General features: G+C 36.3%; 2 protein-coding genes and 1 pseudogene across 4 annotated transcripts; 2 read left to right on the top strand and 1 right to left on the bottom strand.

Moving 5' to 3' along the window:
• Positions 1–30,564: 30,564 nt before the first annotated feature.
• Positions 30,565–30,691, bottom strand: LOC148045807 (U4 spliceosomal RNA; annotated as a pseudogene).
• A 7,735-nt stretch (positions 30,692–38,426) lies between these two features.
• On the top strand, positions 38,427–93,150 carry MEOX2 (mesenchyme homeobox 2). Its single transcript, XM_014076119.2, has 3 exons — positions 38,427–39,459; positions 74,050–74,222; positions 91,761–93,150. The coding sequence occupies exons 1-3, from the start codon at positions 38,916–38,918 to the stop codon at positions 91,983–91,985; spliced, it is 942 nt and encodes a 313-aa protein (XP_013931594.1). The 5' UTR covers positions 38,427–38,915; the 3' UTR covers positions 91,986–93,150.
• Positions 93,151–120,827: 27,677 nt separating this feature from the next.
• On the top strand, positions 120,828–275,401 carry AGMO (alkylglycerol monooxygenase). Of its 3 annotated transcripts, XM_014076208.2 has the most exons (13): positions 120,829–121,049; positions 123,790–123,920; positions 133,926–134,077; positions 174,852–174,955; positions 178,066–178,161; positions 189,266–189,332; positions 189,779–189,844; positions 190,688–190,767; positions 193,756–193,890; positions 194,383–194,499; positions 215,618–215,700; positions 217,499–217,604; positions 275,068–275,401. In XM_014076208.2, the coding sequence occupies exons 1-13, from the start codon at positions 120,924–120,926 to the stop codon at positions 275,146–275,148; spliced, it is 1,344 nt and encodes a 447-aa protein (XP_013931683.2). In that variant the 5' UTR covers positions 120,829–120,923; the 3' UTR covers positions 275,149–275,401. The 3 variants fall into 3 exon arrangements, 2 of the variants coding, with proteins under 2 accessions (XP_087568880.1, XP_013931683.2); XR_015696340.1 differs by lacking the exon at positions 215,618–215,700 and having other exon boundaries at positions 120,828–121,049; positions 275,068–275,089; XM_087712754.1 differs by lacking the exons at positions 189,266–189,332; positions 189,779–189,844; positions 190,688–190,767 and having other exon boundaries at positions 120,828–121,049.
• Positions 275,402–288,358: the final 12,957 nt, after the last annotated feature.

Raw genomic sequence — 288,358 nt, 5'->3', positions numbered from 1 at the left:
AAACACCATAAAGGTAGTCCTCGATTTACAACCACAGATCAGCCCAATTTTTTTTTAAGTGAAACATTTGTTTTGTGAGTTTGCCCCATTTTACAATTTCTTGCTGCAGTTGTTAAGTGAACCATTACAGTTGCTAAGTTAGTAAGTTGGTTGTTAAGTGAATCAGGCTTCCCCATTGACTTCACTTGTCCAACGATTGCAAAAGGGATGCCCCGGGATACTGCGGCCGTCATAAGTATGAATCAGTTGCCAAGTGTCTGAATTTTGACCACGTGAGCATAGGGATACTGCAATGGTTGTAGGTGTGAAAAACATTCATGTCATTTTTTTCAGTGCTATTGTAACTTTGAACAGCCGCTAAACAAACTATTTTAAAATGGGGACAACTTGTAATGAAATACATGAAAAGTAACAAAGTAAGACCAATCAGCTGTAGCTTTATGAACCTGTTTAAAAACATGCCAAACAACACAAATGGGACTATCAGCTGAACATTAACAAATAGAAGGATGAACAAGAAACCAAAGATAGATCTCAAGTTGATAGAGGTTAAAGGAAGCAAGAGGACATCTTTATTCTAAATTCTGGATGTCAATGATTTGCTTGTTATTTAATGCTGGTCTTAAGCTAATATAATTGTCAATGCACCATCAGTATCCCAAAATCTTTCAGAAAGTTTTTATTAGGTTTTATTAGGTCTTAAAAACATCTGAGCATGGGTGCCATCCTCACTTTGGAAGGCAGGCTGCTCAACAGGAAGGATGCTCTCATAGAAAATTAGAGTAGAATAACAGAGTTGAAAGAGACCTTGGAGATTTTCTAGTTAAACCCCCTGCTTAAGCAGGAAACCCTACACCACTTCAGACAAATGGTTATCCAACATCTTAAAAACTTCCAGTGTTGGAGCATTCACAACTTCTGGACACAAGTTGTTCTACTGATTAATTGTTCTAACTGTCAGGAAATTTCTCCTTAGTTCTAAGTTGCTTCTCTCCTTGATTAATTTCCACCTCTTTTTTCTTGTACCGCCTTCAGGTGCTTTGGAGAATAGTTTGACTCCCTCTTCTTTGTGGCAACCCCTGAGATATTGGAATACTGCTATCATGTCACCCCTAGTCCTTCTTTTCATTAAACTAGACATACCCAGTTCCTGCAACCGTTTTTTATATGTTTCAGCCTCCAGTCTCCTAATCATCTCTGTTGCTCTTCTCTGCACTCTTTCTAGAGTCTCCACATCTTTTCTATATCATGGCAACCAAAACTGAATGCAGTAGTCCAAGTGTAGCCTTACCAAGGCATTTTAAAGTGGTATTAACATTTCATGTGATCTTGATTCTATCCCTCTGTTTATGCAACCTAGAACTGTGTTGGCTTTTTTTTTTTTTTTTTTTTTGCAGCTGCTGCACAGTGCTGGCTCATATTTAAATGATTGTCCACTACAAGATCCCTCTCACAGTTATTACTATTGAGCAAGGTATGTTGACCATATTCTGTACCTGTGCATTTTGTTTTTCTTGCCTAAATGTAGAACCTTACTTTTTTGTTGGATCCTTCCTGACAGTATTCTGGTAAATGGAATTTCTCTGCCTTGCTCTGTGACTCAGGAACAGAGAAATTGATCTGGTAAAGATGGTATAGCGTAAGTGTTTCTCAACCTCAACAATTTTAATATGTGTAGACTTTAACTGGCAGAATAGTAGTTGAGGAATTGTGGAAGTTGAAATCCATAAATCTTAAAATTACTGAGGAATACTCTCCTATATACCATATCCTGAGCCAAAGAAGACTTTAATGGTAGCAACCATTAGTTGCTAATCCCTTGCATTGCATCTTGGAAAAATATTTATAACCAATGCATTTTCATGCAACTGTAATATAATGTGCTATATCATGACTGACCAGGAAGCATTTCAAATTGCTGTGTTTTGGACTTGCTAAAATTTATAGTTCTATGGTTCGGAAGCTTTGCTTTCTGTACAGGATCAATCCATTGTAATATAATTAGTTTACTTCCTCTATAAATTAATAGAACTTTGAAGAATATAGAATTCAAGAATAGAATCTGCTATACGATTTTTGCATCTTTATAATGGTAGTCTGCAGTGTACTAGGACTTATTCTTTCTGAAAAGTGGCAATAATATAGGAACCATAATCAATCACAAAGAATAAAAGTAACAAAAGCATCTCATATCAGGTTTGAACTAACTCTTGTTCATAACACTAAATCTGCAACGATTTCTCAGTAAAACAGATATGATTCTCACAACTGGTTTTTTGTCCTGAATGCCTCTTTGATCTCTGTTTTCCACACAGAGAAAGTTTAAATATTGAACTGTAACATAAAGCATATTTCTTAACTAATACTAGCTTTCCTTATAAATCAGTGCCAGAATTCCTATCACTGTGGGTTCTCATCTTGTATCATAAATTAAAGGAAGGGCTGGACCATGTCAAGTTTTGGGTAGAACTCCAAGGAAAATACAGATGCTGCACAAATTAAGCAAAAAGGCCACCTACTGAGTCAGTACTGATCTGTACTGTTGAGGTAAGATATAATACTATTAGAATAAATGCCAGGGATATTTTTGATGTTAAAATCAGCATTTAGATCACAGTTGTTGTTGTTGTTGTTGTTGTTGTTGTTGTTGTTGTTGTTGTTATACAATTGTATCACAGCGGCCAGTTGTTTTGCCGGATTTGGCATTGGTTACTAGTCGGGCCCCACCCAGGGGCCTAGGACGTTGTAACGTATTTTCGTAATATGCGTGCAGTTCCAAGCAGTGCGGCTTTTTGCATTTGACTGATGGTGATTTTGTCAATTTTTAACTGCTTTAAATGTAATTCCAGTGCTTTTGGAATAGCACCCAGTGTGCCAATTACCACTGGAATTACCACTGCTGGTTTGTGCCATAGTCGTTGAATTTCAATTTTTAAGTCCTGGTATTTTGCGATTTTTTCATGTTCCTTCTCAGCGACCCTGCTTTATTATTATTATTATACAATTGTATCACAGCGGCCAGTTGATTCGCCGGATTTGGCATTGGTTACTAGTCGGGCCCCACCCAGGGGCCTAGGACGTCATAACGTATTTTCGTAATATGCGTGCAGATCCAAGCAGTGCGGCTTTTTGCATTTGACTGATGGTGATTTTGTCAATTTTTAACTGTTTTAAATGTAATTCCAGTGCTTTTGGAATAGCACCCAGTGTGCCAATTACCACTGGAATTACCACTGCTGGTTTGTGCCATAGTCGTTGAATTTCAATTTTTAAGTCCTGGTATTTTGCGATTTTTTCATGTTCCTTCTCAGCGACCCTGCTTTATTATTATTATTATACAATTGTATCACAGCGGCCAGTTGATTCGCCAGATTTGGCATTGGTTACTAGTCGGGCCCCACCCAGGGGCCTAGGACGTCATAACGTATTTTCGTAATATGCGTGCAGATCCAAGCAGTGCGGCTTTTTGCATTTGACTGATGGTGATTTTGTCAATTTTTAACTGTTTTAAATGTAATTCCAGTGCTTTTGGAATAGCACCCAGTGTGCCAATTACCACTGGAATTACCACTGCTGGTTTGTGCCATAGTCGTTGAATTTCAATTTTTAAGTCCTGGTATTTTGCGATTTTTTCATGTTCCTTCTCAGCGACCCTGCTTTATTATTATTATTATACAATTGTATCACAGCGGACAGTTGATTCGCCGGATTTGGCATTGGTTACTAGTCGGGCCCCACCCAGGGGCCTAGGACGTCATAACGTATTTTCGTAATATGCGTGCAGATCCAAGCAGTGCGGCTTTTTGCATTTGACTGATGGTGATTTTGTCAATTTTTAACTGTTTTAAATGTAATTCCAGTGCTTTTGGAATAGCACCCAGTGTGCCAATTACCACTGGAATTACCACTGCTGGTTTGTGCCATAGTCGTTGAATTTCAATTTTTAAGTCCTGGTATTTTGCGATTTTTTCATGTTCCTTCTCAGCGACCCTGCTTTATTATTATTATTATACAATTGTATCACAGCGGCCAGTTGATTCGCCGGATTTGGCATTGGTTACTAGTCGGGCCCCACCCAGGGGCCTAGGACGTCATAATGTATTTTCGTAATATGCGTGCAGATCCAAGCAGTGCGGCTTTTTGCATTTGACTGATGGTGATTTTGTCAATTTTTAACTGTTTTAAATGTAATTCCAGTGCTTTTGGAATAGCACCCAGTGTGCCAATTACCACTGGAATTACCACTGCTGGTTTGTGCCATAGTCGTTGAATTTCAATTTTTAAGTCCTGGTATTTTGCGATTTTTTCATGTTCCTTCTCAGCGACCCTGCTTTATTATTATTATTATACAATTGTATCACAGCGGCCAGTTGATTCGCCGGATTTGGCATTGGTTACTAGTCGGGCCCCACCCAGGGGCCTAGGACGTCATAACGTATTTTCGTAATATGCGTGCAGATCCAAGCAGTGCGGCTTTTTGCATTTGACTGATGGTGATTTTGTCAATTTTTAACTGTTTTAAATGTAATTCCAGTGCTTTTGGAATAGCACCCAGTGTGCCAATTACCACTGGAATTACCACTGCTGGTTTGTGCCATAGTCGTTGAATTTCAATTTTTAAGTCCTGGTATTTTGCGATTTTTTCATGTTCCTTCTCAGCGACCCTGCTTTATTATTATTATTATACAATTGTATCACAGCGGCCAGTTGATTCGCCAGATTTGGCATTGGTTACTAGTCGGGCCCCACCCAGGGGCCTAGGACGTCATAACGTATTTTCGTAATATGCGTGCAGATCCAAGCAGTGCGGCTTTTTGCATTTGACTGATGGTGATTTTGTCAATTTTTAACTGTTTTAAATGTAATTCCAGTGCTTTTGGAATAGCACCCAGTGGGCCAATTACCACTGGAATTATCACTGCTGGTTTGTGCCATAGTCATTGAATTTCGATTTTTAAGTCCTGGTATCTTGCGATTTTTTCATGTTCCTTCTCGGCGACCCTGCTATCACCTGGTATTGTGATGTCTATGATTGTGACCTTATTTTTCTCAACCAGTGTGATGTCTGGTGTATTATGCGCCAGTATTTTGTCGGTTTGTATACAGAAATCCCACAAGATCTTGACCATCTGATTTTCGGTGACTTTTTCAGGCTGATGTTCCCACCAGTTTGTTGCTGTTTTAATATTATAATTTTTGCACAAATTCCAATGGATCATTTGTGCTACTGAATTGTGCCGCAATTTATAATCAGTCTGCGTGATTTTTTTACAGCAGCTGAGTATGTGATCAACAGTTTCATCAGCTTCTTTGCATAGTCTGCATTTGGCATCGCCAGAGGATTTTTCGATTTTGGCCTTAATGGCATTTGTGCGGATAGCTTGTTCTTGCGCAGCCAGGATTAGTGACTCTGTTTCTTTCTTTAATGTACCTGTTGTTAACCATAACCAAGTTTGTTCACTGTCCACTTTATCTTTTATTTTTTCCAGAAATTGGCCATGCAGTGCTTTGTTCTGCCAACTCTCCATTCTTGATTTTATCACTTCTTTTCTGTAGATTTTTGTTCTTTACTTCGATTAATAGATGTTCTTGACTTTCTTTTAAATAATCAGCCAGTGCATGTTTTTCTTCTTCAACTGTTTGCTTCACTTGTAATAATCCTCTGCCACCTGATTTTCGGGGCAGGTACAGTCTATAAGTATCACCACGTGGATGTAAACTGTAGTGCATTGTCATTAGTTTCCTGGTTTTTCGGTCCAAAATGTCCAAATCAGCTTGTGTCCAGTTAACTATACCAGTTGTGTATCTTATAACTGGTATTGCCCAGGTATTTATGGCCTTGATTCTATTTCCATAATGCAATTTAGATTTCAAAATTTTCCTAACTCTGGTGGTGTACTCTCCCCTGACAATAGTTTTTACTTCTCCATGCTTGATGTTATTCAACTGCAGAATGCCTAAATATTTGTAGGCTTCATTTTCATTGCATTTAATTAGTTGGCCATTGAACATTTCAATTCCCTCACATGTAGTAATTTTGTCCCTTTTTATGGATACAGTGGCACATTTTTCCATGCCAAACTGCATTGAAATATCGGTGCTGAATACTTGGACTGTGTTTGTCAATGATTGGATTTCTATTTCTGACTTTCCATAGTTTCAAATCATCCATATATAGTAAATGCAAAATCTTTTCAGCTTCTTTGGCTGTTTGGTAGCCAAATTTCATTTTTTTTAAGATTACTGATAGTGGGATCATTGCGATGATGAAGAGAAGAGGTGAAAGTGAATCACCCTGGAAAATTCCTCGCTTGATATTAACCATTCCGTAGATCTCATGCCCTACTGCCAACTCAGTTCTCCATTGTTTCATCGCCTTTTCAGTAAAGGATGTAATATTTTTGCTAATGCCAGTTGTTTCTAAGCATTTTATGATCCAACTATGTGGCAATGAATCGAATGCCTTTTTGTAATCAATCCAGACCATATTCAAGTTCGTTTTTCTGTTCTTACAATTTTCTAATATCATTTTATCAATTAGAAGCTGATCTTTTGTGCCCCTGCTCCTTCTTTTGTTGCCTTTTTGCTCTACTGGCAAGATGTTATTTGTTTCCAAATAATCCATCATGTTATCTGCAATAATGCCTGTGAGTAATTTGAAGGTTGTTGGCAAGCATGTTATTGGTCTATAATTTTCAGGTATTAGTTGCATCTTTCTGAATCAAGTATGTTTTTCCAGTTGTCAACCATTCATCAATTTGACCATTTTGTAAAATTTCATTCAGTTGCCTGGCCAATATTGCATGTAAACTGGTCAGATATTTGAGCCAGAAACCATTCAATTGGTCATTTCCAGGTGATATCCAATTTTTACTTTTTTTACTCGATTTTTGACCATCTCAGTTGTTATTTCTAATACTTGCATTTGCTTGTTGCCAATATGCAATTTCATCTAAATATCAGATATGCAAATAATACAAATGAGACATTCTGGAGGATTATATTCCTGGATGGTTTATACGATTATTGTATCTAAATTTACATTTCCCACCCTCCTGTATTTGAATATTTGTTCCAAGGGGACATGACTATTTCAAACAATTCAATCCTAAAACACTGATCCTGGGGTCTGCCGTAATTAAAATATGATATTCTCCAAAGGCGTATTTTCATTTTTGAAAAAAAAATGGAATAATAAATATTGCTGTAAAAGTAGGATTTAGATTGAAATAAACATAGATGCATATTAGAGATGAGTCTCCTTTCAGTCTCATTGAGCTTTAATTCTGATGTTTTTATGGACATATGAATGTCATTTTCTTCATCACAACATGGAATTGGCTTACTGCTACCTTTGGGGCAGAGATGGTATTCAGCTGGTTCTCTCCGGTTTGGGCAAACCAGTAGTGGCAGCTGCGGGAGGCTCTGCCCACCCATATCAACGTAATGTGTGAACACTGCAAATGTGCAGAAGTTGGTGCGCCTGCACAGTGCTCACATTTACGAACTGGTTGGAAAGGTAAGTGAATCCCACTACAGCTTTGGGGGATTTTTTTTCTTCTCAATGTAGTCTATAGCCTTGGGTTTTTCTAATATCCAAGAACTAACCAAAGACTGATCTGCCAAACTTTCTGATATTTGTTAAGATTAGTTTAGCTACCACCTAGCCAGACATTTTTAGTATCACATACATTATATGTGTATGCATATTATTATCATTATACAATTATTATACAATCATTATACAATACATTAAACAAAAGTAGTTAGTGGAACAGGAAATCTTAGACCAAAACTAAAACATTAACAGTAGTGCAGGAAATATAATGTGACAATAATAAATTTTTGATTTTTTTAAAAAACCACTGCAAAGAATAAATGTATGCATTTTATTATATGAGAGAGGATCAAGGTCTCATGAACCTGCCATTACCATGGCAGATGGATTTTGTTGAATATCAGGGTAGAGATGAAAAAAGGACATTATAAATTAGTTATTAGGTTTTGACTTGCCATAGTTCTTTTCTCTGGCTATTTGAATCTCTGTACAGCATTGTAATGCTAGATCATATATTTTAACAGCAGAACAGCAGAAACACTCTAATGATTTGGCATCCAGCCTTTTGGAATAAAAGCTATAGTTAATCAAGTAAATCATTCCTCAACATGATTGCACTGGAATTACGACTGCACTGTAAATTTCAGATAAATCTGTTCTATTGTGAAAAGCAAACTATAGAAAGAAAGAAGAAAAAAAAGGAACAGAAATAAAGGAATGGATGGAAAACCAGTGGCATCATTATGAAATAAGATATTTGGGAAATTACGACGTTTCCAGGTTCATTTGACAATAGATTTCCTCATTTCTAACATTTAAGATTATTTCAATGATCAGTTATCAACCCAATCAGATTTTTTTTAAAGGCATGTGAGAACTGTAGGTCACTTCTCTAATCAAGATACCAATGGTGATGTAATATTTCTACTCCAGTAAAAACCTCCCATGTGTTGGATTATACTTGAGTATGTTCATATTCACTGTCATCTATTCACTGTCATCTATTGAATCAAGTAATTTTGGCCAGTCAATCTTTCTTGGCCCAACCTACCTTATAATGTTGTTGAAACAAAATGGAGAAGGGATATTATGCACATCACCTTGTGGATCTAGAAAAAAATGGTTAGAAGTCTAGATGATGATGATGATGATGATGATGATGATGATGATGATGATGATGATGATGATGATGATGATATCACTAACAAAGAATGTTCTTCTTGCGTAATTTCAGAAAGGTCAGATTGTTCAATGATCTGCTAATACAGTTTTGCAGAGGAATTATTGAGTCTGTCATTTGTACCTCTGTAACTTTCTGGTTTGGCACAGCAACCAAACAAGACAGGTACATACTTCAATGGATAGTTAGGGCTGCAGGAAAAAAAAACAATTTCAAACAGCCTGCCTTCCAGAAAGACTTGTATATTGCATGAACCAGAAAGAGGGCTGAGAAAATATCTACAGACCTCTCACATCCAGACATAAACTGTTTCAGCTTTTGCCCTCAAGATGCTGCTATAGAGCATTGCATGCCAAAACAACTAGATAGTTTCTTTACCCTGTCATCACTCTTATGCCTACAGATATTTATCCAGGCTGTATTGCCATTATCCTTTTAATCTTCTCATCCTTCTTATCTTCTCATCTTTCTCACTTCTCATCTTTCCTATTACCTTCTCATATTGGTACATTGTAATTTATAAATTCTTGTATCTTATGATTTATAATTATATTTTATGATTTATGATCTATGACTTATAACTTTGTTGTCTATATGAAAACCTTTGCACCAGAGAAACATTCTTTACATGTCTAATCACACTTGGCCAATAAAGAATTTTATTCTATTCTGTTAATTAGAAATATTCATGCAATACCAAAAAGATTGGCCGAATATTTAAACTCATGCGTTGAAGTGAAGAGTGCTAATTTTTCAACACCATACATTTTATGGTAACAACACCATAATTCGTAAATCTTTAGCTAGGACTCAAATAACTGAAGTCAAAACTATTTGATTAGGTTGTAGTAATCATTTTGACAAAAAGAAACAACTCTTTTGAATATAATATCGATGTTGTTTATATCTATGTGTCTATTGATAGCCGATTTGCCATAGTTCTAGGCTTTCAGGAATTCTCTTGCAGTTATGGACTTGGACTTGCTCCAAGATAGTCATGATAGGTTCCCAGCTGAAATCCATAGACCAACAACCAAGAAACAAACAATAACTCAATCAAAGGACTGAAATCAAGCTAACAGTCTAACCAAAGAGCCACCAAGACAACTCCCACAAAGACTGAGAGAACAAGTCACTAGAGAGAGCTCCCATTCCTATTAGCACCAATGATGTTACCTATTTTGGGCAATGAAATGTCTTCAAGAAAACAACCGAGCTTAAAAAGCACAAGGATCCTTCATTGCTACTCTGAGTTACAAATATTCTCTTCTATTGATTTAATCAAGTCTAATAAGGAGGTTATCTGAATCAGCTTTTGAACTGCTTATATCCTGAGACAATGCCCACAATATTATTAAATAACATCTGTCTATCCTAGGTCCTCAATAAGAATGAGATAGGTGAAGAAAAATATCAAATCCAATCTAAACATCTGGCTGACAGTAGGACCAACTATAATAAGGAAAGGGTAAGGTTCCCCTTGCACATATATGCTAGTCGTTCCCGACTCTAAGGGGCAGTGTTCATCTATGTTTCAAAGCTGAGGAGCCAGCAATGTCCAAAGATATCTCCATGGTCATGTGGCCAGTATGACTAAATGCCAAAGGCGCACCAAACACTGTTATCTTTCCACCAGAGATGGTTCCTATTTTTTCTACTTGCATTTTTTACATACTTTCAAACTGGTAGGTTGGCAAAAGCTGGGACAAGTAACAGGAGCTCACTTCATTATGCAGCTCTAGGGATTCGAACCGCCGAGCTGCTGATCTTTCTGATCGACAAACTCAGCGTCTTAGCCACTGAACCACTGCATACCTTAAACTATAACAGCAGTAGTGATAGTAATGGCATACAGATCAAAACTGCAAAGAAAACAATATTTAAAGCCTCTCCAACCTTTTTTCAAACCAGGAAACAGCATTTAGTTATTCTCCTTGGTCTTGCTAACAGACCAGACAGTATTGTAGGCAGAGGCTCATGTGCTTTGAAAGAAATGCAAAGGAAGTAAATAAATAGCAGATCCTAAGTTGTAATCATGTATCTTCTGCAATATTATGTGTTCAGAAACAAATTGTGTGATGTGCATAGGCCATGGGGCAGAAATACCACACCACAGCCAGAAGAGCCTTTCAAGAGTTAGGAATGCAGATACTTTAAATCCAAAGGATATGTATAGAAGTCCCCTTGCTGCCATCTTGTGGTTGTTTAAATTTTTGCAGCCCAGATCTGGTAGCCAGAATGTAAGAACATGTTTCTTACGAAGACTCATGAATTTGTTTTGGTAGGCTAAATTGACAGCAATTATAGTATATATAGAAAATTGAACAATAACAAGGAGGCCAAGAAGAAAGTGATATTTAATACAGGTTGGATTAGAAAAATTCTTATATTCTAAAAAATATTTTGAAAAATGAGCATTTAGTAGCTATATCAGTGTCCCTTTGGTTCTCTAATACTAATTTCCTTCCTTCTTGCTCTGCATATGCAGAATAAATGCTGTTATACACTTTGATATTTCCATGCTGCCTGGGAATTGAACTTGTAGTTTCAAATTAGATCAAAGAATTCCAAAACATTAAGTCTATGACATTTGATATTGACTTTGTTGATAGTGATGGTACTTCATCAGTGATAACAGCCTTCCATAAGGAAATGTTGCTGTTAATTTCTCTTTAAGCTATTGTTTTAGCTCATGAGATGCTGACCCTACAAAATGAACCTATAAGAGTTAGTTTTTATCTAAACACTATCTCACTTGACAGAAATTTTGATATTTCCTTTATGGAAAAGAAATACATAAATGGAAGATGGGAAAAAATCTGGAATAAATGTGCACAGCAAAGATATCAATGAATCAGTGTAGAAGTTTATTGTATCATATGTATGTATTATGTTTTTAGCATGGCTATGCAGACCGTTCTGGAAAATAAATCACTGGTGAGGCACATATTCCATCTCTTATCCAAGTTTCCCCTATAATAAGTAGGAATCAAAGGTTTCTTTTTCTAATAATGGACTGTATATTTTGACCTCTCTATTTTATATTTTTAAAATCCTATTAGGACAGTTTCTAGATTTTAAGAAAATAATCCACCCTATCCAGAGATACCAAAGAAATGCTTCAAATCTCTGATGCTGTTAATAGACCAGTAGTTTTACATATTATAGGAACTAAGAGACTTCTGACTCTTTAAAGATTAGCAGAATTATTCCAACACACTTCTATAGCAGATATATGATTTTTTGAAAATGTTCATCACAAGAGTTTCTATTAAACTTCCATTAAAGTTAATATAATAAAAATGCAAGAGTTTAAAAATAAATAACACAAATAATACTATATGTACATGTACATATACATACATACATACATGCATACATACATACATACATACATACATACATACAATTCTCCTGTCTATTTGTGACCTTCAATTTAGTGAAGTGGTGTATCATGTGGGAACAATTTTTGAATTAAGGAATCTCAAACAGGCAAACTTAAGGAATGTGTCCAAAATCTGGGATCCATTATTTCCATAAGATTGAATTTTCAAGGATCTTAGACTAGTTATATTAGCAAAGTTGTAGCTGCTACAGTGCAGCTGAATTACCCTGCAATACTGCAACACTGCTGCATAATTAGCATAATTTCCAGTGCTCCTTGCTAACTTGCCACAAGCAAAGTCACTTTTGAAGAATGCAGACTTTTAATGTTCATCCCATAAAACATGCATATTGGTATTATAATGTGAAGCCAGGTCTTATAGACATTCTTCTCCATCTAGAAGGTTAAATAGATTCTACTCTACCACCTGCTAACAATGTAGTTTAAATTGGTCACTATTTGGTGAAGCATGAGCAGAAATATATTCACTCTTTACCTTTTGGTAAACTGATTGTCACTGATCTTAAATGAGTGACCCTTTAGTAGATGGTAACCCAACAGTTCTTTAGTAACTTATTTCCTAAATTGGACGATACAGTTATTATATGGAAATATTTTCTGACAGTGCTCCTAATCCCTACACCAATATTTATCTCTTAAGAAATTCTTTTTCTTAAATGAATCTATTTCATGGTCATATTCTGAGCAGTATTCAAAGAAGTATTACAAAGAAGTTGTAAATTAAAGCAAGTGAAAACAAAGTGATTTTCTGTTTTTTAAAAAAAACAATTACATGCATGCACTGGTATTTTGATGTTAGAAAGAAACCATTTTTTTTTAAAAAATGGACATTTTCTAAAAAAAAAACTAACTGAAAGCTTGTAAGTATTTTTACACCAGCTGTGAAATTCATTCATATTATTTATTATATAGTGTTTCCTTTAATACAAACAGTTGTTTAAAATTATATATATATATATATATATATACATACATACATATATATATATACACACACACACACAAACATATATATATACATATATACATATATACATATATACATATATACATATATACATATATACATATATACATATATACATATATACATATATACATATATACATATATACATATATACATACATACATACATACATACATACATACATACATATATATATATATATATATATATATATATATATAAAATCTATCTATCTATCTATCTATCTATCTATCTATCTATCTATCTATCTATCTATCTATCTATCTATCTATCTTATATGGTTATCCATCTCATGGAAAAGGAGTTTGAGCAGTACAGCAATCCAGTAAAGCAGTACAAATACAAAGTAGTCATTATCTAAAATCATTATATAATAATTATTTTTAAAAAAACATTAAAAACTATAAAAGCAGAACTAAAACAGAAAGTTTCCAATGTAATTCTGTAGAGAATCCCTGAACGCCATGATTTTCAATGATTAAATTGTTGGACAAGGACTTCAGGTCAATATTTTATATGAAGAATTATGACATAATATTTGAATTTTGCTTATCTATATGCTATTTGTGAACTGGCTCTCCACAAGCTGTGTTACATTAGTTATAATACTCTGCAAGATTAAATATATCAAAATTAATATTCATGTAACCATGTACATGTAGATTAATGTAACCATGTGCATATAGATTAATATAAATGAATAGAATAACATCTATCCTAGCATATTGCCTGACAAAGTTCTTATAACTCCCTTGGTGTGTTACAAAAACCTTTTGATTTTTTCAGGCCTTCATCTTACTATATGAGTAACTTCTGGTCAATGGAATGCACAGAACTATCTTCTGGGTATTACTTAATCAGAAAGGCTGCAAGAGATCTATTTTTGGAATAATTAATGTATGTATTGTTTCCTAATTTATTTTTTATTTTTAAAGAAGAACAATGTTTCAAACTCTTTTACTTTGGATTAAAAGTACAATGGATTACACCCCCCCCCCAAAAAAGGACTTAGCCAATATTAGATCTGTGCATGTAAAACATCTTTGATGATATTTTTTCAAAATAGTTATAATTTTTATGAAATTATACCAGAACACATGTTTAGTCAGTTATATGAACCATGTTCAGTAATTTATAGCTGATATACAGCAACACTATCTGAAATCTACATCTACTAATTGAGTAATAGACTGTCTATAATCATCATCATCATCATCATCATCATCATCATCATCATCATCATCATCATCATTTAATGACCCCATAATCCCTTGCGGCAGAGTTGAGTATGGCAACTGAATGGAACTGAGTGTTTACTGGCCCAGATGCCCTTCATGTTGCCAATGTGGAGCTTTATTCAGCAGATATATTCTCATCGTGCCCAGAGTGCACAACCTCCTTATTGTGAGGTGAGAGCTCCACCTCTACACCACTCAAGTAATAGACCATCTATGACCATAATAAATTAAACAAACAAACAAACAAACAAACTGTTAAGAGTTTTCCCCAAAATCAAAATTTCAAACCAACATTCAATAGATGTGGTGGACAAATTAATTCTGTTATGAATGTTTCTCAGGAAATTGCAGTAGAGTGGGAACACCTAACTGACTTTGTTTTGTCTCAAAATGTAGTCTAGTTAATTTATGAATAGGAAATTACTTAAAATAGATTTTTTTTAAACTGCCCCTAAAGACACCAATCAACTGTATTGCTTCAAAGAAAATTGCATTGATGAACTTATCATGAGTTAAGCTCAACTCTTAGGATACATTACCTTTCAGTGTCTATGGGAGTCAGATTTTCCCACATTGTGAGGTGTATCTTCCTTGGGCAGCTGCATACAAATACATCCCCCTTTTACAAAGTTTTATTGTACTGTTTTCATTGGTGTTCATATTGGTGTTTTGATTCTTAGGGGAACTATGCATATTAAGATTACAGCAAAAGGAGACAACAAAATATTATGAACTATTACTGTAAGTCAGGACATGTGAACATGCTTGGCTCTGTAAAGCTAGCAAAATAACCGTATATACCAGTGATGGCAAACCTTTACAAGCGCTCTACATGGGGCTGCCCTTGAAGAGTGTTCGAAGACTTCAGCTAGTCCAGAATGCAGCCGCGTGAGCGATCGTGGGTGCACCAGGTACACCCACGTTACACCTATCCTCCGCGAGCTGCACTGGCTACCCATTCGTCTCCGGACTTGCTTCAAGGTGCTAGTCGTTACTTATAAAGCCCTACCTGGCATCAGACCTGGGTACCTGAGAGACCGCCTCCAGCCAATTACCTCCCATAGACCGATCAGATCGCACAGACTAGGCCTCCTGCAGATCCCATCTGCCAGCCAATGTCAGCTGGCGACTTCCCAGCTGCAGCTCCAGCCCTCGGGAACGAGCTCCCCGTGGAAATCCGGACCCTTACTACTCTTCCGGCCTTCCGCAAAGCCACTAAGATCTGGCTGCTCCAGCAGGCTGGGGGGCTGTTGAAATAGCCAGCCCCACGGTAACTATGAATGTTGTGTATTTTAAATCGTTGTTTGTCTATTTGTCTATTTATCCCCTTCCCTTGTTTATTAGAAGCTGCCCGGAGTCCTTTGGGAGTGGGCGGCATACAAGACCAATAAAATACAATAATAAATACAAATTCAAATGTTTGGCACCAAGTGCCGAAAAGGGAGCACTTTGCGCTTGGTGCTGGCCAGCATGCATGCTCACGCTGGAAAATGGACCAGCTCTTCCGGTTTCTGGCACTGCTGCATGCACAAAGGCCAGCTGATCATCATATGCGCATGCGCGGCAGAGACTCAGAAGAGGAACAGGCGATGCCGCACATGTCAGGTGACGTGGCTTTACATGCCACTTCAGACCAGTGTGCCATGGGTTTGCCATAATGGGAATATACTGCTATCCTAAATATGTCTTCATTTTTAAAGCAATGGTACACCATTGTCAAAGTCAACTGCAATGACATATTTCAGTACCATTTAAGTCACCAGCTGGTGAAAATCAGGATATTCTGATATTGTGTGGAGCCAAAGGTGTGAATAATTCAATCCTTTCCCTATCCTTCAACATGATTCTTCAATTTCTCAAATATGTATTTTTAGTTGGAATAAAAGAAAGAATATTACTAATGATGGCAATATCTGTATTATCAATTATAAGATTAAAATTAAATTATTAAACAGAAAAGATTACTCAAATGTGTATAGGAGATGAACTAGTCCATTTAAAGGAAATAGCAGGGCTTCAAACAGATGAGTGATTAATCCATCTTTATGGGTCTTCTCAAGCTTACATTGAAATAGCAGCCAATGTGGCCTTTGAAAAAATGGATTGGAAGAACAGGTTTTGCATAGTCTGACTTATCTCAAAGTTTAAAGCAGTCCTTGGGCATCTTATGATTAAATTAAGACATAATTATAGAATTATAGAAGCTCTTGAAAAGATCTCGTGAAATTTACACCACAAGGACCTTGTCTTATATAAGATATCTACAGATTGCAATGTCTGCTTTTAGTCTGCTTTATTTAGGTCTATGCAAAAATGATATATTTGATTATTTAAATCATTGCTCAGTTTTTCTCTACATATGAATTTGTGAAGAATCCAGAAAAGATCTTTTTAGCAATTCTTAAACCAAAACAGATAAAGAATATGTAATTGTTACTAAATTGCTTTGGAAAAGCAAAGTTTGTCTTACATGGATATTATTTGACTTATGTTTGAGGCAATCCAAATATTGGTTATCTGGTGGGGTTTTTTTTTTTTTTTTTTTTGTGGTCCATTCCACTGTTTCTTCATCCTGTCATATTGGCCAATGATACCTCCAAACCACAGGAAATAACAGATATATTCTATATATATACTTTCAGTGTCCTTAGTAAGCCAAATAGTAGGGTGCCAATTTATAAAACCACATGTAGCATTGGGGAAAACATACCACAAGAGCAGTTACCAAATCAGTAAGCTACATTTTCTAGTGTCTGGCAGTGAAGAAAATAAAAACAGAAGCCTTCATTCTTTCTTTTCTCATTAGCATAGCAATAGAATAATACTGTAGCTGAGCCAATGTGTGGTAAGTGGATTTGATAGGAGGAAACAGAGTTGTGAGGCTGTCAGGATTTTTAAAGTGTAACAAGGCAGTAAGAGGAAAGACATTTTAGTAATAAATAAATAGGGAAAGGGTTGGAAGAGGAAATCTCTGATTTGACTTACATTTCAAGTCAATGAAAAATTGAGAAACTGGGAGTTTCTCATTTCATTTGTTAGACAAACATAAAAACCTTGAAATGTGAAGTTCAGAGTCTAAAATGTAGTATTAACAAATTGTTAAGGTATAAAGGTAAAGATTTCCCCTCACACACATGTGCTAGTCATCCCTGACTCTAGGGAGCAGTGTTCATCTCCGTTTCAAAGCCAAAGAGCCAGCGCTGTCCGAAGACGTCTCCATGGTCTTGTGGCCAGCATGATTAAACACTGAAGGGGCACAGAACACTGTTACCTTCTCATCAAAATGGACCCTATTTTTCTACCTGCATTTTTACATGCTTTCGATACTGTTAGTTTGGCAGAAGTTGGGACAAGTAACGGGAGCTCATTCCATTACCCAGCACTAGGGGTTCAAACCACCGACTGCCAACCTTTCTGATTGACAAGCTCAGCCCCTTAGCCACTGAGCCACTTATCAATTAAAACAAGACTTAGCCACTGTATTTGCTGCTCAAAATGAAGGGCAATAGAGATATCATCTTATTTTTTTATGGAATGGCTATTACGATGATAACCAACTTGCTTGTTTTCAAGCACAAACAGTGTGTATAATCGAGACAGAAAATTGGAAGTTTGATAGGCTATTATTGTGTGAAATTAAAAAGGGGAGAAATGTAACGTATCACAATGAAATTTAACGTATCACAAAAAATATGAAGCTGTTCTGTTCTAGAATAAAAAAAAACAGTCAACTGCACTTACAAATCACTAATAAAAGAAAAAATGGAAATAAATATGAATACATTACACAGGGACCATGCCTAAAATATAAAGTCATTCAGATTTTAATAGCCAGTGAAAAATGAGCTGTTTATTTTATTCTGAGATATCAGAGTAAAAACAAAGTGCCTAGGTCTGTAAATCTCACTTCTTATCAAATAAATCAAGAAAGGGATTGGGCAGTCCTGCAAATATTATTTTGATGAAATATATTACAGCTCTAATATTCTTTTCCAGCAAATACATTTTCCTTCTACTGAAAGTGATTTTTAGGGTGGAAAAACAAGGAATAAAGAAAGTTAAAAGTCAAGATAATTAAAATCAGAAAGAATAATAGATTCTTATTTTAAAAAAAAACTTAGAAACTTGGAAACATTCCAAGCTTTTTATTGTTTTCCAAAAGGCATAATAAAAAAGCTATTGAAAATGATTGTGTAGATAAGTATATACCTACAAAAATATTTTCTTACATTACAGTAACTGCTATATTAACATCCCATCTTCCTTTCCTCAAAACAGGCAGTTAGGCCACATAGTAATCTAGTATGAGAAATTGAGCAATGAGATAATGGTTTATCTATAGCCAACTAGATGGGTAAGTAAGAATTTTATCCATGTTTCTATTCAAACCATATTTTTCTTTCATAATTTATTTTGTTTTTTAACTCTCAGTTTTGATTTGATACTAGCTGTTATTGGATTAAATATTGTGTATGTGTGTGCATTTGTGCATGTGTACACTTTCCACTCAGTTTTGACTTTGGCAACTGCCTAGACTAGTCTCTGGTGTTTTCTTTGCCAAATGTTTTGAAGTGATTTGCCACTGCCTGCTTACTAGGGGACAGAGAGAGTCATTGGCCCAAGTCATTCAGCTACTTTTATGATTTTCTGGTTTCTAGTTTAGTGCCTTTAACCTTTGCACCAAACTGGCTTTCAGCACCTTCAAATACCATTTTCTAGCAAAGCTCAAATATGCTTAACTTAAATGTCTGAACCAGGGAGGATCTTCTCAGAAACCTTTGAAATTACAAGTTGAGTGGAGATTATTTGTTTCCTGTTCCTTTACAGGTAGTCCTTGATTTACAATCACATTTGAGCCCAAAGTTTCCATTTCTAAGCAAGACAGTTGTTAAGTGATTTTTGCCCCATTTTACGAACTTTCTTGCCATAATTGTTAAGTGAATGACTACAAGTTGAATTAGTAACAGGGTTACTTACACAGTAGTTAAGTGAATCTGGCTTTCCCATTAACTTTGTTGATAGAATGTTTCAAACTATGATCATATGACATCTGGACACTGAAACTATCATGAATCCATGGATCCAGTTGCCAAGAATCCAAATTTTGGTCACATGACAATGGGGATTCTGCAATGGTTTTAACTGTGAAAAATGGTCATAAGTCCCTTTTTAAAGTGCCATTATAATTTCAGTCACTAAACAAATGTTCATGTTGAAAAATATCTGTACAACTTAAAAGCACATGATAAAACCAAGGATATCTGCAGGTTCAGTCTAAGATTAAAGGTTGCAAATTAATTCAGGATAAAATTTTATTTGTCCAGGTAGAACAACCAGGCCAGAGCTTCCTCTATTCTATTTACGATCTGCTTCCTCAATGTACAGCATATGCTGTGAATAGCAATGCTGCAGAATTCACACCAAAAATAAAATTAAAATGAGATATTTACAAAAAATGGACATGCGGGGAAGGAAAGAGAGAAGTCCTTGGAACTTAATAATCAATAGATTATGGATTGCTTTACTCACAACATGCAATGAAAGCTTTTAAGTAAGAGTAAAGTATCATACTGAATGACAAGCATTATCTTGCTGCTTGATTTCCCTTCAGCATGGAGCCTAAAAAATGTAAGATGGAATGAATGGGAAGAGGCCTTTAAATATTGGTTTTCTTCAACAAAAGTTTACCCTCAAAAATCTCCTTGGCTGCAAAGGGAGCTCCTATTTATGTTCAAGGGATTGTAGAGAGATTTCTCTCTCCCAATTTTCCATTCATGTCCATATTAATGATATTAATAGAAAATGTTGTCCTTCTCTCCACAGCTATGGAATAAAATAACATGAGACCAAACTGGGAAGAAGCACAATGGGGGATTTAAATCAGATCTTTTTTCTCATCTCCTTTATTCTCACTCACTTGGTGAAAAAAACTCCCCCCCCCCCCGATTCTTGACCTTTTAGCTTCCCTTCCTGATCGTCTATGAAAAGATTTTGTTTCTTTCTCCTTAGGGAGAAAGAATAAGAGAGTAGGAGGCAGCAAGCTGGGAAATGACCTATTTGTAAAATTCACTGTCCTGCCTACTGCAGATTATCCATTCCAAGACTTCAAAATTATTGTAGAGAAAACCAAAAAGCTAAGATATTTTACCCAAATGAAATTCATCTTGCAGACTGAAACTACTCACATCAAGGCAAATCAATGCATCCAAGATAGATCAGTAATTTGCTACTGCTTAACGACTCTCAGAAAGTATGGCATCACCATGTATCAGAGGTGGTATTCACCAGATTCTGACAAGTTCTGGAGAACTGGTAGCGGAAATTTTGAGTAGTTTAGTAGAGAACCGGTAAATACCACCTCTGACTGGCCCTGCCCCCGTCTATTCTCTGCCTCTTGAGTCACACCTGATTGGGAGGAATGGGGGATTTTCCAGTAATCTTCCCCTGGAGTGGGGTGGGAGTGAAGATTTTACAGTATCCTTCCCCTGCCACACCCACCAAGCCATGCCCATAGAACCGGTAGTAAAACATTTTTAATCCCACCACTGCCATGTATGATTGCATACTATGAATGGATGCAAAGTTTCTACTTTCTCATAATTCATCTAGAAAATTTGGTTAACATGTGTTGTTAAATTTAGTTAACTTGGGTCTTTGCCTTTGGAACGAGTACATTGACGTAATCATACTGAAAACCCAGTGTGCTTCTAGCTCAGCCACTAATATTTTGTCAGTCATTCTTTCTCAGCCCAACCTGACTTATAGTGTTGCTGCAGGAAGGAAAACCATGGGTTCTGTCTTAAGCTTCTTGGAGAAAGAATGTAATCAATCTAATAAGAAATCACAGTATTGGGTCCTACTGGAAACAGTCTCCCCCTTGAAGAACAAATCTGCCTGAAACACCATGTCATTTTAAGAATATAATTTAAGTCAATATTATCAAAATTATATATACAGCCAGAAAAATGCAAATGGAATGCTGAGTGATTTCTACAGCTGAGATTAAGATCATCACAGAAAAACTCTTCTTTTGCCCTGTTTTGTGAAATACTGTGTCACAGAATTATGATAAGGCTAATATCCACTACTAATGCACTACAGAATATCACTTCTAGTTGACAGCTCCATTAAAGAGCAGCATTTTACAGTACTGACAAAGAAAACCTTCACTTAGTTTTATTAACATAATCAGGCAGCAAATACTTGGGTTATCATTAGATGGCAGCAGAGAGGTACACAAAATACACCTCTTTGCTACCATGCTTAGTGGCAATCTAGAGTTGTTTAGTTCATTTCTGATATGGTCAAGTTAGATCCTGTTCATTTTTAAAGAAAGAGTCTACTGGATTGAGCAGTTAAGCAGAAGAAGCTACAAGGTTGCATCATGCTATATGCAAACAATTTTGCAATCCTGATTTAGATAAAGTATTAAGATAAGGTGTTTTAAAGCATATCTCTGTTTTCTACTGCAGTGTTTCTCAACCTTGGCAATTTGAAGATGTCTGGACTTCAACTCCCAAAATTCCCCAGCCAGCATTCGCTGGCTGGGGAATTCTGGGAGTTGAAGTCCAGACATCTTCAAGTTGCCAAGGTTGAGAAACACTGTTCTACTGATCCTTGGCAGATGTTGGGGCATTTCTTTATTGTATGGAATTTATTTTTTTAGAACTTTTGGAAATCTGGAGAAACTTTAAAATATTTCAGTGCAATTCAAGCAAGCCTTCAGCACAATTAAGCTGAATCTATTTATCAAGTTGTTGAATATGGAACATTAGCAAGTTAAGTAACCATGCGGGGCATCAGGATGCTTTGAGAGCTTTACCCTTTCCTTCCTTCCCTTCCCACCCATGACCTGAGAGCAATATATTCCCCACAATAAATTGCCTGGTATAATAGTCTTATGACTCTGTCATTTTATCTTTCTATGAGTCTATTCTGTTACTAACATCAGTGAAATGCAAACATTATGCTGGACTGAGTGATGGGAGTAAAATGCTTTACGATAGGCAAAGTGGATCTGAGAAGGCTCAGTTTCTTCTAAGAAGGATAGGTTTTCAAGACATGTGGTACAAAAAAGAGGTTGGAAGCATTTTCAATTCCAATCCTCCCCATTCCGGATAAGAGAGATCCAGCTAACACCCTTGTGTATTGTGGTACATGCATATAGCCACGGAAGTAATGCTACATTGGAATTTATGGATGCTCAAGATTAGTTGCTAGGAGGCGCTTCTCAGTTATATACAATAAATGCCTGAAAGCATATTCCTACAGTAGATGCAATATGGTTTTGTTTTTGTTTCTTTGGAATGAAGTGTTGCAAATATCAGTAGAAAAAAACTATTTTTAGTATGCTGTAAAACAAACAAACTGTGTGTTTACTGTATTTAATGAGATCTAGTTAGAAATGTTTGGCTAACTACAAACATTTTGCCCACTTCTCTGGATCAATGCCATTTCTGACATATCAGCAGTGAAATGTATCTCCTATTTTTAGACCCAAATATTCTCATCCTCAAGTCAAGGTATATTTTGAACAAAGAATCTAGTTACCACAGCTACAGAATGATATATGATTAAAAAGGATGATTATATATTTAGAAAGATTGCACAATGCTTGAAGTGTATAAGGATGTGTGCTTTCGTGTGTGTGTGTGCGTGCGTGCGTGCGTGCATGCATGCGTACACTCATGTGTCCGCGCATGTGTGTATATGAAATTTGTATCTGTATAGATTTATTGAACAGAAAACAAACAAGCAATCAAAAATACGCCATAGATTAGCAGCTATCCCCTATGATTACCTCCATGGAAGAAGAAGCAGGCTAGGAAAGGTATTGATGTTTTTGAACTTTGACATTGGGGAAGACTCTTGAGAATGGAAATAACCCCCCAAAAACAAATGAATCATTAACAAATAAAATCCAGAGTTCTCATAAGAACTACAAGAGGCAGGATAAAATTATCCTGGTTTGGAGATTTTATGCCAAGATTAGAAATTTAGAGGAGGTCTAATGCTGAGAAATGTAGCACGAAAGATAGGGGAAATGGCATTAAGGTAGATAGACTGAGAATGGCAATGGATTGTGCTATTATAAGACCTGAAAGACCTGATTCAGTATAGATTGTCATGGAATAAATATATCTTTGTGGTCACTAAGAATTAACCCTGATCTGATGTCACATAATCAACAGATTTATACAGAATTATGTGAAAGGTAATGTAGGAATGAATACTGTCCCTGATGTTATGGCTGAAACAGACATATCTGAAAATCTATTTTGCAATACCATTTGTTGAAATAAATTATTTGATCTGCCTGAACAATAATCTATTATTTTCCTAACTTTCATAAAATATTGGGTGAAACATTTTTAACAAAAATTAACACTAATTATAACACATTTCTTCTGGCAGTTCCAAAGAGTCTTTTTTTTAGTTCTTGTAAATGTGCTTGAGATAAATAATATCTCAAGAGGCAAATGTGCTCACGTTATTAATTTGTTATTATATACATTTATTTATATTTAGATTGTAAAATTTTAGGCAAAGCCTTTAAAATATTTTTTCATCAATTATATTGTTTGTCAAGAAATATTAAATGAATATTCTAGTTAAGGAACTATTTTACTGTTTTTGTAAAAATATTTTGAATCTATTCCAACTTCTATTAAAATCAAAAGGAAAAAATTCCAAGTAACATTGCCAAAATGAGTCTTCATTCAAAATCCATCTGGGGATTTGTTTCAGCAGGCCCCAAAGCAGACATTTGAAAATATTTAAGGTCATTTGCTTTCTGTTTAAAAGCAGTACAAGAATACAAGGATGGAATTGGTATATTATTTTCCACATCTCTCCAAATTCACGTGTCTGTAAAAATGATATTGGTGTCTAGTCATTAATGGAATTTTGATATTTGATTTACTGCACTAATCAAAAATATATGGTCTTCATTTTAAAATAAATTTAATTTCACAAATAGATGTCATCTTTCAGAACCCTAGCAGAATTACTTTCCATCACAATATTCCAAAGAATGTATTTCAGATGCTATTTTCTTCCAATTTCCTTATTCAATGTTCAAGGATAATTCTGAAATAGGACAATTTGTTAGACAGGGCAAGCCACCACTACCACCAACACCAATATCACCACCAAATATCTCTCTCTCTCTCTCAATCTCTCTCTCTCTCTCTCTCTCTCTCTCTCTCTCTCTCTCTCTCACACACACACACACACACACACACACACACACACACACACAGACTAATGGTAGGTGTGACCTTAAAAGTTCTTGAAAATAGGGTGAAGGGATACTGCCTAGGGAATAGTGAGATAAGAGACAGCAGAATGTAGTTGGATTGTGAATAGAGCAAGAGGTACAAAAAAGGCTCTTCCTATTTTCTTGGACCTGTAGATGGTACATAAATTATATTTTTATACTTGCAAGATTTTGTTAATGTAATTTTACAAGTAGAATTAGCTTATCTGATCATTCCTGAAAAAGGTCTATTTCCCTGTTATAGACATTGTTAAAGTTAGGTCAGCCATTAGCATGCCTTGGCTACAAGAGAAAACCAAGCAACCATCATTCCCTCCATTTTAGACTGCTTCCAGTCTTACATTCTCTAATTCCTTATAGAAAGCAATTAATGGAAACAAGCTTTCTTGCCTACATTCTGAAAATATTCACATGCTTTCCAAATGCTTCTCAGTGCAAATAAATGAGATCCCAATCAATGCAATTTGGGAATAGTACTTTAATATATATCATAAGTGATCAGAAAAGGAGCCTTCTTACAGGTGATTGTTTCTTTAGCATTGCATTCCTTCTTCATTAACAGGGCTTCTTCTTCTTCTTCTTCTTCTTCTTCTTCTTCTTCTTCTTCTTCTTCTTCTTCTTCCTTCTTCTTCTTCTTCTTCTTCTTCTTCTTCTTCTTCTTCTTCTTCTTCTTCTTCTTCTCCTCCTCCTTCTCCTCTTCTTCCTCTTCCTCCTCCTTCTTTATGAGTTGGAAGGGACATTGGAGTTCAATCCCTGCTGCTCATCCAGTCCCTTCTTAAAAGCTTCCAGTCTTGTAGCACCTACACTTCTGAAGGCAAGTTGTTCAACTGATAGATTGTTCTTCCTGTCAGGAAATTTATCCTAGGTGGCTTCTCAGTTTCCATTTGTTGCTTCTTGTCTTGCCTTCTGGTCAGTGGTGGGATTCAGCCGATTCACACCAGTTAAGGAGAATCATTACCTAACTTTCTGAATAGTTTCACAAACCAGCTATTGGAAGAAACATCCTTTTGTTTTTCCCACCTTACAGAATTAATCTTGTCAGGAAGGCAGGAAGGAGACATTCTGGTGTGCTTCTGTTTTGCTTCTAGCCCAATCCTTAGCTTTATTGCCCTGCTTAAGTGTTTCAGAAACTGCCTCTGAGGTTAAGCCTTGTTACATTGTAACAGCTAATGGTTCTTGGTAGTATGCCTAGACTTAATGTAGTCTGAGCTGCTTCTCTGGAAGTCACCCACCCCTACCTTGGCTGGTACTTTAATTGGGGTCTTAAAGGGGAGGGGTTGTTTTAACAACCCTTTTACACTGTTTTACTGGCTCCTGGTACTGTCCTTTTGGTATATACTTCCAAGAGGCAGGATGCACGTTTGGCACTCTGTCTGATTTTTTTTACTGACTTTCTGGGGGCATGTGCTCTTTCCTTAAATCTGAATGATTTCCTTAGGATATCTTGTGAAGTAAGTGAGACCAGTTGGTATCTTTAACTGGTGCAAATGGATCTAAAGATTGTTTCTCCTGGGTGGGAAAGGGTGCTTTGTCAGTTCACCAAGCACAGAAGTCTCTTGTCTATGGTGATTCTTCAGTCATCCAGGTCATGGTTGTCCCAAAGGTGCTTTTTCAAGAGGTAACTGGACTTTCTGTAAATTAAGAAAGTCCTGTTGCCTCATGAAAAAGCACCTTTGGGACAAGAGTCTCTTGCATTGGTTCAGAGTGGCCAAGGTACATGATTGCTCACTGAGAGTAAGATTTTTTTAAAAATAGGAGGGTGCGTGTGGATCCTCCCTCCAATTCATTTTAGTTTTCTCTCATAAAAATAAGGCTTAGTAACATGGCACCAGGCTTGAAGTTTATTTAGATATCTGTGGCATGTACTAAGCTTGGGAGGGCAGAGACTTGAACCTTGATCCCCTATATACTTCTTTAATTTATCTCTGTAGTTTGGCATTTTGTAACCCAAGTGTGAACTCTGTGCTAAAGGATTTAACTTTATGAGTAAGTTAAACTTTATCATTAACTATTTTAATTCCTCAATGTGCTCTGGTACTCTGCCTGATTTGTTACTCTGGATTGAATATATTGCTGATGAAAAGGAAGGTATTTAGACAGAATTGTTTAGATAGCTGTGACTGTCATTGATCTTCAATGTGTATTCTCCCATTTTTAATCTAATGATTGATATTTAGAGAAGCTTTTTGCAAGCAAAAAAGCTTTTTGTATTTTTATATAGGTAATCCTTGACTTACAACAGTACACTTAGTGACCATTCAAAGTTACAATGGCACTGAAAAAGGCACTTATGACCATTTTTCATACTTACAACTGTTGCAGCATCCCAAGGTCATGACAGGCCAGGCGAGATGAAGCACCCCTCAGCATGAGTGACATTAAATTGGCCATGCCTACCCAGCCACTCATTAGGACAGAGAACCGGTTATTAAGTTATTTGAATCCCACCACTGCTTCTGGTGCTTTGGGAAAAAAAGTTTGAACTCCTCTTCTTTGTGGCAACCCCTCAAATATTGGAAAACTGCTTCTTCTTTTCAAAGAAAGTGAACATTTTTCTTCTTATGAGCCATTCTGAATCAGAAACTGTCTGGAAAGTTTGAGAAGCATATGAGGGACAGAAGATTCCATCACCCTTTCTTTGGCACCTTATTTCTTTTCTCTGTGATTGTGTTGAGGAAAGGCAGAGACAATTCTGGATATTGTATGGGGGGAGGGGGATCTTATGGATTTGGTCCTTGAAAAAGAAAACAGAAACTAGAGTGAGTGACAATATAATATAAGGGTAATATAAGACGTTGTGTTAATCTGATCTTAAAGCATAGGTGACTTTCCTTTTCCCATTTTCTCCCCTTTTGTATGGCCTACAAGACAAAGTTGTTTATATTATGAAACTCCTATAAGAACTCATATCTCTACTCCAGAGAATTTTCAGAGAATCTGGGTTTTTTTTGTTTTGGTTTATAGTGGTGTCAATGCAAACAGTCAGTTAGTTTCTGGTGCTGACTGATAGAAGTGACTGTTTCATTTCATTTCTTCACAGACTCCATACACAGCTTTGTTCTGCTGCAGAACAAAACCCCAGGTTTTTGGGGGGGGGCGGGGAGAGGGAAGGAGTTAGCAATTTTATATCAGAATAAAGTCACAGGTTTAACAAACCTTGCATATGAAATAAAACCACAACCTTGCATCCTTAACAGTTTAAATAGAACATATTCCTTTTAAATTAATTTAAATTTTATTTAAATAATGTCCAAAAGTCCAATTCTATTCAGCTTATTGCAGATGAAATAAGTGAGTTTATTATCCAAGCATTGTCTCTTCTTGTCTGCACAATGAGAATCTGTCTTGATTGTAATTTTATAGGCATTTAGCAGAAGAGAAAAACCTTGAAGCCAAAACATGAAATGAAATGCTTGGAAGTACTGCCAAATGGCACTGCTCTTGGGTGTTAGTTCTGATATTTTAATTGCAGTTGTGATTGAACATCTGTGAATTTCTGTACCACATATCTTAGATAGTGAAATGCTTCCATATGAGCAACTAAAATAAAACAAGCAAAAGAAGTTTCAATTCTCTATTTGAAAATGGAATTAACATGCAGCTGAGCTAGTCTTAATCAAGCAAAACAGTGTATATCAAGCCCTAAAACAAACTGGTAGCAAATGGCACTATCTAACAAAAGGGAGTATTTGCGAAATACAAATATTTTAGCTCCTTAAATCACCAAATGCTAACAATGCAGACAAAAGGTAAAATGGTATAATCCAATCATTCTGTTTTAATGGAAAATGCTTGAATCTTCACTTTCTTTTCAAATAATAGGAAATGTGTACCCCAGTGTAGTACTCCCCAAATTAAAAACAACATTCAACAAAAATTATGAACAAAAACATTTTATTAAAATAGATTTACACTCCATTACATAATAATTTATTTTAAAAGAATCCCATTGTAATGTGAAATTTGGTGTTACTAGAAGATACATTATACTGTATATAATTTTAAAAGTTAAAAAACATTCCAATATTTTGGGAAATACTGTATGTATACATAGCTTAAAAATTCCTTTTTAGAGTAACTTCCACAGTCAATAGAAGTTACATCACTCCATTTAATCAACAGACTACCAAGAATCAGAGACATAACAACCAACTAGTTTTCAACAATAAAAAGGATACACATACTATTTTTAGGATTTAACACCTTATCCCACAAATTTTCCAATACCCTCTGTAAACATCTTCCAAAAATATACAGAAATGTACCTCGATTGCTATCTTTAAAAAAAAAAACCTCCCTAACCTTCCTAAAAAAGTTTCCTAACCTGATTTAAATTGACAGAACAAATGTTATTAAATATTATAGAATATTATGTAAAGGTAGCTTTGTGTGAAGATATAAAATACAATTCATTTTAAGAAATAAATACTTTACTTTTTTAAAGTTAATTCAAAACTAAAATATATTTGATTTAACCAATATTATCAATATTAAGGTCAATCATATTTTAGATTACATATTAGGAAAAATCTACTACTACATTTTTGTTTTGGGTATTACAAGTATTCATATATATTTTTAGAGATAAATCCTAAATGTAATGTTCATCTTCAAAAGTCAAATTCTATTCTACCATGATCAGAAGACATACATTATGATTATATTATTTCCTATATAAATCACCAAGCATACATAGTATAATTTTTAAACAAAAAATCTTACTTATTTAAAGAGTATATAGGTTGCTTTAGTCAACCAACTTTGAACAACATTACACACCTTCTAAAACAACCCTTATAACGAAGTCTATATTCCATAAACAGAATGAAAAAGACCCACCAATGAACAAAGATAGTCATATTTTCAATACTTGGATAGAGAGTCTCATGAACAAGAGAGAAGGAAGCACCAGAATACTGGCGTGATATTATTCAAATTCTGTTCATTCTACAGTACTAGATTTGTAAGAGAGTTATATCTGTGGTATAAAGGATAAAAAACTAAGCCTTACACCAAATAATATCTTAGGCAAGTATTGCTGATAAATGGCAGTGCAAGTAATTAATAGAATTAACATTATTTGCAAATATTTCAGGACAATAAAATAAAATTATATTTCACTTCTGAATTTTCACCACTATACATACTCTGTATATGTATGCCAAATAACAGGCTCTTATAAAACAGCAGTCTCCAAATGCTGAAATTTTCTTCATAGAATATGGTCAGAGAGTATGCCTATACCAGTGATGACATACTCCCCCCTTTTTGGGGGGTTCCAAACCACTCATGTGCACCTGCCCACACCATAATCTAATGCCCACATGGCCCACCCCTGCACATCTGTGTGTGACACCCTCCATGTTCCCCTCACCCCATGCGCATGTGCATGCGAACCCCCATACGCTTGCCCCGCAGATCCCATGCCAAAACAGCGCTGGGGGAGAGGAAAGCCTCCCATCCCAAATCAGTGCTGAAAGAGGGGAAAGTCTCCCTTCCCCCCTCCCCCAGTGGTGTTTTGCGAAGGGAGGATTTCCCATTCTCAGCCCTCTTTTGAGGAGAGGCTTCTGAGAGGGGAAAAATCCTCCCTTCGCAAAATAGCATTGATAGGGGGGAAAGGGAGGATTTTCCTCCTCTCAGCACTGTTTTGAGAAACCTCCCTTCTCAAAACAGTGATGAAAGGGGAGGGGAAAGCCTCACAACTCAAAACAGTGCTGGGTTGGAAATCTCTGGAGATCTGAGAAGGCACGGGCTGCAGAAAGTGAGGAGAAAGGTATGTGCGTCCATCTCCCACCTGTAGGGTAAACCCAAAAATCAGCTGGCCAGTGGGAGGTGCAAGTGCTGGACAACGGCTCACGTGTGGGACATGTGCCATAGGTTCGTCATCACAGGCCTATACTGAGATTTGGTAAGCAAAACAGTTTGGCATCATGAAGCAATAATAGCAATTACTCGTGTACTATTGGGAAAAGTTTTCAATTAACAATAATCGCGCCTGGGTAAAACCTCATTGGGTACAATACTGCCACTGCGCAAAGCCATGCCTTTGCTTATTTAGGGCTACATAGATTATGAAAGTTAGCTATTATGAAACTTATTTTCTTCAAACTTTGTGCATTGAAATATCTGTAGATATTTAAGAGCAGCTGTATGAAAAAGATATCAAATTATTAATTTATCTATAGATAAAAAGTTGAATGTGATGAGTAAGGATATTACACCTTCTAGCAAACATTGCTTATAATATAATAACAGAAATAATTAAACAGGAATATAAATATCTGAAAGATCCTGACTGTACTTATTTGAGAGCAAAGCCCACAGTATGAACTTTTTTTTGCCTTATTACTTTTTTGCCCTATTAGAATTAAAACATCACTGAGTTTAATGAAATTTTTAAAATATTTTTTTTAAAAATATTTTTTAAAAACATTTAAAAAATAACATACATTGCATTAAACAGTCAATTATGCTGACTGTTATAATTTTGTTTTTATTTTAATAAGGTGCAGTTTCATCAATTCTAAACAGATACATGGAATAGCAAAATGAAACAGCAATCCTATATGTGCCTATTCAGAAAAAAATTCTATCGAGTCCAATGAAGATTACTCCATTATAAGAAAATACAGAGATGCAGCATGTTCACTATTAAATAACTGATTTATTAATTGCAAAAATGACCCATGATGTTTAAAAAAGTACAAATGCAGGACATATTTTGCATAAGGTGACTTTATTGTACAAAAATAAACAATAAAACAAATTTATTCATAGTAAGAAAACATTTTACAAAGTAAAAGAATTCAAATTCATATTAGTCTTCTTGGAATTAAGAGAACTAAAACTGTAGGCTCCTTAGCAACTCATTGAACAATCTTCCATCTTTAAAAGCTAAAAATTAGTCAAAATCCAGATGTGAATTTGGGGTCCCCTTCTGGGTAGTTTATAATACACATACAGTATATAAGACTATTGCTGTTGCTGATTCTGGATGGGTATCAATTCCATCTGGCATTTTTCTCTTTTAATTCCTACTTCTTATGGTGCATTATAGTCATTCCATTTTTCAGAATATCTTTTGAATATTATAAGTAGTTGTACCTGGAAATGCAGATGCAACTAGTGAACATTAGGAAGACTCATTTCTCTTTACTTATCCAAATCAAGTTCTATAGATAAGATTACAGAGGCATCAGAAGTGTTGGTCCTAAAAAAGCAAACAATGAAATAAACTTGCACTTGCTCCTTATTAAATTTCACACATTTTTATTTATATTACTTATTTTTTAAAATAATGGGTGTTCTAAAAGTCTTTATAAATCATAACCTTTAATAAATCTATAGTTAGAAGATGCAGAGGCATCTGTCAAGATCATGTCTTCAGATTAAAATAACCTTGAAGAATACAAAATTAAGTGGGTAATTTATACAATTAACAGATTGTAAGTAAGTTATGATTGTACCTGTTATTTCTGTAATATCCTTGTCAATTGTATGTGAAGATTTTTTTAAAAAGGAATCAATTCAGTGAATCCTATAAAAGTCCACTATTATTAAGTAAAGCTAGTATACAAATCTTGATAGGAATATGTGATTATTAGGAATTTGGCCATATATGAATATCTTAATTTATGGATTAAAATAATATAGAATTTAAGACATTTAATACAAAGGCATAACAAAAAATAATGTAATTTTGATTGGCATTCCCGAACAATAAATAAAATCACATATGTGCATGTCTTTCTATGTGTATATATGTGTGTGTGGGTGTGGCATGTATATTTCTCTAGCTTTTAATGGACTTCTGCTGATTAAGATTGAAAGATGGGGTATTATTAGTTGCCAATAAATAAAATAAATAAATAAAAGATGAGACATGAGATGAACAGAATTTTGATTAAGCTATTGAAAAAGTTTATATTTGTCTTGTTGAAGGGGTAAATGTCCATTTATTTTAATTTAGTTTAATTTTTCCTTTTCTCACCCAATTCCTCCTTTTCCCACTTTGCACTTTCTATTATTTTCTTGTTTATATTATTTTGTATTAGTAATTTTAAATCAATAAAGACCACTGTATAAAATATCACACACACACGTGTGTGCATGTACACACACACACATATATATGCATAGACACACATACATGTATATATACCCGTATGTGTGTGTATGTGTGTATGTTTGTGTGTATAAACACACACACACACACACACACACACACACAACACTTGTTTTGTCTATTCTTTCATAAACATCACCCAATTTTTTTATAAATAATAAATAAATTGCATTTCAGAAACATAAGGTATTTTGCTCTGATTAGCACTGACATTTAGGAATATTCTAAAATAGGAATGCATCAATACATTATACTTCATACATTTAGTAATTTGTCCTACACAATTGGACAAACTGTACAAAAACAATATTAATATATGTATGTATGTAAGTATGTAAATGTAGATGTTTATATAGATATATGGAAATTATTTTCTTATATATTTTTTTGTATATATTTTGTAGTTGTACAATTTTTTATGGATTCACCATAATAAATAATCCTAGCAAATTAAAATAAATTAGACCCTCCTTAAAACATAAGAGCATTCCTTATGACTGATACGCTTATGAAAGACCTAAACAAGATGCACACAACATATTTAAAAACTGTTGTTGTCATTTTACTTTTGTGTATCTCTCACTGTCCATTACACAAGTATTAAAAGCTTAGTTCAGCCTCATTTTTATCTCTTTTTCTTATGCATAATTTGTTTTAAATATGACGGTATCCTTTCCATCTGTAGTGCTAAAGTGCACTACAGATGGAATAAACATATTTCATTTGTCTTTGATCTGGAACATTAACTATTTTAAGTAACCCCCTTCACTTAGTGGCTTGAAGCATTTTATAGCTCAAATGAATGGTCAACTTTGTTGCTTTTTCTATCCCCCCCACCTTTCAAAGCTCCTTCTCCCACATCAATGATGAGTGATTGACAAGAACAGGTTGGGAAGAAATTTCAAGGTACATTAACCATGGAAAATAAGGGAAGAGAATTTAGCCCAAATCATGGATGCATTCCATCTATCTGAGATTAAAGCCAATCCTATTTAAAATTCACCTGAAGCACTAGAGAGATATTTGCCTTTGAGATGCCCAGTTATTTCTCCAAACCATCTTAATGAAAGTTAAAGTAATTGTGGTAAGATTTTGTATTTTACCATAAATGGCAGAGGGGAGGGGAGTTGCCTCAATTGCCAGTGCGTCTTTACTCACATCAGTTCAAAAATAAGCCTCGCTTTGGTGGAAGTTTAACTGTTTATATATTTGCAGCCAAATACAGCTTTTCCAGCATACCACAACAGTACAGAACAGGCAACTTTAAAGCTGCTACATATTAATAGATATGAGAAGGGAAGGAGAGAGCGAAGGAAGGAAGGATTTTCCTCAGAAAGATCAGCAATAGAGAAGGCTGCATTTCATTTCATCCCGATATACTGGAACTGCCAACTGAAATGATAAAACATAAGGCATACAAAATTCAATCAGGGTTGTTAAATTCTTTTGGAAAAAGAAAGGGACAGAAAACTAGTATTGCAACTCCGGCTTTTTCTCAGATTCTATAGCCATCAACAACTTTTTTCAGAAAGAAATACTAGAAAGAATTATCACAATGATTTCAGACGATTATAAACATGGTAAGAAATAGGATCCAAAAGTGCAGAAAACTCTTACCAGCCCCAGACGATCCGCAGTGCAGCGGGCGACCTGAAGAGCATCTGTTGAACAAAACTTTTTTTTCAACGAAAGTCTGCAAAACTAATTTCCCACAGAATCAGACTCAATTTCCGTTTAAGCCACTGCCTCTTGCAATTCACATACCCCCCCCCCCGCCGCCAATGGTAGATGAAACTGACGCGCGGGTGCGTGTTTTTAACCAAAGCACTGGAAATCTCATGGATTGGGTCTAAATATCTGAAACATCAAAGAATCAAAACGAGACTTTTGGAAGTGCGTGAAGGGAGCAAAAATAACCACGATGTCCTTCATTTATCAAGTTACTTTGTTGAACTAATGTGAAGTAACGTTCTTTCGAAGCGCACTCGAATTTTTCCAGACAGCTGGGACAATGCAAACGCGGTCACGAAGGGAGATGAAATAAAAGTTTCGCTAAATGGGACGATGTCGCATATACGAAGGCGGAGAACGTTGTTTTGAAAGGTCAGGAATCGAGGGTGCCTAGCGCTGCCCCCTCCCCCGGGATAAGCGGGATTTTTCAATGAGGCACGTGTTCTTGCGACGAGTGTTTTGTGGGTAAATGGAAACAGAGAGAGACACGAGACAATTAGTTTTCCTGGATATTGCTTTCGAATCCGTTTTAAGAGAGAGTCCAGCGTGGGGGCGCAGCATTGGCTTCACCCGATTTGTCAAGGGCAGTTTGTTACCTGGGTATTTTCGGGGGATTTGCAGTAATTTCTAAACCGCCGGTGGGCCCGAGTTTTCGATTTGTTAGGCGTGACAAAACGGGAGGAGTCCAATCCTGCTTCTGGGACACTCCCGGCTCTGCTGAAAGTGAATCAAACTGATCTGGCGGGAAACGATTCTAGCGCGGTTGATGCACTTCGGCTCCGGCACTTCCCAGAGCGTCCCGCATATCCTAAAGTCACTTTGTCTCAAACATGTACCTTTCTGGAAACCTCCCCCCCCCGCACTTGCTCCCTTTTGTACTTATGCTTCATTGGCTTAATTTCACCCTATCCACAGCTTGCCCTTCAAAACGAGGTCCAGCATAATAAAGGCTCAAAAGCTGAACTTCCTTTCTGCTTAACCATACGGCACCCAAATCTGTAGAAAGAGGTGCCTAATTTAGAATATGATTCCACAAATGAACAGAATGGGCTCAGTAATAATTGAATTATTTGCACCTGATGTTTTGAATGAAAAGGGTATGTGTCCATGATATATGTGGGTCCAGACATCCTTAACAATTGCTTAGCTTATACCAGGGTTTTTCAATCTTGGCAATTTAAAAAGGTGTGGACATCAACTCTTAGAATTTCCCAACCAGCATGTTGATAGCTGAAATTCACACTTCTTTTAGTTGTCAACATTGAGAAGCACTGGTCTATACAGTTTCATCCTGAAAGCTCCACAAACAGAACTTCACAAGTCCAGGGATGATTTCATAGGAAGATCATTTATTTTATATCATAGATGTTATGCCATTCTGCACCTGATACAAAAGCAGATGCCACAAATGTATCCACAAAGTAATCTGTATGGAGAATGTAATGAAAAGAATGAATTGCCTGTAAACTGTTGGACTCATGATCCACCAGTTGTCCATGACTTTACCCTACAGGCTTCAGGTCTCTATTGGGCCAATGGCTCAGAACTTTTCCAAATCCAGATGCTTGCTGCAAAACTGTAGACCGGTTCTTGTTTTGCTCAGCCCAACCATTTTATAGAACTTTTTTAAGGGGGAAAGAAATGGAGCCAGAAATATTGAGAAAAAAGAGGATATAAATCAGTCAATCAAACAATGAGGTCTTATCCAACCCGATTTGTATGATTTAATTGGGTTGGATAACTTTTTGGGAAAACATTCTGTACTATTTTTCTCTACTGTAAATATGTAAGCCCAAATTATTTTTCTTCTAGTGTAAAATGACACTTTATAAGAATTCGTTTATTGGTTCATTCATTGCATTTGTATCCACAGAACCAAATGCAGTGTAAATAGGTTACCTTGTTCCTAATTTAATCATTTATAGGAAGTAGCAATTTATATAATGAATTGACACTGAAGCAGATTTAAAATAATTCCATATTTGTGGCACACCCTGAGAATTACTGTTTGGACATTATAATGAGAAAACCTGAGGACTCTCTTATATTATGAAAACCTCTATATTCATAATTAATACAATAATCGCAATCAGTACTAATATAAATGGAAGTATTATTATTCTTATATTGTAAACCATGACAAAAGAAATTTTCCTTGGCATTATTTTGTAATGTCAAGCCTTTTATAGGTTTTAAGTCACACAATTCTAGATAGCAACCCAAAAACCTATGTAGTTTTATTAAGATACACTATCCATTGATACTTACTCTATAATGCTTGTGTAATTCCATGGAAAATAGTTGTGAACAAGAAAAAGAGAGAAAAGGATGCAAGGAAATATCTATTTGCTAATGAAGAGATAATCATAATTGTAATATGATACATTCTGTGAGAAACCGCTGCCTCTGTTCCAGATATATCATGAAATATACCTGTTCAATCTGAACATTTTAGAAAATAAATTAGCCAATGTGATGTGTTAAGAATCTCTAACATTGGAAACAAGGACATGAAACTGTTATTCAGAACTTTAAACCAATCCATGGACTTTTAAAAGCTCCTTCATTTTTATCCCATTTTTATCTACTTTATGGGATGTTGTTAATTTGACTTCAACAGTACTGTTTTCAAAATCATCTAATTCAGAAAAAGCTTGCCACCTAATGATCCAATGGCAAACTTCTAACAAAGTCACACACCTGGGACCTCTTTTGCATCACAAATGATATGTTTAAAACTATGGCTGATCATGTTAATACATTACTATGAAGGTTGCTTTTTAAATGTAGTCATTGATGATTGAAAACTGCAATCATCCAAACTTTTCCTCTGTGAATAAACAGGCTGAAATAAATGGATGCTGTTAATTTGACTTCAACTTTGGCTTGAAGATTGGTTGGAAATGAATTGAAATTTTACTTCATTCTCAGCATTGTTACTTTCTGTGTGAAGATGTTCTAAGTCCATAATCAACATGAATGTAATGCTCAGTGTGCTAGCCAGAACTTCCTGGAACTGTGTTGTATAGATAGAGAAATATACTTGAGCAACTGGATCACAAAAGCCTTGGCAAGGTGAAAAATGCATTGAATAGGAGATATTTCTGATTTGGATATTCCCAAATGATAGAGATTGTTTTTAAATGTTCAGCAACCAGGATCATACAACATGATGACGCACAGTAATGCTTGAGCTGTAGGAGAAGACTCCTACAAGGTATGGCACTTTTAAGGTGACAAAAAGTGGAAAGTAGAAAGACATTGAACCATGCATAGGAGCAGCTAGTCCTGGGCAATATGGATTCACTTTCACTCTCCAGATCATTCAAAGTTGGCCAGAGAAAGAGCAGGCAGCTGTAGAGTCACTTGGTGCTTTCACTTATACATTCTTCTTTTTTCTGGGTGGCACAGTCAGAACCTTGGCTCCAATGCCCCTATTTCATATCACTGCACTACTTAATTGGAGGTGAATAAAAGAGAAATGATAAGAAAATGGTCTCTAGAAGGTCTAGTGAGAAGACCTGGGTTACACCAAGAAATATAAGCAAAAATAGTCACCTTTCCTTGCTCACATCTGGAATAAGCCAAATCCTTTCCTTCATGCTGCTCAGAAAGAAAACTTTACTATGCATCACAAAATGTCTTAAAGAACATGGTAGCTAAATATTGTCCTTCCAGGCTTTCGTAGTTGCACTTTCTGGAATATCCTTATTTCTTGTATATCCATCCTAGCCCAAAAGAGGTAATAAAGAAGTAGAAGTTCCAGATGGGACAGGTGTGCTTATCTTACCTGCCCTCTTTGTTCTGCGCCACATAAAGGCAAGATCTGAGCCTTTATGGCCCGCACGTTATAAGGGGCGTGTTGGGCGGAGCTCGGCGCTGGAAGGGCCACGGATGAGGGCAGGCTGGGCCCCCTAAAGGCTTCTCGCGCAGAGCTTATTAAGGTCCTGAAAGTGCCTGCTTCTTGGGACTGGCTCGATTCCTGGCAAGCAAGAGCGAGGCTGAAGTGGGGTCGGGGATGAGGGCAGCTGCAGGTCGTTGTTGGGGTGGCTGTTGGGCTGGCGTTCGTATGTGGTCAGCGCCGCGCCGCTAAGCCAGCCCCCGGCTCACGTTACACACTCCTGTATTTATAACTTCGGCGAGGCGCTTCCCCCTCCGAGCATTAGCGCGGACCACCTCTGTTCCGCCGCCTGCGAGCCCCGAGCGGCCGCTTCTTGAAACATCCGAGCGAAGCCACCGTCGGGATTGGTAGCCAAGCGCAGGGGATCTGGATTACACCCGGGCGTCGCGGCGCGCAGCCACCGGCCTTAGAGGTGGCTGGGAGGAGAGAGGAGGACCGGGTCGCTCCTTATCCTCCGGCGGGCGTTCGCTGGCAGTGGGGTGGCCGCTCGGAGCCCTGCCGCATGCCATGGATCACACACTTTTCGGCTGCCTACGCAGTCCCCACCATTCCCCTGGCCAGGGCTTGCACCCATTCTCACAGTCTGCGCTTGCCCTGCACGGCCGCTCCGATCACATGTCCTACCCGGAGCTCTCCGCGTCCTCCTCCTCTTGCATCATAGCGGGATACCCCAACGAGGAAGGAATGTTCGGCAGCCAGCATCACAGGGGCCACCACCACCACCACCATCACCACCACCATCACCAGCAACAACAGCAGCAGCAACACCAGCAGTCCTTACAGACCAACTGGCACATCCCGCAGATGGCTTCCCTGCCACCGCCTCCACCGCCTCAGTCCGCCTCATCCAGACACAGCCTGTGCCTTCAACCCGACTCGGCTGGACCCCCGGAGCTAGCCAGTAGTCCCCCAGGACTGTGCTCGAATTCATCAAGTTTGGGAACAGGCACCCCGACAGGAGCAGCGTGCGCTCCAGGAGATTACGGCAGGCAAGCGCTGTCCCCAGTGGAGACCGAGAAAAGAATGGGCAAGCGGAAAAGCGACAGCTCAGGTAAAGCCACCTCCCTTGCGTTTCATCAGTCCGGGAAAGTGGTTCTTATGTGTGTGGTTCGTGTGTGTGTGTGTGTGTGTGTGTGTGTGTGTGTGTGTGTGTGTGTGTGTGTGTGTGAGAGAGAGAGAGAGAGAGAGAGAGAGAGAGAGAGAGAGGAGAGAGAGAGAGGTGATGATGATGAAGAAGAAGAAGAAGAAGAAAAATAAAATAAAATCTGGGATGGGCAATTGGTCAGCTCTGAAACAACATTGGATCGGCATTGGATTTGTTTTGGAAGCCTTCGGCGCATGAGCACTTGATAGCTCGTGTGGTAGTGACAAGACCCCAGTTTTAGCATGCGAGAGCTTAGCCACTGGTCTATAACTACACTAATTAAAAGACTATACTTGCCGCTTGATGCCACATGATAGATATTTTCACAAGTGTTAATGACTTGGATTAGGACACCTTGGAGTTAGAATCATTGAACTCCTGTTCTAAGAGGTTGCCGAATCCATGAAATCATAGCCTTTCTAAAGAATACCAGGGACATCCAATATTCAGGGTTATTCTTGTCAACTATATTGTTTTCTATAGATTCTACCTAAGGAAAAGGATAGGGCTGTATTCATGCTCACAAAAAGTATCATTCCCCAGTCAAGGAGTAAATTTCAGTTTCTTTTTAGGACTTACCATCCAAAGTATTTCTGGGACACTGGTAGAATTGAAATAGAATTTCTGCTGTAGTTTTATCTTGGTTAGGCTTATAGAATGAAGACAGATTGCATAAAAATGCAAATCATTCTACTTTTCAAATGAAGTTGTAGATATGAATGCCTAGGCCTCAAAAAGTACATAAAAATAATCAAATGAAAGTGTATGTGTATAAATATGAGTGTTTGTATGTTCCTGCTCTAAGTACAATTATTTCATGTAACTTAAGGTAAGTTAGCATATTGGCCCACTAATTTCACAAAATTTGTTTTGTCATCCTTAGTTGGATGCTTTTGATTTATATTTGTACTATTAAATACATGTTTAAATTTGCTTTTATATGTGTGTGTGTGTGTGTGTGTATCTATGTGTATATGTGTGTGTGTGAATACTTATGTGTGTATCCACACACACGTTTGTATATATTACAGTATGTATATTTATTTAGAAAAGAATTCCAAGTTTTGATCAAGTAGAAGTCATGGTCTACTTTGAAATTTAACAGTGCAAAACTATCCATAGTTATATCTGAATTGTTAGGGCTGTTATATAGAAATGTATTTCATTGACAGTTTAATGCAAAATATTTTGAGTCCTACGCATTTTGAAACTTGTTGTACTCTGTCTTGTAGTTTAGGAAGACAAACTGAAAAGCTGATTTGAATTGCTTTTAAAAAACTATGTTACAAAATATACTTTTCTATAAAAATGGTTAAATGGGTAAGAAATCTTCAGGCAGTCCTGGATGAAGGACGTTTCATTATAACACTGCTAAAGGTAAGAAATAGATTTGTATATATGCACACACATTTTCACACACATGCAATAGTGTGGTATAATGCTGAGTTTAGACAGAAATCTGAAGGATTTCTATCTATGAGTAAAAATAAGAAGGAAGCTGAATCTTTTACTAACAATTCTATTTTTTTTTTAAAAAAATGGCTTTTTCAATGGTACATATTTGATCAATTTAGAATGGTTTCAACTATTTTCTGTGTTAATTAGATGAAGAAAACTAGAATTATAATGACTTTTTAAATTTTAGTATAATTGTTGCCTTGTAATTGACAAAATAAAGTGGCAGGCTAAATATTTGAAAGAGACATAAATAGGCATTTATTTGAATTATAATCATCTGTCAATCAAATAAAAGTAATTATTATATTCTAGAGGCATACTGGTTGGTTGACTTCTAAGGATAATGCTACATAATGCAGCATGTAAGAAAAGTGCTATGTAATAATTAAAAGGAAATCCTCATAAATATTAAACATTAATATTAATCTCCTTTAATATTTATTAAAGCTTAGATACCTAGATGATTGAAAGTTAATTACATTATATCACTGTATGTTATATTAAAAAATATTAGAACACAATTCTATAAAACTTTGGGAGTTAGTCTTAATTATCATTTTATGCTTATGTTTTACAAAGAAAAAATTCAGCCTGACTAACTTTCCAATATAAGGTTATAATATCAATTGGCATTCATTGGTATATATCTATCTTTCATCTTTCTTATAAAGTGTAAAATACACTACCATATACTTTAGAAAAGTATTTTCCTTATATGTAACTATGAATTGAAAATATCAGATTTAAGATAATCATATATTTTCATATGCCAAATGTTTCTGTATATATTATCATAAATAGAAATATATTTATTTACATATCTGAATATTTTATGGAACTGTATAATACTTACCATATTTGTATCTTATCATTTCTTATATTTACATAAATATATTTAAAATAAAAGATGTAAAGCCATAAGAGATACATAAGAGTGTGTTAATTAAAAAAAACATTTATAACATAAAAAAATCTAGGAAGAGTTTCACAAGACATTTAAGTATATTGAATTACAATGGTTGAGATGAAACAATAGATAAAATATTCTTTAGTTATTTCTGCAGTACAATAATCTCTGGTGCTAAATTATTTGTGGAATACGTACAATCTAAATAGCAATGTGTTTGTGCTTTGCTAAAACATTGGCATAGAAGCTATATAGAAACAGAGATAACAAGGCAAGCCTGGAAACTTCATTGTTAGTCTTAGGCGTAGGGACCGTGATCTTTAAAAAAATCTTATTTGTTCTCCTTTAGGGCCAACATGATCCCATAAAGAAATCTAGGCTGTTGTACAGGGTGACATTGTGGTTTGTGGGTAGCACGAAAATGGAAAGAGGCTTCAGGTAAGTAATGACAGAGAGCCTCAGTATATACAGATAGTCCTCTACTTTCAACAGTTAATTTAGTGACTTAAGTTACAATGGACTGAAAAAAGTGACTTAAGACCATTTTTCTCACTCATGACTGTTGCAACCTCCCTGTGTTCATGTGATTCACATTCAGATGCTGTGGTTCATATTTATGATGGTTGCAGTTTCCTGGGATCATGCGATCCCCTTTTGTGATCTGAGAAGTAAAGTCAATGGGGAAGCTATATTCACTTAACAACCATGTTACTAACTTAGCAACTGCAATGATTCATTTCACAAATGTGGCAAGAAAAGTCGTAAAATTAGCCAAAACTCACTTAACAAATTTCTTATTTAGCAACCTAAATTTAGGGCTCAATTGTGATCGTAAGTCAAGGACTACCTGTACCAAGGGTGCACATTCGGTACCAGGAGATAATTCCAAAGGGAAATAGACAATTCTCTTTGCTTTTATCTACTTGAGATTTTGGTAGCTCAGATTTGATAGCTGCTTCTGATGCTGTTTATTCCTGTGATGACTGATACTGAAAGTGGACATCCATGAGTATTACTTTAGAAGCCAGCAACCTCTAATTATGCCTCTGCATCCCAAAGAAACTCAAAAAAAGCTGAACAAATATAATTTTTAGTCTGTCTTATACTGATGTTTCATGGACAATAAGGATTCCCCAGCATATAATAAAATATAACAGAAACCCAGTACAGTATGATGTCATAGTAGATAATATAGTAATCAAAAGCAACAGACCATTGCTTGTATTTGCTGATAAAATATACCCATTTTTTCTTAAGATAATGCAACATAAGCAAAAAAAAGTTGATCATTTTAAATGACACATATTGTCTATAATTTCTTTTTTATTCCTGGAAATATTGTGTAATATTTATAATAAAATCTTAAATATCACAAATGAATTTAAATCTTGTAAAACTGACAACTCTAAAGGAAGATATATGGTTAAGAAATAGGAAATTAGATGATAAGAGGGGGGGGATATATATTTTCACTTCTTTATTCTTCTACCATTACTCTGTTATTGGAATTCCAAAATATTATGTAGTATATGTCTATCTTAATTATTTTCTTGGGCTGATAACACATTCTCATCTTCCTTTCATGTGATGCTATTGTTTGTATTAAGGTCTCAAATTAAAGTGCTCTGATCCTACAGCCCCTATTTAAATAAAACCTTACAAGGCCAATTAAGTTCAGGGGGCAATTACATCAGTTTAATAAAATGATGATTAAAAGCTAAAAATATTTTAGCTTTTATTTTGGATTGCTTGTTAAAATATTTAACAATCTGTCCATAAATCACAAAATTAAAAAGAAATGGATACATTTTTAGATATATGTTTTAATTTTTTTTTCAAAAAATAAGAAAATAAAACTTTTCTAAAATTCTGAGTTATATTGTTGCTATCCCATATTTAAACATCAGACAGAAAGTTTATGTGCTTTAATGTTTTATATAAATGGTTATAATTTTGCAATTCTATGCAAGTACAATTGATGTACAGTTTTCTATACTGAAGTAGCCTGATATAGTAGTCCTATGGATAGAGATTGTCCAGAAGTAATGTTTGATGGATTATTTTGTAAATATTTAGTGTGGTTTCCAAGAAATGCCTTTGAAAAAAACATGTACGTTCAATGATATACATGTTGGAGAAAATGATTTGATAAATGTGTGTTAACAAAATGAATTCATTGCTTTTAGTAACTTCTAATTACTCTCCAAACAGTTCAGTAAGAAAAATGACCTGTATATCTTTTCAAAATGAACACTGTAACTGATTCATCAAAGTTCTTAAACCTTTCAGCATGCTGTTAAGTGTAAACAAGCAAATAGAATTCTTTGTGATTTTCTACTGGAGAGAGTTAATTTGTTAACGATACTAGGTTTCATTATCAACATGCCTGATGTCTATTGGGACTTGGGGTTCCTATTTCTTAAAAAGCAACTTTCCATGCCACATGGTGAATTGCTTTTGAACTATTGTTAGGACATGGAAAATGCTCCTATATTGAAACAGGGAAAAATTTCCATAGGAAATGTTTTGGTCATTTAAGTTGAGCATTTGGTTCCTGGTTAATATTGGTAGCACAAGCCCTAATATTTTTCATTCCATTTGTCTAAATGGTAGACACCAGTACCAAATACAAGCTGCTTCTGCAGTCTCTCCAAATTAAAATGCAGTTTTCCATGTGGTACTGGGTGTTGCCTTATCAAAATTCCTGCTTATGGGGATGTGAGGGGGGAGAAGGAAGGGGGTTTATACTATATATTTTTTAATCATAACTGATGATGATGATAAAAGATGATTTCACATTTACTTTAAAATATCAGAAAAGATAAAAGTGGGTCCCTTCTGCAGGTAGCTAATTTGAAGTTTAATGCAAAGGGGAAAAAAATCTTAATTATTTAACATATTGCACTTATTGGAGAAAAGAGTTAGTTTCAATTAGCAGTTAGCTTCCTCCCAGTAATTTAGCTTTAAAATGGGAAGTTTTATTTTAAGAATCACTGGAATTTATCTTAATTATCATGGGTTGGAACAAGTGTGTTTTAGTATTTATTGCTTCAGTTTATAATCAGCTTCTCCCACTCATAAAAATTATAAGGTAATAAAAACAGGTTGTAGCCTTTAATTGTAATGATTAAATCCCAGTGGAAAAAAATATAAATATATTATAAATATATTTCAAAATATATTGGTTTAAGGGAAATTTCTTAATTTAAGGTTGAAAAAGTCAAGGCCAATTGTAGTTTTTCAATTACATAGCTGGAATAGATTCTTTTAAAAGAAGCAATATACATATTTCCGGATTCTAAGCAAGACATATTTACAGTCTTCTGTTCTAGTCTCTTTCATTCTCTCCTCTCCTCTCCTCTCCCTTCCCTTCCCCTCTCCTCCCTTCTCCGTCTTCTGATTTTGTCAGTATTGATTATCAACTTGTTTCTGAATTTCATTCAGTTCCATGGCATTCAGAATTTACAAGTGCCATCCCGCAAATGATATTACTTTTTTCTTTACCACAGAGGAGAAAGTCATGTTGACCACCTTTTCCAAACATGATTTGGCAGCAAATTATGGATCTCCCAAACGTGGGCAATTTAACTTAACACCTTGGCCATACTTGGCAGGAAGATCACAGCTTGACTTGATTAGAAATTTAATTTTAGACCAAGAATAAAGCCATATATTCCACACCAACGCTCACTCACACATACAAGAGGTGATTAACACTAGCAGTCAGAAGATGTAAATGGCCGTTATAGTCTTCAAGCTTAAATGTAGGGCTTATGCTCCTGTCTTCCTGAAATAATGGATATGGTATGTATTTGATGGTTTTGAAGCCAAGCAGCTAAACACCATCTGTAGCCTGGAATCCGTGGTTCTCATTTCAGCTGTTACGCTATTATATCTTAATATGTTCTTGTGTGGCTATATCATAGGTGGTTTTTAGTAGGTTCTGACCAGTTCTGGAGAACTGGTAGTGGAAATTTTGAGTAGTTTGGAGAACCGGTAAATACTACCTCTGACTGGCCCTCCCCCATCTATTCTCTGCCTCCCAGTCCCAGCTGATTGGGAGGGAATGGGGATTTTGCAGTAACCTTCCCCTCAAGTGGGGAGGAATGAAGATTTTACAGTATCATTCCCCTACCATGCCCACCAAGCCACACCCACCGTCATACCACGCCCACCAAGCCACATCCACAGAACCAGTAGTAATTTTTTTTAATCCACTATTGGGCTATATGTCAGGCCCAAGACTAGAGATAAGACCAATCAAGGATCATGTTGCTGATGTAATCTAGTTAATTAAACAGGACATCCACTAAAGATTGGTTTTCATATGTCTGATATGTCATTGTTTCATTCCAACGTAAAATATAAAAAGTGGCTTAAATTAATAACTGCTGAAAGTGCTACCTTATTATTTAGAAAATATCAATTATAAGTATTTATAATAGCAATAGAAGAGCTTTTCTGATTACTTTTAAAAGCAAGATAAGAAAAATCTTTGTTTTCCAATGAAATAAATTAAAAACTTTCCAAGTTTCATTAGTTCCTCACTTCTCTATCCCATGACCCATAATTCTTACTACTTCTTATTCATTATTTGTTTGCATTTATTCCATTAAAAAGATGACTAAAAACAATAAAGAGCTATGCAGCTTTGTTGTGCTCAATGAAATCCTGGCTTTTTTATTGCCTTGTTTGAAATGTCTTACTTTCATGTGTCCCTTAGAATGTTGGACTGTAAACTCCGAGTCAATTGGATGTAAGCAATGGAGACTTCCATGGCATTTAGGTGTAGCTCAAATGAGCATATAAATTAAATATTAGCTGGTCTACTACTAATCCTAGGCATCTTCAGCCTGCTCCCATTTAAAAAATGCACCATACAATTTGGCAAAAAATAAAGACTCCGTTCCAAATACTTCTGTTTTAAGAATGAAATGAAGGGAAAAATAGGTGTCATGAATGAGTTGCATATGCACAATTCTTTTGGAGATATTTTTACAGCTTTTTGTCCAAGCTAACCTACCTCTAGCCATGTATAAATCATTTAATTTTTATGAATGCTAAATTAATCTTAGTTATAAAAGCCAAATTTCAAGGCACTTTTGTGAAATAAAATAATAATCTTATGAGTATTAGCCTAGGATAGTAAATCATGATATTATCCAAAGATAATAAAAGGATTTCACAGATGTTTAAGAGTCTGCAGGACTCTTGTGCATATGAGAAGTACCAAGTAAAGAAAAAATCCTTAAATATTATTCAAATATTCAAACCATACATATTTACTAATTACTACTAATTACAATCTTATCTACCATCTTAACTTTATTTTTAAGCCAGTATATTATTTGCTTTATGCATTTCCCTTTTTGACGAACACATGTGTTTCTCAAAAACCCATCTCCACAGATTTCACTGTTTCTTATTTGCTGCTGTTCCTTAGTAGACTTCCAGTGGCCTCCCAGTTACAGTCTTTTTTCAGTCTGTCCGGACTCCTATTTTCTTATCCCATCATTTGCCAAGTGAGACAAAGGTAGGCTGTTTATATCAGTCTGTGCACCTCTGAAATACTTATTTTGGAAGACTGCATCTATGTAACTGCATCTATCTATGTATTAAATTTTACTTTGGATATTAGGCAGGAAAGAATAAATAAATGTTTAGCAATATCTAAAAGACCATGCCAATGAAATATTGTTTTTTGTGATATTGTTTGTATTCACTTTACATTAAAATATTGAGAAAATTATATTTAATTAAATAATTATATATAATTAAATTATATTTAAAAATGAATGAGACTAGAATTTAAGCAATTACTTAAATATTTATATTCTAATGAATGTAAAAAGTCTCTACCAAAATTACAAGCAGCAGCTTTGGCAAATATTTTGTCTTATCTTTAAGAAATTAGACAAGCTGAAACAATACCATTTAGATTCAATATTTATGTCAGATACTTTTAGCCTGGTCCAGGCTAGCCTGGTAAACTAATTCAGCACATTTGATAGTTTACAGTAAATGACCAAGATTGTTTATTGAACTGAACAATAAACTACTTTTCAAATTTAGTCTCCAAATAGAAAAGCAGAAGCTAGCTGAATCACAAAAAAATGCTGCTAACAAAATTCAAATAAAAATCAAGACCACAACCTTAGTTGATGTTAGAGAAAGAATGAGACCTAAAAAATGAGGATTTGTCTGGAAACCCTATTTGTGCATAAGAGGATGAATTCTGACTCACCTCTCTTGAAAACCATTGAATCTTATCTAGACTTACCTCGCTGCAAATCGCCAATCTGAGAAGAATCCTATATATAGGCTTTAACAATAAAACAGCTTATTGAAATCTTCTTATGTGGATCTGGTTGTTTGTATCTGACCGGTATATCTGTTACTTGTATATTTTTCTGCTATTTGGCCTGTCCTAATAAAGTAAGGTTTAATAAATGTTTGGAAAATAGTCTGATTACCTGCAGAGGTTTTTTGCTTAAAAAAACACTACCACCAAACTAGTTAATGTTTCAACTTGAAAGGGAGGGATTGTAACCCTGCTGTTCAAGACCCTTAGATTGTTCATTCTTATTGCTACCTGATCAGTCTTTAATGAATCACAAAGAGTAGGAAAATCTGATTCTATTTCTGCCTTCAGCACACTCACCTAAGTAACCTTGGGTGGTTCATTCTCTTGGCCCCAGAAAGAAGGCAATGGCAAACCACTTCTGGAAACATAGCCTGGAAAACTGCAGGGACAGGCAGTTACCAGGAATAAATGTTGAGTTGAAGGAACAAGAAAAGATCAGGCAGAAATATATTTGAATGTTAATGGATTTCTATCTGTGTAAGATACTGATATTATTCAATTAATTCTGTCTATAGATATGAGGCAAGACTTTTTTTTTAATTTTGATGAAAGTAACATATATTTTCCAAGTGACCAATTTTACAGATGTTTGGCTGAGACATCGGATTTTAAATCAAATTTAATCTGGATCAAAGATTATTTCCTGATTGGATTTCACTGCTTGCTGCAATCAAATCTTTCATATATAATGGAAAATCAGCAGTTAGCCAAACTTGCTGATGCTGTTAGGATTCCTTTGCCTTTTTCCAGTGATACAGCTATTGGAATAGTCACTATGCTTTCTGCTTACTGGCAGGCTATGCTAGTGGTATAAAACTCAGTTTTTCTTCACTAAAAAGGACTTGTGCTGTCTTATTATAATATACCTTTATTTTATGTTTAAGAACAGCTGGGTCTGCTCTTCTTTTTTTACTTTTGTAGTCTAAGTCTGATCAGCCACAGTGTTCAACATATCAATGAATTTTCATATCATGATTAATAGATTGCCCCTTTGTAACAACCTCCTTTACAATTCTGTAAGCAATAGTAATTATCAGTAACATTTTAATAGACTATAAACTAAGCATGTCCTTTATAGCTGTGAATTTTCAAATTACTGGAGCATTTTAATTCCTAAAATTATCAGAGGGTTCCTTGTTGTCAGTTTTTAGCTTTTAGCTAAGTTAACCATGATAACTTAATATAATATTCAGTGATATGTGAAATAGACCCAATTATAAAAAGATAACTTAAAGGTTTATTTTCAGCATTCATGGTATTATGTTGCTGGAAAATTCTGAAAATTCTGAACGAGAATGATTGGATTTTAGTAATGCAAACCCTCATCTTTTATTATGAATTTCTGCTTAGAATCTAGCCCATACAGCATGATTGGGTGTGTGAGAGAGAGATGTTCACATAACTAATAAATCTGTCATCACTGACTGGCCTGAATTTCCTTTGAAATAAACAAATCACTATTTGTCTCTTTGAAGCAGAAGGCTTCCAGGAAACCCGGAAGCCACTTTGGTTCAGCTATTGAGATAAAATAGTCAGAAAGTGGAAATGAGGTGCAGCTGAAGGAATCCTCCTATGCTCACACCTGTTGGACAGTGCGGTGGATTTCCACACAAAAGGAACTGAAAAAACCTCAGAGCACTGGGATGGTCAAAGCAAAGTTGACTAGTAAAAGACATTAATTTTCAAAATGAGTAAAATAAAAATAAATCTGATATAAATAGATAAAATTTAAAATTAGAAAGAGATAAAAAAAGAAAATGCAGCTAGCTAGTCACATCTAATAAGGGAATTGCCCTTTTTAAAATAACTAAATAACTTAAAATAACTAAAAATGCTCAAACAGCTATTTTGAAACAATGCACTGTTAATCTCTGTATGATTATCGTCATCATGATTATGTGCATTTGTAATGCACACCCTGTGTTATATAAAAATGTGGAACAGTTTAATTCCTTCCTTGAAAAGTTATTTTATGAAGCTCAAATGTTTCCCTTTCCTTAATTTTCATTAGTTGTATCACCATGAAAATTTTACATATGGGTTATTTGCTCTGAAGCTTTATTTCTCAGTGCTGCTACATATATAAAAATTAAATGCATGCCTGTATGAATCTTGAGAAAAGTAAACATTGATTATGTTTTCTTGTCATGTAATTGTGGAACAAAAGGCATGTAATTGTGGAACAAAAGTCAAAATAGTGATTAACCAATTTTATTTCAGTTAGATTGCAGTCCTAAAAAGAAAAGGAGGGAGAGCTAAACTTTTAGCTAGCTTTTAGCTAGAATTAAAAGTGTTCAGGTCAGGCCTTTATAACATGTGGCTTATTAACAGCATGTGGTCTACTAAGGAAACCTTGTCCCCTACTTTTTTTTAAAAAAAAAACACTCATTGCCATCAAATGTTGTTGCCACAATAAAGGATCTGGCATAGCAGCCTAGATTTTTGCTGCTACTTACACCCTGAAAAGTCCACTTGCAAGGCCCCCCCAATATCTCCAGCCTTCACTGATAGCTCTGTCGCTACTGCTGTGCTCTAGCTGCCAAATAGTTGATTGACGAGCCTGTTAGTTCTTTGTGGGCCATAATTATTTTTAAACTATTAGTCTGCTCTCTTCCCGTCTACAGGCCTGGTTTAGGAGGTGCTTGATGAAATACCGAAAACTATTAGGAAAATTGAATGGCCGAATATGAACTTCATTCTTTGAAAACGTGTTGTAATTCTTTATTCCCCTACTTAGAGGTTGTATTCATTTGATGAGTGAAATTGGACTAAAAAAAAAACATATAAAATGCATTTAATTAACTTATTAATATTACAATTCTCTTCGGTTCAGAATTTTGAGTATTGTGAAGAAAGTTTGTATACCGTAATATATTTTTTTAATTTAGAAAGTACACAACTTTTTAAATTACTTTATTGATATGGTAACAATTGATGGCTAAAATAAAGTACAAAATATTACTGGCTTAGCTCAGTGTGGTGAAACTTTCATATTTTTGCAAAATTAAAATAGTAATTGGAGGTTTTTTTTCTTTTGATATATGTTATTGCACAGATTTGTAATGTAAACAGCAGGGGAAATTGAAAACTGCTTGTCTTTTTTACCATAACACATGAAATGTAGTTCTTCAGTACAATATATATCCCGTAGGTGACCAACAACAACCCAGAATATATCCTTATTTTAATAGATGCCCTTCTAATATTCTGTAATACGTTTAAGATGTCAAAACATGACTTTGTAAAATATCCTGCACATATTATTGCTGAAATAAAAAGTTAATCTTTAGCAATATAGTATAAGCTTGGGTGATTAGAATTAAATAAACAGATTAAAAAGCTAATGATGTCTTATATGTGTGTTTGTAAGTTTTGTCAACCTCCATGGATTTACTTATATTTATTTTTATGTAGACTTCTAGTCTGAGCAGTTGAGAGTTGTATGGTATATAATGGGTGTTATCGCACTGAAAAGAAATTTGCTATTACTTTATATAATTTCCCCATTATATTAATGTCCTTGCATTTTAAAAGGAATTTGTTTTCCTATTACTTCTTAAACATAGGATCTGAAGATTTCTAATGTTTCATTTATTTTTCATGTTTAAAACTTTGGGTCATGATAGGTCCTTTAGTCTACCAAATTGTAGAAACTGAAACACAATTCCCTTCTTGTCAAAGTATAGGTAGTCCTAAGCTTTGATCACTATTGAATGCAAAATTTCTGTTGCTAAGTGAGACATTTTAAAAGTGAATTTTGTCCAATTTTATGACTTTTCTTGCTACATATAATAAATAAATCATTGCAGTTGTTACGTTAATAACATAATTGTTAAACAAATCAGGCTTTCTTACTGACTTTGCTTTTCAGAAGGTGTCAAAAGCTAGCCACAAGACCCTGGAACGCTGCAACTATAATAAAATTGCTCAGTTGCCAAGCTTCTGAATTTTGATCATGGGATCAGAGGGATGCTACAATGGTCATAAGTGTAAGAAACTTTTTTGCAGTGCCATCATAACTTTGAACAGTAACTAATTGAACTGTTTTAAGTCAAACTACTTGTAGAACACAAAATAATTATGGTAGAAATCCCAAATAACACAGTTACAAAACAAAGTATTTCTTTTACTAATGTGCATATATACGCATGTGCATGCACACACATAGACACACATGCACACATCCATATCTGGATCTGGATTTATTTAGGAATAGCTAAGATATGGCCCTAAACTGTCAAATTTCTTCCTGGACTCTGGTAGAAAAATAGAGATTGAAGAAGATACATAACACCTATAATGATAGGAAGATAATTTTTTGTTTATTTTTAAATTCAGTTAGGGAAAGATTTTAGTTGTTGAACATGATTCATGGTTCTCTTTAATTATATATCAAATAGTGATGTTATTAGTAGGAATAAATTCAAATGCATTTACTATTTAAGAATATAATTAAACAATGCATATTTTAGGTGAATGGCAGTTTAAAATATTTATATAATTAAAGGCTATTGTGTTTCTTTATCACAATTTAATGTATTTGATATTTAAAAAGCATTTAATTGGAATAATATTTTTGCTGAAGTTATTAGGAAGAGGTCTGAAAATGCTTAGTGCATAACATTGCTGGATGGCTTAGGCATATGATTTCATTTCTTTGGCATTTGCTCAGGATGTTAGTGTATCTATTTTAAGTTTCTTTGTTCTTTTACATTTATTTTTATTTCTATGCAGCATTGATAATCTTGCTATGGGCATTTGCAAATATGAATCATCATTTAGGTTAATATTTTCATACCTCTTTAAACTGGTTTGAAAATAAATGTAGAAACGGAAGCAAAGAAATCTAAACAAGGACAGGTGGACCTCTCAGGAAGTATAAAAAAGATCTTTTAGAAGTTTTGAAGTGTGTTCTTGGCAGATTTATTTATGTAAAAACTAAATCACCTTTTGCAGGAAGGAAGAAAAAAATTATAGCCTATTTAAACACTTAGCATTCTACTTTATGGACTGCAGGAGAATTGGCCACTTAACCGCAATAATGGAACAGTCAGTTTTAGTTTTGAATAAACCCAAATGTGTTCATTTTCTGTTTACAGTTTCCTAGCAAACACTTCTATAATTTTGGATAAGACAACTGAAAAAATCTCAAATTGTTTAACCAAACTTTTTTTGTTTTCTTACACAGTATCCTAGTGAAAGTAGTAATGGATTCCTAGAAAAATTAATATCTTAGCCTTCTTCTACTATATTTCCAAAATTAATAATTTAAGAATGAAAGTATGATATTTGGTGTGGAAAGGGAATGTTTTTGTAGATGTTACACTTTATCTGTAGTAACCAGAATAATGCTAAGAACATTAGAATATTATTTTTAAATAAAGGACGGCATTTAGCATTCACACAAACTTCATTTTAAGGGGCAATCTACATTTTCTTTTTAAAATGGATGTTTAAGATGTATTTGCTTTATTTTACTTTTATCAATTTTGCTGTCAATCGCAATCCATTAATTATATGGATTTTATATTGCTTTTGCTTTATGGTTCTGTTGGATTTGTCACACTGTAATTTTAAATTCAGTGGATCATCTGTTTCACTCACAAAGTTACTTTTGAAAAGCATAATAAACATTGCATAAGAGAGTTCCAGCTGATTACATGCATGCAAACCTTTGGGAATTTATTGTTTTGGTTGTATACTATACAACCAAATATACTATATGAGCCGAGGTGGCGCAGTGGGTAGAGTGCAGTACTGCAGGCCACTTCAGCTGACTGCTAGATCAGCAGTTCAGCGGTTCAAATCTCACCGGCTCAGGGTTGACTCAGCCTTCCATCCTTCCGAGGTGGGTAAAATGAGGACCCGGATTGTTGTTGGGGGCAATATGCTGACTCTGTAAACCGCTTAGAGAGGGCTGAAAGCCCTATGAAGCGGTATATAAAAATCTGCTATTGCTATTGCTATTGTAGCTGGTATACCTGTGTCCTTTGCACATTTTATCCTTTGTGCTACTGTACACTTTCCTTCAGATGTCAGTTTCTCCGTGGAGGAAAATGAGAGTGAATAAAATAATTGTATCATAATTAGATCACCTATGAATCATAATTTTTGAACAACACATATATAAACAATGAAAAATATTTGAAACAAGCAATTGGAGGACATTTCTTAAGACAATTTCACCTTTAATTGGTTGGTTTTAATTTTTTTAAAGTTAACTTGTTCGTATTTATTTTATTTCCATTTAGGAATAACACATTTATTCTATGTTTAAATTTAAATAACTATTTGTGGAAATTTTAAATTTTATTTTGCTTTTGCTTTATTTATTTTTTGGTCTTAATTCATGCCTCCCCCCTGTTAAAATGGATTATTTTATGAAGTTTATTTAATTCCATTTATATGATGATGATTCAAAAGATGATGATAATTTTACAGAAATGTTGAAGCAGTATTAATCAGTGTGTAAAGCAAGAATGTGTCATTTTCCCTAGTTATTTAATATAGCAATAGCATTTACTTACAGTATATAATGCTTCATAGTGCTTTACAGCCCTTTCTAAGTGGTTTACAGAATCAGCACATTGCTCCCAACAATCTGAGTTCTCACTTTACTGACCTTGGAAAGATGGAAGGCTGAGTCAACCTTGAGCCAGTCAGGATTAAACTTCTGACAGTCTGCAGAGTTAGTCTGCAATACTGCACCACGGAATCTGTGTAATTATGAATAACTGCAAGGAATTAATGTAGCGTTACAGGTGAATTGCATAAATATGAGAAGATGTGTGTGCTTTTCTCAAGCAGCAATTCAGTGTTGTTTGTTGACAATGGATGTTTTGCAATGATCAATAAATAGATTATGTGATACAATAAGAGTATGGATCTAAAATGTAATGCATTAAATATCAGTGTAGTTGTGATTGACAGGATAAAAGAGTGATTAATTACCAAATATACATTATTGTATAAAAATAGTACAAATGGATGAGTGTATGGATTTGGTACTGTAGAATTATAATACAGATGGCAAAATATACGGGAAGATTTTAAGAAGTGCAAATATTGATATGAATGTGGTGTAGGCAGTACATTGTTTCCTGTAAGTTGAATATTTTTCAAAAAAGTCACAATGGTTGTGTATAAGTTCTAAGAAAATGTATTTGATTTAAGGAAGTATTAAGGAGGTGGAAATACAATGCAACTACAGTGTTGAACATATATTTTTTCAGCACTGTGCAGTTATCCTGGGTATTTAAGAAATGATGCAGATTGTTTAAGGAGGCACTGACAGGTACAGTAGGTCTGCCAGTAACTCTCCCAAACACAATTTCTTCTTGTACTGATTTGTATCTATGTTCCTGTGTATCACCTTGTTTCTCTTTAAGAACAATTTATTATAGGGCAATCAATATATTTTAGAAATAAGCTGTTGTTGGGGTAATAACTTCAAATGATCCTAGTTTAAGTTATAAAACCCTGGCTTAGTTCCAGCACTGTGTGTATGTAGAAACTGAAAGATGAACTGAATGAAAAACTAGGGGGGAAAAAACCCAAGCAGACCTCAGACATGATGGTGTTGCCAGGAAGACCTCTGTTGTTCTTTTTATCAGCAGGAACCTTTTCAGCATCTGTGGCTTTATTTCCAGATGTGTGCTTAAAAATGAAGCCAACCTATACTAAATCTTAATTACATATCCTGGGCATATATCCAGAGGCATGGCATGCAGTAACTTAGAAAAATTAGACGTCTTTCATGCCATGTCTGGCAAATAATCTAGAGTTACCATAGAACTTTAAATGTCTCAAGTGTTGTGTTTTGCATCAGGCGCTCTACATCAAGAAGCCATTCTTTTCATTCTTACTCTTGTTTATTCTTTTTCTTCCCAGTGTCTGTCAGCTGACAAATATGAGATCAGGAAGAGTTGTTTTTACTTTATAAAAACTAAAATCCAAAGCATCCCTATTGCATCAGCATGCATATAATTCCGAGAAATTTTGATCCAACTAGCTAGAACTTCCTGTTGAGACTAGAGAAAAATGACTTAGCAACATTTCCAATGTTTCTTCTTGTCTGAATGATGAGGTCACTGTGCCTTTCTTATAAAAAAGCCCCTTAGAGTTGCAAATCTTCTTTTATCATTTCTAAGAAAGACTTCTTATCCTTTTTGAATTAAGCATATGCCTTTATTTATAAATCAATACAATTTATTTGTATTATATTCTTATAATCAGTTTTTTAATATTAAAAAGAAAAGAAAACTTCCTTCATTGCACTGCTGTGAATGCTGGCTCAGAATCCATGTTTGTGTCTGAAAATTCTTTCTTGTTTCAGGATGCAGTCTTTAAAATTCCTTTTTTGTGGACCATGTAATCCTTGAACTGATTTCAGCTAATGGCAGAAAGCACACAAAAATATAGTGCAGGACTTACATATGCAAAAACTCTACTCTTCCCCAATACTGGAGAAAAATATGGGAACTAGTTAAGAGACCAAAATACGGCAAACAATTAACCAAATTTGTTAGACTTCTTTAAATTTATTTGGAATTAATTTCTTCCAGCTTTTTTCCAACCAGAGATTTTGCTCTTTTAAAAAGCAACTGTTAATTAATGTTCTCTTTATGTTCAAGAATGCATTGTTGCAGTTTCAAGAGAGGTTTAGGGCTAGTCATTTCTTTCAGCCCACTACACCTTAACAGTTTTTTTGTTATGATGATATAAGAAGCATAAAATATATAAAGAATGTTTGCCACCTTGAGTTATTTATGAAAGTAATACAGACAGAGTAAAAAATATCAATGAAACTAAGAAATGGCTCATTAAGGTCTCTACTCCTGAATTTTTAAAATAATATTCCTAGAGTTGGGCCGAATAGAGGCAAAACGAAATAGACTAATGCTTTATGAGCTTCTGTCTGATTTGTAGCAGCCTTTATTAATTATCATTATTTTTAACTAGAGAATCCTTGAGAGAGAAAAATGCCATGGAACTTAAATTCTTTTTTTCCCTATAAAATAAGTAATTAAGATTTTTTTTAAAGTCTAATAAGTTCCCACTCCTGTGAATTTGGGATGTAATCTTACATTCTCTGACTAGCAAAGACTCTTCAAAAGAAAGAAATGTTGAAAATATAATGATGGGTAGAATGGCTGCAGACATCATTGCTCAAAAAAAGAGGTGTTTCTAAGGACCATCATCTCTTGAGGGATGTAGAATCTGTGTTATCTCTTTCTTTTATCTCTGTCCTTCCTTTTTCTCCATTTCTGCCCTGTTCATTTGTGAAAATAGTTTGCCTGTCAGCAAGATGTAACATTTGATATATTCAAATGGAGATTGAACTGCCTATTTATAGGCAGTTAATTTTAATATATAGATTAAGCTATGTTGATTATTTTTGCTCTAACCATGCTTTTTTGTGAGAATGTAGTTTCTGGCAGAAATTTATAAATATACATACACATTAAACTCATACACTGTATATATATTTATGCATTAGCATTCTAAAGCTTCATGTGTAGTAAGCAGTTTTGGATTAACAAAAATCATGCTGCACAAGACAGTTTTTTTTTATGTACTTTACTTTGAAAAATGGCAGTTGAAAAAAAGATAACAAGAGACTAACTATTCAAAGTTTCTTCAAATATATTTATCTTTCTCAATTGATAACAAATTCCTGATTTAGCAATTTTTGAAGAATTTCTTCATTTAAAATTAGAAGGTAGGAACCGTGCCCAATTACTGGTGATTACTGTTTGTAACATTTAAAAGATTTCAACTGAATCACAATTCAGTTGAAATGATAAATGGCTTGGGCATAATATAATTGGATTGAAAATAAGTTAAAATATGACTTTTCTTTTCCGTATAATTTATTTCTCTATAAAGATATTGACAGATGGCTATTGTAAAAGAATTACTCTGAATTAAGCCAGCATATGAAAATGATCTTGCAACATAGAAAGATATGTTAGATTAGAAATGTAAATGAAATTAAAGCTTGCATTGGGACTATATTTTAGAATTTAAAAAAATATTGAAAGTAAATTTTATATTTCTGGGTTATTTTGCACACCTGATACAGCCTTAGGTTTGCTTGTTTTTTTTTTTTAAATGGCAGTTGCTAGTTAAATGAAAAGTATGAATGTTTATATGCATATCTTAGTTAAGACAAAGTATTTGTGTTGTAGGAAAAACATAAATAATTTTTCTTTCTGTCTTAGTATGGTTTACTTGATGCTTTTGCCCTTATTTAGTCTGATTATATTTTTTATACATACATTATATAATTACTTATACATATAAAAATATTGGATGGGACAGTTGTTTATGTTGAGTTGTATTATTTGAAATTTTGCTAGTTTGAAAGCCAGAGGACAGCAAAGTAAATACACACATAACTCTGATATCTTGAACTAAAATACAGCTTCGGTTCAGTTTGTTAAATATTTTCTTCCGTAAGGAAATTGTTTCATTGATGTAAGTAGATTTATGCCAAGGAAAACACACTTTCTTAGGTTCCAGCAAGTAACCCCTCCACAATTTTAAAGGAAATATGGGCAAAAGCTGGTTGAAGGGTTTAGTTAGAACAGTAGTTCTATTGTACCAGTGGTCAGGATCTTCGGATGTAAAATGACTCGTCCATTACAGAGGCCATAAGTATACCTTCTGAAAGCACCACATGCACAACTGTATCACCAGCAGTGTTTCAGCCAGAAACAGAGGACAACAATTCTAGATACACGTATATCAGGGCACGTATTTGTTTCATTCAATGCAAAGTGAAATGTCAAGACCCTTAATGTTTAGATCTTATACTGTATTTTTTCAGCAGTATCTAAGACCATGTTTGTATCAGAGCTAGTTCTTGTGCAGTCTCTTGTATAATATATGTTTCAAAGCCTGGGCTCCCATCGACTTGTCTCGAGAACACTATTGTTGAAGGAGACATTTTGATTCTCCTTTCACTTATTGATATTCCATTTATGGTTGCATTTATTGATATGTTTTGATTTTTTAGGATATTATTGTGTCTTTTACACATACTTGCTTTTTTGGTAGTTTTGGGGGTTATCTATTTGTGTTTAATTTTTTAAGTTGGGTCTGTGATAAATTTATATAGAATAAGGTCTTAAATTAACTTTGGGGAAACAATTAGCCCAATGTTCCTGATCATTTTTTTCTGTTTCTTCATCTTTTTTATCCCAGTTTATTAGATGAAGTATTTCCTATTGAGATGAATTCTTACAATATTGTTTAATCTGCAATACTGTCTGCAAGGGTTTTCAATTTGGTCTATTCACTTAATAGTAGATTTTCTTTCTAATCCCCCAACTTTTATTAAACTAAAATTCTTAAAAAATTATACTTCCAATTTTTTACTCTTTTCTGGGAAGTAATGGACTTTCCAACAATATTGGAGTACTGAACCATTTTTTAAAAACAGCTTCTTAAAATGTGATTATCCAAGCTGAGAGTTGGTTTATTGTTAAAAGAATCATACACATATTTTATCCAGCATATACACCTATTATTGTGAAGTTTAACTGCTGGATACAAGTGGGCTTTTTAGGTAGCTTGTAAAATTTCAGGCACAACATTTCTTTTTTCTTTTAGTTTCTTTTTTCTGCTGGCTTTCAACTCGTTTCTTTCCTTTTAATTTTTGAGGGTTTTTTCCCCTGCAGTTTTGAGTAGATTAATATTTAGTTTTATCAGATATGTGGCGATCTGGGCAATATAATGTCATTTTAAAAAGTGGACTATTTAAGTTTTGGTTTATTTTAATATTTTTTCATAAATAATAGAGAAATGATTAATTAGACAGCTATGTTTACTTCTACAGAAAAGGTTGATATATATTTTAATTATTCTTGAGTGCTCTAAGTCTTATGTAAAACTTTCTAATAGTGGAAAACAAGCCACTAATATCAGCTGGAAAAACGCAGCTTCATAGATGTAGTATTAAAAATCCAAGCACAACTGTAAACAAACTTTAGAATTAAATGGTAGTAGAACAGACAAAAAAGGAAAAAGGAATAAGAAATCACCATAGGATTAATTGATATACACATATATTCAGTGAATTTATTTTAAAAGTAATAAATTTTCAAAGTGAAATATATGCATAGCACTTCTGATCAGTATGTAGGGAATATACTGATAATACTACATCTCATGCTGATGTGAATTACTGTATTTTATCTAGTGTTACAGGGCTTCTAGTACAAGATTTTAACTTCTAACCACAAATCTTAACTGCATTTCATACAAAATGTCTATAAGGGGTTTTAGTCAGCCATAAATATACTGTTATTTCTCTAATCAGAAGTGAATTTGCCAACTATATATCCGTTGTGGGTATTGTTGAACCTTTCCACTTTTGAATATAGTAATCTCTTTGCAGTTGTCATTCATAAAAACAAAGTTCCTTGACATTTTTCTAGTTACATTTCCATTAGTCCCAAAAGTAAAGTATCTGGTTTCAATTGTACATTAACCTTTAAAATCTTCTGAATTAATTTATGTATTTGTATCCATTTTTTAAAATCTATATGTCCACCAAGCATGATAAAGTTTTCCTTCATGTATTTCACATTTCCAGCAAAAATTCTAAGTGTTTTTATACATTCTAGACAATTTTTCTAGTGAAAAATATCAACAATATATTATTTCAATATGATTTCTTTGTCATCATATGCACATTTAATATTGATAGGTATCAGGAATGGTCACCATTTTAGTCAAGGGTATTTATTTAATTTTTTTAAAAGTTGGAATACATGAAATTAATTTATAACTCTTTTTAATTTTTTCCAATTAGAAAATTTAAAAAGAATACTGTATTATTTATTGAAAAGAAAATAGACAAGTTGGGGAATATTCATTGCTGATGCTTCCAATAATAAGGAATCTTAAAATCTTTCTGAACCCTATTCACTCAATGTATGTAATGTCTTATATTACAGGTATATTGATTAAACGGGTCTATGAGTTAATTTTGCTATATGATTTACTTGAGCTACCTGTGTATGTTATAATTCTTGCACACTTAATGGAGTTTGCAAAGCAAACAGCATCAGGAAACTCTGCTGTTAACTCAAGTGTCTTTTGTTCAACAAGGAAAGATGATACAACAATGTACATATTATGGCTCCTTTGTTGAATGTTTCATGTTTCTGAGAATTGAGCCATATCACACTTAGTCCAATACTTGTTACTATATAAGGCTGATGTTAACTACTGGTGAATTGCTAATACTAACTGCCATTGATTGTCCTTTGCGCAAGCTGCCTATATAGTTGACTTTCAAAATACATGAGGGTTTTCTTTCAGCAAAGCAATAAAAAACTCTGAAAATATTCAACCAGTCTTTATCAGTGTTTCAGTTTAATTGCTAAGTTTAGGAAACTTAAAATACGGTTAAAATTGAGCCAAAAGAAGAGTGAGCAAATTTATTCAAATCAAATCAAACCTTTATTGTCAATGCACAACATGTGTTCCAATCAGTTCATGGCACCATTCAACTTTTAATTATCTTGTGTTTTCTTTTAACAAAGATATGTGACAAGGTAGTTTTTTGTTGCCTGGGTACTCTGCAAACAAATACTTTAAACACTTTTTTCTATTCAAAAAGTATCAGATGGGGATGGAAAATGGAATTTAAGAAAAATAACAGAACTGAGTGTTGGAGAAAGGAAGGAAGTGGTAGGTAGACGCTATATGAAAAAAAATAAGGAAAAAGAAACAATGATAATCTTGTGACAATTGCTTTTTTTCACTTTGAATGCTAACAAGTTGTAATCACGAGATCTTGCTAATTTGATCAAATGATGAAAGCAATGTGATCTCATCTGAAGCACAACTCCTTTGGGGTATGCATGAGACTTCACATCATACACATATTTCCAGCATTTTTCAGAAAATGAATCACTTATTTTAGGAACCAAAATGGAATGATGTATGGTGGTAAAATATCCTACATCTGTTTTCTTTGAGTATGATATTTGAAGAAAATATTTTCCATTGAAATCCCACTTTACTTCTCCATTACTATACTCAGATTTTCCATTTAATTATACAATAGTGCATTGCATTGGCTTATGAATCATATTTCACCAGTAAACTATAGATTGTGCCTAATTGTTCAGTATTATGTATTGTAAAAGTTTCAAATTCAGTGAAACCTTTTAGTATTTGCTTTAATACTGATGACATACATTTAATAAACAATAATATTTCCTATTGTTTATATAATTCTTTTGTTGTTGTACTACTTAGTGAAAAATACTGGAACCAAGAGAATGTAAGAAAAGCACTATGTAGCAAAGTATCTCAACGTCTGTTCACAATAGTTTGTAATCTAAGTAAGATGATGTCTATCTTGACATTTTTAGTATCTTCATCATCATAAATTTGCATTAAAATGAGCAAGAGAAAAGAAATCTGTATTCAGCTTTTTATTATATATGTCCCAAATATTTAATAAGTTGCTTAATATTTCATTGCCTCTTGCAAATTGTTTGTGTGTGTAAATATAGGGCAAGATATATCTATGTAAAATCTCTGATAGACCTCCCTGTCCCTGTAAGAAAAGGAACTGTAAAAAAAGGAAATCAATGTTGTTCACTAATGTGATAACCGAAATTTGAAATTGTTAGACATTTTGGATTTTTTTTTTGAAACTTGCACATTCTTATATTTGAGCCTTTGTTGTGTAATGGATCATACATAATTCACTACCTGTACATGTCATTCATTAAATCCTTATTCTCTATAAAATTAGACTTATTTAAAAGATAAAATTTAGTTTCTGTAGACTGTTTTATTTTAACCTTTTAATTCTTTATCACCAGTTGGTCCTTTGAGTAAATGGCCTTCCCAAATACATTCCTAAGATATTATATGGCCAAGAAAAAAAACTGCTAAGAGAGCATATACTATGTGCATGAGTTGATGTTTAGGATTTTGTTATTGTAGTTATAAGATTTTGAACTATGTTTGTTTATTTTCAAATTACACTTAGAAAAATTATGCTACTTTTGAGTAAATGAATTATGTTTTATCACCTTGGAGTTAAAAAAAAATTTTCAGGCTTACCTGAAGGAGGCAGAGTTAGAGCTAGTCTGCATATAAATGTTTGCTCTCATTTTCCCCCATAATCTGTCTGCTTTTCCAAGGGCAAACAAATTAACATAAAAATTGATTCAGAGCCTTTTTGTGAAGAATAATCATCTGTGAGAATTTATTCATAGATAAGGTTGTAAATGCTTATTTAAATGCTTTTACAAAAGTAAAATGAATTGCTTACAATGACCACAAATTTCCTCTGTACTTCAGTATAACTGGTAACCACAGTTATGTCACACTCAAAAATCCGCACAAATTGTAGTATAGAAACCAAGATAATTATTCACCTTCACTGAAAACAATATACATGTTCTGAAAAACAAAACGTAATATGATAGAGACGTGAACAATAAAATTCTTCGCTTTTTCTGTTCAGTTATACAATACGTCTTATTTGATGCAACATTAAAACAAATATATTTTTTTTCTACACAAAAAGTAGTTCTTTTATAGAAAATAATATGTGGTTTACATATATATATATATATATATATATATATATATATATATATATATATATATATATATATATATATATATACACATATGTGTGTGTGTGTATGTGTCTATGTCTGTGTGTTTGTGTGTGTGTGTTGTATTTGTGCTGATAAATAAATAAAGCACAAATCAGCACAAATACAACACAAATGTAACAAATGCAACAGTAAAAATATTGGGTTTCTGTCGTGATGGTCTCTTGTGGCGAGCTGATAGACAGAGAATGGAAGCAGTCTGCTTCCTCCCATATTTGGGCATACCAGGGGTTGTGACACTAAATACATACATACATACATACATAATACATACATACTATATAATATATATATGTTAGATTTATGCTGATAAATAAATAAAGGGAGACTATACATACATACATACATACACACACACACACACATATATTTCTTAACATTTTTATGTTTGAATTACACAAATGTTCAAATGGAGTTTAAGTGATCAATGAATAATAATAATTTTAAAGCTAGTTTCATTACTCTTGGGATAAAAACCTTTAATTTAATTGAATGGAAGAAACAGATGTAGGATATATTCCATTATATGAGTTTTTCTGTGCAGCAAATTGCACAGTAAATAATATAAATTATTAAATTTATAAAATTAATAATTTATAAAATTATTCAATAATCTTGTAATCTTTTAATTGATTTCAGTTCTGTTTTTAATATTTATTTCTCTCTCTGTCTTTCTCCTTCTCTTCTGGACCAATTGATCCTTTTAAATAGTTACATTATTTCTATTTAGACAAATATGTACAAATATCAGAAAACAGGTCACAAATTAGTTTGAGGCAATGTTCCAAAACCACTGTGAGACTTCCATTGTATCTATTTTAATAAGGTACACATAGTCCTCAACATAACAGTTCATTTAGTGACTGTTCAAAATTACACCAGAATTGAAAAAAAGTGATATATGACCATACTTTTCATACTTATAACTGTTGCAGCATCTCCATGGTCATGTGATCAAAATTTAGATGCTTGGCAACTGATTCATATTTATAATGGCTGCAGTGTCCCAAGGTCATCCGATCAGCTTTTGCAATCTTCTCACAAGCAAAGTCAATGAGGAACCCAAACATGTACACTCATGTTTCTAATTTAACAAATGCAATAATTCACTTAAGAATCGTGCCAAGAAATGTCATAGAGGGCAAAATTCACCTAACAAATGTTAAAATATAAATATAAAATATAAAGATATATATTAGATAAAGAAGGGAGATTAAGGACGAGACAAGATTTAAAAGAACAGAGGGTAGATTTGGAGTGGTAGTCGTAGCTCCAAATCCAATCACACTACTCAAAAGGTAGGAGAGAGTGGGGCATTAGTGGGGAGTTGATAGCAATAGAAAAGATTCTTTTGGGGACAAAAGATAAATAGATAAAGAAGATTTATAAATTCTTATTGGAGTACAAGATGGAAGGAGAGCAGGTCAAGGAGACAATGGCTGCATTGGCGATAAACTGTGGTTATAATATAGATTTGGACAGATGGCAAGAACTATGGGAAAGGATCAGGAAAATAACATTGTCAATACCATATATGGAAAACTTATATAAAATGTTTTAAATGTGGCACCTTCTGCCCGCAAGAATTGCAAAATGTTTAGAAATCCATCACCAAATTGCTGGAAATATGATCATGAACCAGAAACGTACTACTATATGTGGTGGTTGTGCCAAAAAGCAAAAGTATATTGACAGAATATCCAAAAGTGGTTGATAGAGATAACCAAAGAGGAAATAGAATTAACACCAGAACTATTTCTCTTGGGAATTATAAACAAGAAATACAACAAGGGGGTATCTTTTTAACAATACACATTATCACGGCAGCAAGAATGATCTTTGCCCAAAATTGGAAAAAAGGGAAACCCTACTAGAAGGGGAAATAATTAGAAAAATCTTGATCTGCGCTGAAATGATAAATTGACAGGAGAATTGAAAAATAAAGATGAATCAGAATATAGGATCTGGGATAAATTTTATCAATGGTTGGAACATAAAAGGGAAAGCCCAAAATAGGGTAGGGCTAAGATACATAGAATGGAGACTAGAATTACATATGAAATGATAAATGTGAGAATGTACAAGATAAACACAAACCAACACAGCTGGAAATAGGATACTTTTTTATTTATAAATACGGTTTGGATCAAATGTTAAAAAACAGGGTGGATACAATGTATAACTTGATATCTTAGCATGTATGGCATAGATTTTGCCAGAACGGTTTACACTATGTCCAATGTTTTAATTTGTGTTTAATAAAAAACTTTTTATTAAAAAAATGTTAAAATATTTCACTTAGCAACAGAAATTTTGAATGCAAGTGTGGTCATATTCAAGTGCTACAATTAACACTTTCCTGTGTATGTAGGGTTGCTTATCACAATACTATATTATATATATTATAAAGAAAATTGATGACGTACTTGGTCTGATAATATTCAAGAAAACGATCAAGCTCAGAGAACAGCAAGAAACCAACAATTCAGTCTGGAACTATATATAACATTTATGAGAGTGAAGAATATGTTAGATATTACCTAATAATGTGTGGAAATATACAGGTAATCCTCAGGTTATGAGTGTTCCCTTAGCAAATATTCAAAGTTACACAAACAATTCCCCTAGCGTTTCCGAACGAGGCCCGAAACTACTAATCTTGCAGCACCACAATAGTTGTTCGCCATTACGAACAACCACAGAGGCTCTGCAACATTTGTCTTGCATGTTCCTGGCTACCAAAGGCCTTACCCAGCACCTTGCCTACATAAATGGGGCGGATCTGCCTCTCCGAAGTCCCGTTTGGCCCTCTGAGGCTCCATTTGATCCTCCACAGGCCTTCCCTGGCTTGTTGCAGGCTGAAATGGAACCTCTAGGGGCCTGGTCCTGGAAATGTCATTTCAGCCTGCAATGTGCAGGGGAAGGCCTGCAGAGGGCCAATGGAACTTTGGAGAGCCAGGTCCGTTCCCAGAGGCTCCATTTCAGCCTGCAATGGGACAGGGGATTCCCATTGACGCTGAAAGGAAGAGGCTGGAGAGAAGATTGCTTGGTAGATCTTCACAAGGTAAGCGATCCAGGTTGGAGGGAAAAGAAATTTGGGGAGCATGAGGTATTTAAGTGGGTTGGGGAGCCTTGGATGGTCTTAGCGGGTGGCCTGTTCCATCAGTCCCCCCCCCATGGCCTTCCCCACCTTGAAATACCTCATGTGCACTTAATGAGCCTTGCATTCGATTAGCGAACGCATGGGTGAAAGAAGCAAGTGATCTTGTTCAAGGTACAAGATTTACTACCATGAATCTTCAGGTTACAAATGGAATGGGCAGGCTTCATTACATTCCTAACTCGAGGACAACCTGTATAAAGTCATATCAGATTAATTTCAAGTAGTGAGTGCTAGGATAATATATGACATCACTAGCTCAGTTTGGCCTAGTGGTTAAGCCCCTAGACTAGAAAATGGATACCCTCCCATCTTAACTGTGAAAGCTAGCTAGGTGACTTTTGGCTGGTGATGCTATCTCAACCCAAGTAGAGTTGTTGTTGTAGGGGAAGGAAGGGAAAGCAAGGTGTGTTGGATATATTTTCTGGTCTGAGTTACAAATAATATATCTTTATTTTTTATCTTTGTAACAATAATAAAGATGTAGTATAAATGAATATTGCTGCATTGAAATATAAGAAATGTTGAAGTACATAAAATAAATATTCTGTTAAAGTGATTTTTGCACCAATATTGTCAATGACAGACTGTGTGTGTGTGTGTACATTGTGCTTTTGATACCAATACTGTCAATGGAAGACACTCTCTCACACACTCACTCACTCACTCACTCTGTGTGTGTTTGTGTGTGTCTGTGTCTGTGTGTGAGAGAGAGAGAGGGGGAGAGAGAGGGAGGGAGAGACAGACAGACAGACAGACAGACAGACAGACTCTAAAGCTAATCTGAATCTAATTCTATGGTTTAATTCTCTCAGATAACATAATTATAACCAGGTGTCTTGCAGTTTCTTTCTGTGTCTATTTGTCATGTGTGAAAAAAGAGAACAGTTGAATATTTGCCTAGGTATTGAAAGGTTCATTCCCATACTAAAAGGAGCCTTCTGTCCCTTAGCAAAGGCTTGCAATATCTTCTCTTGCCATAGCAGTTAAATTTTAAATCCCCCCTGAGCATTCCAGAGCCTAAAGAGGAAACAATTCTTGGAAGCAAGCTGGTATGTTTCCTGATATTTGTTGTCTGATTGAGTTAATCACAGAGAACAAAAGTTTGGTAGAACAAAGGCTACCAACTGAACAATCACTCTGACAATTTATTTACATTTTATAAAAATATATGCAAATTGGAATAAGGGCAGGAGTACAATATATCCTTTACATAATGTCTTCCTTTAACCTCAGGTGTTATATGCCATATGTTAATACTTAAAGTGTTATATGGGGAGAGGGAGCAAGTTACGTGGTCTTTCCAGATTTTTCCTCTTCTACTACCGCTACTAAACCTACCATTTGGCATATGATGGAGGTAGAAGAGGAAAACTGAAGGGTTTTGCTTCAATTGCAACAGCTGCAAAACATATGGGAAGCTGACATGAATCTTTCCAGAAATGTCTTCCAGGTTTTTTTCAGCCATTTTCCACCAAAGAAAAAAAACATTCAGGTGATGCTCAGTATAAATTCTGAACTCAAAAAACGAATGAAATCTTTCAGTACCTGTTGCCTAGAAATGCCTAAGGATCGAAAGGGCAAATTACAGCAAAAAATCATTGACCTGTTTTGAAAAGTAAAACAATAAGTAGAGCAACCCATTGAATGATTATCCCAAGTAATTTGGTTTTAACTGAAAATGAACATGGTACAAAATAAAAGACAAAGGAAACAAAAGTAGGGTCCTAAAATTAAGTATCACGTTAAATTCCTCCAGAATTTATAATCTCAAGAGTATTTTTACTCTTAGTTTCTCAGATGTATTGCTCCACTGGCATCTCTGAATTATATTACAATAATATACCATGTAAGTGATTATACCAGAGTGAATTCTTAGGAACAACTTACGCAGTTCCTGAAGGTATAATGATTAGATTAGTAGCATACATTATATCACACAAATAGTGTTTTGTTATTTAAGCAGATGAACTATTGAAATTGTAAAAGACAATCTGTATTTCAGGGAGGTTCAATAATTTCATGTCATCCACTAAGCAGCAGCTGAAATAATCACCAGATGATAGTTCTAAAAAAGATTTACTGAAAATGAGAAGAATTGGTATTTTTTTTGGCCTAGCCACATTTTTTTCAGCTGTTCCAACTAAACTGGATCTGATAAATTCATATTTTTTGTAATAATATTCAGGGCCATACTATTAACTAATACAAAGGGAAAGTGTCTGCCGAAAGTATATCTAGAATTTAAAAGAGAACTAAGGATAATAGAGAAGAATAGGCACAAATCAAGAATTTAGCTTCCCTTATAAATGAAGAATGGATAAGAACAATCCTGAATTTTTTTATCTGAAAGAAAGATTTAGCAAAAGAGCATAGTGTTTATTCTGCTTAATATAGATATTAGGATTCTCACATCTTTGTCTCTTTTGGTATCCATTTCATTCTATTGTAAGCAATATTTTTGGTAAGGATTTCATAGTAATATTACAAATCAGCTATACAAATCAGCCAAAGGTTTTCCACTTTAATTGTAAGTCAGGTTTAAAGTTCTGGCAGATCACTTTTTGTTATTTTAATTTTCCAGTTTGTATGAGATTTTTATAATAGAAGACCCATCTCTATAAGTAAGCAGAAGTTATAGTTCAATATATCTGGAGTAAACTAGAATGAAAAAAAAGGATCATATAGTTTTATTTTTTAAAGTGTATCATTATTTTCTAATGACAATCTCTTTTCCATTTATTTCTTCGGTACAAATTATGAGAAAATGATATAAATTTCCACATGAATTCCTTTCTGTTGTATGGCTATATGTAGATAGTTTTTTTAAAAATATACCTGGAGCTATTTTATTTTATCATTATTAACTGTTCATCCTGATTAAATAGTAAATAATCTTGTATACTCTTTACCACTATTCTTAATTATGATTAATTATCTATGAAAATATATTTCAATATCTTTATAAATATTTCAATTAATGACATAAAACAAATTACTGAGAATAAAACAAACAATCATGCAGAGATGAAAACACTAAGATGAACAGTCAGGATATAAATTCTTTGCTAAGCCTTCAAGTCTATGAATATTTGGTGATACACAATGAAACTGCCAATGAAACATTGCTCATAGTAAAGGCAAGTAGGTGTAATGAGTTAGTTTTCTCATAATGTGACCTATTCTGCATTCATACCTAATCATTTGCTTTACAATGCAAATAATCCTTTTTTTTTTTACTATGACTCATATTATTCAATGGAGAATAATTATTCAGTGGCTTATTACTGGCTGAAGTTTAAAATGTGAAACTTTCACCATTGCTTGTTACTGGTCTTTACTTTATGAATAAGTGTAAAAGTGTAAAACAAGTGTAAAATGTCTTACCAAGTTGGCATTTGCTTTGTCCGGCAAGCTATTGTAAGTATGAAGAAATAATTGCATCAGAAACATCCATAATTAAGGAGGTTCAATATGGTGGACCCAATTGCAGATTGAAATCCTTCCCATTTCTATTTGTGATGCTGCTGTATGTTTTAAGAGTGGGTCTTTGATTCATGGTTGTTCCTGTCATTTTGTTCCCTTGCAGGCCTGACCCACATGTTGGTTATATAATATAAGTATAGCCAAGGTAACTGATAAAGCAGATAAAGTAGCTAAATCATGAGAAAAGTTATACAGGCTAGAAAAATATGCCAGATTTTTATGATACAAGACAAAGCTTAAATTTCATGACTCCGACATCCCCAAATAATTTTTCTGAGAAGCTCAGAAACAGATCATAACGGCATTAGTCTATTCTTACTATCTTTCAGCAACTTTTTTAATGAAAGAATAAATTATCTCTGAGCCGAAAGATTCAATAAAACCTTAAACAAGTAATCACTAAAGAAAAAAATTTTCTCTGTGAATTTTCTTGAAAGCTATCCAGGCTTAGTTGTGGATGTCATGAATTTAATGCAAGTGGCCTAAAATAGTGCTTTCCTTGGCAGCTCGGTTTTATTAGTTTTGTGTGATGACTTGGCATTCTAAATTTAAAAAGAAAAAAAAATCTTTTCTGCTGTCATTAATTATATACGACCCCTAATTTTATCAACATTTTTTAAAAAATCAATCAATTATTCTGTCTTTTATTTTTATTTTTTAGTATTATTACTGTTTTAATGCTTTTATTTGCTGGTCTGTGACTAAGAAAGTTTTTGATTGGTTGGTTACCAACATTGATCATATTCACTCTTACATCTCTTTTTAAAACCAACAAAACCCAAATATTATATCTCCTCCTAATACTATGTATTGCTAATAATACAGGGAAGGGAAGATTTCTTTGGGATGCTTATCTTGCTTTCATTATGTGAGTGTCCAGATACTGTCTGTATTGTATTCTAAAGTTTATTTTTTATACATTTAATTGATTACTTTATTATTTATTGGAGTTTATATGATTCACACACAAGAGATCTGCATCTATACAGAACCACAGTCAGAAGTTAGAAGTTAAAACAATGATTGGCAAGCATCCCATCTTGCTTGACCCACAAACAGGCAGGGGTCCTACTGAACATGGTTGATTTGTTGTTGATCTTTTAAAGTTAGCATATGCATTTTCTCTTCTAGTAAAATTATTTAGTTTTTCTTCCTTACTTTCTTTCATTCATCTCTTTTTCAAAATTGCTTAGAGTTTCTTTTCAGAATACATTTCTTCTTTTCCCACACAAGAAATCAAGATTTCTGACATGGTCTTATTTCATACATGAGAATACTTCAGAGGCAAATGTTCTTATCTAATTTGTTTGGCAATGACTTATGTAATTTTGTGTAGGTAAATATCATTTAAATGCATACTTATAAACATTGGTACACATTTACTAAACAATAAATTGCAACATTTTTTTCTTATTTGCAATATTTCCAAGTGCTTAATTTGCATTCAGAAGACCTTCAAAATATTAACATATTTTCTTGACCTTGAGGTTTAGCTCACATTGAAGAAATACTGGTTAATCACTTGTTACTTCAGTTCTTTGAATAGTCCATGAAAATTCATATACTCTACTTCCTATTTCACTTGATCTCAGGTGACCTCCTGGTCTTTTGGAACTCTGTGTTATCAAATTGAAAGGCTAGGGCAAGAACCTAGTAACATGGTATATATAGGGAATGAGATTATAGAAGATTCCTAATGGGCTTTATATAGGTACATAAGTCATGGTGTGAATTCAGATAACCTCTTTAAACTACAGTTACAGGTAAGTACACAATTATTGTTTAAATACATAAATGGACCTGTGGATTTTCCATAAAATATTTCCTCAATGGCTACTACCAATGATGGTTAGATTATCATAAAAATATCCTTAAACCTATTATTTTTTTCATTGTTTCTCTAAATAATGTTATTTAATATGGATCCAAGTCTTTTACAGCTTAAAAGAAGTTGCGGTCGTTAAACATTTTGTGGCCAAACAAGATAATCTGCAGAATTCTGATGTTGTATCCTTCAGTGACATAAAGATTCTACTTATGAGGCTGTCTTTTTGGAAGCTGAAGCAGTTTCTATTTAAATCATCAGCCGAAGTGTGAATTTATCTGTGACATTTTTAAGATGGTTGAAGAAGCCAACAGTTTACCAGTGATTCTCTTGTGGAACACTAGCTAATTTTGGATTTACAGCAGATAGCATAGCCAAGATTAGAAACAAAAAGCTTTTAAATTTGGGGATAAAGAAGACAAAAAATATGATAACTAAATCATAGTTTGATTTAAGAGCATGTCGTATGGGGGACTTCCTAATTTGATATAACTTCCATAAATTAACAATATGTTGTAAAGACCAAGGGTTCTGTTCTTATCTTATTCATAGAAGCAGTATCAATCAAGTTTAAAAAAGCAAAAAAATATCAAAGAACATAAATAGTCAGAAGCACTCTTAAATTGATATATGATACAATTTCATGTAATAATTGATTCTGAATGAATATTTGTTTAGTATAGGACTGTAATTACTATTATACTATGAGATTAGAACTTTCACAGCAAGTTAATATAATAGATAAAAAATAACAAGTGCACTCCTGGAGGACTGAAGGGGAAAAAAACCTAATAATATTATACTTTAATTATTAAAAGCATTTAAAATGTTTTTTTCTTAAATGAATTTTCCATAAAAGCATTATAAATTTTTTGACTATATTCCCTTTTGAAACTGATGACATAAACAATTATAATGAAGGGATAGCAGTTTGGTATAAATTATGAAGGAATAATTAGGTTCATATATTAGTAGTTTTCGTCTTTGCTCGGGTTGACTATAGAAGTTCTTATTACAGCATTGAAAACATTTTGTACTGAACAAATGAATTACATCTAGATTTAATAGATTTAATAAAGGAGCATTGAAATCATTAATCACTACTGATTTTAATTGGCATGCACCAATTATCCAACCTAGGATTGATATACTCTTACTTTGACAATCCAATGAATTGCTGAGAAAAATTCCAGTTCACCCTCTGTTGCTCAAGGTTGTTGGTGATTAAAAGTATAATGTGGCCAAATAATCTTATAATTTACATATGATTGTCTCCTTAATATTTTGACATGGAGTGTGTTGTAGATTCATTTCAATGTATTTATTTAAGCAACTCTGGGTAACTCACATTTATAATCAAACCAATAAATAAAACAATATAAAATACCGAAACAGTGAAAGAATAACTAAAGTGATATTTAGTATTGACATCCGTAATGCATTGGTAGAGTTGGTATTCTATGATAATCCAGTCAACTTTAATAATTTTAAATTAGAAACATGTTTATTAAATTTATTTTATAATAAAACATTTACTATATTGTTTTAATCAATAACAATATTTTCATCTATAATATTTCCTTGCCAATAAATTGTAGAATTTTCCTGACTCCAGACCTGATTTTGTCTTTATTTCAGATTCTCAAGAAGGAAATTACAAATCTGAGGTCAATAGCAAACCAAGAAAAGAAAGAACAGCTTTCACCAAAGAGCAAATCAGAGAGTTAGAAGCAGAATTTGCCCATCATAACTACCTCACCAGGCTGCGGAGATACGAAATAGCTGTGAACCTGGATCTCACTGAAAGACAGGTATGGATAGAGAACAAACTAATGGTGTTCCAAGCGAGGTTGTAAGTCACCTCATATTAGATCAAACCAAGTTAGAAATAGACAAGAATATGCAAAATAAAATACAATTATAATGCAACATTTGTATAATGTATATCCGTACTGGATAACAATAATTACCATTTAAAAAGATATTTCTAGAATTAGCACGCTATAGCAGCATGGTGAATTAATTATCTTAGTTTTTGCCTGATGGAGACACTGTCCATTTATTCACCCTGCCTTCTTTCTCTTAATGGCAACATGATTCCTTTTATTTCTTTTATCAAATCTCTCTAGTGTTATCTCCATTCATACACTTCACTTAATTCTGGCATTTAAAATAATTATGAACAGAATTGATGTTGATGTTGCTAATAAAAACTGAGCCAGATGCTTGCTAAGTATATACACCTTTGTTCATACATGAAACTGGCTTTCACATGCTCAGGAATAAGATCTTCTGAGACAGACAAAATCGGAGGAAGGATTATGCTATGTTCTGTGGCTTTGTTTTAATTAATGACTTATTGCTATGATGCTACTATAGTTTAAATAACCAGATACAGTATAAACAGAAATAGTATAAATAAACAGAATCTCATATAATCTCATACCAGGTATTAATTATCTATTTTTTGTGTGTGTATTGCATTAAGCTATTAGATGCTGAGCTTGTTGATCAGAAGGTCAGCAGTTCAGTGGTTTGAATGCCTAGTGCCGCGTAATGGGTGAGCTCCTGTTACTTGTCCCAGCTTCTACCAACCTAGCAGTTTGAGAAAAATAGAGACCACTTTGGTGGAAATGTAACAACACTCTTTGTGCCTTAGGCATTTAGTCATGCTGGCCAAATGACCACGGAGAAGTCTTTGGACAGTGCTGGCTCTTCGGCTTAGAAACAGAGATGAGCACTGCACCTAGAGTCGGAAATGACTAGAATGCATGTGCTGGGGAACCATTACTAAGCTATTTATTCTCTGTTAGAAATGAATTTTATTTAAGTAACAGAGAGCACACTTTTCAAGCAATGTCATTAACTAAAACTAAGCTCTAGAACAGTAGCATAATGCTTCCTCTAACAGTTTCAAAAGATCTTATTCCTAAGCATGTGAATGTTTCAAAAATCAGTTCCTGAAAGACCCACATATGAGATCCTACGTAGCTGATATTTATCAGTATAGACAGTACTGAGCTAAATGGCCCAACATTTCACTTCAAGTTTTTCTAACAAATTAAAATTGCATTTAGGATTAATTCAAGGGATGCCTTGAATTAAGCTAGACTCTTAGTGATTATGGATGTATTTATATTCCTTTCTTGATTACAGTACTGAAGTGATTTGCCATTGTCTTCTATAATCTTTATTTTTATATTCCATCCGGCTCTCATCCACAGCCCCCACATTTTATAAATTTATCCTATTAAATAAAAATTTAATACTAACCAGGACAGACCTTACTTTGTTTCTTCAAAATTAGCCAAGGTCAGCCACCTACTGGTGGCTTATTCAAATCACAAATCAGCCATGAAATGACTATAAAGCCATTGATCTGGGATTCATACTGTCAAATATAAATCTATTATCTAAATCTATTGATATTCAGATGATATTGAAGCAATTCAAAAGGTGATTTTAAAGGAAACCCATTTATTTATATTAACGATAAAAAAGAAGATAATGTCTAAAACAGAAACAAATCACATTAATTCTCTACACTAACAAAAAAGCACCAAGGGATCTTCGAGGAAAAAAATGTATGCAGCATAAAGAACAACATATGTATTATTAAATGTAATTTAATTGATCTTAGCCCATTACATCAGATACAACAGTTAATGAACAAATTGACTTTAATCCAAAATATTATTAGATCAACAAGAGAACAATAATAGAAAGGACACTGAAAGATATAATTAATACAGGTAGTCCTTGCTTAACAACCTTAATTGGGAATAGAATATCCATTACTAAGAAATGCACTCAGGTAAAACATTATATGACTATACTGCTTAGTGATGATAGTTTTGGTAGTCATTACGCCAGGATCTCACACTTCTTCTGCCCCACCTCTGCTTGCCTCTACTTCCTCTCACCTACCTATGTATCCCCCAAATCTATTCCCTATTGGCCATCCTCGTGCTGCTGCCCTGAGTGTCCTGGTGCTCTGCACTGTCCCCTCACTGTCCTAGTCTCTACCCACTGTCATAAACCTTTCTGCCCCAGTTTCTTTTGCCACCCCACTTTTGCCATTTGCTTCCTCCTGCTGCTGACATCAGGTCTCGGTTGGCCTTTTGTGAGGCAACTGATAGCAATACAAGATCTTCCGGAGGCGACGTGCAGCCTTCCCAATGCCTCAGGAAGACCTCAGGCTGATTCATGAAGGAGAAGACCAGGCTTCCCACATCAGCACTGGGAAGAAGCAAAAGTCAGCTGGGGCAGTTAAGAATGGCAGGAGTTGGAGTGAGATTGGCTGGGGTAACAGCGTGCAGGGCAGTCAAAGGAGCACAAATGGAAATAGGTATGCAGAAGGAGTTAAAATCTGAATCATTTGTGTGGATGGGCTCCAAAGAACCTAAATTTGGTCCCATGAATATGTGGGTGCTGTAACAATCATAATGTCAAGGACAGATTATAATTATCCTGTGCTCAAGCTTTTAATAGGAAAGTTATGGTCACAAACACACACTCACATGCACACACACACACACACACACACACAGAGAGAGAGAGACAGACAGAAAGAGAAAGAGAGAGATACAGAGAGAGAGGCAGGGAGAGACAGAGACAGGGAGAGAGACAGACACAGAAACAGATACAGAGACAAAGAGATAGACAGATAGAGACAGAAAGATAGAGAGGCAGGAGAGAGAGAGAGAGAGAGAGAAGAAATGAAGCAACAAATGAAGCAGCAGAAATGATTGCGGTGTCCCCAAAGCAATCATTCATTTTTTTTGTGTAATCTTTGATTACACAATAAATAATTGATTATGTTGCTGCTGCAACACCACCAGCATAATTTGAGATATATCAGAACTTTACAAGCTCTCAAGGGAGGAAGTGAGTGAGAAGAGTCTATAAACTGCTTTTTTGCCGAGATATTTCTCTCTCACTCTCTTTTTGCTGTATAATTATAGAATTCTCCTAGAGATGGAAGGAGATTTTTAAGATGCAAAGTATATATATATTTAATTTCTTGTAATTTTTTTCTTGGATGTATACCTATAGAATTCTCAGATGGGAAAGTTATATGCAAATTATTTTTTCCTTTATCTTTTGGGGGAGTGGAAGCTGTTGTATCAAATTAGCTGCAATTATTGATCAATACAGGTAGTCCTCGACTTACAGCCACAATGGAGCCCCAAATTTCTGTTGTTAAGTGAGTTTGCCCCATTTTATGACATTTCTTGCCACATGAATAGCTGCAGTTGAGACATTGTTAAGTGAATCTGGCTTCCCCGTTGACTTTATTTATCAGAAGGTCACAAAAGTTGGTCACATGACCCTAGGAGAGTTGTCAAGCATGTGAATTTTGATCATGTGGCCATGGAAATGCTTCAATGGTCATAAGTATGAAAAACTTCTCAAAAGCCACATTTTTCAGTGCCGTTGCAATGTTCACTAAATGAACTGTTATAAGGTGAGGACTACCTGTAGTAAAATTTGTGGGGTTTCAAATAATTTGTATTCAAAAGTTACTATATTCATTTCCTGCTTTTTCTAAGGAAAAAGCAAAAAGATTTCCATCCATCTTTGTTTGGACATCTTCCATATGCATAGGAACTATTTTCCAGAATTCTGAATTCTGGTGTGCTATTCTAGAAATGTTGGGACCAAATATCTGAAGAATGCAGAAGGTCTGGACTTGTGAAAAAAGAATTTTGGACATTTTTCTTTTGGTTAGAAAATTTATGTCAGTTAAATATAATAAATATGCAATGAAACTTTTGCTTTATAACATCAAATGTAAACAAGCTTTAAGTAGCTTCCCAACTCTGCATTCACAGAATTATTTGTTTTTGTTGCATTAAATAATGCGAATAATGAGATAAAATTATATGTACATACCTGCTGACACTGATCCATCTTCAGGCACCTTTCTTGGAAGCCATTTCACCTTGCTATAGCAAGCTGGTGTATTTTGCAAAAGAAAGCACTGGTCTCCAATTGTCTTTATTTGAAAGTCTACACATGGGACCTATTTTGTCAAGGTTCGTTATTATTATTTTTTTCACAGATCAGAAATGCAAATAGTGTAAATAAACAACTGGTATTCAAAATTGTGTGGAAAAATAAAGACCAGGTTATCATGTCACAGAGAGAACCATGGGAAGAGAAGCTGTTGGGTTTGAATCCAAATAGAAGAAACTCACAGTCAGCCTAAATGGCTTATTACTATCGTAATAACTATGATTCTTCAATTAGAATAAAGATTGTGTCCCAGCCATACAGACTCTCTGGAAAGTTGTACTTGCCTTGGGGGAGTCTGACGTAGCCATAATTGTTCTTAGAAAAATAAAATAAAGCAAAACAAATTGATGCCTGCAGCCCAAAGTTTTCTTTGGAAATGTGCCAGCTGCCTAGAAAAAAAAAAAAGATAAGATGAGATGGTGGCCAATCCCCTAAAGGGATAAAGTAAGTGAATAACATCCTCAACATAGCTTCTGATAAATGGGAGTTTAGAGAATTGCAAATTTCAGAACGGGCCATCTGAAATTTTAAGCATGCCTATGAAATCCCATCATATTACAACCAGTAGAAATATGATGATTGTCTTGGTTGAAGAGATAAGTTAGACTCATGTGAGACTTAGACTTCTTTTGAGACATTTTCAAGTAAATTAGATATATTGATAACCCTTGCATGATGTTTATATTAGACTGCATAGAAGCAATCTAATATCTGGACATGATGAATCAGAAAATAATTTAAAAAATGATTATATAAAGGGACTCATGGTTCTCTCCAAATTTCAAAAGCGTATAGTCCATGCTACAGGTAGTCCAATTACAACCGTAATTGAGTGCAAAATTTCTGTTGCTAAATAATATAGTTGTTAATTAGCAATAGTAATAGCAATAGCCGTTAGACTTATATACCGCTTCATAGGGCTTTCAGCCCTCTCTAAGCGGTTTACAGAGTCAGCATATTGCCCCCAACAACAATCCGGGTCCTCATTTTACCCACCTCAGAAGGATGGAAGGCTGAGTCAACCCTGAGCCGGTGAGATTTGAACAGCCGAACTGCAGAACTGCAGTCAGCTGAAGTAGCCTGCAGTGCTGCATTTAACCATTGTGCCACCTCGGCTCTAATTGAATTGAATTTTGCCCCATTTTATGACACTATTGCCCCATTTGTTAAATAAATCACTACAATTCTTAAGTTAGTAACATGGTTGTTAAGTGAATCTGGCTTCTCCATCGACTTTATTTATCCGACATTTGCAAAAAAAGTGACCCTGAGACACTACAACCATCATAAATATGAATCAGTTGCAAGTATTTGAATTTTGATCACATGACCATGGGGATGCTGCAATGGTTATAATTATAAAAAACTGTCATAAGTCACTTTTTTATTGCTGTTGTAGTTTTGAATGACCATTAAGCATATGGTTGTAAGATGACCCCTCATATACCTGTCTAAGGGAAATAACAATATAAATTGGAATAAAAAAGGCTTGTTAGAATATATTTCACTAGTTTTAATGAAGAATCAGCAAAGAATAGACTATTCCAGAATTCTTCAGCATTAAGAATCTATACGTAACCTTTCCAGATTAAACACACGAGATTCTAAGTATATTAGAGTAGATTTTCTGGATTGGAAAAGTTGCAAAATAGGATTTCATTAAATCAACAAACTTTAAAAGTATAAGAAATATCTCTGGATGAAACATTAAGAATTGGAAAAACTCTATAATGAAGAATAATTATATTACTTCTGTATTGGCTGTATTAAAAATGTTCCCAATAGTTTATCAGAAACTTATGGGACCGTCTATCTCTAAGGGTTACAGGTTTATACCTATTTTACCATGTTCACAGACTAGATGCACTCTAGATCCCTTCTCCCTTAAATTATCTTATATATTATCATCTTGTGGGATCAAGGAAGCTTTCTTTAAGTATTTCAGCACTTGCCACATAGAACACCTTGTCCCAAGATATTCTGATGTTCTTACATTCCCAAAGGTGGTTAAAAGTGACCTTTTCTCCCCTGATATAATAGATATGGACATTTGATAGGACTTTCTTTTTGGTGCTTTGATTATTTGCTTGTGATTTTATATAATCTTTAAGGTAAGGAGTTTTATATTTCTTATATATAATTCAGTTCCATTTCAATGGTATTTTTTTTAATAATTGCTTTTCAAATTAAAATTCTTTATTATAGATCAATAATTCAGACTACATCATACTCACTACATAAAACTTACAACATAAAATAAAATAGGACATGCACAATAAAATAAGGCATACATGATAAGAAAGTATAAAATCACACATTGATTTTACAGCCACGATATAAAATGATAAAATATGTATGATTATAAATATAAAACATACATATAAAAATCACAATGCAACTATGATTTTTATATTTATAATCATAAATATTTTATCATTTTATATCAGGATTGTCAAATTTGCGGCCCATAGGCCAGATGTGTCATGCACTGGCACGTCCATGCCCGGTTTAGCGAAGGGGGAAAAATTCCCAATATACTATGTGATGCCACCATGATGACACTAGTTTTATATGATCATGTATATTAGTTGTAAATATTAGTAAATACTCATACATTTTTTTAAAAAGATGCATACTTATTATTGCTTTGGCCATTTATACTTTATTTAATATAAATATTTAAAACATATATGACTTAATCCTTTGTACAATAATAGTAGCAATTCAAAATGAAAATTGTTTACTTTTTCATTAGGTTTTAACTAGGAGTACCATACTTTTCATCTTTTTTAAAACAATTGCTGGAGATCTTATTCCCAGTTTTGTTCTGCATTGGTTTAACTCTGAATATTGTGATTGCTTTTTTTTTAAAAGATGACAAAAGGTATTAATCCATGTAATGATTTTCCCTAATTAATTATTGATTACCTCACAGAAAACGTATTTTTAAGTATGAGCTACTTCCTGCTGGGAATAATCTACTGTATTCTTTTTCTTCAGTTTTAGTTAGGCTGAAGCTGCAATAAAATTGTAAATTTTCAGAAAATACTGTAATGAATAACAATAGCATCTCCTCTTCCCAAACTGATAACTTTATAAGTTCACAGAATTTAAGATGCTTTCTTTTCAAAAGATTGGGTACTTCGTGGACTTTTCCTGTTTAGGATGTTTTTTAAAGTGCTGCTAGGAGGATTCAGAATCAAGTTTAAGAAGAAAATAATGAAAATCGTGGATAATAGTTTTTTTATCTTTTATTTGTGAAATCTGGTCCCTCTAGAAACATTGTAGTTTTTCAGACATAACCCTTTTTACACTTCCATACGGATTGTATATTGAGGGCATTAAAACTATTCTCAAATAAAGAACTGTAAAAAATTAATTTCAGGCTGATTTCGCTTACTTTAGGAACAAAATCCCACTAAACAAATATATTTCTATAGAATTGTGGTATCAGGTTTGATTCTTTGTCAGATTCACAAGCAATTTTTATAAAAATAGTTGCATTTAGAATAACTTATGCTAATAACCTGGTTTAATCAAAAGTAGATAACCAATAACCAATTGTGGTTATTCCCAAGTAGTAGCACAAATGTGTAATTTCATTTAGGGTTCTAAATTACATCGGCAGAATCCAAAACAATATTAAATCAAAATTCAATGTTGTTCTGTAAAAAAAATAAGGCTCTTGTTTTAAAATAAAAACATTGTTCCAGAGGAACTTTTGTCTGAACGTATTGTGAACAGATTATAAATACAAACTAAAATTTATACTAATCCTAGCAAATTAGGATCTAGAACACACTGGATTTTAATTCTTCCTTCCTCATGCTGCACATAATCAAATTGACTTAGGAAATCTTTTGGACTAGATTTGGGACAAATGGAATAGATAAAAAGGAGAGAAAAGTGAAAAAGGTTCATAAGCAAAAGTACATCCTGATAAAGTTGACTATAACTTAAAATATTTTCCAACTATAAATGTAAATATACCGGTACATAACTGTCTTGATCCATAAAGCTATGAAAAATCCATAGTTGGCATTACTAGGACCAATAAAAATGGCAGAAAAGGTGGGTAAACATTTAGTTTCTCCAGAACTTTTCATCAGATGCACAACTAAAAAAAGTTAGCATGAAATCCCAAAACCTAAAACCATGTAGTCTGTATTTCTTGTTAGTTTTAAGATATAATTTTTACCTTTGTTAATGGTAAAAGTGTAATTTAAACATTTTAACATGATTTTAATTATTTTGCGAATTGCTTTAAAATGTAACTGATTTTAGAAACACAAGTTAAATTATATTTAACTAATATATAATCTGGCAGTATTCAATGTGGTGGCCAGAATTGTATGTTGATATACTTTTTATATTGCCCCAACTACATGATTCATGTTTTAGTTCCACTAAAATTCAGATAGTCCTTGGCTTACAAGAGACCATTTAAAGTTATAATGGCACTGAAAAAAATGACTGATGTCCGTTTTTCATTTATAACTGTTGGTCACATGATCAAAATTCAGATGCTTGGCAACTGATTCATATTTATAATAACTGCAGTGTCCTGGGATAATATGGTCACCTTTTTTTACCTTATGACATGCCAGTCAATGTGGAAGCCAGATTCACTTAACAACCATTTTACTAACTTAATAACTGCAATAATTCACTTCACAACTGTGGCAAAAGAGGTCGTAAAATGGGACACAACACTTAAGTCACTCAGCAACAGAAATTATGGGCTCAATTTTAGTTGTAAGTCAATAACTATCTGAATATGGAATATACAGCAATTACATTGATTTGTGCAGGATAAAGTTTGACTAACTAAAGGGATCAAAATATTTCAAAAGCAAAACAAACTTACCCATTTATTTTTCTAAAAATAAAGAAAAGGAATGCATTTTTTTTATTATTCTTATTTATATAGTTTTGATTCTGATTTTCAAGTATTACGGATCTGTAGGAATTTAAGAGAATTCATTAAAGCATGTATGAATTCTGAGAATTCATACATGCTTCCTATTTCTGACACGTTACAGTATCATATATCCATTCCATTATTGACTCATCATGAAATCCAGTGGAAGTTCAGATTTCATCTCTCTAAATTTGATCTCTGGAGGAAATAGTATATGAAACATCCAGGATGTTATATTTAGTACAAGTGATAAATGGAGTTCAAACCTATTTATTTCCAAAGGAGATTTATGTAATTTGTTCTCTAATAAGTAAGATGTAAGAATTTGGCAGTCTAACTACCTAACATCTACTTGAAAGTAGATCCTACTGACATGATAAGACTTAATAGTGTTAAATAATTATGTGCAGTATTGCAGACTTACAAAATATTTGAAAGCCTATATTTTAAACGACTAGCTCAAGCCACTAATTATAAATTCAGTTTAAAACCAATAATTAGCACGTGACAGCCAATTTGTTATAGTACGGTAGTTAAAACACCAGATTAAAACTGGGAGACAAAGAGTTTTAATCCCATAATAAGACCCCAAACCAGCTGGGCCTGTCACTCTCTTTCTTTCAGGCCTAGAAAGTAGGAAGCAGCATACTACTTCCAAAAACTTACCAAGAAGACTGCAGTCATAGAATATTTTAAGAGGTTAAGGTGAACTATTTCAATTTTACGAGATATAGATTAGAGGTGGATTGCTCCCGGTTTGGTCCGGTTCAGCTGAACCAGTATTAGAAGTCAGGCCTCGGTCGCAGAATCAACAGTGGCCCAGGCCTGCCACACTCCTGAACTGGTCCCCTCGCCACTGCTGGGCCACCACCATTTTGTTTTTTAATGCGCATGGGCGAAGAACAATTTTGTGCATGCGTTGTGCATGGGTTACGAACCGATAATGAAACTGGCAGCAACCCTCCCCTGATCTAGATGCTTTATGATGTCAATATAATTTTACAATAATTGTTAGAAGTTTTAAGAAATAATCTATGAAAAGGTAGTAGTAATAGATCAGAATGGGTTGAAACGAATGAAAATATGTCTGCTAAGAGAATGCCAGGCAGCCTCGTAATTGACTTAAATATCAATTTAGGTTTCTGTGTTTTAATTGAATTCCAAATGGAGAAGATTGAGAAAAAAATAATTTTTATTATTGTAAAAATACCATTACTTTATTCCATTATTGCTTACCAGCTGGAGTCAGCACATATTGCACAATGTAAAACACAATAATTCACTATTTAATTTATTCTGTGCTGTTCCATATGATAGTTCAATAGATTTTTTAAAAAATCAAATTATTAAACCACCTTTCAAAACATATCTAACACAATAGCATTTTAAAAGACCTGGTTGCATGGTGAGCCTTAATTCATTTTCTAACAAAGAAGAAGACATAAAGTTCTTCCATAGTGCGGGAATTATCTTCAGCATGTTGAATGAATTGGCTTCTGAAAGCAATTCCATCGTTAAGATAATTCTTAATACTTTAATTCTTTAATACTTAATACTGGATATTACTTAGTTTGACTTGATAAATGTGGACTTTGCAATTACTCTAACAGCCCAGTTTGGTATAGTGGTTAAGACATCAGACTAGAAACTAGGAAACTGTGTGATCTAATCCAGCTAGCTGACCTTGGGCAAGTCACTTTTTCTCAGACCTAAGAAGGAGGTAATAGCAGACCACTTTCAATATATTGCCAAGAAAATTATATGGAGTAGTCAAGGCATTCACCAGGAATCAATACTGACCTGAGAGCACATATATAAAATTGTTCAAATAATTAAGATTATAGTGGAAGTGGCTTTTCAGCTTTTTATTAGAATGCAGAAAGGTTTTACTGATCTGTATGAAAGAAGTATGAAAAGGACATGGTGGCTCAGTGGTTAAGATGCTGAGCTTGTCGATTAGAAAGGTCAACAGTTCAGCGGTTCGAATCCCTAGTGCTGTGTAATGAAGTGAGCTCCCATTACTTGTCCAAGCTTCTGCCAACCTAGCAGTTCAAAAGCATGTAAAAATGCAAGTAGAAAAATAGGGACCACTTTGGTGGAAAGATAACAGCAATAGCAATAGCAATAGCAGTTAGACTTATATACCGCTTCATAGGGCTTTCAGCCCTCTCTAAGCGGTTTGCAGAGTTGGCATATTGCCCCCACAATCTGGGTCCTCATTTTACCCACCTCGGAAGGATGGAAGGCTGAGTCAACCCTGAGCCGGTGAGATTTGAACCGCCGAGCTGCAGAACTAGCAGTCAGCTGAAGTGGCTGCAGTACTGCACCCTAACCACTGCGCCTCCTTGGCTCTTAACAGCGTTGTGTGCATCTTCGGCATTTAGTCATGCTAGCCACATGACTACGGAGACATCTTTGGACAGTGCTGGCTCATTGGCTTTGAAACGAGATAAGCACTCCCCTACAGTCGGGAATGACTAGCACATATGTGTGAGGGGAACCTTTATCTTTACATTTACCTATGAAAGAAGTATTCATTTTTATTATGGGTTTATTATTCTCTTTATCATGGGTTTATTATTAGTATTTCAATTTATTATGGCTGCCTATAAAGCTCCCATGAAGCAAGCTGTGGCAGTTCATACTAAAGATAACTATATCTATAAAACATGTCAGGGGTTCTTCAGGATACTACTTCCAGGCCTGTGAACAGAATCAGGAGGAAGACCTAAAAGATCTTCCAAAACCCCAGGAGACTGGATATCATAGGTGTCTCTGGAATGAAGCTGCTGCAGAGAAGGTATATTTCTTGGCTTAATAGGAGGACAAGTTTAATTGAGAGAATCTCAGGTGAATCTCAGAAGTGATTGGAAATAGGCAGTCTGTCAGATATTGCATTCCTATGCCATGGGTCAATTATCAGACTGATTTTTATAGCCCTTTTGTCCCTTATCCAATTACAAGGCTTTAAAGTCTTTCTCAACATGGACCCTTGGGATCTTAAAGTTCAAACCTGTAACTTTAGGCATGCAAAGCTTATGTTCAACCATTGAACTATGGTCTTTCCACTTATCTCCCTTTGGCTCAATATATACTTCATAGTAAAGCAGGATTTATTAAACAAGGGTTGATGAGTAAGCCAATGGCTCAACACTTGTGTGATAATGAGTCGCAAATAAATCATAATATGCTTTTGTGCCATGTGTGAATCTAACCTCTGTGTCAGCTTTGAAATCTAATACATAAGTTGGACAATTCAGTCTCTAAATTAGAGCACTTGCCCTTAAATTCTCTTCATTAAATATGAAAGTACTGAAACTCATACCAAGAGAATAAGAAATTAATTGACATTATGCACAGCCTGGTCTAATGGAAGTAAACGTGAATAAAAGGCGTTAGGGAGAAAAGGATTGTCTTGTTTTACACAAAGTATGTCTTGATTTTGCCAAAAGACATCTAAATTTAGAGAGAGCTCAGATGGTTTAACTTATGCTTTCTTCCAGGCGTTGCTTGTATGTGCTGGCCAACCTAGCTTCCCTTAGATTGACTTAGACTCCCTTAGGCTTACTCACTTCCTTAGATTAACCAACACTTGCCAATTTACACCTCTTTTTACATATGACCTTTGCAGTTTGGCCTATTATATTTCAAGAAATTTTATCTGTTTTTCCATTCTCTTTGTGATTCTTCTACAAAAGACAATGGCTGAGATATGTACTCTTATGAGCAGAAAAAAAAACCTGAAGTCTGATTAGAACTGACCAGCCCAATTTTTCTTCCTCTGGAGAACATTGCCATAAAAGATTATTATTAAAAATTTGGCAGAACTTGCTCTTCCACTTCAATTTCCTTGGGTCCTCAGAGGGTCCTTGCCTTGATTCTTTTTATGTATGTGCTTTGCTAGAGTGAATTCAGCTAAGATATGTCTAGCTGCCCTGTCTTTGCCCAACTCTACAAATCAGCTTGGACACATAAAACACTCCATAGTGCAATTAAAAACTCAGAGTTGCCTCTAGACAAGATGGGTGGCATATAAATATAATAACTAACTAAATAAATAAACGTTAATAGTATTTGCTACTTTGCATGCATTATTATATTTGACATTAGTTTACTCATGTTTACATTATATTTCAGGCTTGTTTTCTTCCCCTATTTAAATTTCTCAGATATACAGAATGTTATTTTTCCTTTCTCATTAACAATACTTCCTTAAAAGTTGCAAAACTGAACACATCTGCTCTTCAGCTATCTTAGTAATTAAGGCTGAAATTTACCAACTGATTCATCTGAAAGCTATTTAGTTTGACCAAGCATCTGTCCTTTTGTATTATTTCTAACTTCACTGTGCCAAAATACAAGTTGATATATTCTTATTCTTCTTATATTCTTTTGTGATACAATTCAGATTTTACAGGGCCTTATATTTCCTTCAATAAATCTTCATAAGATTATTTTAGAGTTTCCAGTTTAGGATTGGGGGTGGGGCGCTACATTTTGACATAATGGAAGATTGCTGTTTTTGTATCATCAGTTTTTGTTTCCACTAGAATTCCACTTAACTTACAGTCATAAGGGAAACCAGAATTTCCTAAGCAAGGTTGTTGAATCACACATAATTTTAAAATTATTTTTTATGGTTGTTAAATGAATCATGGCAGTTAAGTGAAATGTGGTTACTTTTCCCTACTTTTTGGAAGCTGGCTGAGAAGGTCATAAATGATAATCATATGTGCTCAGCATGCTGCAACCGTTATCAACACATACCAGTTGTCAGGTGTTGACTTTTGATCCTATGACTGTAGCAATGCTGTGATGTTCATAAGTGCAAGTCGTAAGTTACTTTTTTCAATGCTATAACTTTGTAACTTTGAATGATTGCTAAATAAATGGTTCTTAGTTGAGGACTACATATGCTGAATAAGGATATAATATTTTCATTTATCATAGTGATAGTAGAATAGTTAAATTTTTTATCTTGATTTGCTCATTTCTCTTGAGATACATTGCTACATTGTTCATTTTATAGAATATTGTATATATTATATTAATTGTATTCTGAAAAGACAGGCAGTTTGGTTTAGGGTTAAGGCACCAGGCTAGAAACCAATAAATTGAGTTCTAATGCTGCCTTTGGCATGAAAGCCAGCTGAGTAACTTTGGACTAGTCATTCTGGCTGAGACCCTGACATGATGGTTGAACAATAAGCCGCTTGGTCAATTTCTGTGACAGCCTGTGGATTAATACTTGGTTGATCCAAATAAAAAAGCAGATTTGCACTTGTAAGAAAATGGTAAGAAAAAAAACCTATAGCCTGAGAAGTTTGAATAAATGCATATGATGTCATTTTGGACACAAATACATCACATACCTTTGATTTCTAATTGCTATATATATTCAAAGGGAATACAACTGTGAATATAACTTTATCATCACTCCAAAAGAATAGTACATATAAAACAGTAAATAAACACAGTAAAAATGGTTTAGACAATCCACTTTTTCCATCTTATCAATTTAGAGCTGACATTCCAATTGAAATCCAACTGTCCTCACATTTAATACTGCCATGGTCACATGATCAAAACCCACATATTTGGCAACCACTACGTATTGCGATGATTGTACTATCCTGGGTTATTTACTGTTACCAACAAGAAAAGTCAATGGGTGAGACCATATTCACTTAATAACTATATGATTCACTTAATGACCATGGTAATATGTTTAATGATCCCAGTAAAAAAAGTTGTAAAATTGGAGCCATATCACTTAACAATTGCTTCATTTGGCAATGAAGTTCCAGTCCCAATTATGTTTGTAAGTGGAGGACTACCTGTATGTGTATATATATTTGATGCAATATATAAGTGGCTGAGCATGCCTGTCAAGTGCCACCCTTCAAAAATGTACAGACCAGGAAACAAAAACAATTGAATTAATAACTGATTGTTTATTAGCAGTAGTCTTTATATATTTGTTTTGCGCAACTATCCTATCCTAACTCATATATCCTATCTTCTCCTATCTTTTATCATTTCCTATTTCCTATCATCTCCTATCTGTCAACCTAACCTAATCTATCCTATCTCATCCAATCCTACCCTACCTTACCCTAGCCTATCTTTTATATTCTTTCATCTTGTTCCTCCTCTCTTCTTCTCTCCTCTCTTCTTCCCCCTCCACTCCCTTCTTCTCTTCTCTCCATCCCATCCCTATCTGCTATTTTCTAACATATCCTATATCTTATCATTTCCTATAATGTCCTATATCTTATCCCCTATCTTATCTCCTATCACCTATGCTGTTCTGCCCTGCCCTGCCCTGGCTTGTCCCATCCAGTCTCACCCCACCCCATTTCCACCTATCCCTTATCATCTCCTCCTTCTAATTCAGTGTACGTGGAGGAGGAAATTATGTCTTTCTATCTGATAAATACAGCATGGATGTCTCCCTCACTTCTCCAAACATTTTTGTTCATTTGTGGATGAATGCATAAACTATCAAAAAAGGATTTGATAAAATACCAATAATCAACCCACAGTTTACTAAATTCACTGATTTTACATCAACATAATCATCCCAAGCATTATAGTTAATGCAGGTAGTATTAGCCAATACATCAACATTTTACTAGAGGAAATTCACTGTGAAAAGTAACATGAATAATTTACCCAAAGAAGTACATGAAGAGAACAAGCATTATGAATCTTTTGACACTGTTTCTATGAAAGCTTTTGACAGATGGTGTAACAGTATTTCTTCATATCAGAACAGCTAGCAATTAAATACATGCCTGCTCCTTTTGGCTCTGGCAACCTGTATAGAAGAAATGGTGTGTTCAGCGGGTGGAGAAGTTTTTTTTACTAATCTGAAATAACTATGCCCGATTTTTAGGTACTTAAGGTAGTCTAGTTACAATAGCAGCCTGACATAAATAAGTGAATTATACAAGCTTGCCTTATACATTTCAACTTTAAAATTAAAGTTAAAAACATCATCATTTTTAATAGAATTTAAACGAATTTCCAAAATGTATTCTTGATCTATATACATTTCATGAATATAAAATATGACTTTAGAATATAGAAATATTGTGGTTATTCAGCTCACAATACATCATGCTCTAAAAGTCCTCGAAGTTGTTTTTTTAAAGCTCCAAAACATGTATAATTAGCTATAACCAGGGATATGGCAATTTTCGCTTTCCACAAGTTTCCACTGTGCAGAATTTTATATACAACACTTTCTCCCTTAAGAATGACATATTCTGGATTTCCCAGGACCACAGTATAAATAATATATATTTAAGAATAATAAGGCTGTCTGCTTTTAGGGATGCAAATGAATGTCTGTGCTGCAACACTTTATAACAGTGGTGAGCTAATCTGTCACTTACTGAACGGTGGTGAAACTAATATTAATAATGTCATGTTGGTTCACTTTGGCAGAAAACCCAATAGGATCTTGGAACACTTTTCAATCCTCAGATGACTCAAATGTATTTTATAAATTCTTGATAATAAATACAATGCTTGCAACACCAGACAATCAGTTGGAAACTATAAATATAGAAATGGAAGCCCACAAAAATAGTTAAATAAAAATGTATTCAGATTGGCTTATTTTAAATTCCGTTTTCTGTTACCAATCTAAGGTTTTAAGCAACATATCCTTGGCAAGGCTTCTAACATGAAATAGGCATGCATTTTTATAAATATTTCCTAATAGATGCAATAGTTGCAATACCATAAAACCACTTGAAAACTATAAACACATAAGTACAAGAACCTTTATACAACAAGCATTTATTTACAATGACTTTATCCTAAATAGTTTCTTCCAGTGCATTTTTATAGGATACCATATGATGAGCCAGGTTGAAGAAAAATACCTCTTATTGCTTTGACACCAAGTTATGACAATTCGGTCTAGTGGTTAAGGTGCTGGCCTACGAACCAGGAAATCATGAATTCCAGTCCTTCCGTAAGGATGAAAAAACAGCTAGGTGACTTTGGATCAGTCAATCTCTTTCAGTCCAATCCACCTCACAAGGTTGTTGTGGGGAAAGTAGGAAGAGGACGGAGTATTAGGTATGTTAATTGCCTTGCATTATTTATAAACAATAGTAAAGATGAGATAAAAATCAAGTAAAGGTTTCTTTTCTCTTTTCAACAGGACATAAGGACCAACTGATAGCTCTTACCAGAGATCTGAGTGGATCTTCTGAATATATCCCAGAAATTAATCATAGGCCCATCAAGCCCTAGGGGCCATAGGTTGCTTATTTCCCATTTTAAGTGATTTAAAAGATAAGGAGTGAGCACCTGCTGTTGCTTTTTCCCCTGATAAGAGATGTGTGGCCATTTACTGATGGTGTTCTTGTTTGTTTGCATGTTCTGATTAAAGGTAAAAGTTTGGTTCCAGAACAGACGGATGAAATGGAAACGGGTAAAAGGAGGGCAACAGGGAGCTGCAGCCCGAGAGAAAGAATTGGTAAACGTGAAAAAAGGCACTCTGCTCCCATCAGAGCTTTCTGGCATTGGTGCTGCCAGTCTCCAACATACAGGGGACTCCCTGGCAAATGACGACAGCCACGACAGTGATCATAGCTCTGAGCATGCACACTTATGATAAGGCAGGAAGGAATCCTAGGTCTGTTCTCAGGAAAGCCATGTTTAACACAGTGAGCTTATGTGGACATTGATATATGCAAGTGACTGACTTTCTGACAATCAAAACGAAAGTAACTTAGGACTTACTATTTCTGCCACTCTTGAACTATTATTATTATTATTTGTGCTTAGATTCAGTAAGTGCCATGCCTCCCATGTGCCTTGTGAGTAGAAGCAGGAGATACATTTGCTTTTCAACATTCCAGATTCACTTGTCTTTTCAGTGACAATGGAGCAGATATTGTTGCTTTAGCTTGCATCAAACAATGACGTTGCTTTCCACACAGTGCCAACAGAAACACTGTCTCAAGAGGATAAGAATTGTATTTTAATTTGTATATATCTACTTTTCAGCATTTTTACTTTTCACTCATTTTTAGCAGTGCATTCATATTAGCTGACTGCAATAGTCACCCATGAGAATAAATGGCTTTTTAAAATCTTTTTTTTTAATTTTGTGTTTCAGAGTTGTAGAATACATGCAGACATTTGCATTCACATAACAAATAGTATAAATGAGTCTGCTAGTTGAAATCCTTATACCATAGACAAAACAAATTTTATGTTGCATTTACTATCAACTGCTGCTAATGGGAAATTATTAAACCTTGTTCCTCAAATCTTCTTACTTTCTAAAAGCAAAGTTTTGCTAACAGCAAAAAATTATTCTTTTTTAAAAAAGAAGAATCATGCCTATTATGAAAAGAAACGAAATCTTGATTAATAATTGAAAATTATTACTACAGTAATATAACAGGCATATGATTCTTATAGCTGGATATTATTCAGAGTAGTACCAGTACATCTAATAAAGCTGCTTCAAAATGAATTGTGAACAGTATTTTCTTACAAATGAGAAAGTTGTTACCTTCCATTATTTTGTGTTAGTAATCAGATATTAATTTTACAATATTAAGTATTCAAATTAATAAGGCAAAGTTCTCTGTGTAATGATCAAGTTTTATTAAATATGTTTGTGCATAGAACACAAAAAATAAGGATATTTTCTGCCCTTTTTTAAGCTTTTGTGTATATACAATGAAATAGGAACAATTCAAAATTTTAAACAAAACATTGATTGTACTTTGTAAAGGAAATGCTTAATAAATATTCCTTTTGAATAAGACTTGTTCTTCTTTAGAGTTTTATGGACAACTCAAAATATTAGAAACATAATATTCTCTCTATGTTTGCATTGTACAAATGGGGCACTTTATATTGGATAAAGCTTGATACAGTGGGGAAATTCTTCCCTCTAATAGGAAAAAGCAATCCAAAGGAAGCCTTTCGCCAAGAACAACATGGACTATGTTAAACTATTTTACCAGATTTCAGACAACTGAGAAATGGATATTTTTCTTGCACCTACTTTCTGGAAATGGAAGGAGGGAAATGGCAACTTTAAAACATGGTGTAAATTAAACAATCATATATTATGATCACAAATACTCAAAAAGACATAAGCCACCCAACATTTTTAAAGAAATGTTTGAAAGGATTTATTTTAAAGAAAATAAATTTTAATAAATAAATCCTACATGTAATTTAGCACTAATAATAATGTAATATCCCATATCATAGAACTTGTCAGAAGAATAATTTGGGGTTTCAACTTGAGCTGGGGCTATTCAAGATTAAATAAAAAAGAGATCCAGACAGTTCTGAAGAAGAAACATTTATTCCTAAAAGCAATGAGTTTGCTTTTAGGTGCAGCTGCAGAGAAATGGGGTACAGCAACCCAGTTTTAATAGGGGAGCTTGTCCTTGGTGTGGAAATATCAACATGCTGATTTTAGGGTGATGGGTGTCGGTGTCTGTATCTGTATGTTTCTGATGTTTCTTGCTTGCCAGTTCTGCTGGGAGTCCTAATTTAATTAACTCTCTTTGTATTTACAGACCCTATCCTTTGATATGTGGTTTAGGATTAGGTAATTTATATTAAAGGTTTGTGGAAGTTTGAGTAAAAGTTTCCTTTCCCCCCTTTTGCTATTTTTACTTCATTAACTTAGTTTCATCTTAACTGTCAATGAGTGGAGATGCTGATTCTAAGTCCATTGCGGATTCTGTTAAGGTTTTTAAAAAAGATGGAAACAGTATAAAAAATAAAATATATTTTGATATAAAACTACTCACAATTGTCCCCTTGTTTAGGTAGAGTGGTCCATTAGTTAACATTGTTAGGGGGGAAAGCAACAGCTCTGCAATCCTATGTTCTGTGGACTGATAAATTATTTTGGGAGGGAAATAATTTGAAAGGGTGAATAAAAGACCAATTATCACACTCTGTTACATCCAGTTTTTCCTGAGTTTCATTTCAGAGTAGATTCAGTTATAGTCTTGTTTTGACCATAAACATTGTTGATACATGGTACATCAATAATAATAGCATATAAAAGCATGTCAATAATTATAAGCATACAAATGAATATCCAGTTTTGTCCCTCTATATCCCCCTTTTCCACGAGTCCCAGTATAAACCCAATCAACTCAATTGCTCTTCAGTGGTGACAATCTGGTAGGTTGGTATTGGCATCCGTGGTGATCAGCAGGAAGAGGCACAGTAAGACATCAGCAGGCAGTTTGGTTGGTGAAAGCTTACCAAATCCAATGCTGTTTAATTTTCAGTAGCTTAGAGAACTTTTCCTGAAGTAACTGCAGTTTTTCCTATTAGAGTCTACTGATCGTTACAATTGTTAGCATTATTGTGAGGGGGCCAGGATCCCATTAACACTCACCATACATCTATAACACAGTAGAGCCATGCCTGTTATTAAGTATCCATTCATGTTGCACATTGATGATATTGGGCATTTTTCAGATCTATTATTGTAGTTTTCAATTATGTCCACCAGCAGGAAAGCACAACCTGCTTACCACATATGGGGTGTGCAAATATTTTATCTTAGGGAAAGGTTCCCTTGCTAGGTAGATTGGATGAGCCTCAACAAATTGAGATTCAAGGTGGCTTAATTTCAACGTGGCTTCCATTTCCATGGTCAAAGGCCATAGATTAGCAAAAGAATACTTTAAAAATGATCAGTGGTATAACTAATTTGGGCTTTTTTCAACCTCAGAATCTGGTAAGCCTCCTGTTTTGGGCTTTAGTCCTGTTGCCAGTCATACTATGATAGGACTATTTGCATTCTACTATATTGAAGTCTTTAAAGCAAGACTTGATTTGACTTTTACTTGAAGTATAAAGGTGTCTAATGCTTTCATGTTTCTTAATAATTACCCAGCATAAGATCTTGCAAAGCTGGGTGGGTTCCAAAGAATATATTTATTAATATCTATTTCTATGTTGCTTCCCAAGGCAAGAATGGGAAGCATTTTTTCATGTTTCAGATAAACTATTGTTTAATCAAATACTGCTTTCCCTCCTCCCTTTTCATCCTTGCCAAATGTCATGTTAAAGGACAAAGATAAAACCCAATAAATTACTGTCATGACCCATTTAGGATTTTTTTTAAAGGTAAAACACATGTAGAAGGTAAAAAAAATCACACACCTTTAGATATTTTTCTGACTAGCCCACATGGAGTCAACAATGCTGAAATGTTCCTGGGTAAGATAGTTGATGGATTTACTGATAGAGGATGGAATGCAAATTTGTCTTGGAGACAGCACAGCACATTAGACATTTTAGGCATTTTAGGCAACATGCATGTGTATGTTTAGGCAACATGCATAACGGTTTGCAGTATACAGTTGGGAAAGCAAAAATGTGCCTTTTTCCTATGGCTGAGAGAAAATGACTTGCCCCAAATCATCAAGCTGACTTTCATGGATGAGGTAAGACTTGAACTCACATTCTTCTATTTTCTAACTTTGTGGTTTAGACTTGGGGTCTCCAAACCCTGGCCTGTGGCCCACTAATGGGCCCTTCCCTATTTGGAATTGGGCCATGCAAGTAGGTGAGTGCTTGTGCAAACAGCAAATGCTTGCACTCGTGCAAGTGTTGGGTGCTTGTGCTCGCACATAAATCTTTATTCACTCAGAACCATCACTCTTCTTGTCAACACCTCTCCATTAATTAATTAGGAAAGAAAGACCACAAGACTCCATGTGTGGAAATCAAGTGTACTTTTACTAATTAAGAATGATTAAAGGCATAGCGAAGCGAAGTCTGATTATTTAGGCGCAAAAGCAATTGATATATAGAATAGCCCATTCCCCACCCCTTGGCATCACAGTTCCAGTCCAATCATAATTCTTCCAAGTGTCAGGTGTGAGATAACTTCAAAAGGCATCACAAAGATGGAATGTCGGTGCCGTTAGTCCTGGCGGGAAACACCCACGCATGCGTAGTCCGATCAGCCGGTGAACTCCAGAACCTTCCTCCAGCACAATGAGTAACCCCTCCCAAATACCATGCCCTCCCTCCCCGTTTCATGGCAGCTGAAGCGATAGCAGAGCAGAGGCTGACATCCGGCCGTCCCCTGGAAAAAGGCGGTCAGGCCTGGAAAACGAGAAAACACAAACAAACAGATGAACAACAAAACATAGAAGAGAGAAAAAGGGGGGGGGGAGAAGAGAAAATCAAGGTTTGTCAGGATAAGTAGCATAAAATTTCCGAAGCAGCCGGGGGGCACGAACATGGGATTTGTCAACCCATTCCATATGAGAGGGAGGAAAATGCTTCCAAGCCACTAAGTATTGGATGCGATTACGCCGCCTGTGGGAGTCCAGTATTGCACGAACTTCAAAGTGCCGTTCACCATCAATCAATAAGGGAGCAGGTGGAGGGTCGTCAGGCGGACGTAAAGTAGAAACACGAACAGGTTTAATGAGGTTAACGTGGAACACGGGATGAACAAGGTTGAGATGCTTAGGCAGCTGCAATCGAACGGAAACAGGATTGATGATTTTGATGATGGGAAAGGGACCAACATACTTAGGCCCCAATTTTTTGGACTTCTGTGTGGTTTGAAGGAATTTTGTGGACAAGTAAACCAGGTCACCCTCCCGGTACTGATAAGGTAGCGCACGTTTCTTATCAGCTTGTTTTTTATGAGCACGATGTGCAGCATCCAAAGTAGCAAGAGTCAAAGGCCAAACATGGCTCAGACGTTCGCTCCACTCAGCGACGGAAGAAACTTGCGGTGGGTCACGAGGCAACTCAGGAATAGGAACAAAATCTTGACCAAAAACAACACGGAAAGGGGTGAAACCAGTGCTGGTATGGACAGAATTATTGAAGGCCACCTCAGCGTTCGGTAGCAAGTCAACCCAATCATCTTCCCTCCCCACTGCTTTACACCAAATTGATTTTCATCACAAATGTGTTTATCTTCTTTTCCTTGCTTTTAAGAAAAAGGAAAACAAGTTTAGCACTCATTTAGCAACAACTAGTATCATCTTTGTAGTTCCAAGTGCATTATTAAGGATACATCCATATTAAAATATAACAATTACTCACATGCTAGCTTCAGATTTTCTGAATCTCATTTCTTAGACTTTTGTGTTACTTTTAATATGTAGTATAAGCTTTTCTCCTGCTTGTTCTCTTTATCAATCTTTAGATATCTATACTACTTTTCTAAAACATGACATTTCTTTCCAGACTCCCCTTCTACATATAGTTACAAATCATTACAAATGTAACTTTCTTACAAAGCATATACATTTATGAAAATCAAATCTTACAAATGTAACTTTCTTACAAGAAAAGCATATACATTTATGAAAATCAAATCTGTAAACATGGCAACTATGCTTATAGATACATTTCACTCATTTTACTATTCTCTTATTTTCTTAATTTAAATTATAAAATTACAACATGCATGCATACACAATAACAGTAAAATAGTCCCATTTTCAATTTACTGTGCTTTTTCAGGAGCAACTGGACTTGTTTTTTCTTTAAAACATTTCACTTTTCATCCAAGAGCTTCCTTAGTTCTAAAATACTTCATTTCAGGATGCAAATGACCAGCTGTCTGCAAGGAATATAAATCCTTCCATTTCTCACTATCCTGTCAGACCTGAAGAAGCTTATTGGATGAGAAGCAAAACATCTTCAAAGAAAAAACAAGAAAGTTCAGTGGCCTCCTGAAAAAGCCCCTTTGGGACATTAGTATGCTCAATAACAACTTTTCCATAAAATAGTTCAAGGTCTGTTTTTTTTTAATTACAATTGAAAGTACCTCTGTTTTGCCAAATTAAATTAAATTAAATTAATCTCATCATATATATTGCTCACATATATATTTTTAAAAATAAATTATGTGCTTTCCCTTTTTTCAGTTTGGGGTATACACATACACTGGAGAAGATCTCCTAAGTGAGATAACTAGCCTTCTTTCTTTAGCAGCCAGCCAGTTTACAAGTCTTTCTCTTGGAAGGAATGCTATATTTGAAGCAGTCTGGGAAACTCCATCCCACCTATCACTTTGTGAGTGGAACGCCTTATTCGGAGGGCTTTTTATTAAGAAGTATGAGCACCTCCATATCTATATCTATATAATATATCTCTATAATATCTGCCTGCCTACTTACCTACCTACCTACCTACCTACCTACATACCTATCTACACCCACCCACTCACCCACACACACACTTTCTGAACAGTTTGGTTGTTAAATTTGAATCCTACCACTTGCATAAATTCGAAGTATAGAGGAAAAGAAGGAAGGGAAAAACTCACGCAAACACAAACGCAATTCATTAATCCAAAAACTAAAAATTGGAGGTACTTATAAAATTCTTCTTTTCAAGCAGCAGTCCCATTCAAAATTCAAAACCCTTTACTACCAGTGCCAAGTGGGCAGAATGTGGGAACAGTACCCACAGACAAAAACAATCTGCTGCTAGCTATGTGAACTTACCTAGGGTAGCTCCATTAGCTAAGTTAGTTTTGAGTTTCCATCTGGGATACCATATTATCAGAAGAATAATTTGGGGTTCCAACTTAGCTAAGGGTTGCACAAAATGGAATAAAAATGAGATCCAGACAAGTATGAGGAAAGAAGAAATATTTATTTCTAAAAACAGTTTGCTTTTAAGGGCAGCTGCAGAGAAATGGGGCACAGAAATACATTTTTTATAGGAGAACTTGTCCTATGTGTGGAAATGTTAATGTGGAAGGTGGAAAAAGTATAAAAATGAAATATATTTTGATATAAAACTTTTCACAAGGTCAAAGCAAGATTAAACTTAAGGTTTATTGCCATTTGGCAATTACCTGACCATTGAAAGAGAGTGCAAACAATAACCAACACTGAAATTAAAAGTAATTGATTTCAGTGTGACTTACTCATCTCACTTTGCTGTTCTTTTGCTGTATTGCTGTTTATTGTATATAACAACTTATCATGTAGGTATTTTTTATTCACTTTCAAATTTGAGGCCATCCTTTTGCTGTATGACAAAAGTTGAACTCTTAAACATACAGCGTCTGCAGAACTGCCCTGCAAAAAATCTGAATTACTAAATGCAATAAACATTTGCTGCCATCTAGTTGTCTAGATTTTAGCAGTTCAGATGTGGTAGCCCTACATAACTCTACTTAATAGTTATGCAACATTTATACAATTAATTCTTGACATACAACCATTCATTTAACTGCAGTCCAAAATTATAATGGCACTGAAAAAATGATTTATGAATTCTTTTCACACTTATAACTATTGCAGCATCCCCAGGTCATGTAATCAAAATTTAGAATCTTGGCAACTGACACTTATTTATAATTGTTGCAATGTCCCAGCTTATGTGATCAACTTTTGTGACCTTTGGAGAAGTAAAGTCAATGGGTAAGCCAGATTTACTTAACTACCTTGTTACTAACTTAATAACTGCAATGATTCACTTAACAACTGTGGCAAGAAAAGTTATAAAATGGAGCAAAATTCACTTACAGGCTGTCTTGTTTAGCAATGGAAATTTTGGGTTCAACTGTGGTCATAATTTGAAGACTACCTGTACAAGTTTATTTAGAGAAGTACAGTGAATCATGAGTTGCCATTTTAAAAATACAGAGCTGCTTCATATTAATGGACTTTCTTGATTGATCAGTCAAATAGCGTGTGTAATAGCTGCCATGTTTCATAGTTTTGAACTGAAATATTCTACCATTTCAATTGCTTTATTCTTCTATCTTACACTATTTTATTTTTTATATGGCCTGGACATACTGGCAGTGCAGGACCATTATGTCACAAGCAGCTGAAGTTTTTTTTAGATATATATCATGATCTACTTGGCCTACATACTAATTTTGAATATTTTAGATGTGGTGCCTTTCCCGTCCCTTAACTGAGCGAGTTGCTGAGTTCATACAATGAATTAGATCTAATAATAACCCAGTTTATTTTGATGAATAACATGTAAAACTTTTAATTATATCTCCATCCAATTGTATAATAATAATAATATATTATAATAATATAATAACATTTAAAGACAATGGTATATTACTTAGGGAATCGATCAAGACCAGGAAGAGACAAGTTGAAAACCATCTTTAGTCATGAAAGCTCACAGTGTGACTTTTAACAGGCTCTCTCATTCTAATCCAGCTGTCGTATAAGTTGAAGTATGGATAACATTGGAAGAAAAATTGAGTTTCTGGAAGAAGGATGATATATAAATTTGATCTCTAAAGAAGGGGGAAAATACATTTTAATAATCCATCCCACTTCTATTATTAGAAATACCTTTCTTGTCTTTCATTGAGTATTAAAGTAGGAATTCTCTGTGACCTTCAATCTGTGACCTTGTTCCAAGGTCATGCCTCTTATGACAGAAATGAACTTACAATAGTCCCATGTCTACATCCTGAAGAATGGAATAAACCTTTTTCTACAAGGCACCTCTTCAAAATACCTATACCTATGTATTTGGAAGAAGAAAACATAGATATACTGATATTTTGTCTCTACAAATCAGATTTTTAAATTATCATATAAATTTATTTGACATAATCAGATGGCAATTTTATTTACATATTTCAGCCATAACATCAGAGCCCTATGAGTTTCATGCACTTAAATTTTGGCCAAGCACTTGCAAAAGTACTCCATTAATACTAGTTCCTGATCTTAATTAGGCAGACGCACTATGCCACCTATGCCAGCTATATAAATCTATATGCTTTGAATTCTATTCTGTTCTATTCTGTTAAATGATGAAACTTCATTTTTTTAAAACAAGTTTAATCTTGAACTTGATCTTCTCTTCCTTTCTTGACAAGACAAACAGAACAAGTTAAGAACAAAATATTAGTCCAAGGCTTTGTGCTGAATTTTCTGAATTTTTTCCAGCTGAATTTCTTGGATCAATATATATTTTGGATCTGTACAAACAACCCATACATACAATGAGTGATCAGCTTGAGATCTGAAGCAATATTTAATAGTTGCTGTGTTGCAACTGAATATACTATTTATGGATTTCCCCCCCAAGAAGATTTGTGTATATAATTGTTAGTGACCTTAAATAACAACAAAAGGCTTTGTTGAAGATAAACAGAGAACAAGGTTCCTAAGTTCTGGCAGCTATGTTCCTAATAGAGTTAAAACAGAGAGAGAGGGAAGGAGGGGATGGAGAGGTACAATTTTAGACATAAAAAGTCTCAAGGTTTCCATCTGGATGAACTTTCCCCTTTGTTGTTCCTTTAATTGCCTTTCACATCTCAGGGGAATCTACTAGGTTTATAGGCAAACTCATGTGCTCCATGGCAATCTCTGGACAACACACACACACACACACAAACACACACACACACACACACACACACAGAAACACACACACGGAGAGGAGAGAGAGAGGGGCAGAGGGAGGGAGGGAGAGAGAGAGAGAGAGAGAGATGTATCCCCAAGGATAAGTCTTCTTACTTATAGGACATTTTCCATCTGAAGTCAGAATTACTGTCCTAGAGGTATCTGAAAAAGTGTTTGCTTGTTTCCTTTTAAAATAGATATTAAAGCCTAGTTTGCTATATGGCTATATTAATCTAGGTAATTTCAGAGTCATTTAATAATCTTTGCTTTTGGTACATATATTTTTATTCATTAGAGTTTAAATTAATAGTCACTTTGGAGTTCAAACTTTATAGAAATGGGAGTGCAATAAATTTTATTCTCATTTTAATCTACCTTGAAATTATTGTATATTACATAATACAGAATAACAAAATTGAAAGAGTCCTCGGAGGTCTTCTGGTCCAATTCGTACCTAAGTAGGACATCTTATACCATTCCAGATAAATGGCTATCCAATCTCTTCTTATAAACCTCCAATAACAGAGTACCCCAACTTCTGGAGGAAAGCTGTTCCACTGATTAATCTCACTATCAGGACATTTCCCCTTAGTTCTAGGTTGGATATCTCTTTGATAAATGTCAATCAGTTACTTCTTGTCTTGCTATCTGGTGCTTTGGAGAATAAATTGTCTCTCAACTATTGAAAGATTGTTATCATGTCATCTTTACTCCTTCTTTTCATTATACTAGACATATTCAATTCCTGCATCCCAAACATCCCAATCATCTTTGTTGTTCTTTTTTGAAATGTTCCTAGAATCTTGAGATTTCATTTTTTGTACTCATGTGACCAGAATTGGATGCTGTATTCCAAGTTTGGTCTTATCAAGGCAATATAGTGGAACTAATACTTCAAATACTCTTAATACTATTCCTATTAATACATTTTGAGACCACATTGGCTTTTTTGTCAGCTACAGCACATTGCTGGCTCATATTAGTCATTCAGTAGGACTCCTAGGTCTCTCTCACTGCTACATGTACCACCTATATTCCCGGGATGGCAAACCTATGGCACGTGTGCCACAAGTGGCACGTGGAGCCATTTGTCAGGGCACTTGAGGCGTTGCCCTGTCAGCTGGCCAGCGCGCACAGTCTTTTTTAAAGCCATTTTTCGCTCTCCCCAGGCTCCAGAGTCTTTATAGGAGCCTGGGGAGAGCAAAAAGAGCCCCCCCCCCAGAGGCCCTCTGGAGGCTTCAGGAGCTTCCCTGAAGCCTCCGGAGTGCAAAAACCTGGCCCTCTGGGCAAACAGGAAGTTCAGGAATGGACTTCCAGTTTGCTTGTAGGGTCAGTTTAAGCCCTCCAGAGGTATCAGGAACCTTCAGGAGGCTTCCCCGAAGTCTCTGGAGGACTAAAAGGACCCTACGAGTCCTTTCTCGGAGGGTCGGTTTAAGCCCTTCGGAGGTTTCAGGGAACTCCGAGCAAATCGGAAGTGTTGCGTCCCTCTGACGCAGCCGGCAACCAAGCCACACCTTGCAAGAAGCTGATTGGCTCTGGTGCGACTGCTGGCTGGCGGGAGAATTGCAGCCACCTCATTGGTCGCCCGCCTGACAGCTATCAGTATAAATAGCTGTCAGGCGGCGCTATCCAGCATGCGTGTTCTAAAGTTGCTGTCAGTTCAGTCTTCAATAAAGATTTCTTGTTGAACGTTATCTCAACGCCTCCTTGTATATAAAAGGAAGTGACTTACGGTTTGCTTGTAGGGTCCTTTTTAGTCCTCTATAGGCCTCCTGAAGGTCCCTGAAGCCTCCAGAGGGCCTCCCGGGGACAGGGGAGGCTGTTTTTGACATCCCCAGGCTCCTATAAAGCATCTGGAGCCTGAGGAGGGCGAAAAAAGCATGGAAAAATGAGGGAAGTGCCTCTCATGTGCGCATGCATACTGGGGGGTGTCACATATTACATTATGGGTGCGGCACGCGCATGACCCCCCCTGTGCTTCCCCCATGGCACGCGAACCAAAAAAGGTTAGCCATCGCTGACCTATTCTATACCTGTATCTTTGATTTGGTTTGCCCTAAAGTAAAACCTTGCTTTGGTCACCATTGAAGTACATTTTGTTGCATAGAGTCCAATGTTCAAGTCAGTCAAGATCTTTCTTGATCCTGAACCTATTTTCTAAAGTGTTGGGCATTTTTTCTAGCTTAATGTCATTTGCAAATTGGATAGGTTCTGTTTCTATACCCTCATTGGATCATTTATGAAGATATTTAAGAGTACTAGGCCTAAGACAGAACCTTGAAAAACCTATAGGTATAGGAACCCTATTCCTTTCATGTAGAGGTAGTTTCACTGAGAATTAAAATATAGATTATATTCAAAACAATTTGAATGTATATATGTATTTACAATTAGATGAAACACATAATCTTAGTAAATTCCAGGAGTATGTTCCCCAAAAATTCTTCTGAGTTTTCAAGAAAATCTATGGAAAGATCTGGGATGTTTTCTGAGTAAGTACTATGGGAGAGTGAAAATAATAATAAAAACATGCAGGAGTATTCCAAATCTTTCTGACTATATAATTCCTAGGGGCTGGGTGTAAATGTTTATTTTACCAATGTTTTCCAAGAATGTTTTCTGACTTTGCTGCAGAAATGATAGACATGGCCTAGAAGTGAAGCAAGAGCAGGCTTTCTTCCACATGGCCCATAAGGGATCCATTGGAATCAAATGTCTTTAACTGTTATGAAATTCTTGATCTTGTAGTACTTTTCCTCAGATCCCTGGGAACTGTTCAATAGGTTGCAATTCACATTTCCATTTTCCCAAACCAACAAATCTCCAGTTCTTTAAATTGTGAGCATGATGTATAACTAGAATTATAATTGAATAATAAGTTTGACATCCAATGATTATTCAGCTAATCACTATTCTGTATAAAAATCTGTTTGAATATCAGGCAGCAATGTTCCAAGTGGAACAACTTATCCACTTTAATATTTTTATTTTTCATTTTAGTAATGATGCCTCTAACATTAACAATGAAGAACACTTCTAGATCTAACATACTTTTTCTTAAGAAATAAAAAATAGTAGTTGTTTGTATCAAAGAATTTGCTTAGAAGTGTGTCTACCCACCCCCAAAAGAAAAAATGTTATATTGTTAGAAACAATTTTTGGGAAAGGGACAGAAGGAGACAGGAAACATGAATCTTCCCAGCTTACATTTAATAAATGGATGTTATCTGTTCCATGATAGCTATTATATAAGACTGCTCAAATTCCATATGTGTGTACTGGTGTAATAGTATTAAGGACAAGCAAGATAATTTTAACGGTGGCTATTTAAATATTTTTAATATTTCTTAAAACCATGGAGCTGCTTTTGCTGTCACTGTTAACCACACCCATTGGAAGAAGGATCAAGAAGGCTTCCATATGAATGCTCTGTTTTGAAATTTCAGTTTGGTTGGCTCTAAAAACATTAATAAAAATATACATGAAAATCATTTTGAATGACATTTATACAAAAGATAGCAATAGCATTAATGCTCTAAGCTGTTTACTGAGTCAGAATATTGCTCTCAACAATCTGGGTTCTCATTTTACTGACCTCAGAAGGATGGAAGGAAGATGTATTTGTCTTGCTTTTATAAAGGATGTATCATTGGTACAAAACCCCCAAGAAATTGTCACAGTTTTATAAAGGTTTATCAAATATATGCTAAATATAATTGTAAAAAAGGTACTTATTATAATCTCTGGTGTACTTGTGATAAAGCAAAAAAAAATTGAAGCCATTTTTTTTCATTAATTCATAACGTGTTTTAAAACAAACATGAAAGAAAATGTGCAACTTTGTTATTCTATATGTTGATAGTGGCAAAAAAAATTACATGTGCAAAAATTGGAAGACATGTCAATTTTCAAAATGGAACAATGGATGGAAAAGGTGATGGAGTTGGCAGTCATGATAAAGCTGTTTTAATTAAAGAGAAGAATTTATCCAGTTTCTCTCCACATGGAAATCAGTTCTGGATTTTATCCTTGAAACAGAAAAAAAAATGGAGATTTGATGCTTACATTAACTTCATTATTATAGAAATGGTGTGTATCTAACAGAAATCCATAGCAAAAAGTTGAGGGTGTAATGTATTTTCTATTATACTGCACCAAAAGAATTAGAATTAACTGATTTTTTCATTTTCATTTTCTTTAACCTTATACTACTTTTCCCCTCTCCCTCTGATCTTTAATTCAATTTGCATGTTTTATTACAATAAATTGTAATATATGTATGTGACATATTCGTGTTAATGATCTAGAAGGTTTATCTGCCCTCTGGAGGCCAATTCTCAACATTTCGTATTAGTGCTACACTCCAGCACATCTATATTGGAATTTTATATTAAAATTTTCTATATATACCTATTTAAAGTATGAATTTATAAATTAACAAATTCATATTTTTGCATAGCTTTACTAACATGTAATTATAAAAAACCTGCTGAACAATATAATACAGTACAGCACTTCTTATTTGCTATTATTTGCTGATTTGTTTTCCTTTTCTGCTTTAGGAAATGCCTCTAAACATTTGCAACTAGAGCTGCAGATGTCCAGTTGATAAAACATTGAAAGATGTGGTTGTTAGATACATTTTATCTTTCAAAGAGTCTCCATAAAAGACTTGCACAGAAATATAGTTATTCTGGCAAAGAAGTAAATATGACTCATCAGTAACAGTACATGACATTGCTTTTAACTCTTATGAACACTTACACATATGCAATTTAAAGAGGAAATGTCTATGTGACCTTTTAATTCATAAAGCATTCAAACTAGAAATCAAAATAATGTTATTACTTCAGACAAACAGAATTGCCTTTTTGATTGTATCATGCATGAAAGACTCCCTAAAGTAATTCTTGCTGTTTCAGAAAATTAACTCTAGCCTACTTTGAGATCAGCGCAAACAGAATACATGAGTGCACAGCTCCCTATATTCTAAGCTATTCCATCTCTTGAATGGGAGGAATAGAAGTGTCAAATTCAATAGTTTTCTCTGTACAACTATGCAGAGAAAACCTTGTTCTTACAACATCATGTATCCCTGAAAACACATAGCCAGTAGAAATGAACAGCACCATTTTAAAGAACCTTAGAATTTTCTCAGATAAACCAGACAGTGCATAAGGCTCTATTTTGGAGGCTTCAATCCTTTTTAGGAGACTTTGGGCATTGACAAGAGGGCCAGACATTAGCTAGAAACAATGATGTTCGAGTTCTGTTTTAGGCTCAAAGACAGTTGGGTGAACTTAGGACAGTCACTCTCCATATGCCATAGGAAGAAGCCAATGGAAAGCCATGTTCTCAAAAACTTCAGGAGTTTGTCCAGGGAAGGAGTCCATGTTAATTCAAAAGCACAATTATGTACATATCGCAAAATGAATTTTTAAATGTATTTCTATATACGTGTCCAAGGAGGAGGAAGAGGAGGAAGAGGAGGAGGAGACCTGCAATGTTTCAATCAGGAGACAGGAAACAAGATGAGCAATAATGGTGTCCTCTATAACCAAAAAAAACAAAAAACCTTCAGTTTAATTGGAAATATAGTAAAAAATAACAACAAAAACAAGGAAAAAATTAAAAATAATACCATCTACATCAGTGTTTCCAAACGTGGGGCCCACACCCCACAGGGGGGCAATTTGATTTTTAATGGGGACAATCTGAACCTTTTTTAAACCAACTTAATTGCCTTTTAGGTTTCCTTGGGTTAGTAGAGTTGACTTTTTGAGTAAAGTAAGAATTATATGTCACGGGGTGGGGGCATCATGATTTTAGAGATGCTTAGGTTGGGCATGGCCAAAGAAAGGTTGGGAACCCTGATCTACATGATACATAAAATACTTTTTAACATTTTAATTCAGTGAGGAGACCTGACTTTGGGCTGAGTTTTTTTTGTTTTTAGTAAATAATGATTCTTTGTAATTTGTTCTTTTGGGAATGGGAAAAGTTAAATAAATGTTATGGTCAAATCTTGTATTACAACTGAAAATTAACTTTATGATATAAAATTTATAGCAAACTTTATAAATTTAGGGAGCTTCAATTAGCCAACCTAAAATCATATAGTAACAATCTGAATGTCATGATTCTTGGAAACCAAGATAAGCATGGTGCTTAACAAATGTGCAAGGCTGGATAAGGGGAGGAAAAGAAAGAAGTTAAGCTCCTTCCATTCAAATGTCTGTCTTGAATTTCTCACAGTTTTTGCAGACTTTGGCTTGTTTCCAGCATACATCATTGAAGTCTGGTATGAAAAATGCCATCTGTAATGTATGAAATTCTTGTCATTAAAAGAGAAAAAAGTGGACTAATTATTCTCTGGGCAGGTGTCATTATAGGGCAGTCATGTGTCAGGCATCATATTATTTTAGAATGGCCTAAAATTGTCATATTGTACCAGTAAAGTATAGCAAAGGATAATATAACAGGAAGATAAAATTAGGAAGTTTGGTGTAATACAGAATAGAGAGAAGGACTACCTTTAAAAACATTAACAGACTTTGAGTTTGGTCTCCATGCAAGCTTCTTAATATGAAGGAAACTCCCATTTATTTTTACACATTTAAGTTCAATTCCTTTATATTCTAGCTGAAACATTTCAGGGAATTATCAGATTTCAAAAGTGAGATTATTTATTTTCCCCTCTTGATGATTTTACAGACATCTAGGACAATTTTTATAAGCTAATGTGGAATAATTATATAATAATTTGTGCTCTTCTGAACCCAGATGACTCAACTTCTTATGCTGAAATATTCATGCACCCATTCCTTGTTTAGGGAAAACACAAATTGTTATATGTATTGCACACAATACATTGTAAAGTGCTCTATATGTCACTTATTTGCTGTATATGTGACTCTGCAACAGTGACGTGCAGTCAGGGGAGGCAGGGGAGACAGAGCCTCACCACTATCATCATGAAAAGAAAAAAATATGTAAAAGGACAGGTCAGGCTGAGCTAGTTGCTGCCAGAGTCACTGTGGTTGACTCTATTTAGTGCTTAACTGTTTAAAAAAAGCCTCTTAAAAAGCGCCCTCCACAGGAGGATGCAGGAGAATGACATGCCTCATCTAGTTTGACTTTAGGCGTTTTATGATCACTCAGGCAGAGTTAAGCAAGGGTTAAAAGCCAAAAAATTCCTGACATATGTGAGGCATGTCGTTCTCCTGCCTCCTCCTATAGAGGGTGCTTTTTTAGAGGCTTTTTTAAACAGTTAAACAGAGTCATCCACGGTGACTCTGGCAGCAACTAGCTCAGCTTGACCTCAGCTCTCGCCTTTTTCCTTGTTTAGGGAAAACACAAATAGTTATATGTACTCTCCTTCGAAGAGTGTTCGAAGACTTCAGCTAATCCAGAATGCAGCCGTGCGAGCGATTGTGGGTGCACCTAGGTACACCCACGTTACACCTATCCTCCGTGAGCTGCACTGGCTTCCCATTGGTCTCTGGACACGCTTCAAGGTGCTAGTCGTTACTTTTAAAGCCCTACATGGTATTGGACCTGGCTACCTGAGAGACTGCCTCCTGCCAATCACCTCCCAAAGACCTATTAGATCGCACAGACTAGGCCTCCTCCGGATTCCATCTGCCGGCCAATGTCGGCTGGCGACCCCCCGGGGGAGGGCCTTCTCTGTAGCTGCTCCAGCCCTATGGAACAATCTCCCTGTTGAGATCCGGACCCTTACTACCCTTCCGGCCTTCCGCAAAGCAACCAAGACCTGGCTGTTCCAGCAGGCCTGGGGCTGTTGAATTATCCAGCCCCATCCTAGGTTATGAATGTTGTTGAATTTTTAAGTTTGTTTTTATTTTTTTATATTCCCCTTTCCCTTCTTATTTGTAAGCTGCCCCGAGTCTTCCGAGAGTGGGCAGCATACAAGTTAAATAAATAAATAAATAAATAAATAAACAAACAAACAAACAAACAAACAAACAAATAAATAAATAAATAAATAAATAAATAAATTTTCCTTTTACATTTTTTTTCATGATGGCAGGCAAGAGCAGAGTTGAAATCCTCTCTGAAACAGCTGGAAAAGGTACATGTGGGTCGGAGGGAGGGGGAGGAATTCTAACTTTATCCACCTGGTGCAGGGCTTTGGGCAAAGGCTGGAGGGAAGTGCTCTCCCTCCCCAAGTGTAATTTGATTGCAGGCAGAGCCACATTGTCTTTTCAAACCTGTAATCAGTCAAGCTGGGTTGGATCCTTCCCGGGCTGGGGGAAAGTGTGTGTGCTCCAGTATGGCTCTTTGACTGGCTTCCTGCCTCCTCCTGTGACTCCCTCCAATTCAACTTTGTGTGTGTGTGTGTGTGTGTGTGTGTGTGTGTGTGTGTGTGTGTGTGAGTGCTTGTTTGAGAGAGAATTTGTTTGAGTGAGAGAGGGAAGGGGGTAGGAGAGATAGTCCAATCCAACTTCTGTGTGTGTGTGTGTGTGTGTTTGAGAGGGGGGAGGAGGGAGAGAGGGAGGAAGAAGGGGAAGGGAGAAGAAAAAGAAAAAGAAAGAAGGAAACTTATTTCGCAAAGGAGAAAAACAAATGCTGTCGCTTTAAATTGGAACTGAGCATGCCTGGCTGTGGAATTTTGGGAGTTGAAGTCCACAAGTCTAAAAAACTTTGTGTCAGTGCCTCACCAGCCATAAACCTCACCGCACGTCACTGCTGTGCAAAGCATTATCATAGAAAGAGACAAGTGCTATGAGAAAAGCTTTACCAATGATTACTCAAATTTGTGAAGTCTCCCTTTCAAAGGCTTTCAAAGTTATACAGAAATATCAATAATTATTTGATGTTCATTTATAATCATGGAAATGTTTCCAAAGAACATCAAATATAATTGATTCTTCCAAAACACTAGTAGATAATAATGATATAAATAGATTTTCAATTTTTCTATCCTAATCCATACTGGATATTTTGGAACAAGTCCAACTATTAATTAAATTCTTTCCTTCTTTCTATTTTATTTTGCTTTCAACCCTTCAGCAAAATCCCTCCAATAATTTAAAACAATATTACAATGCACATGAGCCATGAATCAAAATTAAAGCCCTAGAAAACAGCTATAAAAATTAAACAGTGAGCATATTAATAAATAAAAATCTAGATAAAAAGCAGTGTAAAGGCATAAACTGTATATAAAGCCATATTTAAAGAAATTACACAAAGCCAGCTGAAATCTATTCTTTCAATGCAATTTTTTCCTCAAATAAGCATTTGCACAGATCACATAACTTGATTAAGCAAGCTAGTAAAATGTGTGCAAGTAAGTCATGCTTTACTGGGGCCATCAACTGCTGCCTTTTAGCCATGTAATCCTGAGCATGTTTACTTACATGAAGGCATCCCAGAATTCAGTTCAGACTAAAATGTGCTGTATAGGATTTCAGTCTAATTCCTTACAATGATTTGTGATGTCGGGCATGTTTCCCTTAACATTAGATGCTGCTTTCCAATGTAGAACTCCACAAAGTACAGATGCAGATGGGATGCCCAAGAGAAATTTTTTCCTTTCTGAAATAACTCTGAACAGCAAGCAGATAATCCGGCCATGTCATAAATTGCTTTTGGCATTGTCTGTACTTCGAAGACTGGACTTTATTTTATTTTTTTCTAGTTATAGTCTACATACATCTGGTTAATATCAATGGTTAATCTGTATTGAAAAGCTTCCCCCTCCCTTCCTTGACATGCAAAAAGTATGTTACAGGATTGCTCCTAATGTTCTTAAAACACAGAGCATCCCCAGTACTTTAATATTGTAAATATACACTGATGACCCCAATCTTCCCAGCAGATTGAATATCTGATGTTCTTATAGTTTATAAACATATGATTTACAGCTTTTATTTTTCTTTCATACAATTATGTCTGATTCTGGATGACTGCCTGGGCAAGTCCTTGCTGTTTTATAGGCAAGGTTTTTAAGACACGGTTTGCCTTCTAAGACTGAGAGAAACTGATTTCTCCAAGGTTATCTAGTTGGTCATGTGCTTAAAATAAGACCAGAAATCCTAGTCTCTAGCCTGATCCCTTAATCATTACACTGAAGTGGCTTTTATTTACAGATTATAGTTCAACACAACTAAATAATTAAACCCTACATTGGAACTGTGTGAAACATACTGTATATTATATCTAGTTAGTATACACCTGCACATTAAAATTACACACACACATAACTTTTGTATTGTATCATTTTAACGTTTTTCTTCCTTTTCTTTTTCTACTATTGTTATTTTTTCCCCTCTTTGTTCTGTTCTTTCTGATAAACGCAAGAAAAAAGAACAAGGAATGAATTTCAAAGGGCAACAGACAACTACTTTACTTTCTTGGTTAAAACACCAGGCTAGAAACCAGACTTGGAATTCTAGTACCACCTTAAATATGAAAACCAGATGGATAATTTTCAGCCAGTCAGCAACTCCCCCTCATAGTGTTCTTGTTGTGGAGAAAGAAGAAGTAGGAAGAAATTTTAAAGAAAGTTGAGCTACTTATAAAAAAATGGGACAAACATCCTTCTAAAATGAAATAAATATAAGCCTAAAATAACATTATTACTTGTAAATTGTATTGGGCACTAAAAAAAAAACATTTCCAGGCCATAAACAACAATACACATAAAAGGAAAGTACAAATTTTAGCTCTATGTGGTCTTTCTGAGACTTCTGGTTACTTCTATACTACTGCTTCTATTAATGTGATTATTTTTTGTGTATAACAGTTGAAAGGAAAACACTTAGAAAAATGCTGAGAAACTAAGATGGCTGTTTCCATTACATAGTGTACATTCACAAATCAGTTCTATCAGCAAAATTATGATGGGTTGGAAATATTTGCAATTTAAAACACAATATATCTTAATCACAAATTGGGCAACTTTAAGACTCTGCTTTAATCATAACTTCTCCAAGTCACGTAAAGACAAATTAAACTTAAAGCACCAAATACAAATTCCTTGTGTGTCCAATCACACATGGCCAATAAAGAATTCTATCATCCATCTATCCATCCATCATCTATCTATCTATCTATCTATCTATCTATCTATCTATCTATCTATCTATCTATCTATCTATCTATCTAATCTAATCTAATCTAATCTAATCTAATCTAATCTAATTATTACCTAAACAATGTATTCCTTTGTTAGAACAAAATGAAATGAATCTATTTGAAAACCACTTTGACTGAATCTACAATAAAACCTAAATATTAATATGGAAAGCATGTGTCTGTCTTGTGTATAAGTCACAGTCTTATGGTGGGGTAGACCCTAGTATTTATACATTCTGAAGTTTATGTGCTGTCATTTATATTGACATATAATTAAGGTAATAAATGTAATATCAAAATAAATCAACTGGCAAATCCAGAAATTGGAGTGGATTATTGTGTTTATACAGGATATTTTGTCATAGATTTCTCCATTCTTAATGACTTCACAGATAGAAGGGTTTTGGAAAAAAACAAAAGGCTATGTTCTGCTTGTTATATTGTCAGTTTTTTTTAAAAAAAACCACTGCAATTAAGGCTTTTGGATTCATAAATGAAATTGGTCACAGATGTAAACAGCTTAAGGAACTCAATCAACAGAACAAGAATGATAGGAAAATAAGCTGAGCATTGGGCAAGATATTTGCAACTGTGCCAAATACTTTTCTGTGAAGAGGCTTCTATTCTTTTCTGCAAGATCTATGAGGAACCAAACAAGTTTGTAGTATTTACTTCCCTTAATTATTTTTAAAGGAAAAATATTACTGGAATCCTGCTACAATATCACAGAATTATTACAGGTTGAGGACATTACAGGTTGAGGACAATTTACAAACTGATTCCACAAGAGGTCAACACAATTGTTGCTTCAGCAGAATACACAAATAACTGTCTATAAAAAATACTATGATACAGCCTTTGCTAATGGTGCTTCTCCAGTTTAAAAAAAAGGTGGGAGAATTTTTAGTCCTCATTAAAACCTTTAAAAGCCATATATTATCAAGCCTTAGGCTTTTTAAACTCTTTCTTATGCCTTTTTAAAACTCTTTATTATGCCTCATTCTTTCACTGTACCTCCAACAGACATTTTCTTCTTGTCCAGGATATTAGATCAATATTGACTCAAGGAGAAAAGTGTCAGCTTTTGAGTCCTCAAATCAACATGTAATGATGCCACTTCAGAATATTATGATTAAAAAGTCCAAATATAAACACATACCGACCACTTGGCACAATTAGCTTACCTAAGCAGTAATTTCACATGAAATATTGGATGTAGAGTTTATTTGTGGAAAACGCAATACATGTAATACACCACACAATAAATGTGTTTTATACACTATAAATGTGTAAATCTTTTTTTGTAACATAGTTATATTTACAGATTTATGAAATAAAGCATTCATAAGAGCTAAACGTTTGATTTCTGTAAAAATCTATTATGGCATCTATATCACCTTTATCCTGAGGGAATTATGGCAGGGCCAACACTTCTTCTAAGGCAGGGATGTCAAACTGGTGGCCTGCGGGCCAGATGTGTCATACATAGGCCACGCCCACACCAGCTCCACAAAGGGGAAATAGTCACAAAATATCATGTGATGGCAATGTGATGCCACAAGTTTGACACCCATGTTCTAAGGTGTTGAATCATATTTATGTACTATATTTTGGAAGTAGTCTCATACTTTTCATTGATATTTATGAAGACAAGACTTAGTAGAAAAAAATGTCTCAAAGACTGTATTCATTTCCTACAATACTAAACAGTCCTTGCTGAAATCAGCAGGATTATTATTACGAATAATGGGGTTTGGGCAAACTTAGAGGAACCATGCCATTCTGCACCTGAACATATTCATCTTTTGGCAAAAGTCCCTTTGATGAGTGAAGAGAGGGAAAAGAAATTTGGCTTTCTTTTCAAAGCTGACAACAGGCTCTTAGCAACTTACATACCTGTGGAGCACCTGGAAAAATGATTTATGACACTGGGGTACATGGTCCCACAAAGGGCCTCAATTATTTGACTTCAAAGTTAGTATAAAATCTTATGAGTTGTACAGAGCAACAAGTCTGCCTCCTGCATTTACTGTAGTTCAGAATGTATCTGTAGATAAGATTTGCCTCTAATTTTTAGGATTTAATGCCTCTAATTTGCTCCCTGCTGCATGTACAGTCTATACATGTAGCAGGCAGCAAAGTCTGTATTTTAAAACTGGCAATTTGAAACTGGTTTCCTTTGTATGAAAAGATAAGGGTAGTTTGCAGAAGCTAAGCTATCCTGAAACTAAGCTAAGCTATCCTGAGATGCTTTCTGTAAAAGTCTCCCTTACCAAATGTCTGTGAAGATTCTCAGGTCCTAGTTGTTTCAAAAGTGCTCTTTTTTAAAGGCAACTGAACTATTTTTTTTTCTTGAGGAATAAGAACAAAACATTTTATAACTGGTTAAAAGCAATATTGCTTCTGGCTACAATATGGTGGAATTTGGGTGCCTTTGGTGAAGTTAAACAAACATTTGGTAAAGAAGAACAAAATGTTTTGTTTTGCTTTTCTTCACCAAATGTTTCTTCACCCTCACCAAATGCACCCAAATTCTAGCATACTATAGCCAGAAGCAATATTGGTTTTAACCCAGTTATAATACCAGCACTTACTGGTCAGCAGGCACTAAAAATGCACTGGCAATTATAAAAGAAAGCCTCTGGTGGATGATTAGCATTTGTAACCTGCAGATAAAAATGTAACATTATCTTGAACTGAACTTGAGTCTGATGACCACATGAACTTCTTGGCAAGCAAACAAAGATCTTTGGAAATCTAGCATATTTCCTGGGATTTTCAGGTAATAAAGCATTGTGAAACTGCTGCTAGGTACAATTAGATTATCATCCTTTTCACATTTCCAAGCAAAGTGTAAATTATATAAGTACATTTACTGCAGAGCAGCTTCAGAAAAAAAATCTAAGCTCTAATAACATAAAAATATCCTGATCTTTATATTAGTCTCCACAATGAATCTTCTCCCTACCTTTTTAGTAGATGCTGATCTTGAAGATTCTTTTCTTCCATTCTGTATGTACAGAACAGTTTTTTCTGGCACCTTCAAATCTTTTTCAAAATCAAGTTTAATCACATTCTGATTAAACATTTGTTCTGAAAAAGATTTTTTTTCTTCCCTCATGGCAGTGAATAAAACATGTGAGAATCCCCAGCTGAAGGAGATGGGTGGTTTAAAAATATGATAAACAAACAAACAGACAGACAGACAATTATTTTACAGTATTACTTCATTCCATCCACCTGTAGGACAAGTAAAATGGGTAATTCTATCTAATAATTAGAGCACCTGTATTTTTAATTCAGTGAATATAAAAGCAGTTTAAGATATAGAACATTTTTGAGAAGTAGGAGATCAAAAACATATTTCAGTTCCTTCTCCAATTTGTCTTCAAATTGCTTCAGACACTGCAATATATAGACGTACAAGCCAATCCTCACTTTTGTTTTAAATCACAATTCACTTACAGCATGCATTTTGTGCTAAGTCATAATTATTTTTTGACTTAGTATGCTGCATGGATTTACCACAAGATGTGAACCAGGTTGTTCTGTTGGACATGTGAAGGGGTGTTTTAAAACAAAGGAGGGCTTGTATGGCTCCCTTTTTATAAATGGAACACAACAATTTACTTCATGATTTTTATATGATTATTTTATTTAGGAATGTGAATCAACCTAAAGAACTTATGCATAAATCATCAATTAACCAAATGGTTTTTCTATAACGTAGATTATCTATCACATGATATACGGTTCAACTCTGTACGTCATCCTTTAAAATAGAGTAATATGGTACATATTTATTAAAGCCTGCCAATGTCATCAATATGCCTTGAATGAAATCCCATATATTCAGACTTTTTCAAATTAGTAAATAAAAATACACTAAAAAAAAATCCATCCACATTTTGACCACAGTTGCTGTCAAAACACTCTGCTGCTTGGAAGGATTCCTCCCAATAAATATAATTTGGTAAATTCCAAAGTTATGACTTTTCCTTTCTAATTTTGTAATATTCTTCTCAATGGATTTGGAAACAGCCACTGTGTGGAAGCCTGTTACTTACTGAAGGAATGACAGAGGAAAGAATTATGTGTTTTCCATACTTGAAAGGGCTGTAATCCAAAGCATTTTTATAACTGAATTGCAGTCGAATTTCCAATCTTGGGGAATTCTTATTATTCTTTCCTGCACATTATGTCTGTTAAGGCATTTGCTTGAAACAGACAGAAATGAAATGACACAAAGTGGTTAGCATCTTACACTTTTGCAGTTGGCTACCTTTTGTGGTTTAATACATCTTACTAAAGCATAAAGAAGTTCATTCTATTTATGTTAAGCATATTGGTGCCTGCAGCCTGTAGCCAAATTGGTTTCTTTTATAAATTGTGGCTAAGCAAACTATGGCTTAGCATAAAATACAAATAGGCTATGAAGCTGTGAGATATGAAGAGAATCTAGCCACCCACTCATCTGAATTTGAATATATTGTAACTTTCCAGATGATCTTGGCCCATGGTAATGCAGAGTTATGTTTTATCACTTTTCTCCTCCAATTCCTTGTTCGATATGGGAACTGAGATGGCAGAATCTGATGCTCTGGAAAGCAAATTCTGACTGTGGCCCATTGTACTGCATAGGGAGGAAATAGGAATACCAGTCCTATGAAAAATAAATCAGGAAATGCAGCAGAAGGATTAAATGCACAAAGAAGCAGATTGATAAATTGCAAAAATAGAACTGTTCTTGTTCCCATTTAATAATTTTATATAATTTTAATTTGTTTAAAGTAGTAACTGTGATAATACTTAATTCCATATTAGGTTATAGTGTGCTTAACACTGGGCTCATGATAAGCCATGATAAGCATTTCTCAACTTATGACCATTCATTTAATGACCGTTTGAAATTATAGCAACATTGCAGTGACTTATGACTGATCCTCAAACTTACAACCATTCCAGCGCAGTTGTGATCTTATGATCAAATTTCGGATACTTGGCAACTGGCATGTATTTACATTGGCTTAATTAATATGGTTACCCCATTTTCAGTGACTTACAAAAACTGTGGTATGGGGGAGGAGGTTCTACAGGATTGGCATTTACAACTTTCATAGAGGGCTTCTGAGAAGCAGAGTAAATGGAAAAGCTGAATTTGTTTAATAGCCAAGGAAACTTTGTTGTTGTTAGCTGCGAAGTTGTGTCTGACCCATTGCAACCCCATGCCTTTCTCCATGCCTTCCTGTCCTCTACTATCCTTTGGAGTCAATTTAAACTCATGCCTACTGCTTCGGTGACTCCATCCAGCCACTTCATTCTCTGTCATCCCTTCTTTCTATTGCCCTCAATCTTTCCCAGCATTAGGCTCTTCTCCAGGAGTCTTTTCTTCTCATTAGGCGGACCAAGTATTTGAGTTTCATCTTCAGGATCTGGCTTTCTAAAGAGCAGTAAGGATTGTACTTATTCATGGCTAAATATATAATCTCAGCTGGAATGGCTAGTTGAAGAACTCTGGTTAAAAGTGCAAGTTCAAATCTTCTTTGCTGAGGATGAAAAAAACCTTTCCTGCCTGTAATTTTCCCATCATGCATGAATGTTTACATCTGTTCTAATAGCAATTGGAGTTCTACATATCTTTTTTACATTATAAGATTTTAGTTTTTATTATTAGGTTTTTTTTAACTAGTGGCACTTGATTTTTTTTTATTGCTTAATATTTGTACAATAATGAAAACACAGATCTTCTTAGTAAATAGATGGTCAGATACAAATCCTACCAATTTTATATTTGTGATAACAGGTTGCAAAGAAAATGTATGTAGCTTATTTAAAATATTAATTAGCACAAAGTTTTCTCCACAAAACTATGTATACCCGACTGTAGGGATGGTAATTTAGACATTTTCAGGTCTTGTTTATGAGGATTAATCATTTATTTAAGTGGCAAAATAGGTCATTCGCTATCTGCAAAATATTTTGTTGGATACAATATTAATCATGTGCAGATTAAAGTTAGATACTGGGTTATGAAATCTTAAGCAACCCACATATACAACTTTATGATTATGTAATGATGAACTTGGGACTCTTTTGCAATTACAGTTATCGTGTTATTGCACCAGATTAGGGCATAGGGAATAATGAACACGCAGAATCTTATCATATGAACAACAGATAGGAATAATTTGCAGTATTGCTACATTGCTTACAAAATCTAAACTAAAATGTGGTCCATTTTTAAAGATCTAACATTTTTATTATGTAAAGCTATTCCCCATATTTAATGTAACTTAAATTCTTGTTCATACAAATTACTCTCAGCTCATATCTGGATACAATTTCACTTTACAGTGAATTACTGCCAAAGCAAATGGTATTGCCCAACCCATTCTAACCCTATCCAATCCTATTTAATGTTGATGCAGTGTTTTGAAGACTCAAACAGGAAGCCTCTGGGTGTTTTCTGTTATAGAGTGGGTGGAGTTCTTCAGCGAAAACAAAAACATGAGCTGCCTGCTGATCACATTGGATCAGTTCCTTAATATCCTCTAAGAATTTAATTTCCTTGGATACTGAAATAATCTTTTAGTCAATAAGAGAATCCCAGCCTTTTAGATGCATTTCTTTATTTTTAAATTGTAACTCAAAGAATCTTAACAAATATTAACATTCATATGGAACGCTGATTTCTATGATTACCCACAAATTTTAGTGAATGATGATTGTACATACAAATAGGTATTATTAGATATGTATCTTGTCTTTTTATGTACATGAGAGCATATGCACCAAAGATAAATCCCTTGCGTGTCCAATCATACTTTGCCAATAAAGAATTCTTTTTATTGGGAAAAAATTAACACCAATATCCTAGTTTGACTAGTAAGTGAAGGAGCTTTTTTAAGGAAAAGGGACAATATAACTAATTTTCCAAGACCACAGAAATAGATACAATTTCCATTCAAACCCAGCTTTGGCATTTATATCATCAGATAGATCAACGTTTTATTCAGGGAAATAAAAACGATGGGTTATAACATAATCCCAACAGTGATGGAGTTTATCTATATATACCCAATACTGAGCAAAGAAAAAATGAGCAAAGAAAAAAAACCATAAAGAAAATTCAACAAGAAAATGGAAGGAAGCTTAAAGGAGTATTCCAATCATGAGAATGTTTCATTTAGCATTGCATTTTCATGCAATGAAATTGTGTGTCTCTTCTTTAGCAAATTCCATATTTGAGATCACAATAATAAAACACCAAACTCTGATCACATGGTAAATATACAAATACAGAGAAATCCCTCAGCCATTTACTGAAACACAGTGAGATGTTCCTTTCCATAATGGGTGGGAAAATTACAGGTTAATATTATTTTGAAAGGATGTGGCATTAGGGAATTACTACCGACACATCCTGTGGCACTAGTCTATTTCATTTTCAGAGGGACTCCACCTCAAATCTTCAAAATAGATGATGTTGGAGAAATGAGAAACCTTGCATTTTATATGACAGTCTTAATTTCCATACAGTACTGTTAGCTGTGTTTCCAGGTGCTATTTACAGAAGATACCTTCTAACCCCAACTAATTAATTACTAGTTATAGGTGCTCAGTAGTGCAAAGCATATTTTTTTAAAAATAACACCATGAAATCAATGCATAATTGCAAAAATATTAAAATACTTCCCTTGTGCAGTTTAAAATTAAATTAAGGCACAAACCGACAACATTCAGTTTAGATAGTAAACCGCTATTTACTTAACGTTATTTCTTTGATTTTATCCCAAAGCTTTCCTCGTACAAGAGAATACCGAGAATCTAATTCTCCCTATACCGAGAATCTAATCCTCCCTATGACATAAGATGACACGCCGCCCCTGCGAAACTAATCGCATTCCGAAACTAATTGTTTTCTAGCCTGTGAATTGAACTTTGTTCCAGTTGACAGAGCTAAAATATCTCCGTAGCCACATCGGATTGTCTCTCTCATTCTAGCTTCGCTTCAAAGAGGAGGCGCCACTTTCTAGAAGCCGAGGTGCAAACGTTTTAGGCCCTCAACCATGGCAGCCACGACCCCTAAACAAGCTGTCTCTGTTTTTCAGGAGTTCCGCGCCATGTTTTACGTTCTTGGCCCCAACGAGAGCTCCTTCCGCAGCGTCGAGGAAGTTCCCGATTACGTGGACAAGGTGAGAGCTCCTAATCCCACCTTTCTAAGTGTCCCCCCTCCCTCTTTTCTGTGCAACAAACTGCTACAATACAATTGCGAAACCCGCTGCGCTTGGAGAACGCAGCCCGTTTGCAAATGTCTTGGGTGAAAACAGGACCTTGAAAATTCACTTTTGAAAACTCACTTTTGAATCCTCAGCAAGGAAGAAAAAGTTCCTCCTAATTTTTTTTTTCAGATTTAGGAAGTGTTTTCTCTAGATTCTTTCCGCCCACCCCAACTCCCCCGCCTCCGCGAGTGGAAGGAGGTATTTATGAAATCGCCCAATCGCTTGAAAGAAGACCCTGTCTTTTGTGAATTTTGGAGTTAGGTTGTAATCTTTAGCCAATCTTAGCTGATTCCCAAAGAAGCTGGGTTTGAATGGCGGAACGCGAGAAAATTAGGTTCATGGCTGCACTTAAAAAATAATATCCCAGGAGGAAAAAAAAACCTGGTGTTTCTTAACTAGTGTTAAGAAAACTACATGAAGATGTTTAATGAAGTCACCAGCAAGCAAGCTGAACTGAAAGGAGACTTATTTTATCTTTTGAGGTGCAGCTCCCATTGTCTTCAGGTTGATGGAAGCTATACAGTAGTGCAATACATTTGGAAAAGATCCTGACATCTTTCCTGTTAAGCGATGGCAACTACTCCAAAGTATGCTATATTCTGAACCTGTCTTGAACGATATAAGTGTACATCTGGTAGACATAGCCTCCTTATTTTTTACTCCTCCTTTAGTTAGGAAGAGCATATTATTTTTCTATTTTTATACATTTCTTAGATTAGTGAACTTTTTTGCTTAGGTTTTTGAGTCACAACATAAATAAATGCGGAGGAGGTGGTTGCATTTGTATATTTTGGCCCAGTCACAATCTCTTAGCCCAACTTTCCTTTAAGAATATTTTTGGGGGAAAATGGAAGAGTGATTCTCTGTATGATGTCTTACATTGTATAGGAGCCATGGTAGTGTAGTGGTTAGAATGCAGTACTGCAGGCTAATTCTGCGGTCTGCTGGCTGCCAGCAATATGGCAGTTTGATTCTCACAGGTTCAAGGCTGACTCAACCTTCTATCCTTCTGAGGTCGGTAAAATGAGGACCCAGATTGTTGGAGGCAATATGCTGACTCTTTAAACCACTTAAAGAGGACTGTAAACACTCTATAAGTTTAAGTGCTATAGCTATCCTTTAAAATATGAAAAGGAAACAAATAATATATTATGTTACTGGCAGCAATACAAAGTGAGCTGTTGTTTCTTCTGAATAAAAGAGATGTATCCCAAGCAAATAAGAAAAAATTCCTGACAGTTAGAGCAATTAATCAGTGGAACAACTTGCCTCCAGAAGTTGTGAATGCTCCAACATTGGAAGTCTTTAAGAAGATGTTGGATAGCCATTTGTCTGAGGTGGTGTAGGGAGTTGGACTAGACTTCCAAGGTCTCTTCCAACTCTGCTATTGTATTTATTTATTATTTCAAAGCCAAACAATGGCTTAGAACAGTGATGGCAAACCATTTCGGCACCCAGTGCCCAAACCAGAACACACATGTGTGCTGAAGACCCGGAAACTCAGAGACCAAGTGGCCGATGTGCACATGCCAGGTCTTCTGGTTTCCGGCATGTGCATGCGTTCCTGCCAGTTGGTCTTCATATGTGCTGGAGTGCCAGAAACCCGAAGAGCAGGTGATATGTACGTGCCTGATGCATCCTAAGGATGCACGAAGATCAGCTGGCCAGCGTGCATGCATGCTCTAAAAACCAGAAAAGCAGCTGGAGACAGCATGCGTGCCCACAGAGGGCTCTCTGTGCCACCTCTGGCATGCGTGCCATAGTTTCGCCGTCACAGGCTTAGAACAATGTAGAAATATAGTTCTGCCTTTCGTTCAATTTCTCCTCCTGGATGGAATCTGAGGTTATCCCTATAAGTATAGATATAATGCAAAGAGGGATTATTACTTATAATTAAAGCACTGCACTGGCATAAGACGCATCTCTTGATTGGCTTGCTACCTTTTTGTCATGTTACTTTAAAATATGTTAATTTTTATTAATATTAGTGCAAATGTTTATTAGTCCAAATTCAATGTTTTCAATCTTTTTGAATTTTTTTCGAGGGTATTGTCACAGAATGCATTGCAATAATTCAATTCCATCAGCAAAGAAACATTTGGTGTTAGCTGATGATTCATACCTAAATGTGGTAACTATATGTCTTAAAAGTGAACTTGTGCAGTGCACTTCCCAAGTGCAGAACATCCTCATAGCAATCTGGAAAACATTACATTAGTGTAATCACATGTTATGGCTCTATATGTACAGTTTATCTACAATGATACACTCATTAAGATATACAGATAATGCTGTACAGCAGCAGTGGTGGGATCCAACCGGTTTACTAATGGTTTGCAGAGATGACATTTTGTGCACCATGTGTTGCTGGACATGTGCAGTTGACTGAAAACTGTCCTGCGCATCTGCAGAAACATGCCGATGACAGCAGAAGAGCCCGGAAGCCGGTTCGGGGTCGTGGCAGGGCTGGGTTGCTGCCTGTTCCAGCGACCCAGGCCACCATATCATACCGGCTGAACCGGTAGGACCCTACCACTGCTGTAGAGGAAGTGATATCAAAATATGAGTGTTTAAGTTTAGATCATTATTGGAAAGCAAAAGCAGAGGGTACATAATATGCTTATTTTTTTATGTCTGTTCCCTTTCATTTTAGGCAACTCCCTTGTTCATTACCCTGGTTTTGCTGGAGGTCATAATTAAGTGGGCTCAGAAAAAACATTTTTCATTCCTTCACAGTGACGATATAGCATCTCTTTCTGCAGGTGTCTTCTCAAGAATTCCAGAGTAAGTTTAATCTGATGTATAGTTTAGTTGACTCAGATTTAGAGAGGGGAAATGGAAACGTAGGGGAAATTCCTAATTTTTCTTAATGTTTTTCCTAAACTTTGATTTTTAATGATTTTGATGACCAAATATCTACTCATGTAATTTTTACCAAATTTGCAAATGATAAAAAGGGGCGATAAGACATCTCTCGATTGGCTTGCTACCAACTGACATGAATAAATTTCCAAATATCATGAAGCCGTGAAGGAATTCCAGCAACTGGTGTGCATAAAATACAGTATTTTTTTATAGAGAAGAAAAGTTTCAAATGCTTTTATTTCTTCATCTTGGTCATGCAGTGTGACAGATGTCACTGTCTTTTGGAACAAAAGATTGGTTTCCACATTTAATTTTTATAATGGAGTAATCTGGTTTAACTCTTTGATTCTCACCTTTTTGGGAACTGGCTCTCACTCTAATAATTTAAGAGGTATAAACAGTTTAATATAATCTTTATAGACTAGTTGATGGGCTAAGAACAGCATAACGAAGTGTAAATGAAACTTCAGTAATAAATCAGTAGAATATAAGAATTGTTTAGTAATAATGGACATTGCAATTGTAACTGTTCAACAGTTGGATATGAGTCAGTAAGATAGTTATTTGAAAAGGCACAACAAAAGAAGCAGTTCTGTTATATTCTGCTTTAAACAGACTCATTACTGTAATGTCTGCTAATGTCAAACTGGGTAATGTGTAACAAAAAGCAGGAAAAATTATCAGGTGGCTGGAAAGTAGGAAATCCTTTGCAGTTCTATTATATATCTGAGGAATGTGCAACTAGAGAAGGAGTGGAGGGGAATCTCGGCAACAACAACACAGTTTCCTGGTGTGAAAAATGGTCATTAGTCATTTTTTTTCAGTGCTGTTGAAACTTTGAATGGTCACTAAATGAATGGTTGTAAGTCAAGGACTTCCTGTAATCTAATGTCAGGATAGTTGGATTCCTGTATTAAGAAGGGATTTGGATTCAATAGCTTCAAGAGCTTTTTTTGAGTTATGTTCTCATGAATGAGCAATCACTGCTCTGTAATGTTACTTGTACTTTTTGGTTGCCTTGGTGAATAAGCATTTAAAATGTTTTGTTTCCAAAATATATTTTAATGTTGATTTTTTAGAAGACTACATAATTGCTTTTTAAAAATATAATTATAGTTAGAAACATGATTTGATTAACCAAATATTATTTTGCACCTTCATGAGTAGAAACATTCAATGCCTTGCTGGGTTACTCATAGGATTATACAGGAGACAGGTGTGTAGGCCCCAATAATATGAAGTGAAGACATGCAGCATTCATCACTGATCTTTTTACAGCAGAGTATCTGCATTGGCAGGCAGTATAGATAGCTGACCTTTGACTGGGAAATCCTTTGCAGTTCTATGATATATTGAAGTCTAATCTCTCTGCTTAATGGCTTGATAAGTAATGGCTTGATAAGCATTATTTCCTTAAAAGAATGACAACTTTACAATTTCATTCTAAGCAACCTGTTCTGACCTAAGCTTCCTGATACAGTAAAAAGCACACAATTAGGTTTAAAAACTTTCTTTTTATTTCAATGGCTGTGAATTATATTCATTCACTGCCAAATTAATTAGGAATTACCTTGGCAAGGCCACACAGAGCAAAGAATCCAAACAGAGTTTCAAAAGGCAAACTGACCAGCATGAAACAAATTGCTTCCTGCAAAGGTTCGTGTGCCTTTGCTCCGCTTTTATGTCCTAGGGAGGGGCCAGTTACCTCCAAACCTTACTCCCAAATCATCCCTTCTGTTTTAACTGTTCTTGTCTTCTGGCAGTTCTGTGCATGTGTGCACTGGGAACAGGGGGAGCCTGTTCCTCTGCCTCACTGCTGTCCGACTCTGGAGGCTCCAGAGGCAGCACATAACTCCCAGATGGCCCCCTCTCTGTCTCTGATGCAGCACCCTCATCTAAGCCTTCCCCAGATTCCAGGACTGGCCCATGTTCCTCCCCAACCTCCTCGCTGTCCGACTCTGCTGCAAGCTCTGCAGGCTGCTGGCAGACCACAAAACAACCTTCTCAGAAGAAAATGTTGCATTTAGCAGGATTTAAGCAAAGCAAGCACTGAAAATGCCCATTTTTTTCTGCATATATTCAGAATTAAGTTCTTTGAACACAGTAAGTAATTCAGGTAACTATAGAACTTAGTTACAGTACTTGGAACAGGACACACATTTAGTGGTATAAAACAGAGGGAGAAAATGTGAGACATAACTGGACTCTAAACTGCAATCATTGTATTAATGTAAAGTTTTTCTCACTTTAACCAACACCATTAAACAAGTTTCAATAAAGCAATCTGGCAAACCATTATTGTACAATACGGTTTGTAAATATTAAAAATATGTAATGATGCTAACTCAATAAAACAACACTTAAAATTCTCAGTTGGATATTACTGAGACATATTTATTCAAAAACTTAATCAATTTTATTTATTATGTTCTTAAAATATGTGTGCTCTATCTGCTTATTTAGTTTCATCCGTCTCTGAACAATGAAATAAGAGGCACAATTAGGTTTATGGTTTAGAAGTTGTCTATTGAATAATATGAAATATGTTTGCTACTTCACTGCTATTAGAAATCTGTAATCATGCTTTTTATTGAAACGTGTATAATTATATTGATACAGATGCTGCTGAGTGTACAAATTACCATACAGTTTCCTAGTTAAACATTGATGCAGAAATATTTGCAGCAAATATTATAGTTGAAATGTATTTAAATATTAGTAGCTCGGTTTGGTAGTTAGGTTGATGGTTTGAGCTCCGAGCTTGGCGATGTGGTTGCAAACGTTTCATCCTCATTCAAAGAAACACCTTTGATGCACTTTGGATTATGCTTGCCTAGGGAAGCACTAGCCTTTAAATACCTTTCTGAGTCCTGATCTGATTTCGGGCTGTGTGATTGGCTGATTTAGTTGCTGAGTCAGAGTCCTTGGTTTCAAGTACTGTTTGTGTGATGTGCATTAGTGCTGGTATTGTTTGGATGCCTTCTGATGATGTCATGGTCTGGTTTTGGGTTGATTAAATTGCCTGTGTGTGATGTGGTCTGATTTCTTGTGAGCTGTCGAGTTATAACTTCGTTTGCAGCATGGCTGTTTGTTGATCTTCATATACAAATATTGCCTTCATATACTAGTACCTAAGTGCATAAACTTTTGCAATGCTTCAAATGTTTATGCAATTGGGTGCAGAAGTTTCTTTAATTTCTTCTAGTTAGTATGATTAAACATTAATATGCACTTGAAATGAATTATAAACAATAGGAAAAAACTAAGAAGATTTAAAAATTAAAAATATGTTTTGTTCCTCCAAAATACAAATAGTTATTCCCATCAATGCCTTTCAGCGACTCCATTCTCAGGTAACCTAGCTGAAACTGTTAAAATAATATTTCAGTTGAACTCATTGTACCAAGGGACATGGCAGTGTAAATCATTAACAGCTGAGGGCCAGATTAACGTGCTATTGATAGTATCTTCCTCTAAGATTAATTTTCATTTTTTTAAGGTAGCAGTTGAAATTTGTGACATTCTTAGAAAATTTGTCATTAACACATTTACTTAGTAGATAAAGCAGAGTTCCAGGTATAGAATAAATTAAAAACTTTTTTGCGCTCATTGGAAGAATATGAAAAAGTGGTTTCCGGCTTAGAAAGGAAATAACATTTGGGCTGCTGTAGTACTTAATATACTTTTAGTAAATCAGCTGAATCGAACATAATGTTTACTTTTTTTCTTATTTTGATTCACAAATAAGTTATATGACAAAATCCTTCAAAATTGTTCATGAGAATATAAATATTTTATTGAAGAAAAATATTAGAAATGAACTCTATCACTTTAATGATTTTATTTGTCTCAGGGCCCAACATTGGTATCTTCAGAGGAAAGGTACTGTATATATCTGTAAGAGTGTAGGTTCTCCTCCTCCTCCTCCTCCTCCATCATCATCATCATCATCATCATCATCATCATCATCATCATCATCAATAACCTACCATTATCAATATCCTTGTTTGCTTCCCCTGTGTATGCGTAGGCAGTAATATTATTAAACTGTTTTGAACTTACAATATTTTTGTAGCAAAACTTAGCTCTACTATTATGGCCAGGTTTACAAAAAGTATGCCTGACTTTTTGATTGATTCTTGATTAGATAGGCTTTATATAGTAATCTTCATATGCATATGGTTGCCACTTTCCTTTTATTTAAGTAAAGGTTAGATAGCTCAGGCAAAATCTGCCCATCTTATATGGCGTAACAAATGGAGGGAGTTGCATACCCTACAAAAGTGCAGCAATGAATACTGGATAAAGATTTTTTTTTTCTTCCTTGAGATCAGGTTGTGTCCCATCCCTTTGACCCTTAAGAAATAGTAAAGACAAGCCATTAAGACAGAAGTATCATAATTAAGACAGGATCATATTTTATGATCAGACTTACATGAGAGAAAATAAACAAACACAACCTTCTACAAAATGCATGCACATATATTGTTCTGAATGCTTTTTTTTGTGGAAGAACAAATTATAAAACTTGCCATAAACAGTGAAGAACTTACTTTAACAGTGCCTCCCTCCCCAAAGAACAAGGAATGGAATTCTCTTAGGATATATGCTATATATAAGCTATATATATGCTATATATATGCTATATAATATTATATATATATATATATATGTATGTATGTATGTATGTATGTATGTATGTATGTATGTATGTATGTATATGTATAAAATATTGTTAATTTTCATTTGCTGAATTAGTAAAACATAAGCATAACAACAATGGAATAGGTTTGGGACATAATCTTAATAAATATGTGTTTTAAAAATATTTTATATCTGAAGTAATATCCTATTTATTTCAAAGAAAGAATATAGGACTGTGGAAATAATTTATGTCCCTAATTTAGGAAACATTTTCTGTTGCTTTGCCAATATCCTTTTGGAGAAAAGCCAGAGATGGGAATCCTGTGGGACCCCAGATGTTTCTGGGATTCAGTCTTGTATGTTTGAGTGTATAGTAGTGATCAGAGAGGATGGGAAATCAAATCTAATAACATGTGGAGAGCAATACTGTGTGAACATGTATATTCAAAAAGTAAAATATTAGTGTGCGCATACCACCTGTTTGCAAGTACATAAAGCAGCTGTGTCTTTTACTGGGTTTGCATGGTTGCCTTCCACATCTGGCTTCCCATATTTGGGGAGATCTTGTGTGGTTTAAAATATTTTTTCCATATTCAGTGGGAATAATAGTGGTGAAATATGGGTTCTGGCAGGCACCAAATTGTTCTGTGCACACGCCCAGTTTCCATATAGTGTGTTCTGCTACTCTACTATTCACAGCATCTATATTTCTTAAAGCAATTTTGCATCTTTAGACTTAATCTCAAATGCAGCCCTGTGATTAGAGGCCAGAACGATGAAGATTAAAATATTTTTTTCTTTTTTAAAAAAAAAATCTGGTTATTAACTGAAAATAATTTGCCTGTTGATGTTTCATATACCAATAGCTTTTTATTCAGGTAGAAGTAGGCTTAAAGTTATAACTATAATCATTTGTTTGTTAACTCTTTGACTTTGCAACAGTGTTGAACAAAGGATATTAATGCTTGATCCTTGAAGTAATACCTGTTGGAGTGCTCCTGTGGTCACTTGATGAAATATCAGGCACTTGGCAGCCTTTGCATGACTACAGAATGTACTTCAAAAACCACAGGCTATTTATCTCTTCCCCTTCTCTGCCCTTTGGCTCCTGTACTCTTCAGTCACTAATCCTGTACAGGATTGTGCTCTTTGTCATTAAGACAGCAGCTGATTTTTGACAATTCTTTCTTCTTGCTGTTGAGGTGTACAGGCTGTGTGCATGAGCCTTTATTTTTGAATCCTTGCAAGCCTGCTGATAGAGACTTCAGGATGGCAATGGTGGCTGGATCTAGGGCACCTGCAGCTTTTCCACTTTAATGGAGGACCAGGATTCAGCTTTGACAATGTGCTGTGCTAGATAATTGTGGCTTCACAAAAGGTTAACCTGGCCTTGCCTTATCACAAACAGGAGAAAGAAGATAGTGAAGGATAGTTGGATAATAGAACATATGGGAGCTTACCTATCCCAGCAGCCATTATGTTTGGTATTTGCATTGGGCTGAGGCAGGCGTTTACTGACAGATCAGTCTGCTTGACTTTGCTTGTTGAAAGTTGGCAGGTATTCATTTAATGACCGGCAATCCTGCTTAATGATGAAATTGGGATTTTCCAGGGTTGCCATCACTAAACAAGGACTATCTGTAATGCTAATTATCTTTGAGGTGCCAAATGTGCTAATGTTTGGAGTTGGCGTATCATTACCATAGTTTTTCTAAATTTAGACAGTCCAAATTCTTTCTAAGTCCTTGTTGTATTATACCTAATGACCCAAAAACAATTAACTGTCTCCCAAATGTTTGCAAGCTGTTTATACATACCAGTATTTTAAAAAGGTTTTCTACTCCTTGTCTTCAACTTAACTGTCTTTTGAAATGGCTTCATTGAGAAAGCAATCAGAGTTCTTTTCAGTGACAGTAAAGTTAATGTGTTATATTCCAAGTACCAATCACTCTGGATTGTAAGAACTCATAATCTATTATATTCAGTGACTTTCCATGAATTCATATTGCAAGTAATATGAAAGTAATGTTGGTTTTCTACATAAATGCTAATGCAATATTTTGCTAACTCAATCATGCCTATTTTTGTAACAAGTCTGGATTTTACTGCATTTAGTTATTAAATGGTGAACTGTGTCACCATGCATCTAAACATTTACTCTCCAAACTAGTATTTTCTCTTTTGGGTTAATTAACATTTGTGCATATGGCTTGTTCTTCAGTAGCAAAAAAAATCCCTCTCTTTTCTTCCATTCCTAAACAATTGCTATATTCAGGCACTGTCCAATTTTCCTTCAATATTGTTCAAACAATGCCTATGGAATGCTTTAGTTTTCAAAGTTTCTAGTTTCATTTCATATTGCTTGTAGTAGTCATAGTTATATTATATTTCTGTAACTAGCTTTATTTCTGAATTTATTTCAATAAAGTTTCATTGGCTGTCTTGATTAATTATTAACCATTTGTTTTTCCACCACTACAATTTGTTTAACCTGGTAAAGTTATCATTCACCAAACTTTTTTTGAAGATACTGTATTTACAGTAACATGTATATTTTAACTTTTTATGTAAATCCAAAATGTAGTGTGTGCACTATATCAATATTCAGTTAAATTTATTTTTCCTAAATATTTCAAAAGAAAACAATAAAATGATTAATAAAATTAGATTTCCAATTAATTAGGAGAAACAATTTGTTACAATATGTAAAATGCTACTAACATTAATAATGTGCTACAAATAAACAATTGTGAATAATATAAGATTTCCTAAATATGGTACAACATTGCATAATGATTTTAACTATTTTTTTAAAATATGGTCAATTATTTAAGCTATTAGGAACTCTTGTTTGTACTTAAACAAACACATGTAAAGTATTGGATAGGAAAACAAATACTTGGAAAAATATTTGAGTTTTCACTTTAGGTTCAGGCTGATATTTTAGATGTTGAGATTTTATCTCTTATGTGTGAGATATTTCAGGCTTTTTCCAGTGTAATACTTTTCAGGGTGAAGAAGCGTTGTCAAATTATTAGTTTTACATCCTGTAAATAAGAACTTAACACAGGAAAATGTTCTAACAGCTTTCCAAGATACTGTTAGCAAACAGATAAATTTATAACTGTTTGGATATTAAAAATGATCATACTTGTAGTGCTGAGTGAAGACAGGGAGTAAAACTCCCAGATCTTTCTCACTTTTTCCAGCATCTTCTGGACTGTTTGACTATATAATAAAATGTAAAAGCAGAATGGGGAGAAACTATGACCATTATATGTCACTGCCTATGCAGCTGTTCAGAAAAATATAAGAGACTTTAAATTTAAGACAAGTTGTTTTCCTTTTCCAATGTGAGGTTTGACAAGCACCTTACACATCCTCTTCTATCTTTATTTGATATAGTCCTTGTTATAGGACATACATATTTCACATGTTCCTGTATTTCTGTGTGTTTAGCTTGACAGATTTCAGTTAACCTTTGGTACTTGATGTGCATATGAAAATTTAAGAGATATCAATAATTTATTGTTTTACTGTTTACAACATTATTTTATAAATTATATATAAAATATATAAATAAATTAAGATTTCAATTATCTTGCTTTGAATTTCATTATACTGTAGATATTTATCTTTTGACATATTTTTGAATATTTAAAATTGGCTGATTGTTATTAATTCATAATATCACATTTTCAGTAGTTGTCCTCTAAAATTAATAACAGTTAATGCATATTTCTATGTAATTGGGTCTTTCACATGCAGAAGTCATTTTTGATGAATTTTTGTTCAAAATAGAGAAATTTTGAAATCAAATGGGAATGAATAAATTAATTAATATTTCCACTGTTTTTCAGTGAGAATTTGTCAGACTACAAATAGACTATATCTTAAAGTTTCATTTGCAATGAGTACAATTACCAGCAAAGTTCAGATTAAATATATTCTTAATTAGTTTTCTCAAGAAGGAAAAGGGAGATTTAAAGAGTTAGATTTAATAAATGTTGCTTTTGACTTTGGTAAATGTTCTTCCCAGATAAAGCCATTGTAAATTAATTTCCATATTTGACAAAGCTAACCCATTAATAATCCTGTTAGTATACTAGTGAATGATTTAAAATATGCAAATTTGACTTATATAACTTCAGGTGTAAAATGTGTACTTTATAATTCATGTCTACTTTTAGCTACAACCCAGTGAAAAAAGAGCTCAATGATCAAATAATCTCTTCTGTGTCTGGATAAGTTCCAAAAACATTTATAGTACTTAATGAGGCCAAAATGAGAAAATAGCACCCTATGGCCATAATCTAAGCAGAATCATGCACTCTTTAGTCTTCTTGATTCACAGGGTCTTAAGCGTATATAACTGTATTTTGGACAATAGCTGGTAAGTGATATTAGGCAAAAGTGTCTTTTTAAAAAAAAAATCCTGGCAAAATAGGATTGAGAGAGTTTTCCCCTCTCTTTCCCAGTCCCTTTAGAGCAGCTAAAGTTCCTTTCTGGTTAGTTTTCTAAATGATTAAGAATTTAGGTTAAGATTTGCGGTGATACTTCAAGTTACAAATTGCAAAAATATGGTGAATTGCATTTTTAAAAACATCTTTAATAATATTTTGTAAGGCTCTTACAAAGATTAAACATGTTCCAGGTGTTTTGCTTCAACAAAGAACAAGTACACCTGCCATTGAAACTTGTGTGAAATTGTTGGTTCTCCAGCTGCCAAAGTGAAGTTAAACAGATATGTTGGTTTGAAAATCAGGCCAGCTGTTAGAGAGCTATGAGTGAGTCACAGGTGGGCCTTGACAGCCAGGGTGAAACAGGGTCTTCTTATGCCCTCCCTCCTTTTCCTCCCATCTCCAACGCTTTGGGGGATTTGGAATAATAACTAAGAAAAATTGAGGTTTTTCTCAAATGGTAATTTAGTGATATCAGACTTTGATCAGTGTGGGTTTTTGCTGGGATAAAAGCGAGGTGGTCAGAACATTACAGTCATTTTACTTTCGTTAGTTATCATATAAATAGACATCATATTCAGACCCAAGAATTTGTGCAATAATTGCTAATGGATTTTGATCTTTTGGTGATTTTGCAGCCATGTTGATCATGAGCAGAATCTTTTAATCTTTAAAAAAACTTTTTTGCTTGATAGATTACAGAATTGCTCTATTTTTAGCTCCAGAGATGATTCTTCCATGCGACTTTGACAGACAGGTCTACAAGCAAAATACTCTGAAGATGCATCTCTAATGTGCCTTTTCTGTTTCTGAATTTCAGTGTTATTTCTCGAAGTGTTGAAATATCAGCATATATCTATGTGTGGAACAACTATAGAATGCTGGAACTACCATGGGATTCATCATGGACATGGTTTTTGACCTTCATTGGAGTAGATTTTGGATACTATTGGTTTCATCGTATGGCCCACGGTAAGATTTTTATGTAATTTCTTTTTTCCTTTTGAGAATGGTAAACATTTTGAGATGTTTTCTGAAGGGTTGCCAAGAAAGAAAAGAGAATAGTAACAGAACTATATTGCTGTTAATTAAATAGTTGCTTTATTTCCAGAAAAAATAATTCTTGAATTATAATATAATACATGTATTTGTTATTTCTACGTCAAAATTTTGTATTTTTCTACATATAGAATCTGTATTAAAACTACATTGGTAACTAGATTTCTAACATTATTATGTTGTAATTTTAACTGGATATATAATATTAGTGTTGACAAGTAGCTTGAAGCTTAATCATAATTTTTCATTTAAAAGGTCTGTAATTTCATAAGTAATATATTGGAAAATTAGAATTATTGTGTCATTTTAAAAAATTTTATTTACCTGGTGTATTATTAGTAAGTGGCGAAGTGACCTAGAGTTGAAGATGCCTACGTCCCACTTGGAAGGTTCGGAGTTCAATCCTAGGTACCGGCAGATGTTTCTCTATCAGGGTGCAAGAGAAAATATCTGCTGCAAACTCTACTTTTTCATGTCTTATATTTTCCTTTGTATATTATTTTTTAAATAGAGTAGAATACAATAACAGAGTTGGAAGGGACGTTGGAGGTCTTCTAGTTCAATACCCTGCTTAGGCAGGAAACCATACATCACTTCAGATAAATGGTTACCTAACATCTTCTTAACCACTTCCAGTGTTGGAGTATTCACAACTTCTGGAGGCAAGTTGTTCCACTGATCAATTGTTTTATCTGTTAGGAAATTTCTCCTTAGTTGAAAGTTGCTTTTCTCCTTGATTAGTTTCCACCCATTGCTTCTTGTCCTGCCCTCAGGTGCTTTGGAGAATAGCTTGACTCCCTTTTCTGTGGCATCCCCTGAGATATTGGAACACTTCTATCATGTCTTCCCTAGTCTTTCTTTTTATTAAACTAGACATACCCATATTTAATAATAATTAAAATATTTAATAATAATTAAAAAGTTGATTCCTTAAAGGAACCACATTGTTTTCAATAGCCGCAGTTGGATGATGTGATGATTATATCACAAATACTTACAGAGATATTGACAGATATTGATAGAGCTAAAACTTTTGTCATTGACACTTTTTCATCTTTAGTACAGTATAGGTATTTGAATAATCAGGAGGAAAAAACATTGCATTTTATCTGCCTGTTCCTTAGGCAGATATAAAGGTTGCAAACACGTGCCTCATAATGCACACCTTAGAGCTAGATTGGGCCTTTTTTCATCAGTTGAATCAATTATCTAGCCAATTATCTTAGATACTCTAAGTCAAACTTGATTTCATTGGTGCTACATGTGTTTCACTTCAGGGGTTGGAGTGGATGTGGCTTGGTTAGGCATGGCCCAATGTCACTGGTGTCGGGGTGCCTGTGGTGGCCCGAGCACTAAGCCAGTGAAACAGTCTCTCGAATTCCATTTTTGCCTGCAATGGCCTCCTGCAACCCTCTGCCAGTGAAAACAGAGCTCGGCAGGCCACGGGAGCTCTGTTTTCACTGGTAGAGGCACTGTGGCTAGGTTCTTTTCTGTTTCCAGGGGACCCCGCAGGTCAGATCGAAGCACCCCATGGACTGAATCCAACCCTGGGACTTGAGTTTGAAATCCCTGCTCTAAGTATCTAAGGTTTTTGTTGTCGGATTTTTCGTACATGGATTAAATAGTTTGTAACTTTGCTGATATCAGAAAATTAAGTCAATGCAGTAAATGGCGGTACTTCTCTATAGAATCTACTTGGTTGCTTCAAATTAGTGGGATGAATTGGAATTTTCTTTATATAACAATTAATATTATTAGATTTTGTATGTGGAAAACATTGGAACAGCCTTTGAAAAATAATGGGAACGTATGTTAAATTAATGCATTAATGGAAGAATAGAATAGTCTTTCTGATTTTTTTAAAGTTTTTATTTTAACGTAATATAAACAATCCATCGTCCATTAAAAGTGCGTCATCTGGCTACAAATATTTTGTGTCATAACAATTCAGATTTACAATCATATCATTATTTATCTATTCCAGTTTAATACCAATACTGTAAATAGGTATTGTTTCTGATGATTGATAAAACAGGATGGTGTCAGAACCAGGCGAGTAGAAGGTCGGGAGTTTCTGAGTTAAGTAGAAGAGGAAGGAGGTAATCTGACATATAGCAATGCTATGGGGAGGAACTTGATTTAGGGAGAGGGTGGGTGGGATGTCAGGAAATGCATGGAGATGAGACAATAATATAATGAGGAGAGGAATATTCATCATAAGAAGTAGCCAAGTTTGGTGTGTGGGTGTGAGAGAGACTGGGGATATGCTTCATAAACAACAGCAATAGATTTGTCCTTCTGATTTTCATTTTGGGAAGAATAACATTCATACCAAGATATATGAATATATATCATACCGAACACAAAATTCTGTCCTCCAAGCTCATTCTAACAGAAGGAAAATCTATCCTGTGTAGCAAAAGTGCCTTGAAAGCTGAAAGTTATGAAAGTCTTTGTTTCAGTTATATAACTTTGTTGTATCCAGTGTGATCTTTTAAAGATTCCAACAAAGTAATATGACAGTGGCAACATTATTTCTTCAAGTATTTCTTTTTTATTGCCTTTTTAAAAAACTATGATGAAGACTAACAAAAGCAGCTCATCTTGCCATTTCCTTATTTTCCTATCAATGCGGGGTCGAGGAAAGAACATAATAATATACTGAGCATAGAAAGAAGCACAAATTGAACACTGTATATATTCTGTCTCTCAATTGGAGAGGATCATATCCAGATGTCTGGTTTTTTGCTTTCAACCTGTATCACTGGATGGATTCCAGTTAGCAAGTGGAACAAGCTTGTTCCATCATATTTGTATACAGTCTGGAAAACACTCTTGAAATAATACTCTTTTTATAAGAACATAAATAATAGCAGAGTATAAAAGCTTTGCTATCTCCATTCTGTTTAATCTTTTATAATAGCCAGGAAGATTCACAAAAAGTACAGCCTGGCGCCTCCTCCATTGAGTGCTATTGCAGAAGTGGTAGGGGGCCGAGGCCTACCTCCCGTCCTAGAATGATTGATATAAATCGCCTGCTGGAGGGAGCGGAGGCTGTGAGAGGGGAAATGGGGTCTACGGGTGCGGGGGTGGGCCAGAGCATTACGGTTATTACGGGGAGGGGCAGGCATGATGGGAACTTCAGGGCTAGCCATTACTGGGGAAGGAGGTTTCACTACGTCACAGTGATCCCCCCTTCCGGCCCTGTTAGCTCCACTCCAGGACCAGATGGCAAGAGTTGTCAGGGCCCTGGTCTCAGGCTGTTGTTGCTAAATGCCAGGTCTGTGGTTCACAAAGCTCCCCTCGTCCGGGATCTAATATTAGATGAGGGGGCAGACCTGGCATGTATTACTGAAACCTGGCTAGGCCCGGAGGGAGGAGTCCCCCACTGAAATGTGCCCAGAAGGGTTTCAGGTGCTCCATCAGCTGCGACCCCAGTGAAGGGGTGGGAGAGTGGCTGTCATCATCCGAGAGCCATTAGTTCCTCGTAGGATCCCTGTTCCAGAGCTTGTTGGGTGTGAGTCCCTGTTGGTGAAGTTGGACCTTGAGGGTCAAGTGGGCTTGTTGTTAACGTACCTACCTCCCAACAGCATTGCAACAGTCCTCCCCTCGCTCCTCGAGTCAGTAGCCGAGCTGGCTTATGGTGGTCCCCAGGCTTATGGTGCTGGGGGATTTCAACCTGCCTTCGCTCGGTGAGCACTCTGATGGGGCGCAGGAGTTCATGGCTTCCATGACTGCCATGGACTTGACCCAAGTAATTCGGGGTCCGACTCACTCAGCGGGTCACACCCTTGACCTCGTATTCCTCTCGGAGCAGTGGAGACGTGATCTAGATTTGAAAAGGCATTGAGATCTTGCCCTTGTCATGGTCTGATCACTCCCTACTGAGGCTTGACTTTCGGAAACCAATCCCCCACTGTAGGGAGGGGGAACCGATTAGGTGGTTCCACCCCAGGAGCCTGATGGACCCTATGGGATTTCAGACGGCACTTGGAGAAATACCTGACGCTCTCGCACACAGTCTGGTGGAGTCCTTAGTCACTGCCTGGAATACAGTGGCGGTGGGGGCTCTTAACTGGATTGCACCTTTGCGGCCTCTCTGAGGTTACGGATCCAGGAGGGCTCCTTGGTTTACCGAGGAACTCCGGGAGATGAAGCGCCAAAAGAGATGCCTAGAGCGCTGCTGGAGGGCCAGTAACTCCGAGTCAGACCGAGCACTGATGAGAGCCTATATCAGGACCTATCTTGTGGCAATATGGGCGGCGAAATGTGCGCATTTTGCCGCTCTTATTGCATCTGCTGAATCGTGCTCAGCCGCCTTGTTTAGAATAACCCGCGCCCTCCTGAAAGGGAGGGAGGCGGACGACCCTTTACAAGGTAGAGTTGAGGAATTTGTTCAGTTTCTAATGGATAAAGTCGCTCGGATTTGGACAGATCTGGACTCCAATTGCACGGTACTAGCCAAGGTATCGGGGGAAGGTCTTGAGCGGATTTTATGGAGCAAGTTTCAACTTGTCGCTCCTGAGGAAGTGGACAAGGCCATGGGAGTGGTGAGTGCCTCCACCTGTATACTGGACCCGTGCCCCTCCTGGCGGGTCTCGACCAGTAAGGAGGTGACACGTGGCTGAATCCAGAGGACAGTTAACACCTCTCTCCGGGAGGGATCCTTCCCGCTCCTCCTAAAGGATGCGGTGGTGAGACCCCTCCTGAAGAAGCCTTCTCTGGACCCAGCATTTTAAGTAACTAACATCCAGTCTCCAACCTCCCCTTCGTAGGGAAGGTTGTTGAGAAAATGGTGGCCTTTCAACTCCGGAGGTCCTTGGATGAAACCAATTATCTGGATTCCTTTCAGTCCGGTTTCAGGCCTGGTTACAGCACGGAAACTGCTTTGGTCGCACTGATCGATGATCTCTGGCGAGCCAGGGATAGGAGTCACTCATCTATCCTAGTGCTCCTTGACCCCTCAGTGGCCTTTGATACCATCGACCATGGTATCCTTTTGCGACGGCTACGGGAGGTGGGCGTGGGAGGCACCGTCCTATGGTGGTTCTCCCTCTACCTCTCAGACAGGTCGCAGTCGGTCAGAGGGCAGAGGTCGACCCCTAGACCCCTCAATTATGGGGTGCTGCAGGGTTCGGTCCTGTCCCCGCTCCTATTTAACATCTACATGAAGCCCCTGGGTAAGATCATACGACGGCACGGGATTAAATACCACCAATATGCGGACGACACGTAACTGTATCTGTACGCCCCGTGCCAACTCAGTGAAGCAGTAGAAGTGATGTTCCAGTGTCTGGAGGCTGTTAGGGTGTGGATGGGAATGAACAAGCTTGCACTCAATCCCGACAAGACCGAGTGGCTATTGATGCTCCCTCCCAAAAATGGTCCAGCTATTCCATCCCTTAGCCTGGGGGGGTGAAATTATTCGCCCCTCAGAGAGGGTTCGCAATTTGGGAGTCCTCTTGGATCCACAGCTGACGTTAGAACATCACTTGTCAGCTGTGACCAGGGGGACCTTTGCCCAGGTTCGCCTGGTGCACCAATTGCAACCCTACCTGGACCGGGAGGCCCTTCGGATAGTCACTCATGCCCTCGTCACCTCAAGACTGGATTACTGTAATGCGCTCTACATGGGGCTGCCCCTGAAGAGTGTTCGAAGACTTCAGTTAGTCCAGAACGCACCGCGTGAGCGATTGTGGGTACACCTAGGTATACCCACGTTACACCTATCCTCCACGAGCTGCACTAGCTGCCCATTGGTCTCCGGACATGCTTCAAGGTGCTAGTTGTTACTTTTAAAGCCCTGCATGGCATCAGATCTGGTTACCTGAGAGACCGCCTCCTGCCAATTACCTCCCAAAGACCATCTCGATTGCACAGACTAGGCCTTCTCCGGATTCCATCTGCCAGCCAATGCCGGCTGGTGACCCCCGGGGGAGGGCCTTCTCTGTTGCAGCTCCGACCCTCTGGAACGACCTCCCCGTTGAGATCTGGACCCTTACTACCCTCCCGGCCTTCCGTAAAGCTATTAAGTCCTGGCTGTTCCGGCAGGCCTGGGGCTGTTGAAGTATCCCGCCCCACTTTAATTGTGAATGTTGTTTTATTTTAAATTGTTGTATTGTCTTATTTATCCCCCTTCCCTTTTTATTGTAAGCCGCCCGGAGTCCTTCGGGAGTGGGCGGCATACAAAACTAATAAACTAAACTAAACTAAACTAAACTAAAATTTGACAAGAAGACAATAGCTTCCTTTCATTTCCCAAAAGCTGGTAGTTAAACAGACTGACCCATTTTTAGCCTGATCTTCCATAAATTCAGTTAATCATCTTTGGAAATGCTCTAAACCAGGGGTCCCCAATCACCAGTCTGGCCAATGTATGCCAGAAACTGTACCACACAAACAAGTGAAATCTCATCTGTACGCAAAATTACCCAGAAAACTCTTTCCTTGGAACCGCTCCCTAATACCCAAAAGGTTGCGGGACACTGCTCTAAACTATTGATAAGCACCACAAAATTGAAAATTTTGGCAAATAAAGACTTGTGGCTAGAAAAATATTCCGTTTTAAGCAATTATTAAAGCGGAATGATGTAATCTGATTATTGTTGAAATAATTATGAATAAAATAGAGACAAAGATATCTAGAAAACTGAATCATATATAATGAATCATTACCTGAAAATGTGGAGATATTATAATAGAAGAATATTTTCTATGGATTTTTGTAACACTAAAGATTTTACAGTTACAAGTCCATCCTTTCCCTGTGACCTTGTGACTCCCGAGAGGATGGACAGGATTATGGGAAGACTCAGTGCTGCCACTTGTGTGTGTTGGACCCGTGTCCCTCTTGATTAATTTCGGCTTCCCGGGAGGTGATACGAGGCTGGCTCCAGGCAATTACCAACGCTTCATTGAGAGAGAGGTTCTTTCCCACCGCCTTGAAGAAGGCGGTGGTGAAGCCACTCCTTAAGAAGTCTTCCCTGAACCCAGTCTCTTTAGCCAACTATCGTCCAGTCTCTAACCTTCGCTTTGTAGAAAAGGTTGTCAAGAGCGTGGTAGCATGTTAACTTCCCCAGTACCTGGACAAAGCTGCCTATCTAGATCCATTTCAGTCAGGTTTCAGGCCCGGGTACAGCACGGAAACAGCATTTGTCACGTTGGTTGATGGTCTCTGGCAGGCCCGGGACAGGGGTTGTTCCTCTGTCCTGGTCCTATTACACCTCTCGGTATCCTATTGCAATGACTCGGGAGGTTGGGAGTGGGGGGCACATTTTGTGGTGGTTCTCCTCCTACCTGTTGGATCAATTGCAGTTCATGTTGACTGGAGGGCAGAGATCAACCCCGAGGCGCCTCACTTGTGGGGTGGCCCAGGGGTCGGTTCTCTCATCTCTCCTGTTCAACATATACATGAAACCGCTGGGCGAGATCATCCGTGGTTATGGGGTACGGTATCATCAATGCTGATGATATCCAACTTTTCATCTCTACCCCAAACCACCCAAACGATGCCCTCGACGTGATGTTCCGATGCCTGGAGGCTGTACGGATCTGGATAGGGATGAACAGGCTCAAGCTCAATCCCTCCAAGACTGAGTGGCTCTGGTTCCCGTCATCCCGATTTATGAGGCATATAAGTCCAATAAACCTCAACCTCCTTTCACCTAAAGATACTGAGTAACTGACCCATTACATAAACTGTAATTTTTATAAAATGGAATAAATACTTCATAACACTGCAATCTACTTTAAGAATGACCAGAATTTGATCTTCAAGCTGAAGTTAGGAAAAAGTAGCTAAAAATAAAGATAAATAATGCAAAACAAAATTACAAAAACTCAATTAAATAAAATCCAATCCAAACAAAAACTCTTCTTTCTCTTTGTCATAAATCATCTCTGAAGAGATTTTTCAGCAAGTCTTCTTAAGATCTCCAGCTCAGTATTCCCCAAGTATTCAACTTAACAGGATGGCTTCAAGATAATATCCTGGTGCTATTCTTGCAGTATTACATGTTATGCTATATAACATTTGTTTTTGCTATGGATGTTTAAATTAAATTTTGTGCTGTTAACTCTGGTCCTTATACATTAAAGCAGGTTTTCAGAGGCCAAAATGTTTTTATTCAAAAATATGTGTTTCCCCATTAATACTAAAGCATTTCTTTAGTATTGATGATACAATTCTCAATTGGGTCCTGAAACAAATTGATAACAAATGTAACAATTTTAGAATTACAGTTAGCCCATAGCGATAGGAATGATATGTCAGCAGTCTAGTTGCAGCATTCTGGACCACCTTAAGCTTCTGAGTTGCCTCCAAAGACTGCCCAACACAGCACATTACAGCAGTCCAACTGCTTTGGGATCAATGCATGAAGTACCATCACCAAAGCAATTAATACTTCAATCAAAGACAAGTGAAGGTCTTTCTAGATACAACTTCCATTTTCTTCTTGCACATGCAGCAAGCCTAAGAAGTGTTAGAAGACTCCCAAATTATGAACTCCTCATTTTAGGGGATTTGATCTTGCCAAGAGTAATTATTTCAGCCAGTGGTATCAAATATCTTGTCAAATTTCTGAAAGATGCCCTAATTGATTCATGAGTTGACACATCTATCGTAATAAACTGAGCTTTGGAACTGTTTAATATCAGCTTGTTTTGATCCATTCTTGGCTTTGTTAATATACAAAGGTTCAGCCTGAGAGATTCATATATAAATGACTGTAATCTGCTTATAATACTAGGATAACTAATAAATATCCTTTGTCAGCAAATTCATATGTTAGATATTGTAAGGAAAATCTCTGAGCCTGATACTCTCCCCACTAGAACAAGCAAGTTCTTCAATATGCCCACAGATGGGAACCACTCCCATTCATGTAGGAGTTGATTTCTGAGATGCTCCAGCAAGACATTCTGGTAATGAATGCTGTCCAGTGATTTGAATGTAGGTCAAATTAGGAAACTTCTGTTAAAGTAAACACATTTAATGGGAAAATCTATCCTGATTTTCCAGTCTGAATGCAGGCTACATTTCAGTGTGAGAACATCAGCAGAAACAATAAAAACTGTGGAAGTGACCTTTCAGGGTGCTTTGAAGACTATAGAAAGCTTGGGGATTCTATCTGCTAGTAAATGTTCAAAATATAGAAACAAATCATTTGTGAGGTTAGGATGCACAAATTAATTAGCATTTTGTATGCCTCGCCCTCCCTTCATTCTTAATCCAGCCATTGAAACTTTTGAAAAAGAACCTTCACAATTGTATTAATCATTAGAGCTCTCTGAAAATAACAAGCTTATACAATTTTCAGAAAACAGTATTGTTATCCCAGTACCCTTGCAGTGTATAGTAATACTGTGGTCATAAATATATACAATGATGATAACCAGAAATGACTGCTCTGGGCAAGTTCTCGTAAAGGGATTTGTTTTGTGTTATTGCTAGTACAGATGAAACCCTCCCTTAACCTGCCTTTTAGTGATTTGAGCTGTCACCAAGTAGAGGACCTAGATTGCCTGGAAAAAGTCAGAATACACAGAGGGATTTCAAGGGTACAATAGGCAGCTTGTTTTCTATGAAATCTAATTCAATGAAGCTGTGTCTACAGGAAAATGCATAATATGCTACACTTATGGTAGTAATCTAGCTTCATGCTAGCATCTTACTGTAACTAAGTGCAAAAAATAATTGTATCTGGGGAAGAAAATGAGGAATTTGGCGTGCCAAATTTACCCACAGAAGCAGAGATCTACATAGAGTGTCTGTCTTCATGTCAGGCACAGCAATAAATCTAGACACCTCGACCTATACACAGGAACTGGCTTAGAGAAGTTCATGGACATGATATGGTTAGATAAGTTATTTTATTACAAGGAAATAAAACTGTATATGCAGAAAAAATCTAATCCTTTTTCTACCACTGTGTCAAAACAATTGAAAGTGTCCATTTATGTTTCAATTTACAGAACAGACATTTGCTTAGTGTTAACCTAGCAGTTCTGTCTTGTCTGAGAACTGCTGGTCCCTGCCTGACCAGCATCATGACATGCAAAATGGTAGTATAAATGGCAGTATACTTCCCTTAGTTGTATGTATTATTTATAAATAATTCATTTTCTTTGTGAAGGGAACGTTTCTGTGTCATGGCAAGAATGTAGCAATCTATTATCTATAAGCAACACTGCAAAGCCTCATTATTCAGCCCTAATCAACAAAATTCTAATTTTGATCAAATAAACTAATTTTATATTACTTTTGCCTTCAAAATTATCGATCTTTGTTTCCTTCAAAAAAAATATTGGAACTTGATTTGTTTTAACTTCTTTTATTGTTCATTCTCACAAAATCTTCAAACATTTAGAAGCCTCTTTCATAAATCCATGGAAAAATTATTCAGGTCTTGCTTTTAATTTCTTATCTGTACATTTAATTATGAAGACATTATGTTGTATGTCCAGTGTGGCCTTTTTTTTCATATTATTCTTGTAGTCTGTATTTGTCAAATCAATCTTTTCAGGTAAAATATTTTTCTCTTTTATAATGTCTTTAAAATACAATCTTTCTATTTGGGAGTTACTCTTAAAAGTTACTAGAAATCTTGAGGTTTTTCTTGTTCTGTCATTAATACAATCTTCAAAGTCTCATCCTCTCATGTTCTTTTTTTTTTTTTTTTAAAATCAAAACAGTAGCATTTTCTCATTGAAAGTATTCTTATAATTGATTCCAAAGTCTTATTTCAAATCTATCTGAATCATTGGTTCATTTAATTTTCTACAATCCAAGTCCTAATCATCTTTTTGTTGTTTATTGCAAAAGATTATTTGTTAAAGTCCTTAAATTTGTATGTAAAACTTCTTTCAGTAAGAATTGAGGGAATTCATCCAGTGTTTTTCAAACTTGTGGATCCAAATGTTTCTAATAGTTGCAAAGTAGTTAACAAGAAATTTCCAAAGGTAATTTGAAAAGAACATATTGAAATCCAGTGTAATTAAAGATGCAAGCTGGATTAGTCAAGATAACTATTGCCTTAATTTCAAAGAGCTCTAAATCCATTGAAGACTCCTGTTTTGCATTCTTCTTGCAAGAGACAATTATCCAAAGCACTTATGGTCAATTTCAAATCTCCTCTTATAGGAATTATGAAGAGACAGTCTACTTGCTGGTTCATCATTCCATTGTAGTTGTCAGCTGTGCTCTTCAGTTTGCCATTTCCTCCCAAAAGTCTGTACATCTCAGTTCTTATTAACTAGTAAAAGAAAAAAATGTTGAAAACCATATCTGTATATTTACACATTGCAATTTTGGAAGTGGCTAATAATTCCTAGTTCTTTTTTTGAGCGTAACTAGGTATTAATTTATGGGATGCATTTTTTAAACAATTTTTTAAAACTCAGTTGTCTAATGAATGAAATTAATTAAATATATTTCTTGTGTGGCCCTAGGAATTAATATGCATAGTCTTAAAACCACAATAAAAATACTTCAGACTGTTTATATTTATACTTATTGGCATCCTAGGGAAAAAAGTAAAGTTCAGATTATAAAACTTGGACAAAAAAGAAGGTATTTTTTTCTTTTCTCCCTTGGGGCAAATCTCAGCTGAAATAACTGACAATTTCTGGACTTACAGAAGGAAATGATGAGCTAAGATGAATATCCAGATGTTTGCTAGCCAGATGTATAATGTTACATTCTGGAAGACAATGTTATACCTGTATCTTCCGACAGGAAGATGTAGATAAACTTTTTTTTTTTTAAAAAAATCTCTGTATTCTTGATTTTGAGGGAAAAAAAGTATCTGCATTTCTAAGAAATTTACAGATTGTTAAAAATAAGCTTGTAACAAATTTGAATAAGTCAGTGTGGGAATTAGTGTTGCAATAATAATAGCATCTTAATAACCTTACTCCCTTAAATTCACAAAAGGCTAAGCTTCTAATCTATTTCCATCTTTAGAAAATAGGCATACTATTAATTCACATTGGTGTAGTCATTTTCCATGTTTCATGCTATTTATTTACAAATCTGAAAAGTATGACTCTTTCCTTTTTACACATCCACACCATTTTGCTCATTTACTTAGTATTTGTTTCTGTTTCATTTCAAATACATTATTTGAAGCAGATGTCTTATTATCCAGTAAAAGTTAAGCTCACAAGGAAAGAATACATACTAAGGTTATTCAACCTTTAATTTAGCATTGTATGCTATTGAAAAGTTTGTAATTTATTTCTTAAAGATTCGATCTGTTTTTACACTTACCCTAATAGGAAACACTATTGCTGAGTTTAAATGGAAACTGTTATATAACATTCCAATTTTAAAAAATCCTTTTTTAGTGATATTTAGGAGCTGGATGTAAATAGATTGTGTCAATTCAGATTAGGGATTTTCTGTTGGATTTTCCTCATCTAAATGGTTAGTTGATTGTCATATAGATTAAATGATCTCTGATTGAAATGAAAGCAGCATTTCTGCCAACATATTTGTTTATTTTCATTGTATTACCCTTTTTCCATTGTATTAGGAATTCAATAGGTCCTTGTATCCCTGGATTATTTAGAGAGAGACTTTGATGGGCATCCCACCAGAAATAAGGCAGGAAATTATGTCAAACTATATACCTGTTTAATTTGAGTATTCTGCAACATTGTAGATATCAAAATGCCATCAAAAATCCTGATTTATTATCTCCATAAAATATTAAAATTGTATTTACTAACCTAGTTAATACATTATTCTAAACCATACTATAGTACTCAGGCCCTTTAAAATGCTTTCATACATCTATAATTCCATCAAGGTTTTCTTCTCCACCTACTATTCTTTTCTTAGATTCTGTTAGCTAAAAATATTAAATGGAGGCTGGTAGACCTAAACATTAGCATTTTTTTTTCTAAGAATGTCTTGGATGTTCAATGTAATCAACAAACTTAAAAAACAGCAACACAATAATCATGGGTGGCTGAAATGCACCACTTTGTTTGGCAATTCCCCCCCTCCAATAAAACATCTGGAGTAGTAGAAAATTCTCTAGAATCTATAAAGCTGAGCACACCACTCTGCTTTTTAGTAAATGAAAAATTAGTGACAGAACAAATATAGTATAGCTGGCATTTTGTGTGAACACATATGAGATTATGGTAAATCAATCACTTATAAGTATTTTTTTGAGTGAAATATCTCAACAACAATCCCAAGATTATGTGGATGTTTTGGAAGCACATTTGAAACATCAGAAGGTATTAGAAACAGTAAAAATCCTGGCCTGGATGGTTTTCATGTTGAATGATAATCATTTATATATTTGCTGCACCCAGCTTCATTAGAAGTTTATAATGAATTGTTTATATCCGTTAAAGTTTTATAAACTTTAATAATATTCATTTTAAAATTAGATAAATGTTCTAAATTATGATGCTCTACAATTCATTAGATATTGTACTAAGATATTAATTGCTTTATTGTCCACTTGATTGCAATGTGTTATAATTCATCTATATTAGTTTTGGATTTACCAAAAACAGTCTCCTAGCAACAGTCTGGATGAGTCCATACAGTTTTCTTTGCACAACTTTTGCTAGCTTTCTTTTGTACCACGGTGTCTGGTACAAAATCTGCCTGCCAGCATAGTGTCTAAGGCAGTAGTACAATTTGCAGACTCTTGGTTATATCTTGATGTCTTAAACCATTGCACCAAAATGGCTCTGAAATAGGTACTAATCATGCTAAGTAATAAGGAGTAGCTACCATAAGGTAAAGGTTCCCCTCACACATATGTGCTAGTTGTTCCCGACTCTAGGGGGTAGTGGTCACCTCCATTTCAAAGCCGAAGAGCCAGACCTGTCCAAAGATGTCTCTATGATTATGTGGCTGACATGACTAAATGGTGCATGGAATGCTGTTATCTTCCAACCAAAGGTGGTTCCTATTTTTCTTCCTGCATTTTTACATGCTTTTGAACTGCTAGATTGGTAGAAGCTGAGACAAGTAACGGGAGCTTACTCCATTACGTGATGCTAGGGATTCGTACTGCCGACCTTTCTGATTGACAAGCTTTTTGAGCGTCTCAGCCACTGAGCCACCGCGTCCCTCGTAGCTACCATAGCAATGGTAAAATGTCCCCTACAGAAGTATATTTCATGGAATAAATATATTGTGACCAAGGATTAATTAAGGTATGCAGGATTCAATCAGATCACCATTTTAGATCACTGATCGCAATGGTGATCACAGATCATCATTCAATTAGATCACTGATTTTAGTTGCACACAATTTATTCTTAAAGTGTGCCATCAAAACAGATATCTGTTTGAAACAAGGGAAAGAATTAGCATCATTTGAACTTTTTAACATGTAGTAACCCTAGGAATGTGAAATTAAAACTGTTGAAACAAAGCAGTTGAAACAAAGCACAGAAAGAAAGCTATGCCTTGCAGTTTTGTCCATTGTTATATTGTTGCAGAGTCCCACAAGCAAGCCTAACATGACCGGTACAAAAACTTCACATCCTGACTCTTTTGATTCTTTTGTTTGCCCTCCAACCTACACGACCAGAAACTTTCAGTTGAAAAAGATTTATGAAGCCCTCACTTGCAGGGTCAGCCTTGTTATATCATCAGAAAGGCTCCTTCGTAAAAATAATAACATCCATCCGCAGCTCTGTAGGGTGGCCTTTCTTGGTATCAGTGTTCTCTGTTTGTCTTAACAATCTGTGCACACAACGGCTTCCCCCTCCCTATTCCAAGGAGGACGTCCATCATTCTGTTAGGCACAGTAGCTCCAGCTCTTGTTATCTGTCATCCCTGAGTCATCCAAGGTAATTGATATATTGGAAAGTTGCTAGGAATTTCGGAAAGGTGGGACCAAAAATTATAAGGAGATTTAATATATATTTGGAAATTCCACATTGATTTCTATTAGCTCTTAATTGCTACATGCAAACATAAACAAAAACTTACAGATCTAGAGCCTGTAATAATTTCTCCATCAAACTGCTAACTTTATTGCACTTTAGTTTAATAATTTAACTTAACCAACCCTTGTTGTTTATATCTATTTTCCAAAAGGTGAATAGAAAATTTAATATCCATATATATTTACATCTCACAATATCCTTTGATTTATAATAACTTTATAACTTCTTTTTTTCTCCAATTCTCATTTAAAAATTTCTTTGTCTACTGTGTAGAGCGCTTAAGCTTCAATAACACACACATATATACACACACACACACATTTCTGGGTACTTAGCCAGACATTGTTAACAGTTAATATTCCCTCTCTTCTTGTTCAAGAGTCATGGGATTTCTAACATCCGCAGAATAGACAGGAACTTGGGTTTATGCCTTAAACAAAGGATTAATTTTTTCCATCACATAATCTATAGTGCAATTACTAGTAAAAAAGCAATATTTAAATACAATAAATCGAGCAATCTGCAAGAATTTTTTTCCCGGTAGGACACAACCCGTGAAGTTAAAAAGACATGTGGAATTTACATCATGTGCATATATAGAATTAACAAAAACTGGATAGGTCGCCAGGTCTTGAAGATGGAAGGGTAGACAAAGGAATTATGGAAATGTTTGAAACTCAGATAATTAAGCTTTACATCTTTTTTAAAAGCTCTTCTGTTTCCGGGCTGTTCATTGGCTTCTATATTTAATGCATTACTCAATGGATGCTCCAGAGCATACGGTAGTTTCTTGCCATGTATATTGTGTGCTGAGGAGTAGCCTTAACAATTCTTCTCTTGTATAAAGAAAGAGTTGTTCCAGTGTAACTGAAGAACAGACTATATATGCTGGGAGCACATTTTTTGATGTTTGCTGAGAAACAACTAAATTATACTTCTGCAACTTATGTTCCAATAAAGTTCATCCCATTTGATGATAAAAACTCTTTCAGACTAACATTAATTGAAAACAAATGTCATTCAACCTAGATTCAATCTAAATTGTTATATGTTAATTTAATGCAAGAATTATTTCAATATTGACCTGAAATTGGTAAGACCTTCTGGATCCAAATATTACACATTGTTGCTCGTTTGAGGAAGAGTCTATACAAAATAATAGCAATTACACTCTGCCCAAACCTTCAAACTGTTTTGTTATTGAACCAAGATATACAACTGAGAGAAACTCATTTCTCCCAGATCCTTCATTTTAATTTAGTTGTACATGGAAAATAGCTTTCTTATTTGGATCACAATGGAGGGTAAATTATGTAGATTTCAAATATAGCTTTAGGGGATGTTTTTTTTATTTTAAGAAAAACTAAATAAAAAAAAAAACAAGCTGGTGTATGCTGGTTTAGTCTTATGAAACCAGATGAATGCAACTACATTGAAACAGATCAATATTTTTTATTTCATTAACAGCAAATTATGCTGTCCTAGCATACGTTATTTATTTTTATTCATTTGATTTATAAAACTGTCTATCTCAACACTTGGGGTGACATACATCTTTAAAACAAAATTAAAAGAAACAAAGTGAAAAACAATAAAATAAACAGTTAAAATAATAATGGGTACTACTAAAATTTAATAAGGTGAATAATTTAAAAAGTAAATTGTACAGTTTGATTTCAGAAGCTTAGCTTTCAAAGTTGGACAGCAAACAGTCTTGCCACAAGTGTTGACAGTATCTGACGTGACCAAAATCTCAAATCCAATGGTGGTTTTGCTTGGCTGGATTGAATAATTACATTCCTTAAGTTTTTTGCATTGCATTGACTGCTGGTGACAAGAACTAGTCAACAGGCTGAAAGTTGCCACTATTCAGCATATTGCTCACATGTGTTAAATTGTACTGTCTTTCTTTTTTCCTGCCAAGGACTTCGAATATTTTATTAGAAGAGTTCTATAGGAATACATTTATGAAACAGCAAACAGTAAAAAAATTCCATTGTATTTTTCCTCCTTCTCTTTCAGTTGTTGCTTAATTTATTTCAATTACTAATATTTTAATAGATTCTTTTCCAGTGTTTTTAAAACATTCACACTTTCAACAGAAGCAATGGTATTCCATCTTGTAATCAGTCAACTAGTCTTTCTGCTACACAATAATATCTTATGGCAGCTAATTAGCATAGTCAAGAGGACTATTGCCATATAGCTAAGTTGAGTGGATGTCCTAGAAAGATGGGGAAATAAAGTTGAGGGCAGAACCAAATGGGACTCCAGAGGCAGCATAAACTCCCCCCCCCCAAAAGGACAATGACAAGCAACCAATAAGAGAGCTAGAGAAGAGATTTAAGTTTAGAGGGGTTCTAGTAATGGGAATAAGAAATAACCAAGAGAGAAGTCAAATACATCAATAAATTATACGCATAAATATAATTTGAAGAAATATTTCAGACATGACCCTTCCTTGGAGAGCTGACATCAAGCTTTAAAGTTTCAGTGGGTTTTCCCTCTCTCCCTTTATCTTCATGAAAATTAGGGAAGGTCATGTGTCTAAAATGCTTCTTCAAATTACCTTCTGGACTTAGATTTCTTTTAATTTACCATTGTCTTGGTCATGGCTCTTCCTTCTGTTCCTCAGGATTGTTTCTTCTGCACACTACAATTTTACATAGAAAGCATAGGAACCACAGCCCTTTCCCCCCTGTTATTTAAGAAAAATACTAAGGGCAATACATTATACCCAGTGATTATAATTTGAGGGACAATACAGCATTTACAATCTTTTATAATCCAGAAAGTATTTAGTTGTCCAAAAGAGACTGCTACATAATTGATATATTCTAGCTTCATAATTCTAATTTATGATTTAGGCAGCTGGAAGGTTCAGCTATTGCACAATAAATAATACTTTTTCATGCCCGGAACACATTTGGTCTAGTGGTTAACGGATAAAAGCTGTTGAGTGGATTGGAGCTAGTCTCTCTCAACCCAGCTCGCCTCATAGTGTTGTTGTGAAGGAAACAGGAAGGGGAAGTAGTATTATGGTTGTTCACCACCTTGAGTTATTTACATATATAAGTAATAAAGGAGGGATTTAAAAAAAATCTAAAACACATAACATACACTTATTTAAATAAAGCATCACTGAAAGTAACCTTTTTGTTATGGTAAGATGACCAAATGGTATACAGTAGCCATTTTAGGCTTACTCAAATGTTATTTCATTTGTTACTTTTTAAAAGTTTAAGAGAGTTTTGCAGTGCAGTAATAAAATACTAGATTTTAACATAATTGATTCTGGGTTCATCTAACAGAATTTGCCGTGGTAAATGGCTCCTCTGCATGTGTGGACACTTGATCTTTCTTGGACATGTTTTCCCCGAAGGCACTTTCTTACACATGTAGAGGAAAAGTGCCAAAGTTACTGGCTATTCTCTTGTGACAAGCAATTAAAACCTATACTGGATATATATAGGTTTATATATAAATATATAAACCTATACTGTACACACACACACACGGGAAGTTGGTTGTTTGCTTCAATTTCCATAGTGAACAATTACCAACCTAATCCAAAGGGAGACTCCCCCCCCCCAAACCGAGATACAGAACAGGACAACGGCATCGCCCTTCCTCCCTTTTTCAGCACCTTAAAGCTACAGGACATGAAATTAATTTTGAAGGAACCAGGTTAATCTCCAAAACTGAACACTTCAACAAGAGAATAATTATGGAAGCTATCGAAATAGAGAAACACCCCCACAACATGAATAAACATCTGGAAACTGATCTGGAAACTAGCCCAAGTCAACAAACGAGACCCACCCACCACCCAGGCCGTTATAACATGAAACAACAACGGACACATAGCCGCACCAATCAGCACCAATCTACCAATCATGATACAACCACATAACCAATCATTCCACTTACTGAAACAAAGCAGCACTCCACATACCCCACCAAGATTTATAGAAGGAAGGCACTCTGAACACGCTTTAAGCCCAAAATCCAGCCTGAAGATAGCGAGTGAGACCTCACTGAAACATTGCCAAGACAATCTCAATCTTACATGGGAAAAGACCCAAATACAACAAGACCAGCATATACATTATATATATATATATATATATATATATATATATATATATATATATATATATGTGTGTGTGTGTGTGTGTGTGTGTGTGTGTGTGTGTGTGTGTGTGTGTGTGTGTGTGTGTGTGTGTGTGTGTGTGTGTGTGTGTGTGTATGTGTATGTATATATATGTATGTGTGTGTATGTGTATATATAAGTATTTATGTATATATATATATATGTGTGTGTGTGTGTGTCTATGTGTTGTATTTGTGCTGAAAAATAAACACACACACACACACACACACACACACACACACATATAATCTCCAGATCCATTTGTCTTTTAAAGGCTGCAGTCCCTGCACTGTTTTTTTCCCTAAGTGACATTTATGAATTACACAAGTATCTACCTCTAAAAGTGCTGACATGATAATAAAATAATCAGCCAGCTGTATGACACACTTGATATTGGTAAGCATTCTCGTGAAAGGAAATAAAATGGGATCCAAACCAACAGATCAGCATAATGTGTATGAACAGTGTTCTTTTTTTAAAGGAATTGGAGCTGGCTTTGGGGTAGTGTGATGCTGTTAATCTCTTAGATTTTGTGAAGATTCAATTCACCCAAATTAATAACATGTTTCCCAAGAAAGTCAGCATCATACCGCATATGGAAAATAAATATCAGAACAGAAAATTTTTGGTTTAAATCTTTCTGCCAAAATGTGTTGAATATTTTTAGGTGGCATTGGTAACTAAAGATAAAATGGTTGCCAGCCCTAATTTGTGTTATACATGTTGGTTTAGACCACCGGTATCAAACTTACCACGTCACATTGCTGTCATGTGATATATCATGATTTTTTTTTCTTTGTGGATCTGGCATGGGTGTGGCCTATGTATGATGCATTTGGCTGCCAGTTTGACACCCCTGGTATAGATGTTCTAATCATTTGGTTTTTTACAACATGTTTTCTCGGACTACATAGGTATAAGAGGAGAAGCATGATTTTCCTTCCATCTTTCCAAGGTTGGTAAAATGAGGACCCAAATTGTTGGGGTCAATATGCTCATTCTGTAAGCCACTTAGAGAAGACTGTAAAGCTGAGTGAAGTGATACATAAGGTTAGGTGTTATTGCTATTGCTAGTCCTGGAAAATGTTCCAAATGATTCCTACTCCAAAAAGAAAATCTTTTCTTGAATCAACAATATAAACCTAAGAGTGCCATTCTAGTTATTCCATTTTCATTAATTCTTGAACTATTTTTACATCGAAATGGTTTTGCCTAATAATAGTTAATGAAGGATAATGTAGGCCGAACAGCGAAATAAAATGGATTTTTCTATGACCATTTTGCTTTTTTCCTCCTCTTAAAATATTGATGCTTCAGCATCCTCTATGTTGTTTTGGCAATACAGAGTGAGCACCAATCTGTTCATGCTTGTCTTCCTTAGAAGAGTAATTGAACCTCTGTTATTGTCCTCCTGGGAGAGTAGTTAAGTTCATTTGTCCTAACTATTTTTTAAAAAGGAAAAATTGGCCTTGCTTAGGATCTCTGCCTTTTGGGAAGTGCTCAGAGTCTTAAATCCTGTCTATACAGCACCATGTGATACTGCTTCCTAGTCATTAAAAAAAAATCATAGCTGGGAATTTTGGCTGTAGAAAGAGTTGTATTTTTTTTTTAAAAAAAATTCTGTTATGTTATACATCCTACAAACCTTATTTAAGCATAACATATGAATTCTTGGCTCTATAAATTCATCTCAGATCAGCATTTTCTTCCTTACTCACCCCCGTTCTATGTGGTCTCAATTTTTTACTTGTTTATTCTCTTTCCCAATTTCCACTTTCTCTCTCTCCATCCTTTTGTCTCTCTGTCCCTTTTTCCTTTTTTTCTTTCATCTCTCACTTTTTCTTTCTTTTTTCTTTTTTTATTTCCTTTTTCCTTTCTTTCTCTTTCTCTCTCTGTGTGAGTCTCTCTGTGTGTGTGTGTGTGTGTGTGTGTGTGTGTGTGTGTGTCAGTGGTGGGTTTCAAACAATTTTGGAACCTCTTCTGTAGATGTGGCCTGCTTTCTGGGTCCACTGGTGGAACCTCTTCTAACCGGTTCGGTAGATTTGACGAACCGGTTCTACCAAACAGGTGCGAACTGGTAGCAACCCACCTCTGATACTAGCTATTAAAGTCACCTGTATATCTCCTCCTTCCCCTTTTTATTTACTGTAAATGACGACAGTTCAGTTTAGTCTGTACAGCTTGATAGAATTATAGGAATCTGTAGGTATCGGGACTCAAATATATGTATACATTCAAAAACCTATTTGTTTCTGGGTCCTCTTTGCTACTTCTTTAGTGTTTGGGTTTGACCTTGAAATATGATTGTTAAAATGAGTTTTCCTGTCCATTCCATTTTCAGTCACTATGTACTGGTGCAGTGCTATAGTGGAATACTATATAGTATGATGTTTAGCAACCATTTAACTAGTGGTGCAAAGTAGTCTAGGGAAAACATGATTTCCTTTTGTAAATGATGACAGTGCCAATAAAACAAAGCAAAAAGAATTCTGCCAAGCACCAGTTGAGCATGCTGGGAAAAGGAATTAAGTATCTCAACAGAATGATATAGCTCATAAAGGTTTGAATTTAGGAGCCAATATAAATAACACTGTTCTATTATCCGGACATACTTTTTGGTTGCAACTCACAAGAAAACTGCTCCCACAATGAGAAACAATTACTCATATGTATTGTTATTATCTTAACAGTATCTATTGATATCTGTTATATTAGCATAAATTCAATAGGGTCTTTTCCCGTGTAAGATTGAGACTTCTTGGCAACATTTCGGAAAACACCAGCCTGAAGATGGCGAGTAAGACCCCGTCAAAACGTTGCCAAGACAATCTCAATCTTACACAGGAAAAGACCTGAATACAACAAGACCAGCATACCTACACCCATTATATATATGTGTGTGTGTGTGTGTGTGTGTGTTATTTGTACTGATAAATAAATAAAATACAACACAAATATAACAAAGGTAACAGTAAAAATATTGGGTTTCTGTCATGATGGACTCTTGTGATGAGCTGATTGACAGATAATGGAAGCAGTTAGCTTCCTCCCAGGGGTTGTGACAGCTGATAAATAAATAAAGGGAGACTAGTATAGATCTATTTCAAGCTATTTAGCTCTCATCAGCTAGCCATACCCTTACTGGGATTTGAACCTGGGCTATATTACATACTAGGCAGACATCTTAGCCATTAGGCCACAGGCTCTTATCCGTTATCAGCCAAGCCAGGGTGAAAGGTATCTATTAGATTTTTACAACCCCCAGTATGCCCAAATATGGGAGGAAGATCACTACTTCCATTCTCTATCCTTCGGCTCGTCACAAGAGACCATCCAGACAGAAACCCAATATTTTTACTGTTGCCTTTTTGTTACATTTTGTTGTATTTGTGCTGATATATATATATATGTGTGTGTGTGTGTGTGTGTGTGTGTGTGTGTGTGTATGTGTATGTATATATATGTATATGTATATATATATATATGTATATATATATATATATGTGTGTGTGTGCGTGCGTGCGTGCATGCGTACGTACGTACGTACGTACGTACGTACATACATACATACATACATACATACATACATACATATATATATATATATATATATATGAATAAAAAAACATGCTAGCCCTCCGGTCCTAATGGACATTACCAACTCCATCATTCATAGACACTAAAGAGATAATTGATTGGCTAGCTTTTCTTTTGGCCCACGATTATTTCTGCTCCATGTGCAAGTTTCCCATAAGACATTATTTTAAAGGATGCATCATATGGTAAATATTGTTTTAAAAAGTCTTCCAATACAGATAGTTTTTAACTTACCAACACAACTGAGCCCAAAATTTATGTTGCTAAGTGAGACATTTGTTAAGTGAGTTCTGCCCCATTTTATGCCTTTCTTGCCACAGTTGTTAAGTGAATCATTGCAATTGTTAAGTTAGTAACAATTGCTGACTTTTGAACACCATTTGTCAGCTGTGACCAGGGGGGCATTTGCCCAGGTTCGCCTGGTGCATCAGTTGCGCCCCTACCTGAACCGGGAGGCTCTCACAACAGTCATTTGTGCCCTTGTGACCTCTAGGATGGAGTACTGCAATGTGCTCTACATGGGGCTGCCCTTGAAGAGTATTCGGCGACTTCAGCTAGTCCAGAATGCGGCCGCGCGAGCGATCGTGGGTGCACCTCGTTTCACCCACATAACACCTATCCTCCGCGAGCTGCACTGGCTACCTGTCGATCTCCGGGTACGCTTCAAGGTGCTACTTGTCACCTACAAAGCCCTTCATGGTAGTGGATCTGGGTACTTGAGAGACCGCCTACTGCCAATTACCTCCACTCGACCAATTAGATCCCATAGATTATACCTCCTCCGAGTTCCATCAGCCGGTCAATGTCGACTGGCAACCACGCGGAGGAGAGCCTTCTCGATGGCAGCTCCGACCCTATGGAACGAACTCCCTGTGGAGATTCGTACCCTCACCACCCTCCAGACCTTCCGCATAGCCCTTAAAACCTGGCTGTCCCGACAGGCCTGGGGCTAAAGACCTCAACCCCACCCGAATTGTATGAATGTTGTGCTTTTAACGATGTACTGTCTTATGTGTTTAATCTGTTTGTCCTCCCTTCCTTTTGAACTGTGAGCCGCCCTGAGTCCCCCCAGGGAAAAGGGCGGCATATAAATAAACTACCTAAACCTAAACCTAAACCTAACAAGGTTTTAAGTGAATCTACTTTATTTATTGACTGCTTGTCAGAAGGTCACAAAAGATGGTTACATGACCCCAGAACACGGAAACTGTCATATTTATGCATCAGTTTCCCATAATTTTGATCACCTGACATGTAAGTGTGAAAAATGGTCATAAGTCATTTCTTTTCAGTGATGTTGTAAGTTTGAATAGTCACTAAATGAACAGTTGTAAGTCGAAGACTACTTGTACGTATTATGAGTGTTAGTATGTATTACACTATAGATGCATATTTTCATATGCAACAGTATTGCAGGAAGTTAAAGCAAGACCATCACACAAGATATGTAACCATTATGAAATATGAATAAGTATTGAGAAAGACATGTTCCCTTGACTTTGATTTGTATAAAAAAATATGTTACTAATATCTGCTCTGGACAAAGGTTCGTATAAATAGCAATGGAATTTTCTCTTACTTAAAAAATGTTGGTCATAGTTTATTCAGTTTTTTGGAATCTCTTCTGTTTTCTTTTTCACAAATTCTGATGTATTTAAAAGGAATGGAGGAGTAGAAATGAAGTATGAAAATGAAACCAAACAATTGATAGAGAATATCTAGTTATTTTCTAATAATAGCTTTCTATGTTCCTCCTAGCATTCTTCCATCAATGAATTGTTAATAAAAGTTTTGGTTAGGTGTCATTTTGAACCACTCTATACAGCAGATAATATATCCTAAGCCTTCCCACATGGGGCTGCCCTTGAAGAGTGTTCGAAGACTTCAGTTAGTTCAGAACGCAGCCGCACGAGCGATTGTGGGTGCACCCAGGTACACCCACGTCACACCTATCCTCTGCGAGCTGCACTGGCTACCCATTATTCTCCGAATATGCTTCAAGGTGCTGGTCGCTACCTATAAAGCCCTACATGGCATCGGACCTGGATACCTGAGAGACCGCCTCCTGCCGATTACCTCCCATAGACGGATCAGATCTCACAGGTTAGGTCTCCTCCAGATTCCATCCACCAGCCAATGTTGGGGGAGAGCCTTCTCTGTTGCAGCTCCAGCCCTCTGGAATGATCTCCCTGTCGAGATCCGGACCCTTACTACCCTCCCAGCCTTACGCAAAGCCACCAAGTCCTGGCTGCTCCAGCAGGCCGGGGGGGCCTGTGAAACATCCAGCCCCGCGGAAATTGTGAATGTTGCGGTTTTGTTTTTAAAGTGTTGTCTTTGTTTAGTTTTCCCCCTTCCCTTGTCTATTGTGAGCCGCCCGGAGTCCTTCGGGAGTGGGCATACAAGACAAATAAATACAATACAAATACAATACAATACAAAATAGATCAGTAGGGAATTTTTGCTAAAATGCTAACTTTCTGAAAGACAATTTGCTAATTGCTCTCTGTGAACTTCTTAACACTTTCTATATTTCTGAATGCTTTCTACTTGTCATTTTCTCCCAAAGGAAGTTCTAGGCATTAATTACTAATCCTTTAAAAAAAGAATATATTTAAGATATATGTAGGATCAAGAGATCACACAGCAAAGTGATATTTGGTACTTTGATTTGTAGCATATTAGCTTATAAATACAGCTAGTTTGCTATTGGCTTCTAAATTGGATAGTCTTTGACTTAATATTGCAACTGGAGTTTCCATTGCTAAGTGAAGTCATAAAGTCATAAAATGCGACTGCCTCTTTCCATCATTTCTTCCCTCTCATTTGTATCATACATAAAAGAAATAGTACTTAGTTAATAAATACCCTTTTAAAAAAAGAGATATCATGTGCTCACTTGATATATGTTTTCCTCTCAAAATGAATTCTCAAGGCATCTTCCAGTTTAAAATTAATGCAACAAAAATGTAGAATTTATCCAACAAAAGCAAGTAAATTAATATAAATAAAAAATAACATCTTGACACTTTGGGAAATGAGTTCTCAAATTGAGGATCCAAGGCCTTAACCCACCACTCCTAGCAAGATAATAGGCTCCATAAATTTAATCTTTCAGATATGCTTACAAGTAGACTATAATCTCATTTTAATAGACCATTTGGGAGAATAAGGTAACCATTACTCTCAAGTGTCCAATAGTATAAAACTATATTCCTAGTGCAATTTACATCATTTGCATAATAAAATAGAGCATACATTTCCTTTCCACTGACAAGATAATCTCCATCACAGGAGAAATATTTTTTTCTAGAGCAGTGATGACGAATCTTTTAGGTACTGAGTGCCCAAATTGGAATCTGCGTGCCGGAGTACCGGAAACCGAAGACCAGCTGGCCTGTGCTTTTCAGGCCATTTTCAGGCTGTTTTTTGGAACATTTTCTGGCTTGAAATCAGCCCGAAAAAAGGCTTGTTTTTTAAACCAGAAGAGCTGTTGGCGACAGCACACAGAGAGGGCTCTGTGTGCCATCTCTAGCACGTATGCCATAGTTTTAGCATCAAGGTTCTAGAGGCTCCCTCCCTCTAGAATATACATATCTCCTGTCTGTCTGTCTGTCTGTCTGTCTGTCTGTCTGTCTGTCTGTCTGTCTGTCTGTCTGTCCGACCATCCATCCATCCATCCATCCATCCATCCATCCATCCATCCATCCATCCATCCATCCATCCATTCCACCCATCTATCTACACACACACACCTATCATCTAATATATCTCATGTTAAGGACAGGGCCAGTCTTATATTGGAGCAGTGGTAGGTTCCTACCGATTCGGACCAGTTCGGCTGAACCATTAGTAGCTTGGCAGCCTGGGTCGCTGAAACCGGCATGACCCAGGCATGCCAAGCTCCAAAACCAGTTCTCCCGGCAGCACCATAGGCAGCGCTATCTTGTTTTTTTGCTGCTGCGCATGCACAGAGCATTTTTTATTGCTATGTCCATGTGTGCATGCGCCTGCAGCGTGCCCACAAGTGAATTGGCAGTAGTGACTACTGGACCCACCCCTTGCATTGGAGTTAACGATGGCCAACAAGGTGGGAGCCAAAGCAGAAAAGACCCAAAGAGAGCTTATTTGCCAAGAATGCCAGCCTTCTGAAAAGTAAAAAAAAAAACTTTGGAAATTGTGAAAAATTTGCCAATTTTGTTTTTAAGGTCACTATTCTTTAGATAATAAAATTCTTATGATTTTTATTGATAATTGTTACAATCTCCCCCTTAGATAGCTTGAAAAAATTATTACTTTCATATGCAACCGTGCAATCAACTTGGATTACAGTATGTATAATCTTTATTGTCATTGTACTTAAATATAACAAAATTGGTTACAGTAAACATAATTTACAATATTAGCCTGATAAATCATCCTATATCAATTTTTTAAAAATAAAGAATAAAGTTTTCTTTTGGAAGTGAGGAACATACTTTGCATGCTGATTACCTGGATTATTAATAGCAAATGTCAGATAAGCTGCATTATTTAAAGGAAAACTGGCATATGCTAAACAATCTGCCTTTATTATCTGTGAGATTTCTTAGCTTGTATTATATAAAAAGCAAATTACTTTCCTTTTTTCCCCTATGCTGATGCCGGGAAAAAATTACACAATGAAACTTACTTTTTTTTTTGCACATGCTTTTTGAGTGCAATTTTTCTGAATAAAATTGGCCAATAAAAATTCTTACTTACATGCAGGGCCGCTTTAAATCCATAAGACAGAATCCAAAGAGCTACTTTACATTCCTTGTGGACTTTACACATCCCCAGTGGGATTTGTTATTATTTTCTTTTCTACTTCTCTGAACCTCTGGCTTTTATGTCACAATACAATGCAGTCCACTTTCACAAATCCCTTTCATTTTGAATGCAGTTTGTCATCAGGTATGAAAATGCTCCTCAATATTCTGGATGTGGAATTAATTGTTTGTAGTTCTTTGGAACCTTGTTATGACATTAAGAATGAAATACGATTGACCTGTTTTTTATTTCCCTGACTCTCTTTAAGAGTTTTCAGGATTTGCATTTAACTGCATTAATCTCAGTGGTTTTCCTCCTCGTGTAACTGTCTTTCTGTTTCTTTAATGTATGCATATTCAGAATTTTGGACGTTGTGGGAAAAAGGTTTCACTGGCAACTATTCTTGCCATTAAAAGCACTTCCCATCTGAATATCGGCTGCCAAAGTATGTGGTATCCAACAGAGAAAGGGGATGAGGACATAGATTGCAATGAAGCCGAACAGTCTGCACTTCCTAGAAGTGACACCAAACATCAATCTTTAACAAGACAGCCCAGTACAGAGAAAAATAAGAACTCTTTAAAAAAAAAGAAAAGAACAAAAGGAGAATTATCTTATTTCATTCTCATTCCAGTGGTTTCCTCTTCAGATCCTTCCAAAGAAAATACATTCTCTTTGACATTTCAGGTTGTTGTTTTTTTTAAAAAACATTATTGCAACTTTAAATATAGTTTTAAAGTTTTTAATATTTGCACTTCAAAAGTATGAACCCTTTGATTCTTGAAAAGCAGCTTCACTGTACATACAAGTTCATACAAAATAGGCAAGTAAACCAAGCATAGTTGCACAAGTGTACTAGAAGATTTTTGTTTTATAATCTTAATTTTGAAAACTTTGAGGGTCACCAGATAGCAAAACTATATAAATGTTAAGTACCAAAATTTCAGGGGTTGTCTGAAAAGATTGCTAATAAGCTATGGTTTATGCCACAGCTTCTATATTTTGAATCTGCTTTCCTACAGGCAATTTTCCTGATGCCTACACTTGTTTTTTTTTTTTTTGTGGATAAATTTGATTTTACCTCAATGGTAAATTAGGAAGAGAAAACTTTGTAGTTTTGGATGTTTCACCACAGCAGAGAATTATACACTTCTCCACTTTAGTTGCCAGTTGATATTTATATCTTTCAGTATAACAAAATCAAATTAACAAAGTCAAAGGCTAGATGTTGTAGTACTGAAAAAAACCCCAATAATTTGCACAATTACTTAATGAACAGATGAGGCAATAAATGATTTACCATCTTCTCTCTATGAAGAAAAGCAAAACAAAACTAGTACTGGAAAATTTGGCTAATGAAGGACTTTTAGAATGGAAGGGGCCCACATTTAAGAAGTTTGGCAGATCAGTGCAGAATATATTTGAGTGATTTGATAAAATGCTGATTTTTCAAATTTTCAGAATGGCTTAGAACAGGGGTGTCAAACTTGCGGCCTGCAGACTGGATGCATCACATGCTGGCCACTCTCACCCACGTTTTAGTGAAGGAAAAAAAGGCACAATATGTCATGTGATGCCGCAACTTAGAAAGAAGGACTTAGTAAAGATTTGAAGGGTCAGAGCAGACAGACTTCCCATTTTATTACTTTACAATATCAATTAGCCAAGCTTGATTACTAATATATTTTCCCAATTAGAACATGAAGATAATTTTTATTTCATACTAGCCCTTTATAGTTGTATTATTCAGGTATTGTTGACTTCTGAATGAACACAACCATTTACAACTGTAACTCTAGGCTCAATTATGGTCATAAATCCAAGATTATTTGTGTATACAGAATTAAAGCTTTAATAATTAATAATGTTAGTACAGAGGAACTGCATAAGTACCATGTTTCCCCAAAAATACGACAGGGTCTTATTTTCTATTTACCTACAAAATATGACTTGGGCTTTATTATAGGGGGAGAGTTTATTGTTTTGGGGGTTGCCAGACAGCTGCTCACTTGCAAGCGGGCTCCCAAAGTTCCGTACACAGCCTCATGGGTGAATGGCTGTGTTACGCTGTTGCAGCAGTGCAAAACAACAGCTATGAAGCAACTACGCTCATGAGCAGCCACGCGGCAAACTCTCTTTGCAGCCAGGCAAAGCACCATTCACTGACCTAGGAGTATCGCCAAGCTGCGTGAGTGCTTTTTGCCGCCACCCGGCTCCCGTGGCTTGATGACTTCCAAATGCCAGTGAATGGCGCTCTGCACGGCTGGAGAGGGGGGTTGCGTGAGCGGCTGTTCCACTCTTGCTCACCTGCCTCCCACACTCAAGGTTCAAGGTTCAAGGTTCATTTTATTTATATGCCGCCCTATTCCCTGCGGGACTCAGGGCGGCGCACAAACCCAAGGGAGGGGAAGGGGAACACAAAGAACTACAACAAAAAAGTACAAGGGAATTTAAAACAACCAACAGCCACACGATTCAAGAGGGGAAGGGAACTCATTGACCCCAGGCCTGCTGACACAGCCAGGTTTTAACAGCTTTTCGGAAGGCCTGGAGAGAGGTGAGGGTTCTAATCTCTGCGGGGAGCTCGTTCCAGACTCATGATGCATGGCCCATCTCATTATGGAGCCAGGCTTCCAACATGAGTCTTTTGGCAGTGGCCACTCTGGGTGCACACCCTATGGTTGTGGGCCAGCTGCCTGCAGAGCGTACAACCATAGAGCATGCAGCCAGAGTGGCCACTGCTGAAAGACTTGAGTTGGAAGCCGCGGAAAAAGCCAGGCTGGGATGGTGGCAGCGGCAGCAGCAGAGGTATCCTGGTTCCTTAATGAGAGCTGGGCCATGCATCGTGAGGCTAGGAGGTGGGTAAGCAAGAGTGGAACAGCCACTTGCACAACCCCCCTCTCCAGCCATGCAGAGCACCATTCACTGGCATTTGGAAGGTGCCAAGTGGCAGGAGTTGGGCGGCGGCGAGAAGCTTGGCAATTTCTCTAGGTCAGTAAATGACGCTGTGCCCTGCTGCAAAGGAGGTTTGCTGGGTGGCTGCTCATGAGCGTGGTTGCTTCATGGCTGTTGTGTTGCGCTGCTGTGACAGTGCAACACAGCCATTCGCCCATGAGGCTGTGCCTGGCTCTTTGGGAGCCCACTCGCAAGGGAGCAGCCGCCCGGCAACCCCCCCACCTCTGGCCAGGCAGAGCGCTGCTCACCAAGCAACACGATCACCTTTGCCTCCCCCAGGTTCCCGTGGCTTGGCACCTTCGGGATATTGCTAGGTTGGTGAGCGGCGCTCTGCCTGGCTGGAGGTGGCGGGGTTGTCCAGGGGGCTTGCCCACCAGAAAAATGTTGCATGGCTGTATTATGAGGACATGTTGTATTTTCGGGAAAACTCATATAGATTACATACAGTGGTTTAAAACGTAATGTATTTAAAACTAGAAATTTTTCCTTAATTCTAGGTTGCATATTTCTTTTTATGTTTCCATCTGTTGCTTCCTTTTTCTAGCCTCAGATGTTTTGGAGAATAGGTTGACCCTTTCTTCTCAGTGACAGAAATATATTGTAAATATTGGGATATTGTTCATCATATGGTTTGGTCTCTGGTCCCCTAAACATCTTTTTTTTTAACACTTGTCTGCATTCTTTCTCAATTTGTTTTTTGTATCTTGATAATCAAAACTACAGTATTTCAAGTGTGGCTTTACCAATGTTCAAAGTGTTATACTAAGAAAGTTTTACCTGTGTACTGACCACTTTCACTTCACTTTTTCATTGCATTTTGTTTTATTAAAATTATTTCTGTGTCTTAAGATTGTGAAGCTGATAAATGACCAAAATAAAGAATTGGTTTTTTTCTCTTTAGATAATAACACAAGATATACTCTTTAAGATATAGTGGTATATAGCTACTTTGGGATTTTTCTGTGGGTGTGATTGCCTCTATTGGGTGTGGAACTTTATATCTAAATTGCATTAGATTGGTGGTTTGTTTGGATTATTATAACTTTTGTGGATCTTATCTGTGGGAGGGATTGCTGTCGTTCTCAAATGATATGGCAGGAGATTTCAGTTTGGCATTTATACATATATTTCTAAGGCAGGTTTAGGACTCATTCTTGGCATGTATATCCTGGGAACATTTCCCCTAATTTTCTATTTGATACTAACTGGCCCATTCCTTGAATCCTTAAAAAGACCACACAAAGATTTTAATTTTTGAATGATATAAATAAGATTGAATGAAAAAAAGAAGTTATATCGAAGGAGCAAATTTCCCAGTTTTGTTTTCCCAAAAAGCATTTTACATCTATCTCACTGTTTTCCCCCACCCCCTGCCTTTTAATATTAAACAAGTTTGTATAAAACAATTTAAGGTCAATTATGTAAATACCAGTATTTTTGTATCCAAACCTTAGGATGAATATGGGAGAAAGTCCAACAATTGATGTGAAACAAAAGAGAGGGAGAGAGGGAGAGAATATGATTATAAGCAATATAATTTTTTCACACATATGAATTACTTCTTGATCTAACATTTCCAAAGTAATTTATAGTAATAAAAATGTAAAAATAAGCAATAAAAACAGTAATGTAAACAGCAAATAAAATGAGCAAAGCAGCAAGTAGCAGTTAAATTTGACTCAATCGTCTAATCACTTGGTAGAAATGAAAGTCAAAACCTGGCAGCAACATGATGTATCTGTCTAGACTTTTCTAATAACATAGGACCCATGAAAAGAGTTTCCTTCTTGTTGCAACCAGCTAAGTGTTGGACAGATTCAGCATCATCATACAGCTTTCAAAACTCCAACATCATGTTAAGTCTCAACACTGACAGCTAACTTAAATATCTAACTTTTCAGTTTTCATCTGGCCAATATTAATGGCTGAATTAAGTTCTATCACTTATGTTCTTCACAATAATCTATAGGGAAGGTGCTGTATATTAGTGATATTTAATAATTATATCTTGCAATATGTCCAATAATTTATGACCTCAGATATATTTTGATGTTTAAATGATTAAAAACAAAATGCTGAGGATAATGTAGTAATAATGAATTAAGAACAAACTTGAATAAACAAAGTTGTCAGTCACTCTATTAAAGGCATTATCCTAGTGTTATACAGGAGTGTAACAATAACATTAAATAATAACACTTATTGTTCTGGGAAAAATGAGTTTCTTACCATTCTGACAAAAAGGCATCCATTGGTTTGTTTCCTAGAGAGCCACTGGAACTGACAAAAGCACAACTGATAAATATTGTTTTACAATCCCAGTCATTGTATATTAGTATATTTATTTGACTCTAATTTAACTTTATAAACTTTTTAAAGAGATTGCCTTGTCTAATAATAATGGCTATTAGAATAATTATTTTGTTTTATAGAGGATGTATAGAATCTTGAGAGCAATATCCTGAGTGCAAACATAATGGCTTGACTATTCTCCAGTAAGGTCCAATTTTTTTCTTATGTGCACAATATTTACCAGAAAGCTTCCTTGTGAAACTATTCCATGCCACACCTTGAGTCCTGCACTCATTGCTCAATTTATTTTGATTATGTGCAACAAATCAGTATCAACCATCTAATGTAGAACTAATCTTGCAGTTCTAACCATTCATCTAATGACTGTTCAAAGTTGCCACTGAAAAAAGTGACTTAGGACAATTTTTCACATTTAGTGGGCATTTCAGCATCCCTGTGGTCATATGTTCAAAATTTAGATGTTTGACAATTGACTCATATTTGTGACAGTTACAATGTCATGAGATTATGTAATCACCTTTTGCAACCTGACAAGCAAAGTCAATGAGGAAACCAAATTCACTAAACAATCATGTGATTAGCTGCACTGCAATACAGTGCCTTACAACTGCACTGATTCACTTAACGTCTATGGCAAGAAAGATTGTAAAATAGGATAAAACTTACAGAACAACTGTCTTGCTTAGCAATTGAAATTTTGGGTTCATTTGTGGTGGCAAATCAAGGTCTACCTTTATAACAGTGTTTTCCAAGAAGAGTTTACGGAAAATAATACCAAATCATATGATTGAGGGTTGAAAGAAAGGTAACTATTCTCATTGTTCCTTTCCACAAACATGCCTCTTAAAATTAAAAAAAAGTTTCAATCTGGTATTCAATTTAGTTCTTGAATTTTTAATGTAAATAAGACTGAGGATAGATTGATATCATGGTTGTAACATGAATACTACATTTCGTCTGCAAATTTTTTGCTTCAAAAGTAGTGAAAGTATTTCACATTTGACAGATTGGATTTAATAAAGATTCTGAAATAAAACCATGCTGTATTTTATTCAACTCATTTGAAAATTATATTCTTCTAATTTTTATACTAAGGTTGGAGTAGAAAGCAAAGCCATGAGGTATATTGTAATTAATTCAGCAAACAATATTTTGAGATGAAAAATTCCCAACCAATAAATGTGCAGAATGTGAAAATTAATTTCTCGTAAGAGATTGCCATTTGTACAATAAAATTAAAATTAAAATTTTAACTTTGATTATAAAGATTTCTTAGTCCAAGTTAAGTCTGCAATGCTATATATTATTATTTATGAATGAGTCAAATGAAACTCAGTGGACACTTTGGAATGGCATTGTATGAAATAACTGATGTGTTGTTTCATTGAAAGATATATTAGAGGATCTTTTTCTTTCTATTTGAACTAATCATTTATTTCCTAATAAATAATGGGAAACACTACAGCAGTTGGAACTCCTATATGCCTCAGACCCACCTGTACATAGATTTTCTTGCTGGTTTTTTAAATGCACTAATTTCCCCGTTGACTGTTTAATGAATTTAAAATGAAGAACATAATTTGTTGGTTTTGCTAGCTTAATTGAATACTGTTTAGCAATAAAAAGGACTTGTAGTAATTGTTTCTGAATATCATTTGACCTTCACATGAATAATAGCAGAATGTAAAATCATCATATATTCTTTTCCTTGAACTTTTCACAATGTAAAAAAAATGAAGGGGCTGCAAAAAGCAAGATTCAGTTACAGTATTGTATTTGTACAGCTGTATCTCATTGAATTGAGGCTTGTGTTACACACAGTTTGTGATAGGAAGTATATGCTTTTAAAACAACTAAAGAGACAGATCTTTAACCTCCACACTTTTTAGATTTTTTTTTTTTAGTTTTCTCATTTAGCTTCTGTCATTCTTCTAGGAAGTATTTCAAATGTAAATTATTTTGCACTTATTGTAGTTTGAATGATTTCTAATGAACTCATTAGGAAGGGTGGTTTAAGTTATTTTGTTTTCCTTAAAAATTGAAGTTTAAGAATATTGTATACTTGAACAGAATATGATTTTTTTTAAAATCGCTTTAGAATGGATATTAGGAATTCTTTTCCAGGTTTAAATCATAAGAGGGGGGGGTCTAGCTGTACATATTGTGGGAGCTTCGTGCAGTTATGGATGATTGTTTCCTATAACAGGTTATAATTTTCTGGTTATCAATGTTGATATCTAGCTTAACACATAGTTTGAAATTTGTCCAGTACTTGGTCTTAAAATCTCTTAATGCATTTCCTTTAAGAGATTTACATTTTGGTGTTAAGCACCCAATGTGGTTTTTGGCATAGAAGATACTGTTGTATTAATTTTTAGAATGTCAGATAGCAGATGTATCCCAATTTAACGGCATGTTTACATTATTACAAAGAGGCGTTATCCTGAGTGTTGTAGCCTCGTAAGTCCTCGGACTTACGAATGACAGCTCGGCAGCAGCCAGGCGCGTCTTAGCCAATCAGACGCGCCTGCCGGTTGCCGGCTGTCATACGCGAGGCTATTGGTCGAACTATTTGACAGCCGAGTATAAAAGGCTGTCAGACGAAGGAGAGGTGCCGGTCTACTCACTGTTGATGTTCTATTCGTTCTTGTTTGAATAAACGGTTCAAGGTTACCTCAGACGCCTCCTCGTAATTTCTACCGCCGATCTAACACTGGCAACGAGCGGTGGGGAACTCCGGCTCTGAGCACAACCTGAAACCTGAAGAACAAGCAACGCTTATATTAGGCGTGTAGACCGGACAAACCAACCGCGCCTCATTCGCCTCAGCCGCCTCACAGAATTGCCTCAGCCGATTACTGATGGCCGGCATGCCAGCCTTCGCTCCTTTCGGAGCTGGCGGAGAGTCCTGGGAAGCATTCTTAGAAAGGTTCAAGTGCTTCCTCATCGCCAACAACCGGCAGGGATATTCTCAAGCGAGAAAATGCGGCTTCTTCTTAACCGCCTGCGGTTTGGAGATGTTCGCAACGGCCAGATCTTTTGCTGCCCCTAGGGCCGTTTATGACTTTACCCTCTACACTGACCACAAGCCGCTCCTTGGGCTTCTGGCCGGCGATAGGCCGACCCCACCCATTCTATCCCCTAGGATGACCCATTGGACGGAGTTCTTGGCGGCGTACTCCTACGCCCTATGCTACCGTCCGGGCAAGCACCTAGGGCATGCAGATGCCCTTAGTCGCTGCCCCCTTCCTTGCAAGGATACTCAGTCGGTTCCTTGCCTTTCTGTCCTCTCCATTGCCGAGCTGGACTTGCCCCTAACATCCACGGATGTGGCCTCCCACTCTCGAGCTGACCCTGTCCTGTCTCACATAATGACATGGGTCCTGAGAGGTTGGCCTACAGCTACCACACTGCCAGACTGCAGGGCCTTCAAGTCCCGTCAGCTGGAACTTTCCCTCCACTCAGGCTGCCTCCTCTGGGGCGACCGTGTGGTCATCCCAGCAGCCAGGCGCGTCTTAGCCAATCAGACGCGCCTGCCGGTTGCCGGCTGTCATACGCGAAGCTATTGGTCGAACTATTTGACAGCCGAGTATAAAAGGCTGTCAGACGAAGGAGAGGTGCCGGTCTACTCACTGTTGATGTTCTATTCGTTCTTGTTTGAATAAACAGTTCAAGGTTACCTCAGATGCCTCCTTGTAATTTCTACCGCCGATCTAACAATCCTGGTCCTGTCCAGTCAATTTTCATATTATTATCATATGCTTTATTTAAATTTTACCTATCAAAACTTATAAATACTACAAGGCAGCATCTGGAGTCCACCAATCACCTTCACTCAGTGATGTACTTAAGGCTTTCTCACACCTCTTAGGCTTTAATCTGTCAAATCCAAAAGAGTTAGTCTTTTTAGCGGTGTTTGCCAAAGACATATTCACATATCCAAGATTTATAAAATAATGATCTTAGATCTACTTTAAGTAAATGGCAATACTAAGTGGCTATTGACACTGAGTATTGAAGAGATAATTTGTTGGGCTAAAGAAGGAGTTTCCAAACCTGGCAACTTTAGCTTGTAGACTTCAACTTCTAGGATTTCTCATCCAGTTATGTTTGGAAACCCCTTGGCTAGAGATTAGCTTGTATCTACTTTCCTTTGTTCTGAATGAAAATATATGAATAGTGGCATAAAGTGTTAAATAGAATTTCATCAGTACCTCTAGACTTTGAGTTGTGTAAAGTGCAAAGTTGCTACCCCTAATGGACAAAACTAGGAGGCAAGTTCAAGTGGATCTTAAGAGGACTTTTCAGGCTTGAAGTTCGTCTGGTATAACAGTAAAATGCAAAAAGAGGGAGAGAGATTGCCAGCCTTGTATAAAATATTTATCTGTCAATGTTGTTTTTATTCCCCAGTATGAAATTTATTTATACCTACCGTATTTTTTGAGTATAAGACCCGCCTTTCCTCCCAAAAAAGGGTGAAAATTTGGGTGCATCTTATACACTGAATACAGCACTTTTGACCTCCTGAAACCTGTTTCACAAAAATGGACATGAATAGCCTTTAGGAGGCCCGCTAAGTGCTCCTGGGGGGTGGGGAGGGCAAAAATGAGTGGGCCGCTTTTTGCTTGTTTTTGCCTCCACCCCTTAAGAGCACTCTACAAGCCTCTTAAAGGCTATGCATGTCCTCTTTTTTTGGCAAAAAACAGGCCAGTTTTTGTGAAAAACAGGTCATTTTTAGCTTGTTTGTTCCACTCCCCCCAGTCCCCATGAGAACTCTACAAGCCTTCTAAAGGCTATGCATGCTCCTTTTTTGGCAAAAATGGTTCCGTTTTTGTGAAAAACAGGCCATTTTTTGCTCATTCCCCTCCCCCCCAGCACCCAGGAGAATTTTGCAGGCTTCTCAAATTCTCTGCATAACCAAAAATATGAGGTGAGCAGAGAGTTTGGAAGGTCTGCAGAGTGCAAAAACTTTTTTAAAAAATTACCTCTTCAAAATCTTGGTTGTCTTATACTTCGGTATGTCTTATACTCAAAAAATACAGTATCTGTTTATTTACATATTTTACTTACTGAATTATGAAAAACCAAAAATATATATAACTACAATATGAAACAATAAATAAATGAGGAATTAATACATTACACAGAGATGGAGGTAGAAATGAGCCTAGGCTAACATAGGTAATCAAGATGTAATGGAAGTACTCACATTTGAGCAGATATTCACTGAAATATCTATGGTCAATTTGTTTGTAAAAATCTCACTATTTCTAAGGCAAACCATGTTTCATTACAGAAGGAATACTAACATGGAACATTCTTTGTTATGGAGAACACATCTAGATATACAAGATTGTCTTTTGAGGATTATGTATGTATGTATGTATGTATGTATGTATGTATGTATGTATTCAAATATCAAGTGTTTTTTTACTAACTACCTATACTAATATCTTCAAACATTATGCAAATATTTTATGCATGAAAGCTACTTTACTAGAAAAATTATTTGGAATAAGAAAAAATATGCTACAGAAGCTCCTCATAACTTGAGGCTTTAGATATGGTCCAAGTCAAGAAGTTTGGATTGGTCCCCTAACAAATACTTTTCTGTACTAAAGGGATGTACTAGATCACATGAAAGATTATTTCCTCCCTCCCGCTCCCCAAAGAAAATAAAAGTCAGTTATAATAGACTGGGCCAGGGTCTTATCACATAGAATATGCTTAATATAGTCTTTCTTACCCTGGAAGAACCAATGAAGTAATTTTACCCTAGAACCGTGATAGCAAGCATAAGGCACATGTGCCAGTTGCCACTGCAGAGCCCTATCTGTGGGCACATGCGCTGTCACCAGCTGTTCTTCTAGTTTCTGGCACAAAGACCAACTGGATGGTACACATGCACAGGCCGGAAACCTGAAAATTAGGTGGCTGGCGCATGTATGCACACCGGCCAGCTGATCTTTGCGTTTCCGGGGCTGCAGTTCCACACTTGCATTCTGATTTGGGCACTTGGGGCCAAAAAGGTTAATCATCACTGCCATAGAAGAATCCAAAGAGTATTTTTAAGGTATTTGGATATCATGTCCACAAATTATGATTTTCTACATATGAAGTTTTTAAAAAGCCAAATTTTTTATTTGATCTTTCATGGAACCCCAAGCCTCCTTGACTCCAAGTTGAGAAAAGCTGGTTTATCCCAATATTTTAAGCAACTCATTCTTTTGTGGGCCTCTTATCTTTCCTGTTATTGAACAAGATACTTTAAAATTGCTGAGGAATATGTTCTATTATCTTAAGAAAAGATTAAATAGGTTAGTTACCTGGACAAGTGGATGTTGTTGTTGTATATACTTAACCCAACCTTGTCTTGACATCTTGTCTGAAATCTTTCTGTAGTTCTGTTTTGTTCTGAAAAGAAAGGCACCACCTGGGACAAATGGCAAAAAACTCTGTGAAAACATCTGTGAGATGTTGCAAAACAAACAAACAAACAAAAACTGACAGGACCAAATTAATTGCTTGCCTTCAATAATACAGGATCACCTTTCTGTGACTTGAATCTGTTGTAAAACCCTTTTTTAAATTAAATTTAAAATTTCAATTTGATGATCAATTTGTGAACAGATCCTATTTACTTACCATTAAAAAAATTAAATTAAAGATTCTTGTATTCTATGCCAAATTGAAGAATTCAGTATTTTTTTTGGGGGGGGGGACTTCATGTTTAGGAAAAAGCAACATCTGATTTTTCTTCAGTAAAGCATAAAACATAAAACATTTAACTTCAAAGGAATGTATGAACTGAGCTCTATCTAGAGTATGCAAAGGAATTGCTGTAAAATAAGCAACATACTTTTCTTTATTTCACATTTCCTTTTAAATTCAAATAGCAATAGCACTTAGATGTATATATCTCTTCATAGTGCTTTACAGTTATCTCTAAGTGTTTTACAGAGTCAGCATATTGCCCCCAACAATCTGGGTTCTCATTTATACATAAATCATACTTGTCTGTTCAAATGCTTGTTTCTTTACTTCACAGTTTTATTTTTTAGATACTCTTTTCCAGATTAAAAAGAAACATTTTTTAACAATTTATATATTGTTATTCTTTCCCCCCAAAAAATAGAATATTGGAAATAAATTATATACAGAGGATTTGGGTATCTGTTGTATTCATCTGTCTTTCCATCAGCAGAGTAACTGAAAACTAAATAGTACAAAGCGAAAGTTGCATATGGCAGGAGATGCTGGCAAAAGAAAGACTGAGTAAGAAAAAGGATTACTTCAAGCAAGGGCTGCTATAGAGAAATATAATTTGTTTCCTCTTGACTACATGTGGTTGTGGGTTCTGGATCCCGTTGCAATCGGTACGCTTCAATGGGGCCAGGCATCCACCATATGCATGTGGGCAGTGCGTGTGTGCGTACCCACTGCCTGCGACATTCCAGCTGCTTGGCGGAGCATCGCACTGGCACCGTATGCTCCATGCGCATGGGCAAATGCCTCAGTTGGCATAAATAGAGGTAAGGAGAGCCCTCTTGAGCACCGTACCAGAATGGTACCTGGTGCTCCCAGCAGACACCGGTATGCCAGTACCGGGGCATACTGGTCATAACCCACCACTGATGTACATCCATGCATTCTGATGAATATGCTATGTTATTACACAGAAGAAAATAAAATGCCTTCTACTACTATGAAAAGAGTTCGGGGGAAAATTCCAGAAGTCATTCTCTGCATTCTGTCAGTCTTTTTTTTTTCAAAAGTAACTGCTACGATATTGATTGGATTGACACTTTACATATGTTGGGTATCATGCATATTTCTAAATGCAGAATTTCTGTGCACATAAAAGGATTTATTTGCTTATTGCTAAATTTTGTTTTAAAATATAAATTTCATCATATTGTGCATGGCTCACAAAATAATTTTCTTTTATTGCAGAAATTAATTTTTTATGGGCTGGTCATCAAGCACATCATAGTTCCGAACATTATAACTTACTCACAGCATTAAGGCAATCTATTGTGCAAAAATTTGCATCATGGGTGAGTATGTCAGTGTATAGTGCATGTCAAAGACAAAAAAAGAGTAAAACAATTAAAGATCTTATAGTGTTTTATAAACTATAAAAAGGAGTAAATTGAACTAGAAAAAAATGCTTTTAGATACTTTTTAGATAGAGAACTAAATGTACAGTTCCCTTACATATGAAGATCTAGTCTACATGTCAAACAAGGGTGCTTCGTCTGTCACCAATTCACTCTGTGTCATTGTGTGTGTACTCAAGAAATGATATTCTGAGTAGAAGTACCATTGAAATGGAACTCTTTTCAGTTGAGATATGTTTAGCATCAAATTAGGATGCATCTGTTCACTTGGGCATTGAGTTAAAATGGTACAATTATGGCTCCTGATCTGATTTTTAAGTTGCTTCCCATTTTCAAACTCATTTTAATAATGAGACATGGTTTTAAAATAAATTTCAAAAATCTAACTCTAATCTATAATCTAAGGCAGCGATAGCAAACCTTTTTTGGCTCGCATGCCATAAGTTGGAGCATAGGGGGGTCGTGTGCGGGCATGCCACACCCATAATGTAATGTGTGACCCCCCCAGTGCGCATACCCCCTCATTTTTTGCATGCTTTTTTCATCATCTCCAAGCTCCAGAGGCTTTATAGGAGCCTGGGGAGGGCGAAAACAGCATCTCACCCCCCCCCCCCCCCGGATGCCCTCTGGAGACTTCAGGGACCTTCAGGAGGCTTCCCTGAAGCCTCCGGAGCAGTCAAAATGACGTTCCGAGCAAACCGGAAGTCTGTTCCCAAACTTCCAGTTTGCCCCTAGGGCCTTTTTTGCACTTCGGAGGCTTCACGGAAGCTCATGAAGCCTCCGGGGGGCCGGGGGGAAGCTCTTTTCACCCTCCACAGGCTCCTCTAAAGCCTCTGGAGCCTGGGGAGGGCAGAAAATGGTTTTAAAAAGGGTGAACTCAGTTGGCCATTGCGCCGCGCATGCCCTGACAAATGGCTCCGTGTGCTACAGGTTCGCCATCACTGATTTAAGGTATATTCTCTGATTGTAAGACATTCTAATATATTGTTGGTCTATTTCTATGGTATGTATTACACTAAAAATTTAAAAACAAAACAAAAACCAACCCTTGATTACCATGAAATAGCATTTACCCAATATATCCAATAAAAAGATAATAATTTGATAAATTATTAATTAATTTGATAATTCTCAACTAATGCAATAAGTGTGATCAGAGGTAATTGAAACAGTAAATATAATTTATTTTGAAATGTTAGAATTTCTACTATATGTTAAAAAATAATGTGAGTATTAAGATATTTATTTGTAGCTGATGAGAATTGTATCATGATAAAATGATTGTAATATAATCCCTCTGAATGATGAAAACAGAAAATGGGCTTGTTGCAAGGCACTCAGAGTGCCTTGCTTAGTGTGGCTTACAGTGACTTTTCCTTAGTGACTCTGTTTATTACTTAGTTTAGCCTCTTCTTAAGACAGTTAATTTGTCAAATGATCAAATACACCTTGACCTCCATGGTGGATATGAGGGCAATCTTACTGTGACAGCCATTGATCACCATTCCTTCTCACACTATTGCTGTAATTTGAACCAGAGCTACAAGAGGGTGAAGAAGTTTATTCTTTCACATAAGTACTAGTCAACTTTGCTGACCCATGATCACAAAGCCTTTGGAATGGAATAGTTACAATGTAAGAAGTATATATGTAGTTTATTAATAAACAACAGAAAATATGAAAATAGATACATTGAAAATAAGTTTAAAATGGAGTTGAAAACTATCTCACTTTATATTATGCCTACTTCTTTGAAAGTAATTCTCTACTGTTTTTATTGTGAGTTATTTCCACATAATGCACTAAAGTTTTTTCAGACTATGCATTTAAATTAAAATTATAATTTGTCTTTGCTTTTTGATATATTTCACTAACATTCACCCTAAAAGCTCTGTAACGTAGATGTATAACAATTTAAATAAGTATCACAATAATGTGCTAATTAATAAAATCACTAATCTAATAAACAAACTACACTGTTTAACATCATTGATGATTGGAATAAACTCATAAATGAATTAAGAAGCAAGCAGATTAATTTATATGAGTGAAGTTTTTCTCTTAATTAAAATGAGATGTCCTTGAAGATATGGGAGCTTATTAACTATAGAATCAGGACATATTTAAATAAGCACTTGTTGCAGAAGGAGACCAAATATTCTAATTCGTGTGGCATAATGAAAATCTCTGGCCTCCAGTGAAGCAATCGGTTTCTATTTAGATGGATTCAACAAAAAAGCAAAAATATTTTATGCTGCTTGTTTTGTTTCACTGTGCTAAAAATGAATTTTTTTGTCATACCAAAATGGAAAATAATCAGACTTCTCATAATCTTTCTTTGTTGCTTTGGAAAAGGCTATATGCTGTCAGTTCAAAATTTTCTATTTCTCGGATAATAACTGTTCCAAATCCTTCTCTTAAAATGCTTTATATAAATATACACTAGTTATACAAGTCTTTGTTGGATAAAAGTGCTAATGTTTTTGGCCTGGAGGTTTTAAGATTCTTTCTTAATGATAATTAAACGGAGGCACATGAGTTGTATGGAAAGTATTGCTCCTTTAGGAATTCATCATTCTGAGTAGTAATGTATTCCATATCAAAAGAGCAACAAGGAAAATAGTTGAGTTAAGAAATTTAAAATAATAAAACATGGCAACCCATTTGGTTATTTTCTCATCTTTATCGCTACTAGATTTCAAAGAAACATATTTCACTGCATTAGATTATCATAGGATGCCAAGAGTTTTCTGTTATCTGGCTCTTTCTGTTCATATTGTTTGAGGCATATCATGATTATGCAGTTAATTTTACATCCACAATACAGAGAGTTGCGCAATGGAATCCAACCTTCCCTAATTTGATTTTGGCTTAGGAAAATCAAATTTTAGTGCACTGTATTTGGAGGATAAGAAATTGCTGAAGTTTTGTGACTTAATTTCTTAAGTAAGTTTTGTGACTTACTTAATTTCAAGTAAGATTCTTTACTTGACAAATTTTGATTTTAAAAGAATATTTTGGTCATTATTATTCCCTTTTATTTTTAGATATTTTACCTCCCATTGGCTCTTTGCATCCCACCTTCAATATTCGCTGTTCATCTTCAGTTTAATCTCCTTTACCAGTTCTGGATACATACAGAGGTAAATTTAGATATTCAGCAGTGCCTGAACAATTAGATTGGATCAATGTCTTGAAAACGTATTTGAAGCTGATTTATTGTATTAGAAAATTATTTTTATAACTCATTTGAAAAGAAGCTGAAGTTTATTGTTATTTTTCATTCTCCATTATATACTCAATTATAACAAGTCTACAGGCACTTGGTCCCAGTTGTCATAAAAAAAATTGTTTGTTTAATTTATTTTGCCCTAACCAAAATATTTTAAACAATAACAAGCATAAATTAATACTATACATCTTCACCTTATAAAATGTTTAAAACTGCAACACTAAAAAGAAAATTCATATATTAAATATTTTAAGAAAAATAAGACTATATTTATAATGCATTTATAAATAATAAAACAATTTTTCCATTGGCTTCCTTGGTTTCTTCATGAATGTTGCAGTTTTGTGTGTATTTGTGTATAAAATACTATCAGTTTTTATTTTTTAAAAAATACATCTTATTCCAAGTATTTTTAATATGCCAAAATGTGTATGTTAATTCTCTTGAATTTATGCAATGTGTTTTACATTTTTCTATACTCGTTGGACACGAATGATTACATATGCTATTTTAAAATTGTTATTTATTTGTTTATTTTTTATATAGAACATATATTATAGATAGTGGTCCTTATTAGCTCTTAACAGAAACAGATCAAAACCTGCCTAACATCTGTTAAATACACCACTGCCACCACCACCATCAAAACATGAGGCTAAAATAATAACATTTAAAACTTGAAATTAGTTTTGAGTTCTTTCCTAAATTGTAGTTGGGAAAAGATGGATATGTTTCAGCTCTGCTGGTAATTATTTTCCATAATAGGAAAACTGCCATATAGAATGCTAAGTTCATCAATGATCTCAAATATGTCCATGATGGGACCCCCACACACACACAGACAAAAAAACTGATGAGAAGAGCTGATGTCGTGACGGCATGACGTACAACCTTGGTGCTCTGAGATTGCAGTTGAATTTCTGCCGCTGGATGGTCCATTTTGATCTAAACCGTCCCGCAGAGATGATAATTGAGAAGGGCACCTCCTGCTGATCTCAGGGACACCGCAAAGTCCCTGAAAGATCCAGGAATAGCCCTTTTTTTCTGGCAACAGAAACGCAGCTAATGAAGCTACTGAAGTTGGGACAGCTCCGGAACAGGAAGAAAGTGGAAAGAGAAAGTGTCGAATTGGTGAGGAAATTTAATTATTAGAGGAAGAGACTACCCAAGAAAAAAAATTAAGTTAAGATTGAAGACAGAAGACTGTAGGTGGCGAGATTGATTTGCATTGAACTTAGTATGTTATCCAGTTTCTTTTTTTTTCCATGGATGGAACTTTTGCAAGGGCTCCCTATTTTTTAAACTGAATGGATTAATTCTTTCTTCTTTTTTCACTTTTGCTTATACCTATGGATTAAAATTCTCCTTTTTATATAATGCTTGATTTGATTGATTGGATTGTTTTTGATCTCTATTTAAGGGTTTTTCTTTCTTAAGCTTGGAATATAAAGAAGATAATAAGAAGGATTATAAAGAGGGTTGTAGCAACAGAAAGAAAAGCAGTTACACTGCCACTCAGAGGCTGGAGGCTCGACACATTGTTTTTCTTCTTTCCCTTTGATCACTTGAGATTCAAGGTTCTTTCAGTTTGTTTACTGACAGTGATAGTAGGAAGAGCACAAGTTGTTTATACAGGTGCCTTTTGGAAGTACTATCACTAGCTATTGGAGGGAAGACAACATTTTGATTTGAAAGATAATAAATGAACTTGTTTGAAGTTTATTAAAATAGCCTTAAACCCTGTAGTGGCAGTGTCTGCAAAATTGAAAGAATGGCTCAGCAGGAAAAAAAAAAACATTGCAAATGATTATGTTTGAAATTCAAAATTTATTAGTTATGACAGAGAGAATTGAAAAGAGATTGGAAGATATGGAATACAAAATAGAAAAATCTGATGGAGAAACTGAGGATGCTTACCAAATGAAGAAAGTGGAGGACAGAGCTCAAAAGACGGAAGAAAAAAAATGAGCAAAGAGATAATAAAACTCTGAATACTGATAACAAAGTGAGTGTGGCTGGTAATGGCAAGAGTGAAATATGGAAAGGGGAGATAGATGGATTGGAACTCTACCCCAGATTTCAAAGCACAGAAGAAGAAAAGAGAGAAAAATTGATGGAGATAAGGAAAGAAATCTTGACAAGCACCAGCGCTAACCAAAGATAACCAAATGCTCAAAATCTGTTGTCATACACAAATACGTAACTTTTCACCAACCTGAATAGGTCAATGGACAGGTACAATGTTTTGGATTCTCTTTACCTAGTTTTAGGACTTGGGTGGAAAACAGATCATATTTTAGAACAGATTTATCCAGACATATTGAAAATTTTGTAAAATGTTAATTACTGCTGTGTGTGTTATTTTGCACCTAGATTTACAATATTTTGTAAATCTAAGCAATATGTTGCTTAGCAATGTTTGCTGTAGGAATACTACCATTCTTACAATCACATCATAGACATCTGTCTCTAGTTTGTGGCCCTACCAGATATATTATACTATAAAGTCATAATTTTCAACCACATATGTAATCCAGTATAAAATAGTAAAATAGGTTATGTATTATATTTTGATATAATCGGTTTAGAATAAATTGCATGCACATTCATTTTGTGTTACTTATGGTACTTTATTATTTTCTTCTTAATTTTTTTGTCTTTTAATGACCTTGTAATCCCTTGCATCTGGGTGGAATTTGTGCAACTGAATGGAACTGAGTGTTTACTGGCCGATGCCCTTCCTGTCACCATTGCAAAGTTCGCAGCAGATATTTATTTATTGTGCCCCAGAGGGACAAATATCTGCTGCTACCTACGATCAAACTCACACTCTCCTGATTGTGAGGCAAGAATTCCACCTGTAGGCCACTGCACCACTTATTCTCGCTATATATACCCACATCTTGTTAATGTGTATTTCTTGATTAAGACTTTATAAATTAGATTAATTAGATTAATCAACAGTTGATTAGTGTCTTTAGTTTAAATGTTCAGTGTTTTTAATCCTTGGGATTCAATCTCTGGCACAACCGGAGGGTATCAGATTGAATTCAGATATTAAGGGATGTCTTCATATTATTCATGCTTACTTAATGTATTATTGTTATTTATTTTAAAACTTTAAGTGCACAGACCTATTGAAGTTACATTGAATTTTATGAGCCTTACATTAGTTGAGTCATGCATTAATTGCATTGTAATTTATATATTTTCTTTGTATAATAATCTAAAATTTGAAATTGGTTTGTATTAAATGTAGATATTAACCAATACATATGTCAGATCTGAATACCTTCATGTCCTGAGAATTTACATATTATGTTATTTTTCTGGGCATTCATACGAACAAGCTCTATATGTGCAGTTCTGAGTATACGAAAGCTTTCCCTGGTCCCAAACCAGTCTTTTGAAGTCTCTACATGCATTTCTGTAAACCTAACTGCTTCTCCTTTCATAGAGATCATAAGATACAGGGCTCCTGTCCAAGGGTGGGTTGCTGCCAGCATTACTGCCAGTTCGGTGTGTGTGCAATTCAGTGCTCTGTGTGCATGCACATTTGCACAAAAATAGGTCTGTGCATGTGCAAAATATTAAAAAATAAAAATAAATAAATTTCTGCACCGAAAATTGTTCTGCACATGTGCAGAACTGAAAATCAAGATGGCGGTACTGTTGGAAAATCAGTTTGTGGGTGTGGCAGGCCTTGGTCACTGCCAGTTCCAGTGACACAGGCTGCCAAACCACTACCAGTTTGGCCGAACCGGTCTGAACTGGTAGGTACAGATGTGACATAATTAGATTGCTTGATTCAAACATACTAGAAGGACCATCTGACTTGAGTTCCAACAGGGAACAGAATATCTTATCAAACATTATAGCTGATATAGATGCATTATAAGCCAAGTTCAGTCATAGGTTTAGAAATGTGGGTTTAGAAATAAAACAACAAAAAATCAGATGCCAGCACTCTGCCCTCAAGATAATTTATTACAAATATGACCTTGTGTTTCTTCTCTAAACAGTTTTGAACCCTAAATCTTCACTTCTTCATACCCAGAATATAGTTATATTAGAATTCAAACCCCCATGAATCCCTTTATGATCCCAACAGGCTGGTTCTTTTAGCTTGTTTTTACTTGCAAACCAAAAATATTATTGTTTCACTCCTCAGTGTGGAAATTTGGCTACCTCCATATTACATGCTTACTGAAGTAGAAAACTGCCTAATCAGATAGGAAAACATTTGGCGATGAATAAATCAGGATTTGCCGAAAATTTCAAAGTGTGCAAGCAGGCAGACAAGCGCATATCCTAGGGTTTTTGCTGTTCCCAGGTCCCCTGTAGAGAATTCACATGGCAAGTATGGCCACCAAGTCCATCTGTAAAAATACATGGCTCGCTTATTTTGAATTAACACAACAACTTTAGTAGAAAAGCAAACCATGCTTTTATTTTTATGTTTCCTCACCAGATGGTCTCAAATATGGATTCATATTCTAAGGGTGTGTGTGTAAGTCATGCTGAATTTGGTTAAGGAAAGTATAATAGTATTTTGAAGAAAAATACATTATCTAATAGTTTGATCAGTATAAATAAAAGTTCCTTGGCTCCTAAGCTTGATTGGATGTTTGTTTATAGGAAAGAGTTCTGTGTATTTATATATTTTTATTTTATTTTTAAATGAATGAAAATAATTACAGCTTCATATATAACAAAAGGTTTTTTAAAATCAGTATATTTCTCAAAAATTGGTGCTAAACATCTACAGGTGCTATTGAGAGAAACCTGTATATTTTGTTATATGCAACTTTCCTGGTTCCCAAATTGTGTGGATTAATGTCCAGAGAACCGAAGCAGATTTAATAACAGTTCCATTTATTAAGTAGTAAAATATACTATGGCATCCCTGTGAGTTTACTATGGCACTATGGGGCCCTGTGATGTGCAGTTTTTGTTGTTCAGTTGCCAGGTCTGTCAACTTCTCTGTGACCCCCCATGGACCACAACATGTCATCCCTCCCCTCCCCATCCTGTATTGTGTCTTGGAGTCATTGATGTCCACTGCATGTCTAACCATGTCATTGTCTGCCGTCCCTTCCTCCTTTTGCCTTCACTCTTTCCCAACATCATGGTCTTTTGCAATGTGGATTATTACAATATTACTACAATGTAGTTATATTGCACTGATGATACTATGGAATATGTAGTATGGAGTTGTTTTATGGCCCATGGTTTCTCAAATTATCTTGAATTCACCAGGTAGAAATATACAGAACATTAGAAGGGTCATTGATTAGAAAATGCTATATTTCACAAAATAGATTAAATACGGATTTGTGTGCAGTAATGATATAAGCTTGTTTCATAAGGTGTAAAATTTCCCTTGGATAAGGGAAATACATAATTCCTCCACCCCTTATTTGAACAAAAATTGCATTCAATACCTTGAGGTACTAATAGATTAAATAAAGAGTAAAACATATTAAATTAAAGATTTGTGTGCAGTAATGATATAAGGCTTCGCTTCACAAGGTGTAAAATTTCCCTCGGATCTCATCACATGGATTATTTTCCATTATTTAAACACAAATTGCATTTAATACCTCGCAATACTAACAGGAAAAAAGTTTCCCAGTATTCAGCCAGGCTCTAAGGTCACAAATTGACATATAACTGTTGCAAAAAAATTTGCAAAATTTATCCAACCCCTAAAATTTGCAAAGGAATCAATTTATTTCTCACTATAGTATATCACTTTTTTTATTTATATGAAGTAAATGCATGTGTATGTATGGATATAAATTATATATACGCATATACGCATAACATATACAATGTATAACAGCACTGATTAAAACAGATTATAGACATAAACTAATGAGGCAACAAGGATATGACATTTTTAACAGACCAGATGCTCTCTTTTTTTGAGACAAATTTCAAATTATACTTGACAAATATGTCAAGACAAATTTAGAGCTATATTCTGAAAACAATGTAGTGACGACAATCACTAAATTTAAATGTTCCTGAAATGAAATACAATTATTAGGATACTGCTTAAGTCTTAATATTTTTTGCTTGTTATAATTTCAAACCAAAAATATAGATTTCTGAAGGCCACATCCCCAGGTTTTCAGGACTACACAAAACCTTAGATTATATCTGAAAGATATAAGAACTGAATGGTTATTTGTTTAAACACAGCAGTAGTAGGAGTAATATTTGTAGGAGTACATCTATCTTATTTATAGTAGTCAATAACAAATTCATAATTGTTTTAAAATTCCAGGATGAAATTATTGTGCTGAATTTCTTTACTGTGCTTCTGGCATAATCCATGGAAACTAAATTAGTAATCATAAAAATCTTAGTCTAATTACTGTTGGAGGAGATACAGAAACAACTTATTTAATATTCATGGTTATGTATCGAGGCTGAGTTACTAATGTCATCAAAAAAGATGGTCAGCACTATACATCTTGGCAATTTCAGTTACCTGTGTGTAAATGTGTGATTCCAGAACTACCTTTATTCCTTTCATTAAGGGCTGGCTGAATACATGCTTCTAACTTGCATTGAAGAGAAGCTGTTTTAAGCAATATAATCATCCTCCCCATTTCATGACATGTTTGTAAATCTTTTTATAGCACTTTTTATTAAACAATATTTTTAGTCCACTTGGATGATGAAAATAACTTAAGCGTAAGTTAGTCAACATTATACACAGCTCGTCCTACCCTTATTGCAACACTTTCTCGTGGGTGAATAACATCGGTGTTTTGTTCTGTGATTTGAACTGCAGCCTACTGCTGTGCTAGAGATGTGGGCCAGAGGTTAAAATCAAACTCTTCAAAGGATCCATATTGTAAGCAATGCTGTTCGCAGGGATTTTAAAAAAATCAAAAGTGTCTACTTTGATCAAAAGTAGAGCCCTAAGCCACTTCTAAGCAAAGCCAAAAAGTATGAATTGGTCTATAATACTTCTGTTGAAAGTCTAAATATGGTATATTTTTACTAAAGCATTTCAATGTTTATCTTAAAAACAAGCTGAAACTTGCTAAAGCAAAGTTAGTGTGGTATTTTAGCTAAACTGCTGATTTTTCATTTTATGAATCACAATTCATGGAGAATCCTTCCCTACTTTTAAAATAAGTAGAATACAGTTAAGTTTTTATTCAAAAGCAAGTACCTATGATTTGAATGAGGCCGTCTCCCAAGCAAGTGTGTACAGGATTTATCCTTCTTAAAACAATAATGCTTTAAGAAGAAAATAGAATTAACTTGAAATGTGAAGATTTTTGTTCCAATCTAAGATAATTTGGAGAGCTTGAATTTATTTTGGGACAATATTCAAAAGCAAATGTTTCTGTTGTCTTTGAGTTTTGAATATTAAGAATAGAAATAATCATCTTGCTAGAGGGATCTGCTCTGTAGAAATAAAATTGTGACTCAGATAAATATGTGATCATAATTAAAATACATTTAGGTAATAGATTTCTTATTTAGTCATAAAGTATAATTATATCAACTTTATATTTGGAAAAAGAGCATAACGTATAAACACACCTCATTTTACTGCATTGAAATAATAATTTGAGATTAATAAATATTGCCATGATTGGTGAAGAACCCAGGGCAGGGGTGGGGTGGTGGTGGTGGTGGTGGTTATTAGGGAAAATCTCAGACCTCAGGAGGTCACTGTGCCTCGGATAGGCGGGTGTGAGTCCCTTTTTGTGAAATAGGGTCTTGAAGTTCAGGTGGGCCTTTTTGTTACATACCTGTCTCCCTGCTATATTTCATCGGCCCTGCCGGAGCTGCTGCATGTGTTAGCTGGATTGGCGGTTGATTTCCCCAGGCTTATGATCCTGGGGGATATCAATCTGCCGTCTATTGGCAAGACATCTGAGTCAGCTCGGGAGTTCATGGCTTCCATGACGGCTATGGACCTAACTCAGTTAATTCAAGACCCCACCCATAATGGGGGACACATGCTCGACCTGATTTTTGTCTCTGGGCAGTGGATGAATGATCTAGATTTAGGGAATATTTCTATCCAACCTTTGTCATGTTTGGATCATTTCCTCATCAGGCTTGACTTCCATACTGCTACCCCTCATTGCAGGGAGGCGGAACCAACTAGATGGTTCTGCCCCAGGCGCCTGATGGACCCTGAAAAGTTCCTGATGGAGCTTGGGACTTTTCCTGAATCCCTTGCTCACAACTCGACCGAAGCCCTAGTGGAAGCCTGGGATAGAGCGGCAACTGGGGCTTTGGATTGTGTTGTGCCTTTGCGGCCTCTGACCTGGTGTTGATCCCAGGTAGCTCCCTGGTTTTCCGAGGAGCTCCAGGAGGTGAAACGCCGGAAAAGACGCCTAGATAACGGTTGCAGGGCCAGCCGGTCTGAATCTGATCGAACACTAGTAAGAATTCATATTAAATCCTACTTAGTTGCGATAAAAGTAGCAAAACGGCAACATTTTTCCGCTCTTATCGTGTCCGCAGATAACTGCCCAGCCGCCCTGTTTAGGGTGACCCGCTCCTTACTTAACCAAGGAGCTGGGAAAGATCCCTTGCAGGTAGGGCTGAAGAATTTGTTCAGTATCTGCAGGATAAAATTGCTCAGATCCTGACAGGCTTGGACTCTGGGTAGATTCGGGCGAGTTGACGGGGATAAAACTTGTGGAGACCATCTGGGATGAGTTTGATCCTGTGACACCCCCCCCCCCGAGGGCATGGAGAGGATTATGGGGGGACTCAGTGCTGCCACTTGTGTGCTGGACTTGTGTCCCTCTTGATTAGTCTCGGCTTCCTGGGAGGTGACACGAGGCTGGCTCCAGGCGATTACCAATGCTTCATTGAGAGAGGGGTTCTTTCCCACCGCCTTGAAGGAGGCAGGGGTGAGGCCCCTCCTTAAGAAGCCTTCCCTGGACCCAGCTTCTTTAGCCAATTATCGTCCGGTCTCCAACCTTTGCTTTGTAGCGAAGGTTGTTGAGAATGCGGTAGCATGTCAGCTTCCCCAGTCCCTGGATGAAGCTGTCTACCTGGATCCGTTTCAGTTGAGTTTCAGGCCTGGATACAGCATGGAGACGGCATTGATCGCGTTGGTCGATGATCTCTGGCGGGCCCGGGACAGGGGCTGCTCCTCTGTCCTGGTTTTATTAGACCTCTCAGCGGCTTTTGATACCATCGACCATGGTATCCTACTGCGACGACTCGAGGAGTTGGGAGTGGGGGGCACTGTTTTACGGTGGTTTTCCTCCTACCTGTCGGATCGGTCACAGTTTGTGTTGACTGGAGGGCAGGGATTGGCCCCGAGGCGTGTCACTTGTGGGGTGCCCCAGGGGTCGGTTCTCTCACCCCTCCTGTTCAACATATATATGAAACCACTGGGTGAGATCATCCATGGTTTTGGGGTACGGTATCATCAATATGCTGATGATACCCAACTTTTCATCTCTACCCCAAACCACTCAAATGATGCCCTCGATGTGATGTCCCGATGCCTGGAGGCTGTGCGGATCTGGATGGGGAGGAACAGGCTCAAGCTCAATCCCTCCAAGATGGAGTGGACATGGTTTCCGTCATCCCGATTTGTGCATCTTGTTCCATCTTTGATGATAGGGGGAGAAATTTTAGCCCCCTCAGAGGGGGCCCGCAATCTGGGCATCCTCCTGGATACGCGGCTTAGAACACCTGACGGCTGTGACCAGGGGAGCCTTTTACCAGGTTCGCCTGGTACGTCAGTTGCGCCCCTTCCTGGATCGGGATGCTCTGTGCACAGTCACTCATGCCCTCGTCCTTTCTCGCCTGGACTACTGTAACGCTCTCTACATGGGACTGCCCTTGAAGAGCACCTGGAGGCTTCAACTGGTCCAGAATGCGGCTGCACGAGTTATGGGGGCACCGAGGTGCTCCCATGTTACACCCCTTTTAGGCGGCCAGCACTGGTTGGCAGTTGTCTTCCGGGTGCGATTCAAGGTACTAATTATGACGTTTAAAGTGCTCCATGGCTTAGGCCCAGGTAGCTGCGAGACCACCTACTGCCACCGGTAGCCTCCCATCGTCCAGTGCGATCCCACAGAGTTGGCCTCCTCAGGGTGCTGTTGGCCAGACAGTGTCAGCTAGTGACCCCCAGGGAGAGAGCCTTCTCTGTGGGAGCACCTTCCCTCTGGAATGAGCTGCCCCCGGAGCTTCGTATAATCCCCGACCTCCGGTCCTTCCGACGCGCACTAAAAAGTTGGCTTTTCCAGCAAGCCAGCCTGGCCTGAACAAAACAAAATAAATTATTGATCACTGTTAATTTTAATATGATTTTTTTAAAAAAATGTCATTGTCAATTTTAATTGGGTTTGGGATATTCTATTTAATTTTTTTAAACTTTTGTATTATGTGTTTCTTTTAATGTTGTACCCCCTCCTGAGTCCTTGGGAGAAGGGCAGCATATAAATCTAATAAACCTAAACCTAAACCTGAATGTAGATGATTATTATTTTTCTTACAAGTGTTCTCAATTTCTTAACTATTTTTTCTATTGGTATGTGAGTTTGCAAATTCTACATTTACAGAAATGTTGAAATGTATAATGACTAAAAACCAAAAGTAAGGAGAGGCTCAAATATGCAGTGGATGATCTGAACAGATAATATAACTTGAAGTTTACACAATAATGTTTTAAAAATAGAATTCAACAAATATTTCCTGGGACTCCTTCAGAAAAGATTATGATAAAATTATAATACCATATAAATGAAAAACAGCTTAATTGCAAATAATCAAAATGATAGAATATCTTACAGGAAGTAAGAGGTCATTCTGAATTGTTATTGCTGCTGTGTTATTGCATACTGTAGAAATACCCATTTCATGAAAACTGACTGAGTTTTCTGAGTTAATTAAATATTTGTTAATCAATTTTCCTACCCTTTGTTTTCTTCTGTTGTAGCATCTGCTATCATTTTATTGATCTCCAATCCACTGTAATTATACTGCATGTTTTATTGTTTTTTCCAAAGGTCATTGAAAATCTTGGTCCGTTGGAGTTTATTCTCAATACTCCTAGTCATCATAGAGTTCATCATGGTAGGCAACACTGGATGTGTACTTATTTTGTTAAATATTATTCAGTGTGAGAAATTAGATAGAATTCTCTTTTGCAATGCCTTTTGGGTAAATGAATTGTAAAGTAGTGTTCTAAAATCTTACAAATGTCCTGGGTTCTTATTTTTAAATTAGATACTGGTTACCTATGGATAGATTATATGATTATATTTCTGTCTGTGTGTCCAAGTATCTATCAAATATTTTACATACAGACACAGACACGCCCAGAGAGTGAGAGAGACAGAGATATTATGAAATAATTATAAGTAATGGCCTTGATGTAAATTAGGTTAATAACGCTTAATTAAAACATAAGCATTTAAGTAATAATAATTATTCTCTTTTCTCATTTGTGTCAATGTCTGGTTTCAGCTTAATATATTGTTCCAATCCAATGGAAAAATGCCTTATTTTTTTCTGTTTAGGCAGAAATCGATATTGTATTGATAAAAACTATGGTGGTACATTAATTATTTGGGACAGAATTTTTGGTAAGTCACTTTTGTCATTACCTTATGTTCAGATTACTGTAAAAATGCTCTTTCTTGGACTTTCCTTGAAGATTACTTAAAAATTTCTGAATGCTGCTTTTACTTGATAACACAACAAAGGTTAGTTCAGTAGAATCAGAAGTTAAAGAAGTTAATTTTTTCAGGTTTCTGGGTATAATTCAAAATAAATGTAATAGTTTACAAGTATTACATTCCAACTAGAAATAGGACTGCAACAATTTAGATAACTTAAGACAATTCAAGAATAAAGAATAAGTCATATATATTGGGGTAAAAATAGGAAGCCAAACAAAAGGAAATTCAGATAGTCCCCAAGAAGTAGGCCAAGTGACAAAGACATGTTTCAAGTCTTCTGACACTTTTTACCCATCCAAGCTAACATAATACTTGTTAATGGTCAGATTTATTTCTATCTTTTTTTTACTATCAGTGTGATAAGCAACGTAAAGCCATTGCAGAATGATCTTCCATGACCAGAGTCTCCCTGACTTATACACTGTGGTACCTTTCTTCTCACCCTCACAGGTCTAAGGAGGCAGGTTTATGGAAACAAGCTAGAAACAGTAAAAAGACGCTGTTTTTCTATGAGTTTATTAGGTAGTTAATAGGCTGACTGTATAGTAAGTAGATGATTAATTTATTATATACATCAACATATTTTAGTTCAGTGTTATGGCTTTCTGGTTTTAAGATTATTTTATTTGATGTTATAAACCATCCAAGGAATGTCATGTGGATCATATCTATGCATGAATGAAATGAAAAAAAAAATATTTTTCTTTAAATTTTATTTTTAAAGCATTTTATTTATATTCCATCTAGGTACCTTTGCTGCAGAAAAAGATAAAGTTGTATATGGTCTAACACACCCCATAAATACTTTTGAATCTTTAAAAGTTCAGGTAGTCCCTTTTTATTAAATTTGCCTATTTTATTTTTATGTTTTAATAAAAGTTCTAGATCTAACTATCTCATTTCCCCCCCTAGGATGGTGATTATGTTCAAGCATCATTGCTTCCTATGGATTAGAACAAGTAGTCCTTGAGTTACAAATGTAATAGAGCCTGCCCATTCCATTTATAACCCAAGGATTCATGGGAGTGAATCTCATATCTTGAATGAAATCACTGCTTTTGTCTATATATTCGCTAATTTAATGTGTGGGCGAATGCGGGGTTTGTTAAGTGAGGTATTTCCGGGTGGGGAAATCCAAGTGGGGGGCCTAGTGATGGAACAGGCCATCTACTTTAGACTATCCAAGGCTTGCACCGACCCACAGACACCTCATTCCCTCAATCCTGCTGTTCCTGGTGACTTACTTATGAAGATCTGTCTCCTCTCCAGCCTGTTTCTTTGTCTGCTTCCTCCTTTCTCGTCAGGAAAAGCCTTGATGAGGCCTCTGATAATGAAAAAGGAGACCCGGGAGGCCATGCAGAACCTTCTGGACCTCCTTTCTGTCTGGAGAGCTGCTTGAGGCCTTTGGTGATAAAAAAGGAGATTCGGAAGGCCCCATGTGACCTTCCAGGCTTCCTTTTTCACTACCGCTTAAAGATTGTGCCCTTTAAGCTTTGGCGGCCCTTTTCAAGAAGCCCTTGCCAGTAGTAACAGTTTTGGAGGGACACACTCGCTCCTCCAAAGCTCTGCTGGTGCCAACAAAAGCTTTTTCCAAAGGGCTGCCAAAGTTTACAGGAGCACAATCTTGCTGCAGGCTTCAGCAAGGAAATAGCAAGTGGAGGAAAAGCCTGAAGGACCTTCCCTCTGTTTGCAAAAGTCAAGACCTCAATTCACAGATAATAAGGCCTAAAGTGCGAGATCACATGAGCTCTGTAGAATGAGATCTCATGCTACTGATCATTCATGATCTCATGGTATGTTAGGGTTAGAGTTCTCTGTTCTCTGGGAATGCATCAAAAGCCTAAAGCAATGAAGTAGGCAAAGAAAGTCTGACAGAGGGAAGGCCATCTCAAGGTGAGTTTCCACAGGTGAAGTGACAGCCCGGGGGGGGGGGGGGCGAAATAGGTGAGGCAAATGTTGCAGAGCCTCTGTGGTTATTCGTAAGAGCAAACAACTGCTATGGTGTTGCAATATTCATAATTTAAGGAACTTGTTTGTAAAAGCTAGGGGCCGCTTATCACATAACTTCGAATATTCACTAAGGGAACACTCCTAACCCGGGGATTACCTGTATATGAGATTCCAGGTCAAAAGCTCTAAAATAGTTTCAACTTTTGTTTAAAAAAAAGAACAATCCCTTTCTATTTTGCCTATTCTGTCCACTTAGTGAGCTCCTTAATTCCCACCTCCCCTGTACTTTCTGCTACTCTTCTGCCCACTTTTTAAATTTCATATTATTTGTAGTTTCATTTTTACTTGTATTCATTTATTGCTTTGATATTGTTATGCTTGCCTTATTTTGATGTGCTTTCAATGTTATCTCTGGAAGCTGCCCACAATAGCCCTCAGTAAGATAGGCATCAAATACATTTAACAAATAAAAAAAATAAACAATCTTGGTCTTTCCCTTGTTTAATGAAGCTTTCAAACATTAAAATGATTATGGAGATTATCCAGGTCATGATTGTCCCAAAGAAAAAACTTTTTTTCAAAAGGCAACTGGAGGTTTTTCCTTGAAGACATTTTGCTTCTTATTCAAGAAGCTTCTTCAGTTCTACACACACACACACAAACGCACACGTACACACCTCCTATAATTATAAAATTGCTTTAACACAATAAATGGTCTCATAGCTACTGGCCTGCCTTATATTATATTGTCATTTACATTACATTATCAGAACTTTAAATTATATACTAAAATAAATTATAATACATTGAATAATTTTAAACGCTTCTAATTTATTTCAGATATTTTGTTTATAACAATAGGTACTTGGGGCAGAAACTTTTTCTGTTATTTTGTGTGTGTGCATTCATAAATACTTTCGTTTTCTAAAGAATGAACTACAAGGGGGAAAGAAAGTAAGTTAAATATGAATTTTATATTCCTTTTTCATTAGCCCATTGAGGGAACAAACTTTTGTTCCAACAACATTCAATGGGCTGTAATAATAAAAAAGAACAGGCTGCAGGTAGATATTTTGTTATTTTACAAAATAGTTCATAATATGTGATGTTAGCAGTGGGCATAGACCTTCCAATTTTTTCAGATTTTTTTTCATTTTTACATATTTCATGCTTTTTAAAAAAAATTGTAACATGCATCTCAAATTTTCTATGTTCTGATTTTGCACACTGGTTTATTTCATGTGCCAGTTTCTGTAAGTTTTGTGCACATTTTTCACAGTTATCTGCTTTCTCTACTGCCTTTTTTATTACTGTAGTATGAACATAAGATGCAAATGATGATGTCTGTAGAGATTTTCAACTAGCTGTAAATGTGTCTAGTGCTAATTTGATTTAAGAAAACAGTCTGGTATCAAACCATAGATTCTGAATCCGGTTTATTTCATTAAAACATACTGACAAACAAAAGTTTAAAATCTTTTGTTGCAGTTGTTTTTATTTTGTTTTGGTGACTGGTTTCCCATTTCCTTCTTCATAGGGCAAAGAGAAAAAGTTATGTCAGTTTCTGGCCTGATATATTAACCACTACATCAGTCACTAGCTATCCTTAAATCAAATAGTCCAACTGAAGTAAAAGTCAAAAATTAATTTCTCCATTCCAATAGAATGGGGAAGAAAGCACAGGAGGTCAAAAATTGCCAATGATATTTAGACTGTTTATCTTCTCAAAAAAACTCAAGCAAAACTTTGTTACAATCTATATTCAAATATTTTGTTTATAACAATCAGTAACGAAAGCTTCTCTGTTGCTTTGTATTCTCATTAATTTTGAGCAATATAAACCTGGAAGTTTTCTATTCCTACAGTTTCATCATTGTGTTTATATATGGAGCATATTTTGGACCACACCTGGATTTGTCAATAAACTTTCAGTTATGTTCAAGGGACCAGGATGGGCACCAGGCAAGCCAAGACTTGGCCTTATTGAAGAAATTCCAGAAGTAAGTATTAATGTCCATTAAGTTTTAAGCAATTTCTAGATACTATAGCCCTGTGTCTTTGCAAACAACCTGGGGTAACAGTCAGAAAGCCTCTTATTTGAGACCCAACTACTGCTATGCCACGGGGTGAACTTTCATCATTTGTTCCAGCTCCTGCCCGCCTAGCAGTTTAAAACTGCGCAAATGTGAGTAAATAAATACTTTGGTAAGCACATTAATGAGAACATTAAAGGAGTCCCAAACTGGGCATCCCCTGGCAACAATGAAGTTATTGTCTAATACTTTTAACCCAGAAGCACTTTGATGCTTCTGACACGAAAAAACAACAATAACCATTGATTAAAATAATATATTAGTTAAAGATATCCCAGGGAAAGTTATTTTCAATAAAGGTAAAGAGAAATTATCAATAAAATATATGTGACAATGCATTTTAAATGACTGATTACTGATTATTTTAATAACAAAATTAATCTGCTTTATTAACTATAGATCACTGGGAAGGAAGTTCCTTTCAATCGCAAATTACCAAGCTACATGTATATCTATGTAATAGTGCATTTTGCCTTAATGATGGGATTTTATGTCGACTTAACTACGTCCAAATATGTAAGTAAAATTTAATAGAATTTAATAGAAAGGCTACTTTTGATTTTCTGAAATTTTTTTTTACAAATTGTTTGCATTGTTTGATGAATAAAACTGAAAAAAAGTTGAATCTGACATACTACTGTATATTGTGAGGCATGATTGGCTAATTACCTTTAAAATATGTATGATTTAAATATGGTAAGAAAATGGTGATTTTTATTTGTCATTTCTACAATTTTTAATCTTATGCTTATCCCTTAACTAGTATAAGCATCTCATTTCCTACTTATCTCTTAGCTAGTATAAGCATCTCATTTCCTATAACAAATGAACAAGTATGTATACAACCATTACTATTTAGTGGGATTTGTTCAAAGAAGTAAGAGGTGGCATATTTTTTAGCTACTTCTATGAGCCACATTGTGTCCTATCTTGGAGAAATGTTTTTAGTTGCATTAATAAGGTGAACTGATTGAAGACGTCTTAAAATTTCCTAGCCTCTCCATTAAATGTCTGTTGTGAGGATATAGGGCATTTTTCATGGTACAATAATCAGAGCTAGAAGTAACTTATTACAGGTGATTCACCTGTGTCCTGCTTATTATGCACGGCTTTTGCTGGGTAAACTAACTGGTTTTTTAAAACCTGTCAATCAAGTTATTCCTCTCATAAATTCTCATAAAATCAGTATACCAAAGGAAATGTATTAATGATACTAGGGATGGTCTAATAGAAATGTTTAGAGAAAATCCAGAATAAAATGCCAGATGTTTCTTACTTTATTACAATGTTTGATGGTCTGGGAGTTACGGCAAACCCTTAGTGATAAACTAATTTCATTGGATTTACCATGGTCATTTTGCCAGAATTCTTTTACCTTACCCAAACATAGCTAGCTTTAATAAGGCTTCCTTTATATCAATTAATTACTTTTGAGTAGTCTTATCTGATTCATTTGTCTTTGTGTAACCAAGTACTTTTATACTGCTCCATCTTTTCATGTTCTGCTGTTAGGCAAGTTCTTAAGTAATGGGGTGGAGGAAACTCCTGATTCCTCCTGTTGGGTTAAAGGCAGGGAGTCAAATATTTGGCAATTTAGATACTGGGATAAGATCTTAGGATGCCTTATTCTGATCGGTAAGAAGAACTCTTGAGAGAAGACCATAATTACTCTGCTCTGATTAAGGAGAAGTTTGCTTAGCCAGACAACATCAATTTAAGAGTATTGCAGAATGTGGACCAATGATTAATGCAAAGCAGGCAATAATTGTTGAAAGGGATAATGTTACAAAATCATGGAAAAACTGTGTAAGAGTCCACATTTCAGGATTCTTGGCCTAGGCATGTAATAGAGACTCAAGCTAGACAGAAATCTATGTTGCAGAAATCCTAAAAAAATCTAGAGCTATTGTAGAAATAAAGCATGTATGTGAATAATATAACTTGGCATATATCTTCAATATCAATTTTCCACTACGATGAATTATGAAATGCCCGTAGACACAACTGGAGCTTTTTCCTTGGCTATGTCACAAATGTGGCAGTAGTCCATATATAGAAACAACTGTTTTCCTCATTTTTAGACATATGTTCCATTCTACAAAGCACTTGAAACAGTATATAACTTTATAATTCTCATTACTATAGTGACTCTATCTTTGCTGTTACACACGAGCACATAATGTTTTTTTCTGTCCATGAAGTTCCTCAGCATGAAATGTTTTTCTTGGACAAAATAAGAAACACAGAAAAATTACCAGACCCCCCCCCCCCATTTTGGTAGATGATTCTTCCACAAACAAGTTTAAATAGAAGCCCAATGGGGGGGAAAATCTCTACTGATTTCTAAAAGGATATGGCTATTTCAAATTATATTAGATGGATATAACTTGAAACTTAATAGTTTGAGACAGCAAGAAATGCTCAGTTTAGTTTCCTTTCAGATCTCGTTCTATGTCCTTGTCTTCTCACCAGGACCTAAATGATGATTAATTCTGATTACTTTTGGTCTTAGTAAGGAAAGGTGGATACTGACAATGAATCACTGACTATGTAAGTTATATTGTTGAAAACAGTTTTGTTTCACTAAACATGGCTTGTCATAGCAGAATCATCAGAATGGATTTATTTGGCAGGAGAAAAATAAATAACCTAAGTGTCAACTTCTTGATTTGGAACAATAGAAAAATAAGAGTTGTTTTATAAATACTTTACAAAATGCAAAATTTGGATTTTGTTTTGACATACTAAAAGGTAGGTAGGAGATTAATGGATTCAAAAGCAGTAAACACAGAAATGAGGTAAAGCTGAAACGTTTTATTAATCAAGGCATAATATAGATAGGAAATAATTCCAGAAAGGACAAAGAAGGATGCATGGCAACTTTCAATAGAATTTCTGAGTTTGAAATAGTAATATTCTGATATTATTGATGAAAAGTCTGAAATAAGCATATAATTCTCTGTTCATATATGTTTAAAAGTCAAAAGAAAAAAAGACATACATACATACATACATCTCCACCTATTGGTTTATAACTTATAGGAACCATTGTTACTACTACGACTACTACCACTTTCTTGTATTTTTCTGCCTGAATTGCAGACAGACAGACAGACAGACAGACAGACAGACAGACAGACAGACAGACAGACATGCATACATAAATACAAATAATTAATTTTTGAATAAAAACAAACAGACAAAACACAATAAACACCATAAAAATATATTCCATTACAAATTGTAAAAAGTGTGGCAATTGGTTACAAAGAGCTTTCGTGCATCCCTTCCACAGTCATCACCTACAATTCATATCAAGTTATATATATTTAAATCAAATATATTTATATATGTTACTATCATACTTCAATCTTCATATGACTATAATTGTTTTTACGTTCCTTTATATAAAATATTCCAAAATTTAAAGCAAAACCACATGATGGCATTCTGTTATCTATTTTCAATATCATCCAGCAACATTATATGTTTATAACACTTTCTAAATAAAAAATAAGTATGTTTAATAACAAAGTTTCTAGACCTCCTTTCTTAATCACTGTTTACAATTTATATACAATTTCCCTTTTATCATGTCAATACAAATATTACATTATTATAATTATCAATCATTTATTTACCAATATCCGTCATCATTTCTTTTTTTTTCTTTTTTTCTCGTCTTAGTTTAACTAAATGATCACCATTTAGAATTTATACCAAATTTTCTCTTATCAAACCAATACATATGTGCACATTGTTATTATTATCAATTATTTATCTAACTATATCCATTATCACTTCATTTTAAACATAATGCTCTAATTTTAACTACATTTGACTAATATTTTGTTATTAGTTTTCATATCTCAACCTGTATCTTTCCAGTAATAGTGCAGTGTGATGTCTTTTGCCATTTGTGGAATTAGTCTTCTGGTTATTTCCTTAATCAAATTTGTGTGGACTTCTCTTCGCAATTTATTGCTTTTTACTTATCTTGTAAAATCTTGAGACCCTCCATCAACTTCTTTAATCAACTTATTTTTGGTTATCAGTAGTGCTTTTGTTAAAGTTTTTCTCCTTGAATCCATCAGTTCTTCTCTTTCTTCTTCTGTGCCTTGAAATCTGGGGAGAGCTTGTTTCCATCTATCTTCCCTTTCTATGTTCCACTCTTTCCATCTCCAACAACACTCAGTTCATTGTCAGTATCCATAATTATCTTGCCTCTTTGTTCATTTTTTCCTTGGGTTTGTAGGACTCTAACCTTCCTTTTTCCATTTGCTGGATTTCTTCAATTTTTCCATCTAATTTTACTGAATTACAATCAATATTTTCTAATCTCTTCTCAATTCTTTCTGTTGTTTCTAATAATTTTTGAATTTCAAACATAATCTGTTGTAATGTTATGGTTTCTTTTTGGTGTTGTGCCATTCTTCCAACCAGTAAACACTGCCACTCTAGTTTCAAAACAAGGTTTTGTTTTCACTTGTGTCCAGCTGCCAAAGAAGCAGCCAAAGAGCACCTGTATAAACAACCCATGCTCTTCTCCTTATCTCTTCTGTAAACAAGCTGAAGCCTTTGAAGTGTAAAGTCAAAATGATCAAAGAGAAAAAAGCGAAAGCAATATTTCCAGGACTCAACCTTCAACCTCTAAGTGGCAGTGTAACTTCTTTTCCCTCTAATGTTACTACCCTCTTTATATTCCTGTTATATCTTCTTTATATTCCAGGCTTAAAAGAAACAAAATTCTTAAATGAAGCAAAATAAAGAGAAAAAACCCAACCAAACCAATATTATAAAAATAAAGAAAAATACTTAATCCATACGTAAAAAAGAAATAGAAGAAAAAACAATACTTTCACTTTAAAAAGTAGAAAATATTTGCAAAACTTCCATCCATAAAAAAGGATAATATATTGTCCAATAGAGCTTAATTTCGCCACTTATTTTCTTTTCTTTGCAAGTTTAATTTAGCTTTGATTTCTTTTGGGGGGGGGGCTGTCTCTTTTATAACAATAAAATTTCCTCACCAGATGGACATATTTCTCTTTTCGCTTTCCTCCCGTTGTGGAGCTGACCCAACTTCAGCAGCTTTTGTCTGTGCTTCTGTTGCTGGCAAGAAGAGATTCTTTTGGATCAATCAGGGACTTTGCGATGTTCCTGAGATCAACAAGACATAGTCTTCCCTATCACCATCTCTTTGGGACGGTTTAGGTCCAAAAGGACCATCCAGCGTAAAAAAAAAAGCTTTGAGGGAGGAGGAACCAATGTCGCGATGATATGGTTGTATGGTCTCAATGCTCTGAGACCACAGCCAACACTTTTGCCACTGGGTGGTCCAAATGGACCTAAACCTTCCCGAAGAGACGGTGAACAGGAAGAATAGGTCTTGCTGATCTCGGGGATATCGCAAAATCCCTGAAAGAAGCAAGAGAAGTTCTTCAAGCCGACAACAAAAAATCCAGTCAAGGCTGACGAAGTCGGGGTGGCTCCAAAACGGAAGGGTATGAAAAGAAAAAGTGTTCCAGCTGATGAGGAATTTTTATTGTTTTAAAAAAGAGACTGCCTATAAAAACTTAAAAATCAATTTAAATTGAAGAATAGAAGAATCAAGCGGCGGAATTAAATTAGAATGGTTTTGGACAGTGGTTATCTTACTTTTTAAACGCTATTTATATGGATCAAATCTATGCAAACCTTTTGAAACGGGTGGATGAAGTTTTCTTCTTCTACCTTCTTTTTGTGACTCTCTGTAATCTATAGACTAAAGTTTTCCTCTTTTATTGCTGTGGGTATTTTTCTAATTCATTTAAAGATTGGGCCTCTTTTTCTAACTTGAAATACAAAAAAGATACAAAAAGAAACTCTTTAACAGTGTTTCCACTCGGAGGCTGGAAGGTTTTGTTGATTGGAGTTTTGTGTATTCAAAATGGAACATTTTTTTCTTCTCACTGATTGTTTTGTCTTGGCACCACAAGGTTTTACCATTTGACTACAGAGTGATAAGAAGGGAAACACACAGATGTCCCTTTGAAGTATATTTTCAAACAGAGAAAAGTGAAAACAACATTCTTTGTGAATCTATGTTTTAATTTTATTAGCCTTGCAAGCTAGAGCAGCTGTGTTTGTTAGAATGGCACAACGTCAAGAGAAAATAGAGGTCTTAACTTTGCAAAATATATTTTCAGAACTACAGAAATTATCAAATATAGTAGAGATAAAACTGGAATACCTAGAGCACATAACAAGAAAATATGATGAAAAAATTGAGGATATTCATCAAATGCAAAATGGAGTGATTGAAACTCAAAAAACCGAAGTGGACAATGAATATATAAAGAGATTAAACCTGCTGATATCTATGGTAATTGGTTTGTTCCTGAAAATGGAAAGAATGGAATACTGAAAAAGGAATTAAATAGAGAGCAATAGCAATAGCAATAGTAGTAGACTTATATACCGCTTCATAGGGCTTTCAGCCCTCTCTAAGCGGTTTACAGAGAGTCAGCATATTGCCCCCAACAATCTGGGTCCTCATTTTACCCACCTCGGAAGGATGGAAGGCTGAGTCAACCCTGAGCCGGTGGGATTTGAACCGCTGAACTGCTGATCTAGCAGTAGCCTGCAGTGCTGCATTTAACCACTGCGCCACCTTGGAGAGGAAATCTATTCCAAAGTTCAAGATATAGAAGAAGACAAAATTAAAGAATCTATGGACTTAAAGAAAGAAATTTTATTAGCCAAAGTATTGATAACACTGCTGACAATGAAAGACAAGCAGAATAAGGAAACAGAAAGACGGCATCAAGATTATATGAGAGATCTTATAAGCAAGGAGCTACTAAGAGAAGTCCATACAAAGCTGATCAAGAAGATGATTAGAGGATTGGTACCACAAATGGCAGAAGATAAGAGATTGTTTTGTTATTGGAAAGATACAGGTTGATAGATGGAAGAATATAACTTAAAATTAGTTAAACTTAGTGAAATTTAGTGATAATAGATATAGTTAAATAAATAATTGATAATGATAATAATGTATACAATGTGTAGTGTTACGATAAGTAATAATTGGATATGAATATTGAATGGTACCCATGAAAGGAAGATTAGAAATCCTTTTGGATTATATACAAAGATTAATAAAAAATAACTAAGTTAGATACAGTTAAGTTTTGACTATTGGGGGAAATGTTATGATATAGGATATAGTCAAATAAAGGAGGGATAATAATGACAACCTATATATATGTATGGGTACAATATAAGAAAACTGGATGAAAATTGCAAATAGCAATTTGGAACGGAGGATTAGAAAACTTTGTTATTAAATATTATGGATGTTTAGCTAGAATAGGACATAAGGATTTGGAGTCATTGGAGGATTTTAGAAATAGTAAATGAAATGCCAGTATGTGGTTATGTATTAAATCTTGGTATATTTTATGATGAAGGACGTTTAAACAATTATAGTCAAATAAAAATGGAGGTATGATAAGGGTAATATGTACAAATATCTGAGTTAAAATACTTGAGTTAATATGAATTATGCTTGATGACTGTGGAAGAGATGCACGAAAGCCTTTTGTAACCAACTGATACACTTTCTACAGTATGTAAAGAAGGAAGATTTTATGTGTTGTGTTTGTTTTGAAAACTAAAAAATTAAAAAAATTAAAAAGCTCCGAGATCGCACGCACATTGTACGTTGCGACGTCAGCTCCTGTCTCCCGCTGTTTTACAATTTTTGTTGTGATTTTGACCAATGATTTGTGTTTAATTCTAGAATTATTCTTGCTGCAGAGTTGTTGATGTTGCATAGTACATGGCCATACCTGCAAGTGTACTTCTCATATTTTCTCAGAAATGGAAGCAACACCAATATTTTTATATGTGTTCATTTATCACTCTGTCTAATCACAACCATTTAGCAATCTCACCTCCATATTTTTGAGAGTGTGTTTCTTTGTTGCTAGTCAACATTCCATAACTTATATTACCACTTTTCTGATGAGTATTTGTAAATTTTAAGTTTCAGATATAGAAAAATTGTCTGATTTCATCGAACATCAGTAACAGACAGTGTTAATTTCTCTTTAGTCATCCAGTGGCATGTTACAGTCTGAAGTCATATATGAACTCAGATGTTCACACTGGCTAACGCTATTGAATTTGGATCTATCTATCGTGACTATACCATTGGCCTGGACACTGTATTCAAGATATTTTGTTTTCTTAATGTTGACCTTCAGTTCAGTCATGAAGATGCATATCAACTCCTGTTATATAGTACAAATTAGAGGCTGTTTCATGTTTTGCTGCTGATAATAACAGCATCAGGAATATAACAATTAAAGTACACGTGGTATTCAGCAGGTTTTGACTAGTTCTGGCGAACCGGTAGCAGAAATTTTGAGTAGTTTGGAGAAACACCTCTGACTGGCCCCATCCCCATCTAGTCTCTGCCTCCCGAGTCCCAGCTGATCAGGAGGAAATGGGGATTTTCAGTAACCTTCCTCTGGAGTGGGGTGTGAATAGAGATTTTACAGTATCCTTCCCCTGCTATGCCCACCAAGTCATGCTCATCAAGCCACACCTACAGAACCAGTAGTAAAAACTTTTGAATCCCACCACTGAATCAAAGGATGTTGTGATTGGAAATTCTAGTCATAAAGTCTATACAGGAATGAAGGCAATGGTCAGAATATGGATCCCTTGTGGACACCAGTATTGCTAGAAACAATGTTTCAGCACTTAGAGATTGCTGGTGTTTCTGAACTTCGTAGTTTTCTTGTAGATGTTTCATTATCAAAGCTAGGTATTATCAGCGGCAGTGATAATGAGTGCTAGCACTGGTAATGTTACCTAGTTTGGGTAATGAAATGTCTGCAAAAAAAAATCAAGTTTGAAGAGCACCAATGATCCCCTCATTTAAAGCCTGACCTACAAATATTTTCTTTTATTGTTTCACCACTTGTTGAATGTTACAGCTGGTAACATTGCAGTACAACAGTTGTAGCATGCAGATTCAGGAACTAGGTAAATCTAATTGATATTCTGGGAAATGCATGAGGTCACATACTTTTCTTAGGTCAGTAAATATATGTTGTTGTATAGGAATATTTTTCCCTTCTTGTTTTTCTCAGTAAGCAGGTAACATCTATTACATCAGTTTCACAGTTCTTGATAAAACCACAGTGGTTTGGCTAAGTATTGAGTATCAAACCATATTAAACATTTAAAAATGTTCATGGTATAGAATACCAGATTAGCTTGTACTTTGAACAGTGATGTAGCCTTTCCAAGTGGGAGTGTTGTATTAGTTTGCCAGATACTGGTAGTTCATTTCCTTCTGCAATTTTATTGAGCAGTACTAAAACCATTGTGCTCCCTGCATTGTAAGCAGTTTCCCAATTAAAAATTCTGTTTTTCTATAAGGGAAAATAGTTTAGCGTAAATCAGTGTATATTTAATTATATAAAATGTGCTAGTAACTATATTGTGCTGAGGATAATTGCTTCAATGAACTGCCTTTCAACATCACTTTTATCAGTATGAAAGTGGCTCTGTGGTTAAAATGTTGGCACAAATGAGAAATTTGTGTTGGCTTATAAACTGACTAGCTGAATACCTGTGCCCCTCTAGGAAATTATGTGATTAGGCTTGATAAATCAACACCTACAGCTTGAAAATAAATGAGTAGTTACCATCGACCACTCCTTTCCCCTTCTCTCCTTCAGCCTTGCCCCACAGAATCCTCCCCTATCCTATCCCGTGTCTCCTGCAGGTTTGCCCCACAGAAGCTCCACCTACCTTATAACCTTCTCACCCTCCGGTTTGCCCACAGATGCCCTTCCTATCATATCTCCTTCTCTTCTCAAGTTTGTCCCACAAAATCCTTTCCTATCCTATCCCCTTATCTCCCTCAGTCTGGCCCCACAGAATCCTCCCCCATCCTATCTCTTATTTCCCTCAGGTTTGCCCCACAGAAATCCCACCTATCATAGCCTCTTCTCTCCCTCAGACTTGTCCCATAGAAGCCTCTCTTACCTTCTTCTCTCCCTCAAGTTTGCACCAGAGAAGGCCCACCTATCGTATCACCTTGTCTCCCTCAGGCTTGCCCCATAGAAACCTCTCCTATCTATTTCTCTCCCTTAGGCTTGCCCCACAGAAGACCCACCTATCATATCCCCTTCTCTTCCTTGGGTTTGCCCCACCGAAACCCCACCTATTATATCCTCTTCTCTCCCTCAGACTTGTCCCACAGAAGCCTCTCCTACCCACTTCTCTGCCTCAGGTTTGTCCCACAGAAGGCCCACCTATCTCATCCCCTTCTCTCCCTCATGTTTTCCCCAAAGAAGCCCCACCTATACTATCACCTTGTCTCCCTCAGACTTGTCCCACAGAAGAATCTCCTACCCACTTCTCTCCCTCAGGTTTACACCAGAGAAGCCCCACCTATCATATCCCCTTCTCTCCCTCAGGATTGCCCCACAGAAACCTAACCTATACTATCATCTTGTCACCCTCAGGCTTGTCCGACAGAAGCCTCTCCTATCCACTTCTCTCCTTCAGGTTTGCCCCACAGAAACCCAACTATCCTACCCTTGTCACGTTCCGGCGTTCACATTGCATACAAACAGAGATTCAGTTTATTTGGTGAAAAACGTTTATCCCTATCTAAGAAGCTACATGATAACCAGCACTAAATGACAATGATACAAAGGTAATCAAATCCAAGTCATTTCTAACCAAGTTAACACCATCACCCATATATATTTCTCCCTGGCTCTCCTCCGTTATCAGCTGAGCCAGGGAGAAAGGTATGAACTTCCTCCCATATTTGGGCATACCGGGGTTGTGACTTTAAATATATACCTTTCTCCCTGGCTCAGCTGATAATGGAGGAGAGCCTGTCGCTTAGTGGTTAACACATCTGCCTAATATGTAATACAGCCCAGGTTCGAATCCCAGTAAGGGTATGGCTAGCTGATGAGAGCTAAATAGCTTGAAATAGATCTATACTAGTCTCCCTTTATTTATTTATCAGCACAAATACTACCTACCTACCTACCTACCTACCTACCTACCTACCTACCTACCTACCTACCTACATACATACATACATACATACATACATAGGTCTCTAGTTATTCGGGTTTTCTCCCGTGTAAAATTGGAGATGTCTTAGCGACGTTTCGACGAAATCTCATTCGTCATCTTCAGGCTTCTTCAGGCTTGGTGCTTCCAGGAGCAATGTGAGATCTCGGCTGTTTCTTCCTTTTAACTGCCAGTGGGGGTTTGAACTGATTGGGTGGGAGCTTGGCTGTGTCCTGATTGGGTGGGGGTGTGTCCTGATTGGGTGGAGGTGTGTTCTGATTGTTTGGGGATTTGTGTTTCATGTAAGGATAGGAGGGGTTTAAAGAGACTAATTGTGCATTTGCAGTCTGGCTTCTGGTCCTCGGTCGTGCCTCATCAGTGTGTGTTTTTGTCTGTTTTCTTTGTGGATGTTTGGTGGTGATATTCTGTATGGCTCTTGTGAGTGTGGGCCTGGTGTCATTCATCATGTCCGGGACTCGTTTATCAATAAGGGCAGGCTTCCAAATGGCTGGCAGGTGGGAGGTATCATCCCGCCTATTAATGCTGTGTGGGCGTTTTTCTATTTCAATGGCTTCTCTGATTATTCGGTTGTTGAAATGTTCAGCCTTGGCGATAGTTCTAGTCTTATTAAAATCAATTTTATGTCTTGTGGCTTTAAGGTGTTGGACCAGGGAAGAAGTTGGTTCCTCTTTTCTGATTGTGTTTTTGTGTTCTTCAATGCGTGCACTTATTTTTCTGTTGGTTTGTCCGATGTATGTGGTGGGGCAGGTGGAGCATGGGATTTCATATACTCCTTGATTTTCTAACTCAATTTTGTCTTTGGGGTTTCTTAGGATGGTGGATATTTTTCAGTTTGTGCAGAATGCTGTCTTGATGTTATGTTTGTGGAGAATTTTGCTGATTCTGTCTGTGGTGCCTTTTATGTATGGGAGGAGGGCTTTTCCGTTTTCTTGTTCTCTGTCCTGGATTTTAGTGGGGGGTTCTTTTTGGATTAGGTTGGTGATCTTATTTCTTTGGAATCCATTGGATGTCAGTACGTTAGTGAGAGTGTGTAGTTCGGTTTTTAGGTGTTGTTCATCAGCTAGGCGTTTTGTTCTAGAGATGAGTGTCTTGGCTACGGAGTTGATCTGGGCTGGGTGGTGGTGTGAGAGTGTGTGCAGATAGCGGTTAGTGTGTGTTTTCTTCTGGTAGATGGTGTGTCCTAGGGAGCCATTAGATTTCCTGTAGACTAAGACATCCAGGAAGGGAAGTTGGTTGTTTACTTCTGTTTCCATGGTGAACTGTATTTTGGGGTGTAGGCTGTTGAGGTGTGAAGCCAGACTGCAAATGCACAATTAGTCTCTTTAAACCCCTCCTATCCTTACATGAAACACAAACCCCCAAACAATCAGAACACACCTCCACCCAATCAGGGCATACCCCCACCCAATCAGGACACAGCCAAGCTCCCACCCAATCAGTTCAAACCCCCACTGGCAGTTAAAAGGAAGAAACAGCCAAGATCTCACATTGCTCCTGGAAGCACCAAGCCTGAAGAAGCCTGAAGATGACGAATGAGACTTCATATATATATACACACACACACACATACATACATACATACATACCATTACCCCACCCAGCTCCACCCACAACTCCACCCAGATGACACCCACCCACCATCACCAACCACCATGATCCACACCTTCAGCCACACTCCCACTCAGTGTACCATACCCTCTTTCCTGGTTAGCCGCATCTGAGCAAAAGTGTTACATCAGAGTAGGCAGTTGCACCTGAGTAGAAGAGTTTCATCAGAGTAGACAGTTACACCCAAGTAGAAGAGCCACATGTAGCTACAGGCTTAACATCAGAGAGCAACATCAACGTGGCAGCGTTAGTGGCGTGTAACATGACTGAGCGGGCATGGTGATGTACAGGTTCTCCCTGGATGACAGCCTGAGGGGTGACATTCCGTCCCCTACCAGTGGAGAGGATTCTGGAATACAAAAAGCGCTATTAGCAGTATCCTCTATAGGTTTATCTGGGTATCGACAATGGAACCGGGTGATAAGGCATGGTGCACACACCTCAGATGACCTCACCCATGATACGTCTGTAAACCAAACCCTTCCAAACTATTAAATACTGTAAAGTACCATGACGACGATGGGAATCTACTATCTGTTCAATTTCATAATGGTGTTCACCATCAACCTGCCCCGGAGACGGTGGTGTTGGAAGATTACGTGGTGGTCACCAGTTTGAGTAAACTGCTGTGAAACACCGGGTGGGTTTTCCCCAACATGGGAGTTATCTTTAATTCTGCCGTGACTGGATTAATTACTCTGATGATTGGGAATGGACCTATGAACTTGGGACCCAGCTTATGACAGGGCACTTTAAGGCATATATACTTGGTAGATAAAAATATCTTATCCCCAACCCGAAACGTTCGGACATTTTTCCACACTGGATACATGTATTCTATCCATTCCTTTATAGTTCTGTGATCAGCAGTGGCCATGAAATCAAACCCATTCACAATACGGTAGGGGATATACCCAGTACTACTATGTACTGCATTGTTATATGCAACTTCAGCAAATGGCAGTAGACACGCCCAGTCAGTTTGCTGGTAATGCACATAACAATGGAGATACCATTCCACTGAAGCATTAGTTCTCTCTGCTTGCCATTGGTAGCCAGATGGAACACAGAATTCAAACCCTGAGAAGACCCCATCCTCTTCAGGAAACTGCGCCAAAATTGAGCAGTAAACTGTTCCCCACGATCTGAAATTATACATTTAGGTACACCATGCAAATGGTAAATATGAACTAGGAGTAGTTTGGACAATTTTTTAGCTGAAGGAAGCCCTGGACAGGTAATGAAATGAGCCTGTTTTGACAACAAATCAACTACTGTCCAGATAATGGTATTCCCCCTACTCTCTGGCAGCTCCACAATGAAATCCATTGCTATGTCTTCCCAGGGCCAAGTGGGCTGTGCTACTTGTTGTAACAAGCCAGGTGGCTTTCCTAGCCGGCTTTTCATAGTTGCACAAACTTTACAACCCCAAACATATTCCTCAATATCCCACTTCATCTTTGGCTGATTCATCAAATGCATGTTTTCATGCGCATGTGCGAGATCAGAGATGGCTGCTAGGCGTTCTTCTCCGTTCTAACTTAGACGGAAAAAACGCTGGAAACCTCAATATATCAACTTGAACCTTCTGCGAAGAGGTCCTCAGGGATGTCCGGAATCTGGGGGATCCGAGGGAGCCAGACCTGTGCAGGGGCCGCCGTTTTTGGGCGGCCCTGGCTCGTTCAAACACCGGAGGTTTGTGTGCTGCCTGTGCTGCTCGGCGATGGGGGAGGCGATGCCACGCTGGGAGCGGCGGTAGCGTGCTTCGGCGTTTTCCTCTGGCGGCGGCGTCCTTCGGCGTTTTCTAAAGGCTTCGGTGTCCTCGTGCTGCTGGCTGCACCTCCTGGGGACTTTGTTTGTTTGCCATCGCCCCGGAGTGTAAGCGGACGGACGGAGGAATCATTGGGACTGTTGGCTGTGCTTCCTGGGGGCTCTGCTCGGCCGCCATTGACCCGGAGAGAGAGCGGTCTAATAAGAATATTGCGGAGGGTGAGTGTGCTGGCTGTGTCTTCTGAGGGCTTTGCTGGGCTATTGTTGCTTCAGAGGGAGAGTGGACGGACAGAACTACTGTTGGGACTGAGAAAGCTGGGCAGCTGGCTTTGCCTGGTGCCGCGGCAGTCCCTCCGGATGGCTCTCCTCCTCGTTCGGCCTCGTTTTCGCCCTGCTTCTGCCCCCCCCTCCTCCGCTCCTGTTTGGTCAGATGGCCTCACAGAGGCGACTCCATTTCTGCCTGTCCCCACTGTTGTGAAGCTTCCCCCTGTGTTTTCTGCTTGGCACTGGACTACTCCTTATTGTGGCATCCGGCCTCTCCCTGCCACGGCCTTTGGATTCCTAGGCTTGCTGGCACATTTCCACCTGGCTTTGATAATTGCCACTATTATTACTTTCTGTTGCTACCCTTGGGGCATCGCCCTGGACAGTGCCTGCACAGGAAAACCCTTTGCCATCTTGGACTGTTCCGGCCTGGTTGGACCTTTTCAAACTTACAGAAGAAGAGGGGGATATAAGACACTCCCCCATATATTTTATCTGAACTGCAACTGGTCTCCAGCTACTTCAACCACCTTGAACGCTGAGAGCCAGTTATGTTATCTGATCTTGCACTTTTAATCAACTGCGCAATTTATCTCCTTTTCTTCCTTTTCTTTCATCTTTCTTCCTTTCTTTGTACGGGATATGCATGGTATATGTATGGGATGAATGAATGTCCCACTTTTTACCATTATTATTGTTGTAATTTTTTGTGTTTTAACTGCTACGTGGGGATTGCCTGGGTGAGTACATGAGTATGTATGATTCGGAGGACCTGCCGGGGGATGCGGGGGGCACGGGGGTGGTAGAGGGGACCAGAGACACGGGAGAGGGTCGGAGCATTACGGTCGTAACAGGGAGGGGCAGATATGGCGGGGACTTTAGGGCAGGCCATTACCGGGGAAGGAGGGTTCGCTACGTTACAGAGATCCCTCCTTCCGGCCCTATGAGTCCCACTCCGAGGCCAGATGGCGCAAGTAATCAGGACCCTGGGCTCAGGCTGCTGTCGCTAAATGCCAGGTCTGTGGTTCACAAAGCTCCTCTCGTCCGGGACTTAATTTTAGACGAGAGGGCAGACCTGGCATGTATTACTGAAACCTGGCTGGGCCTGGAGGGAGGAGTCCCCCTCGTAGAGATGTGCCCAGAAGGATTTCAGGTGCTGCACCAGCCGAGAGCCCAGGGAAGGGGTGGGGGTGTGGCCATTGTTATCCGGGAGTCGTTAGCACCTCGTAGGATCCCTGCTCCGGAGCTTGTCGGGTGTGAGTCTCTGCTGGTAAAGTTGGACCTCAAGGGTCAAGTGGGTCTGCTGCTAACGTACCTGCCTCCCAACAGCGTTGCAGCAGCCCTCCCCTCGCTCCTCGAGTCGGTAGCCGAGCTGGCAATTGAGTTCCCTAGGCTGATGGTCTTGGGGGACTTCAATTTGCCGTCGCTCGGTGAACACTCTGATGGGGCACAGGAGTTCATGGCTTCCATGACGGCCATGGGCTTGACCCAGGTAATCCGGGGCCCAACCCACTCAGCAGGTCACATGCTCGACCTCGTATTCCTCTCGGAGCAGTGGACTTGTGATCTTGGTCTGAGGGGTAACGAGATCATACCCCTGTCGTGGTCAGACCACTGCCTACTGAGGCTCGACTTCCGGAGACCAAACCCCCACTGTAGGGAGGAGGAACCGACCAGGTGGTTCCGCCCCAGGCGACTTATGGAACCGTTAAGGTTCCAGACGGAGCTTGGGGTCATTCCTGATACCTTCGCCCACAGTCCGGTAGAGACTCTGGTTGCTGCCTGGCACTCGGCAGCATCGGAGACCCTTGACCGGATTGCGCCACTACGGCCCCTCCGAGGCGGCGGATCCCGGAGACCCCCTTGGTTTACCGAGGAGCTCCGGGAGATGAAGCACCGGAGGAGACGCCTAGAGCACCTATGGAGGTCCAATAAGTCCGAATCGAACCGAGCAATGGTAACAACCAGCACCAAGGAATACATCAGGGCACTTAGGGCAGCGAAAAGATCTCACATTGCCACCTTGGTTGCCTCTGCTGAGTCCCGCCCAGCCGCCCTGTTTAGGATAACCCGCTCCCTCCTAAATAGGAGGGATACGGGGGAACCCTTGCAGGGTAGAGCCGAGGACTATGCCCAATTCTTAGCGGACAAAATTGCTCGGTTTCGGTCGGATTTGGACTCCATCCCCGCAGTTCCAGCCGAGGCACAAGAGGATGAGGTAGACCACCTCTGGGTTGAGTTTCAGGATGTTGCCCCTGGGGATGTGGACAAGGCCATGAGGGCTGTAAGTGCCTCCACCTGTGTACTGGACCCATGTCCCTCACCCGTTGTCAACAGCAGTGAGGTGACACGAGGCTGGATCCAGGCGGTTGTTACCGCCTCTCTTCGGGAGGGGAACTTCCCCATCGCGCTAAAAGCTGTGGTGGTGAGACCCCTCCTGAAGAAGCCATCTTTGGATCCAGCTGTCCTTAACAACTACCGTCCAGTCTCCAACCTCCCTTTTGTTGGGAAGGTTGTTGAGAAGGTGGTGGCCTTCCAGCTTCAGCGGTCCTTGGAGGAAGCAAGTTATCTTGACCCCTTCCAGTCAGGCTTCAGACCCGGTTACAGCACAGAAACCGCTTTGGTCGCATTGACCGATGATCTTTGGAGAGCCAGAGATGGAGGCCATCCCTCCATCCTAGTTCTTCTCGACCTCTCGGCGGCTTTTGATACTATCGACCATGGTATCCTTCTGCGACGACTGCGGGAGGTGGGAGTGGGAGGCACTGTGTTACGGTGGTTCTCCTCCTACCTCTCGGACAGGTCGCAGTTGGTGTTAGTGGGGGGGCAGAGATCGACCCCTAGGCCCCTAACATATGGGGTGCCGCAGGGTTCGGTCTTATCCCCCCTACTATTCAACATCTACATGAAACCGCTGGGTGAGATCATTCGAAGGCACGGGATAAGATACCATCAATATGCGGACGATACCCAGTTGTATCTGTCCGCCCCGTGCCAACTCAATGAAGTGGTGGACGTGATGAACCGGGGTCTTGAGGCCGTTATGGACTGGATGAGGGCTAACAAGCTTGTACTCAACCCGGAGAAGACCGAGTGGCTGTTGTGTTTTCCTCCCAATAATTCGACCAGTGCTCCATTGCTCAGGCTGGGGGGTCAAATTCTATATCCCTCAGAGAGGGTTCGCAACTTGGGAGTCCTCCTGGACCCACAGCTGACTTTCGACCATCATTTGACGGCTGTGACCAGGGGGGCATTTGCCCAGGTTCGCCTGGTGCGCCAGTTGCGACCCTACCTGAATCGGGAGGCTCTCACAACAGTCACTCGGGCCCTTGTGACCTCTAGGCTGGAATACTGCAATGTGCTCTACATGGGGCTGCCCTTGAAGAGCATCCGGCGACTTCAGCTAGTCCAGAACGCAGCCGCGCGAGTGATCGTGGGTGCACCTCGGTTCACCCACATAACACCTATCCTCCGCGAGCTGCGCTGGCTACCTGTCGATCTCCGGGTGCGCTTCAAGGTGCTACTTGTCACCCATAAAGCCCTCCATGGTAGTGGGTCTGTGTACTTGAGAGACCGCCTCCTGCCAATTACCTCCCTGCGACAAATTAGATCTCATAGACTAGGCCTCCTCCGAGTTCCATCTGCCAGCCAGTGCCGGCTGGCAACTACAAGGAGGAGAGCCTTCTCAGTAGTAGCTCCGACACTTTGGAACGATCTCCCCGTGGAGATTCGTACCCTCACCACCGTCCAGGCCTTCCGCATAGCCCTTAAGACCTGTCTAGCCCGTCAGGCCTGGGGACAAAGATAATTGCCCCCACCCGAATGATGAATGAATGTTGCTCATTATTTTATTCTATGTTTTGTCTGTGCTATTGTTTGTATATCCCTCCCTTGATTTTATGTAAGCCGCCCTGAGTCCCCTCAGGGAAAAGGCCGGCCTATAAATGTTAATAAAACCCTAAAAACCCTAAACCCTTCATGAATCGGTAATGTCCTGCTACCCGTGAATCATGACAACACTGTAAAACTGCTATCCGTTGTTCTGTTGGAACATATATTTTTGGCCCTTTCCAGGCTAAACCATCTCTTTTCGTTAGAGTCTGCTGATTCACCTGGAACCAAGGGTCTAGTGGAAGTGCATCTCTAATAGACTGTGTGATATCAACTGGAGGCTTTCTGCCCTGACTGCTGGCTGCTAAAGTTATATTCGCCGACTGAGGAAACATAGGCTGGAAGGTCTGCTCTCGATCACTATTGAATTGTGACAAAGCATCTGCCATAAAATTTCGGCCACCAGGAATATATTTCAGTTGGAAGTTAAACCTACAGAAGAATAGCACCCATCGTACTTGCTTGGGCGACAGCTTCTGGGGAGATTGTAGAGCCTCCAGGTTCTTGTGGTCAGTCCATACCTCGAAGGGACCATAGTCCCCTCGAGTAAATACCTCCATGTAAGCAGCGCCCATCGTACCGCAAAAGCCTCCTTTTCCCATATAGCCCATCGTTGTTCTGTGTCACTTAGTTTGCATGAGGTATAGGCACATGACTGCAGTTATCATTTTTCATTTAGTTGAAGTAAGACAGCTCTCATCTGCTTGCACTATAAATTTCCTGGCTGGAAATTTCATGTGCGAACAATCCCTTCAATGTTTCAAACACTTTTTAACAAACAGATCCCCCTGTAAGGGTTGACTTTGACAAGGCTTTCTGGCAAAGTGTCTTGTTTTCAATAAGTCGGTAAGGGGGTAAAGCCACCTTGGCAAATGATGGTATGAACTGACGGTAGAAGTTGACAAACTCCAAGAAGCTCTGTAATTGTTTCTGAGTGCCAGTCCCTTACCGCCTGTATCTTTGCTGGATCCATTTCTATTCCCGCCTTGGAAACTCTATAGCCTAAGTAGTCCAAAAGAGTCTGGTGGAATTCACATTGATGGTTATATAGAATAGTTTATAGAAAGGAAAGAGTCATGAAGGAAGTGTTGATTATTTGAAAACTATTAAATTATTTCTGAAAAGACATGGCAGCTGAGAGAGTAGCAATCAGCCAGGATGCTGTTGAATAGCAGCCTTAAATTCATCAGCAGCACAAACACTTTTTCTCTGGATATGGACAACTCATTACGCCATCTGATCCAGGCCATTTTTGAGTGGGTTTGCTTCCCTGAAGATTCAAAAGGCAGCCATCATCCCTAAAGTTTTAACTTCTATTAAACTACAAAACAGATCCATTGCTTTAAATATGCACACAACTTTATCTATCTATATATATAAACATGAAAACACTCACCCAACAATCACAAAATCTCCAGAACCTTAACCCTACAAACTTAAAATTTGGCGGCCTTCTGTGGGGAAAGCCTGAGAATGCATGTCTTTATCACTAATAAATGAACAAATGTTATCTTTTTTTCTAATCGAACAAGCTAATTTAACCATTTTAGCAAGTTCTGTTATTTTCACCAACAATTCCACTTTGTAGATATTGGCAAATCTGTCTGTCTGTATAAAGAATAATCTCACTGTGATTATCATATATAAAAAGAGTGTGACATGAATTTTTTTTCAAACCACTTATTCAGTTGTCCCAAAGTTCAGTTGAATATTAATTTTTATAGGAAGTCTTCCAACTTATGAACACAATTGGGACCGAAACTCCAGTCATAAGTTGTTGCTGTCATAAATTGAGGTTACCATGTCATTTTTTGCAGTAATGTTTTGTCATTAAACAAAACACTGTAGTCTTTAAGTGAATGCCTTATTCTTCTAAATAAGCATTTTTTTCTTTTGATAGTTATTTAAAAAAATCACAATTCACAATTACACGACCATACAATGCTGAAACAAGTCATCAAGGAAAGAAGTTTGTGAAATGCCTGAAATATGGTTATGTAATCACATTTTACAATGGCCATAAAGCATCCATTCAAGGCCATTTTAACTCCAAATGATTGTAAAATGACAGATAGTAAGTTGAGGATTATCTGTAAAATCCTTAGAATTACTGTATATATTTGAGTCCCAAATTTTTCAGCCAACAAGCATGATAAAATATCCTTCCTGTTGTTCACCTTTCCAACATAGTCTGAAGCACCTATATACCATCTATATTATTTTTCTGATATAATATGCCAACAGTACATCATTTTATAAATATATATATATAATATAATATGGATTTAAATCCTTTCAACCACATATGTCCCATTGGTATATTATAACCAAGGTATCTGAATTGAACTGAATACACTTAATTTTCCACTTGATTGAAGAGCTCAGATTCCAAATAGTAATATTATTTAATAAATTTAATAGCTATGAAGCAGAAAAATACATATAAGATTAAACTGAGTTATTCTCTTTCCATACTTCCACCGCTCATTTTAACAGGATAATTTTTTTCAGTTGCTAATATTCTCCAGAGAATGCAGATTGGAAAATATAAAAATCTAATGCGAGTAAGAGAAAGGCTGGAGAAAAGAGGCAGATATGTGATATGATATTTATTTAGAAAACAGGTCTACCACTTTGTTTCAGGTCATTAAAGGTTCAAATAATGTCAGGAGAATAAACCATAATAAGAGTGAAAGAATTATTTGCAAAAGTAATATTGTGCAAAGAATTATTTGAAGGAAAATATCCAATTTTTGTAACCTTCAGCTTTGAAATCTAAAGACATGAAGGAGGAATAGAGGATCTGCAGTGGATTTGCAGTTGTAAAGTTTAAAGTATCAAACTACTCAAAAAGCAGACAGTAACAAACTCATATAATTGAGACTGAAAGTTCAGACTACCTCACTGGGAAGTTTAGAACACAATATCTCTCCGGAGAGCTAACCTAAATGAATAATTTGTCTGCTTGTTGTTTTAACAGACGTTATCACAGGTAACTCTTCTCTTGAGGGTTGGCTACATTGTTCTGACATTGACCTCCATTGGTTTCCTTATGGACCAAAGGTAGGCAATTGAGCCTTTATTTCTATATCCGTTCGTTAGACAGTAAAAGCATTTTGTTTGCCAAAATAGTTTCTTCTGGTGCTAAAATCACACAGAGGACAAATGTCAAAGTGATATTTTGTGATTTAAAAAAGAGAAACATTTTATATATCTCTTCTGAATAATAGTGAAAGTGAAAATAATGCATGCTTAAAATGCTGATTTTTTTTAATCTAGGTGTCAAATATTGAAGGACTTTTTCATATAATAGCAAAACAAATGTCTTAGTGCTAAGTGCTTAGTGATGCCTGTTGCCACTAGAAAATTTTAATTAAAAAGTTAAATGCAAACTGTCCAGCTTCTGGCTTATTTGTTTTCTTGAAGAATCTAGGCCAGCGGGTCTCAACCTTCCTAATGCTGTGACCCTTTAATACAGTTCCTCATATTGTGGTATTTTATGTTTTCTGTATTTTTTTGAAAATATGTGTTTTTCGATGGTCTTAGGCGATCCCTGTGAAAGGGTCGTTCGACCCCCAAAGGGGTCCCAACCCACAGATTGAGAACCGCTGATCTAGGCCCTTGAGACAATGAATCTAGGACTATCAGACAATGCAGTACTACAGATGGGGTTTTTCCATTTTTATCTGGGGAACCCTGGGATGCAACAAGAATTTGAAGAGGTTCAGCAAGAACTTAAGTTAACTTGACCCCAGAAAATTTTATATTATTAAAGCTTTGCCTCTTAATCACAGTTCCAGGATTTTTTATTTTATTTTTTTAACAGATTTCTCCAAGTTGAATGTTTTTTCTTAAAATAACAAACTTTTGATATAGAATAGGCAACAAACTGCCCTCGAGATATTTTGGTTGATAGCTCATCTGAATGATCAAGCATGATGAATAATCAGAAGCTGAGAAGATTTTCACCCTGGGTTAACAGAAGGATTCAAAAGTTTCAGGATTAATTTAAAGAAGTCTGATACTTTAAACCCATATGTACACATCACCTTGGGGTTTATTTGGCTTGGTTTCGGGATCCACTAATTCTGTAGTGTGTTTGCTGAAGTTCTTATTGCATGATGTGAGAAAGAGTTTATTGTTTCAGCCAGCTTATTTATAGCAAAGCCTGATAGTGATTCAGGACTGAAAGAAGTCACTTGCTCAAGGTCACCCAGGTGGCTTTCCTGCCCAAGAGAGATTTGAAACCTGGCTTCTCTCTCATAGTCCAACACCTTAATTATTTCACCATATAGGTTCTCTATGCACATGTTTAAGAAATAATGACATTTTCAGAAGAAAATTATATTGAAGCATAAAGTTGAATATCATTACTGAATATCACTCTTTGGACTATGGATCAAAGGAAAAGTTCAAAAATCCACATTAATGTTGGAAGCCTGTTAAAATAATGTTGGAAGCATTAAAATCATTAAAAATCATAATACTGCATTTAGTTTTGGTCACCACGATGTAGAAAAGATGTGGAGATTCTAGAAAGAGTACAGAGAAGAGCAGCAAAGATGATTAGGGGACTGGAGACTAAAACATATGAAGAACGGTTGCAAGAACTGGGTATGCCTAGTTTAATAGAAAGAAGAACTAGGGGAGATATGATAGCAGTATTCTAATATCTCAGGGGTTGCCATAAAGAAGAGGAAGTCAAACTATTTTCCAAGGTACCTGGGAAAGGTCTGTCTTTCCAACTTTTAGAAAGGTTGAATAGGTCTTTGTTAATCTCTGTTATTTATGTTTATAAAATAAACCATGTAACCAATTAAAGAGTCAATTAATTTTGGTCATTTTAAAATTGCAATTTTAGACCTGAAATGGCTTTCATGGAATCTGCACGTTGCTATGCTTTTCTTGCTCTGCAGAAGTTTGGATATTTGGAAGTACATTCTGCGCTTTTATCAACTACCTATGAGGTAAGAAAAGTTGTTTTATTATAGAATTACCCAAATTGATTTCCATATATCACATTTATTTAATAAAAGTGACAATACTCTATAATACTTTATAAGCTTTGAAAAGAATAGATATTCTGAAACAGACATTTAAGTAGAAAATGCATAAATATAATTTATGTCTACCAAATTACTCTCTTGGTAAAAATAATTATTTAAAATATCATCTGTATAATTTGTTTATTCATACTTCCAAAATTTGTAAATATGTTTACACATTTTAAATTAACACAATTTTTGATATAGATATTAAATATTTCAGCTAATCAGTACATAAAATTGTTGGTTTCATATGCAGTGTTCAAGTATTTATGCATACACATGTGCATTTGCTTCTATAAAAACTTCTACATTGTATTTATTTACTCTTTCCATTTTGTTTTCTTTCCAAAGAACTCAAAATATGTTGACAATTTGAAAAGATAGTACTGTTTGTAAGACTCTGCTTAAAATACTGTATAACAGACATAGAAAACATAGAGAAGTATGGCTGGAGGCATCAGGTAACTTGAGAGAATGCAATATAATTTTATGCCCCCTTTCCATATATCTGTTTTAGGAGTAGGTTCCGGCTTCTGTAACTGTTAGTTCGTTCAGGGATATGCTTCATGTGCGCATGCACTTGATGCGTGTGCTGCACGCATGCACAGTAGCAAAAAAAATACTTCTACACATGCAGGAGATAGAACCTGTTCAGGGGGGTGTCCGGCCGAGTTACTACCTACTCGGCCAAACCGGTAGGAACCCATCTCTGATCTGTCTCCTAAGCTACTTTCTGACAATACAGGTAGTCCTTGACTTATGATATGGTTTCTCAGCAACCATTTAAAACATTAATGGACCCCAAAAAAGATATATATCTCAGATTCGAAATTCCAATGATCAACCCTCCATACTTTGTCATTGCACATGACTCCTTTTAGGATGCTCAGCAACCAACTCATTTTACATCCATTTGCAGTGTTCTGTGGAGAGATATTGTAACCACAATGTATGATGTTTGTGCTGGAAACTACTGCTTACTTTCATTTTCTGGCAACTCCCTTCCCATAGCAAACAATGGGTTTGTTTAATGACTATCACATTTGCTTCACAACTGCTGCATTCACTTAACAACTGCAACAAAAAATGTAAAAAAAATCAGATAGTCGTGTGGTGACTCACTTTACAACTCTATGATGTCCGACCAAAACTGTACCTTAATTACAGTTGTATGTCAAGGAGTACCTGTAGGCACTTTACCTATTGAATACTCCCATAGCTATACTTGTTTTTGTTGCTTTTTATCTTTACCAGTCCTTTTTGTCTGCTTTCATTAGTAGACAAAAAGTTAGCTTAGCAATTTACTCCTCTGAATCCTCACTTTTTTGCCCTTTTCTCCCTCTCTACAAGTTATCTACCCCGTGGATAATTCCTGGCTATTGTTCTCTTCTTGCTCATAAAATTTTAAGCTGATCCAATTATTCCATCAATAATAAAAATAGTTTCATCAAGTTTTGGAGTGCAATCCTTGATGCATTGCAAAAACCCAGTGCAACCTTCAAACTTGATATTTCTGAATTTAGAAAAGAAGTTACTTGAGATATCTGTGGAGGAATTATATCTGCTGAAGACAATTATAGATAGCTAAAGAGAGAAAGTGATAGGGGAAAATGAGGGCTTAAAGGTTAAATGCCTGTGGAGTTCTCAACCATCCAGCTCATTATTCCAAAGATGCTTTTCAAAAGTTCATTCCCAAAGAAGCTTCTTTGATGAGAAGGGAAATGTTTTCAAAGAGAAACCAAGAAAGTTTTCAGTTGCCTTTTGGGGCCTTAAAGGTTGGTATCATATATTGTTGGAAACCAAAGATGGACATCTTGTAACAGTTCCTTCTTATGACTTCCAGATCCCTTCTCCCAAAATACTGATTTGCACAAATTGTTTTGGGTTATTTGGAGAACTCCCCTGAACCCCAGTGTTCAAAACTTTTGAAAATCTTCTCTCTGATGTATTCTTTAAGTGAACATGAGATGCCACAGTTGCCCTTTCTCTCAACATAGTAAATGCTATCCTGACACCACAATTGTTTAAATAAACAGAAGCCATACTGTTAATACCATACCCGCTAACAAATAAATCTAGACTCATCAGGTAGTATGATATATCTTTTCAATAAGATGATGGCAAAAGTGGTAAAGATGTCCTTTGGAAATATTACTTTCCACCTCATTGTGACAGAGTAATTACCAATGCTATTTGTAGTTATGTTGGCTTCATTACCATCCACTAGAGATGATGATGTATAGTTTCAAATGCTGTGGCCAATTGACCGTAAAATTGTTCTGCAGTTCTGGTGGGGCAGCCAAGTTAGAGCTTTTAAAATCTCCATGCTGAAGCTCAACACCCACTGTTTGGAAGCTGATCATTATTTTTCATGTGTCTCCTGAACCGAACAAAAGAAAGACTTCTGGAATTAATTAGAAATGTCTACTCTTGATGAGATTTGCACGTGAGTTTGCAATTGTGAGGCTTTGATAATGTCAGCCAACAGCTGCAGCTTCAGGCGGTAAAATCAAGAGACAGATTTTCCTTGGGCTTAATTACAATCAGAAAGTATATATTTGAGGGAGACTGGACCAAGTCAGATTGGAAACTGTCAAGTATTATCATTGAAGATGAGACTTAAACATCTGTTTCTTCATAGAAAAGTAAACAAAACATTTATTGTTAGGACATCTTGGTTGTGAGACTCTATCTAGCAGTTGTATATAACTGGAAATTATGAAATTTTCTATAGTACTTGCTATAAAAGAAACATCTGGCACTATTTATGTCATTCGTATTTGACAACTCAAGGCAATAATTTGTGTACAATGTGGGATGCAATTTTTCCTAGATAGTGTTAACAATATGATACTAACCCTTTTCCTTGTTCAAGAATGAGCATTTAAAAGTATTTCAGCTGTTTTATTTAAATAACTAAAACTTCATAGAAACCACTTTAATTATAAATTGTCATCTAGAGGATTTACATCCTATTCTTTTACAATTGTATTGAAATTATTTTTATATATTTAATCTAAAAAGGATATATCACCTTAACTATGTCCTAAAACCAGAATCCACTGCTTATCAAGATATTGTTAACAGAAAGTTTTAAAAAATCTGCAAAGAGAATCAGATTTCACAGCCATATCTCTATAGCTCATGTTTTGTTTTAATAGCTTCAGAAAGATATTAGAAAGGCGTGCGTGTGTGTGTATGTATATATATGTAGGTGTATGTATGTGTGTGTGTATGTGTGTGTATGTGTATATATATGTATGTATGTACAGCAATAACAACCTCTGGAAGTTGATTTTGGGAGAGAGAAAGAAAGAGAGACAGAGACAGACAGACAGACAGACAGACACACACACACACACACACACACACACACACACACACACACAGAATTTATAGATTAGAGTGGAACGTGAATTCACTGTCTGGGGCTTGCTGCCCTGTTGCCTTAACTATTAGACAAAACCGGATCTCTCTATATTAGTATTATTATTATCATCTGTATTCAATAATTATTTCAAAATAGATTTTTTTAAAAAAAATATAGCAAATAATTGTAATTTAAACCTTTAAATCAAACAGTAGCATTAAAGATGCAAGTAGTATAATCTCTGAAGGATTGAAATATGGGTTAATTAAGTGGAATTCTGAATCACCTTACTTCTGACGTGAAAAAGAGAGGGGAAAAATAACTACCGGTATTCCAACAATGTGATTGTGAAAGTTTTCAGCCTAAGTAAAATAGTTTAAGAAATGTTGCCATAATTAGTGTACTGTCATGACAACAGTATAATAGAAGTCTGCCCTTGGGTTATGCAAATCATTTCAACAAGCAGAGTGCTCCACTGGAGTCGCTTCTCAAATCATCAGAGATTTGCTTTGGTGTCTATTGCAATTGGAATGTCTTCTGTGAATAAGGAAATCTTGGGCAGGCTCTGAAGCAATAGCACAAATCCTTTGAGGTGCTTTAAGTAATTTGCAGCTTTGAGGAATAGATGCACAAGACTAAACAAAGCATTTCATTGTATGGCTTGCATAGGTCTAGTAAATTTAACCCAATTCAATAATCCAAGAAAATAAAAATTATAGTTGGCTCAATTTTAGCAGATGTATTTGAAAATTCAAGTCCTCATTGAAAAGTGTAAGAAATCTATTGATCATTTAAAAAAATTCAATAGAACTGAAAATAAAATGAGAGTTTATAGTGGTTGCATTCTACATACCAGGGGTGTCAAATTCACATCATCACGTCATCATCACATGACGTATCATGACTTTCTCCACTTTCGCTGGGGGTGGAGGTGGCCAGCACGTGATGCATCCAGCCCATGGATCGCGAGTTTAAATCCCTGCTATATATTAAAGATAATGTGTAATTTAGTTCAGACAACACAAGACAGATATTCAGTACTGAATATTCCATGATGCTTGTAATATATATGTCATAGTATAATCATTGTTGTAAAGAATTACAGCAATCAATTTCTAACATTTTGTAGAAAGGTTTTAATAGTTTTGTATGTCATAAATAGCATTCTATAGCGTAAAGCAGCTGGTTTGATTAATTGCATCAAGAGCCAAGGTGGCGCAGTGGTTAAATGCAGCACTGCAGGCTACTGCTAGATCAGCAGGTCAGCGGTTCAAATCTCACCGGCTCAGGGTTGACTCAGCCTTCCATCCTTCCGAGGTGGGTAAAATGAGGACCCAGATTGTTGGGGGCAATATGCTGACTCTCTGTAAACCGCTTAGAGAGGCCTGAAAGGCCTATGAAGCGGTATATAAGTCTACTGCTATTGCTATATTAAAGTGTTTTCAGATTTCAATCTGCCACAAGACATTTATATTTTCACTGTTGCTTTGCAGATAAACCATTAGGCAGAATGCTGCCTCAGATAGCAGATATTGAGAGTTAGGTAAACATCATTTAAGAAGAGGGAATTCTTTGCTCTATGAGTCCTATATTTTCTAACCTGGCCTATTGACTCCATTGTAGAATTTTGCTGCAGTGGCAATGTTAAATAAACTGCTAATCTAATCAGGTTTTGGATATGGAAATAAAAAGAATTGTCTCATTCTTTGCTGAATGCAGCAAAATATATTACGTTTCTTGGATAATTCCATTATCTTCCTGATTTATATGTATTTACCATAAGTTATGTGTATCAGAGAAGTCGAGTAGAAAGTTTGCCAAATATTTCTACAAGAGCTCGCCTCATAGCATTCCATCATTTTGACTTGCACTCATAGAAAAGATGGAATGTAGGACCATTTCCCATGTTTGCTTTTGATGTGGCAAGCTTTAAAGAAATTATATAATCATAGTAACTATTATACTGGATTACCTAAAGGTCCATCTTTTTCCAAGAGCTCTACTCGTCCAATTCAATTTGGTAAACTGTGCATGCTGCAGATCCTGCCAGACAATCACTTTCAACTAGTAGGGACTAGAAGATGGGTTTTCTGTGCCGTAGTTCCTGCTTTGTGGAATATTCTTCTTTTTTTTTTTTTACATTAGAATGGCACCTATGTTCTAATGGCTTTAAAAACTTTCCTTTGTGAATGTGATGAGGCCCCATTTTGTTGGCCATACTATTACTTTATTAATTATCTTGGCTGCTTATTTATTTATGTAAACATATAAATATGTGGACTTAAGTTTTAATTATTTTTAATTGTTAAATTAAATTAATTGTTAAAAAGTTTTAATTAACTTTAATTTTATAGTTTTAGAATTGTAAGCTGCCCAGAGTCACTTGACTGAGATGGAGACTATAAAAATTAAATTAATTAATTAGTTAATTTTGGGTATTCCTCCAAAGATGGAGCATGCAATGTCGTTTATCTTGTTTTTTGTCAAATTGTATACAGTATAATCTAAAACAACATAAGGTTGCTTGCAAATTAATTGTTACAACTGAAAAATTAATGATGAAAAATCCTGTAATTACTATGCCATATCAGATGAGAACTGATTTGGAGAGAGCGAATCTTAATACGAGCTTATTAAGTCTTTAAGATGCAATATTTTTAGTTCAGAATTATAAATGTTTTTAGAATTAAACTAGTGTTTTAAGCTTACATATGAATTATATGAGTATACATATATTATATGAGTATACATATGAATTATTCATAACATTTTTCTTGTGATAAAATTGAGTGTTATTAGAGGGTTCAAATCCTGTTAGTTGAGGTATAAAACCAAACACAATAGAATAGCACTCAGCTATGAAGGGATTGTTTTAGTTCTATTTAAATATAAATATTTTCTTTTATCTTGCATTTTATTATTTATTTTATCTTGCAATTATTTTGTTTTTGTTTATTCAACTTTATTGTACACTATTTTTATGGTTTAATTTTAAATAATTTCAAATTTTTGCTGCATGTTGGAACAATTGAGAATCATGTTAAACCGAAAAAACCATGAAATACTAAAAAAAAAAGAGAAATGTAACAGGTTCTCTAACTTAAATGAATTACAGATTTATTTCTTGTATTTGAACTTTCCATCCATGTTTCTGCAAACATGGATGGAAATAGATAAATAACGCCTGTTATTGCTCATGTTATTTCTCCATGGGAGATTCATCATTTGTGAAGTTTGTGGGTGTTTTATATACTATTAATAGCTTCCATCATGTGCTATTACTGCCATCAAGTGTAATTATATCATTATGGACGTGTAACTGTTCACATGCTGTAATTGTCCAGGTATGACTGCTCTCTTATGATTTAATTTTTGGTAAGGTATTTTTGACACAGTGCTTCAAATACAAATTGTTACACAAACCAGACCATTAGTTAGTTGGAATATATATGACTTAAGTAGTAGAGGAGAAATAGAAATTAGCAGTAAGAATCAGAAAATGTGCTTTTATTTTAATGCTGTTTTTATATCCTACCAAAATTATATACTCTGGCTAATTAAAATAATCCACTGGAAAAATAATAAGCAATCAGCAATAATATTTGTAATAATTTTAATTCAATGTATATAATGAAGAATACACCTCGGTTGTTTGGTATTTTACGGTTCTAAAATTAGATTAAAATTCAAATAGCTAGAATCTGAAAAATGCACATTGCTTATTAATTTAAAAAATAAAATATGTCAAAAATTAAGTGTTCATCTGTATCTTTTATAGATATACATGGACATTATTTCATATGAAAACAAGGACTATAGTTTGTCCTATGATATTGCAAGTACATTTCATTTTATTTAAAAAAGAATTACTGTATTTGTATGCTGTTTACTCCCAAGGCTAACAATCAGAAACACAATAAAAGAGACTAACAAATATAAAACATAAAAAAATAATCTCAACACCATGATAAAGAACGTAAAAAGCTTACAAGATCCTGGAACTGACAATGCATCCAACATTCAAAGATGCCTTCCTCCTGGACTAGGTGGAAAAGCCAGGTCTTACTACTTTCTTCAAATGAACAAAAGAATATCATATCTACAGAGGATTAACATTAAAAAATGTTTTCTAGGTCCTCCCGGATTTCATTCTCCTATAAACAGTAACTGAAGGGAGTTGACTGTATTTAATCTGATCAGACTAACTTGCAGGTGAACATGGAAGTTGATTTCAAAGATGAACAGGTGTGGAGCCATGTAAGTCTTTAGAACTGACAACCAGCTACTTGAATCATATTCAGAAGCCAAATGATAGCTTATGCAACCCTCAAAAATGTGGGCTGGTCAAAGTATAATGGGAAACACCTATCTTTGCATGGGCAGCTGCAGTTTGCAACAGCTTTTGAATACTTTTCAGCCCCATTTGTACTACTTTATTGTAATCCAGATAGAATCTTGTATAGGGTGTGAGCAAGGTTTTGTAATATAGGAATGGCTGCAACTATGTAGATTTCTGAATACAGGAGGACCCCCATAATTTCAAATCACTGTCTTGAAGTATGGTGGTGGATTTAGGCTTACTGATTCTGTGTTGATGATTTTAAGCAAAGTATCAGAGAAGAACCTATGACCTCCACAATGTGAAATCAAGACATGTGCATTGCTTCTGGAGTTGAAGGTAGCCCCTTGAAGCATAAAATGCTTCTTTACATAGTAAAAGAGAATACCGGTGGCTTAGGGTCAGTGGTGGGTTTCAAATTTTTTTAGAACCTCTTCTGTAGGTGTGGCTTGCTTTGTGGGAGTGGCTTGCCGGCCATGTGACCGGGTGGGAGTGGCTTGCCAGCCATGTGACCAGGTGGGAGTGTTTTGGCAGTCATGTGACTGGGTGGGCATGGCCAACTTGTAAAATGTGGTGAAACTCACTTAACAACACTCTTGATTAGCAATCAAAATGTTGGCCCAGAAACTATGGCATTTGAAGCAAGCAAGTCTTAAAGCTATCAAGTTACAAGACCCTTGCACCCATAACCCTTTAGAAAAAAAAACCAGGGGTGTTCAAACTTGGCAGCTTTAAGAGTTGTGGACTTCAACTCCCAGAATTCCTCCTCCAGTCATGTTGGCTCAGGAACTCTGGCATTGAAGTGTGCAAGTTTTAAAGCTGTCAAGTTACAAGATCCTTGCACCCCTAAGCCTTTACAAAAAAACCCCAGGGGTGTTCAACTAGGCAGCTTTAAGACTTGTGGACTTCAATTCCCAGAATTCCTCCTCTCGCTCTTCATCTTGATGATGTGGGGATGGACAGGGGGAGGGAGCTGGAACCAGTTCTAAACAGCACTGTAGATTTGTGGAACCTCTTCTATAGAAGAGGTTAGAACTTGGCAGGAACCTACCCCTGCTTAGGGTTGAAATGAAGAGTCCTTGGTGCTCTTTGAGCTTGGTCACTTTCTTGCAGATGTTTCATTACCAAACTAGGTAAAATCATCAGGAAGTCTTTGTTAGCACTGATGATGTTATCTAGTTTGGGTAATGAAACATCTGTAAGAGAACCAAGCTCAGAGCATACTAAGGACCCTTCATTCTTCACACACTTTTTAAAAAAAAATAGTTAATGAAGACCATTAGAGTCTTTTTGGTTTATGTATATAAACTAGGCCACAATATCTAATTTAACATAATTAGATTTTAAAACTTAAAGCTTAATCATACATGTTATCTTTGTAACATTAAACTGACTTCAATAGTTTTAGTTAATTTCTATCTTAAAGATGTAGAAAGACATTGTAGAAAGACATTCTTGGCTTGAACATTAGAAAAAATAAAGTATCCACATTAGTTGAAGAGCGTCACTAGAAACCCACACCAAATAGACTGGTCTCAAATGGCATGTTGGCATTTTTGCAGTTTTATTAGGAAGAAAAGACCATTTGGCTATCTGTTTTCAGAACTGTATTAATAGATAAATGGAGCCATTGGTCTATTTAAGCAAAACTGTTTTTGCCATTATGAAAGATATGCCTTTTAACAAATGGAAGGATTGAAGTTATTCATAACTTGCTAGTAATTATTTACAGATTATTTTCAATCAACATTTATTTACAAAATAAAACTATTCATAGTAGCAAAAAATTGGAAAACACCAATGCAAAAGCAGAATAAGAGCTACTTTTGTGAAGCAGAACTTACAATATGACCAAACATGTAATGAACCTTAAGGCTAAAATACTCTATCAGAACATTTTTGAATTAAGGTTTATTATAAAGTGGTAGACTTATCTAAACTCTTCCCTTGGCTATTCTGGCAGGAGGGTCTAATTTCAGGAATCAGGAATGAATAAATCTTTAAAAGTTTAACTTTATGCCTGATCTAAATTCCTGAATTACTGTTCCTGTACCAAGTCATAATCTAAAAGGGAGCTACCACTATTTCTAAAATGCTAGATGTTTTATGATTAAGATTCTAATTAACCATAGTTACACTTGTTAGAGAATGTGATGCTATATGAATAGACATATTCACATGTAACTTAAAATTTAGAGTGTTCAGTAATTTGGTCATAAAGTTTTTTGAAGTTTGGGCCACTACCCTATTGATTACTTGTTCATCAGCAGAATTTTTAAAAAAGCTTCTCATAGATAAATGAACCATTTGAAGGTGTGTTTTTTAAAGTGAAAAATATTTAGTAAACTAAAGTATTCCCTAAACTTTGACAGGTTCCCCAAGTCCTCTTCAATACCAATAATAGGCTGGAATTTAACTTTTGAAAGGCCCCAAATGTTGATGAAGAAATTCAGCCATCCAGGTAGAGTTATCCAATAGTTGAGTCATGCCATTGAACTTATTTTTCTTGTTTTTTGCTCCTCAGCCAAGTAGCTTTTTTTAGTCTGAGTAAGTTGATTATGGGGACCCCATTTATGTCCCCCAAGATTTTGTGTGTATGTATTATAACCAAATATATGAAATCCAGTTTGGTTAGTGGTCAAGACTCCAGGATAGAAACCAGGAGGCTAAGTTGTAATTCTACCCTGAGCACGAAGTCAGCTGTGTGACTTTGGCCCAGTCACTCACTCTCAGCCTGAGAAAGCAGGCAATGCAAACTACATCCAAAATCTTGCCAAGGAGATTCCATCTATTTTAAATAAAATATTGTTAAGCTGTCAATCAGAAGTGTGATTATTGTGACTGTGTCCAAACCTGTAGAATGCAGAACACAAATTATTTGATATGGATAAAGCTTAAAAGTGCAGTTGTGAAAATTAAAATAATATCCGTAATTTCTGGTGTAATGAATTCTTACCTGACAACTGCCAGTCAAAGTCCATTTAAAAGGTACAGTTGGTCCAAGATTAAAATGATTTGGCAGAAATTTGACCCATTATATATTTTCAGAGCCAATCTGAGCAAGGATGCTGGCAGTTTTAACATGATTTCTATTCCAGGAGACAACTTTCTGTCCAAGGTAGCATACGAGTGACCAAATATTTTCCAATGGAATTTGAGCACTGTAAAAATTTCCGGAACTAAGCTGAAAGATTGCGAAGCTTGCTAAATGTTTTTTCCCTGTTTGCATACCAATGTGATGGTGAAATATTTTCAGCTGCAGGACAGTGAAAGGCAGTAAATTGAAATAAATCATTTTTCATTGAACTATTTTAATGGTAATTTAAATTGCAGCATTATATTATTATCAATCAACAATACCTTTCCTCTATTCTAATTACACTATTCTAACAAGATGATTAAATACTTCTACTTTTCAATTATATTTTAAAGAAAATAAATAGCAGCAAAGGAGGTGTAATGACATCAGATCTGTTTCCATCAATCCAACAAGCCTCATACCAAACCATTTGGAAATGGGAACAACTTGTTAAAAAATCTGTTAAAGGCTTATTTTTTTTTGGGACTTGCTTATCTTCCCATCAGGCATTTTTAGAATTTTTACAAAGGTTCTTATGACTAGGTGTTTTAAATATAGATCAGGTGACTAATTTTCAGAATTGTTTTACAAAGGTTCTTATGACTAGGTGCTTTAAATATAGACCAGGCAACACATTTGTACTATCAATGAAAACTAAACAAACATTTTATTATGATGCATATCTTCTGGGCTAAGTAAGAATCATCAGCTTGCTCTCATACTTTATTTACAGTTGGGATTCTGTAAACTATAAACTTTTTTTTACCATAATTTAATTTAGCACACTTGGAAAAGATACTGTAGCAGTATTATGATTTAGAATAAATGATGCAAATCTCAGTTCCAGTTACTTATATAGGTTTCTTGCTTCAGAAGTTGCTTGTTCTATGACAGTGCCTATCAAGATATCCACAAATGATTTTTTCTGAATGGGGAGAGGCAATAAAACTGCATATGCTTTGAATGGAAAATGAGCTTTAATGTTTTTTGCCTTAAAGTGGAATGAAGAGGATATTAATGTAATGAACGAATAGATATATGTGTACCATGATTTTTAGATCATATGAACTAAAATATACTGCATTAAACAAAATTAGAAGACTGTATGCTGAATTGAATACATTAATATATTATTGACCAGATTTACATATTATAATGTGGTTAGTTGGCTTTGTCTTGTTGAGTTTGTATGAACCAGATATGGCATTTTTGAAATAGATTTCAGATTTAATGTTATTTGTGATCCAAGACATTTTGGAAGGTTAACCTATATATACCTTCATAATTTAGCATTTTAAAAATAGCTTGGGCTCTAATACACATAAACCCTTTCTAGCTATGATTCAGTATGTAATGTGTGAGAAAGATAAATATATATGAGCTTCCTCTTTAAAAAAATGAACATTATTATCTTACAGATTCCATATTTTTTAACAATCTTATTTCTGTAAAAGTTCATACCTTCATAATGCCTGAAATAAACACATGGTAAAAGCTAGCCAAAACTTGTATGAATGAAAATTTTAAAAAAAAATTAAATCACCCTGTACATTTTACACAATTGATTTATAAAATTACATTTATTGCATATGTTGCTTTTAATACAGTAATTAATAATAACTTAAAATTGTAGCCTGAACCACTATTTATCTTGATTGATATTTTGCTTTATGCATTTTGTCAGATAATTGATTTTTTTTTAAAAAAAATAAAAGAATCCTGATTTATTTACTGATTTTCATATGTCCTGGTCATCACATTACCTTACATTGCTGATGCTTACTATATACTCTCTCCCTTTCTCTCTCCCTCTCCCCTCTCTCTTTATATATTTTTATCATGCCTTTGTTATTTTTGCAAATAAATCAAGGGGGTAAATATATCTACCCCTGTGAGATGGGTTGGGCACACACAGAGAGAGAATGATTAGCCCAAAGTCACCCAGACGACTTTCAAACCTAAGACAGGACTGGAACTCATAGTCTCTTGATTTCCAGCCTTCTAACCCTAACCAGTAGTCCAAACAATGTATACATTCACATTTTTTACTTGATTTTATTTATTCCATAAATATAGTCTGTGTGTGTGTGTACATACATACATGCATACATATATACATACAGTTAGCCCTTGACTTATAACAGTTTGTTTAATGATCATTTGAAGTTACATAAGCCCTGAAAAAAGTGACATGACTGTTTTTCATACTTGCAAACTATTGCAGGATTCCCACAACCAGGGACGCTTGGCAACCAGCCCATATTTATGATAGTTACAATGTTCCTGTGTCATGTGATGACCTTATGCAAACATCTGATAAGCAAAGACAGTGTAGAACCCAGATACACTTTAAAACCGTGTTATTAACTTAACAACTGCCATGATTCACTTAACTATGGGAAGAAAGATAATAAAATGTGGCAAAATTCACTTAACCACTGTCTCGCTTAGAAATTGAAGTTTTGAGTTCAATTGTGGTCATAAATCTTGTGTGTTTGTGTGTGTGTGTGTGTGTGTAATTGAGATAATTAGTATTCAGTACGAATGAAGGAAAATATATGTGTCTCAGGATAATGTTGCAAGATTGAATCTGGTCGGTCAGCTGGACCAGATCTCTGGTCCTGGTGACCAATCCAGATTCGATCTTGCAGTATCCAATACATTTATTTTGATAGCATGTTTTATGCTTTATGAGATGCAACAAATGTTAACATAGTGCTGGCAAGCTGAAATTTTCACTTGTTATTGATGTTTACTCACATCATCATTTTCTGTGGCAAATAGTTTCTGAAATTCAGTGATATACATATACACATGCATGCATGCATGCATGCATGCATACATACATACATACATACATACATACACACATACATACATGGCTGTATTTTATTTGTGCTTGTTCTTAAACATCCAGTGTTTATCCAATTTAAAGGCTGTACTGAAGTAACAGAATAACAAAGTTGGAAGGATCTTCGAGATTTTCTTTCTCATCCAATCCCCTGCTCAAGCAGAAAACCATATACTATTTTAGACCAACAGTTGTCCAGTATTTTCTTAAAAGTCTCCAGTTGGAGCACCCACAACTTTTGAAGCAAGCTGTTCCACTGATTAATTGTACTGTCAGGAAGTATTGAACTAATTAAGTAAGATGGTAACACTGTTTATTTTACTGAAATTTCTGAAGATTATGAAGAGCTTTTTACTTTTATGTAGAAAATTGCTATGGAGTTGAATGCATACATCTAAGCAAATAATTTGGCTTTAATTGCAAGGATAAAATGCTTTCAGATTATTCATTCTAATTTTTTGAAACTTGAACTAATCCTCTAAAACCAAGCTTGATATGGAAAGCAAGCTTGTTTAAAATAAACCGCCTTTAAGTTATGTGTTATTTTTCTTTTTTATTTATCTCACTATTTTATTGAAACCTATTTAAATTCTTCAGAAGCTGTAAAGGAGTTAGTATTTCTTCTTCAGATTAATTTAACTGCAGCTGAGGAACTATAGGCATTATATTGAAAAGTAATCCTTATAAATCTATTTTTCCCTACAATCTACTTAATTAAAATTTATTTTGGAATGTAATCTGAAAAGTTATTTAAAAGTTATTGATTTATTTATCATCATCATCAGCCATTGTCTATCTGCAGGATGAAGGCAACTTCCACAAGCCAATTGGCCATGCAATACTTGTCAATATTGTTGCTTTTTTTAAAGGTCTCTTTTGTAGACACTTTTTATCAAGTGGAATCCATTCTATGGCTGACAGCCCATTTCCATTTCAATTATTTTACTGTCTTGATGATATCATGAATTTTAATTTGTTCTTTAATCCATGTGCAGGTCTTTCTATCTTGTCTTATGATGCTGAGCACGTATCTTTTCATGGCTTTTTGTGCCACTCATAAGCTTTCATATTTATTGTGAGATTAATGTCTATGTTTTGCTAGCATCTGGTAGAACAGATAGCACAACTGATCAAAAATCTCTTCAGGCATAGGAGGAGGTTGTTCTTGAAAATTATGCTTAATTTGCCAAATGCCTGCCAATCACATTTAATATGCCATCCAATTTTGTTTTTTTGTATCATCTTCTATTGAGATCTGTTGGCCAAGGTGTATGTATTGGTCTGTTATGTCTAGTTCTTTTCAAGATACATTTTCTTTCTTTATTTGGTGAATTTATTAAACTTAACCTAGCCCTTTTTCAGAATTTTTTAAGCCAAATAGTTTTTCTGCTTTGTGCAGAAATATATATATATATATATATATATATATATATATATATATATATATATATATATATATATATATATATATATATATATATATATATATATATATATATATATATATATATATATATATATATATATGTCTTTGTAGCTCTTCTGATTCTTATAAGAAGAAAACAACATTTGCAATCTTAAGTGATTTAAATAAACACCACTGATTTTAATTCCATTTTTTCCCAGTCTAGTTTGTGAAATACTTCTTCAAGGCAGGCTGAGAAAAGGATAACTCATATTGTAATGTCCTATCATACACCTCGTTCTATGTTAATTTTCACTTTAAGATAATTAAGGCAAATTATTGTTATTGTTTTTTATATTGATTTATTATTTCAGCCTAATAATTTTATATTTTTGCAACACTTTCCCTGCATTTATTTATATACCATTCCCAGAGTTACAGTCCCCCCCCACACTTTGTAATATTCAAACTCTATATGGTATTATGTCCAATTTTTTCTCTCCCTCTGAACTGGAATACTTTCCAGCTGTTCCTGTTTTAAAATATTTTTTTATTTCAACTAAAGGTCAATTGCATCCTTTCAAGCAAAAATAATTTTTCATCATTATATTTTTAGATTAGATAAAAATTAGAGTAAAAATTATAATTGTTTATGGAAAGAATTCTTCTACTATTGGATTTCTTTGAGAATAATGATGTACAGTGGATATAAACAGTCTATACATCCCTGTTGAAATGCCAGGTTTTTGAGATGTAAAAAACATGAGAGCAAAATGAATCATTTCAGAATTCTTTTAAGCTTAAATATAACATATAAATTGTACAATTCAATTGAAAAACAAATTTAAATATTTAACAAAAATGCATAGTAACGTGATAGTATAAGAGTGCTCCCCTTAAACTAATACTTTGGAACACCTTGTCATTTTATGATAGCATTCAGTCTTTTGGGTTATGAGCCTATCAGTATGGCACGGGTTGCCTTGGGAATCCTTGCCTATTCTTCCTTTCAAAAGCACTCCATACATGTGTCAGATTGCAAGAGGATTTCAATTGATTCATTTCCATGTTCTGCCTGGGCCATTCCAAAACTTTGAGTTTATTCTGATGAAGCCATTATTTTGTTGATTTTGAGATTTGCTCTGGCTTATTGTCATGAAAGTGAAATTTGTCTTCAGTATTTTATCCGAGACTTGAAGGTTTCTGCCCAAATTGATTGATATTTGGAATTGTTCATAATTCTCTCCACTTTGACTTCTTAAGTCCCAACTGAAGAAAAGCACCCCCAAAATATAATGCTTCCATCATTATATTTCATTAGGAGTATACTTTGGGTGATGTTCAGAGTTGTTTTTGCAGCAAACATACTTTTTGAAATTATGGCCAAAATGTTCAATCTTGATCTCAATAGATCGTAACACATTTTCCCACATGCTTTTGTCAGACTTGATGTAGGATTTTGCAAAATGTAGCTGGGATAGGATATTGGTCTTTGGAAGAAAAGTCTTCCATTTTGCCATTCTGCCCCACAGTCTAGGCATGGGAAGAATACAGAGATTGTTGTCTTTTATAATACATAAGTGATTGCCACAAATTGCTGAGTTCTTGGCAGACTCTCAGATTTCATCTTGTTTTTCATTAATTTTGAAGGGACATCAATTTCTTGGTAATGTCACTATTGTGCCATGTTTTCCAGAAAATTTTTAAAAATTGTTTGTATCATTCTCCTGACTGTTTCCTCACCAACAATGATATTGTTATCTAATGTTTTTTAAGCTTTTCGTCGATCATGGCTTTTGCTGTAATAGGCCACTAAATAAATATCATAAAAATCCTACTACACCTGAACTTTATATCAGCTTAGTCATTGTCACTTTAATTGATGGCAGATGTGAGCTAATTACTATTTAACACTATTCTGAACTCAACAACATCCCTACTTATAAGAGGGTGTGCAAACTTATGCAACCACCTTATTATAATTTTTTAATTATTTCCCCCCCTGAAATTTTCATTTTGTTTTTCAATTGATTTGTACATCGTATATGTTATATTAAAAAAGAAAAAAAACTGAAGAGACTTATATTAGCCTGATTATTTTACATCTCACCTGGCCTTTAAACAGGGCTGTGTAGACTTTTTTTATATATATATCCATGGCATAATTGAAGTCAAACTATAGTGATCTCAAAACACTTCCGAATGCCAGATGCTGTGGAGAAAACATTATCTGACTATTGTTAGATATTTTTCTTTTAGATTACAAAGAAAAGACCTTCATAGCTCAATAGTAAAATGCTTGTTTTTCACACAAGGCCCAGGTTCATTCTCCAATATTTCTTGTCCAATAATGCCTATCTATCAATATTAACAATAGTTTACATACATAGCATTTTAGTTTGTTGATTTATAACATTTATAGTTCACATTTCTCAAAAATATAGCTTACACAGGAATCACACTCTTCATCATGTCCTCATAATAATAGTTCCACCTATATGAGTAACTGTTCTGAGAAAGAAAGTGATCGGAAAGAAGGTACCCAGCAATTTTTCATGGTTAAGAGTTGGTTTCATGCTGGATTTCCCCAGGCTTAGTCCAACACCTTATATACTACACATACTATCAGGCAGGAGATAATCCAGGTCTCCATGTGATCCCACAAATCTATCTTTAATTTTGAAAATGGCGAGGACCATTATTAGTATAAAAAGAATTATCCTACACAGGCCCTTCACCCAATAGAATTAAAAAATAATGTAGTAATAAATATACATTCCCTTTTAACTTTAGAAAAATAAGTTACATTTGTGCACTCCTTTGCTGTGCTTTTTGTTTATCTATTGGCTAGTTGTGAACCAGAGGTGGGTTGCTCCCAATTTGGCGCAGTTTGGCTGAACCGGTAGTGAAATTCAGGCCTTGCAGAACTGGCAGTGGCCCAGGCCTGCCACGCCCCTGAACTGGTTGCCTCACTGCCGCTGGGCCGCCACCATTTTGGTTTTTAGTGACTGCGTGTGCAGTTCACTGTAAATTGTTCTGCACATGTGCAAAGTACAATTTATATTGAACAGTGCATGCATGCACATTGGTCACATGTTGCGAACCAGTAGTAAAACAACCCACTCCTGTTGTGAACATATGTAAAATTAATATAAAAGTGAAGATAAATGTTAATTGTGATAGTGCCATCATGTATTACACATCTGTGTACCTAGGTGGATTCTGGCTCATTAAATACTTAATTAATTTTTACACTAGATTTTTGAAATAGGGAAACTGATTATCAAGTTTAATCATGATTACATTAATATAACAGATACTGTGACTTCTTGATTACTTTCGTTGCATTCATGGCTGCCATGTGACAAGTTTAGATATCAGTAAGTGTTGTGGTTTCCCAGCTTACCTGAAGAAAATAAAATATTATTTAGGTATGAACTTTTAAAAATATTACTGGTTCACTAACCCAAGGAAAAGACTTCCTGTATTAAAGCTAAAGCTAAAATTCTGCTGCCTCAGCTCTTAGGAGGATTTTGAGAATATAAAGAATCTAGCCTGGAAGGGACCTTGGGAAAGGGAATAACATCATTTTACGAGACTGTAGGGATTAATAAATCTTTCTCTATTTCTTGGAATCCTTTGAACTATCTTAGAAGCATTGGAGACAAGTTTCTTCTGGAGATTGCTTTATGTTCTGGGTTGCACCATTGGCCCTGAAAACTCATTTGCTCAGGGACATTTTTCTCTGTAATCTAAAATATTTTCTATATGTGCTTTGGGTGTTTTGCATGATATCTGAGTAATTCCTTTTAAAGGCTGGTTTGTAGTCTTATAAATTCATGTCATGTTCATTTTCTTTAAAGCTGCAGATCACTATGTCTTTGATACTTCACACATACTGCTGAAATAGTTACTAGTTAAGATTATTTTAACCTGCTTAGAATGACTCAACCTTTTCAATTGAGCTCATACACCATGCTGCACACAGGAAAACACGACTGAGAAATACGTGTTTCCCTGAAAATAAGGCAGAGTCAATTTTCTTTTGACTCCCGAAATAAGCACTTACCCTTATTTTCGGGAAGGTCTTATTATTTTTGAGGTGTAGGAGGCAGTTAGTGTGGTCACTTCATAGCTGCTGTTGCGATATTTTTGGGGAGGGCTTATTTTCAGGGGAGGGCTTATTTTAGCACATGTGATCAAAAACCCAATTGGGCTTATTATCCAGGGAGGTCTTATTTTCAGGGAAACAGGATATTATCTGATTCATTATAGTTTTACTGGATGGTAAATATAATCTGAAAACGAAATTTGTTTAACTTACACTTAAAACTCCACCTCTGCTCATACAATACCCCCAATTGATTCAATGGGACTTACTTAGAACAAATACTTGGGGAGTTAGCTTCATTAGTTTCATAATGATTTTATATATTTCTATCCTATACATTCTGGAAAAGAAAGCAGTTGCTAAATTTGAATTGTTCAGGGGAATCCTTTCTTTCTTAAGAGAGCCATGGTGGTGCAATGTTTAGAAGGCAATGTTACAGGGCTAACTCACTGCTCACTCCAGGAGTTCAATTCTGAATGACTCAAGGTTGACTCATCCTTCCGAGGTTGGTAAAATGACCCAAAATGAGATTGTTGGAGGCAATAGGTTTACTCTATAAATTATTTAGAGAGAGCTATAAAGCACTGTGAAGCAGTATATAAGTGCTATTGCCTAGTGCTATTACTAAGTGCTATTCAGTAGATCTGCAAAATCATTGCTATCTAAAAATGGAAAATCTTGATTGCCAACATGGTTTGGCTAATAGCATTTATGAGGGAAAACATATTGTTTCTTCTCCATATGACAGTGTGTTAGGTTCTTTTTGAGTGTCCAGACTTATGAACTGAATGGGAAAGAGAACCACAGAAAAACAGTGTACCTTTATTTTAATTTTATTAGTAATATTTCCAGCAAATATCTGATTGGACTTCATCTTGCATTGATTTGATCATGTATTGCTAATCTTGAATAATTTGTTTTCTTGTATTTGTATTCTCAATAAATTTGTCCAGCAAGTTTTGGGAGGAAAGGGTTGGCTTTTGAAATGAACCAATTTTTCAAAGCCATAGTACACCACTGGGAAGTTCACAGCTTTCACAGTACTTATATTTGGAGTTAGTGTCAATATTTAGTCTACCATTGTTAAAATATTTTTGTAATTAGCTAACGTATTTTTATTTCATAGGTATAGTTAACATCATATGAATACAGTCAGGCTACATTATTTTTTCCTCTATTTGTATTAAATTGGTATTGCCCATTGAGATAATAGTTGTGGTTGTGGTTCTAATTTACTTTTTCTTCTTTTATCTTTAATGAGATTCCAGAATTGTTTTTCCATCATCCCAGCCATGATAGTGGCATTATTAAAAGACCTGGTGTTATTAGTGTTCTCCCCCTAATTTTACTTTTGATTTCTATATGTTCAATAACCAGAGCAGGTGTGTTGTACACCAGTGTTTTAATACATAGCCACTGATTTATAGTTAAAAATCTTTCTATAATCAATAAAACAGCTTTTTTAAAAGCTGTCTTGTCTTTTCCATTTTCTATTAGACTTTAGCAATGTGATTTAGGATGCATTTGTTGGGGTATCTAGATATCTATTAATTTATTCTGATTCTATGTCATGGATACTTTTTTACAATTCAGTAAAATTGTAAAATTCTAATTGTTATTACTGCAGCTGAAATAAAAAAAGATTCTTGTGCAAGAAATGCTTGTTTCTTTATCTTATTCTTAGGATATTTTGAAATTGCTTTTGGAGGTTTGGTGTTTTTAATACTTTGTAGAAAAATAGAAAGTAAGGGAACTTATAGAAATTTGGATACAATGAGAAACAGGACACAGATGCCTTTTGGCTTTGTCCTAAGTAAGATAAATGAAAGTTACTTCACCCCAGCTATGAGAATTATACTATTTACCATGATCTAAATAAAAAAGAACATTTTTCAGAACCCCATAAGCTAAGTCATGAAAAGCAAGATTGAGAGTTCTTGCTTTAAATATGACAGCAAAGTTTGTAAATTTCTCATCAGATGAAAAGGATGAAAAATAATTTATATTATTTCTGTCAGTTAAAAATTTGTGGGAGGATGAATCCAGATTTCATTATACTTAAAGTAGACCCTATGAATTAAATGTCACTTAAATTTATCATGGGCTCTATTCTATATATGACAAGTCTGAATCCAGCCTGTGCTAAATATTCTTTCGTTCTCCTGTGGTTATCATGTTGTTTACCTATTATTAGGAATTCTAGGAAGAAATATTCATAATACACAGTCCCAAAATAAAATAAAAAGTGACTGAACTTTTAAAATATGTAATGCAGTTGCCCAGTCTCTGGAAATATACTGGAAAGAAAAAAGAGGAAAGTATATTTTAAACAACTGCCAAAGTTACTAAATGACAACACAATTCCTTTGTTTTAGTCAGTGTTTGAGGCAATCAACAGTTTCCCAAGGCTGATTTTTTCTATTTAAAGAAAAGTTGTCAAAGAATAATGATAAAGATGGAATTCTTTACTGAACCTCTAGGCAAGAAATTTGTTTTTTTGGGTGTGGTGATGAAGATTTTATGCATTTTACACTTCCTCTTCCAAGAGAAAGCAAGAGCCTATTTAAAGCAAAATGAAATTTAGAAATAAGTAACATTTTTTTTTGAAACAAACTCTGAAACAATAAACAATAAACCAGTTTGCCCTTCCATGCAAATGTACAAGCTGGTTCATTTCAGGACATTTGAGGGAACCTTAAAATTAAGCAGTACCAATGACAAATAGTTGTAATGTGAACAGAGTTCCCAAAGATTGGCCACTATTATGTTTTTATTTCTTAAGCATCTCTGGACAAGAAGCATTGCAGTCACTCCATGGTTACTCATTGTTTTGAACTATTACACTATTTTGATTGTCCCTTCAGCTTAAAACACATTCTCAATAAAGAGTTAGTAAGGTTAGAATGCATCATCTAAGCAGGTTTTGATCTGAACCCAGTTATTGAGGCTCCTAAATAATGGTTTTGGTTTATATATGATATGTGAAGTCATATCATTTTAAAAGTGTGATATAACATTCCACTTGAGAGACCGCCTACTGCCAATTACCTCCACCCGACCAATTAGATCCCATAGATTAGGCCTCCTCCGAGTCCCATCTGCCGGTCAATGTCGACTGGCAACTATGCGAAGGAGAGCCTTCTCAGTGGCAGCTCCGACCCTATGGAACGATCTCCCCGTGGAGATTCGTACCCTCACCACCCTCCAGACCTTCCGCACAGCCCTTAAAATCTGGCTATCCCGTCAGGCCTGGGATTAAAGACTGTAACCCACCCGAATAGTATGAATGTTGAGCTTTTAATGATGTACTGTCTTATGTGTTAATTGTTTGTTTCCCTCCCTTTTCGAGTTGTAAGCCGCCCTGAGTCCCCCCAGGGAAAAGGGCGGCATATAAATAAATTACTCAAATACTCAAATACACATTATTATACCAATGCAATATTTAAGGAAAGGAATACTGAACTTCTGTTGTTGAACTTCATTAAGTCATGGCAATCTGGCTCATTCAATGTATGTATTGCATATGCTTAGCATATGTATGCTTGCAATCTACACTGGTTGTTTCTCAACATAACTGATACAGAAATGCAAATATAATTAGTGCAGAAAAGATTTATGCTAGAAAGCCTAAAAAGCACATTTCATTTTGGATCAATCCTAACCCACAACCGTCAGGTATTTTTTATTGTACCATAATTCAGTACTACACACAGTGGTGGGTTTCCAATTTTTACAACCTCTTCTGTAGGTATGACCTGCTTTGTGGGAGTGGCTTGCTGGCCATGTGACTGGGTGGGAGTGGCTTGCTGGCCATGTGACTGGGTGGGAGTGGCTTGCTGGCCATGTTACCAGGTGGGTGTGGCTTGCCAACCATGTGACTGGGTGGGCATGGCCAACTTGTAAAATGTTGTGAAACTCACTTAACAACACTCTTGCTCAGCAACCAAAATGTTGGCTCAGAAACTCTGGCTTTGAAGCACAGAAGTCTTAAAGCTGTCAAAGCACACAAGTCTTAAGCTGTTTTTCTAACCCTTTAGAAAAAAAGCCCCAGGGATGTTCAAACTTGACAGCTTTAAGACTTGTGGACTTCAACTCCCAGAATTCCTCCTCTCGCTCTTCATCTTGATGAAATGCGGACGGGTGGGGGGAGGGAGCTGGAACTGGTTCTAAACGGCACTGTAGATTTGTGGAACCTCTTCTATAGAAGAGGTTAGAAATAGCAGGAACCCACCCCTGACTACATAATTCCAAATTTCAATATCATGATAAGCAATGCAATTGAGTATGTAATATAATAAAGTTTACAAATGTATCTGAAACAATAGTTTTGCTTTTATGTTAAATTAACTTAATATTTCTATGAAATCCAATAATTTTGCTCCATACTGATACCACAAATTGATAGCACTAATTCAGGTAATGATACCTGATTGTTTTTTTATTCTAACTTTGAACAAGCAAATATATTGAGTTCTAGATGATCCTTATAAAAAGTCAGTGCACATTTAATACTTTCCTTATTACCATGTAGCTGAGCCATTTTATATGTTGAAGCCCCTGAATATTTACAGTATGGGCCTTTGCAGTAGGTTGTAGAATCCTACATTTGTTGAATAATGTTATGTGTATCTATAAGAAATTTAAGACTTCAGCTGATACAACATGCTTTGTATAATACAAGCTATAGAATCACAAGCAGTATGCACTTTTTAAGAATCTAATCTTTTTTCTATTGTGTGTTTTAATATTTGAGTGAAGCTGTGATTAATCAGTAACAAGCCTGCCAAAATTTAGACCTTCTACTTTTGATGGAAATGAATTGTATTTGATGGAATCAAGCCATCAACTGATCTGCCAGAAAGTAACTGAGCAAAAATCTAACTAATATAAAATAAAAGTAAATTGGGCATATGGGGAATTGGACAATCAAAAGATTTAAAGAATAATTTTAAGCAAGAGTGGGTTTCGTTCCATCTTCCGGAAAATTTTTATTGCCTCACTTTGTTTTATTCAAATTATGGGAAAAGGGGTACACAAGTATTTGGCATTTGTATTCTAGTCTGTGGTTTGTAAGATAAATGCAATTTATATTTGATACTAATTGAAATCTGGGAATTGGATTAAATTAGATATGTACTTTTGCAAATGGAAGGTATTAAAATTTAATAACCCTTTTTTGTTGATTATATAGCGTAACATCAGTCAATTCAATCTCCTAATTCCACTTGGGTCAATTTAATCATGTTTGAAAATAAACATCAAGTTGAATGGAATGTTTTAGTGTCAGTGTAATAGTTCCAAATAGTTTTCTCTCCTCACTCAAATATCATGAAGGGAGGGTATTTAAGAAATGTTTTGATGTAGTTAGGGGAAATTGTTGTCTTCCTTAGTACTATCTTACAATTAAATCTCATTTCATGAATCAGCATTACTTCTGGATGCCAGTTAAATCCAATAATTCTGCATATGACATACATTGCTTAGACCAGTATTTCTTAACATCAGCAACTTTAGTACGCATGCTGGTGGGGAATTCGGGAAGTTGAAGTTCACATATCTTAAAGTTGCTGAGATTGAGAAACTCTGGCCTAGAGTACTTTGCATGGAGTTGTTCACTATTTTATGAGGATGTTCTCATGGAATTATGGGAACTCTGCTAAATAGGATTCCATTAAAACTAGATTATTTGAGGAACATTAATCAAAACATCTGAGGTGACAGGTATATGCTATGAAAGGGAATATGATTAGATTCCATATAAGTCCCAATGGAACCGAGGTATACCAATTGATATGGCAATTGAGTAATTTATTTATTGGATTAGATATAATAAACAATTTCAAGTCTCCATATATTGGTGGAATTTTTGGGATGATTTTGGCCAATTGTTGTCTCTCAGCCTGTTTAATCTCAGGGGATGGTCTTTGTGAAAATAATGAAGGAATTTCCCTCCAAACATCCATCTGCCATATGTTTCCTGGAACTTTGGGGGAGAAGATGGAGTATAAATACTTAGTAAATTTCTATTTATAGTCTCTCCACAAAAAATCCATGCTGATCTGCCTTCTTTTGTTGCACAAAGCAACAAAGGCAGAAAGTGTCTTACATAAGGTACAAGGATATTCTAGTAAAGGATGACCAACTAGTTTTCACATGTACGCAGAAATCTATACATAGCTCTTTGTATCAATCTAAAAAGAGGTTATGCCCAAGAAATATTAGTGGAAGCAATTCAGGTCTTCCTTTCTAGGTCAGACCACGTTTATCACTATAGTAAGTCTGAAGTTCAGACTTATTTTAGTGATTCTTAAAATATTCTGCAAACCAATGTTTAAAATGAAAACCAAACCTGCTCAGTTCACATTGAGCCAAGTTGCTTAGAGGCCTGCATACTGTATCAGATCTCAGCAGCTGTTGTTCCTGAGCAAATTACCCAGAGAGAGTGCAATGATAGCATTAGTATGAAATGTACTGATGAGTGATGACTTATTTCACAGCAGTACATGATTTATGTTTTCAACCAAAAGACTACATATGGCTCTATAAATTTCTAAAACCAAGAAACCAAGATCCAGTTCTTTAGTATAACCATACTGGCAATCATAACTTGTCTGGAAATTATTCTTAACCTGTGGTGGAATTACCAGCTCCTGTGTGTGAGTGCATACATGTGTTTTTCCAGCATAGTTTCTCTCGCACCGTACTCTCTGATACATATTAATGAACCAGTATTCCAAGATGATATGTACATGTATTACATATGTACTTCATTATCTAAGCAATTGCTTCATGGCAGTTTGTGAGTCTTTTATAAGAGTAATTGTTTGGTCCAATTAATATAATGCATGCCTTGCAATCATTCCAGAACATCCTCAGCAATTTTTCTTCCCTTGAGATAAACACATCTAGGTAAAATGTGCATATAATCTACAGTCAGAATGGAAAATCTCTGCCCTCCAGCTGTTGTTGATCTGCAGGTTCTAGCCTGTTCAGCCAGCATGAGCAGCAGCCGTGATGTTGAAAATTATAGTTCAATAGAAGTTGAGATGCCATGAGTGTCTCACCTCTGACGACAGGAAGCCAGCTATGTCCATCTTGCTTGGGATGGTGAATTACAAATATATGAAAATACAAATAATAGTCAGAAATTATAGTACTTGGAGAAATAGTCTGCCAATTGTTGAATTGCAGTCTCGCACTTTAGGACCAAGGGTGGAAGGAGAATGGTTTAGCAGTATGTAAGGCTGAGAGCATTCACATGTATGAAAAACTCTAAATTGGTTTATTCTTCCCGTGTGAATTGTATTCTTTTGTTGATAGTTGTTTGTGTTCTCTTGTTGGTCCTTTTTTATTATGTCAAAGATATCATCTATGTACTGAATCCATACTTTGGGTTGTATGCCTGTTCAATCAGAATAGAGCTGGAAGGGACCTTGGATGGCTTCTATTCAACCCTCTGCTCAAGCAGGAGGGCCTCTAGACAAGTGACTAGCCAGCCCCTTCTTAAAAGCTTCCAGTGATTAAGACACCACAACTTTTGATGGCAAGTTGTTCTATTGGTTAAGTGTTCTCATTGTTAGGAAGTTTCTCATTAATTCCAGGTTGCTTCTCTCCTTGATTATTTTCATTCCATTGTTTCTTGTTCTGCCCTCTGGTGCTTTGGAAAATAAATTGAACCCCTCCTCCTTGTGGCAGCCTTGCAAATACTGGAAAACTACTATCATGTTCCCCTTGTCCTTATTTTCTTTGGACTAGCCAAACCCAAATTCTGCAACTGTTTTACATATGTTTTAATGTTTAGGCTTTTAATCAACTTAGTTGCTCTTCTTTGCACTTTTTCCAAAGTCTCAACATCTTTTTTGAAATGTGGTGATCAAAACTGGATGCAGTATTACAGGCATGATCTTACTAAGGTTTTATAAGGCCTACGTGTAACACCTTACTTTTCCCTACATAAATTAATGTTGTTCGATAGGGACTGTTTTTCAAGTCTGTCAATATCCTTTTGGATCCTGAGTTTGTCTTCTGGATTGTTAGCTGTTTCAGCCAGATTATGTCATCTGCAAATCTGAGGAGTTCCTCTTCTATTCCTCATCTAATTCATTTGTGATATTGAGGAGTACTGAGCCTAAGAAGGAACCTTGTGGTGTACCCCACTGCTTAATTCCCTCCATGTAGATAAGGTGTCATTAAAGATGACTTGTTGAATATGAATGGAAGTATACATGGGAGTGCTATAAATTCTAGGCATAGCATTGCATGGTTTCATCTGTGAATCCTGAAAGCATTTATCTCAGGGGATTTGATTTGATTTGTTGATATATTTGTCTACTGAACCTAAATTATGTGGCTACTGAGTATTTTAATGTTGGTGTATTTGGCTCAATTGGATGTGGTGTGTAGGAGTGCTGTCAGTTCCTTTCAGAGGTGAGTTGCTCCCAGTTTGGCCTGGTCAGGCAAACCAGTAGTAACAGTGGTGGAACGCTCCACCCACCCACCCAGATGTTATGCGCAGAAGCATCATGCACCCGTGGGAGCATGTGCAGGAGCACATCCAAACCAGTAGTAAAAAAATTGGCAACCCACCTTTGCTAATTCTGGTCTACAGATGTGAAGTGATATGAAATGGCTGTGACATCAAATGAGACCATGATTTCATTTTCATCTATTGTCAATCTTTGATTCTTTGGTGGCACTGTAGTGGGAAATTGATAAGAGTATTTGTTTCCATCTGTGAGGTGTCCAATCTTTTTTGTCAATTCTAGTGATGTTGTAGGTTGGAGTCTCTGTAATGACACAATTAGACAGAAAAGTATGTCTGACTTGTGTGTTGTGGCGAATATATAGTGGCATGGGAAAAAGGTCCACTACTTTTCCTCTGCCACTGTTCTTAGTGATTTGATGTTCCCTGGCAAATTGGCTAAGAGTTCTTTTGATCCAGTTGTCTAGTTTTTATATTGCAGTGGTTTTCACAAATGTCAGTTTCTTTGTGTTCCAATACTTTTTTGGCTTTTTGATCTGTCCATGAAAGCTGAGAGAAGGAGCAACTGAAGCAGATATGAAGTCTGAAGAATCTTAATCCCCTTAACTTTCTCACAACTCCGAAAAGCAAAAAAATACAATAAAAGGCTCAAAGGAATGCTGACTATGATAGCCACATAGTGTTCCCCAGCTTTACTTTTTGTACCCCTGATTTTGATGTGTCCAAAAGACAATTCTTCCAAAAACAGATAAGACCCTAGAGGAATAATCAGGAATTGGCACTCTTGTAGATGTCAGCATCTAACTACTGTGTTTCCAAAAAATAAGACAGGGTCTTATTTTCTTTTGATGCCTGAAAAATACTTGGCCTTATTTTGGGGGAGGTCTTATTATTTTTGAGGTACAGAAGGCAGCGAGCGTGGTCACCTCATGACAGCTGCTGTGTTGAAATAATTTTGGTGAGGGCTTATTTTCAGGGGAGGGCTTATTTTAGTGCATGCGATCAAAAGCCCAATTGGGCTTATTATCAAGGAAGGTCTTATTTTAAGGGAAACAGGGTAGGACATTAATCAGAGAGGAAGGATCAAAAAATAAAATTGTGCCTGCAACCATATGATCAAAATTCCTCCGCTTTCGTACTGTATTATAATAAAAAGGGTTAGGGCTTTGAATATTCATTGGCAGAAACAGATTTGACTTTTTTAATGTCCCTCGTGGAAACTCCTGAGTGGCTTAGAATGAAAAACTTTATTACTGGGATCTGTGCTATTATTCAGAACAATATTTTCCTCAAAATAATCTTACTGTAGTTTTACTATATTTATTTTTCATGTATTTATTTAGGTAATTTATTTCATATTAGAGGAACTTCTAATACCTTAGCAGGAGGTATCTAATATCTTAGCAGGAGATATCTATTTCTTTTCAGAGTTTACAAGTGACTGCAAGAAATGTTATAGAGGAATATTTTTTTGAATAGCTGTTGGAAATTATGATCTACATCCAAATAAGTTTGTCAGTTATTTTATTTAGTCTGCTTTATTTAGCAGAAAGCAAGCATGAAAATTGTCATAAGAAAAAAAAAGATTTTGACTCAATAAAAGCATGCATGCATATAAATATGTATGTGTGAATACGTATAAAGATAATTTACATTTGTATTTAGCATAAATGTATTTATAGTGGTACTTCATATTGATTAGAATATTTTGAAAGGTTTTATCATATTAGATAAACTGTTCTTTCATTGTCTGTACTCTACTAATTACTCAATAAAGGATCTTGTAAATTTAATTAATTGTATTATGATTATTCTTTAGTCTTATTGGGGAACTTATTATAAAAAGATGCTCTATCAGGAATGAAACCCCAGGTTAATACTACATGCCTGAAAGTATGGATCTGTATTTGGATATCTCCCTAAGGTGAAATGATACCAGAACAGGGACGTGCAGGCAGAGGAGGCAGAGCCTCACCACTGTCATCATGAAAAGAAAAAAAATGTAAAAGCAAAAAGGCAAGACCTGAGGTCAGGCTGAGCTAGTTGCTGCCAGAGTCACCGTGGATGGCTTTGCTTAAAAAACTGTTTTAAAAAGCCTCTAAAAAAGTGATCTCTACAGGAGGTGGTAGGAGAACAACGTGCCTCATCTAGTCTGACTTTTTATGATCACTCGAGCAGAGTTAAGCAAAGGTTAAAAGCCGACAAATTCCTGACGTAGATGAGGCACATCATTCTCCTGCCTCCTCCTGTAGAGGATGCTTTTTAGAGGCTTTTTTAAACAGTTAAGCAGAGTCATCCACAGTGACTCTGGCAGCAACTAGCTCAGCCTGACCTCAGCTCTTGTCTTTTTCCTTTTACATTTTTTTTTCTTTCATGATGACAGGCAAGAGCAGAGTTGAAATCCTCTCTGAAACAGCTAGAAAAGGTACGTGTGGATCAGAGGGAGGGGGAGGAATTCAAACTTCATCCTCCTGGTGCAACTTTGTGTGTGTGTGTGTTTGAGAGAGGCGGGAGGGAGGGAGAGAAGGAGGAAGGAGAGGAAGGGAGAAGAAAAAGAAAGAAGGAAACTTATTTAGCAAAGGAGAAAAACAAATGCTGTTGCTTTAAAACGGAACTGAGCATGACTGGCTGTGGAATTCTGGGAGTTGAAGTCCACAAGTCTGAAAAAATTGCTGCCTCATCAGCCATAAACCTCACCACAAGTCATTGTACCAGAAGGATATATTTATGCTAGGACATTTGTTCTAAATAATTGATATTTCAAAAGTCTTTTTTTATTTGTGAACAAAGTCATATTCAATTCAGCTGGTTAAGTCTTGCCTTAAACCAAACCTCTCCATTTTTTCAAGGTGGCAAAAAAGCAGCTTTCAAAATGTCCAATCGCTTCTTTTTTGTTTGCTTGTTTCTTGAGTTCACGAAGTTATGTTTATTCAGCAGCAATCCCAGCCTTTTTAAAAGATCCAAAGGCCAAAATAATGTCTGATATAACTTTATGAATATGCATTATACTGGTTACAGAGATTTATAAGGAAAATTTAAGGAAAATGTAACCAACTGGTTCCTGGCGTCCTTTGTGCCACACCGGCTGGCCATTGATCCTCGTTCCAACCATACCTTTCATATAGCAGTAATACCACAATCTGGGATGAGTGGTTATAAAGTACTTAAAGTACTTCCAAGTCTAGACCCATTTTTGTGACTGCCAGCACAGCACAGCATAAAGTCTTTAGGAGTCAGTAGGAGAAAGATAGCAAACAAAGCTGATTTGGAAGCTAAGAGCAAAAGACGCTGAAGTAGAATGGTCCATAATGTCAACAATCCACTTAGATTTACTTTAAGATCTCTAGGGTCCAAAGTCTGTTAAAGCATGAAAGAAAGATGTGCTGTTATTAAATTAAAAGAGGCTTTAAAAGAACCTGCACCTTTATGTTGAACAGGGAGTAATAACATGTTTCATGGATTCATTCTTGTTCCCCAAAGAACACTATTATTTAGCATGCCAAGTTGTATGTCTGCTAGTCTTAATCTCAGTTCAGTTATATAGACAGTAAAACCATATTGGATCAGATATTCAGGAATTACTTCCAAGGCCGTACCAGAAAGTCTGACACTAATACTTTATGGGACTACTTTTAAATAGATTTGTTTTGTATTTTCTGTATCTTTTTGTCTATGAATCTTGGATTTTTAGTTATGTGTTAATAATTGTTATTCATAGTTGATTTTCTTTTTAAATAAATGATCTTCAGGGCAGAACTTTCAATAAGTATTGCTCTGATCACTTCCACAATTTCCAAGCCATATTTACCCTTCCATTGTTGCACTAACATTTTTATTCACCTGGTAACTTTGTTGGGTGCTTTCAGTTCAAATAGGAAAATGCTACTTTTAAATACTAGTATGATTAAGAATGCTATATAAGGGGGAAAAACTGTTATCAGGGAAAATACATGTACAAATGAGGAAGAACTCTGTATATTATAGTAACACTATATAATATATAACTTTTCTACACTGAATAAAATGTACTGGATATCCAATTGTTTTAAAACAGTAGTAATAAATAATTAAAATTAGTTAAATTAATTAATTAAAATAATAAACTATTAAAATATTTTTTTAAAGCTACAAGTGACACCAGTATAATGAGAAAGCTAAATTTCATAGGAGATGTTGGTCATTTTTAACTTCACAATATTTTATGAAGTTATAGAGTGAAACCAACAACTAGAAAACGTTACCGACTCTTATATAGCTACTGCTAATTTTCCTTGTGTGTCTGGTATATGCACAAGCATTTTAATCAGTCTTAACTTCAGGGAACTATCAGGATGAGGTCAGCAGTTTCCTTGGCAAAATTTTGAAAGTGGTTTGCCATTGCCTGATTCCTAGGGATGAGACAGAATGTTTGGCTCAAGGTCTTCCAGCTTGCTTTTAGTCTAAAGCAAGACTAAAACTCACTGTCTCCCAGTTTCTAGCTTACTGCATTAACCGTTTATACTAAAGTGCCTCTTTTCTGATGTTCTAGTGATTTTTGATGGAAGTATTTCCATCAAAACTCATCTACATTCTTGGTAATTTCTTAGAGTACTTTTACCATGAAACATTTATCATTTTATTCCATTTTTAGCTTTGGTTTGACTGCTTTGTGAAGATGCAGAATGATTTTTTTCAGCAACAGAGTTTTCAAGAACCATGCACTGAATTAAGCTTCAATTAATGTATTACTATATTGAATCCAGTTCATAGGAATCAAACTGAAGTGGTAACAAGAAAATAGCAATTTAAAGTCAGCAGACAAACAAAATTGGTATTACTGAAGTACCTGGATCTTTGTAGGTATGTTCCTGGGTTTGACACACTTTAAATTAATTGGTGTTCATTTCCACTGAGATCAGTGGAAACCTAATTTGTTTAAACCACACTACTTTTGTCAGAAACTATTGCTGCCATATAGTACTATATTGAGAGAACAATTCAAGAAACATTGTAAGGATTATTTCTGAGCTCATCAGAATCATAACATGGGAACTCATTATTCTGGAACTGTGGAGTTTTAGAGTTTGTTGGATGCTCCAATTATTAGAATCACTTAGCTCAATAGATTTATAATGATCTGTTGAAAAGATGCATACTGTTCTATAAGGGAAGACAGAATTGCTGTTACTTTGGTCCAAAACTTATTTTAAGTCATATATAAGTTCCATTACTACATTATTATTATTTTCCATTTATTTAGTCCAAAATAAATAGGTGCTACTTCAGAATCTTATTTTTAATATGTTTATCAGTTATTAAGAAGAACTTACAGTTCTTAATAAGCTATGTTTTGCCTTTATATTACATTTTAATTGCTAGTATTTTTGAGTTTCTATTGGCTTGGCAAAATAAAGATAAACTTGGTCCAACTTTTAAACTGGGATGTGGTCCAAAAGAGAGAGGGGGGAAAAAGAAAGAGGGGGGTATCAGTAATCTGTTAAGTGTGTTATTGTAATATTAGTCAATATTTTTGGCTTTATTTAAAAAGCTTTGTAGACTGAGCCTTTGCATGATTTTGTTCAAAAAAAGGACAAAACTTTTTCTTGACATCTATACAAGAATGAATTCTGCCCTATTCCCTTGTTTATCACATATATCTTTGGACATATAGTCAAAGAAATAAGTGCTCTCCTATTTTTGATAGGAACATTCTCTGTTAAAAATTTCAACTTAATGGAGCAATCTTAAACATTTCCAAAATCTTGACGGTCCACATGGAATATCTTTTGTTTTATCTCATCTGTTTTAAAGTTACCTGTAAGTGAGGAAATGGAAAAAGTGAATCATTATAGATATCAGACATGCATAAGAACATTAATAACCCAATTGGAATTGATCAAAAGGAAATGTAGTCAAAATAATCTTTGAAGAAATGTTCCCCTAACTTAAATTATAATTTCTTTCTTTTCTTTCATCTTTCTCTTCTTTCTTTGTATGGGCTATGCATGAGGTACGCTTGAGATGAATGAATGTCCCACTTTTTATGATTATATTGTTGTAAATTTTGTGTTTTTTTAACTATTACGTGGGGACTGTTTGGGGGAGTGTATGAGTATGTGTGATTCGGAGGACCTGCCGGGAGTTGCGGGGGCTACGGGGGTGGTTGAGGGGACCAGAGACACGGGAGAGGGTCGGGGTATTGCGGTCGTAACAGGGAGGGGCAGATATGGCGGGGACTTTAGGGCAGGCCATTACCGGGGAAGGAGGGTTCGCTACATTACAGAGATCCCTCCTTCCGACCCTAGGGGTCCCACTCCAAGACCAGATGGCGCAAGTAGTCAGGACCCTGGTCTCAGGCTGTTGCTAAATGCCAGGTCTGTTGTACATAAAGCTCCTCTCGTCCGGGACTTAATTTTAGACGAGAGGGCAGACCTGGCATGTATTACTGAAACCTGGCTGGGCCCAGAGGGAGGAGTCCCCCTTGTAGAGCTGTGCCCAGAAGGATTTCAAGCGCTGCATCAGCCGAGAGCCCAGGGAAGGGGTGGGGGTGTGGCCGCCGTTATCCGGGAGTCATTAGTTCCTCGTAGGGTCCCTGCTCCGGAGATTGTCGGGTGTGAGTCTTTGCTGTTAAAGTTGGACCTCAAGGGTCAAGTGGGTCTGCTGCTAACGTACCTGCCTCCCAACAGCGTGGCAGCAGCCCTCCCCTCGCTCCTCGAGTCAGTAGCCGAGCTGGCAATTGAGTTCCCTAGGTTGATGGTCCTGGGGGACTTTAATTTGCCGTCGCTCGGTGAAAACTCTGATGGGGCGCAGGAGTTCATGGCCTCCATGACAGCCATGGGCTTGACCCAAGTAATTCGAGGCCCAACCCATTCAGCGGGACACATGCTTGACCTTGTATTTCTCTCGGAGCAGTGGATTTGTGATCTTGGTCTGAGGAGGAGCGACATCATACCCCTGTCGTGGTCAGACCACTGCCTACTGAGGCTTGACTTCCGGAGGCCAAACCCCCACTGTAGGGAGGAGGAACCGACCAGGTGGTTCCGCCCCAGGCGTCTTATGGAACCGTTAAGGTTCCAGACAGAGCTTGGGGTTATTCCTGACACTTTCGCCCACAGTCCGGTGGAGACTCTGGCTGCTGCGTGGCACTCGGCAGCGTCGGAGGCCCTCGACCGGATTGCGCCACTGCGGCTCCTCCGATTCGGCGGATCCCGGAGACCCCCTTGGTTCACCGAGGAACTCCGGGAGATGAAGCGCCGGAGGAGATGCCTAGAGCACCGTTGGAGGTCCGATAAGTCCGAATCGAACCGAGCAATGGTAACCACCTGCACCAGGGAATACACCAGGGCACTTAGGGCAGCAAAGAGATCCCACATAGCCACCCTGGTAGCATCCGCTGAGTCCCGTCCAGCCGCCCTGTTTAGGATTACCCGCTCCCTATTGAACAAAAGGGAGGCGGGGGAACCCTTGCAGGGCAGAGCTGAAGAGTATGCCCAATTCTTAGCGGACAAAATTGCTCGGTTTCGGTCGGACTTGGACTCCACCCCCGCAGTTCCAGCCGAGACACAGGGGGATCAAGTAGAACAGCTCTGGGTTGAGTTTCAGGACGTTACCCCCGGGGATGTGGACAAGGCCATGAGAGCTGTAAGTTCCTCCACCTGTGTTCTGGATCCGTGTCCCTCATGGCTGGTTACTAACTGCAGTGAGGTGACACGAGGCTGGATCCAGGCGGTTGTAGCCGCCTCCCTTCGGGAGGGGAACTTCCCCGCCACACTGAAAGCGGCGGTGGTGAGACCCCTCCTGAAGAAACCATCTTTGGATCCAGCTGTTCTTAATAGCTATCGTCCAGTCTCCAACCTTCCCTTCTTGGGGAAGGTTGTTGAGAAGGTGGTGGCCTTTCAGCTCCAACGGTCCTTGGAGGAAGCAAACTATCTAGACCCCTTCCAGTCAGGCTTCAGGCCCGGTTACAGCACAGAAACCGCTTTGGTCGCATTGATGGATGATCTCTGGAGAGCCAGAGATGAAGGACATTCCTCCATCCTGGTCCTGCTTGACCTCTCAGCGGCTTTCGATACCATCGACCATAGTATCCTTCTGCGACGACTGCGGGAGGTGGGAGTGGGAGGCACCGTGCTACGGTGGTTCTCCTCCTACCTCTCGGACAGGTCGCAGTCGGTGTTAGTGGGGGGGCAGAGATCGTCCCCTAGGCCCCTAAATTATGGGGTGCCTCAGGGCTCGGTCTTATCCCCCCTACTATTCAACATCTACATGAAACCGCTGGGAGAGATCATCCGCAGGCACGGGATTAGATACCATCAATATGCGGACGATACTCAATTGTATCTGTCCGCCCCGTGCCAACTCAATGAAGCGGTAGACGTGATGAGCCGGGGTCTTGAGGCCGTTATGGACTGGATGAGGGTGAACAAGCTTGTGCTCAACCCAGAAAAGACCGAGTGGCTGTTGTGTTTTCCTCCCAAAGATTTGGTTAATATTCCACCACTCAGGCTGGGGGGTCAAATTTTATACCCCACAGAGAGGGTTCGCAACTTGGGAGTCCTCCTGGATCCACAGCTGTCATTTGACCACCACTTAACGGCTGTGACCAGGGGGGCATTCGCCCAGGTTCGCCTGGTGCGCCAGTTGCGACCCTACCTGAATCGGGAGGCTCTCACAACAGTCACTCGGGCCCTTGTGATCTCTAGGCTGGAATACTGCAATGTGCTCTACATGGGGCTGCCCTTGAGGAGCATCCGGCGACTTCAGCTAGTGCAGAACGCAGCCGCGCGAGTGATTGCGGGTGCACCTCGATTCACCCGCATAACACCTATCCTCCGCGAGCTGCGCTGGCTACCTGTCGATCTCCGGATGCGCTTCAAGGTGCTATTAGTCACCCATAAAGCCCTACATGGCAGTGGATCTGGATACTTGAGAGACCGCCTTCTGCCAATTACATCCCTGCGACCAATAAGATCTCATAGATTAGGCCTCCTCCGTATTCCATCCGCCAGCCAATGTCGGCTGGCAACTACAAGGAGGAGGGCCTTCTCAGCAGTAGCCCCGGCCCTTTGGAACGAGCTCCCCGTGGAGATCCGTACCCTCTCCACCGTCCAAGCCTTCCGCATAGCCTTGAAGAACTGGCTCGCCCGTCAGGCCTGGGGATAAGGATAGTTACCCCTCCCGAATGATGTATGTATGTTGCTTACTATTTTATTATATGTGTCTATCTAATGTCTGTATTCCCCCTTCCCGGTTTTGTGTGAGCCGCCCTGAGTCCCCTCAGGGAAAAGGGCGGCCTACAAATACTAATAAAAAAACCTTAAATCCCTTGTACTAAATCGTTAATAAACTTTTTCGTGGTTGATTAATTAGAGTTGTCTTGAATAACATCAAGTTGTCTTGATGAATTGTAAAGTGAAAGAACCAGAGAACCAGTCTTTTCCATATTTTGAGCATAAAAAATGAATAATCTCATACACATTGGCTATAATTCAAAAAAACTTTTGTGCATGCAATAGCAGTAGACTTATATACCGCTTCATAGGCCTTTCAGGCCTCTCTAAGCGGTTTACAGAGAGTCAGCATATTGCCCCCAACAATCTGGGTCCTCATTTTACCCACCTCGGAAGGATGGAAGGCTGAGTCAACCCTGAGCCGGTGAGATTTGAACCGCTGACCTGCTGATCTAGCAGTAGCCTGCAGTGCTGCATTTAACCACTGCGCCACCTTGGCTCTTGCAGATTCCATGACTGAATAGTCATAGAAATGATTGGCAAAACAAAAGCTATTATGTAATATTTAGTTGAATTGCATAGGTTGGAATCCAATTGTACATTTATATTAAATGGTAACAATTTCTATTAATGGTTAAAAAGAGGAATGTCTGAAGTTCTATTCCATGACTAATGTATATTATCTAATTTAAATATATTTCATAAATTCTGCACTTTAAAAAAAATAGTACTGGGTATTGGCTGATCAGCATTGAATGCATGAGTTCTTGTGTAACATTTATAAAATTAATTGTATAGATTAATTTTTATATTGATCTGAAGTATTTAGTCTTCGTTTATTATTTTCAATCCCAATTTTAGCATATTTCTTAACCATCATTTCCATTCTCCACACCCTCAAAAACACCCTGAAACCAATCCACAGTCTTACTTTTTGCCCAGATAGAAGCTCTGAGAACAACATATGATTTTCTTTTCTACTTTACACAAAATGGGAGGGAGGGAGGAAATTGTACATTTTGTTCTAGCTCATTTTGTCAAGTCTATACATGCTCACTTCATGTACACTACTATGTGGGAAGAAAGAAACTATACTACTGAAACAGCATTCCTGTACAGTATTTGCTATAGTAGTTGAAAGGTAAGACCTGAGGACAGGTATAAATATGTTAGAGTTCCTTCAGTGGACAGACACTCCAGCCAAAATTTGAAGAATTACCAAATCTGAAAATCAACTTCAGATTGGTTTCATTTGGGTTATAGCTATATATTATTTCATGTGCAGAAAACAGATGATTTTGGTATCATAAAGAAGCATAGTCAATCTTGGAAATCACTGGGATTCCACTTAGACATTACTATTTTTTCACACTTATTTCACTCAAATTAAGTGTACTTAAATTTGATTTAAATTCTATATGTACTTGGAAATCACTGGGATTCCACTTAGACATTATTATTTTTTCCCATTTATTTCATTCAAATTAAATGTAATTAAATTTGATTTAAATTATATATGTACTTATCAGGAGTCAGTCTCAGCAGTATTAGAAAAGTAGTTGCATTTTGTAGACTAGAATTGAAAATCAAAGCACAATGGAATTAGTTCAAAGTAGGATCAGGCTACTTCATAATGAATTTTATGTGCAATTTGTATTAAATGTACATGCTACATTTTATACACTATTAAATGTGTATACAATATCAGGAATAATCTAACTTTATTCCTTGCCAGTGGAAGAAAAATATTATACTAAAGAAATTTGTGAATGGACTTTGGGATGCAGCCAACATCAGAAATAAATGTCTTCTATTTTGAATTAATAATAATCTAAATCTCATGAAATTACTTTGCTCTTAAATGGAATACGAGTGTAGGATGATTGTGCATCTGTAACTATAAAATTTAGGACTTTTTTGTTGTTTCTGTTTGTTAGACTTGTATTCAATTCTAATTCCACTCCCAAATAAAAGTTCTTCAGTTATGAATATTTACAAAGTAGTTGATTATTACAGTCTTATATAATTAGAATAGTGGAGAGTCACCGTCAAAACATCCTCTAAAAAAGAGATCAAAGTTTTCCATACCTAATATTTAGACCATTTTCAGAAAGTTTTGATGCTTTACAAGAGATGCTTCTCCCTAACCTGTTAGCTTCTCAGGCTATTGAGGTGATACTTATGGAGTGAAATGCAATATACATTATCTTTCTCAGACTGGAAAATGGCAGCAATATATCATTTCACCCACTCTTATTATTTGTTTAAATTTATTATAGCCAATCACTTCCATAGACTCTGGTTGGCTTACAAATACAAATATATTGGGGTGAAAATTGCTTTTGTTCCCTATCCAGTCTGGTCTTGCTTGAATCACTTCTATGAGTAGATTTTGATGGAAAATTCTCTTTTCCATCTTAGGTAAATTTTTGGAATAACAGAGTGTAACAGGTTTACAATGAAATAAATATACTATGCACTTTCATTTGAAAATGAATGACTTTGTTTTCTGTACAGAGATTCATCTACATTAATATTATAGTCAAGTAGCAGCCAAGGGGTCAGATTTAATTCCTGGCAAATATATAGAAAATGTTCTTCATGTTGTCTTGCCACTTAATAAGTAGCTTACTGACTGATGTTTCTTTTGCTGCTTTGAGCACTCAGAACAATCTCTTTGTTTAGAAAAGGAGTTCTTTGTAGAACAATCTACTCTAAGCTTGTGCCTTCCAGATGTGTTGAAATTTCAGCAGCCGTATTGGCTCAGAATTCTGGTACTTGTCCGACCACATCTGGACCTACTAGGAATCATTTATATGCTTTTGCTTTTCCTATTAATCTGAAGAAAAGTGTGATTGTAAGAAGTGGTAGAGAACAAATGCAATCCTTGACCCGTTATTTGAAAGCAAGTATGAAAAACAAATTGATCTGAATTATGCTGATTCTTTGCAAATATTTAGAATCCATTCCATTAGGATTTCTTTAACAGTAAGATAGTCATCCACCCACTTCATTCCCTTTTTCTACTGAGAATAAGGATTTTGTATCATCTTGGTGATATTCAGATTTATAGGTCATACAAAGTATAAACTAACATTTCACCTTCCATTACGCCTCCATTCTACTTCCTTCATAAAATATTCTCCTATATAAGTTTTTTTTCTTAAAAAAGAAAGTTCCTGCTTTCACATATAATGAAATGTATAAGTGCATTGGAGGAGTGCTTTTGTTTAAACATCAGATTATTGTTTTAAAATACAATTTCAGAAGCAATATGTGTGAAAGAAAATAAAAATATATTTAAAATATGAAATATGTACCGTATTTTCACCCATATAACCCGCGGGTTATATGCGGTTTTTACATGCACAGCGCCCCCCTGCGGGTTATATGCGTGGGCGGGGTATACGGAAGATATTTTACACGATCGGAGGCTTGCACAGGCTTGTTTCTCCGTTTCTTCCCCCACCCCGATCTCAGCTGTTTCCTTCTCCTCCGTTCCTTTCCTCTTCCCCAGCTTGCGCAGGCTTGTTTCTCCGTTTCTTCCCCCACCCCGATCTCAGCTGTTTCCTTCTCCTCCGTTCCTTTCCTCTTCCCCAGCTTGCGCAGGCTTGTTTCTCCGTTTCTTCCCCCACCCCGATCTCAGCTGTTTCCTTCTCCTCCGTTTCTTTCCTCTTCCCCAGCTTGCACAGGCTTGTTTCTCCGTTTCTTCCCCCACCCCGATCTCAGCTGTTTCCTTCTCCTCCGTTCCTTTCCTCTTCCCCAGCTTGCGCAGGCTTGTTTCTCCGTTTCTTCCCCCACCCCGATCTCAGCTGTTTCCTTCTCCTCCGTTCCTTTCCTCTTCCCCAGCTTGCGCAGGCTTGTTTCTCCGTTTCTTCCCCCACCCCGATCTCAGCTGTTTCCTTCTCCTCCGTTCCTTTCCTCTTCCCCAGCTTGCGCAGGCTTGTTTCTCCGTTTCTTCCCCCACCCCGATCTCAGCTGTTTCCTTCTCCTCCGTTCCTTTCCTCTTCCCCAGCTTGCGCAGGCTTGTTTCTCCGTTTCTTCCCCCACCCCGATCTCAGCTGTTTCCTTCTCCTCCGTTCCTTTCCTCTTCCCCAGCTTGCGCAGGCTTGTTTCTCCGTTTCTTCCCCCACCCCGATCTCAGCTGTTTCCTTCTCCTCCGTTCCTTTCCTCTTCCCCAGCTTGCGCAGGCTTGTTTCTCCGTTTCTTCCCCCACCCCGATCTCAGCTGTTTCCTTCTCCTCCGTTCCTTTCCTCTTCCCCAGCTTGCGCAGGCTTGTTTCTCCGTTTCTTCCCCCCCCCATCTCAGCTGTTTCCCTTCTCTCTTACTCGTCGCGGGTTATATGCGTGGGCGGGTTATATGCGTGGGCGGGTTATATGCGTGGGCGGGTTATATGCGTGGGCGGGGTATACGGAAGATATTTTACACGATCCGGAAAACCCGCGGGTTATATGCGTGGGCGGGTTATTTGCGTGGGCGGGTTATATGGGTGAAAATACGGTATCTATGAAATATGTAGTTAACCAAATGCATGGATAACTTGAGTTTATATATAACTTGAGCAATATTACTGCCATATAAATGACTTTTTCCTTTGTATTAAATAGGCATTTGGGGGAAAAGCTACTTAACTCTATTTAGTCACCTCTTCATCTAGGGAATAAAATAAAATCTATTTCTTTGATATTTTAAAGTTGCATTGCAAAAGCCCCACTTCACATTCAGTAATTTATGACATTAACTTTGATTGTTCTTCACACACGCACACACACACACACACACACACAAACCCTAATGAGCCAAGTGTAAAATATTTGTTGTTGTAGACATAAAGACTGTTTTTGATGGGGAGTGGGGGAAGCATTCCAAGATAATAAAACAGAGAAAACTTGCATAGTCTTTTTAGTGGATGGACATGTTTGGAAATTCATGAGCATGTTATAGGCATGCTCACAAAATGACTACTAAGGATTTTGGCTAAAATGATTTCTATGGTGAAATCTAACCGGTTATAAATACAATGTGTTAAATTGTTTTCTGACTTTTTATCACTATCCTGCAGGATATTCCGTTTACTGAATACTTGAACATACTTTCAAGCTCTGTACCAAACTGCAGCTGCTCATACTTTCTGAGAACATTTTTGGGGTCTCTTCTTTTGAGTATAATTGTGGAGTTTAGCAGTTGCTTCGTAGTATGCCAACTTCTCTTTTCTTTTTCTTTTAAAAAAATAATAATTTGTCAACAAATGAAAAAATACAGATGAGACAGGAAATGTAATGAGGTCTGTGGGCATCTGGGCAGTAATAGCCACCTGGGAAACATGGAAAGGATTTTTAAAGGTGCAAAGGAAATTTTAGTGTGTGTTTGTTTGTTAATATCTTCCTTTTATTATTTTTATAGGCTCAAGGTAGCAAATATATCTAATACTTCTTCCTTTGGCACAATAACAACCCTGTGATTGGGCTGAGAGAAATTGATTGTCCAAAGAACATGGCTAAGACTCTTGAACTCAGAGTCTCCTGTTTTCATGTCTGATGTCTTAACCACTACAGAAAACTGCTCTCCGTCTGTGTTTAGTCAAATGAAAGCCCACTATGAATATGAAGCAGTTTATTCCCATTTTAGTCAAGCGTTAGCATTCATGAGCACTTCCTGGGATTGTGCATACTTTCAGAATACTTTTGAAGAAGAGTTGATTTTATATGGATTATGTTCTTCCTGCAAAGACATTGGTTATTAATGGAACAAAGAAGAAAATAGGAATAAAGAAGAGAATGATAGAGGAGAAAAGAACCAAGTTGTCTAATAAATACAGGAGAGAGAAGAAGGTTAATGTTAAAGAAAAGTGTTGTGTGACTTGCTGAGGCATATCTGTAATTGTTTCAATAAAACCTACAGTACAATAAAAGTACTGTAAATTAATGGGTTTAAGTCTGCTCTGAGAAATTTGGTGTAGAGTTGAAAAACTCAAAACCATGAAGAGTGGAAAATATGAAAAGGAAGGCTAATAGGAGAGGTTTGGAGTAGAGTTACAACAATGCAAGTTCATGATTGTTAGACAATAGAGAAGTACGGAATATATCTCAGATGCCAAGAATGTGGCCACTAATTCAATCCAGATGACAAGACTAGTGGTAAGAATGCTAATTAGCTATTTATGGGCAGAAAGCCCAATTTATCTTCCCTTCAAAGAATTGATTGATTCTGTCATACGCTATTAGATCAGTATGCAAATAACTTCCAATGCTAGCATAAATGTATCGTGTAAGGCCATCAACATAAGGATAACTACCTCAAATCTTTAACAGAGCAGAACCTGCCAGCATTGGAAACAAAAAGCTGTTTTTAGCTTGTAGGCTCTCTAGCCAGACAGACCTATTATCAAAATAAGATGCATTTGCTTTCTACATCCAGTATGAGGAAATGAGTGGTAAGAATCCATTCCCATTAAGGGTTTCAACCTTGCTTGATATTTCTACAAGTTTCATTGCTCTGACCTGCAGGAACTCTTCCTCTTCAGTATCAGACTTCCTATAATTGCAGTAAAAGCAGCCTGCCTATTTGAACCTTGCCCTTGACTCCATCACCACTAGATCCTGAGTGCTGCTTGTTCAATTTTTAGAGACAGATTTATTGCCAGACCTTGGGTGAAAGATTACAGGCATATACAAGAGAGGATCGTGGAACCTGCCAAAAGAATATTCTTTCAAAAACTGCAATAAATTAATAGGTTTTCATTGGACAAAAAGGGAAAATATGAAATACACATGGACTAATTATATTAGTTGTATTGATTTAATTAAATTACACTTAAATTAAATCCAATTTGACTCTGTCCCACCATTTTTTGCAATGCAGCTCTAGAATGTTATTCAAAAACAAAAAAAGTTTCCACATTCTTGTTAGGTATAATTATTTGAGGCTAAACCTCATTGAATTCAATTGCTGACCATTCTTAGGGCACACATATTAAACCCCATTTAATTTCTCGTTATTCATCAATGAGTGTGCTAAGGACCAAGTGGGCTTGATTTATGTTCATTCACTCTAAGCTTATGAAAGACTCCTACAAATATACTGAAAGTATCAAAGCATCTACAGTCAGGTAGGATTGGGATGTTTATTAGCTGCTCAGCAAATTATCCTTTTTGAATGTTCACTTAAAAGTGTAAAGCAGGGTGGAATGGCCCTTATTCCAATAATGGACATATTCCAATTCTATATCTAGCTACTGAACAATCAAAAGGAACAAGAATTGTTCCTACAATTAGAATTAATTGGATGTAGTATTCATTGCTTGAGAAATACTGATCTAATTATTTCATAGATGGCCATTCAATGTGAAATAATAATTTTGTAGGAAATTACACTGTTCCCATTAGAAATAATGATCCACAGACTGAACAAATCCATTGTTGAAAAGAAGTGGAGAAGCCTTTTTTTTGGGGGGGGGGATAATTTTCTATGATTCTGCAACATTCTATGTGTCTGAAAAGCTGCTTTTAAAGTTTGATGAGACCTTCCAGAACAGTATAGGAGACTATAAGAAGGACTTATATAAGAAGGCAAAAATCTCTGAAAGTTTGAGAAGCCCTTGTCTTTTTTTGTCCAGATGGGAATTTACACTGAATCTGGGTTCTCTCCACTAACAAATAAAACCTGGAAAGCCTACTCCATGGCCAGGATAATAACTGGCTGAGATTGAATTGCTGAAAAATGGTAATCTTATTTTAATTTTATTTTATTACAAACTGAATAGCAATAACATAGACAATTAACTCTTAACAATACATTTACCACACCTTGGTTGGCTTCCAAAATCAGCTATTGAAATACTGCTTGAAATTAAATTTATCATGTGCAGATACTGTACAATCAGATAGATGTGAAAAATCCATTTTGAATGTGTTCCATTTTCCCATATCTCTACTTGTGGCGCATGATAAAATTATCAATGAAGCTTCTAATTTGATCCTTGAGCAAAGGGATGTTGCCCTATGAATCATTTTATGTTTGTGGGAGGCAACTTTGGAACTAACAGAGCAGGAATCGGAGCCAGATGTTTTCTGGGAACCTGGCTGGAGTGGAGGCTGTGTATTTCCTAACATAGGCAACCATATGGAAGAAAAGGTTGGAAACATCCCATTACAAGTCATATATCACCCATTTGACAGCAAAGATTTCAGATTGTTTTATTTAAATCATGAAAGCAGCTGTTCAGCTATCCAGCTGTATTAAATTTAACCCCGTTTCCCCAGAAAAAAAATCAAATGTAGTAATTTATGTAGTGGTACCCAACAATTTAGGGGGTCCACAATATCTTGTGAAGAAAAATAGTATAATGCAACAATAGTAAAAATAAAGTGATAGTTTTGGCCCTTTTTACTGCTAGGAAATTTGAGCAATTGTCACCTTTGCCACAAAACTAACTTTGGCTCTATCATATTTCAGATTAGGGGTGTTTTAAGAAATGTTCTTAAACGAGTTTGGGAATGAATCTGTCTCATGGTTGTGCTTGCTCTTTCTAGCTTCTAAGTTCACTAAGTTAATGGAATGGCAATCTCTTTATTAAGGTGTATTCCAAACTGAAATGATCTTAAAAGCAGCAGTTTTGATTAGCACCACAGTCCAAGACCCACAGTTTCAGTCTTGCATTGTTTTGGGTATGTCTAGAATGAAAAGAAGGACTAAGGGTGACATGATACAGTATTCCAGTATTTGAGGGACTGCAACAAAGAAGAGGGGTCAAAACTATTCTCCAAAGCACCTGAAGGTAGGATAAGAAGCAATGGGTAGAAACTAATCAAGGAGAGAACCAACTGAGAACTAAGGAGAAATTTCCTGACAGTTAGAACAATTAATCAGTGGAATAGCGTGCCTTTAGAAGTTGCGGGTGCTCCAACATTGAAGGTTTTAAAGAAGAGATTGGACAACCATTTATCTGAAATGTTATAGGATTTAAAGGGGGGTTGGAATAGAAGAGCTCCAAGGATTCTTCCAACTCTGTTATATATGAAGATGCAGGTATATACATTTTTAAAATTAATGAGAATATAAAATACAGAGAACTAATACTGGAATAGCTTCAGTGTACTGAGATGTGGTTCTCAACCTGTAATCTTTATCTGAAGTCAGCTGAGCAAAACAAAACCACTCTCTGGAGAGTAACATAGATCTCAGAACAAGAATCCAACCTAAGCTAGATTAAGCACTGTCCTTTGCAGGGCAACAAACAATGGCCGTGGAATACCAAGAACCTTTGGTCTCCATGTAGAGCTTTTGCTTCCTAGAACTCAATGGGATTTTGTAGACAAGAGAAACAGGAGAGAAAAAGAGAGAAATAGAAGATGCAAAATAACAAATAGCAATTGAATAGCAATTGAATTGTGGCAGAAAGTATGCATGCAGCTAAGAGAATCCATGCAGTTTCTCCACATGTTGGGAAAAGTACACTTCCTTAAGTAGAAAACAGGAGTGCTAACATAAAAGTACAGTTGGACAGTTTAACCATGGATACTAAGGTTGCTATTCAATGCAAAAGGATATCTTTTTTAAAGGTTTAATTCTTACAATGACTCCACTCATAACAAGGGTTGTTTCATTTTGCTAGAAGAAAAAAAATTAAATCTAAAAAATATCCAGGAAAAGATTTATAGGTAGACTCAGAAGAAGATTGACAGAATTAATGAAATTCTAGAAAAGAAATGGAAAGAATAATGCCTTTTGAAGTACTGAATTGTTCATCTAGGACATGTTAAACCACAAAATGCTTGGAAGTCAGAAAGCCTGTGAGTAGTTATTTACTACTTTATCTAAGCCAGTCATGTAATTTCTGTAAGTAGACAAATGATTTATTTGACTGTTTTCTAACATGGGTGGAATTTTACATTAGATACACCAATTATTCTTAACCTCATACATGGCTACTTTGATTGTTCTGTTCCATTAGTTTCTACATAAAAGACATATGCAGTATTTGTGGGTCTCTTTAGTGGTACTCAGGAGAAAAAATTGGAAATATTAAAGGTATTTGCAACTGATTCAGTGTCATGCAAAATAATAAAGAAGAAATAAAAGCAAAAGCAGTCCTGATATGTGTGTTCATAAGGCCTGTTATTAACACAAAGAGATCATTTAGATTGCATTATTTTGGCAGGATTCAACTCACACACTCTGCTAAGCCATGATTTTAAACTCTGGTTTGCTGACTGTGTTGCCATCCAGTGGTCAGCCAGGAAACAGCACTTTATTTAATATTTATTTATTTAAAATTCCTTAGAGAAAAATCTCAAAATTGGGTAAAATGTCTAAAATGAATTTTATTGTGTAAACATTAAAGTACTACAAAAAGAAATTTCACAATCTGTCTTTATTTCCCAGCAATCCTAGACTTAGTGACTGATAAATCCTGCACAAAGCTGACAATTCAGCACAAATCACCCTTCTCATTCAATGCATCCATTTCATATTTTCTAGTAAGACAAGTAATGTATGTATGTATGTATGTATGTATGTATGTATGTATGTATGTATGTAAACACTTAAATATGTTTTGTTACCACATAAGTGATTTGATCACAATAATTTGCATATTTGTTACTCGACTGCTATTGAATTTCAAGTACAAGAGTTAAGTTAGAATGATACCAGAAGGTTAATCATTGTGTTTTCAAGTCTCTCTCCACACACTAAAAAAAAGACATTCTCAGTCTTATATGTGATATGTGTCTTTCTCAATCTCTGATCCTCTATCTTCACTCTGTTGAAGTCACTCTCCCAACTTGGGAGTTACAGCCCCAGGTGTTTTTTCCACGACTGGAAACACTTTCTTTTATTTTTGAACTACATCTTCTGTAGTTCTTTATTCAGGCTCTAGTACTTCTTCAGCTTCTCATAATCCTTCTTTCTGATGTTGCTGTTACTTGACCATTACATTATGACCACTGCTGTCTTCTGGTCCTTGTCTACTATTGGATGATTGGCCAGTACCTGCCTGCTATATGTATCTGGAAGTCCCTTGAGATCTTAGCCCTGTAGTTTTCCAATATTGGACCACATGTGGACTCTCCAATGTGGTCTTGGGAATGTCTAGCCATTATATTGTGCAAGTGTTCTTGTATACAATATCAGTTACTTGGTTATGATATTCAGTATTCTAGCCTGCAACTTACACCCTACCACAACTCTCAAGATTCTTTTTTCCATTATGTATTAAAATGGTCTCCAATTAATACAAGATTTGGAATCATTTTTGTATAACATGGTATTCTTATTGATGCTGCTGTTATAATATTGTTGTTATCCTTGGGATGGTTACAATGTTTTGTGGGTAATATTGAGAATGGGGCATCTAAATTTCATTTAACTGTATGTCATTGGATATACAGGTAAATGACAATAAAGGTTATTTCATCTCATAATCTTATCTTATGCTGGATTTTGCCATTTTTCTTGCCTCGTCCTCATGGTTCCTATTTGATTTTGAGTTACCAAAATACTTGTAGCTGATCTGTATGTTTACTACGTGTTCTGCTGGTAGTTCCACTCCATCAGTCTTAAGAACCTTCTCTCGACTACTATCTGGCTATCTTCCTCCAGTTTAGATGACATCTCAATGTCCTCAAAAGCTAGTGTATGGGACCTTGAGGCAGATTTTGCATACTAAACTCATATGTGTAAAATGTTTGGTATACTTTAATGCATTGGAGGGGAAGAAGAGGAAAATGAACAAAATTAGATATGATTTGGGTATTTTGCATTTTTTCCCCACAACCAGCTTTTATAACACCATCTTGATGAATCTGGAAAACTTCACACTCATTCAAGCCATTTTTCTTTTTTAAATGTAACTTTATTATAATAATGTACAAGAAAACTAAGAAAAAGGTAAATAAGCAAGAAGAAAAATTCTGAAAAAAATAAAAATCAAGGAAAAGCCAAGATAAAAGTTTAAAAAGAAAAAAGAAAAAGAAAAAATAACTGAAAAAGAATAACTTATCTTTCTTAGGTACAGATATAGATAAAAATACATTAAATTCTTACTCTAAAATTAAAATAGTTTACATTATTTCCAAACCCAATATCAAAACTTTCATTTCTTCCAATTTCTCACGAAGAATCCAAAATGATTTCCAAATATAAATAAAATTGGTCAAAATATTTTCCCCTGGAAAATCTTCTCCTCTCCTATTTAGTCCTAACATTGGGTTTGTAAACATTGCTGTTAGGAAAATCTACGTTACTCAGATGTTAGCAACTATTACATGCTTTTTAGTATGAATTTCAAAATGATTTCACAAACAATGGTTTTAACTTAACATGTAGGGCACTTGTACCAGTTTACATTTAAAAAGCTTTAAGTTTCAAATGAAAAAGAAAAGAAAAACCACAATACATTTAAACTTTCCTTTTTATGGGAATTATTTGTATTTTTAACAAACAGTGTCTGCTGGTTTTCCTTTGTTAAATCGAAACCTTGTCAGAACAGGTAGTTAAAAGTGGACAGTAGGAGGAAAAAGTTCTGACAAATGTATGTTCTCTCTCTCATTCTCAGGAAAACATCTGTAGCTTCCATAGGAAGCGTTCATTTTTCCCATCAGCCAAGTCCCAGTATCCCCCTGGGTCTACTTTTGGCATAGTTCATCAAGTAGGATGCAGTTTATGGCTTAGAACTTATGAGAGAAAGCATTTGGGCCATTCCTTTCCCTGGCAGAACACTGAGAGCAATTCCCAAGGCTTCAAGCCACATGTGAGCCTCTGACCTTTTCTTAGCACACCATGGGAGAGGTTAACAATGGTTGAAACTTCAGCCATCCCTTTGACATAGAAGCAAAACAATAACAAGCTCTGCCAGGATACAACTATGTGGGGTAGATTTTTCCTCAACCCCCCCCCTTCTTAAATAAAGTGGGGCTTTAGTTTAAGTGGGGCAGCACAAACAAAGCTGAAAACAATACTCAAAAAGAGCGGTTTAAAAACTCAGTATAAAAATCACAACACATACAGTAAAATAACTTATTAGTATTGTTATTTAAAATGATTTCATTGCTTATGATTCAGCCTTCAAGTCGGATGCCCTTTAGATGCATTAGAGTTCAATTTCCTTAATTCTCAACCAATTTCTGGCAGGAACTGAGTTCCCCAAAGACACCATTAGAGAAAAGCCTGGATTAGATTATTTCCACCAAAGCATTGGGCCTGACAGGCCATCACGAAGACCAAATCATTTCACATATGAAGTGGTGGGTGCTGAATCATTGCTGTTGCATCATCTGGGCCCAAATCATCTTTCACCTCCTGTATTCAAGAAGCATGAATTCTAAGCAGTTTCAAAACTTAAAGCAAATTCTCAGGAAGAGAGAGAATAAAATATGAATTTCCTAAGAATCCCTTCCCACACTCACAAAAAGTTTGGTTTTGGTCTGGTAGCTCACTTGTTTTAATTGATTGACTCAAGGGATCTTGTTTTTCCAGGACTGTTTATATGTAGTGTCTTGGATCTTATAAATTCAGGTTTGGTGTCATCAGTAATAGGTATCTACTTACGTTGTCTTCTGATGTACTTGTTATTACCTTCCATTTGTCCAAGCATCTGAGTCTTCTTGCTTCCCAGTTATCTGCCCAAAATATATACATTTTTGCTACTTTATTACATAATGATTTTAATCTTGAACTGGGCTGCCAAATATAAACAAGCACTATATGTCAGTAAATAAAAACCAAAGGTCCATATTAGTTTCATGCCATCAAATTCCCACCTGAATTTGTGTGCTCACAAGTATGAGCCTTACTAGAATGCATATTGTACATACCTCAGGTAGAATTATCAACAATCTATATTGAGCAATTGAGAACAATGGGTATGGTGGGGATATCATTTGATATAGTGTTTTAAAGTACAAGTCTAGACACTAGAAGTTCTAGTCTCTCCTTAAGCACAAAGCCAACTGGGTGACTTTGGACCGGTCACTTTCTCTCAGCCCTAAGTAGGAGACAATGGTAAATTGCGTCTGAAGAAACCTTGTAAAGAAAACAAGAATCAAAGCTCATTGAAAGAAAGAAAAATAAATGAACAATTACTATGGCAAAGTTCACAAAGTCTTTGTGATTTTGCTACTGATCTGAGGTTTCCATCTGAATTATGGTTAACCTTGAGATAAAATCAGTTTTCCGGAAAATGTTGGTACACAATATGTTTGCATTGATCAATTCATCATTAAAACAATTCAAAATACAACTTATAAGTACTCTTTTTCTTGAGATAACAGAGGGCAGTATTAATTGTGCAAGAGAAAGGCTGAGGTTTCTGACTTCCTTCTTTTTTTCCTTCCTATCCCTGAAGAATACAAGGTTTCTGTAACAACCATAAAGTATATTGAATCATCACTTGGCCCACTATTTCTAGAGTAGCACAGGAACTACAGATTTTATGTATGTATGTATGTATGTATGTATGTATGTATGTATGTATGTATGTATGTATGTTGTTTCTGCCTCAAGCAATGCTTCACTGGTGAAATTTATTAAAGTTGTACCTTTGAATCTGATGAAAGATTATTCATGACAGGTAGAGAGTATTGAAGGAATAAATATATAAATATTCACATACTACCAATTTGATTCAGAGTTTTGTATTTTTTGTATTTGTGTTTTTTCTGGAATTCTTTTTATGGAATGAACTTCCATCTTCATTGTAAATTTAATAGGCCTCCTGGAATTAGTGCAGTGCTGCCTCTAACATTGTTATAAAAATTGATCTTTTTAGTCTTTTATCATGACTTCTTTAATAACATTATGTGAAAAGAATAATTAAAAGATAGAAGGAATGTACTAGCACCTTTCTGTGTTGGGTTTGAAACTTTGATGCGACAATTGTACACTAGCAAATGAATGTACAGTACAGCTTCCATATCTAGGCTGGCAAACTCCAGACAACAGCTAGTTGGCAGCAAAGAATTAAAATTCCATAAATTTGTTTCCATCTAGTGGCCACATATATAAATACATGATATTCACAGTGCAGTACTATGTTTATGTTAACTATTTGAAATAACTTTGGAATGAAGCACATGAATGATCCACCCTATAAAAACTTTGTTGTTGAAACCAAATTTGATATCTTTTCCATATGCCTTTGAAGTTTTGAAGTTTGTGTGAGAGTTAAACTAATTTTATTTTCCTTTTCCATTATAAAAGGTTGCTTGCTTTTCAAGTTAAAAAAAATATGAAATTCAACTCTGAAAGTAAACATTTGCAGGAAAATATATAAAGACACAACCTAATACACTATGCACACTTAGTCAATAAAAATAAATTATAGTTCTCATCAGACATTTTGTGTAAACACAGGGAACACTATTGTGCACCAATGAAAAGATCTGCCTCTAAATTTTAATTTGCACAGAGACAGAAGCCAACTAACACAAAATTCATATCAATCTGAAGTGAATTTATATCAGGGAAACAATCTTCACTCGTTATTCATGCCTCAATAGCAGTAGCCTTGTGTAGAGGGTCCTACAAATGTACAACAATAATGAACTAAGTAAAAGATGTTACCAACATAAATACTGAAACCTGAAGGCATAATTATCTTTGTTATGCATAACATCCCCACCATGCCCATTGTTCATATTGACTACTTAGAATCACAGAGGCCTGTTTTTGAATCCAGGTGAATGTTTAGCTTCTATCTGAATACACCTCAGTATTAAAGGAAGTTCCATAAATCTACCAGACATTGCTTTTGTTACAAATTTCTCCATCCTGACATTTGATTGGTGTCTACGTATCTGTAATTTACATCCATTCTATGAATGTATTTTGGAAAGAAAGAAAATCAGTTTTGATTTTCTGCCTATGAAAAATATATTTCAGATATTTAGAAAGTTTTATCATATTTCTTGTTTATGTTCTCTTCATTGAATATCATTTTTAGTCCACTAATAATCTTCATTACCCTACAGCAAACCTGTTTCAATTTCTTCCAATTCCAAAAGTGAGGTGTTTACAATTGTACACAGACCTTTGATGAGGTCTAATCTAAATCATGTGACAATTATTTCCTATTTTTTAAAAATTATACTTTTCTTTGTTAAATTTATTCCATTTCTTTTTTCTATCTATCAACATTGTTTTGAATTTTAGTTGTGCTTTTGAGGGCAATAAGAATTAGCATTTTTATAATCTGAATATTACATAAACAATCTCTTTGATACTGTATCCACATGATAAATTAAAATAGACTGATCCTTTTTGCACCTTCCATAATACCTCTTTCCTATCTGATAAAACATTAACATGTACTCTTTGAGCATGATTTTTGGATCATCTATGTACCTACTTAATTGTTGTGAAATTCAACACAATTAAACACTTAAACAGTTTGCTGATTAACCCATCATGTAGTATTTTGTCAACTGCTTCACTAAACTTGAAATATATTAAGTCTATTGAATTTCGTCAATCTAGTAAGAAAGTTAATTATCAAAAAAGTAAGATAAGAAGATTGATAGTATCTGGGAGAAAGAATGAGAGGCAGTTTTTTCCAACCTCAGCTCACATAGGAAAATATTTCTAGAGCTTTAGGATAGTTTTAACTACTAAAAATTCAATTGATTCAGAGAAAGAAAGAAACCACTGTAGCTGGTAGATTCAAATAAATCATTAGCAACATACGGTATTTCTTGAATTTTCATATCAAAAGCCAAAGAGTTGCATAAGCAAGTTGCCTATGGTGATTTATTTTATACACTTATTGAAACTTATTACTGTCTAATTTTTCAGCAGCAGGATAATTTGCCTAGTTTGTAAAATAAGAAATCAGTAAAATGCACTTTCTTATGAACTGTTAGTACAGAACTGAAAACAGTGAAAATGACAGTATATACTTATTTAAAAACAAAGTAAAACTTTTCATTCATGTTAGATAACCCTTTTATCATGTAATGTTAATCAGTAAGCATAAATGTTTTTTCTTAATTCTAACATTAGAATGGATTATTGTTTTAATCTTGTTAATTATAGTTATTATCTATCTAAGAATCAAAGTTATCAGGGTTACGGATTTGTTTAAGAGGTTAGGTAAAGATAAAGGTTCCTCCCACATGCTTGCTAGTCATTTCCGGTTCTAGGAACGATGCTCATCTCCGTTTCTAAGCCGAAGAGCCAAAGATGTTTCTGTGGCCATGTGGCAAGCATGACTCAATGCCAAAGGTGCATGGAACGCTGTTACCTTCCCATCAAAGATAGTCCCTATTTTTCTACTTGCATTTTTTATGTCCTTTCGAACTGCTAGGTGGGCAGAAGCTGGGACAGGTAATGGGAGCTCACTCTATTACACAGCACTAGGGAACTGCTGAACTGCCAACCTTCTGATCGACAAGCTCAGCATCCCTGTTTACGAGATTAAAGGTTCTAAAAATAATAAAATGTATGCATGCATAGTGTATCTACTTCTAAGAAGAAAAAGAATTCCAAGTTCATTTGAAATAATTTGTGTGTACTATATGAGAAATATATGAGTAACTATCTACACGTATATGTATGTGTACATAGTTACAAATATATACATACCAAGCCCTTCACTAGTCTAATTCAGTCTACTACATACCAAATTGAATGCAAACTATAAAATACCTTGAAAGAGATCTATCATTGCCTGATACTAAAGATATATTAGGAATTCTGGGAAATCTTTTCCTTCTTATAAGGCTCCTCTACATTACATTACTTGGCATGGATAACTCAAAATGTCCTCAGAAATGATCAGAGTGACTCTACAGGTATAGAGTCCGGAAGGTAAAGTTGAAAGCAAAATAAATGATAAGCAAGCCCTACTTCTCCCTTCAAGAATGAATACTGGTCTGCAATTTGAAGAGGGAATAAATTATCTCATACGAATTTGGTACATTAGAAAAAAACAAAAAAAATATTTTCATATCTGGTGGAAAAATACTTTTCCCTGTTCATATATATAATTTGCTTCTAAATTGCAGGAGTCAAAAGTAGACTAAATTTAAAAAGTAAGACTGAATGATAATATATTCCTATACAAATTATACATATTTACTCAAAAGTTATTATCTCTAAATTACCTTGAATTATTTTATGTATGTAGAGAACCACAATATTTAATATTTTAATTTCAGCTCTTTTTTAAATTGAAATATTGTTAATCAATTAATTTATCAGCTGAACCTTTCAATTGTGTGAGACAAAATTAGCCACAAAGTTATTTTTTATTATAGAATATTTACAGAAATAGATAGGCATTATATATTTTTTTCTTTGACATTGTAAACTACATTGTTTAAACTGCAAGAAGTAAAATGGATATTGTAATTTATAACATTTTGATAAATGAATAAATATTATTGGAGATATCAAAAAAGGAGTTATTTTTGCAGTTGTAACATGATGGTGTAAAATAAGGTCCATTTGTTTATTTCAGGCTACATATGTGTATTTGGGGACATTTGGGGATAGTTTGCTATCCTAAACTAATACATTAACATTGGATTGAAGCAGGAGTGAATTCCAGTAGTCACTACTGCCAGTTTGCTCGTGGCTGCGCCAGGTGCTTGATGCACGCTGTGCATGCATGCACAGTGCAATAAAAAAATTATGCGCATGTGCAGAAGCAAAAAAGAAGATGGCAGCGTCTATTTTGCCACCAGAAAACCGGTTCCGGGCGTGGCAGGCCAGGTCGCTGCTGGTTCCAGCAACCCAGGCCGCCAAACTACTACCGGTTCGGCCGAACAGTAGGAACCCACCAGTGGATTGAAGTAGTGAAACATGTTATTTGTATTATTATAGTTTGTTGCACAATTATCCAGATACTTAGACTGGCATTTTTATCTGCCCATCAAGACATTACCAAGATTTTGTTGTTTTGCAGTGTTAAAAGGCATTGTTGCAGGATGTAAGCTATTCCAAGTAAAACTACCTTATGCAATTGACTAGTGATTTTGGCAATGGTGATGATTCAAGTAATGCTCCAGTTCTTTTAGGATTAGATCAAATATGCCTTTTACTATTGGTCTTATATTTGCTTCCTTTTATACTGTTGGTCTATATATATTTGTAGATCTTTGTATTTTGTGATTTTCTCCAGTTCTTTCTCCTCTGTTATGCTCTCTGGAGGTATAGTGCCCAGACTATACAGCAGACTTTCTTTGTACTATTGTTGTTGTTACCATTATTTAAATAATGTGTTATATTTCCTTCCTTCCTCCCTCCCTCCCTCCCTCCCTTCCTTACTTGAAAATATGTATGTGTGTGTGTGTGTATTGTGTCATATATTGTATATATATATATATATATATATATATATATATATATATATATATATATATATATGTTGCATTTGTGCTGATAAATAATGTATAATATGTATGTGTGTGTCTGTATGTGTGTGTGTGTGTGTGTATGTATATATATATATATATATATATATATATATATATATATATATATATATATATATATATATATATATATATATATATATATTCAATGAATTACAATCAATTTAAATATATTTCATCATTAGAGCAATTCTGTCTTTTACCTTGAAACTAATGAAAATAAGAATGGCAGGAGGTTTAGAAAGTTTGAATTATTGTTAACTGAATTTCTGCACTCTAGACAACATTTAAATGTATGACTTTAATTGTTGTGCAATTCTCAAGACATTTATCCTATGTAAATCCTGATGGAACTGAATGGGATTTTCCAATCAATAGAATTCCAGAACATAATCAAGCCCTCACCTTCAGGGACATTTTTGGCTTGTTAAACTCTTTAGAAGAACCACAATTAGATCTGTACTTAATTCTTTCTTGGATAATGCAACTGTTTTTTCATAAATCTTCTGTCCTGTCTCTATATCATTCCAAGCCAACCACAGTTCCTTATATTCAGATGGTCCTCCCATCTTCCCAATAGCATCTTGGATTTCTATTATGGATGCATATGTCTACTCATTCTTGACTCTTTCCAAACCATATGGCCTCCACAGATTCAGTTCCCAGAGGCATGTTCATTGAATACATCATTTTCACAGCATGGGGAGACAACTTGCAGCTGTGGAATGCATCAGACTAAGTTAACACAGTCTTCTATTTACTTTCCAGAGCAGTCCATTGTAAAGAAAGAGAAAGGGGGGGGGGGAACCAGAAAATTGACATAAAAAAAAAATACCCTGCCCAATTTTAGCTGTGGTACCACTGGTTTCTGCTCTGTCCACCAACAACATGCATCCTTCAACAAATTAGCCCACCAATATAAAAACTGACTGTAATATTGGAAATCAGTATTTGTTAATGATCTTTTATAAAATTCAGCTGGAGGGGATTATATTTTAATTTAATACATCTTGTCTCTTTTTTTAATACTGTATATCTTATTATTTTGAAATGATTAGCAGGTTATTACAAATAATTTTGTAATTTGGCAACATATGTGTCTTTTTAACTGCATAATTCTTAAGAAAATAAGAATGTCTTTTTTGTGTTTATATTTCATACAATAGGTATTATTTTTCCTCTGCATTGCATTTTGGGGGATTCAGATCATAAAGCAACTCACTTCAAGCCCAGCAAAGCAACACTAAGAAGAAGTCTACCAAAATTTTATTCTTTGTGATGGATTACTTTCATATTTTGTGAAGAACTACAGTAGAGTATTCTTTAATATATTCATCAATAGAAACAACAACATATAACCAAATCAAAGATCAACATATCTCAATTTCTTTACTTTTTTAAAAATTTGGAAACCTCTGAATTTTCTGCATCAATTTCATTTGTATACAAATGTATATGTAATTTTAACAATAATATTAATAAATATTAATCATGTATGGTGGCCATAAGCTCATTTGTTTTCTTTATATGTTGATAAAATCAAAGGATTCTTGACATTTATACGGTGAAGTTTCACTGATATAAGATGAATATTGAGCAAAATTTTGCAATTAAACATATATACACTTCATACTTGCAAATATAAACTTTAACCTGGGGTATTTATTTTTTAACTTGACTATAATTTATTTAAGTGGATTGAATTCCGCCTTTCTTTCCAGAAAGGATGCAAAGCAATTGCCATATTTTTCGGAGTATAAGACGGACCTCCCCCCCTAAAAGAAGGTAAAAATTTGGATGCGTCTTATACACCGAATGTAGCCCTGCCAACCCACCGGTCTCCACCCTTTGGCCTTTGCCTCCCAGCAATTTACCTCCTTGCAGAAAATGTGAAAATGGGGCTTGTGGAGGCGGTAATAGGCTATGGCAATCACTGCAGCCTGAAACAGCTGATCATCGCGAGGCCCATCTTGAAACTGAAAGATAAACCAGCTGTTGGTTGTTTGCTGCAAAGGACAAATTGCTGGGAGGCAGATTCTTCTAATCAGACTTTACTGAAACAGGCTATTTGCTGTTTGGTGCAAAAAGGTGAGTCAATACACTATAAATGCATATAGAATGTTCAAATTATTAGACTTATTTTTTTAAAGAATGTGTTATTATTGTTTTAGACAACTTAACAAAATGAAGAAACTTTTTAAAATAAATGCTTGATTGGAAGAGGCCCAGTGCTATTGCATATTCTCTGCTATAGCATGTTCTCTGCAAAAGAATAATCTGAAATGTAACATCACAAACAGTGTATATTGTCTGTACTGTTTGCTGCAAGGAAGCAAATTGCTGGAGGCAGAGGCAGATCCCCCCCTTTATTTTCTTCCCCAAAAGCTAGGTGCATCTTATACTCCAGAATGTCTTATACTCCAAAAAATATGGTAATCATTAAAATAATGATGAAAAGACCTGGATAAAAATAAAAGTCTTAATATACTTTCTAAAAGTAGAAGGAGTGGGGCTGAACACAATCCAAGAGATTCTATTTTATAATTTGGGAACTGCACCAAAGGCTATTCAATACGTCTCAACCATACAAAAGTTGAAACCAATGCTAAAGATTGCTTTTTTGTAGAATAATGCTAAACATAGTATTGGGTAACTACAGATAGTCCTCGACTTACAACAGTTCATTTAGTAACCATTTGAAGTTGCAACAGTGCTGGAAAAAAATTTGCACTTACAACATTGCAGCATCTCTGTAGTAATATGATCAAAATTCAGATGTTTGGCAACTGATTCATATTGATGGTTGCAGCAGTCCTTCTAATATCATGAATTGGTTAACACTCTGGATTTTGTACAACTAGAATGTCCAGGGCATAAATAATCTTTCAGTCATTTCCTTTGGCAAAGTTGTTTGTTTCTTTTGCACCAGATTTTATATATACAGCTTCATAGACAGAGCCTTGGGTATGTAAAGAAGTTTCAGATAAAGGACTTAGAGGCATGTTTGCAAATGGAGGTGATACTGGAGCTTGGCACTTCACTTTGCAACATGTCACTTTTCTGATACTTCTTTTAAGTATCTTTTGAAAATGTATAAATAGGCAGGTAACGTATTTTGTACCAAAGGAGATGTTGGATAGCTCATTTATGCCCAGAGTCCTGCCATGGATATTCTAGTTGTATAAGCTATTATATTTCTTCTCCTGCTTCCTGCTGTTCAAGCTTTTGATCCTCAGTTTCACATACTGCTACCCTGGACTCTGAACTTCTGCTGTCACCATGAGTTATTAACTGTGTCTGATTTTTTCCTTGAAACTCTGTTGTTGCTTTTGGTGTATCCAATCTCTGATCTTCAGATTGTCTTCTTTCTCAGCTGTGTTTCCCCTTTTCAATTTTGATGGATTTTTGCTTTTGGTTATTGGTTATAACCTGCAGGCTAAATCTGCTCCTTACTATAAATCTGTATCCTAGTATAACAGTGAAAATTTTAGCCCATCCGGATGCACATTGCTGTCTAAATGATATCCTGTTTTGTCTATCTGTCTGTCTGTTTCTTTCTCTATTCCCCTACATTCTATCTATCTATCTGTCTGTCTGTCTGTCTGTCTGTCTGTCTGTCTGTCTGTCTATCTATCTATCTATCTATCTATCTATCGAATCTATCATATATACTGTCTTTATTATTTTTACAAATAACTTAAGGGGGTGAACATTTAGCATAAACACTTTAAAAGAATTTCATTCTTAATGATTGAAACTAGAATTGATCAGGAAAAACTGTAGGAGTTATAATGGAAAAGAGGGAGCTTGTATGAGGTAAGCCTTTGGATAATGGTTTGTACAACACTATATCTTAGAAGACATGGCTAAGCCTATACTTGCATCTTTTTTGCCATTATGCCCAACTCTTATTTATTCAGATCCTTGAGATCTGTTGAAATTTTTATTTTTTTCCTATTATTTTGTCACATTATCTATTTATGTCATGTTTATGTTTATTTGTATTACTGATATATATCTGAATGTTACATAAATTCCTAATTCAGCTGGATTGTAATGTCTGAAGCGGATTGTAGCAATAATTGAAAATATAAAAAGAAGCATAATGAATAACAGGAAGTAACTTTACACAAACATGTCTGAATCTGATCTATTTATTTCAAATTGACACGATATAACGCACTGATATATTCTACAATTGATTTCTCAATTGATGTTAATGTGTTTTTGCTGTTCCTATTATGACAGCATGATGTCATAAATGCAAAATCATTTTTCCATAGCAAACCTGATAAAAAAATTAACAACATTTGTCATTAAGAGGAACACCAAAGTTTATTGATCTGGTCAGTTGTATTCCATCGGGCCCCGCATTCTATCTAGATTTACACAGTACCGTATAGTAAATTAATTTGGAGGCCAAGAAAGTAAACAAAGCATTAGTCCTCTAGATTAGTCCTGAAAGTGATACTAAAGGTAAAGATTTCTCCTGTCCATTCTGTCCAACTGTAGTGGGTGCTACCTATAACTGTTTCTTAGCTGACAGAGTCAACATTGTGCAAAAAAATTACATGTCCTGTGGCTGGCAAGTCTATATATACTAGATAAGAACAATAAAGCAATATATCCTGAACCAAAGGATAAAAATAATAAGTACACTTAAAATATTTTAATAAGTTAATTCTAAAAGCATCCAGTTTTGGGGTAGTTGTTATTCTGAAAATATATGGAAAGCAAACATTTCTTACATGTTTCTTGAACCAATAAGAAATGGATATCATTATGTTGCAGAAGTGTGTGATTTACTGCTACTTCTTTGTATTTGTAATATTTAGATCTTCTTATTTTTATCCCTTCCCCCCCAATGGAATTAATCTTCCTGCATTTCTCTAGCTATGTATTCTAGGACCTTCTTCTTACTAGAAATGTTACACCTTTACATTAATTAAATATCTTGAATTCTCTCAGAGATAGATGCTTCCTCCCCAGTTTATCAATTCTAACTTCTGAAACTGTGTCTGCTGACAATTGTAAATTATAAGCCTTCAGAAAGAAAACGGAAAAGAGTCTACGGAAAAATATATTTCACAAAATATGACAGAAAACACAAATGCATTTTTAAAACATGTGTTTTAAAATTGTAAAGTATGAAAATGTTTTAAAGGCATAGTTATAAAAATGTTTATATTTTAAACAAAATTCCAGATCAATTTGGAATAAGCCAAAATAGATTCAGAAATAAACCAAATCAAATCACGAAAAGCTCACAGAACAGATTGAGTCTTTCCAAGCTATATGTAGTGTCCATTATTTCTTTCCCATATTGTACCCATCCTCTGCATTTCATTGTTTTACTAACCCCTTAATGTCTTTCATGTTATTTTTTGCTTAACTTTTTTTTTACTTCTTTATATTGTCAATCACTTTCACTTTGCTTATATCTCTGGATATTCACTGTTTCTTTCACAAAGAAGTGTGCATTTTAACATGTGACTGAGTATACAGGTGATAGCCAACAATGGCATCTAATTAATTGAAATTAACAATTTTAAAGGAATTCAAAATTGGACTACTGAAAATATGATCATATCAACAATAGGATCTCTCACATACTCATACTCTTTCATTCAATACAAGCCTGTGCTCTCCAATCTCAATAAAATAATCTCATCATATTGTGATGAAGTGAACTGCAGTGAAACATAAAAATTTATGCTTTTGACTAAAAGAAGTTTCCAGTTTCCTCCGGATGTTTTGCTTTTTCACAAAAAACAAAACAATGAGGCAACACACAGAATCTTGCAAGTGTTTTATTCAAATCCTTTCCCTTCATATGTACTTCTCATTTTTATCTCTTTGCCCCCCCCCCTGCTCCCTAGATACATATAAAGGTGATAGTTCATATTCTATTAAAGTTTTACTAAGTTAGGCCTCATTTTAAATCTTATCTCAAGACATTATTTTGAATTGACTAGAATAGTCAGCAATGGGGTTGTTGTTTTTTGCTTGAATTTATCCTTTTGGCATCTCTCAGTTAATTAATCTTAATTCTTGCCTTAACTTTGCAAGGAAATCCCTGAAAATATAACTTGTGCAGCAGTGGTACTTGGAATGTGTAGGCACCATTAAATGATTTTTTTTTTAGAAAGTTGTCATATAGTTCATTGCTTTAATCGAAAATCATTAACATAAAAAGAAGCATTAATGAAAAGATTTAAATTAAAAAAAATAGTAAGCAAACAAGCAAATAGAAGCCAATACTATCCTAGTCTGTATTTAAAAAAGGGATACAATCAAGATTGTGTGAAGTATTAATATCACTTTATATTGTTTTTGTAAATACTGTAATTTGTATCCAGTTTTGGTAACAATATGAAAAAGATGTTCAGACTTTAGAAAGAGCGCAAAAAAGAGCAACAAGATGTTCAGGGCACTGGAGGCAAAAGTTGTAGGAATTGGGTATGTCAAGTTTAATGAAAAGAGGGCTAGGAGTGGCTCCAACAAAGGACCTATTCTCCAAAGGACCTGAAGGAAAAAGTGGATGGAAATTAACAGGAAGAGAAGCAACAAGGAACTAAGGGGAAATTTCTCAACAGTTGAACTATTAATCAGTGGAGCAGCTTGCCTCCAGAAATTGGAACTGCTCCAACACTGGAGGTTTTTAGACATTGGACAACCATTGGTCTGAAATGGTATAGGGTTTCTTGCCTGAGCACAGGATTGGACTAGAAGACTTCCAAGGTCTCCCGCAACTTGGTTATTCTGTTAATTTCTGCAATAGCACTTAGACTTACTGTATATACCACCTCATGGTGCTTTACAGTCATGTGTAAGTGGTTTAGAGAGTCAGCATATTGCCTCAATAATCTGGCTCATCGTTTTACTGACTTCAGATACTCAGCTGCAATCTAACCACTGTGCCACCATGCTTCTTCAATGGTGTTATATTAGTATGGAAAGTGGAATAATAAATATAGACAGATGAAGGTTGTTTATTTATTTTGCTAATTTCATAAAGTGTTAAGAGATTGGGATTTATTTAAAAATTACATGAAACTAAGTGACATTGAAATTGGCAAATTTTCACATTTTTAACAGGGCCACCCTAACCCAGTGTGTAATTTGTGTGCAGCACAGGGATGCTACTTGAAGCACAGCTATTAGATACATCAGGGAAATATCAGCAGCAAAAACACACATATTGAACTACAATAAAGTTTTTTGGGGGGTGGACAGTGGGAGTTTTGCTCTCCAAATTCAAGGGACCTAATCCTAATCCTAAATTTGTTTCCCACCCCCATGTGATTTTCCCATGTATTTCACCAGGACGAGTAGATGGGGGGAGGGCTCGAAAAGTCATAACCCTCTTAACCATACTGATCAGCTACGAATCTGTTAGTGATGTCCGTTTTGCTCTACAAATTCAATGGGACCTAACCCTAACCCTCAGTGGGATTTCCCCCAATGGGATTTTCAGATGTGTTTCACCAGGAAGATTAGAAAGGGGATCCTCAAAAGGTCACGACCCTCCTAACCATACTGATGGGCTACAAATCCATTGATGACATCCATTTGGTCTCCAAATTCAAGGGAACCCTAAATTTGTTTTCCCCCAATGGGATTTTTGCATCTATCTCACCAGGAAGCAAAGAAATGGGGGGCTCGAAATATCATCCACCTCAAAACCATACTGATGGGCTATGAATCTATTGGTTATGTCCGTTTTACTCTCAGAATTCAAGGGGACCTGTTCTGACCCCCCCTTCTTCGTCCAGGAACGAACGCCGAAACCAACATAAATGAGAATGTTTTTTTTAAAATCAGTCCAGACTCTCATTGGCTGCAAGCCACATAAACAGAGAGATAAGCATTCTGGCAGCAAGTCCTACAAAGTTTGGCAGCAATGCAAACAAACTCTGGCAGCAATCCAGGCTGCCAAGTTTGTTTCTTGTTAGTCCTTAACATTGACATCTGCAGAAGAGCGTGGCACAAGCAGTCTCTTTTATAATCAGGAGAGGATCTTAATGAGCATCAGCTGAACGTAATTACCTCCTGTAATTACGCAGTTGTTCTTGACACCAAGTAGCCCTTCGATGGCGTGCATCCCGGAACAACTCACAGGTGTTTTCTGGATCACTCACTCTTGTCCCCCCCCACTGATCCAAGGCTCAGGCGCCACCTGGTGGCCAACCAGTCTCTCCGCACCTGTTCGGAGTCGGAACCCTGTCCAGCGTCCTCCATCTCCTCCAAGGCCGACTCATAAAACCTCTCGCTGTCGAAGTCTGGCGGCAGCTCCAACCGGGCCACAACACTATCCCTCACCACATGGCCCTTCCCCCAGGTCTGACGCCTGGGATGTGGTCGGGAGGGGTTGTCCATATGATAGGCTCGCACCAGGGCAGGGGCATGCATGGCTGTTGCTTTGGTCCAGGTCGCCCCGTCCGACCCCTCATCCCCCCACTCTACCAAATACTGGAACCATCCCTTGAGCCATCTGGAGTCATGGATCCAGGCCACTTCATGTGATGGCCGCGTGTCCACTGCACGCAACGATGGTTGAAGGGAAGAGAGTCAGCGGAGAGGACAAGCTGATCATTCAGGGATCAAGAACGAGCGATGGAACACCGAGTGCACTCGCATTGAATGTGGGAGGGTCAGGCGATAAGCCACCGGGTTGATGACGGCTTCCATGGGAAATGGTTCAAGATACCAGTGGTCTAACTTCTTAGCCAGCCAGTGGGATGGAAGATGCATGTGGACAGCCACACACACGATCTCCTACAGCCAACTCCAGCACCGCACGCTGAGACTTATCTTCCACCCTTTTGTAATCTTCCTTCGCCTGGTTCAGATAGCAGCGTACCACTTGGTGGACCGCCTGGACCTCAAAGAGGAAGTCCTATGCTGCGGGGACCGAGGAGTCCACCGAGGTGAGAGGGAAAAAATGAGGATAGTACCCGATGTTAGCCATGAAGGGCGTTGTCCGTGTGGAGGTATGCTGGGAGTTGTTAAATGCAAACTCTGCCACGGCCAGGAATTCCACCCTGCTGCAGATTCACAAAACAGCGCAGGTACTGTTCTAGAATCCCAATCACCTTCTCCGTACCCTCATTGGTTTTGGGATGGTGCACTGAGGACAAACATACTTGCACATCTAGAGCTTCCATCAGCCCTTTCCAAAACTGGGCCGTGAATTCTGTCCCACGGTCCAACACCACCCGGTCAGGTAGTCCATGCAAGCAGAACATGTGTTAGATGAACATGTGGGCCGTGGCGCAGGCTGTCAGAAATCTCTGACGGGATGAAATGCACCATCTTGGTGAGCATGTCCACCACAATGAGAACCGTGGTAAACCCTGATGACGGAGGCAACTCGGTCAAGAAGTCCATGGATACGGCTCCCCAGGGTCTGTCTGGGGTTGGCAAGGGCTGCAATAACCCTGGAGGAGCCTCCATCGCTGACTTAGCCTGTCAACACTGGATGCATGACGTCACGTACTTCTGTATGTCATCTCGTAAGCGAGGCCACCAGAATGTATGGGAGACCAGGTGCAATGTCTTGAAAAGACCAAAATGTCCTGCTGCTGGAGTGTCATGACACTGGGGGAGAACCAGTCCACGGATGGGCCCTGTGGGCACACAGAGCCAGTCCCGATACCTCAAAAGTTCCTCATCAAAGGTCCATGGGGAAGCCGACCCTACTTTCGCCTTTTGTTGCTCCACCCACTCGTTGCCTCACTGAGCCTCCCATATCAGAGATCATACGTCCACGGGTTCATGAAGGATGCAGCAAAGGATTCGACGGGTAGAACGGTCCGGGGTGGAAGCGAGTCTGCAGGATCAGAATACTCCAGTTTTCTAGACAGGGCATCCGCCCTTTGATTCAACCCACTAGGGATGTACATCACTTTAAAATTGAACTGGGCAAAGAACAGAGACCACCGGATCTGGCGTTGGTTCAGCTTACGTGCCGTGGTCAAAAACTCCAAATTCCGATGATCCGTCTGGACCGTGACCTGATGCCTGGCCTGCTCCAGGTGATGCCTCCAGGCCCGAAGTCACGTAAAATTGGATGCCCTCCTCATGCTCCCCGAGGATCAAACGCAAAGTTTGCGTGGCGGCCTTGATAGGCCCAGACAGAAGGAACCGTCCATCAATAGTCTCGACTGGCATCGGTGGGTTCACCGGACGCAGAGGGACGTCGTATGCTGTAACAAGCGCCGCATCCATAAAGCTCGTGGTAGCCTCAGAGTCGACCAAGGCATGGACCGGAATTCCCTGCAGACTACCTGACAAGAGGATGTGTGCTGCTAGAACCCTGTGCCGTGGTGGCCGGTCCACCTCTGCTTCGGATTGCGTCCTAGTCCTGACACGTGGCTCTGGAGCTGAAGGGTTGGTCTCAGACCTCGCAGCCCCCTACTCTTCTTAAGGCAAGCTGTGGTTAAATGTCCAAGAGCCCCACAAGAAAAGCACAACCCCGTCGTGTGCCGTCTGTCCATCACCATGCTTGCCACTCAGGGTGTGGCGGCACTCAACTCCATGGGCTTCCCCCTGGCAATTGCAGTCTCCTGAAGAACCGGCACACTAGTGGTCTCCTGGGATGCACGGTGAGGCCTCCGCCTCTGCAGCTGGGTGTCTATCCGGAGGCACAAATAGACCAACGCGTCGAACATCGGTGGCCTGTCCACTCTCGCCAGTTCATCCTGTAAGTCATCGGACAGCCCGACCTGAAAAGTATCCATAAGGGCTGGCTCAGCAGCCAGAATTCGCTGACATAATCCTGCAAGGAGCCATTGCCCTGCTGCAGTGCCCTGAGTCGTCTGGTGGCTGTTTCTTCCTTAATGGGATCCTCAAACATCAGCCAGAGATGATTACAAAAGCCCTGGAAATCATCCAGCAGAGGGCTAGGCTGAGATAACAACAGCGTAGCCCAATGGGCAGCTGTGCCTGAGAGCAAGCTAATGATAAATCCAACCATTGTCCGGTCAGTGGGAAAGTCCTCCGCTCTCAAGCTGATAAACAGCTGGCATTGTCCCAGGAATGCTGCAAACATAGCTTGATTGCTATCAAACTTGTCTGGTGTAGCCATTGGACACTTCCTCCTTGGCTGGGGGGGGAGTTAGCAAGTCCCAGAAGCTGAGAGACTTGACCAGTCAGCAAAGCAAGCTGTTGAGCCAACTGGGCATTCTCAGCACGGAGTTGCTCCATTGTAGCTGAATGGAGGTTTGTCTGGGGCAGAAGTCAATGAGAATGTTTTTTTTTTTAAATCAATCCAGACTCTCATTGGCTGCAAGCCACATAAACAAAGAGATAAGCACTCTGGCAGCAAGTCCTACAAAACTTGGCAGCAATGCAAACAAACTCTGGCAGCAATCCAGCCTGCCAAGTTTGTTTCTTGTTAGGCCATAATGTTGACTTCTGCAGAAGGGCGTGGCACAAGCAGTCTCTTTTATAATCAGGAGAGGATCTTAATGAACATCAGTTGAACGTAATCACCTCCTGTAATTATGCAGTTGATCTTGAAGCTGAGTAGCCCTTCGACGGTGTGCATCCCGAAACAACTCATAGGTGTTTTCTGGATCACTCACTCTTGTCTCCTCCCCACTGATCCAAGGCTCAGGCGCCACCTGGTGGCCAACCAGTCTCTCTGCACTTTGCTCGGAGTCAGAACCCTGTTCAGGGTCCTCCATCTCCTCCAAGGCCAACTCATAAAACCCCTCGCTGTCGGAGTCTGGCGGCAGCTCCAATGGCTCCTGCCGAGCCACAACAGGGACCTAACCCAAACCTTAAGTAGGTTTTGTCCCCCCAATGGGATTTTCCCATGTATTTCATCAGGAAACGTAGAAAGTGGACCTCAAAAAGTCATGACCCTCCAAACCATACCGGTGGGCTACGAATCCATAGAGGTAGCACTAAATGGACTTCAGCACAATAAAGACTTCTATGCCAGCAGTAGTCCTACCTTCTTAGAATTCTTTGCATGTTAATTCTTTATATGTTAACTGTTAAATCCTCTTTTGAACTTTTACAGCATGTATCATTGAACATTTTAACTGTTCACAGAATCTAGAAAAAAAACTTGTTAACTGCATCACAATTTACGAAAAAGAAACATTCTTTGTGTAGCTTCTTGTCTGCATTAGAATTATTACACTGAAGATAGCAAGGCTTAACATGTCCTTTTGATTGTAGTGCGCCCCACCCCTTGGAGGCTTTATGTCCAGGATTCTTTATTGATCTCATTATAAAACAAAGATTTCAGACACTTGTGCAATTCATATACCTTCCCATTCCTCATAAGAGTATTAATTTCCAAATGATGACATGTCACATGGCTTGAAGGCTGATAAATAAGAATCCTTTCAGAATTTTGCAATATGATAGTTGATCAGGAATTACATAATCTGTGAACCATTTCTTCATATAGTGAAACATTATTCTCCTTATGATAATTTCAGTCAAGTATGTACCTAAAAGAATTAAGGACATGGTATCTGTGAGGGAAAAAACTATGGTGCCACCTTGATTTGACTTAATAGTTAATTAGTTTATGAGTTTATCTTCATATGAGCTGATCTTCATATGCAGTTTATCTTCCAACTGAGAAGAACAAGAAGACTTCTGGTACTCCAGCATGTATTTTATATATATTGATTTTTTTTGCTTCTGAATCTTACTGTAATTTGTATTTAATTGAATCTATAAATCTAATTTATACTTTCCTACATAGTAATATATAGATACTACTAATATTTAGATAAAGCAAATCTGGAAAGTGAATTGAATTTAGGAAGAGAAAAAAAGAGAAAACAGAAGACTTGTCTTATTTTTAAAGGCTGTGAAAAGACTGAAAACAAAAATGAGGAAAAGTTCAGTTATGTCTGTTTATTGGGATTAATTTAGTTCTACCTTTACAAATAAGGAGCTACGGTGAAATCAATGTTGTTACTCTCCTTCTGTATTTATGTAGCAATTCCCATAATCAAATCTAAGTAAGTTAATGGTAAAGATTCCCCTCGTACATATGTGCTAGTCGTTCCCAATTTTAGGGAGCGGTGCTCATCTCTGTTTCTAAGCTGAAGAGCCAGCACTGTCTGAAGAAGTCTCTGTAGTCAAGTGGCAGGCATGACTAAATGCTGAAGGCATGCAGAATGCTGTTATAGGTGGCCCCTATTTTTCCACTTGCGTTTTTACATGCTTTCGAACTGCTAGGTTGGCAGAAGCTGGGACAAGTAATGGGTGCTCACTCTGTTACACGGCGCTAGGGATTTGAACTGCTGAATTCCTGACCATTCAGATCGACAAGCTTAGCATCTTAGCCACTGAACCACCACGTCCCTAGGAAATCTAAGTACAAATGTCTTTTTAAAAAAAGTTCATAAAGACAATTCTCTCTCATTCTCTCTCTCTCATTCTCTCTCTCTCTCTCTCCCTCCCTCCCTCTCTCTTCCTCCCTCCCTCTCCCTCTCCCTGTTTCTTTCCCTTTCTCTCACACAAAAGATGTCCCATTCAAGACTAAAAAACTGGATTTTGGTAATTTAATTAGATGAAAAAAACATAATGTGGGATCGGCTGTTGTTTGTATTTTATCTTCTGAAAATACAGTTTCAGCATGGGAGGGGGAAAAAGGATTTTGGAAAAAGTGTAGGAGAAGATTCCTGTGCAGTGTGGGAGAAACATCTGCTTTGTGTCCACCAAAGACCACCAATGATGCCCTTGAATAACTCTATAAAGGAAAATAAATGTGGGAGGATGACAGCTACATAAGTGGATATAGCTTGGGGAAAAGCCAGACACATATAGTAAAATAAGTTTCTATTATTTGGACACACCTCTCTTTCCCTAGTGGAATTCATTTCCAGTTTTTATAATAAACCAAATTAAATTATAAACTAAAGGAACAGAATTGCATAACTACTGGCAAGTGTGCTTGTTATTCCTCTTGTATAATGCCACCCATGATAGATAGATGAATGGATGCATGGATGGATGGATGGATAGATAGATAGAGATACAGATAGTAGGAATTGATATTTTAACAAATATTTATAATGGCCAGGTTTAATGAAGATATTTGGAAGGAAAGAATTGCTACCTTTGTGATAGATATTGCATTCAAATTGGAAGGAGATTATTTGGTTTGATTAGCAAAAGAAATAAATAGAGAAGCACCCTTTCTACGTCAAGATAAACTCGTTTTGGGACTATTGTAAGCCACAAGGGAAGATATCAGAGGTGGGTTGCTCCTGGCTTGGCCCTGATCAGACAAACTCCACCTACCTGCCTGGATGCTTCTACACATGTGCAGAAACATCGCACGCGCGCACACCAGTAGTAAAATAATTGGAAATTCACCATTGGAGGATATCCTTCTCTGAAAAAAAATCATGTATTTAACCCAATGTATAATATTTTCCTCTTGTTATTACACCTGTGCCTGGTTAGGCTCACATGCCA

The sequence above is a fragment of the Thamnophis sirtalis genome, unplaced genomic scaffold, assembly GCF_051295495.1.
Source record: "Thamnophis sirtalis isolate CommonGarterSnake01/CBP01778 unplaced genomic scaffold, rThaSir2_p1.2 scaffold_4, whole genome shotgun sequence".
Lineage (NCBI taxonomy): Eukaryota > Metazoa > Chordata > Lepidosauria > Squamata > Natricidae > Thamnophis > Thamnophis sirtalis.
Note: the sequence above shows the minus strand (reverse complement) of the source record. Positions and strands in the feature narration are given on the sequence as shown.

What these genes read in the sequence shown, in the direction of transcription:
- MEOX2 (XM_014076119.2), top strand. Translation starts at nt 38,916, where the DNA reads ATGGATCACACACTTTTCGGCTGCCTACGCAGTCCCCACCATTCCCCT. An exon ending in GCGGAAAAGCGACAGCTCAG is followed by an intron (nt 39,460 to 74,049) that starts GTAAAGCCACCT and finishes TCTTTATTTCAG; the next exon opens with ATTCTCAAGAAGGAAATTAC. An exon ending in TGGATCTCACTGAAAGACAG is followed by an intron (nt 74,223 to 91,760) that starts GTATGGATAGAG and finishes TTCTGATTAAAG; the next exon opens with GTAAAAGTTTGGTTCCAGAA.
- AGMO (XM_014076208.2), top strand. Translation starts at nt 120,924, where the DNA reads ATGGCAGCCACGACCCCTAAACAAGCTGTCTCTGTTTTTCAGGAGTTC. An exon ending in TGCAAAAATTTGCATCATGG is followed by an intron (nt 174,956 to 178,065) that starts GTGAGTATGTCA and finishes TTTTATTTTTAG; the next exon opens with ATATTTTACCTCCCATTGGC. An exon ending in TCATCATAGAGTTCATCATG is followed by an intron (nt 189,333 to 189,778) that starts GTAGGCAACACT and finishes TTTTCTGTTTAG; the next exon opens with GCAGAAATCGATATTGTATT.